At 39.2% G+C, this 288,358-nt stretch overlaps 1 protein-coding gene and 1 pseudogene across 2 annotated transcripts; one reads left to right on the top strand and one right to left on the bottom strand.

Annotated features, from left to right (window-relative positions):
* The first annotated feature begins 118,956 nt into the window (after positions 1–118,956).
* SPACA1 (sperm acrosome associated 1) lies at positions 118,957–241,351 on the top strand. 2 transcript variants are annotated; one of them, XM_037843687.1, is made up of 7 exons: positions 118,957–119,169; positions 223,494–223,550; positions 233,743–233,844; positions 234,594–234,700; positions 235,930–236,065; positions 240,527–240,647; positions 241,192–241,351. In XM_037843687.1, the coding sequence occupies exons 1-7, from the start codon at positions 118,989–118,991 to the stop codon at positions 241,346–241,348; spliced, it is 861 nt and encodes a 286-aa protein (XP_037699615.1). In that variant the 5' UTR covers positions 118,957–118,988; the 3' UTR covers positions 241,349–241,351. The 2 variants fall into 2 exon arrangements, with proteins under 2 accessions (XP_037699615.1, XP_037699616.1); XM_037843688.1 differs by lacking the exon at positions 118,957–119,169 and adding an exon at positions 218,000–218,353.
* LOC119539598 lies at positions 152,657–153,065 on the bottom strand (annotated as a pseudogene).
* Positions 241,352–288,358: the final 47,007 nt, after the last annotated feature.

The following is a 288,358-nucleotide window of genomic DNA, read 5'->3' as shown; positions in this document are numbered from 1 at the left end:
TTCTATTTTTTTTTCTATTTCATTTATCGTCACTATTTTCTTAGTTTGTGCTTCTTTTTCTAGTTCTTCCAGTTTTGAGGTTAGGTCTCTGATTTGAAGTCTTTCTTCTTTTTTAATGGAAGCATTTAGAGCTATAAATTTCCTTCTCAGCACTGTCTTTGCTGCCTCCCGTAAGTTTTTGTATGGTGCTTTTCATTAGCCTCAAGATATTTCCTAATTTTGCTTCTGATTGCCTCTTTAACCCATTTGATTGTTTAAGAGTATGTGGTTTATTTCCACATATTCTTGAATTTTCCCTTTTTCCCTCAATTATTGATTTCTAGCTCCATACTGTTTTGTTTGGAAAATATATATTGTATAATTTCAGCATTTTTGAATTTATTGAGGCTTGTTTAGACCCAACATATGGTCTATCCTGGAGAATGATCCATGTGCATTCAAGAAGAATGTGTTTTCTGTTTTCCTTGGGTCCAGTGTTCTATATATGTCAGTTGGGTCTGGTTGGTTTGGTGTATCATTGATGTCCTATCTTCCTTATTGATCTTCTGACTGGATGTTCTATCCATTATTGGGAATGGGTGTGAAAGTCTCCTATGATTTATTTAGAATCATCAGTTTCTCCCTTCAAATCTGTCAGTATTTGATTCATGTAGTTTGGGTCTGTGCTGTTAAGTGAATATATACTTATAATTGTTACATCTTCCTGATAATGTTTCCCCTTTATCAGTATGTAATGACCATTGTCCCTCATAACAGTTTTTGACATAAAATCTATATTATCTGACATTAATTTAGCCATTCCAGCTCTCTTTTGGTCACTACTTGCATGGTATTTTCTTCAATCCTTTCACCATCAACCTACGTTTATTTATGACTTTAAGGTGAGTCTCTTGCAAACGGTATATAGTTGGGTTATGCCGTTCTGCCAATCTCTGTCTTTTGACTGGAGAGCCAAATCCATTTACCTTTAAAGTCACTACTAATAATACAGGTCTTTCTTCTGCCATTTTGCTATTTAGCCTTTGTAAGTCTTATACCTTTTTTGTCCCTTATTTCCATTAAATCCTCCTTTTATATTTATGTGCTTTCTTACATTGTACCTTATTGAGTGCCTTCTCATTTCTATCTGGATATATTTTTTATCTGTTTTCCTTGTTAAAATTTAGTAAGGAAATTAGGGGTTAAAATTTAACATCCCAAAGTATAATAATTATATTTAGTTTACTACCAACTTAGCTTCAGTAGCATGCATATATACTTTTCCTATACCCCTCTGTCCTCCACCTTCTTTTTGTACTTGCTACCACTTGTATCTTTGTACATTGTATGTCCAAAAACCTAGATTTGTCATTACTTTTTATGCGTTTACATTTTAGTACTTGTAGGAAGTAAGAAGTGCAGTTACATATCAAACAGTACAATACAATAATATTGGCATTTCAAATTACCTTAAATTACCTTTACCATAGGTCTTTATCTCTTTATGCTGTTTTGAGCCACTATCTAGTATCCTTTTGTTCCAGTCTGAAGAACTTCCTCTAGCATTGCTTGTAGAGCAGGTCTAGCAGTGATGATCTCTCTCAGTCTTTGTTTATCTGTGAATATCTTAATCAATGCTTTATTTTTGAAGGAGAGTCTTGCCAGATGTAATATTCTAGGCTGGCAGCTGTTTTCTTTCAACATTTAAAGGATTTCAACCCATTACCTTCTTGCCTCCATGGTTTCTGATGAGAAATCAGCACTCAATCTTATTGGGGTTCCCTTGTGTGTAAGATGTTGCTTTTCTCTTGTAGCTTTCAGAACTCTCTCCTTGTCTTGATATTTTGCCCTGCTGAGGGGATCAGTAAGGGCACCCAAAACTTCTCCAACAAATCCCCAAAGCGGAGTTTTCCTGACCCACCCAGCAGATATAGCCCTTCATCTAACTCCCTTCCCCACCCCCCTCAGCAGCCCTGAGGAAGCCCGGTGTCTTTAAATCTTCACTGCCTCTGTCCCTGGAGGGAGGGTTGAAACAATGGCTGCCACTGCCTTTGTCCAGGGCAGGTTGAAACAGTAGCTGTCCTCAGCACCGGGTCCCAGCCATCTGAATTTGCTAATCAAAATCTGTGATCAGTAATTGGCTGTGCACATCCCTGTTCTTGAGGAAGAGGATTTTATATCCCTTGCTCTCAGCAGCAGCTAGCCAGGGACCGGACCCTGCGGCAGCCTGCCATGAGAGTTGGGGATGGGCATCGGTAGCTTCTGCCCAGTGAGAACAATTTATGTTTTTACCATAATTTATCAGACTCTTCCTCCTGCTCTTCCCTGGATGCTGGACAGTGTTCTTTTGGCCTCTGGAGTTTCAAAATAGTTGTTTCAGACAGTTCCTGCCTGTTTAATAGTTGTTTTGGTGGGTGGACTGAGTCTTGGAACTCCCTAGTCAGCCATCTTCTCTGTAAGTCCTTCTATTTTGACTTTTTCTGGACCTCTACACTTCATATGGGTTTTAAATTCAGTTTATCAGATGCCATGAAAAATCCTGTTAGGATTTTGAATGGACTTGGATTATGTTTATAGATTAATTTGGGGAAAATTAATGTTTTTTTTCAATATTTAGTCTTCACATGGGATGACCACCCATTTATTTTTTCTTGTATATATGATTTTTAGATATTATTTATTTTTTCAATCTATTGTTAGTTTTTAAATTATTTACATTATAGAACTAAAATGAAATTTAGTAATATTCTATCCTTGCAATTTTACTGAAAAGTAGAAATAAAATCCATTAATAAAAAACTAAACTAAAAACAGAAAAATGTTTTATGACAATAATAAAAATAATATGGATTCCAATGTTAGCAACTAAACAAGAATGTAATTTTTAATTCATATCCTTCTGTACTTACTGACCATCTATAAAATTAATTATAGCCTCAATTTACTGGCTAGAAATGCAAAGGGGTGTTTTTGGAAACTTTACATGATTCGTTAGGGTTCACCTTTCCAACAGCTTTATAATTTTTTGAACAGGATCCACATAAAGTCCCCATAATGATTTGGTTGAAGTGTCTCTTAAGGCTTTTTTAATCTATAGATTTCCCCTCAATCTTTCCTTTTTTTCCATGGAATTTATTTGTTTAAGTCTCTGTTTTTGTCCTGTACAGTTTCCTACAATCTTGATTTTGCTGCTTATATCCCAAGTATGTCCTTTAATTTGTTCTTCTTTGTGTAAACTTGTCATTGGGTCAAAAGTTTGACCAAATTCAGTTTTGATTTTTTTTTTGGCAAGGCAACTTTGCAGGTGGTGTTGTGTTAGGAGGCATATAATGTCTGTCTGTGTCTCTTTTTGTGACATTACCAGTTGATGTTGATGCCTAGATCCATTAAAATCATTAGGGGGCTGTAGAAAGTTGATATTCCAAGTCTATCATTTCTTCCTCATGTCTTAGTTGTAATACTTCTATAAAGAGAGATGTGTCCTCATCTATTTTTTGGTTACCCATTGGTACAGTTTATGTAGGAAATGGGATAGATGCTCGATTTTCTTCCCTTTTATTTATCAGTCTTGCATGTAAGACTTGATTCCTTAGATGCTTCTGACAGTGACATTTAAAAATTTTTTCTTTGTCCCTCCATCTGTATCAGAGTGGGGACTTGTGTGGTTCCCGTGGTACCAAAGGAGGATGCACCCAGGCTTTCTTATTGGCTTGCCCAAATATGGAGCAGAAGGGGAAAGGAGAGCAGTTTGAAAATCATCACAAGGCAAACCTAAAAAATGGACTCAGACTGTTTATCACCAAGAGTTAATCTCAAACCTACAGAACAATCTGGTCCTCAGTCATCACTCCCTGCTCTCGGAATTCCCAGCATTCACAATTTGCTGTCTAATAATATTGTTTAACATTTCCTATATTTGAATTACGGAAATACATTTAATTACATTAGTTTCATACCTCCAGGGTGAATCCAAATTATATAGGCCCTGAAGCTTATACAATTTGGGGTGTGGCCATCTCTATGAAAAAGAATATAAGATGGGTGCTAGGCCTTGGAAGGGGCTGTATTTGTGAGAGGCCATGACTTAAGACTTAATAGCTTTATAGTAAATATACCTCTGCATTCCTCTTATACATTCGTAACATTTTTAAAAAAATTTTTTTACATAGTTCATTTTTACTGGTTACAGTTCTATGAGATTTTACCCCAGACAACATACAGACAGGATACAGAACAAGTCCAACACCCCAAAGAATCCCTTGTGCTGTACTTCGGTCTTCAGATCCTTCCCCAACCTCTCTTTGTGCTTTGATTTCGCCACTGGATTGCAGTGCCTTGGGAGCAGCTTTACATACTCTGGTACAGTGTTCCATAGACAGTAGGTACCTGGTGAGAGTTTGTTGTTGTTGATGATGATGATGAGAAAGATGTCATTTTGTTTTACTGTAAGAATGGATTCCTGGTGATCAACAAAGATGTTATGTGTATTCTCTGCATATTCTCCAATAAAGATTATATAGGAAACCTTCCATTAAACTAAATCAGAATTCACAAATTAAAGGAATAATTACAATGTTTTTGTTGAGACCCTCTGTGATGAAGATAGTGAAATTCAATTAGTTTTAGATCCCTCTCTTCACTTGAAATTTGGCTTAATTGGCCCAGCACAATGCCCTGGATGCTATAGATGTTTAATAAATACTTGATGATTTAAATTAGCTGACTGAGTCAGAAGTTAATAAGGCCAATCTACAAGCAGATTAAAAAAAAAAAAAAAAAAAAAAAGAAAAAACGTTTCCCCATGAAGCAAGTAGAGAAGGGAGGAGAAAAAGTCTCTTGCTGAGATACCGATTGAGATATTAAATGATCCTTTGTAGCCTAAATGCCCTAGTCTTCTAAATGATTCTGTTTAGTAAAGATCAGATCAGTTTTGGCCAAGCTCATCTGCAACTTAATTTACTGTTTTGACAGAATCACCACTACTAGGCCCTAACTTTTCACTTAAGCTGAAATAGAAAATGGTTTTCTAAACAAAGAAAGGAGGAAGCAGAATGCTCGTCTCACTTCCTTCATCCCTGATGATGAATTGTTTTCAAATATCACTGTATTCCTGACCTTCAGCATGAAATAATTGTGCCTGGGCTTGCTCATTGCAGTGCAAGCAAAGGGTCAGACAACTGGGTGTTCCAGATAAAAGTCCAATTAATCTCAAAATAGTTGTTAACAGAGTAAAGAGAAGAAGCTAATGAGGCACAGCTTTAGCTCCTCAGCTCATCTTCTTCTGTGATTAACTGAATTAACCAAACTGTATTAATTCAGCCTGAGAGGCAGATCAGGAGTTCCCTTCCCCTCTGTCTCCCTGCCACTCACTTGAATGTCTAACCATCAGAATCTTCTCAGCAAGCAGTTGATTTGCTTGCTTAGCAGAACCACAAAATGAGAGTGCTGGTGAGACTTTCCAGAAAAAGCACTCTTAGCAGCAGCTGGCAGGTAGCCAATGCTGTGTTCTCTGGAGAATCAGACATTTTTATCCCCACCTATAGGCCTGGAGATTTGAAACACTGTGATCATTCCCAGAAGAGGAGCACAGGTTTGTAAAATGCCATCGTTTGTAATAGTGCCATATTACATTTTTAAAAGCTGGCTAACAGTTACTTTATTCACCTTCATGTGAAAGATTTATCTACATAGACCAGACTTTCCACTGTGGATTATAACCCATTGTGTCTAAAATGATAAGACTGGTTATTTCTTGTATTCAATCCTTGTGAGGAATTAGGTGACCATCCCTCTGCCTCTTTGGTTTTACTCTCCTTAATTCCCAGGCATTATAATAATCCAAATTGAGTTTGATTAGCGTAAGCTAGATTTCCCACGAGGGTCTTCTAATATATTTCTTCTGTAATCAAATCCCACTTGGACACAGTAAGCCCCTCTTCTTCAACCAGTATTTCATTCAAAGAGATACCAAAGAGAGATGCCTAAGAACATTGGCCCTTGGTGATGACAAAGGAATGAGGTTGCAGGATGAAGTTCAGAAACCAATGCAGTAAGGGTTAAGATAATGGAGAGTAGAGACAACAGGGCTCCCTGCTGATGCTGTCTTTAGGATCAATGGTGATAGCCTTCTGTTCAGGGCTAAAAACCAAAAACATGACAGTTGTGATTTTTTTTTTAAAGAACAAATTCTCAGAAAAATCTCATCAAATAAAGGAAGTTTTTATTGCAGCATTAAAGAGGATCTCATGGATTTCTAGGAATGAAAACTGCAAGGTGAAGATGTCCTTTCAAAAGCTGCATGGCCTTTTTCTCTCTTGGTGTCTTTTTGTGTGTTTTGTGATTTTTGCCTGAGAGTTGCTCATTTTATTTTTAGAACTTGGTGGTGATTCTTTGATGCCTGGATTGAAAGTGGGACTAACAACCCAGGCCCTCTGGAAATTAATTTTCTGCTTGAGGTTTTTCAGACAACACAGATAGCATGAATTTGGATTGTAAGCCGGGTGAGGACTGGCTCGTGGTAAACAATTCTCATGGGAGATTGTTTAACCTTCCACTTAGCACCAAGATCAAGACAGACATGTTTCCTTGCTGCCATCTTCTGTACTGCAGGGTCTGTTTCTCAGTCACCTATATACTGAGGGTATAGTTTTCTGGGCTTCCAGAATTATTTTGGGATCTTCATTTAGATAATCCAGTATAGATCATCCATCTATAACCTTATGCAGCCCTCAAAGCAGACACTCAAAATTCTCTGGAGTTTGGTGGAAACGTTCTGGGGGAAAGTTGGCTTTGGTACTCACTGGAGTCAGGGTCCCTGCTCTGACTGCATTTTTGGGATCTACAGAAAGCTATTGTATGCCACCTCAGTGTTGCATTTAAAGAAAATTAAGCAGTTTTTTTAGCCAACATTTTAGTTATTTCAGCTGGGGAGTTGTTTGAAAGATGAAGAATTAATCTCCTAGTGTCTCCACTTCACTCTTTTTTTTTAAGTGCAATTTTATTGAGATATAGTCACATCCCAGATGATCCAAAGAGTACAATTAGTGGCTCATAGTGTCATCATATACTTGTGCATTCATCACCACACTCAGTTTTTGAACATTTTTATTATTCCCCCTAAAATAAAAATAAGAATAAAAATAAAAATAAAAATAAAAAAGAACATCCAAAACATCCCATACTCCTTATTCTCCCCTATTATTTATTTATTTTTTTGTCCCTGTTTTCTTACTCATCTGTCCATACACTGGATAAAGGAGTGTCAATCTCAAGGTTTCTGCAATTACACAATCACACCTTAAGAGCTATATAGTTAAACAGTTATCTTCAAGAATCCAGGCTGCTGGATTACAGTTCAACAGTTTCAGGTATTTCCTTCTACCTATTCCAATACACTAAAAACTACAAAGGGATATCTATATAATGCATAAGAATAACTTCCAGAATGACTTCTTGACTCCATTTGAAGTATCTCAACCACTGAAACCTTATTTTGTTTCATTTCTCTTCCCCTTTTTGGTCAAGGAGGCTTTCTTAATCCCATGATGCCAGAACCAGGCTCATCCCTGGGAGTCATGTCCCACATAGCGGGGAGAGCAGTGAGTTTACCTGCACAGTTGGCTTAGAGAGAGAGGCCACATCTGAGCAACAAAAGAGGTTCTCTGAGTGTGACTCTTAGGCATAATTATAAGTAAGCTTAGTTTCTCCTCTGCAGGAATACGTTTCATAAGGGCAAGCCACAAGATTGAGGGATCGGCCTATTAAATTGCTAGTCCCCAGTGCTTGCGAAAATACCAGGAATTTCCTAGCTGGGGAGGTTTAGTAGTTCCACTTTTTTGCCCAGTCCTTCAAGGGAGCTTGAAAATACTTTTAGTATTCTCTGTCCAAATTACTGTGGGATGTATTAGGGCATCACACTAACCTGTACACCAACAAGATCTTACTCCCTTTTCAAGGTTCTATATAATTATGGTGTTCAAATAAACTGACCATATAAGTTAAGTTTGATATTGTGCTACAGAAAATATGAATTTTGCACCAAAAAACATCTCTTCCTTTGGTCTTATTTCATTCAACATACTTTCCTCAGGTTTCATTCATCTAGTTGCATGCCTTACAACTTCATTCCTTCTTGCAGCCACTCAATATTCCATTTTATGCATACACCACAGTTCACCCTTCTGTTCATCAGTTTATGTACCCTTAGACCACCTCCATCCATTGCAAATCATGAATACTGCCACCATATATACCTGTGTGCAAATGTTCATTAGTGTCCCTGTGTTCAGTTCTTCCAAGTATATACTCAATAACAGAGTTACAGGATCATATGGCAACCCTATACTTGGCTTTCTGTGGAATCACCACACTGCCCTCCAGAAGGGCTGTACCTACCAACAGTGAATAGGTACATCTCTCTCTACACATTTTCTCCAGCACTTCATCTTTCTGTTTATTTCTTAAACAGTTTTATTCACACACTGTGCTGGTTTGGATGTATTATGTCCCCCAAAACGCCATTATCTTTGATACAGTCTTGTGTGGGCAGGAAGTGTATTGGTGTTGGTTGGGTTGGAGACTTTTGATTGGATGTTTCTGTGGAGATGTGATCACTCAACTGTGGGTGAGATCTTTCATTGGATAATTTCCATGAAGGTGTGGCCCCACCCATTCAGCATGGGTCTTGATTAGTTTACTGGAGCACTATATAAGCTCAGACAGAACGATTGAGCTTGCTGCAGCAAGAGGGACACTTTGAAGAATGCATAGGAGCAGAGAGAGGAGCTGCACTTTACAGAGACATTTTGGAGACAGCCTTTGAAAGCAGACTTTTGCTTTGGAGAAGCTAAGAGAGGACAAACACCCCAAGAGAAGATGAGAGAGACATTTTGGAGAGAAACTAAGGGCCAACACAGACCCACATGCTTGGAGATGCTGGGAGATGCAGACAGAAAGATGTTTGGAGATGCTAAACTAAGAGATGAAATCCAGCATTTGCCCCAGAGAAGCTAAGAGAGGATTCCCAGATGCTTAGAAAGAAACACCCCAGGAGAAACAAGCAGAGAGCTGAGAGAAGCTAAGAGAGACAGAAGGCTAGAGACATACTGGAGAAAGCCATTTTAAAATGCAACCTGGGAGCAAAGGACCAGCAGATGCTAGCCATGTGCCTTTCCAGCTAATGGATGCCATCAGCATTTCCTCAGTGAGGGTATCCTCTTGTTGATGCATTAGCTTGGACACTTTATGGCCTTAAGACTGTAACTGTGTAACCAAATAAGCCCCCTTTTATAAAAGCCAATCCATTTCTGGTGTTTTGCATTCTGGCAGCATTAGCAAACTAGAACACATACCATACAATCCATCCTAAGTAAACAATCAGTGTTTCCTGGTATAATCACATAGTTATGCAGTCACCACCACAATCTATATGAAGAGGTAAACAAAAAATGAAGAAGAAAAAATAAAAAAATAAAATAAAAAGGAGAAATAACCCTAATTTCAAGAACCCCAGACCTCTCCCTTATATCCCACTCTTACTGACATTTAGCTTTTGTATATTGCCTTTGTTACATTTCAAAGAAGTATATTACAATGTTACTGTTAACTATAAACTAATTTGCAATGATTGCATTTTTCCATATATTATCCCATTTTTAATACCTTGCAATATTGACATTCATTTGTTCTACTTCATGTAAAACCATTTTTATATTTGTGCATTTAATCACCATCATTGTCCCCTCTCAGTTTTGCTAAGTTATATACAGTCCCAGTCCTTATCTTCTCTCTTTCATTCTGGTGTCATTCATGCCCTTAGTCTTCCTCTTCCAACCCTCCTCACACTCAGCTTTGTTCAGTATACTTACAATATTGTGCTGTCTACCATTTTGTCTTTTGGATTTTATATGGTCTGTCTTATTTTATTTTTATTTCTCTTTTTATCCTTGCTGATAGCTTCATTTCTATACTGTTCTCCAAACCCCTCTCTCTTGTTTTTTCCTATCTGCCTGTAGTGCTCTTTTTAGTATTTCTTGAAGAGAAGATCTCTTGTTCACAAAGTCTCTCAGTGTTTGTTTCTCTGAAAATATTTTACATTCTCCCTCATTTTTGAAGGACAGTTTTGCCAGATACAGAATTCTTGGTTGACAGTTTTTCTCTTTCAGTATCTTAAACATATCATACCACTGCCTTCTCACTTTCATGGTTTCTGTGGAGAAATCCACACATACTCTTATAGAGCTTCCCTTGTATGTGATGGATTGCTTTTCTCTTGCTGCTGTCAGAATTTTCTTTTTTTCTTTGACATTTGAAATCTGATTTGTTAAGTGTCTTGGAGTAGGTCTATTTGGATCTCATCTGTTTTGAGTATGCTGCACTTCTTGGATCCATAATTTTATGTCTATGGGAAATTTTCAGTGATTATTTCCTCCATTATTCTTTCTGCCCTTTCTCTCTTCTCTTCTCCTTCTGAGACACCCATGACATATATATTCCTGTGCTTCATGTTGTCATTCAGTTTCCTGAGAACCTGCTTATATTTTTCTGTTCTTTTCCCTATCTGTTGTTTTGTGTGTAGGATTTCAGATGGTCTCTCCTCTAGTTCACCAATCCTTTCTTCTGCTTCTTCAATCTGCTGTTGAAAGTCTCCATTGTTTTTTTCATCTCTTGTATTGTGCCTTTCATTCCCATAAGTTCTTCCAATTGTTTTTTTCAAACTTTTGAGTTCTTCCATATGTTTGCCCAGTGTCTTCTTTATATCCTTCATCTCTTTTGCCATATCTTCCCTCAATTCATTGACATGATTTTTGAATTGATTTAGCATGTTTGAATGTCTTTACTTGTTTCAACTCCTGTTATCTCATTTGAAGTGTTAGTTTGTTCCTTTGACTTTTGACTGGGCCATATCTTCATTTTTCCTAGTGTGACTTGTATGTTTTGTTGTCTAGGCATCTGGTTTCCTTGATTAGTTTGTTCTCAAGATTGTTTTCACTGTTTTGCCTAGGGTTTTCTTGTTGGTTGGCTTTGTTCTCTATCTGTTCTTTGGTGTTCAGTTCAACTTATTCTAGGCCTCTAGCATAGCTTCTATTTATCTAATCAGAATTTTTCAGCTCTTATTATTCTGTTTCTGGCCCTGCTTATTTGGAACATTTGGCTTTTTTTTTTTTTTTTTTTTAGGAGGGTCTACCCAGATATGATCGACCCCAAACAGATTTTCCCAGACCAGACAGACCCAGGTCTCAGGTGAAGGGTGTAATCAGTTTCAAGTTTTCCTGAGGATGAGACCCAGCAGGTTGTAAGACTTTCCTAGGAGGCCTCTAGACTCTGTGCTTTTCCTATCCTGCCTAGCAGGTGGGGCTTGTCAGCCTGCAGCTCCCCACCAGCATAAAGAGTTTTGGTGCCTTTAATTCTCAGCAGACCCTGTCCATGCCAGGGGCATGGTTTAGATTGAGGGTGAGTCAGAAGCTAAGCTTAAGCTGTTTCTGTTTTTTTCCCATTCCCTTGGGTCTGAATTCTCTGAAGGAGGGCTGCCAATTGAGCTGTGCCCCACCCCTCCTTCTCTTGGGGAAGATATACCCCTGAGGGTATTATCTCCTTCACTCAACTCCTTACTTTGTCTCTCAGACCTATCTTAACTCCACCCTTGCCTGGGTCAGTGCTGAGAATTGAAAATGCCTGAGGCTTTCTCTAATGTGTTACTTATAATAGTTTAAAAAGAGAGAGAGAGAAAGAGAAAAAAGAAATCCCCTTTTCAGAGCCAGTCCCCAGCACCCAGTTCACGAGTTAAGAGCTGGAGTTGGTACCTGGCTCTTTGTGTCCCTTTTCTTGGGGCACAGCCCTTTTCCAGAATTCTGAGCTTGGCCAACTCCAAAAGCATCTGTTTTTACTTACTTACTTTGTTATTTGTTTTCCTTCAGCCCCACCTCCTCTCTGCTAGGAGAGACCTCAGGGTCCCTTTCCTGCTTACTCTGGGTTTATCTGTGTTTGTAGCTTACATTCAGTAGTCCAAATTTGTTAACTAAAACCATGATTGGCACTTAGTTGAGCTACCTTTACTTGCTCCTAGTAGAGACTGCCTCTTTTTCCCACAGGGTCAGCCTGACATGCCAGTGGGGAAGGGATGCCAGCCTCTGCTGTTTGGTCGGCTTTACTTACAGTTCTACATTGTGGTATTGGCCCTTTCACCCATTCCAGACTGGTATACGATGTGTATCCAGTCACACAGGTGTGTGTCCAAACAGTTGTTCCAGACTATTCACTAGTTGTTCTTGTCTGTTTACTAGCTACTCTAGAGGGCTAACTCTCTACTTCTCTTGAACATCACTCTTGTGTTCCTTTCTGTATTGTATTATTCTGTTTATTCAAAGTGTTTAGTCTTCCACAATTTCAACTCACTGTGGCTTGCCCTGACTAAGGCCTCTTAAGTTCCGACTCCACGTCAGTTTCTGAACTCACTGCTATTTGCCTTGGTCAATCCAATTACCAGCAGAAAGACAGGAATCCAAGTAGAGTCATTCAGATTCATAAGTTATTAGTCTTTTTCTTGGGTCAGTGTCTACCCTGGGTTCACTCAGTTGTGGCCAGTGGGGTGTGTGTGTTGGGAAAGTGGTAGGGTCATATGGTACAGAACATGGCCTTTATTCTTTAGCAGGGTGTGGGCATGAAGTTTCCCTTAGAAGAGTGTATGGGAAGGAATCGTAAATCATTTCTACTACAAACACCCATAAGAACAATACAGCCCCCACCTTAAACACACACACGCACACACACACACCACACACACACACACACACACATACAACCAGTTTGGTGGGATCCAAGGCAGAGATGGTTTCTATCAAATTCTTCCCTAAAGTAAGATGGATGGTTGTTGTGAAGTGATAACATAACATCCACTGCAGAAGCCTGCCATAGGACTTACATTATAAGTCAACTCTCTGTTTATTTCCTTTTAAAAACCATGAAATGATTGGAGATACACATGGGAATCAAAATAATTATCAAAAACATTTTAGGGATTTACATTAGCAACTTATATTAAGTAGTCATTTATAAATATTACCAGATTTCCAAGAGCTCATTTAAAATGCACATTTGTATTTCCATGTTAGTACAATAATTAAGTAAAATAAGGTACAACATTGGCCCCACCTCCCCCTCCAGCTATTGCCAATTTATGGCTAAACCTGTTGAAAGAGTTGTCCATAGGGACTGCCTCTACTTTTCTACCTATTATTTTCTCCTCAGTACATTCTCATTTTCACTACAATTCTTAGTACTACACAGAAGCTTCATGAGACCAGAAATCATGTCTATTTTATTTACTACTGTATCTCCACATATCAGCTGCTCAATAAATATTTGTTAAAGAAATGAATGAACACATGGAATATTTGCTCATTAAAATAATGAGATTTATGAAAAGTTTTCAATAATATGGAAAAATGCTTGTGATAAAATGCCAAACTGGAAAAAAGATAGAAAATTATATATTATATATGATCTCAGCTATTGAAATTATACAGGAAAGTACTGGAAGGAAATATGCTAAAATGTTGACAGTGTTTTTCAGGAGCAGGATTATAAATGATGATTATTTTTATTTTTTGCTTTTTGCTATTTTTCCAAACTTTAATCATGGATAACTTTTAAAATTAAACAAAAATTAATTATCAGCAGCAACATAAATAAAATGGTAGTATCCCAATGTGCCATACTTTCAGGCTTAAGAAGCAAGTAATTATTGATGAACTTATTGAAGATCATGGTGAGATCTTGTATGCGAAGCATGATTAATTGGTCAGACAATACTGGATATATTGTAAACCATCACTGGAATCATTTCAGTCTCATTTTTTCCAACCAGATAACAACCACCTTACCACACAATGGCAATGGCAATAGCAAACATTTATTGTGTGGTAACTGTGTGTGGGCACATGAATTATCTTATGTAATCAGCCCTCTGAGGGACGGATTACTATTACCATTTTGCAGATGAGAAAACTGAGGCCTAGAGTGTGTTTGGAACTTGCCCAGGATCACACTGCTAGTAAATGACAGAGTCCAGATCAAGACCAGTTCTTAACCAGGGCTCTAGGAACCATGGGTTTTATTGATTAGCACCTCCACTCCCACCCCACCCCCCACAGTAATTTATTCTGTGTCCAGAAGTGTGATGCCAGAAACACAGTCTAAACACTCTATCTAGAAGCCTCTGGTCCTGGGAATTTTCACAGGCGGCTGCACACATTGCTGTAAGTATGTTATTTTCTCACTGTGGTTGGCAGAAGTAAAAAGTTCAGGGTTGGTTTGGATCAAGCTAGCTATTGGGCTAAAATGAAAGCCATCTTGTGAAAATAATTTGAAGATTTGTTGTAATTGCTGAGAAATGTATAAAAGTGAAGTATATTCCAGCTCAAGAATATACTAAAAAATTCTGCATGGCACACAAGTAAATGGAAACCACATGGGCTGAACTGGGCCAGGACATTTCACATTGGCTGCTCAGAGGCCCATGTGTGTGGGAGGACAGAGAGCATAGCAGTAGCAGCCATGGCCCTTTGCCTCAACAGTCTCTGGGTACACCATTAGAAAGAAATAGAACTTAAACATTTTTTAATATTTTTAATTGAGAAAGTTACATGCACATGGTAAAAAAAAAATGTGCAAAGGAGAATCGAGTAAAAAGCCACTCCAAACCACAACCCTCATTTCCTCTCCTCAGAGACAACTGCCTTTACCAATTTCTTGAGTGTTTTTGCAGAAATATTTTATGCATAAAAGTGTGTATTCGGCATTTGGGTGTATGTTCTTTGAAAAATAAACACATGATAAATTGTACCCACCTTCCTTATTTTCCTTTAATCTTGGCAGTGCCACCGTATATAGTTGTACACAAGACACTTGACCAAGGGGAGAATGGGGGCTGAAGTTCAGTTTATAAGGAAGAAGGCACCTTTCCTTAATTTGCACAAAAGTATCATCTTAGGCTCTGGAATTTGTCCATATCAGCACATATAGATCTGCCTCACTCTTTTTCACTGTTGCAGCATATTTTGCAGTAGTGGATGAACAATACTTTAGTTTCCTATTATTGGACGTTCAGGTGGTTTCTAATCTTTTGCTCTTAGAACAAAATGCCGTAACAACTTTCCTTGTCTAAAATGTCTTTGTGCGTCTGTGTGAGCACAATTGAGGAATAAGTTTGGGTATGCCATTTTTGAGATCCTGAAAAAAAATTTTGGTTTCAAACTGTCAACAACATATGCTAATTTGAAAGGATCCGAACTCCAATGATATTTCTTCTTTAATTTTTGTAAGCAGTATTTCAAATTCTCATCCATTATCAGCCTTGGTAATTGACTTCCAGCTGCTACAGGGAGTGTTTGCTTCCTTCTCTTGGGCCCTAATCATCCACTGCAGGTTCCTTTCCTCTCTCCAAGCTGTCCTCACCACTCCCAGAGTTGCCTCTATCAGCAGGGTCCTAGACTTGAACCCCCTTGTTCTTGGAGAGGTTCTTATTCTCTAAGAATCAAAATTTATTTCGATGGGAGGTTATGGTATGTTCTTTCTCCTCTGACGGCCTTGGCTTTCCTGCTATTAAAAATCAATACATTCTTCTCACCCTCCAAAGTACTCAGACAATTTCAGGCTGAGGTAAGGGGGTTTACATGAAAGCATTTTTATTCTTGGAGGCAGTGTGGTGTAGTGGAAAGGGGCAGGGCCTTTAGAGTCAACGAAATGGTAGACTCCTGTATCTGCCACTCTTGATAATAGATGTGTGTTAAGCAATTTGCACATAGCAGGCCATCAGTAACTGGAATTAATATTGATGATGATGATGATGATGATAGCGATGCACTCTGTGAATGAAGAAGGAGACCTACATGTCCTTGGGACTGTGGTAGGTGTGTTAACTTTATCTTCCGAGCCACCCCATATTAAGAAAGCAAGATGCTTCCATTTTAGATAAAGCCAGACAGGTGAGATAACTTGTTCAAGGCCTCTCAGCTTCTAAGGGGCAAGACTAGTGTACAAGCCATGTCCTTTCACCTGAAAGTTGATGGCCCTTTCCTAGACATGCATAATAAAACTTGTTTTTTAAGGAAGTAAGCAATGTTGTAGTGGTATTCTGAGCAGTGAGTTATATAGGTTCATTCTTTCTGCTTTCTAAAGATCACTTCTTTTCAAACTGTTTACATTAGCACTTGAATTTTAGGAGCAACTTTGCTCAGTAACAGTACAAAAGATTGCTTATTAGGACTATAGGTTTACTAACAAGGAGGATTGGGTATCTGAAGAATTTATAAAGAAGTCCTTGTGAGGAAACCTCTGCTCTGCTATTCTATAAAAAAATGTATTGTCACAATGAAGAACTGCTTTACTGATCGTCTCTGTAGCCTTGAATATTTTACTGTTTCTGTGTATTTTTTTCAGCATGTACTTGAGCCCTAAAGAAATTTTCCTATTATTTTTATCCTCTGTATTCATCTTTCTACCTATAAAAATATATTGGGTTCTTAATTCCTTTCTCCATTGCTAAACTAGAGTCTAGACAGCTTATTTTTCTTATCTCTATCCAACTTCATGGTGGTAGATTTTCCTGTTACTTATCTCTCTTTTGAGAAATAAGTTTTGTAGGATATTTTTTGGGGGGGTAGGGAGTAAGTAAGATAATGCAGCTTTGGAGAAAATGTGGACCTGAAACTTGCGTATTTGGAAAGCTATGTGGATAGGCAGCTGGGTAGCTGATGATGGCCCTGCACTTTGAACCGGGTCATCAGTTTCGTGTATCCTTATGATGTTGTCTAAAGGAATTACTTGCTTAATGCTGCTATTCAAAATGGGTGAATGTATTCTCATTTCCTCTTTCTGAACAGCTTCCTCTTTTCAGATGAATCTATTCATGTTGATTGAGCAAAGGATGAACATTTTAACATTTTTGTGCATTTTTTTTTATCGTGAAAGTCAAACTTTCAGTGCTCCTTGATGCCATTTAAATACTGGATGAAAGTTGTTTGCATCCGTCCAACAAATATTTATGGGGTGCCCAATGTGGAAAACATGGCATGAGGTGGGTGCGGTGGACACAGCAACGGTCCCAGTCCACTGTAGGAAGGGTTGCCAGATAAAATACAGGGCATCCGGTTACATTTGAATATCAGATAAACAATGAAAAATTTTAGTATAAGTATGTTCCCAAATATTGCATGGAACATTCTTATGCTAAAATATTTATTGTTTATCTGAAATTCAAATTTAATAGGGCACCCTGTATTTTAATTTGCTAAACATGGCAACCCTAACTATGAGAGTTTGACGTATAAATAAATAATCACATTGCAGTAGGGTAGATGCAATGATAGCAGCACTTAGAGCATTTCAGCACTTCTGTGGTATTCGTAGAGAAGAAACTCTGGCAAGGGATGAACGGGCAGCCTGACAAAGGGCATGTCTCCAGGCTGATGGGTCAGACAGCTAGGATTGTCATGATGAGTTGATCTTTCATCCATGAGGAAAGCAAAGCCAAGGTTTGTGAAAACCCTGCATTATCCTATACATAGATTAATGAAAATCCTTTCTGCTCAAGTCTCTATCCTCAGAGAGAGCCACTAGAAAAACCATTAGTGGTCATGTTTTAGGAGCCTACCGGATCAGGTGTTTATTTTGGCATCTTAGCTTCCATGTCCTTCTACCTCTAGCTATTAAAAAAATGGTGAACAAATATCTATTTGTTCATTAACTGCAACATTAAAAATACTGTATTCTTGGTGACCTAGGAAGGAGAGAAAAATAGGTAAAAGACAAATGGTACAACATAATAAAATAGATTACTGCTGTTGATCATCCTGTTGTGTGTATGGGTTGGGGCTAGGGGAACGAATAACTGAATACTTCTGAAAGAGCAGTGTTACTACAAGCAATGGTAAAAAGAAATCAAGTCTGTTACGAGACCTGGAATTTGTTCTCACAGGATTTGACCTTGTTAGTTAAGTGTTAAGGGAGTGGAGTAAGTTTCATTCAGCAAAGTCACCTGGAGAAGACGAATTGTAAGTTCAGTCCTAAAGCTCTGGAATTTGAGTGGGTGCACAGGAAAAAAAAAGGCATTGCCCTCAGGAAGGATAGTGCATTCAAGGGTGTATTTTAGCACACCATGTGTACTCATGCACGTGCATGTTTGAGTATCAAGAGGACAAATGGAGCTGGTTGATATGAAGATGAGAGGGTGAGGAGACCCAAGAGAATGTGCCAGACTTGGAAGTTTGCTAACTGATTAGATTTCAGACTTGAGGAGAAAGTCTAAAGGGAATTCACTTCACCAAATTGGAAAACTGATAAATGGATATTTCTGCGGCAGGTCTGCAAAAGTAGGGCAAAGCAGAGGTTTGAGACAATATCTTGGATAACTCAAGAACTATCCTACTTCTGGCTGAATTACTCAGGAATTCAGATAATTGCTTCCCAGAAGTTATATTCTTGCAATCATATCCTGTCAGAGGCTTCCAGCAGGTGGTATATTAGGAAAATATTTACATGGAAGGAGTAAAGAGTCATTTTATTTTCTTCGTAATCCATGTTATACCTTAATTGCCTTATGGAAACATCCTTTTTTTTGATCCTCTTTGTTGCATGGAAAAAAGGAATGACGACTGCTGGAAAATGTAACTATACTCTTCTGACACATCAGGAAAATACATTATTTTTGGGTTAGGTGTTTATTAAAGGTTTCTGGAGAGGTTGAGTATCTTTATCTAAAATTCACAGAAATGCCTCAGGCCAAGACCCTAAAAAATGAGAATTATTTACTTGTAATGCCCTTGGTTTTCTCTCTGTTGCTCCTTTTCTTTCTCTCTCTCTTCTCATTTTGCTGATTATTTTAATGTGCCTCTGTGGTCATAATAATTTCTACCAATCAAGTACTTTTAACCACCTTGAACTCAATATCAGAGAGAGAAATTGATTTTTTTTCTCTTTGTGAAGAGCTGCAGGGTGGGAGATTTACACCTGGACATTCTTTGTCCTGAATTAAGAGGAAATGATGGTTCTACATTCCCAGTAGAAGATAATTTGGAGAATCCAGACTAGAAGGAGTTTATCAATGGAGATGTTTTCTCTGCATGTTGATTTCTTTCTTGCATGTTATCTCTTTATTGTAGAGCCACAGACCTTGAAAGGGTCTCCAGAGGATGTCTAGGAATGGCTCGCTGCATCAGGCCGACACAGACCAGAAGAGTGGTGGGAAGATAAATTCTGGGCAGCCAAGCATTCCAGGGAGGGTCCCATAAGCCTTTGTTGTTCATAAAAGAAAAGTTCTTGGTTGGAGACAGCATACTAACTTTTATGGTCGACATTTGTAGTCAGTTCCTAAATCACCCCTGAAAGCTGATGATAGGTTTCTAAAGATCTGTGTCATCTGGTAGGGTGGCTATTTTTAATCATACTCTTTTTCTACACTTAGAATACATAAGAAATATATCCATGTTCCCAAAGGACTGCACATCTTTCAGAGTTAAAATTGTACATATGCATTTTTCTATACCTTTCTTCATTAGTCTTAGAGTTTAATACACAGACAAAATGCATGTGAAGTTGTAAGAGCTGTCTTTTAATTCAAGCTTAACGTACTTCACTAGACGTATCCAAAAAATTGAAGAGAAATGACTTTAGCGGATGTCCCAGTTTGCTAATGCTAATGCTGCCATTATGCAAAATACCAGAAATGGATTGGCTTTTATAAAGGGGGTCTATTTGGTTACAAAGTTACAGTTTGAAGGCCATGAAAATGTCCAAATGAAGGTATCAACACAAGTATACCTTCACTGAAGGAAGGCCAACGGCATCCAGAAAGCCTCTGTTAGCTGGGAAGGCACATGGCTGACATCTGCTGATCCCAGCTTGTGTTCCAGCTCCACTCTCAGCTCTTGTGCATTCTTCAAAGTGTCTCTCTTGGCTGCAGCAAATGTCCGGGTCTGTGTGGCTCTTTTTTTTTTTTTTTTTTTTATTAAATTCAGTTTTATTGAAATACATTCACACACCATATAATCATCCATGGTATACAATCCACTGTCCACAATATGATAACATAGTTATGTGTTCATCACCACAATCTATCTCTGAACATTTTCTTTACATCAGAAAGAACCAGAACAAGAATAAAAAATAAAAGTGAAAAAAGAACACCCAAATCATCCCCCCATCCCACCCCATTTGTCCTTTAGTTTTTATCCCCATTTTTCTACTCATCCATACATAAAATAAAGGGGGTGTGATCCACAAGGTCTTCACAATCACACTGTCACCCCTTGTAATCTACATTATTATATAATTGTCTTCAGGAGTCCAGACTGCTGGGTTGGAGTTTGGTAGTTTCAGGTATTTACTTCTAGCTATTCCAATACATTAAAACCTAAGAGGTATTATCTATATGCTGCATAAGAATGTCCACCAGAGTGACCTCTCGACTCCATTTGAAATCTCTCAGCCACTGAACCTATTTCGTCTCATTTTGCATCCCCCTTTTGGTCAAGAAGATACTCACAGTCTCACGATGCCGGGTCCACATTTATTGTGTGGCTCTTTTTAAAGTGCTCCAGTAAATCAATCAAGACCCACCCTGAATGGTGGGGCCAAACCTCCATAGAAATAATCCAATCAGAGTTATCAACTACAGTTGGGTGGGTCACATCTCCATGGAAATAACCTAATCCAAAGGTTCCAACTTAATCAACACTAATACATCTGCCCGCATAAGATTGCATCAAAGAACATGGTGTTTTTGGGGACATAATACATTTAAACTGGCACAAGGGACTTGTATTACCCAGATAATTTCTTTAAATCTTTTTCATAAAGAAATAGTTCCCTATATCCAGGCTCAATTGGTCTCCAACATCCTTAGCCTCTGTTCTTGCTGGGTTCTTGGAGACTCTCTTTTCTATTTTCAAATCTCCAGTATCCCAGGGGCCTTCTCTATTCCAGTACCTGGAAAGGGTCCTGAAAACAGTCATTTATATCATAGCATGAATTAAGTGAAATTCAAAAAACTGCTTTAAGGGGATGTTTTTATTTCAAGTCTTTCTGAGCATAGAATGTGTCTCTAAGTGGACTTCTATCCCATAACTGGCTTGCTCTCCACTTTCTTTTCCTCTGCTTTAAACCAGGAAGGGAACACTATTTGTTAGGTTCTATTTACTAACTTCAAAGAGTGTCAAAACTATCTCTACTTCTTTAATAGTCCATTCTTGTATATGGTTTACCAGGTGGCAGGCACACTTTATATATGTTAACTCATTTGACTCACAGCAACCCCATGAGATAGGGACAATTATTATCACCCTGTGGATGTAAGAGGAAACTGAGGCACAGACAGGTTAAGAAACTGGCTCAAGGAAAAGTGGGAGGAGCTATTAAATGGGCAGATCCAGGTTCAGTGCAGGCCATCTGAGCTGCTCTTAAACACATTGCATGACTGCCTCTTCAGAGGCTGATTGCTCTGGTACTTAGATTACCTAAACTCAGGTTTTCCTCACAAGTGAATTTTGTTATGCTTCATGGTTTCCACCATTTGCTCAAATGTTTTTCACCCAACTAAATATTAGTAAGTATCTAGTCTAGGCTGGCCAAAGGATTACTTCCCAGCAACTCTTTTATGTTCTAGCTCAGTGAGTGTCAATTGACTGAGTTTTTCTAACATAAAACCAAGGCCTAAGTTCTGTTAACTAGGAGCATGTGATATATCTAATTTTAACTTTGCAGAAAAGGCATTTCTCACCTTATTAATATTTAACTTGTAGCCCATGTTAACACTTTCTGCCTAGTCTATTCTTAGTCAATCTTGGTACCTCTGGTTTGGCTTTATATCCCCCAAATTTGTATGGTAACTTGACATTTGAGGACATCATAGTAATGGGATTTTATTTTTTGTGAGTGATCCCAAACAGGTATCCTTTAGCCTTCATTTTACGGAAGCACAGATTTGATTCTCAGCAGCATGGAAGGCTGGTGTCCAGAATTAGTCACGTAGCAAGTACATGGCTTATCTTAGCGCCATATCCCAAAGGGGCTTTGTTTTTCTCTAAAATGGTGTTTGCAAATATGGGCATTTGAGGAGATCCTGGCACCCATTCCTCATTGGTATCACAAGACACTATATTTAAATCACAACTTTCAAGTGTATTCTGTTTTTTGATGGGCTATTTTTCTAATGGTTCATGCTTGCTTTGTTTTATTGCTTTGTTTTATTCAGTTTTAAGTAAATTTTAATTGAAGTGTCGCATACATGCAGAAAAGTGTACAATGCATTAAATTTTCATAAAGTGAACTGACCTGTGTAACTAGTGTCCAGATCAAGAAACAAATTATTACCTGTACCTAGAAGCACCCACTTGTACCCATGTCCAGTCACTACTTCCCTACCCCAAGGGCATTGCTATACTGACTTCTAACACCATTGATTAGTGTTGCCTATTTTTGACCTTTAAATAAATAGGATCATACAGAATGTACTTTTTGACTAGTTTCTTTTTCTCAACATTTTATTTATGCTACTTATTCAAGCTTGTGTGTGGTTATAGCTTGTCCATTCTCAATTTCTGTATGGGATTCCATGTTACGACTATATCACAATTTATTTATGTTTCCTACTATAACTGGACACTTTAATTGTTTCCAATTTTGTACTATTGTTAAGAGTGCTACTTTGAGTATTCTTGTATATATCTTTTGGTGAACATATGTACCCATTTCCGTTGAAGTGGAATTACTGAGTTATGGGGATGTGTGTATGCTCAGCTTTTGTAGATACTGTCAAAAGATTTTCCAGATTGGTTACACCAGTTTATACCCCTACGAATCTGAGAGTTCCTGTCATTCCACATCCTCACCAACATTCTATATTGTGTGTCTTTTTCATTTCAGCCATTGTGGTGGTCCATAATGTTTTAATTTATGAATCCCTGTTGACTAATGAAGTTGAGTGTCTTTTCATATGTATTTTTTCTTATTACAATTGCTTTTAAATAGGATTTCTGACTTTTAAGCAACTCTACTCAACTTTGTGTCATCTGAAGGAGTAATGTGCATAGTTTTAATTCCAGCATTCATTTCAGTGACACCCATGTCTCTTGATACTGTATGTCAGTGATACCTTATGCTTCCATTATCTACATAACCTGTCCTCGTAGTAGATGAGCCAAGACTGTATCTTCATGGAGCCGTGTAAGAGTATTTGAGCCTGGTGTTCTTCATGTGCCTGCCAAATGCACAGTTGGATGATTTATCCTAGTATCTTCTTAGGAATTCAGGTTAAGGAGATGGATTTATAGTCATCACGACTTTTCCTATCTTTCCTGAGTCTGTCAGGCCAGCATGACAGTTGTTGGCTGCGGACAGTAGTCGGTGCTTATTGATGGTGGCCTGGGGCATTAACTGCTTTTAGTGTTGCCCATTGCAAGGGTCTTTTTTTCTGTAAAATACTCCTTCTCCTTTTTGTTGTGTCTGTTTGAAAATCTCAAGCTTTTCAGATGATCAGCATCCTCTTGATGCTTGTCAATTTGCTGTGGCATACCAACAAAGTTGATTATGAAATACACCAGGACCCAGGCTTTTGGCAGGTGTGGCCCCAGGTATCTGCATGGTAATCTCATGGAGTGATTTATACAACTTTCCACCAAAAAGGAGCCACTCTAATAACACATTTTCAATGGAATTTTGAGTTCATTTTCAAGTGACACATTAGAACCACTTTGGACTTTGGAAACTACATGTTCATACCCGTAGAGATGCCTTTCCTTACAAAAATGTGTTATTTGCAATGCTTTATATTTGGCATATCTCTTTTTAAAACATTGCTCTTAATCTATTCTTATAATTTACCAGCTTAACTTCTCTTTGAATTTTGTATTTAGATTTTCCATCACACACTGCTTGTTTTTAACTTTCAGGAGAAAACAACTACAAAGAAACCAATCTCCTTCTACTAGTTGACTTTTTGAATGTTTGGGATTTGAAAAGGTACTTCACTTTGATTAGATGGAAGTGTGTTCTGTTATTCTCTATTAACCAAGCCCATATAATTATTAGGAACATCTTTTAGGGGTGGGCAAGGCTTCCAGGAGTGACTGATTCATTTTGGGATCCCTGTTGAGATGGCCATCAAGAAAAGCCAGTCAGTGAGGAACTGGGCACCTGCTCTGCTTGGCATGGAATCAAAAACATTTTATTTATCTTGGGCCCGAAACAACAACAACAACTACAATGAAGAGAGGAGTTTCTGCCTGCCAATCAGTCTAGGCTTGAACTAACTGCTCAGTAAACAGCAGACCCTAGAAGCCGTCTCCACCCACCCTCTGATTCTCTTGGCCTGTCTTGGTCCCATGGTGGACAGCAGGTTTGCAATTGGAGCTCTCTTTGTTCTACTCTCTCTGACTTATACCTGTGGTTACTTTTGATTGTCCCGCTGATTGAGGTACTTTGCTCTCAGCTGCGGCCAACACATGTTTGTCAGAGATCTGTATAGAGTGGTGCTTATCACTGTGTATCCAGAGATTTGAGACATTTTAGGTAATTAACTCTCAAACAACAGTAAACTTTGGTGAGATGAGTAAATGTGGCAAGTTAGACGTTTATAAGCGACTGTAAATCTTTTTCTGCATTGTGCTTGGAAAAAAATGTTTCCAGCTTTTCTTCCTTCCTATAGCTCCTAACTGCTTGGAGATAATTGAGTTCAGATGATTAAACACAGTGTACCCAACTTATTTCTTTAGAGAGTGTCATCTCAAATCACATTTTTCAATTTTAAAGAAACGAAAAAAAATTCACATTTTGAAGTAATTTGTCATTAGCCAAGACAATAAACTGCTTGGGTTTCATGTTTTTTTTCTTCTATAGACCCTGTTGGGAGTTTCCACTTGAATTATATACATTGTTTTCCCTTAGAGGTGTTGGCAGTAGGCCGAAGGTAAGAAGATAAGTTAGCTTGCCTTGAGAGTACCTCTCTTTTACTATGGGAAGGGGGGTGGTTGGCCATATAAGAACCCATGGCTTCTTAAAATGGTTCTCAAACCCTAGTATGCATTAGAAGTACTTAGGGAGCTTGTCTTAAAGTATAATTTTTGGGTCATATCCCTAGAGATCCTGACTCAGTAGGTCTGGGGCAGGTCATGGCAATCTGCAATTTTTTAGTAAGCATCCCAGTAACTGATGTACATAGTTCAGAACCACACTTTGTGAAATACTACTTCAGGGCTTCTTATTGGAGCAAGCTGTGAGGATCCTGAAGCAGGTAGGAAGACTGGCCATTGTGAAGTATAGTAATACAGTAATTAAGAGAAAAAAGATGTCTCTGTAGATCTAAAGTTCTGAACTATGTGTCTTGGGCTAGGTTCCTCAAGAGCAGAGCCTGAGGCAAGGATCTGGGTGTCTGTGATTTGTGTGTGTGTGTGTGTGTGTGTGTGTGTGTGTGTGTGTGTGTGATTTATTAGAGTATTTTCCAGAGAAAGAGTAAGGGAAGTAGGATGGGACAAGGCAAGGAGCTAAGCAAGGATGTGGTCTCCACTGGAGACCAGAGATAGCCTGATCCCTTAGAGAGCTCCCGGTGTGCATTGCACCACATAACAGGATCTGCCTTGAGGAAGGCCGGCTTTTTGTACCTCATGTCAGTCAATCATTGGTTATGAGCTGCCCTGGAATGGGTGGGTCATGTAACCTTCTAGCTGAGGTGACTCCTATTCTGCAGAGGGCAGTTCTCCAGGGATGGGGGCCTCTGGAGCCATTAGCAGCCAACACTTATGGCAGCTGGGAATTGTGTGCACCAACCAGGTAAAGAAGATCCAGTAGGGGAGCCATCAGCATCCATGATGCTATAACAGCACAGACTCACATGAGAGGCTTTTGCTATAAGATTCCTGTTCTTGGTCACTCTGGCCATTCTTGCTCTAGGACTTTAGTAAATAAGCTTGCTGCCCTTATGATGCTTTTTATAATTACAAGGGGAAACATGGATAGTACACATACTTGGCTATGGGTTAATATTTTCCTTCCTGTGCTTTAGAAAGTATTGTCTTCTTGCAGCAGAGTATAGAAAATATGACAACCTCTTTTGTCAATTTTGTTTTCTATTCTCAGTAAGAGAAACAATGGCTTCAAATATTGAATTATGGATCCTTAGGCTGTAGTGAAATCTTAATGTGTTTTACTCAAAACTTCATTTGCAGATGATTCTGCCTCATGCTTCTTGGAATGATATTGCTACAAGGGAATGTTCCCTTGTTTAGGACTTTCAATGAGAAATATGATGTTCTGGAAACAATTGAACTGGTTGTCATTGGTTACTTGGCTTTATTAAATAAAATATCCTCTTCTAAACTGTTTGATGGAACATTAGTGTTATTTGTACTGTGTTATATAAGAAATAAGTTATATGGTCAAATAATTTTGGGGGGACTCTACATAATTTATTCACTTCTTGGAGAGTCACAAAGTACTTTGGCCTGTTAAAGTCTCTGAAATATTCTACAGGAAAGAAAACTGCCTATTTTTGTTTAACCAATTATTTCCCAAACCTATTTGCTCATGGAAAAGCTCCCTATCATTGTTCCCTCCTTCTTTTTTATTTTTGCAGAATACATGTTAACATCTTACAGAACTAGCATTCTGTAGAACACAGTTTGGGGAATACTGAAATAAAACTTTATTTCTCATTGTTTGTTATAAGTGCACTGGTAAGTGGCAAAGAACTGGTTCCACTTTTATTTTGTAAACCAGTCTGGACACCTCATCTACATGCAAGGCGATTGCAAATTTGGGGATGAAGTCTCTGGAGAACAAGGACATGTTATTTGTTTTCCATGCTGAAGGGGCCATGAAAACAGTGACATATTTAAAGAGGCCTCACTATGGATATATTAGTCTCCATAAACCATTTTATTCTTGCCTAACCTACAATTACTTAATGGATGGCGAGTTTTACAAACAGCTAGTCCCCAGGCTCGAATGTTTATTAAGCGTCTGTTCTTTTTGGAGTGACTTTGCCAGGGAGAGTCATGCAAGATTAAAAAGATAGAATATTAAAAATTCAGCCAAGGCACACTAGGGCTGCCCTGATGATAACAACTGTGGTGTAATGTTTCTGAATTCATATGGCTTCCCATGTTCTCAGCAAAAGATATCCTGCCATTTTCCAACAGTCTTTCATTAAAAAATTATTTGGATGGTCATCGGTATGTGACATTTCCTTTCTGCGTAAGATAGATACCCTCTGTGAGTTGTATTTTTCTAAAGAATTTTAAATTGTAAAAAGGCAAAATGACTGAATATTTATTTCTTTAGAAGAAAAACAGCTATTCCTTATATTTGTATAGCACTTTGTAGTTTACAGAGAATTTCCCCCCAAACCGTCACTTTTATACCTACAAAAATCCCATGAGAATGGCAGCATGACAAGAGTTTCCAAGGGGTGTTGGAAGGATGGCTGGAGTAGTCTTACAGAGTTCAGAAGTTAATTGTCATTCACCTTATCATTATCCTAAGGGACAGGCTCTCCTGGGGTCGTTTTCTTGAACCAGAAGAAAAGTCTAGATGCAAACCACAGCAAGATTTTTCCTCCCTCTCCTTTACTTCCTTCATGCTAATTTATGATTAACTACCTTAGCATCCAGCCCCAGCCCCAAGCTACCTGCTTCCTAATCCACCTGGATCACGGGAGGGTGGGTAGGACTCTAGCATGTGTGTGTGTGTGTGTGCATATGTGTGTAGGAGGCAAAGGGAGTGAAGTATTTAGACAGAGTCCTATACTCCTTGTTGAGAAATATAGATTTTATCTAATAGGAAGCCTGAGGTATCTCAGACCTTGGGTGCCTTGGGCAGGCTAGGACAGTGTCTGAAATCACAGATACCACTGAGGAGGCTGTTGCATAAATATGGCAGGCAGATGATGAGGGTCTGTTTCAGGATATGGCTGAGGCAATGGAGAGTCCAATGCATAGTTGAGCGATATTCCTGAGGTAGAACTGACTGGTCTGGGTGGTTAGGGAGATACAGGAATTAAAGATATCTATGAAGTTTCTAGTTTAAGTGTTGAGGTCAGTAGGGTATGGTGAGAGAGAGTCAAAGAGATAGAATTCACTTTAAGGTATGCTAAGTTTAAAGTGAGCTATTTAGAAAACAGTTTGAAAATTGGTCTGGATTACAGCAAAAGATTACAGCAAAAGAGAACAAGATTTGAGATTCATATCTGGAACTAAACAGTATATGAAGCCCTGAGAATAGACAACAGCATCTAGAGTGAGAACGGTACTAGAATGAATGAGCCATACAGCTCAGGTAACTGAGAGATGTCACGTCTTTTATCATTTATAAACCAACTTGATTTCATAGTGATCTCCCATCGTTTCAGTCTGGGGGAAAACTTAATTTCATTTATTGGAGTTTTCTCCTCCCCTTACGTGGTGCTGAGGCATCGGGGTACAGATTGGAAATCTGGTCCTTGGCCGTCCATCCACAAATAGATGACCACCGAGGCTGCCAGCATTCCTACCAGGGCCTCTTTTCCTCTCCCATGGCCATGCCATGTGGTGCTGCCTGTGGTTTTGTCTGCCTAGCTTAAACCCCACCCAGCTCTTATCCTGGGAGTTTTGCTGCCAAAATTGGAGGAGCATAGGGAAGCATGGCTGCTCTGAGAACCTTTGGAATCTATTTTCTCTTCCTTCCTTCCTGTCACCTATAGACATCTCTTTCTGGTCTGAAAGGGCAGGAAAGGAGGGAAGTATGGAGCCCCCTTCCTATTGTTTCTCTACACTCTCTCCCATTTTCTCCCCAAACCTCCAAGTTCTCATACAGGCTTAAGCATGTTTTTTTTTTTAAAGACAGAGGACTTGTTAACTATTTCTGTTTTGGGCACTGATGCATGTCTTCTAGAAATCATGGAGTGTCAAGACTGCTACCAGCCTGAATTGGGAGAAGGGGACAGAAAAATACAGGAGTTAGGGTTAGGTTACTATCCCAGAGTACTATTTAGCTACAGTGGCAAGTAAGAAGGGAAAACAATCAGGCTCGTGAGCCACAGAGTGGGCAGCCAAGAGAGAATGGAAAAATGGCAACCAGGGAAGAAGCCAGACAAATCCTGGAAGGTGTAACAAAAGCACCAGTCTGAAGGTGTCAAGACACAAGGCATGGCCCTAGGTATGATGCAATAGGATGGTAACCGGATATGCCAGGGGGTAGCAAGTGGGCTCAGAGCCCAAGATTTTAAAATGTGCCTATGGCCCCGCCTTTGGCTGTGAGGAAGTGTCAGTCAGATTGGGTTCAGATGGAGTCACCTTATTTTCCTGCTCTTCTCTGTTTCTCTGATGGTCTGTCTCCCTAGGGTGTATGTTCCTGGAGGGCAGAGAAGTGCACTTTACATTCTTAAAGCCTTAGTCCCTAGCATTTAGTAGATTCATTATTTAGATTTAAAAAAAAAATGACTAAGATATCCAGATTTTCCAAGAGGGTTGGCATTTTATCTGCCCAGCAAAAGGATTGAAATTATACAAGATTTCAGAGAAATTTCCTTCTTGTGCTGTGTGGATGGAAAGGGACAATCCAAGTCCTGTGCAGTTGATCTAGCAACTTTGTTTCCTTGTTTCCAGTGATAATGGTGGTTATCACTATTGGAAGCTATTTGTTTAGGTCTAATAGAGTAAAACATAAGGGTTTGGACATTGGTCTTTCTTGTCTTATTTGTATCCTATAGTAGACATTGGAACCAAAGTGAGGTGCTGCTATTACAAATACCTAAAAAAATGGATGTAGCTTTGGCATTGGGTGATGCGTAGATGCTGGAAGAATTTTGATGCTCTTAATAATAAAAGCCTAGATTGGTTTGAAAAGACTGTTGGTAGAGATATGGATATTATAGGAGTTTCTCATGAGAGTTCAGGAAAAAGTGAAGAGAACTGTAGAGAAAGTTTCTGTCGCCTTAGGGAATATATATATTATCATGAACAGGATGTTGGTAGAAATTTGGACATGAAAGGTGCTTCTGACAAGGCCTGAGAAGGAAATGATGACTGTGTTATTGGAAACTGGAGGAAAGGGTCCTTATTGTAAAGTGGCAGAGAACTTGGAAAAATTGTTTTCTGATTTTGGACAGAAGGCAGTTTGTAAGTGATGAACTTGGGTATTTAGCTGAGGAGATTTCCAAGCTAAATGTGGAAGGAATGGCCTGGTTTATCCTTGCTGCTTATTGTAACTTGAGTGAGAGGCTCCCACCCTAGTGCTAGGAGAGTGTGGGGCACATGCCCCAGCATTTGGGGAGAGTAGGGCTGCCACCTCTGCAGGTCTGGAGGACAAAGCATTGATCCACAGATGACTCTCAGGACTCTCAGGAGTCCAATGGGGTTTGCTCTGCAGGTTTTGCTTGGAACCCAGGATACCTATTTTCCTTTCAATTTCTTCCTGCTGTAACAGGAATGTCTATTATATGTCTATTCCTCCTTGTACTTTGGAAGCAAATAACTTGTTTTCTAGGTTTCACAATGTGTCAGTTTGGATATGTTATGTCATCAGAAAAAGCCATGATCTTTTAATCCAATCTCGTAGGATATTGGGATTAGGTTGTTTCCATGGAGATGTGACCCACCCAACTGTAAGTGAGCCCTTGGTTAGGGTGTGACCTCTGATTCAATGTTTCCATGGAGGTGTGGCTCTGCCCATTCAGCGTGGGCCTTGATTAGTTCACTGAAGTCTTATAAAGGGGCTCACAAACAGAAGAGCTCAGAGCTGCAGCTGAGGGACACATTTTGAAGATAGCTGTTGGAAGCTGATACTGACATTTTGGAGAATGCCATTTTGAAGTGCAAACTGGAGGGCGGAGAAGTGCACTTTACATTCTTAAAGCCTTAGTCCCTAGCATTTAGTAGATTCATTATTTAGATTTTAAAAAAAATGACTAAGATATCCAGATTTTCAGATATCCAGAGCAAGCAGATGCCAGCCACATGCCTTCCCAGCTGAAAGGGGTTTACTGGATGCCAGTGGCCTTTCTCCAGTGAAGGTACCCTATTGTTGATGCCTTACCATGGACACTTTATGGCCTTAAGACTGTAACTGTGCAACCAAATAAACCCCCTTCATAAAAGCCAATCCATTTCTGGCATTTTGCAGAATGGCAGCATTAGCAAACCGAAACACACAGGTTCATGGACAGAGAGGAATTTTGCCTTGGGATGGACCACCCCTGAACTTATTTTGATGAGCCTTTGGATGTTGAGTTGTTACAGAAGTGGCTCAGGGCTTTTGGAATGTTGGCATGGGGTGAATATATTTTATACATGGGAAGAACATGTTTTTTGGGGTTCCAGCAGGCAGGCTGTGGTAGATTAAAACATGTAACCTAACAAAAGACGTTTTCTTAGACTTAATCTGTGCTCTCGTACATGTGAACCCATTCATAAACAGGGCCTTTGGAAGGTGTTATTGTTAGTTGAGGTGTGGCCAAATTGAATCAAGGGGGTTCTTGATCTATATTACTAGAGGTCTTATCAAGAGAGGAAATCCAGATACAGTCAGTACATGGAAGCCAAAGAGGAGAGGGAGGTCACTGTGTGTGGAGGAGTGCCCTCACCAGAATGCTACTGACTCTGGGAAAAAGTGTGGCCTTTCTGCCATCTTGATTTATAGCATTGAAAACCAGGAGACACTAAATGTTTGTTGTTTAAGCCAACCCATTATGGGGTATTTGTCATAGCAGTTCTGGAAAACTAAGATAGAGTCATAATATATTTTAGAAAGATTTTAAACCATGAGTGCAATTCAGCAATAGTTCAATTCATCACAAATTTATACACTCCTTATAGAAGACCTTGTGAGAGAAAATGAGGTACAGAGAGAAGGAGTACACAGATACTGGTCTCATTTTTAAAAAGAGTCTAATCTAGTAGAGAAGACTAAGGCAAGTCAAGAATTAACCATAGTTCATGGAAAAATAAAAGTGCAAGTGTTGAAAAAAATAAAGGAAAAGGTGAAGGAAGGTTTCTACATAACTAAAACCACAGATTACACAGAATTTCCCATTCCTTAAGTATCCCAATTAAAAGAGATTTCTTGGAATCTTGCCAAGTAGAAAGACATTTAATTTTTAAGTATAGTAACCCTTGCAGAAAAATCTTCAAAGCCCAAAATAATAAAATTTAAGGGTGGGATTTAGGTTATGCTAGATGATTTAATTTTCAACAAAGAAGAAAGGTTTAAGGAAGGGAGAGAAAATTACTGAAGAGGAGCCAAGACTCACTGTTTCCATTTATGGAGAGGTATATGGTTTTGCCAAGGAATTACACACTGCAGACTAAATCCTTTTTTAGCTTCTAAATCAAAGTTGGAGACATATATGTATTGGAACCATTTCAACTGTGTTTGAAATTGTTCAGGGACCTTTAGGTGAAGGGTGTTGTGTAAATCCAAGTAAATATTCTTGTTATTTCATTATCATTGCGATGAGTTATGTTGTCAGAAATACAGGCTGTTATGGAATCAGACTGAGAGCATGAAGGGGAATGTGTAGTCACCTAAAGAGTGTATTTCACAGCTGTAAACACCCAAAAGAACTTCTGGCAGAAAATCATCAGCCTGTAAATTTACAAAATGCACAGCCATCCAAGTTTTGTTGAAAAAAAATTCCCCTAAAATATGCTATTCTAAATGTTTGGCTTCTGATAGATATTATTTCAAGTAAGCATGATAGTAGGGGAAGAGAGGAAGGGAAGGTATCAAAAGCACTTTGGAAAGACCCAAAGATTTTTCTTTGTCCCCCTGTCCCCCTAGCTGTCTAAGTGTCCATTTTCAACTTCCTCACATCTCTCTCTCCTCTAGAAAGAAAATAAGAGAGACCATAAAAATGGCCATTTGGGTTGAAATAGTGAAGTCATATTTATTGTGTGCCAGCTGTGTGTTTGGGCCAGGGCTGGTGCCTTGGGGACTAGAGAATAGATATCTAAGGTTTGGTCCTTGCCATTTTGAAATGTATTATCCATCTGGGGAGAAAGATCAACCTGTGAAAAACAATATGGCACTGCTATGGATTGAATCATGCCCCCTACAAAGACATGTATAAGTTCCAATCCCCAGTCAGTGGATTTGAACTCATTTGTAAAAAATGACCTTTGAAGATCCTATTAAGATAAGGCCAAACCGAATCAGGGTGGGCCTTAATCCAATATGACTGGAGTCCTTAATGGCAGTAGGAGACAGAAGGAGACAGATTGCCATGTGACGGAGGCAGAGATTGGGTTATGGATTGCTGACAAGCCACCCCCAGAATGCTGCAGACTTCCGAGGTTCTGCCAACACTGATTTTGGACTTCTAGCCTCCAAAAGTGTGAGACAATAAATCCCTGTTGTTTAAGCCAACCAGTCTGTGGTATTTGTTTTAGAAGCCTGGGCAAACTAAGACAAGAACCTTCTTTAGAGGAAGGATCTATCATTAAATGTTGGAATGTGTGGTTCAAAGTATCTGGGCAGGAGAAGGCAGGCAGGGTCATGAATGAGGGTACTAAGAGGCACCCAGCTCTCCTAGAAACCATAGCAGAGCCCCCACCACTGAAATGACCCTTGGGGGGAGAATTCCCCTTGGTGTAACAGTGGAACAACCTGCACAGAGAGGTTGCTGTACCTCCTCTGCCCACTGCCCCCACATGAAGAGAGCTTCCTCCTTGTCACTCAGGCACCAAGACCAGGCCATTAGACTTGGCTGCTCAAGGTAAGGCCTGTGTCCAGAGGCCCAAGATGAAGGATCTCACCACTGGGGAAAGCAGGCACCAAGGCTGAGAGCTCATTTCAGCAGGATTCTTTGTTTTTCCTAAACTGTGAAACTCAGACCACGTTCTGGAGCTGGGAGCCTTGGTCTTGCTCTCTGGTCACATCTCCTTTCTCTGCCCCAGTGACTCATTCTGAGTGGAGGTGGCACCTCACCAGTGGTGACTTGGGACTCTCTGGGGATTTGGGAAGTTGCTCAGCATTATGTTCTCTCTGACTGGCATCTGGGAAGGCTGCTGGTGGCAAGCAGCTGGTCAAGAGAGCCTCCTTGCCTGGCCAGGCACCTGAGCTGGCACATTAGGGTTCTATAAAGGAATGTCTGTTTCTTCAGGTCACCAGCCCATGAGGACAGATGGGCCTCATAAATGGAAAGATGCTGAACTTGCCTGGCTTTTACCCCCTGTACTTACACAGGCTATCGGGTGGCTTAAAAATGCCTCAGAGGGATTTGGGGGAGTTCCTAGGAGGTGAGGCACCTGTCATGTGTTTCATGAGCAAGTTCAATCAACAGCCTTTCAGTTTATACACTTCAGACTGAAGACATGTCCACGTCTCCCAACACCTCAGTCTCCTTCTGGATGCTGTGCACAATCTGCTGGAGCCCTGTGCCCATTTCTAGAGGGATTCCAAGGTGGGGCTGCCTTTGGGCTGAGTGCCCTGTAGTGAAGTAATTAGTTCTTGTGATTTTCGCTTATACCTCCCCTTTCTGTAGACCTCAGGCAGGAGTCTAGTGGGGCTTTGGGGTAAGAATAATTCCAGGTGATAGCCCATGTGCTGTGCACCTGGTAGACCCTCTCACCCACTGAGGACTAAGGCTCTGGCACCCTCTTGTTAGGATCTCACCCAGGAGGCAACTGGTTCACTTGTCCACTCTGAGAAGGCTATAGCTGGGGTGGAAGTGTATGCTTTTCTTTTTCTTTCTTTTTTTTCTTTCTTCCTTTTTCCTTCCTTCTTTCCTTCCTTCCCTTCCTTCTTTCCCTCCTCCCTCCCTTCCTTCCTTCCTCCCTCCCTTCCTTCCTTCCTTCCTTCCTAGAGTGAGAACCCAGGGTTACTTTTATTTTAGAAAATTGTTTTAAAATTTTTATCTTAAAGAAACATATGCATTAAGGCTTATAATGAAAAACTACAGTTGCCTGCTCCATCCCCTCCAATCCCAAATCCCAACCACAGAAGCAACCACTGTCAAATCTAGCTGTGTCTTCTGTTATTTATCACCATATTTCTAAGTAATATGTTTATAGCACACATTTTTTGATTTATCAGTCTTGTGTGTCATATTTTTTAATTAACTTTATTTACCAAAAAATAAAAAAAAATCTCCAAATAAAGCATAGCAAAGGAATAAGAAAAACAATATGGACATCATATTTTTAAGTGCTTGTCACACTAAATGAGGACATAGCTCTTGTACACATATCCCCACTTTCTAGTCTCCACACCTGCCCCTCCAATAGTAATTTCACAATTTGCTTCAATTGATTGACAGTGCTTCTAGCATTACAACTGTAAATACTGTTCACTGCTGAGCCCAGTAGTGCACCACGATCATGCCTCTTATCATCCACAACCTTTTTGGAGTTAATACCTGACTCTTCATTTGATTTGTTTCAATTTTCTGTGTACATATTGCCATTCCTGTCCCCCTCCCATGCTGCAATGTCTCTGTTCCACATACCTATCACTATTTTCATATGCTCAAACAAATCAATTTCATCTTTTTCCCTTAAAAGTGTTCCCTTGTGAATCTTTCACTCTTCTGTTCTAATCTGAATGTATTCCTCTATTTCTGAACCCCATTTGCAGCTTTCCTGGGATGGATCCTCTGTTTTTTTGGTTTCACTGTCTTCCTTTCCTCAATTTACACCATTCTTGTGTTAGAATGCACTGTCCAGAAGCTTCCTAAGAAAGAGTGTGAAGAAAGTAATAAAAGTTTTGAAGTCTGACTGTCTGAAAACACCTTCATTTTGCATTCAGACTTCACTGATAGCTTGTCTGGATATTGAATTTTATTTTGAAAATAATTTTCCCTCAAAATTATCAAGTCAGTGCTGCATTTTCTTCTGTTTCATAAAATTGCTGTTGTTATTCTCACTCATAAGTCTTTGTATGTGACCTGTTTTTCTTTTCCCTGGAAGCTTTAAAATTTTTCTCTTTATCTTTAATGCTTTCAAATTTTATAACAATTGTGCCTTGGCATGGTCCTTTTATTTCATTATATTGACCATTTTAATTTAGAGGCATCTGTTCTTTAATTTTTGAGAATTTTGTTATGGGAAAACTGTTTTTGATCATTTCCTCCCCACTGTTCTTTCTCCTAAAACTCCTATTAGATGCAGGATCCCTGGACTGATCTAATTTTCTTGCCTTTTCTTTCCATTTGTCTGTCTCCATTCATTTTTTCTTGTTCCCCCAGATTTCTTCATTTTATTTTCCAACTCTTTCCTTCTTGCTATTATATTTTTAATTCCTAAGTACTCTTTGTTGTGCTGTGACCACCCCCTCCCTTACCCCCAACACACACACAACTTTAAAATTTTTTGCAGCAGCCTGGTTGTATTTCAAGGACTGAGTATCTTTTCTTTTCTTTCTAAGGATGTTATTCCAAATTTCTGTATGTGTTATCAATTCTCCCTGTATTCTCTTTGTTTCCTTTCTTCCTTCTCATATTGGAGGCCTTCCTGAAACGTCTGACCATCGTAGGCTGTCTATTAAAATTTAGAGGCCCTTGCAAACAGATTGACGCTTGCTCTGTGTGTGGTAGCTGGGTGTGCTGGGAGGTGGGGGTGGTTGTAGACTGGTGTGGCTTCATTGGGGGGTGGTCGGGTGGAGGGTCAGCCTTCTCTCTGGAAGCTGAACATCTCTTCTTCTCCCATTAGTATTGCAATGGTTTTTATTGTTTTTATTTGTTTTTGTTTTTGGCTATTCTGTATCTCCAGGGAAGTATCTTTGTACTTCTTGCTGTGGATTTAAGCGTTGGTAAAAGATACTAAGAAGTCCCACCCTTCCCAATGCAGATATTACATAGTCTCCTTGTTTTCACTTCATATCTGCCCTCCTCCCTCAATGCACAATGTAGTCATCATTGAAGTCTGAGTTCAGTTTCCTCAGAAAAGAATCCTCTAGTCTCTCTGTGGAGCTTGGATAGTGGTATAGGGGATGCTGCAGTTGACTGGCTACATGGGTTGGGAGAATGATATGGGATTCTAACCAGGCAGTGTATATATGGATTTGGCCCAATACCTTGTATTCTGCTCCTCTGATAATGTGTGTTGCCACATCATGGGCTAACTGTGGTTCTTTGTATTAAGTGGTTTCACATCTCTTCAATTTTCTCAGTGTTCCCCTCTGTAGCATCCTAGCTATATTTTCTACCTCCTTGCAGAATCAGGACCACTCTTCCATATCCCTTTCCTGTTTTCTAAACATTTGTTGAAATCCCTTGTCTGCAGACATCTCAACTAGCCATTTGGTGCTTGTGGACTAAAATCTTATAGATTTATTTGCTCTCACTGGATGAGGTTTGGTAATGACATACCTATGTCATTAATCTGCCATGTTTAACCTGTTCCACCTGCATTTTGAAGACAAATGTGACACATGTTCTATTAAAGAGTCCTACCTAGTTCCTGCTCACTTCCAAACTAGCTATTGAGGAAGGCACTCAAACTCTCTGGTCTCAGTTTCACATCTGTAAAGGCAGTAATAATAACCCATAAACAGCAGGGCAAGTGCATGTCTAGTCAATCGTGTGTTGCTGTGTAGCTGATATGATATTGATATATGAGAGTACTCTGGAAAAAAACTAAAGTGGGCTGAAAATAGAAGGCTTCATGTGTAAAGCTAAGAAACAGAAAGAGCCCTTTTTACCGAGGGCCCCTTCCTCTTTCTAGTATCTTGGCTTCCCCTGGATTGGCATGCATAGCATAGGGGTAAGGGTGGTTTTGATCCAAATTCCCTTCCTTTCTCTTACTTCAGCACAGCTTTATCATGACTTTTGGATTCATCGCTTCCATCAACCCTTGGATACCTCGATGAAGGAGTAGGATTTTTTTTTATTGATATAGTACCTTTGTTACAGTTGATGCAAGAATATTGCAATGTTACTGGTATCTATAGTCTGTTAGTTGTATTTTTACCCCGTACACCACTCTATTATTAACGCCTTGTGATAATGACACACATTTGTCCTAGTTTACGTAAGAACATTCTTATATTTGTACAATTAACTACAGTCATCGTGGCGTGAGATGTTTCTAGTGTTCTTCGGTCTCAGTTTGAGCCCTCTCTTAAATTTTTTCTATTTAATTGCAAATTTATGTCCCAACACTGTAAATCCATGTTCTCCTACATTGTCTGCTTTGCTATATTACTTGTATAAATCTAGGAAAGCCACAGAGAGAAATAAAAATGAAATGTCAAGCACAGTCATAATTTTGTAACATAAATTGCAGTTTGCTAGAATCCATGGCATTGTAAGTCTACATCCTCTCACAGTGGATAATCATGAGGGTGAAATGATAATATGAGGAAGTGCTTTGTAAACCATAAAGGTTTATAAAGTATAAGGAATTGCTGTCATTACTGTCCTTCTCCCTGGGCCTCAGTTTATCTGTAAAATGAGTTGTTGAGAGTTTCTGTTCTGCTATGACACAGTAAGCCCATCCTTCCCATAGATTGCAACTAAAACCTCTAAAACCTCAGGATAAAAGTTCTAAAATTAGCTACCTGAGGACTCGGATAAGCCTCATATGTAGTTGAACCAGGGAGTCAGCTGCATGGTATGTTTGAGGAGGTACTCCAAATACCCTATAGCCCTAATGACCTGTAAGTTTTCTGTCCAGTGCCAGAAAACCTGACTTTGGAGGTTAACTTCCAGGGGAGAGTGTTAGGTATAAGGTAACAAAATGTAAACACTCTTTGCAGGGTTAATACCCTGGAATCCAATATTAATATTTCATTAGAAATTAGTTCAACATGAGGGACTTGAATCCTGTGAACCAACCCAGATTGGGCCCCACCTTATTTATCCTGTGGTGCCAGCACCAGAATATGATCCCATTTCTGCTTCTAGTTGGGAGATGCAACAAGATTTAAAAGTCTTAGAAATAATAAACTTCCATTACAAGTTGGTGATATAACTCCATCAAAGTAGGTCACTTCCTGCTGGAAATAAAAAAAAAACAACACTTTTTTTCCATGGTTTTTCAAAATAAGCATACTATTTTACACTCCTGATATTCTAGCCTAGGAAGTTAAGGGTTTAACCCATGGAAAGAGAGAATTTAAAGAATCCTAGAGCTTCTAGACTTTAAGTAAGAATTGAAGTATTCTTTATAATAATGTCCAGAAATATACTATTTTTTTTTGTTTTTGTAGATCCAAATGGTTTTTTGCCTTCTCCACATTGAAACAATAACAGTATTAATAAATGTTTCCAATCTTTGGCTCTAAGCATGTCAGAAAATGTTGAGGTGGCTTTTATTACTTGCTGGTCTAATTGAATAGAATTTTGTTTGCCTATTCTTGGTTTATAAAGCAGGTATGGAGTGGTCCAACATTCAAAATCAATTAAGGTAATCCACCACATCAACAAGCAAGCTAAAGAAGAAAAATCGTATGATCATATCAGTTGATACAGAAAAAGCATTTGACAAAATCTAACTCCCATTCATGGTAAAAAACAAAAACAAAAACAAAAACAAAAACAAAAAACAACTCTCAGCCAAACTAGCAATAGAGGGTAACTTCTTCAACTTGATAAAGAATATCTCCCAAAAGACTTACAGCAAACATAGTACTTAATGGTGAGAAACTGGATGCTTCCGCCTAAGATTGGCGACAAAAAAAAAAAAGGTTGTCCTTTCTCATCATTACTCTTCATCATTGTGCTGGAAGTCTTAGCTAATACAATAAGGCAAAGAAAGGAAATAAAATGTATACAGATTGAGAAGGAAGAAATGAAACTGTCTTGTTCACAGATGACATGATTGTCCATGTAGAAGATCCCAAAGAATTGACCAAAAAACTCCTGAACTAACAAGAGATTATAGCAAGGTCACAGGATACAAGGTTAATTTACAAGTCAGTTGCTTTCCTTTATACCAGCAGTGAACATTGTAATTTGAAATTAAAAACACAACATCATTAATGCTAGCATGACAGGGAGAGAGAGAGAGAGAGAGAGAGGTGGGGGTGGGGGTAGGGGGGCGGGGAGAGGGAGACCTAGGTATAAAACTAACAAAAAAAAAATGCATAGGATCTATACATGGAAAATGACAAAACGCTGATGAAAGTAATCAAAGAAGTGCTAAATAAATGGGGGGTGGGGATATCCTGTCTTCATGGATTGGGAAACTCAATATTGTTAAGATGACAGTTCTCCCCAACTTGATGTATAGAATCAATGTAATCCTAATCAAAATCTAAGCAAACTATTTTGTGGATATTGACAAACTGATTCTAAAGTTTACACAAAAGTTTATACAAAAAACCTAGAATAGTCAGCACAATACGAAAGACTAACATTACCTGACTTCAAGACTTACTATAAAGCTACAGTAATCAAGATGACATGTACTGGTAAAAGAATAGACAAATAGATCAGTGGAACAGAAAAGAGATCCCAGAAATAGACCTATACAAATATACTCAACTGATCTTTGAGCAAAGGCAATTTGATGAAGAAAGGAATGTCTTTTGACAAAGACTACTGGGCATTCATATGCAAAAACAAAACAAATCTAGACACAGATCTTATTATCTTTCATAAAATGAACCCAAAATTGATCATAGGCCTAAATCTAAGATGCAAAACTATAAAACTTCTAGAAGATATAAATGAGAAAATCTAGGTGACCTTGGGTTTAGTAATGAGTTTTTAGATACAACACAAAAAGCACATTCCATGAAAAAAAATTGATAAATTGATTTAATTAAAATTAATAACTTCTGCTTTGCAAAAAACACTGTTAAGATAATGAAAAGGCATGATACAGACTGGGAGAAAATATTTACAAAACACATGTCAGATAAAGGACTTGAATCCCCCCCCAAAAATAAATAAATAAATAACTCTTAAAACTCAATAATAAGAAAGTAAAAAACCCAATTAAAAAATGGGCAAAAGATCTGAACAGATACTTCACTAAAGAAGATATAGATGGAAATTAAGCATATGAAAAGATGCTGAACATCATTTGTCATTAGGGAATTGCAAATTAAGATGACAATGAGATACCACTACACAGCTATTAGAATGGCTAAAATAAACAAAAAAACTGGTATGACCAAATGTTGGTGAGGAAATAGAACAACAGGCACTCTCAAACATTGTTGGTAGAAATGCAGAATGGGACAGCCATTTGGCAGAGTTTAGCAGTTTCTTACAAGGCTAAAATATGGTATTATCATATGACCCAGCAATTGTACTCCTAGATGTTAACCCAATTGTGTTGAAAAGTTAAGTGCAAACCAAAACCTGCATATGAATGTTTATAGCAACTGTATTTATAACTGCCCCAAACTAGAAGCAACCAAGTGTCCTTCAAGAGGTGAATGATAAACAAACTGCAGTACATCCACACAATAGAAGATTACTCAGTGATAAAAAGAAACGAGCTATCAACCACAAAAAGAAATGGAGGAACCTTAAGTGCACGTTGCTATTTGAAAGAAGCCAGTTTGAAAGCTACATACTGTATGATTCTAACTGTATGACGTTCTGGAATAGGCAAAACTCTAGAGAGAGTAAAAAGATCGGTGGTTGCCAGTGGCTTGGGGGAAGGCGAAGGGATGAATAGGTGAACACCAGGGGATATTTAGGGCAGTGAAACTATTTTGTATGATAGTGTAATGATATAATTATGCCTGTCAAGACCCAAGACCCATAGAACATTACCACATAAAGAGTGAACCTTAACGTATGCAAATTAAACAAAAATGATTTAGGTGATGGTGGGGGTGGGGGGTGGGGGTGTTGTCCCAGGGAAGAATGCAGACTATGACAACAGAATCTAACTGTATTACAACTGTGTCAAATAACCTCACTGAAGGAGTTGGAGGAAAAGACGCTGACCTAGTAACTTGAGAAATGAATGGAACCCATAAGACTAAAGGCAAAAAGAACTACACACAAGTGTTGTACTCTAGTTGATAAAGTTGTTTCCCATGTGTGTACAGCCTAACACCAATTTTAATACTGCTCTACATGTATACTGGTATTGAACAAATAAGTAAATGGATGATGGATGGTGGGAGCCAGATTTCTTACTGTTGAAGTGGGAATTTGCAGATTAGCAAGGGGATAATCCACGTGCTAATTGTATAGATTTGGAGACATCAGTAAGAACTCATGTTTACACATGGAAATATTTATAGATATGTGTATATTTATATATGGGTTAGGATACATACATATTTTTCTTTGCTCTGTCAGCTGAAAGGGTCTAAAAAATAACACCCCCAGAGCATGAGCATACACACCTAGTGCTCAGGTCTTGGTTTCTACTACCATTTTCCAATAAAAGAATCCAAGACTCCTTGGAAAAATGGCTGATTCTAGGAATAAATGAAGTGATCCTGGAGCATCTGATAAGGCCAGACAATAATGACATGCTCCAGAAAAACTATAAAAATGGAGTTACCCAAACTGGCACCAGAGCCAATTGAAAGAGCTCCTAGTGGCCAACTCTGGAAAAAATTGAACAAGAAAAAGAAATAAAGTAGTAGTGGATTATAACTCAAAGTGTAAACTAAATATGAGGGCATTCTGCTATAAATAAATGATTAAATATTAATAAATAGCAGAGAAGAGACAAATCTCCCATGCAGAAGAATTCCAAATAAGTTACATAGATGCTCCATCCTAAAAGTAGGTGCAAAACTCCCTACTTCTGAAGTGTGGGCTGCACATGGTGACTCTTCTAGAGAGTACAGTATGGAAGGGAGGGGGGTAAGGGTAACTTTATAGTGGAGAAACTTGGCAAATAGTACTTGGCTGCAAACAGGAGCCACATAATCGAGGTCAACATCATCAATCAAAAATCATGTTGATATTATGTACTGTTGATGTAATGTGATAAAAATGGCACTGCACCCCTGTGATCTTCCTCCCATAACCCATAATCTAATCATGGAAAAACTTCAGACAAATTTCAATAGAGGGGCATCCTGCAATATACTTAACCAGTACTCCTTAAAACTATCAGTCAACAAAACATGGGAAGTCTAGAAACTGTCACAGTGAAGTGGAGCCTAAGGAGATATGAGAACTAAATATAATATGGTGTCCTATTTGGGATCCTGGAACAGAAAAAGGACATTAGGTAAAAAACTATGGAAAACTAAATAAACTAAGGGCTTTACTTAATGATGTATCAATATCGGTTCAATAATTGCAGGAAATGTACCATAACTAATATAAGATGTTAATAATGGTGTTATATAGGAATTCTCTGTTTATGTGTTCAATTATTCTGTAAATATAAAACTGTTCTAAAAGTAAAGCCTATTACTGTAATTAAAAACAGATAAGTGGATCATCGATTGATTTTTCTCAAGGGGCCCTATACCTGTTTTTCCTCCTTATTTTTTCACCCTAGTTTCAAGTATGTTTCCCCACCTATTCAATGAATGTGTGGTTGTCATCTTGGAAAGCATATAATGAATAGAGGCTGAGAAGAGACAGGATTGAAGTCTTCTATGGGGAACAGGGAGGAGGAGAAGCATGCAGAACATGGGATTGTGTGGTTAAGTGGGTGGTGCTGTTCCACCAGGGAATAGTGTGCTGGCATTATGGGGCTGTGGGTGGGTGACTCCACTAGACTTTGTCATGGGAGTCACTGAACATAGAAAGCACAGCATTGAGATGGTGATGGCAAGTGCTTGGTCAAAGACACACCAGATTCACAATTTGCCTGGAACCAACCTGGTCATAGCCTGGTTGTGCTATTGGTGCTGCTTAACTGGTCTGTAGTCATGGCTGTGCCTAGATGTGAAGCAATGATGTCCATAAGTGCTTGAAGTGCAAGGGCCAGTTGGTCTCCTAGTCTATCCAAACTGACCATTTTCAGGATGGAATTGGCCCAAGACTTCTGCCTGTATTGTCAGCATTCATAAGTACCAACTTAAAGATAGTGGAGATTACATACCTAATGTGTGACAACTTATACTGGCAGAGCCTGGCCTAAAAGTGATCAATTATGATATGTCTGGTATAAAGTCCTTCTCCCTTCATGATTTCTGTTACAGAAGCTGTTGGATGTCTTCCCTGGATTTTGCTGAATACTTGTCTTGGGCCACCCTTCCCAAATCACATTCCTATTGGTCCAGAAGGATGTTCCCCACTTGGAAGCTCCACTCATTTGGAACTTCTTTCCCACAGAGAATAAAACCTCACACCTTACTTCCCTTCTTTGGTGTGGATTTAAACTAGCTTCAAAATGCTGCCGCATGATGACTTAACACCAACGAATGCTTCATAAAAAACAATTATGAATATGTTTTACATCAGGTAAACCCCTTTAATATATCTTGTTTGAAGTATTACTTCAAGGTACACAGAAAGGATTGAAATTACTAGACTTTTAAGTAATCTTTCAAAATATGATAAGCAGCAAAATCAAAGTGGGGCAAAATATGTTTTTCTGGAAATCAATTGTGTTATAAGAGGAAAGAGTAGATATACTTTTCCAGTCTCCTTCAAATCTCAGTGGACAGATTTTCATCTCTATACTCTGAGAATTCTTGGTGTGACTGAATGTCAGGGCTTTGGTTTTATTGGTACTCCTTAAGTCACAACCAAGGTTTTGTCCTCAGTTTCTTTGACTATGTGAATCAGCTGCAGTAAGTTGGAGCTGGGTTATCTGGTTTCCATGTTCTCAAAACGGTAAGCAAAATCATCTTCTTTGCTGTTATTTTACTTAAGGCAATATTAAAAAATATATCTTAGTCTTCCTTTAGCCACTGGAAAAGGCCGGTACATGAACCAGAAACTGAACTTGCTACCAAAAGGCATATTTAAACCAGAAGGGATACAGAAACCACTGATTTAAATATGTTACTCTCTCTTAAGCACACCAGATGTTTTATATACTAAATCATCCGTTGGTGCTGAAATCTAGATCTTACTGACATCCAAATATTGCTATTGCAAGTGTTGAAATATTCCCAAGTTTAACATGTATAAGGAAACCAAATCTTTTCTCCAGATAAAACTATGCAATTTCAACTGATCCAAAGAGCTATGATTTATTACAGGAATTGCAAATGTGTAGTAAGGCATAAAAAATGCCATATGACATAAGGTGTTTAGGTTATACTTAACATGTTTATTTTCAAAGGTTCAACACCATTAATCCATGACAGATGTAGGGTCTATGATTTGAAACAATTATATTTGCTTAAGAGATGACTTCATTCTTCCCAGTTACCATATGTCCTAACCATGCAAATGAGACAGGAAAGAACATCTGGTTGACTATTGATGTCTCGCCTATCATGCAGGGCATGTGGTATTACATGTGCCTCTCATTGGGTTCCTTTGGGACATCAGCATGGTGGGTGATTTCATATTTTACACAGCTGGTGTGTTTAGGATATACCATAAATCTTAGCATCCTTATACCTTTGGGTTTTTATTGGACTTCTGGTGATGAATTCCATTTTTGGATTATGTAAACTCCTCTCCTGGAGTTTCAAATGAGATTAGTATATTTGTGTAATAGCATCTCTGTATAATTTGACAGTTTATAGGTAGAAATGTAGCTTAGGAAGACGGGGTTCTCTGGAAATCCTGAGTTAGGATTCTGATATCTTAGTGCTAGTACTGATTTTTTTCAGCAGCCTCAGAAAAAATTCACTAAGCTCTCTATACCTTTGTTTAATCCCTTGTAAAATGATTAAAGTCCTACCTAAGAATCATCCTGCCATTATGTTAAGATCATTGAATGGAGGCTATAATATGCACGCATGCCAGTATTCACAAGTGAGTCCCCCTTTTTCAGGGTGTCCATGTTCGATTGAAAATTTATTTATGAATGTATGATTTGTAAATCATAAGTTTCTCTAACATGTTTATTCACTGTGCTACCTCCTGTTTGGTCGATTTACTCATATTCTTGCCCAGGGGTCTGATAGCAAATCTCCAAATCTCAGCATCATGAGAAGGTCATGGTTTCTTGGGAGCAGTGGCTCATTCTTTTCTACTGCTAAATCTATCTCGTGAAGAAGCAGTGTTTATTCAGGTGGAAGAGGGCTTAGGCCTAATCTCAGAAAAGCATGTGTTTCACCAGGACATAATCAATATACCTGGACTTACATATTCTTTACTCTTCTGAACTGGAGGACAATTTTATTGCTTATCTTTCCAAGTCTGTGTATTTCTTGAACAGTGTTCAAGTAGAACCATTTTTACAATGTGAGGAATAACAAAAGCAGTAGGTTTAGTTTCAGATGCAGGTACAGATACAAATATGGATCCACATAATTATCTGGAAATCAAAAAATTAAATTAAAAAGTGAGCAGCCCTTTCATTGTTCAAAATATGTTTAGATAAAGGTCAGTGTAAACACAGAGTATATTTTCTTTATCTATTTCCCATTAGTATTCACATGAGGAAACAAAAAAAGGTTTTTTTCTTTTCTTTTTGTCTTCCCCTGAATAATCAATTCTTTAAGAAGCTGTGAGAGTTGGACTGTATTTTCTTTAGCTTTTGAATGCCAGCCGGCACACTGGGGGCAGTTAAATAATAAATAATAACAAATACTGAGTTTATTGACTCTTAAACCCTTGAATCAATCAATTAATCATGATATTATGGCAAGATCAAGGGGATAAAATTCTAAAACTGACTGTAAGATGCAAATGGATAAATCGCCCAGCAGGAATAACAGCAAACTATTTCGATCAAATAAAAAAATGATGATCATGTATGCTCTTTAGGGCTCAATAATTCAAGTTTTTAAAAATGCTGTGAAGTGCATCCTTCAAGGCTCTAACAGTCTCCTAAACATCGCTGGGAGGGTAAAGCATCAGTGGTTCAGTCACCTTAAAGACTAAAACCACAGATTCAGAATGGTGAGTTCCATCTATACTTTAAAGGATAATTTCACTTAAAAATGTCCCCTTACCAGCTAAAATTTAGATATTCCAGTAAGTTTTGCAATCAGGCTAGTTCCTCCTACTTGCATTAAGATTCATTGTCTTTACCCAGTCCCCAACATTGGTTAAGTACTAAAATAAGAGATTCTATGTGAACATTTTGATCAATCCACAAGAAATAATGTGGTTGATATTAAGAAAAGTGAGCCACCATGTGGAGTAAGAAGCCCCTGGTCATATCTACAGAGTGTTGCAGTAATAACACTCTGTCATAATTGCATGCACATGGCCACAGGACTCCCAGATAATAACTGCCAGAGATTTATGCTGGCTCTTATGGATTTGTTTTCTGGATTGCCTTGCTCACCCCTGGAGGAGTGTACCAGTTGTGCAGTTGGTACCCAGGGGAGACTTCCCTGGATCCTGAGGATCTAATGTCCAAAGAACCGTTGTGTGTTTTGGCAGAGGATGTGGTCTTTCCAATAGGCTGCTTAGAAAATAAGCAGCTTCCATAGCAAGAGAATTTCTTTTGGACAATTGACATGCTGTGTTCAAGAAATCCATTGTCCCTAAGATTCTGGGGGTGCCTAGTTGTAAATAAGGACACCTGGGAATTCTTGTTTTCAAGGTGTCAGGAAGTCAGAATCAAGAGTTGAGCTCTGGACTCTGTATTCTGGGATTTTTCCCCAGCAAACATTTGGTGAATACCTACTGTGTGTTAGACACTGTAGATTCAAATAGGGATAGGATTTGATCTGCTCTTAGGGATTCACAGAACTACCTCTTACAGATGATTGGGGGCTTTCACACACATTATCTCCTTTAATCAATCAAGCCACCCTGTGGAGGATGTATCATGTATTAAGATAAGGATAGAGAGGCTTCTGAGAAGTTAGAGTGGTTTGCCTAAGGTTCCTTAGTGTCAGAATGTGGATTTAACAGAGTTCTCCACTCCTTTGTCTGGTGCTCTTTCTTCTACATCATAGCATATGTTCCCTCTCTAAGTCTTGGTTTCTTCTTCCATAAATTGAGGCAGAAAGACTATTTTGTCATATTTTCCTCTCACTCTAAACATTCTATGTTTTATGCATAACCAGAATTTGTATACATAATTGTTGAACAGGAACTTAACCCCACCCAAGAACTTTGGGACTTTGGCAAATGGGTTGACCCATCCTCCCAATCCTGAGCCCCCTCAATTCCAGTGGTGATTTATCCATGAGGACTTATTGGTGACCTTCCAGGACCTGCCAAAAGGACTCTTAAGAGGTGGTTCTGGTTCTGAAGACCTGTCTGTTCTGTTCCTTCCAATCTCCATTTCCCAAAGATCTTCCCCAGGGTCACAGTGTTTAAGTGGCTATTTGATAGCGTTCTTCTGGGGATGATCTCCTACCCCTTCCCTGCCTGGGCCATCAGTATCACAGCTCTCTTCCTTGTGGGCCCCTCACAAGTTGTTCTAAGAGTTATCTTCTGTCCTTCTCCTCCTGGGAGAATACCATCTAACTCCTTCTATAACAGAACTGGCTTGGAGAGAAAGCGTTTCTCTTGGCTCAGGATGACATTTCCCTTAAGCCATGCCTTTAGAAGAATGCTCACTCATGCCTTTCTACGTGTGGCAGTCTGGGCCATGAGTGTTCTTCAAGTGGCCAAATGGTTCCATCATTTGTCCAAACCTTATACAAATGACCTGGAGCATTGGCCCTCACTTTCTCTGATACGTTTTCCTAATGGCCTGCACAGAGCATTCACTAAGACCTTTCTGTTATCCTCTTTGATCCACAGGCCTTTGGATATTTGAGTTTCAGTGGTGATTGTGTAATTCTTGGAGTGCCTTTCATTATAGGAGAAAAGAGAAGGCCACACTTTGATTTGCAAAATCTGTTACTATTTGAGATGCTGCTTTCCCTTCCTCTCTACTGACCGATACCAGCGAGTGTTCTTCAAGTCCCTTCCAAACTGAGCCCAGTGTTCTTTCCCTCATGTCTGATTAAACTATTCATGTATTCATCCATCCATTCATAAAACATCTATCAAAGACCAATTATATGTTGTCAATGTAATTGACATTTATATTTCCATATAAAGTGAAATTGTCTTTTGAGTTCTCCTCCTACAGAACTCAAAGTGTGGTGTGACAGAAAAACATGGACAGAATTGTTCTATAACAAGCCCATGGTAGAACATTTACCATATGAGACAAAAGGATAAAAGTTGCTAAATGTCCTCAGGAGAAAAGTCTTGAAATCTTCACGGAGGAGGTAACTTTTGAAGGATGAGAAAGAACACATGGCAATAGGGGTGAAGATAGGAGTGGGGAGCAGGGTGGAGAAGGAATCCTCGGTAGAAGTGGTAAGTGGAAAGCTTCATGCCTTGGAAAGCCTAGCTCCATGTGGCTAGTGTATATGTAGTTACACATAGGGGGTTGGCAGGAAATGGGGTTCAAAAGGGAAGTTGTGGATCAATAGTGGAGGGTTTTCTACAGTTTGACTGAAGCTTGCAGTAACAGGAAGCCACTGAAGTTATTTGTGATTTGGAATGATATGATCAGATTTGTTTTTTAAAATGATCACTCTGGTGGCAGAATGACACATGATTTAGAGAGGACAGAGGCTGGAGACCAGAGACCAGTGGGGAGGCCATATTTCTTGAATGAAAACTAGAACATGTTTCAATAAGTATTAATGTGATTATAGACACAATAGAACAGAATATTTAAAATCAGCCCTAGGTAGGAACATTTACAGAAGCCGTACCTAGGGGCTATGCGAGAAAGAGAGAATGAAAGTATAAATCAAGGTAGTGCTAATTGGAATGGAGAGAAAGGGGGACATTTATGAGTTCAAAAGGACAGAATACAACAAATTTAATATGGGAATGAAGAAGAAAAAGGAGTCAAAGGTGGCTCCCAGATATTTTACTTGTCCATAAAAATAATGGCAGATGGAGGTGCTAAGATAAGGAACAACAACAAAAGGAATGAATTTCTTGAGAATGCTAATGAGCTCAGTTTTGAAAATACTGATTCTGATATATTTCTAGAAGATATCCAAGGAGAGAGAATAGGTGGTCAAAAATATTGGACTGGAGCTCAGAAGGAAGATTTAGGAATAACAATTATAACCCTAAAAATATCAATTTATCAAACTCGTAACATGCCAGATACTGTTCCTCAGTAAACATTATTTCATTTAGTTCTTTCAACAATCCTATGAGGTATTACTATCTGCATTTTGTAGATGGCATTCACACAGTTAGTTAGATAATAACAGAGGTGGGATTCCAACCCTAGTCTGCCTGACCTCAAAGCCTGTGTTCTTAGCCACTCCTTTTACTGTCAACCGCTGCATGCGTGTCTGTGAAGCTGTCAACTGGACAAGGTCATTCAGAGCCTGGCCATGGAAGGGAATCTATAAATGTCTGCTAGATAACTGAATGAGGCTCTGGATGCCACTTAGATTAGCTAGCAGGAAAAAGAAGGTTGCATAGTTGATTGAAAGATATCAGCCAAAGACACCATCTTGGATCCAACTTAGAACACAGAGTCAGCCACCACTACATGACCAGGAGACACAGCAGCCTTTTCCTTTTTGGGTGGACAAGTTTCCCTGGCCATTAAGTCCTGAGAGAGGCCTCCACTGAAGGTGATTCCCCTAACTGGCGTGAGGATCCCTTTGGGAATCAAGTCCTTCAGTGCTCTCTTTGTGATTCTCATGAGCTGGTGTGTACTCTCTTGTCCCTCCAACCACATGTGTCCAGGAGATTGGCTGTGAGGCTGCCCATCCGAGGGATAGCAACAGTTAACAACCCCAGCATTTTCCTGGAGAATGGAAAAATTGAAAATAGATTTTCCAGATCAGTTTTCCTGATGTATAAACCACTGAAAAGGCCCAGGCTTTATGCATGTTTGATACCTTTTTCTGGATTCCCTAACCTGTCCATCTGGTCCAACAGAATTAAACACACAAAACCAACTCCCTTTAGAAGGGTTTATTTATTAGGTATCCAGTGGACAAAGGAAAAAATAACAGCTCTAATTGTTGCCTTCCATTCCAGTCTTCCATGATTGATACTAAGGTGCAATAGGCTCACTTTCTTGGCATCTTTGATTAGCATGGATGTAGCTGGTAATATATGTGATGGTAAATTTTCCCACTGCTTGTTCAAGGGAGTAGCAAAGGAGGCAAGTTAGAATCCAGGGATTTATCTGAATAGGCAGATACCGATCACAATGGAGCAGCTCTCTCTTGGGACTTAAAGTCAACATTCTAGTGAACTTTCCCTTGACTCCTATTTTTAAAAATGGGACCCGAAAGTTGCTCTACAAGAAAAGAGGGCTTTCTTCTCACAAGCTTATTTTCTTTCAAGGTCTATTTGTTAGAAGTGCAGATCCACCTCCTGTTGATTGAATTGCTTTATATAGTCTAAGGACAGTCAGCAAACTGGCAACTCCAATGAAGATGTTCAATGAACTCCTCAGGAAATGAACTGACAACTTTGACGAACACCTTGGGAAATGAACTGGGATCTTCGATGAACGTGTTCGACGAACTCCTCAGGAAATGCTTCACTGATCAGCTGAAGAAGAAGCGAAGGTCCTCCATCTGTCTCACTTAAGTCTGCAACTGATTGATTGGTTAAACCCAGCCAACTGCATTCTTTCATTGTGGAAGACACGCCCTTCATTGAGTCATCAGTCACAGCTGCGGCCAATTGACTGATGATTTAATAAACCAGCCTGTTGGTTTATTAACCAGCCACAAACATCCTCACAGCAATGGTTAGGCCAGTGCTTGCTTGACCAGACAGCTGGGTACTATCACCTGGCCAATTTGACACATGAACCTAACCATCACACCTACTGAATCAGAATCTGCCTTTTACAAGATCCCCAGGAGATTCGTATGCACATTAACATTTAAGAAGCACTGGTTTAGAGGATCCAAGTTCAGTAGTATGAGAAATTAAAGCATTCTGGCATCAGAGTGACCAACACAAGCTCATTAACTTCTATTTCATCACTAGATTTTCAATCCATCAAACACATTGCTATACATTCTTCCTTCCTTACCTCTCAAGACAAAATAATTACAATCAGAAACTTGTGAAACCCCCTATTCAAACAAATAACTTAAAATTAGGTTTGCATTTTAAGAATGTGAATGGGATATCCAGATTTTTTGTTTTCAGTCCAAATGTACGTGTCTAAAATTCTACTGAGGGTACCAGGAGGTTCTCAAAAACCCAGGGCAGATTTTCTCTGAAAACAAAACATGTTCCATTGTTAAGTGACTAAAGCCAATTTAATGATTGGAAACAAATAGGCATGATCTTTTTGGCTCCAGGTAAATTTACAGGGTTTGAGATATGGGTCATTGACAGCTGAGAAACTAAGAAGAACGATTCAAAATATGGGTGAATAGCAAGGAAAATAAGTAGGTACCAGGCAGAGTGCCACTACAAAATAAAGCAGGCAGGAGGGTGAGAGCTGCTAGATGTAAAACTTCAAACAAGGAGATGATTGACAAGAAAAGTGGTTTCCATGTGGATACCACTGGGGAAAACAAAGGCTGAGGTCTTGCTATGACATTTCTGCAGAAAAGACAAAGAAGCTCAGCTACTAAAATTCAGTGGAAACTGAGAGCAGGAATTGGAATCTTAAAGTACCACTTTTCAGAACATTAATCATGATTTACATACCAAGAAGCCTGGAAGACTTTGGAGTTTCAGTCTGGCACTGAGTCTTGGACGGGCCTCCAGCCTTTTAAATGAGTCGCTCTGGTTCCTCCAGGAGAGAACCCTCACTTTTGTAGTCATTTGTTTCACACAGAATAATGTGCAGCCTAAGGACATTCACATAAATGCCAGTGTTGTCAAGAAAATATCTTATAAGATGGGAATACCTTTCAACTTCTGTGTTTTGATGAATCTATTGCTAAGAATATGCCTTGAAGCATATCAAATCTTTCAAGTTTCTGGATCAAGAATGATTTTCCCTATTGATTCACTTTAGGGGAGAAGGATTGATAAGAGGCCTTGTGAAAATTCAAGTTCCTACTGTTAAAGATAGCTTAGAAATAAAAGTTAAATTATAAACCTTTGTGACCTATAGCTTTGATCTTCCATTTTAACAGACTAATCCTTTATAAGAAATGCACTCACTGGAGCAGTAGCAGAAGAAACTACCACACCGACAGGTCACTTTGATTGAATAGGTGTTTTTATTTTAATTCAACAAATAAATTAAGGTTGGATTTCTTCCTGTGAGCAATGTTTATCTCACTGCAATAATAGGTGCAATATGTTATGTGTGAAATCTTGTGCCTTTTTAAAAAAGAATATTCCTCTTACAAAGCTTCATATATTTAATTTTCCTGACCTTTGTATTCATTTCATGACTAAAATAGAATTTTGTAACTGAATAGTTATAACACATTTCAAACAACTTTGAGCTATAATTATGAATATTATCTCTTAATTTCACAGATGGTCAATCTTGTCTTGAGTTGTGGTGACCTAGGCTTTTAAAAAAATTAAATCAGGGTTCTGGAGGCTTTGTGATCAGAAAAGCACTATCACATATGTACAAATTACACATATAGCCATAAAAATACCCAACATGTGACTGTGAGAATTTTCCTGAGTAAATAGTTACTTAAGCCTTTAAGTTTCTGTTATATATGACTCTCAATCTTCTAGGAAAAGGTATTTTATATAGTGATCAGAGTCATTCATTTACTGCTGGTGCAAGTAACTGAGAACTCAGATAATTTTGTGACCTAGGATAATGGTTCTCAAACTTCAGCATGTGCATCAGTCAGGGTCCAGTTGGGAGACAGAGACAACATGGTAATTCCAACAGAGAAAGTTTACTTTGAAGAGTTATTAACCAGTAATGGAACAAAACTACTAAGGGGTAAATTACAAGAACACCAAAGAAAACCAGAGTGGCAGATATAGGGAGCCGTCGCTATTTCTAGTGTTGAGATTGAGGTGCAGAGAGTGAACCCATTTCGAAGAGGATCTCCCCTGACCCTCTATCACTAAGGCTGAGAGTCAGATCTCTTTGGAGAGGGTCTAACTGGTGTCCACCAGGAAATGGAGCTCACTGAGGTGCCAGAGCCTAGTGAGTGGGGTGAGCCATGAAAGAACATCTCCAAAGACCTTGAGGCAGCTGAAAAACTTACAACCATGTAAATGTTATACACACTGTAATAATAGGAAAAATGTGTCTTACATTTGTGCAAAACGTTGTGCAGAATGTTTCATATATGCTTTTCTATTCATAACTCACAGGTCTGTATAGTTTGATATGCCTCCCCCCCACAGTTTCACAAGGATTAAAGCCAAATTTCACAGAATGACTTAACATGCTTTCAGAACTTGGCCCCAGCATATTTCTTTAGACTCAATTCTAGTCACACTTATTATGCTCTAGTTCCTAAAAGCCCACATAGACTCTCTCTTCTCTCATCTCCATTGAACCGCATTATTGGATTAACTACTAGTCCTCATTCTTTCTGTAGAACATACTAATTGTTGACAATGACCTGTAAAGCACATCTGGGTAGCAGAATACTCTCTAGAATGCCCTCAACTTTTACTTCCATTAGTTGAGTTGTATGCTTATAAGGAATCAGGTGTATGTGTGCTCCCAAGTTTGTTTATTTCAATTGATCATGTTATTATAATTATACAATTTAATTAAAGGCCATGTAAAACTTTCAATATTAGTGTAAAAAAGAGAGTTGTATATAAGGAATAAAATTGAGAATTTCTGGTTCCAGGAAGCTGGCAAACAAAGCAATCAGAAAAATTTCCCTCTAACAATTTCTTTACATGCTGGATAAAATATAGTAAAAGTTCTTAGAAATGTATAGCTGTGTCTACAAGAAAATTGGAAACCTCTAGGTGCCAGGGATGAAGAGGAAACTGTAAATCAAAGTATGAGTCTGAGCTGATGCTAAGGCTCCCTGGGGGTTGGGGCATGAGGGCTTTAATCCCTATGGGAGAGAGGAAATAAGGGCTAGGTCTATATAGGCAGAGAGTTTGAAACCAAACCCTTGTGTAAAATCTGGATCTTGAAAGACTCCATCTTCTGTGTAATAGTGGATGCAAGAATAATCCACACATCAACACAGGGTGATGATGAGAAAGCTTATCTGTCTTTGGATGAAAAAAAAGAATGGAAAATCTCTGAGAACCTGAAACCTGAGGTTTGAAATTGCAATACCTGTATGATCCGGGTACCCTCAAGCCAAGAAAATCAATAAAAAGTGCTCTGAGATGGTGATACCCCATGGTAATTATAGAAGCAAATGCAAAACCTCTTTGGAGGAACATACTTGCACCCCTGTAACAAGAGATTTCAACAGAAAAACTTGCTGAAGATGAGGTCACAATCCAAAATTACAAAACAGATGAGGAAACAACATGCCATAAGTGAGAACTACCTGTGCAATAAATAAGAGGATTAAAACACCAAACCTTCAGATAATATAAAATTGTGATATAAATTATAAAATACATGTGTTTATAATGCTAAAAATGTAAAAGAAAGAATTAATACCACAAAAAAGCCAGTGATGTGAAACAAACAGAAATGTTTGAAAATGAATCAAATAGAATTCATAGAAATGGTTACTTTAGTCACTGAAATAAAAAAAAAAATCCAATGAATGAGTTGTGAGGGGAATACTGGTACAATGCACTTATGTGTGTGTTGTGTACCATCTCAGCTGTGTCAGCTACCTGAATGCCCAAGTAGCAACTTCTTCCTTCTTCTGCCCTTTTCATATTCCTCAGGAGTATAAAGATTGTTCCAAATAGAATATGTCATTGACGTTTTTAAGCTTGGTTCTATATCCCTTGGTATCCAGGCATCAGAAGGTGTATGCTAGCTATGGAGGTTAGAATTACCTTCCCATATATGGAGTCCAGCAGCACTGAAAAAAACTACAGAGAGTAATGCTCAAATAGACTGTACCACGACTTGGAACCCTGTGATTCTAAGACTTTAATTGATGAAGCCATGGTGGAGACCCAAAACAATTAGTTTGATTACAATGATACAGCATTGTAGAATTTGACCTGTGCTGTGTCCAATGTAGCTATGCAATTTAGAGAAGTGGATGCAACTACAGGTGTTACATCTCATCCAGTTGGAGTAATGTTGTTTGGAGAAGTTTTAAAGAAAGCATCCCAGGTGTTTCATATGGACCCTTCAGGAATCTATGTGCAATGTAGTGTTCAAGCAATTGGCTTTTCCTCAGAGGGTGTACAGAGTTTCTTGCAAAATATTTACCTTAAGTCTGTGGCATTGAAAGAAATACCAAGTCTTTATTTGTCATTCTTGTATGATAATGGATGACAGTTAGTTACAATAGCTTGGCCAGAAATTTCAAAGGGAAAATACAAAAGAGAAATCAAGAGATACTGAGGAGAATATGAGAAGGTCAAACAGATCTAATAAAAGTTTCAGACAGAGAAAAGAGGGAGAATGGTGAAGGGGCAATATTTAAAGATTATAATGACTGAGAATTTTCCAAAACAGAAAAAAGAGCATGAATAATGAGTCAGAAGCATAATGAATAGGAGACGGGATAAATAAAACTAAATCCACACTCAGACACATCATAGTGAAACCAAAGAACAACTGAGAAAAAGGTTTAAAGCAATCAGAGCAAAAAGTCAGCTAAGAAAAGGAATGACCGGTAGACAGATAGCAGACTTGGCAATATCAACAATTGAAGTCCAAAGCCAGTAGAATGCTGTATTCAAAATGCTGAAAGGAAATAATTTTGATCTCGAGTTACCAGGTTAAACTATCATTCAAGACTGAGGACAAAAATAAGATATTTTCAGAAAAGCAAGGTGACGTGAGTCTAGCACTCACAGATTCTCACTAAAATAATGTATATGGGGAATACTTCAGAAAGAAGGAAATTGAACACTTCGTGGGGATCCAGAAGAAACGGTGAACCAAAAGTTGGTAAAATGTGAATAAATCCAAATAAGCATTAACTGTATAAAACAATAATGATGTTAAAGATAAATTTGGAGGATAGCTTTGTCTTGTTCTAACCCAAACTTATATAGTGCATAACATACCTAAGAGAGAAGCCTTTTGGGTTAGAACAAGACAAAGATATCCTGTATTCTTGCTCATATGCAGCACTGTGTTAGAAACCTTAGTGCAGTAAGAGAAGAGATTGATTGATATTTGTAATTGTTTGCAGATTATTTGAGTGTCTACATAGAAAATACAAGAATTGAAAAACCATTAGAATTAATTGGTAAAGCAAGCAATATTGCTGGATTTATCAACAATATCAAAATCAGGAGTGATCCTTTATCCCTGCAAGAGCTAATTAGAAAATATAATTAAAAATTTTACTATTTGTAATGGCAAAAAACTCTCTAAGGTACTTAAGAATATATTCAATAATGGTTGTGCAAGACTTTTATGAAGGAAATGATAAATGTTATTAAAAGACAAAAAGGGGACCTAAATGAATGGAGAACTATATGATATTTCTAGATGAATCAACTCAGTATCATAAATTCATCTCCAGTTAATATTTATACTCAACATGATTACAATCAAAATATGAGCAGGCTTTTTCAGGGAAACTTGCAATCTGATTCAGAAACATATAGAAGAGTATCAAGGACGGTCAAGACAATTTTGAAGAAGAATAACTAGGGAGAGTAATCTTACAGTTATCAAGACTTATTATAAAGCTCTGGTAATTAAAAGAGTGGTATTGATTTAGGGGTAGATAAGTAGACATTTAGGCCTAGAAACAGACTCATGCATGTATGAGCGTTTGATCTCTGACATTAGCAGCATTACAAATAAATGAGGAAATGATAATTAAAAAAAAAAATTGTGCTAGGACAACTGAATATCCACATGAAAAAAAATCACAGCCCTATCCCATACCATACACCCACTACTCTCCCATAAACCTACACACAGACACACAGACACACACACACACACAGAGATGGATTAAAGACCAACATGAGAAAAGCAAATATTAAACATTTAAAAAACAAACATGGAAAAAGAGCTTCATAACTTTATGTAAGGAAGAGTTTCTTGAATAAAACTATAAAAAAAATAAAATAAAATAAAGTACAAAGCTCCCAAAGAAAGGACAATTAAAATTGACTACATTAAAATGTAAAACAAAATTTGAAAAAGACAACCCACCGTTTAGAAAGAAGATACTTGCAATGCACATAAAGATTAGGACCTGTAGCATATTAAAAACTCTTGTAACATAAAATAACATGGGGAAAAGATGTTAGCATATAATTCACAGAGGGTGAAATCCAAATGGCCAATAAACCATATACAAAATGTTTAACATCTCTAATTATTCAAGACATTTAAATTAAAGCAAAGATATACTGTATTTTGTTATGCCCTTTTGATTATTTTATGGTAAAATTCATAGATAATATAACCTACCTACAAACATAATTTCCAATAAAATAATATACCCTGACTATAATATGAAAGACAAAGAAAATTAACTTATATTAAGATAATGCATTTCAATATGTAATTCCTTGTACATTTTGAAACAGATGCTTGACATTAAAAGAAGAATCTCTGTAAATGTGACAAATGCAAATACTGGCAAATACAGGTGTGCTACATAGACAATTCAAATACCAAGAGTGATGTTATTATTGATTATGATATGGTTTTCCAAAATGGAGAATTTTATAAATTCTTTGGAAAATTCTGAACAAAACAAAATGCAATTTTCCTTTGTTTTTCAAGGTAGCTGTATTCTGGAAAATTTTAAAAACATTCCTAGATATTAGAACTGTGCTGAAAACAAAAGATACCCTCTGTGTTTATATGTAAAACTGAGTTAGCATCTAGGCTAGGATAATTATAAACAGGTGTTTTTTTTTTTTTTTTTTTTTAACCTCCCAAATGCCTAGCAAGACATTTGACATTTAAAGTCATGTAGGAAGCAGGACAATTCATCTTGTGGGGAATGACCCTGGGTTAAACTTCCCTGGCCCCTATGCACTAAGTAACACTCGTGCCCCCAGTCACTGAAACAACAATTAAAGCCCCACTGTTCAATCTAGACCCAGCTCTGACATTTCCTTCTTCTTGAAGAGCTTTTAGGTAATTAGTCATTTCTCTGCTCCCCTGCCGTGTACGTAACCATTGTAAAGTTTCCCGCATAGCAGTTAGTTTTTAACACATCTCTTCTCTCCTCCAAACCACGGCTGCCCAGAGGGCTGAGACAGGTGTTATTTTATATACCCAGATCCTCGAAGTGCTCAATAAATGTTTGTTGTATGAAAAATAATTTAATCAAATCTAGCCATTTAGGTTTGAGTTTCTAGCATATCACTGGACTATTTGCTGCCTCTCTTTTTTTCCTTCCCAGTGAAAGCTATTATCTCTGAAAGACTGAAAAAAAGAGAATGCCTCTTAGCAGAAGTCATTTTCTTTAGTCTTTTTAAAAGTATGTTCTCTACTGCTACTGCTTCAGATCAGTCCTTATTAACCAACTGTCTTCATCTGCATAGGAGTTAGGGTAAAGAGGGTCACAGATCTAGTTAAGGAAATAAGTAAATGTATCCTGCCAGCGTTTAAGCAATACTGGAAGACTTGAATTTTGCATGCTTTTTTCACTCCTCTGTAGGGCAGACACCCTGAATTTTCTTCCCTTCTTTTGGCTGTATCTTTGCCAAGCAACACTGATTTGGCCAGTTCTGGTTCAACAGAACCTGTTTAAATGTGACTTCACTTTCCTAAGGTACATGGATTGATGGGATGGCCTTACTGACTGAAGTAAGATTTCTCACAATCTGTAAATCATAAGTGGAATTAATTGAACCCAAAAAGAAATCAAGGAGATTCATGAACAGATTTATAAATTTTCTTCTTTCTGCATTTTAATTATACTGGCATTTTAATTGCATTGTAACTGCACTTTAATTGCATGTATTTGTATAAATTAAAAAATAATTAGAGCTCTGCAGTACTATGGGAAACTAATTTATGCATATAGACATTTAAAGATGTACACATGGAGAATGATTTCATGGTTCTCACTATGTTAGGCCCTGTAAAATTGTACTCACTGAAAAGGTACATATATACCTAGATTGATGTGCCTTCTTTGTTCTTTGTGTGATGAAGTAAGACAGAACTGGAGCATGAATGGAGGGCATTGTTTGGTATTCATGGAACTCCCAGCTTGAAAGTCCTTTAAATATATTCTCTCTCTCTCTTTCTCCCTCCCTCTATCTCCCTCTATCTCCCTCTATCTCTATCTCTATCCCTATCCCTATCCCTATCCCCATACCTACACCATCTGTATTTAAACTTGCTAGCTTAGACCTGGGGAACTTCTGTGAGTGGAAAGGACACAGGATGAGTCACTAAATTAGGGCAACAGAACCAATGAATTTTTAACAGTGTTCCTGGGACAGGCTATTATGGAAAAGCACAGGCATAATGTAGGGGCCATTCATTCAATAAGCACTTAAATACCTTCTGGGTGTCCACCACTACAGAGGCATGGCCCCCCCCATTTCATTTTGGTCATTTGTCCAAAAGCGCTTTCAATTTTCCAGACTTCATTGCTATCTCCTTAGTCAATGTCTTTAGCTTTCATTGGTAATCTGGATTCCCTGCATCCTAGTTCTCTGCTGCTTCAGAATATGCCCCTCTGCTCATCAACCCAATATCCCAGATAGTGCTTAGTAGCAAGTTTATTGCTTAAAAATCACATTTTTATCTTTTTGGAAGGGAAAAAGCTAAGCAGCTTAATAATGAAGAGAGCACTACTCCCTTGCCTTGAGATTATGGCACTAATGCAAGTAAGAAGCTCCTGTGCAAGTAAATTTCCTGTCCTCTGCTTTCTCAGGGCCCTTACTTGAGCAATTTTCTCTGCCTCCCCTTATAGATACTCTTCCTCCTACACCCACAGCTCTCATTCTATCCCTTCTAAGAAAATTTCCCAGGTGCCCCATGTAGAATTCAGCCTTTCCTTTCTTTTGCTCTTATAGCACAATCTTCATCCTCTCTTACGTAACACTTGGGTTAGAGTAATATTGTAACTGTCACTTCCTGGAGGTCACAGACCTTGTCATTTACTTTTGAACCACCTAAAGACCCAGAGTGGGGCTTTGTCTCTGGTAGCTATAACCTGAGTCTGGAGTTCAAAGGATGAATATCTTCGGGGGCTGTGTGTGTGTGTGTGTGTGTGTGTGTGTGTGTGTGTGTGTATGTGTGTGTGTGTGTGTGTCAACGTCAATGAATTATAAACTTCTATCAGAATCCTCTAGGTTCTTTTACTGCACGAAAGCGCAAGTCAGTTAATGTTCTCAGGAGATTTGTAGGCTTTGCTCTGGGCCATGGATGGGTTTCCCAGCCTTATTGTTTTGTGAGGCTGCTTGTTGCAAAAGGAAACTCAAAAGGACTCCTAAAATCTTTTGCAGGCACGTAGTGCTCCAGGCCTTAGAAATATGCCCCTTTCTGAGGAGCATATCATAGGGAAAGAAACAGAGGGACATATATCTCTTCTGAACTCTTTAGGCTTTCTTCATCCAATGTTTGTTTACCTACCAAGTATTGTCCTGGGTGTATCCTGGAGAGAAGGGAATCCAGAAAGGAATACTTCCCATTCAAGCCAGGTAAAGCTTATCCAAAGAGTCTTTTACCTTTTGCAAACAGCACATCATAAAAGGGCAGCTACAGATTCCTGCTAGTCATACCTTGGTCTGAACCTTACTCAGTTCCAGACTCAGTCCCTGAGCTCTAGGAACTACAGTATTTACCTTCAGCTTGGCCAAATACATGAGTCAGGGTAATGCAAGTGGCTGTTACAATTAGATCCCATAGTGTATAATGCCCTCAAACTCAATAAAAGTTTATTTTCTTGTTAAGGCAGCAATCCAAAGTAGGGATTCCTAGTTGGTGGGTGTGGGTGTCTCTTTTATGAAATGATTCTGCCCAGGTTCTTCTATCCTCTGACTCTGTCATCCCTTAGGACCTCGCTGACATATTCTGCATCCAGCCAGTGGTATGTGAAAGAGGAAGTGAATGTGTAACAACCACTTAAAAGCCCTTGGTCTGGAAATGCTGCACATCATTTTTGTTCACGTTATATTGTCTCTAGATGCAAGAGGGACGGGATAAGTAGTCCTTGGTTGGGCAGCTGCTTTCCAGAGACAACTCGACCACTCTGCATCATGGAAGAAGGATTCTGAATTTTGGGGTATAGTTAGCCTTCAGGGCTGCTTTGTTGCTTTTCTCAAGCAACACCATGTGCCAGCCAATGGCCTAGATGTCCATCTTGCATCAAATGGTTGTCTGCTGCTCACTGCCAATCACTAATCCTCATTACTGTTGAACCACTGAAGCAACTCCTGCTTCCCATCAGATAATTGTTAAACGTCCCAAGTGTGCTCCCAGCTCTGACTCTGCCTGTCTTAGGCAGAGGGGGAAGACTGATTCTTCTCTTGAGCACTTAACAGCAGGGTATGTAGGACGCCCTAGTTGTAAAATTGGTGGTGAGTTCTCACTATATACCCGGAACGTTTCATCCAGCCTCTTCTCATAAAAGGCTAAGCATATTCCATGCCTTTGGTTTGCCTGTGTCTCAACTGGTAGAGTGGAACATTTTCTAACAAATTCCAATGAAGCTCATGATGCCTCATCTCAAACAACTGCCTTGGCGGAAGGCTTCTGCCTGTCTGCTCCAACCAAAGCTCGCCAACTGTGGGTCTCTTGGTCCTGAAGTTTCCTCAAGCACATGTCCCGAGGTCTGGGCATATGTGTAAATTGAAGCCCCTGGTACCATCGTGATCTCTGCATCCCTTTTCTCCTCAGGCATCCTCTTTCACAACTGTTGGATATTATAACTTATGGCCTACTTTGGAGTTAAACAGATGTTTAATTTCATTGAATTTCAGCATCTTCTTGAGAAATGAGAAGTGTTACATGCTACAGAAAAGAAAGCATTCTATAAGAATTTTATGGAGCAAGTACTATGTCCCATGTACGGTGAAAGGGGCTATGAGAAATAAAAGGGACATAAATTATGTTCTCTTATGAGGATTTAATAAGCTAGACAGCAAGAACTGCTAATCACCCAGGAAACAAAAAATAGTATAGTTAATAACACAGTAATAATTCTATTATACTAAGCAGACATAAGCTGAATTGAAGGGGGCATCTTTGTTAAGTATCCTAACTTGACAGTCTTCCTTGCCATCCTTCATTTGATAATATATAATAAACTAAGCCTACGTTTTGCTTAACCTTTCCGAGTCTGGTTATCTGATAAAAAAGAGAAAAGAAAAATTTAAGCTATCATTGTTACTTTATCCCTTACCTTTAAAAAGACTATTCAGTTATTTCAACTCTGAAGAAGTTGTGCCACAATTTAATTTTCACTTTTTAAAAAATTTAGAATTAGAAATATTTATGTAATTCTTACACATGGTAAAAATATGAACAGCATACAAGAGTTAATAGTGAAAATTTCTCTTCTATCCTGTACTTCAGGTCTACTTGGAGGCAACCACTGCACTGTTACCGGCTACCTCTCCACTTCCGGGATATTTTATGAGTATACCTGCTGGGCATTTCATTCTTCATTCATCTCCCAACAACTTCCTTTCCATTTGCTAGAACTGTAGTTCTCAAATTTTATTATGGAAAACAAACAAAAAACAAACAAACAAAAACACTTCAGGAATTTCTTAGAAATGTAGCTTTCTTTGGTCTTTTCCCAGAGATTCTGATTTAGTGGGTCCCCTAAGTTTAAGGTATTTGCATTGAACAGGTGATTCTGAAGCAGGTGATCTGTGGATCCCACTTTGAAACACTGCTTTAGAAAACAATTAGGACCTCGTGGCATTGAGTACAACTCTGGTTGAGTTGCAGGCTGCTGTCTTAGATTTTCCCTATTGCTATCATAATGTCACATCTGCTTTTCCAGTCTTTGACCTTTACTGGGGCCACCTTCCCTTTGGTCTCCATGGTGATGTGCACAGGTCTTCCACATGCTAATTAGCCTAAGAAGGTTGATTTGTTCTATTTCCTCACTGACAGCCCCTCTGCTGGGCTGTAGAGTGTCATTAGCTAGACTGAGAACACTCGATTTGTTTTCCTTCTTCCTTCATTTGTGATTACAGTTAGCATGAGTTTTCTTCTATCTCCGAGAAATAAGTAACAGTCACAAACCATCTCTTGAGAGAAGACAGTAACTTGGACATTATTTAGCCATGAAGCAGTGTTCCTGTAGCTGGGGAAACTGAGGCCCCAAATGGTTAAGGAACTTGTCTAAGCTCACAAAATTATATCGGTGTCAGAGCTAAATAGAAACCTGATTTACTGATTCTTAATCTGGTGCTTTTTTCACATCTTAGCTTCAGCTAAAAATCTCAGGGTCCCTGGAAATGATTAAAACAGCTCTGCCCCCCATGCAGCTACCACTTTGAAATATGTCCTTCTGTGCCCTGCCCACCCTCCAACCTCCATGCACCACTGCAGGCATTGTCAGGTGTCTTGCTCAGTGAAGTGATAGTGTGCCTGAATTATTTCTTAATTCTCTAACATGGCAAAATCATATCTACTTGAACCTTAGGTCGCCAAATATAAAGCAATTTCGAACTGAAGGGTTTGTGGTTACTTGAAGTCTCTGGGAACACAGGGTCTCACAATTCTTATTCTCAGCTTCCTCAAACAAAGGCCCAAGGAGCAGTCCTTGTTACCTTTCAAAGGTTTGGGGAGGGTTGAGGTCATGAAAAGGTTGCTTGGTTTACAGTCTCCTCCTGTCCCCTTCCTCCTATTGACAAGTCATCAAGATGGTTTATGGATTATTGCCTCACTTTAAGGCCTGTTTGCTGATGTTTTAAGACATTTATCCAATCTCAAGAAACTCAAGGGACCCACTTTCAACTTTGAATTATATATTATCCATATTTGGGATGGAATGGGCAATTTCAATGGGAAGACCCCATCAATCAGACCAGGGAATAGGAAAGGCTTTGATTTACGTACTGTGTTGAAATCATCTATATTGAATTAAAATTTTTACAGTTCTATGAATTTAATATTTTAACCTGAATATGATTTTTAACAATTCTCCCCCTCTCAACATGTATTCTTCCATTTTTTTTCACTTTCAGTGAAATATTAATTTGTTGTACCATGCATTTTAATAGTGTCCCCAGAGTTTATCCAGGAGAAATATCATAATGTCCTTAGAGAGTTCTTCTGTCATGAGAACAAGAAAGATTCCAGGAAGAAAAGGTTCAGTTCCTGAAATAATTACAGCAACTTCAGAAAGGAAATTAAGTGTCTACTGAAAGATACTTTTACTAGAATAGTGACTTTTCCAGTATTTTTATAAATCAAATATTATATTCAGGAAAAGAAAATTTATTGGGACATTTGGACAGAAATGGTGAGAAATGTGAGTTGGCATTAGCAGGCTTTTAAGCACATATAGTTTTGTACTTATGTAATTAGAACTGCTAGGGAATCATTCTGAGGCCATATCTGATTTATCTGCAGGATTTCAAACAGGTATTTACATTAAGCCTGATGATATGTACAGGCATGAAAAAACGGAATTCTTTTTATTAATTGTAACTGTAACTAGTACATCAGCTTCCCTCTAACCTTAGGATATGAAATGATGCTACTTTGCTTATGTGTGTGATTTTGGGGAAACTGCATCCCTGGGAAAGAGTTGCCCAAAGATTGCAATATTCCTGCAGCGAGGCAGGAAGATGCTCAAGGTAAAAACCCTGCTGTATACATCTGCTTTCATTAGCATGTGCACCAGTGGCTTATATTGCAATTTTTAGTCCACTTAACTTCTTTTGAGGATAATGGTCATTATTTTGACCATCTGTTTCATATGTACTCCCCCCTAAACTAAAAATAGATGTTTTCCATCCACATGGTTTCATACCTGTTCTACACAATGTGAACCTGGCTCATATGCTTTTAGTTGTCTTGGGAGAGCCAATGCTATTCTTTTCAAAAGTTCCGTTGCTGACTCTCAACCTATAAAATACTTAACTACCCAAGATTCTTTTCACTCATTCTACAAGTACTCAGTTTAGCTTTTCTCTTTTTAATTCACCACTGAAAATCAGTTGTCTCTAGGAATTTCAATATTATATTACAGCATAACAAACTATCCAATATCACTAATGGCCTACTTAGGAATGAAATGCTTTTTTTCTGGTTTTAAGCAATTTCTAATTTTGATGGGGATCAGGCACTATCTGCAAGGATGGAGTTAATAGTTCCCTGAAGGGACACATCACTAGCTAGGTCATAAAAATCGTGCATGGTTTGTTCTGCCAGCCATAAGGCAAGAGGAAAACAAATATGTCTACTTTCCCTCAGCATTATATTTATGGTCTGAAGATGTTTGAAAAATCAGTCATTATATTATTATTGATACTACTATTGTTATTTCTCTATAATGTTTCTGAAATCTGGATATTGGTATTTATCTATTTATATAATTTCCCAAGAATTTTCTCTCTAAGATATCTTCCTTCAAAATCATATCCCAAATGAAATGCATGTGCTGGGATGAATATAATGTAATATACCATTTGAGAAAGTGTCATGTGAATCTATTGTTTGGAAAATTCAGGCAAATGGATTAGTTAGTAAAGAAAGAAATTAGTGAACGTATTTGTTTTGGCTGCTCATATCGATCAGACTCATGGGATAATAGCTTTAATTCCTTTTGATAAAACATACCAATCCTCACCTATTTCTGTGTTGTAAATGTAACCCAGTTTGACTAAGACAAAATCAATCCGAACGCAAATGTGTTTGCTTTGTCTTTGTAAATGGTAATGAGCACTTCAAGGATGGATGGGGAGAGCACAGAGCAGAAGAGGAAATAGGAGAAGGTGCATGAGGAGCAGGATCCCATCCAGAAACCAGGTGATAAGAAGGTATTGGAAAGACATCTCAGCCTAAGGAAAACAGAAGCCCAGCTCGTGAGATGTAGAAGACTTGAAGGAATTGGACATAGGGCATAGGGGTATCCAAGATGCATTCTCTATGGGGCTGAGGGCTCAGGGAGGGGTGTGTGTTTTTAGGTGTTTTAGGTGCTTTAGAAAAGCACCTTAGATTCAGATCCAAACCCAAGCAAATTCTGAAAGGAATTAATTTCTTCATGGGAAAAGGAATTAGTATTTGTTGAACTACTGCAAATGGGTAAGGTCTTCCACAGATGTTACCTCATTTAATTCTGCACAGCATTCCTAGGAACAAAATTACAATAAAAATACCTGACATCTTTAGAATGCCTACTATGTGCCTGAACCAGTGCTAAGCACTTGTTTTACATTGCCTCTTCAAAACAGCCCTTTATAAATGAGAAAACAGATTCAAAGAGATCTGGGTAGCTTACTCAAAGACACACAGTTAATAGAGCTAGAAATCCAAACATCTTTGATCCAAAGTCCAGGCTTTCTGGTATACCATGAGACTTCCTCTTCGAGTGAAAAAAGCACTGGATATGGAAAAGCCAGGTAACGAATTGTATCTGTTGTCTAAGCTGAGTACCTGCCATTTACTGAGATTGGCTAGTTATCCTTTTATGGATTGAATTGTGTCCCACCAAAAGACATGTTCAAGTCTTAAACCCCCATCCTGTGAATGTGAACTTATTTGTCAATAGGATCTTTGAAGATGTTATTAGTTAACAACCATTATGACTGGTGTCCTTACAAGATGAGGAAATTTGGATACAGATAGACAGAGAGAGAAACTGGCTGTTTGATGGAGGTAGAGATTGAGTTATGCCAGAAGCCAAAGAATGACACCTATTGCCAGCCACCCACCAGTAGGCAGGGGAGAGGCATGGAATGGATTCTCCTCTTTAAGAGGAAGCATGGCCCTGCCAACGTCTCTTTTTTTTTCCTCAAATATCTGATCTTATTTATTTGTTACTCTTAGAAAATCTTATTTTTGACCGACTCAGACTTAGAGGTAGAAGCTCTCAGTGAGAACAGCCTCTGTCTCTTGGCAATCTGTTCCTGGCGTTTTCCTTTGGCCTCCTTCATTCTCTTGGCCAAAAGTTTAGCATATTCCGTGGCCTCTTCCTTATTTTTCTTAGTACGCTGTTTCTTCAATGCAATACGCCAGTGTTTACGCTGCAGAACACGTGGAGTAACAAGACGTTGAATCTTGGGTGCTTTGGTCCTGGGTTTCTTATCTTCTTTGTTCAGGGCCTGCCAACATCTTGATTTTGGACTTCCAGCCTCCAGAACTATGAGACAATAAATTTCTGTTGTTTAAGCCTAATGGTCTGTGGTGTTCTGTTATGGTAGCCCTAGCAGACTAAGACAGTCCCTCACAATGAAGTCAAGGTAATAGTCAAAGTTCTTAGACTGAGGATTTCTATGACTTTTGAGGGAGCAGAGCATGGAGCAGAAATGTTGGGCCATGCGCCATCCCTAGGTCTAATGATGAATAATCAAACAAACAAAAATGAAAGACCTCAAACCTTTAAACTGTTGAGTGGTAGCAATGAAAGAAATCTTAAGAGAATATGGGAAACCTTGTTTAGATGGTCCTTTGGAAAATTCTGCTTCATGTGGCATCCCACTCTGCCTCTTGGCTTCATAACCACCACATGCTGGTGCATCTAATTCTGCCTTATAAGTCTCTCCACAGTGAGGAGAGGGACTGGGTCTCTGGATTTCCAGGGTGGCGAGAATGTCTTTTTGTTGCACTCGCAGGTGGGTTGCCTCTCCCCACAGCCTCCACAGACTACTTCAGCAATAGTTGAAGGCTATAGTTGTAGCAGTAGTCTGAGGGCAGGGAAAGTCAAAGGAGCCAAAAACCAGAGAATCATTAGCTCTAGCAATGCACCCCACCTCTCCCCAACTAGATTCCTGTGGGATTAAGAACAAATTTCATCACTGGATTTCCTGGGCTTCTGTTGATCCAGGATAGTTATGATATGCTAGAGCATGGTTATTTTGAAATTTGAGGTATATGCCCATCTGCAACCAAGAATTCTCAATGGATAGCATTGCCTGTGACCTTTCAAATTTAAACAGAAGTGGGCTCCAAAAGAATCTTTTGTCTCTAAAATGTAATGATTTTATGCTTAAGTTATAATTTTATAAATAAGAATATAGACACTATCATTAAGCTATATTGGGTAATGGTTTTAATTTGGAATTTTATGATGTACTTTTAAAAATATTTATGTGTGTGTATGTAAATACACACACACACACACACACACACACACACACACACACATCAGGTCTGTAAAATGAACTTGCTGAATTCTGAGTTCCATACCATTTTTTTCACCACAAAATGCTCTCAAATTCATGATATACTTTTAATTTATGATAAAGATTTCATTAGCTGACAACTTAAAAAGATGAGCGAGTAACATCTAAGTTGACTTCCAGGTGTCAAAGCTTTATTTCAGGTTAATTTCTTAAACTTTAAACTGTACCTAATGCCCTGTTTGCCACATGAAGCAGAAAGCTACAGACTTCCTCTGAACGATTATACAAATATAAGGAGTTTCAACAAGTTTAGGAGTGAGATCAGGAGAAGACCTGCTGGGTACATAAAAACCATCTTCCATTCCAGGAGAAGAATTCCCTGTTTATAATGTTTGAAAACCCCCAAACATTATAAAATACATCCAGAAACCATGCAAGAAAATGAAGCTTTACTTCATAAATAATTAGGATTGAAAATAAACATGTCCTGATTAAAGCACAGGGATGGATTGGGAGAAGAAGAGAGTGAACTGCTGTTCAGCTATTACAGGTGTTTATGAAAATGTGACAGGGTGGGACAATGCCAGTGAGACTGGGTAGCTCCTAGATTCTGAGAAGGAACAACTTCATAAATAAAGGTGGTCTGTCATGACATCATATTTTATTAGGATTCAAAAACGGAACAAAAATTTATATTGGATGACAAATGAAAAACCAGGCTTTAGAACCTGTATAGTAAAATGCCAGATACCCCATATTCACAGGAATTTTCTGTTCTGGCTCTCTGAGTTAATTCTCCTCTCCTCTTGAAAGCAGGAAGAATTACAAAAACCTTTCAGATCAGATTTATACATAACAATAAGTTAACCACCCCCACTTTTTCTTTATCAGCTTGCCCTTTGGACAGGTGGTGCACAGCAAAATGAATAAATTCAGCATGTTTTCCTGTTCACCAAGTGTAAATTATTACTAACTCTTGTGAGAGGCTATTTGAAATGCTGTTTTATTTTATAGAGGAGACTTCTTTTATCTAGAAATGATTCTATTTGAAATCAAAGTAGATATTGTCTGATTTTTGAGACTGCAGGAAACTGAACTATGATGACATATTTCCATTCTAAAAAGGGCAATGAAGGATTCAAGCATAAACTGAATAAACTCTACTAACCTATTGTGCTCTTGGGTCAGATTCCCAGTCTTTGAAATACTAGAATTACCATAGCATTAGTATGTGATATGACCCTATCGCATATTATCTGATGAGTGTGTTGTAACTGGCAGGCGTCAGACCTAGGTCAGGGGTTGGACTGGGTGATCTCAGAGGTCCCTTCCAAGTGAAATGCACTACATGTCTTTGATACCATGGCCCTTTGGTAATTGGCTGTTGCTGTTATTTTTGCAGGGCCTTCAGCTTTTTTGCATAAGTTATGATTTCCCTCAGAGACGCTCTGCAACCTCCACACCTGAAGGGTTGTAGCAATTTGATAAAGTCTCAGTTTGAAGGTGTACTAACAAAATGCATATCTATCAAATGATTCTAGCCTTTATGCCATAACAAACAGCATGGAAATTCATAAGTAGTTTCTATGCTGTAGCACGTGTATTCAGTCTTCGTTTCATCTGATGCCTGTCTTCTGCCTAGTGCTTTCATCATCATAAACTGGGCATTGAACCACAAAGTTAGCATTTAGTATTAACATATTATATTACACCCCTTATCATTTTGCTATTTTCTTGATTGATTTTTCTTTCTTCCTCTTTATTTGTTTAATTTATTTTGGAGGAGTGCAGTAAGGATCAATGATTTCTGAAAATGAACATTTATAATGAAGGAGCTCTGGACTGTGACTTCTATCTATTCGGGCGTTGACACTAAAGAAAAGAGATTGGACGATTTGAACCTTGTGTGTTAAGGCAGAAAATAATACTGAATCAAAGCCTCTTGGCTCTGAGCTGGACTGACTCACAGCCTTGGCTCTCCAACTCAGAGGGAAGCAGTACTTGGAGGAGACTGAATCACTTGCCCAGGCAGCACGTGCGTGAGGTTGAGCAGTGAGACCAACTGCTTGACAAGCCGTGTTGGTTGTTCTCTCCGTGAAGTGAAAAGCATGTGAAAATTATTCATCCTCATATGTTAGGTCTTAAAATAGTCTGTGCTGTGATCCATTTATAAGAAACGTGCAACCAGTTTTCTTAGCCCACCTGGGTGAAAACTCAAATGACCAAAACCCTTCTTGGTAGAAACATATATGAAGTAGGAAACTTTGGGGTTCACTTTGACTCCTCTCCCTTTCCTGACCTGAAATGTCTCTTTATTCAGAAGATTTTTACCCCTGAAATACCTTTTGTGGAAGCTACTCCATTACCTAACTTAGTCCCTCACAACCTATCACCTGTTGCTTTTAAAGTGCATGAAACAGGATTTTTTTATTTGCAAGCAATAGTAACCAATTCTGGGTAACATCAGCACAGAATCAGCAGGAGGGTGGACAACTGGAATTGTAAATAAGTAGGAACAGGACAGCTCTGGAAGGCCAGGAATCAAGAAGCACAGCACTTGCTTCCTGGGTGGGGTCAGGACAATTGTGGCCATGGATGTTGGCCAATCATTCCTTCTGGCCTTGCCCCACTGGTTTATGGTCAAAGCCTTGCAAAGTATGTCCCTGGATGCGTTGGGATGGTGTGCTGGTTTGAAGCTGTTATGTGCCCCATAAAAAGCCATATTCTCTTAATCCATCCCTGTGGGGCAGACCTATTGTGGGTGGGACTTTTTGATTAGGCTGTTTCGATAGAGATGTGACCCATCCAATTCAAGGTGGGTCTTAATCTTTTGCTGGAGTCCTTTAAGAGAACTCACAGAGAGAGAGACCCTTAGACAGAAGCCAAAGGCGTTGTGGAGAAAGCCAAGGAAACCAAAAGCTAAACCTGGGAGAGAAGGATCAGTAGACTCTGGCCATGTATCTTCCCATGTGACAGAAGAACCCCAGATGCCATCAGCCAGTATCATCCTGTTGATGCCTTAACTGGGATATTTTCATGGCCTTAGAACTATAAATTTGTAAACTAATAACCCCCATTGTAAAAGCCAGTCCATTTCTGGTATATCACATTCTGGCAGCTTTAGCAAACTGAAACAGATTTGTAAAAGAATCTGATCCTGTGGCTTCCTGGACCCCTGGAATCACCATCTCTCCAAGACTTCACATGGTAATATGAGGTAATTACCAAAAAGACAACTGGAGGACCATCACAAAGTGGGAAAGGATGATGGATAACTGTCAATGACAAATGTCCATGACAAGGTATTATTTTTCCCTTCAACCCCTCATTTCTCCAACTCACTGCAATTTAATTCAATAAATATTTATTAAGCATCAACTTTGCACAATACCCTGTGCTAGGTATTGGGCATAGTGGGACAATGGTCTGCTACACTTTGCTGCCAATCATGCTGCTTTTCTTCCTTCTGAGGCTTTTCATTGAAGAGTGGGGATGAAGGATTGGTCACTGTGGGAGGTTGAATTATGTATCCCAATTTAGATACATTCTTAATCTTTATCCATGTCCCTGTGGGTGCAAACCCATTTTAAAATAGGGCCTTCTGCAGATGTTAGTTTTAGTTAAGGTGTGGTGAATTAAGGGCAGGTCTTAATTCAGATTACTGGAGGCCTTGTCAGGAGAAAGCCACAGGGAGAAGCAGGAAGTCAGTGGGAGCCACAAGAGAAATGAAAGGGCACTGCTATGTAGTGGGAAAGCCAAGGAACTCCTAGGATTGCTGCAACCCAGCACCAGTGTTACCAACCTTAGGAGGAAAGCAGCCTGCTGGCCTCCAAAACTGTGAGACAGTGAATTCCTATTGTTTAAGCCAACTCATCATGTGGTATTTGTCATAGCAGCCTGGCAAACTAAATCAGTCATCTATGACATGCGTTTCAACATTGCCTTTTGAAATTATCAGTAAAGTTGTGAACCAGGTGTAACCTTTGACCCCCCCTCCCTTCCTACTTTCCCATCTGTACCTCTCTCTAGTGTTCTTTCCCCCTTTTAGGTTCACTACTCCCTTCTCTTCCATTTGTATCTCAATCTTACTCCCAGCTAATTTTCAAACATAATATTATTAAGATGTTAGGTGAAGATGGACATGAGGGATCTTACTGGCACACTGGGAATGTTCTAAATCTAGATTGTGGTAAAGATTACACAACTCAATAAATACTGAAAGTTAGTAAATTTTATATTTAAGACAGGTGAATTTTATGATATATAAATTATATGCCAATTAAGTTTAAAAAAAGATGTTAGGTGATACTTAAGCCTGGACTCTCTTCCTGGGATATTAGATTTTTGAAGGGCATTCATTTGGTTTGAAAAGCCTTTCAGAGGGGAAGGGGTGAAATGAAAACTCAAATGGTGCTAAGGTTAAAGAGAAGCTCACATCTGGTTGGGGGCAACCCCACCAGTGAGCACTTCGTCAGCTGTCATCACTGCATCAGGAAATTTGGGATCCAAGTGGTGTTCCCAGGGAGGACCCAGATGTTGGTCCATGAGATGAGACTGGGTGCCTCACAAAACAGGGGCTTCCCTGAGGAGGGGTAGAGAGCAAATAACGTGCCCTATTTCCTGTGAGAGGCCTGTTGTGTGTCCCACCCTTTCCTTCCCAATGCCCTCAACTCTGGAAGTTATCTGGAGGGAGTGGATAAATGGAGACAGGGCGTTTTCTCCCTCCCTCCAAAAGGTTGCCGGCCCCAGAAGTATACCATAAGAGAGGGAATGATAAAATGCCTTGTAGGATTAGAATGTTTGCTCCAAGAACTCTAAATCCTAGAGACTCCTCTACCCCAACTTAGAATCCTTTTTGTCAAATGTTCCCTGACCCAAAGACAATTCTGTTTGCACAATTATTTGTTTTGGCAGTTATCCATGGGCCAGGAAGTTTATCACATCTAGTCTTAAAGATTCCCCCTGGTTTTTAGGGTCCCAATAATTGGCTCCATCTTAACTCTACATTCCCTTTCACTACCCATAACATGGACTTCTTCATCTTCTTCCCTCTTCCTTCTGCCATTGTCATCCTGTTACTTGCTTGTAATAATTTTCCTTTTTTTCTCTTCTCATCTGAATTCAACTCATGCTGGCTCTTGTGCCACTTCCTCTAAAAAGTCTTTTCTTGACTATTTCTAACCTACAACATTCTTCCATTTCTCTGAATCTTATGAAGAAAATCTGTTTCACACAATTTGAAATTGATTATTCCATTATTCTGTCAAATTTTATGCAAGTTTGGTGTCCTGCTTTACAAAAGTAGGAAATCTTTAAAAAATTCCTTTGGCATCTTTGACAGCATCTACGGTTATGTTGGAATCTTAAAAATGCTCTGGTGTTGTCTGCCGGCTTCCCTAAATTTCACTGAGTAGTGATTCTAGGGCCTTATAAACAAGAGAATTGGCTGTGTGGTAGCTTTTCTCAAAGTTTGCTCTGTTCTAGGGTACAGTGATTGGAGGAGGGGACTGTATATTGACCCGTCCCCTTGTGTTTATTTGGAGGATGGAACTTCTCCTCTTTTCTCAACTAGGGGGAGTATTGGAATCAACTCTTTCTTGCCCCCTCTCAGTGGTCTCACTTGCTGCTCCCCTTGGGTGAATGAAAGATTAATAAAAATGGTCAAAGCTTGATATTCCTTTTGTCACATTAACAGAGGATGGGCATACATCTCCCACCCCACCCCCCCCCCCCACAAAAAAAAGAAGAGCCTCCATCCTTTCTCCTTTCCTTGGTTGCCCACTGGATCAGTGAGAAGGGCCAGCCCTCCTCCTAAATTTCTATTCCCAAAGCAGGGTCATCCTATGTTGGTGATGGTGATGGTGGAAAGCAGGGCATTTTCATTCCCTATTCCAGATTTACACCCTACAACTAGGGGACTAATCAGATCTTCCCTTTCCCTTTGGCCTGTCTGTCCTCAATTTGTAGTAGGAGATATGGGGCTACACCACATTCTCCAATCCAGCTAATCCCAGGAAGACTAAACCTTGATGGGGGTGCAATTGGGCAGTGATCAGCCTATTAATAAAGCTGATACTGATACTTGGATCCTTGTTCAGATATCTGCTCTGGCCTGTCTATTCTGTTGGCCATAGCAATGGAGAGAGGAAGATGGGTGAGCATTAGCTTGGGACCCCAAATGCTCCCCTAAATCCCTAACGTGAAATAGGTCTAGGATGGGATAAACCAGACGGTTTTGTAGTTTTAGTTTAGAATGTCCTATAATGTTAAGAGGAAATGGTCTATGTGGGCATCAATGTGTGTGCATGTGTGTGCATGTATGTGCATGGGGGGAGGGATTCTTTTCCTGATGGCTGTGCAGACCAGCAGTTTGGTAAAGTTCTCAAGCAAAACTGCCAGACCCTGAAGCCTGCCTTGACTTTGGGACCCCATCAGTTTGCCCAAGACCTGCCAAGAGGTTTCTGAATCTTGACTAACCTCAGGCATTAGTGAATCTCTACCTACCCTGGAGCAAATCTCACATTTACAACTTCTTCCGCATCCTTTTTTTCTCCATCCAGTGTGGAAACAACTGATAGTTCCATGTTAGCAGCACAGTACTGGGAGGAAGTAGGCCAAAAGTTAGTTAGAATCTTTTTCAAATGTGAATGATGCATTTCAGCATATACCCATAGGCATAGAGATATATATCAATGGCAACCTTCGAAATAGGGCCATGCCTCCCTAGCTTAGTGGTTTATTTGTTTGTTTGTTTTATGCATTTTTTGACATATATTCACATACCATAAAATCATCCAAACTGTAAAATCAGTTATTCACAGTATCATCTTATAGTTGTGCATTTATCACCACAATTAATTTTTTGAACATTTTCATTACTCCAAAAAATAAAAATAAAAATAAAAATAAGAATAAAAATAAAAGTAAAAAAGAACACCCAAAACATCTCATACTCCCTTTCTTCCCTAGTATTCATTTACTTTTTGTGCCCCTGTTTTCTGCTCATCTGTCCACACCCTGGATAAAGGGAGTGTGGGCCACAAGATTTTCACAAACACACAGTCACACCGTATAAGCTTTATATAGTTATACGATTATCTTCAAGAATCAAGGATATTGGATTGCAGTTCAACAGTTTCAGGTATTTCTTTGTAGCTATTCTAATACACTAAAAACTAAAAAGGATATCTATATAATGCCCAAGAATAACCTCCAGAATGACCGCTCAACTCCATTTGAGATCTCTTAGCCACTGAAACTTTTTGTTTCATTTCTCTTCCCCCTTTTGGTCAAGAAGGCTTTCTCAATCCCAGGATGTTGGTCCAGGCTCATCCCTGGGAGTCATGTTCCATGTTGCCAGGGAGATTTACACCCTGGGATCATGTCCCACGTAGCGGGGGAGGGGGCGATTAGTTTACCTGCAGTGTTGGCTTAGAGAGAGAGGCCACATCTGAGAAACAAAAGAAGTTCTCTTGTGGTGATTCAGGCACAATTATTAGTAGGCTTGGCCTCTCCTTTGTAGTAACAAGCTTCATAAGGGCAACCCTCAAGATCAAGGGATTGGCCTACTACAATGGTAGTCTCCAATGCTTGTGAGAATATCAGGAATTCCCTGGGTGGGGAAGTTTAATATTTCCAGTTTTTCCCTAGTCCCTCAAGGAGGCTTTGCAAATACTTTTTATTCTCTGCCCAGATTACTCTGGGATGTATTGGGGTTTCATGCTAATCTGTACAAACCAACCAGATCTCACCCCCCTATTCAGGGTTCCGTGTAATTATGGTGTTTGAGTAAACTGATCACACAAGTTACGTTATATAGCAGGCTACAGAAAATATAGATTTTCCACCAAATAAACATCTTTACCTTTGGTTTCACACAGAAGTCAAAGTTTTAAAACACAGTCTATATCATCCTTTTCCCTTTAGTTTTGTTTACCTTAGTCCTAATCAAGTCCATTTTGTTCATATCTGTAATTAAAGTCTGATCTATTTTTCAGCTTCTTTAACATTTGCTGTATGGGGCAATGATGACACTCGTAGCTGCTGAACTCTGTCTCTGAGTATCAGGTGTCATACAGGTACCTGAAGTTCCAGGGACTAACCAGGTCATACACAAACAGCTCATCATTTCAGAATAAGAAATAACTGTTACAACTCATGAATAGATGTAGCTGCTGTAAGAGCTTACAATCTAGGAAATCTTTACCATAAGCTGTCCCCTGATAACCTGTGTTCTCAGATTCAGTTCTCAGAGTTTGCACATTATAATTAGTCCCTATTAATGAGACGTTATAATATTTTTCTTTTTGATATTTTTCTAGATATCATACTAAGTATATTTTATTGTGCATTAGTTAGTTGAAAATTAATAACATGTATTGACCAAAATATTTGATTAACAAGACCATAAAGGATAACTAAGAGTTTTCTTTAATATAATTGTTTCTGCTGTATAGGGGATATAGAAGATAACACACTCTAGAAATTAGAACAACAATATATATTCAGTACAATAACAAAACTATACAGCACTTCAAGAACTTTTTGACACATGAACACACTTGTTTAGTGCCTCAGCTTTCTAAAGTAAGCAACATGTAAGCCTGTAAAGCATACACAGCAAATGCTTATCTAACCCACAGAACACCCAAAGCAAATGTCAGCATGTCTCTATTGTCAAGAATATTTTATTGTGACCATTTCATTCCAAAAACATGAAAATGCTTCCTTTCTTTTCTTTCTTTCTGAGTGGTGGCTGGGAAAAAGAGTCCCCTTTCTGAAATTCAGACATGTTTCAAGGTGCACTGCCATCTTCTTAAGGGAACATTAAAGCCACTGCTGGCTTTTGGATGCTGGGAACATAGTTTACCACATATTCCTTTTGTCCCAAGACAGTGTGCAAGACAGTGTGATACAGTAGAACAAGCACAGGGTTTGGAGTCAGAGAGACCTGGGAGACTTCTGGCTTCCAGCATTTGCTATGTGACCCTAGATCATCTACTTAAATGCTGTGAGCTGAAACCACCTCATCTCTATGAAGGGGATAATAAAGAATGGCTATGAGGAATAAATGACTTAATACATATAAAGTGCCTGGCACATATCTTGGCATTGATTCTGGCTTATTTCACTCAACATACCGTCCTCAAGGTCCATTCACCTAGTTGCAACCTCACAACTTCATTTCTTCTTGCTGCTGTTCAATATTCCATTGTATCTATACACCACAGTTCACTATTTTGTTTATCGGTCAATGTACCCTTAGATCACCTCCATCCATTGCGAATTGTGAATACTGCAGCTATAAACACCAGTGTGCAATGTCCATTCATGTCCCTGTGCTCAGTTCTGCCAAGTATATACCCAACAACAGGGTTGCAGGACCATATGGCAGCCCCATAGGTAGCTTCCTGTGGTACCACCACACTGCCCTCCAGATGGGCTGCACCATCTACTTCCCCACCAACAGTGAATAGATACACCCCTCTCTCCACATTTTCTCCAGCACTTGTATCCCTCTGTTTATTTTTTAAACAGTTTTATTCATACACTGTACAATCCATTCAAAGTAAACAATCAATGATTCCCGGTATAATCACATAATTATGCATTCACCACCACAATGTATATGAGGACATTTCCATTTCTTCCACAAAGAAAGAGGAAAAGGAGAAAAAAATGAAGAAGAAAAATATGGAAGAAAAATATAGAAGAAAAATAAAAATAAGATAAAGAACACTGAAAAGGTCAGACAAAAACACCACCACCAAGAATCCTGCATCACTCTTTTATATCCCCCCTTACAGACATTTAGCTTTGTTATATTGGCTTTGTTACAGTTAATGGAAGCATGTTATAATCTTACTGTTAACTATAGACTCTAGTTTGCATTGATTTATTTTTTTCCCCTGTATCATCCAATTTTCAACACCTTGCAATGTTGACATTCATTTATTCTCCATCTTTTAAAAACATTCTCATATTTGTACATTTAATCACCATCATTAACCGCTCTAGGTTTCACTAAGTTATACAATCCAAGTCTTTATCTTCTATCTTTGCTTCTGGTGTTATACATGTTCCTAGCATTCCACTTTCAACCATACTTACACTCATCTTTGTTCAGAATACTTACAGTATTGTGCTACCATCACACAGCATTATGCTATCCATTTCTGGATCTATATAATCAATCTTGTTGAACCTTCTGTACTCCTTCAGCATTAAATGCCCATTTTCTAACTTCTTTCTAACTCCTGACAACCTGTTTTCTCAACTTTAACTCTCAAATTTTGCTTATCAATGTTAGTTCATATTAGCGAGTCCATAGACTATCTGTCCTTTTGTTTCTGATTAATTTCACTCAATGTGATGCCTACTGTCTACCATTTTGTCTTTTGGATTTTATATGTTTTATCCTATTTTTCTTTTTCTTTTTCTCTCTCTTTTTACTCTCACTGAAAGTCTTCATTTCTACTCTCTTCTCCAAACCTCTCACTCCTATCTTTTCCTATCTGCCTGTAGTGCTCCCTTTAGTATTTCTTGTAGAGCAGATCTCTTGCTCACAAACTCTATCAGTGTCTGTTTGAAAATATTTTAAACTCTCCCTCATTTTTGAAGGACAGTTTTGCTGGATATTGAATTCTTGGTTGGCAGTTTTTCTGTTTCAGTATCTTAAATATATCATGCCACTGCTTTCTTGTCTCCATGGTTTCTACTGAGAAATCCGCACTTAGTCTTTTTTTTTTTTTTAATTCATTTTTATTGAGATATATTCACATACCATGCAGTCATACAAAACAAAGCATACATTCAATTGTTTACAGTATCATTATATAGTTGTGCATTCATCACCAAAATTAATTTTTGACATTTTCATTACTATACATACAAAAATAATAAGAATACAAATTAAAGTGAAAAAGCACAATTAAAGTAAAAAAAGAACACTGGATGCCTTTTTTTTTCTTCCCCCATTTTTCTACTCATCCATCCATAAACTAGACAAAGGGGAGTGTGGTTCACATGGCTTTCTCAATTACATTGTCACCCTTCATAAGCTACATTTTTATACAATTGTCTTCAAGATTCATGGATTCTGGGTTGTAGTTTGATAGTTTCGGGTATTTACTGCTAGCTATGCCAATTCATTAGAACCTAAAAAGGGTTGTCTATATTGTGTGTAAGAGTGCCCACCAGAGTGACCTCTTGGCTCCTTTTGGAATCTCTCTGCCACTGAAGCTTATTTCATTTCCTTTCACATCCCCCTTTTGGTCAAGAAGATGTTCTCCATCCCACGATGCTGGGTCTAGATTCCTCCCCGGGTGTCATATTTCATGTTGCCAGGGAGATTCACTCCCCTGGGTGTCAGATCCCACGTAGAGGGGAGGGCAGTGATTTCACATGCCAAGTTGGCTTAGCTAGAGAGAGAGGGCCACATCTGAGCAACAAAGAGGCATTTGGGAGGAGGCTCTTAGCACAATTATAGGGAGGCCTAGCCTCTCCTTTGCAGCAACAGTCTTCCCAAGGGCAAGTCCTGTGGTAGAGGGCTCAGCCCATCAAACCACCAGTCCCCTATGTCTGTGAGCATATCAGCAACCATCGAGGTGGGGAAGCCCAACACCCCTGCATTCTCCACCAGCTCCTCAAGGGGGCTCTGCATATTTTTTTCATTTTTTTTTAATTAACTCTTTTTTTTAAAATCAACTATATCAAAAAAATAAATTAGAAGAAACATTTCATATAAACCGTAACAGGGGAGTAAGAAAAAGACAACTAACCTAAGGTAACTACTTTACTTCTAATGTGTTCCTACTCTAACCCAAGAAAATAACCTAATACAGCAACATTTCTGTGAACTTATTCCTACATACCCATCAGAAATTAACATACCGTAGTCATTTTTGGGCCTTCCCAGTACATTAAATTTACCCATGATAGCTTATCTGTTCTTATTGTGTTATCATTCCCCCTTCCTTAATTGCTCTCTATCTCTAGTTCCCCTACATTCTACATTATAAATCATTTGTTTTACATTTTTCAAAGTTCACATTTGTAGTAGCATATAATATTTCTCTTTTTGTGCCTGGCTTATTTTGCTCAGCATTATGTCTTCAAGGTTCATCCATGTTGTCATATGTTTCACGACATCATTCCTTCCTACAGCCACATAGTATTCTATCATGTGTATATACCACATTTTATTTATCCACTCATCTGTTGAAGGACATTTGGGTTATTTCCATCTCTTGGCAATTGCCGCATGTAGTCTTATCGAGCGTCCATTGTGTGTGATGGGTTGCTTTTCTCTTGCTGCTTTCAGAATTCTCTCTTTGTCTTTGACATTTGACAATCTGATTATTATGTGTCCTGGAGTAGGTCTATTTGGATCTGTTATGTTTGGGGTATGCTGTGCTTCTTGTATCTGCAATTTTATGTCTTTCATTAGAGAGGGGAAATTTTCAGTGATTATTTCCTCTATTATTCTTTCTGCCCCTTTTCCCTTCTCCTTCTGGGACACCCATGACATGTATATTCATGCACTTCACGTTGTCATTCAATTCCGTGAGACCCTGCTCATATTTTCCCAATATTTTCTCTGTCTGTTGTTTTTTTGTGTAGGGTTTCAGATGTCCTGTCCTTTAGTTCCTGAATCCTTTCTTCTGCCTCTTGAAATCTGCTGTTGTATGTCTCCATTGTGTTTTTCATCTCTTCTATTGTACCTTTCATTCCCATAAGTTCTGCCAATTGTTTTTACAAACTTTTGCATTCTTCCTTATGGTCACCCAATATCTTTTTTATATCCTTCATCTCTTTTACCATATCTTCCTTCAACTCATTGATTTGATTCTTGAATTGATTTAGCATGTTTGTTTGCAGATCTTTAGTTAGTTGTTTCAATTCCTGCATCTCATTTGGAGTGTTTGTTCCTTTGACTGGGCCATATCTTTGCTTTTTTCTAGTGTGATTCATATTTTTTTGTTGTCTAGGCATCTGGTTTCCTTGACTATCCTGATTTTCCCAGACCAGACAGGTCCAGGTCTCAGGAGGAGGGTGTAATCAGTATCAGGTTTCCCTGAGGAAGAGACCCAGAAAGTTGTCAGGCTTTCCTGTGAGGCCTCTAGGTGCTGTGTTTTTCCTATCCTGCCCAGCAGGTGGTGCTTGTCAACCCACAGCTCCCCACTGATGTAAAGAGGTGCATTGCCTTTAATTCCCAGTAGACTCTGTCCCTGTCAGAGGCTGCGAGTGTCAGAAGCCAAGCTTAAGCTCTTTCTGTATTTTTCCCCCAGGCCATAGGGTCTTAGTTCTCTGAGGGAGGACAACCATTTGAACTGGGCCCTGCCGCCCCCTTTTCTTAAGGAAGATAAGCCCTTTAGGGATTTATTTCCTACACTTGACTTCTTTCTTTGACTTTCTGACTATCTTAACTCCACCCTTGTCCGGATCAGCACTGACAATTGAAAATGCTTGAGGTTGTCTCTAATGAGCTACTTAGAAAGAGAAAAAAAAGGGAAAAAGAAAGAAATCCCCTTTTCAGAGCCAGTCCCCAGCCCCACAGTTACCAGTCAAGAACCAGAATTGGTGCCCAGTTCTATGTGCCCCTTTTCTTGGGACACAGCCCTTTTCCAGTATTCTGAGTGCAACCAATTCCAAAATCCTCTGTTTTTATTTATTTATGTATTTTTTTTCCCACTAGCCCTGCCTCCTCTCTGCCAGGAGAAACCTCCAGGTTCATTTTCTGTTTGCTCTGGGTTTATCTGTGCTCATATCTTGTATTCAGTAGTCCAAATTCATTAATTAAAACCACAATTGGAGTTTGGTTGAGCTACCTTCCCTTCCTCCTAGTAGACTGCTTCTTTTTACCACAGGGAAGTTTTCCAACTCAGCCTGCTATGCCGGGGGGGAGAGGAGCCAGCTCCACATTTTGGGGAGCTTTACTCCAGTTCTTATGCTGCAATCTCAACTGTTCCACCTATTCCAGACTGGTGTGTGATGTTTGTCTGGTCACAGATGTTCCCCAACAGTTGTTCCATACTATTTACTAGTAGTTCCTGGCTATATGCTAGTTGTTCCAGGGGACTAACTAACTTCCACACCTCCCTATGCTGCCCTCTTTCCCTGCCTCTCCTAGCTTAGTGGTTTTATGGCAATGTATATTCGAAACTTCTCCCATTATAGTGGCAGGTGCACTAATAAATAGGATTGTGCACAATTTCTCTGAAGGGTTCTTTTATGTGTAAAAGAAAAGCATTTGTGAGATGGAGAATGGAAACCATGTGCCTATATTACAGGAAATATTACTAGCTTTTGTTGACCTCCTGGCTGACAGACCTGTTAACTTCTATTAATAAAAATCTATATTCACAAACAAAAGGATCATCATCATCATCATCATAATAATAACTCCAGTGCTCAGCAAAATCTTCTGTTTTCTTGATATCAAGTAGCAAAATGTACCCTCTCTCCTTTGACCCCTTCCCCCTTGGAGGTAAATGAGTTTTGAAATCCCTTTTGTTCTGAATGAGCAACAGAATGAAAGGGACTTCATCTAAAATGCGGAGGCTGAGCCAGCTTGATTTCTCTCTAGCTTCCTCAGTGAGCTCAGCAGCCGACCTTTTGGCTCAGCAACTGGCCTGCTAGTTAAATGCAACCACTGAACAATCACTTTACAGGATTTCCAGCTTATTAAAAATGGAGTGTGACCACCAGGGATTTGAGTATAAAGGTAATAAAAGAGTACCTAATAAAAACTTAAAAATGTGCACACACATTCCAAGACTGGTAGGTAGAGTGATCTTTAACCTCTACTAAACTCTGAAGACTAGGATTTGAAAACCAGGGATGGAGAAATGAAACCAGCATTACAAAATTGAATTCTAGAACACTTTCAAATCCTAGGCTTTTTTTTTTCCAAAATGGTTTTCCAAATAATGGAACAGTGGTGCTGATTATGATATATATATTTATATATCAAGATGTGGAAGCTAGTTATATAAATCAGCAAAATAAAGACATTTAAAAGCAAAGCACCTCTTCTAATTTTAATTAATTGAATTGTTACACATAGGAAAATAAGAGCAACACCTTCTATAACCTTAGATGATATATATCTTATGGCAGGACAGAATTTATCTGTCACTGCCCTCACCTGCTAATGAATAAAAATTATTAAAAGAATAAATTTTCTGAAAACCTTCTGACAGTGTTTTGTTGCTAATATCTTTGTACTTTCTTCTTAGGTAACCTCAAAAGGGATTTGATTTTCAATCTGATGGTTATAGCATGTAGATTTACCCAATTTTGTTATATAATGACTGTTTTCTCATGGCCTATCATCCATCTCTTCTTTATTCATTTTCACAAAATGGCTTTTCCCCCCAAAGAGGAAAGCTGGTTCCCGTAATAAGAAGCACTGTGAGACTGCTGGTGCTACATGTATTTGCTTCTGTTTCTGAATGTGAGTAGAGTAAGGAAAGAGGACAACACAGGGGGTATGGAATTACTCTCAGACTGGCTTGTGGTGACTGGCTGCTGCAGCAGAAAGGCTAGGATGTCAGATTCTGGAAGCCACATTTTCTTTATAAGGCACAGGGTGTGATGGAGAGAACCTAAATGAGCAGGCAGTAGACCCTATTCTTCCGTCTTTTCTACCAACAACTTGTTTCATTTTTGGACAAATGCTTTCATGTATTTGTTCCTCAGCCTCCTTATCTGTGAAATGAAGGTGTGTGAAAATGGGGCAGATCATCTCTAAGCTCCAAGTCCAAGCTTTACCACTTTGATAATTTGATCATGGAATCAGAAAAATTTGCAAGAATCTCCCAGAACCAGGTAGCTCATTGCCTATGTACAGCAATTTTGTACCAATAGCCCTCTGGATAAAAGGCAACCTGTTCTGAATCATTCATAAAACAATAACTCATTTAGGGAGTGCTTTCTATGTGGCCTTCTAATAAAGGTAACTGGGAGAAAAATCTCCACCATTTTCTGCCCAGAGGATGGGTAAAAAGTTGCCCCTTGCTGAAAATATAGGTTGAACCCCTATAAGTCATACTCTGTACCAAGGTAAGGGGCCATGTGGGTTTTTGCTCATCATTGTGAGCAATGCCTAGCAAGGTGCTTGTAGGCAGTGAATAAATATCTGTGGCATGAATGAATGACTGACTGAATGAAAATGTGTGGCTAAGGATTTTTAAACAATTTTTGCCTCCCTAAATGGGACACAATTTGTAAGTGGGAGTGAAGGCTAAGAAAGAAAGGATAAAGGAAAGGAATGTACATTCCTTTGAATGATAATATGTGTCTGTCCCCATTGTGAATTAAGATGGAATGAAGAAAATACCGTTCTTCTTCATTTTTGGTTTAGAGTGTTACAATTTCTGAAAATGAAGTTTGTCTTTAGTTGCACATGCCTGTGTGCATTTGTGTACGTGCATGAGAGAGACAGAAAGAGAGAGAAAGACAGAGAGAGGTCCAAGGGTTACCTCGTGGACAATAAGGGGTGTCTTCAACTCATCCCTTGAAGGAGACTAAATCAGAGAACCCACACCCATGCTGTATTCTGCTGCAGGACTTTTGAGTGTCAAAGCCCCAGCACAGACCTTAGGATGTAGAATGCCACAAGGCATTGTAATACATTGTTTTGGAGGCTATTGGTTCTTATTCCAGACTGAATATCTCAGATATAGGAAATGTACTTCTGTGGAGGAGGCGGATCCTGTGGGTAGAGCATGGGGTTTTTCAAAAAGGTGGACAGAGAGCAGAAAAGATTAGAAGCAGGAAGTGCCCTTGAAGACATGAAAACATGAGAGCAAAGTTAGGATCTGGGTATACCCTGAGATGGCCTCCATGAAGGGTTTAACTTCTTGAGTATTTTCTCTTTGGATTATAAGAACATTCATATTAGTGCAAGGTTTAAGATCTTTCATTTCTATTGAAATTTCCCTTAATTATCCTAACCTTTCAGGAGATTCTAATATTCCCACTTCTCCTGCCATTTCAGGAGCTTGAAAGGATTAAGAAAGGATATAAAATGGTGTTTTTATTGGAGAATGCTGCTGTATTTACTTATCTTTTTTTGTGGGGGGGGGAGGGGATGGCAAAGCAATAGAATCTTACAAATTAACCTTTGTAACCCAAGAAAGGTCTGGGAAGGCCAAATACATACAGCTGAATCATAGTGCCCAAAGACCACCTGGGTTGGCTGCCATTATCATCACAATACTCTTTCAAAATGAATGCCTGTAAACGGAGTTCACCAAATTTTTGAGCACTTAATGTTTTCATTATGTAATTAATGGTTTAGATGTGGAAAAAGCAGCTGTGGCTCCTTCAAGGACCACATTAGCTCAAATAGTTTTGTGTTAGTATAGGACTATTATTTGCCAAGATAACCCGAATGCCTCTTTGGCCATAATTGGTTATTATTCAGTTGGACCAGAATTATCAGCAATAACAGCAGCACAGAAATATAAAAGTCAAACATTTTTTCTCATTTGAAAAGTACGTATTTTGGAAAACAAAAGGATTTTCTGGTGTGTCTTGCTTTTCTGGTCTCCAAATTCAGCTTGTGGTCCTGGACTCCATCATCATTGTTGCTGACCCATGGATCATGAAGATTTGGAAAGGAGAAGCTGCCAGTCTAGAAAACACTGCTCTTGCCTGCTAAATCGAAGACCACACTGGTGGCTGTAGCTTTAAAGTGCTATTCAGGCAGAAAAATAGAAGTTAAATCAGGCCTGGACACTAAAAGCTGCTTCTACAGTGGGCAAAACCATTCTTCCATTTAAGTCAGAAATAAATATTTGGGTTGTTTCTTGATTTTTGTTGTTGCTGTTAAGACAGCTCTTTATCCTTTTAAAAGACACTGCAGTCACATATCAATAGCTTAATTTGAATGACTTTTTAAAAAAAGGAATGAATTAGCACCACATTTTGCTTTTAATTATAAGGATCAATGGCTGCCCCCAGCCCCTGTAAAGGCAGGGGTCCATTCACTGAGGAACAGAAAACAGAAAACTGAGCTGCTTTGCCTAGAGGGCGTCCATAGGCTAGTGTTTTGAGAGAGGTTTTTCTCTCTATAATGAGTATAGTATTAAAATTAAGTGGGTTCAAGAGGTTTTATTTTTGCAGTATTTGAACTATATATATGGATATCTGCAAATGCCAGTCAAGTGACTTATATGGGCACAATTAATTGTTTGTGTTCACACATATGCTGACAGCATTTGTTTTATGCACCTGCTTCTTCTCCAGTTCCAGTTTGTTTCGATCTTTCCATTTGGTTTTAATGTGCAGGTGTTTGCTGAAGTGCAACCACTTAGAGAGCATCTGGGCTTGCATGGGTTTTAAAACTGAATCCACATTTTAACAACTTCTCACCTCTCGATCCAGATTAGAAAAAATGAATATATCATATTAACCAATATTAATAGCTCTTTCACATTCCAAAGTGCTTGCATTTGCTTCTTGGTTATAATCCTCAATTTGGAGTTTGGCTCACTGCTTTGTCTCAAATTCCCATGGGCCTTACAATACTGCTTATATTTGCATAACACTTTTAAAGCCCCTTTCAATCATTAATCAATTCATTCATAAGCTGTTCTTCCATGATCCCTGTTTAATGCATAAATAAGCAAAAGAGGCCACACAGAGGTTAAATGACCAGGTCAGGGCCATATGGAGGTTTGGCTAAGTCCTTTCATGCATTGTTTTAATTTCCAGGAAGACATTTTAATTCCAGGGTTCACCAAAATTTGCAATTTCAATATCACACTACACGGTCAGTTAATGAGTTTCAGTAATCTAGGGAAAAATTGCTCTTAGTGTAATGTTAGATTTTCAAGTGTAAATGAGGATGCTGTGACTAATTAAGACCACGGTAGCCTCCCTGATTTACAGGCTCAGGCCAAGCCTTAGAGGAGAACTGGGGTCTCCAAACTTTTCTTGTTGGGAAGCTAATTTTTGATGTTTTTAAAATCTGAGAATTATTAGATTCTTAGCTCAGGAAGGAACTGGAATGCTGATAGTGCAAATCACAGGCATAGGATAGGAAAGACTTTGAGTCTTGGCTGTCTTCCCAGGGGACCTTTCCAAAGAAAGGAAAGTGGAGGTGGCAGCCAGACTGTAAATCAAACAGGGAAAAGTTTAAGACTGACGATATGCATTTATTCTATTCAGGAGCCCAATGGCGAAAATGAGAATAAAAAAATGCAGGCTGAGAAGGCACTCCCAATTTCTTAACCAATGCCCAAGAAAACCAAGCTTTTTTTGTTCCTTGTCACATGGGGGATCTGCAGGGCACCTTTAGCATCTAGTATATCTCAGGATCTCGGTAAAGACCTGCTTAGTTGGCTGTTACCCTGAGCTCAGAAGAGCACCTGAGTTGGGAAGAAAAGTTGCTGCTATGGAGAAAGAGAAAAAAAAAAGGTGGGAAACAGAGACCAGGGTTCAGGAGCTGTGTCTACTTAAGGGGAAATGGACTGGAGAGAAGGAGGCAAGACTCCCAGAGGATAATAATCCCTTCTGAGATGGTCACTAGGCTGCCTGTGTCCAAGTACCCTAAAGCACTAACTGGGATGCTGTCTCAGTTTCCTAGGGCTGCTGTAACAAATCACCATAAACTTGGTAATTTTATGCAACTGAGATTTATTCTCCCACAGTTCTGGAGGCCAGAAATCTGAATCAAGGTTCTGGCAGGGTTAGTTCCTTCTGGAGGCTCTGAGGGGAAATTGTTCTGTGCCCCTCTCTTTGTTCTGATGGCTGCTGACAACCTTTGATGTTCCTTGGCTTGAGGCTGCATAATTCTAATCTCTGCTTTCATCTTCACATGGCCTTCTTCCCTTCGTGTCTGAGTGTCTCAAATCTTCATCTCCTCTCTCTTATAAGGACACCAGTCATTTGATTTAGGGCCCACCCTAAATCCAGGGTGATGTCATCTCTCTTTAACTTAATAACATCTGCAAAAACACTATTTCCGAACGAGGTCACATTGACAGGTACAGGGGCTAGGACTTGAGCATGTTTTTATGGGGGACATGGTTCAACCAGTACAGATGTCACCTCTTGAAACTCTGGTTGAGGGAGAAGCTGAAACAATATCCAGACACTGTGTACACGGATCGCCCCCGTGAATCCAGACAGACTGACAATGAGTATTTCTAGAGGCAGAGCTGACAAATGCTTCTTTCTGCTTCTCTCCTATATTTTCCTACCCATCCAGCTGTGTGACCAACTAGAGGGAGGAATTGCTTAGCAGTACCAGGGATCCCCACTGCACAGGCGACACAGGAGACGGGGCTGCCATCTGAATGCTATCCATTCTGTGCACACCTGTGAGCAGACTCTTCCCCTTCCGCCTGGCCTTGACCTCAGTGACGGTTCCCTGGGTGGTTCAGGAGAGGGGGGTAGCCCTGCAAATCCAGGGTCTGTGGGCCTTGGGGGTGGGCTATAACTCCTTCTCTGGCCATGGCAATGCATGGGAGACCATGGAAGTGTCTTTGTTCTCTCCCGATTCTCCTGTTTCCTTCCAAGACCCCCCCAAATCTGCTCTTTTGGGGGGAGGGGTGGTCCACAATCCTCTCAGTCACCCAAGTTAGTAACCTAGGGCATCATCCTGGGGTCTTCCCTCTCCTTCGCCTCCTACATCTAATTAGTCCTTGGGTGAAGATGGTTCCTCAACTTTACTATTTCCTGATTCATTCCTTTTTTTCATCCTCATCAGCCCTGTTCTCTTTCACGCTCCCATCACTATCTCATGAAATATTTAGCTGCTTATCTGGTTTGATTCCTTCTAATCACTCTGCTACTCTACTGCTATATTGATGCTACTGCTGATTTTTAGGTACTCTCCTGCTTTAAATCTCTCAATGACCTCCTTGGCCAGATTAATGCTCAAACTCTTTAGCTGGCCACAAAGCTCTTTATGGTCTGATCCCTGACAAACTCATCTTGGCTGCCAAGCTACTGTCAGTGATGCAAGTTTGAGTTCTGCTAAAAGGACCTCTTGGTCCTTGGCTATAATCTTGGAGCAGGCCCCCCACATACATAGCAAAAGCAGCTGGTGGTTGCTCCATTAAATAGCAAAACATGCTTCCGCCCAGCACTTTGCTTACCTAATTGACAAGCCCAGTTGCTGCCAATCAACCAGCAATAGTCAAGAGACTTTTAAAATATGGAGCATAGAAATTTTGTAGTCTATTAGCTTTTAAAAACTTATTCTGTATTTCTTCTCCCCCAGAACCTCACCTCCCAGAGCCTAGATGCTATGCTAGATTGGGTTTCCTGCTTGACAGTAAAACTCTTTTCCACTGAATGTTCAAATCGTTCCCTTTTCCTTTATTTGTGTTTAACATCCTTATTTATTCTATATCTTCAGCTTTCCCTCATTCTTCCCAGAGCTGCCTAGGTTCTACCTATTTAAGACTACCTAAGTAAATTTCATTCCTCCATGCTAGGTCTTCTGATTCCCCCAGGCAGGCCTGGAAGCTCCTTGCTTGACATTCCCCTGGCAATCTAGTTAACATTGGTAATAGGACTTTTCATTAAGTACCTATCAACCCCCTGGTGGAATTTTTAAAACTGTAGATTAGCATCTCATTAGCAGGATTTCATTTTAATTTTTAAAATGAAATAGGGTAGAAAATATCAGAGAGCATTGCATGTAGTAAGGGTCTTGCATAAGAATGTTTGCTGCTGCTGCTGCTGTGGTTCCGTGCATGTGTGTGTATGTGTGTGTGTGCATGTGTGTATACTGGGTCTGGGGGGCAAGGACACTAGAATGCCAGGACTTTGCCTCAGTCATCTTCGTATGCCTGGATCCTAGCTCAGTGTCGGCACAGAGTTGACAGCAAATGTTGGGTGAATGAAGGAAGGAGGCAACTCTGAGAATCTGGCATGAGGTCCTCCACACATTCTTAGGAGGCTAAAAAGAGTAATGGAAAACACTGAGGACTGCAGAATCCATGTGACCCACCCATGTTTGCAAATAATCAAAACCAGACGTTTATATAAGTCTTGCCTATGTCTTCTGTGGATACTGACTCAGATGCAGCTAATATTTATTTAGCATCTACTTCTTTGCCACATGCTATCTCATTTAGTCTTATGAAAATGCTGCTGTCACGGTATTCCATTTTTAGTTGTTGAAACCGAGGCCCAGAGAGGGTTAAATGTTTATTCAAGCGACACCACAAACCCTCATCAAGGTCTGTGCTTGTGTTTGCATCTTTTCTCACTTCGGTGAGTGTTTAGGTCTTTTATGTGAGAAAATGTACAAGTCAGGAGTATGGCAGCTTCTAGAAGGCTGTGGAGGAGTGTTAGGAGGAGGAAAAGGGCAGTACAGGCCACTTGCTCAGTTACAGCTCTGGGGAAACAGTCACACAGAAGAGAAAAACATTACCACACATTTGTGACAAAGACTTGTAAGGCCTGTGAAGAAGTGATTTGAGTAGGCGCGTCAAAGGTCCATTAACCAAAAAGCAGAAGACACGGCTCTCTTAGTATGACAGGAAGTATTTGTCATATAGTTGTCCTGTCACGGATGGGAGCCATCAGCAGCTGTTGTGTGCTGCTTGCACATTAACCACACAATCGTGGAGATTGATTTGGGAGCCTCGTCCCTCAACCCTTCCCCTGACTGCCTTCACCTGCTTGCTCCCTTTTCCCTCCCCCGACCCCCACTGGCTGCCCATCCCCACACCCCAGCCCACCTCCTCCTTCCATCTGAATGCTTCAGAACAGATGTGGACAGAGCCATATGTTCTATCCCTCTGACTAACACTGCTGTGCCTCTAGATCGGCTCAAGTTGGGTTATGACTAGCGCTTATTGTTATCATCACTAAGTCAGATAATGGTGATGGTTACTGATTTGCCTAGTACAAACCTCTTTGTTTATTAGGAGACTCACACACAATGAAAGGCACACATTAAAAGTGTAAATAGAAAATATTTTTATTTATTTATCTGAAACAGGCAAGTACAAGTCTTTGTCCTTAGCTCTGTCCTGTTGCATATTTTTGTCAGGGACTTGGATCAAGACATAAAAGACCTGCTGATCAAATTCCCAGTTGGCACAACATTGGGAAGGATGGTTAATGGGCTAAATAAGAAAATCAGATTTTTAAAAAGATCTTGACAAGTGGAACAAAAGGCCAAAACTAACAAGAAAAATTTAATAAGGAGAAACTTAAGGTCCTGCCCTTCGGGTATAAAAAAATCTGCTTCAAAAATATATAGGATGGGAGGAAGAGATCTATTTTTGTATCAGTTCTAATGAAAATAATGAAGGGTTTTTAGTGGATTCACCAATAGGTGATGCAAAATGGGTTGTATTGAAGAGGAACAGTGTCCATTCCACTGAGCCCTGCACAGATCCAGCTTCATCTAGCTGTTGGTCACATATAAAATAAAAGTAAAAATATATGTCACATATATATTTATTTATTGAAAATTCTTTCATCAAATTTTTCAGAAATTACCAGAGTCATGAGTGTTAACTGCAGCTAATGAACCATTATAAGGTATATTTTAAAAATCAATATTTTTTCCTTCCAACATTCCCCAAACCAGATAAGCTGTGTTACAGCCTGGTGTGCACCCTGCCACGCTGTTTTTTATGCTGAAACAAACATTTCAAAAACAAATATACATACATGTAAGATTTTTCTTAGAACTATTTGTCTTTCACAAAATGGATACTGTAAAATCCATTGTTCTCCAACTTTCTCTCCTCTTTTAAGGATATATCATTGACACCTCTCCAGGTTAATATATAGACGTCTAATGTATTAAAAAATAATGCTTAATACCCCATTATATGGATGTGCTGTCATTTATCTAACCTCTCTCAATGTCACATTTTAAGAGGGGTATTGTGGAATGGGGGTGGGGGTGACCTTCCCAAGCAGGATGGTGCAGGATGGAGCCAGAATCCATGACATACAAAGAATGATCGAAGCAGCCGGGGACGTTTAACCGGAGAATGGAAGATGGATGGGAGAAGGGGGGGTGGTTGTGAGTTCATTAATCAATATCGGAGTTTTTGCTCAGGGTGGGGTTGAATAAGTTAGTGATTCTTGTTTCATGTTCAATTCTGGATGGGAACACAACTGGAGAAGGGGAAAGGCTAACGAGTGACTCTGTTCCTGGTGTTTGAGGGATGTGCAAAACGACAATTCTTTGGGGTCAGCAAGCCTATCCACCCCCCACTCCCCACCCCCCCACTCCCAGAGAGCTGGCGGGCACAGAGCAACCTCCACACTAAGCACATTATAAAAACATTAGGGGAAAATAATAAAAATAATGACATTAAAAAGAAAAATCTTTGTAGAAATCAAACAAACCCAGTCCTATAGCCGAGGCAGGCACAAGCGGGGATGTTGTTGGCATGCTTGGGAGAAATTTGATTTCGATGACTTTCATTGTCAATGTAACCGGGGCATGAATTGCCGTCCTCCGCCCTTTCTCATCATTTTAATACCACAGATTTAGAGAGATAAAGAGGTTCACAGACAGCATCAGCCAGGATCCCCCTGGACCCCGCGGCTGGGCCAGGCTCAGCCAGGAGCAGCTTTGGACTATTAAGGGCCTATAAATCTGAAGGCAGTCGAACCCCTGCGGGATTTGAAACTGTCAATCCTGAGACCAGCGCTTGGCTTTTTCCGCTCCCGGTCTCCTCCTCCCCCACAGACCACCTGACTGAGGACTAGGAAATGAGTTTTCTTGCTCAGAGGCAAGAGTTCTTGGGGAGCAGGGACCTGGGAAAACCAGTGCTGGAGAGTCAGCTCTCAGTAAGCTTGCAGGGTCTATTTCCCTGATCCCAAGGGTTATCCCCCGAAAAGCCACAGGAAAAGCCACCTGTCCTGGCGGGGACACAGGCACACGGAGCCCATGCGGGATCTGGAGGTGGCGCTGGGGGAGACGCTTACATTCTGGTGACTGGGAACACCTGACGGCCCGGAAACCACACACTCATTTTTATTTTCTACTATGCATGTCACGTGGGTGATCTCAGTCCATCCTGCCAACCCTTTGGTAGGTAGTATTGTTTGCACATTTACATATGAGGAAGCTGAGGCCCAGGGAGATAAAGTTGCTTGGCCCAGGACACACAGTGGCCAGGAGTGGAGCCGGGGTTTGAACTTAGGTCTGTCCGACTCCAGCATTTGTGCCGTTGACTTATGAGTTTACTACGCCATGTTGTCATGAAAAGGGCCTTTGGGGAAAAGTGGACCTTCCAAAAGTCCATCCTTTCTCTCTTTTGATCACAAATCTGACAAACTTCATGTTCCATATGAAATGTTCAACCCACTCTCATTTATCTAGAGTTCACCACAGCCCTCAAGGGTTCCTCAAGCCTGCTGTGCAGAGGGGGAAACTGTTTTATTCGTTCTAGTGCTTCAGGCTGTTATCACCCACACAGGCAGCAGAAACAGGAACTGGAAGACTGGAATGAGAAAAATCCACAAAACACTGAGATTGGCTGCCTCAACCACTCAGGAAATATTAACTATCACTATGCCTTGTTATCAACATTCCAATTCCGTTATCGGTATCGTGTTGCCATTTTAAAAACAGAGAAATCAATGTACAGAGGGAAATGATTTGCCTTGGGATAACCCAGAGTGTTGCAGCTAGAGAAACTGAGGCCAAGTCCAGTGCCAACAAAAAAGCTGAGATCTTCATTTCCTGTTCTGAGTTTTAAACACAGTACTTATGAGTATTCTGCCTGAGGGCCAGTGGTTTTAGATTTTGCTTGGACCTGTTTTGAATTGGAGATTTTGGTTGAGGCTCAGATACCAGGAGGGTGCGGAAGAATTGTCTTCCTTAGCAGCTCTTCTGGCTTTTCAGGAAGAAATGAGAATTGCTCTTTAATTAACCTTTGATATGGCTTCCATGTACAAATCTTTGAGCCTGAGGTGCAAGAGAAGAGAGCAGGAGAAGATGTTCAGGAGGGAAGTTATTTTAATCAAAGTCATGTTTGGCAGGTATCCTAGTATGCAAGAAATTAGTCCTTAAAACAGAAGGCAACAAAAAAAGGAATGCACTACTAATAATTGCTACAACATGGATGAACTCAGAAACATGCTAAGAGAAAGAAGCCAGAGTAAAAAAAAATACCACATAGTATATGATTCCATTTATATGAACTGTTCAGAAAATGCAGATCTGAAAGGACAGAAAGCAGGTTAGTGGTTATCTAGGGCTGCGGATGGGAATGGGGAATGACTGCAAATGGGCACAACAGATCTCTGTGGGGTGACTGAAATGTTCTAAAATTAGATTGTGATGCTGATTGCACAACTCTCTAAATTTACTTTAAAAATTGGCATTGTACACTTAAAATGGCTGAATTTTATGGTATGTAAATTATACCTCAATAAACTTGTTAAAAATAGCATTTCAATCAACATCTTTAAACAACAAATTTTATTTGTTGTGGTGGTTAATTTCATGTGTCAACTTGGTTATGTTATACTGTCCAGTTGTTTGGTCAAGCAAGTACTAGCCTGATTGTTACTGTGAGGATGGTTCATAGATGGATTTCCATTGCTAGTCAGTTGATTGCATCTGTGGCTGATTGCATCTACAATCATCAAACAAGATTGCCTTTAGCAAGAAGTTGGAGGTCTTAAATCCAGAACTGAGGATTTCAGAAGTAAGAAAGAAGAATTTTTGTCTCTACTTTAGCCAGCCAGCTTCTTTCGGGGAATTCAACTTCACCTTCATTGGAGTTTACAACTTGCGGCCTGCCTTACAGAATTTGTACTTGTCAATCCCCACTGTCACATGAGCTGATTTCTGTAATAAATCTCTTGATATTTACGTATAAATATACATATGTATCTTGTCAATTCTGTTTTTCTGGAGAACACTGACTAATATACTCACTCTACGGAGGAGATCATTTTTCAACTTGTTGCCTTATTTCAGACTCACTGCCTGACTTCCTGAGGCCTTGCAGGGTTTCTTTTAGGCTCTGTGCAGCCTCAGTTTTCTTGCTTGGAACTGACAGGTCTTATTTAGTTAGTTTTTTTTTTTTTATTTAAAATTTTTTTTTTGTTTATTGAGATTTTTCACATACCATTCAATTATCCAAAGATCCAAAGTGTACAATCAAACAATCAATTGCCCCCAGTACCATCATAGAGCTGTGCATCCATCATCACAATTTTTTTTTCAGTTTTTAGAACATTTTCTTTACTCCAGAAAAGAAATACAGACAAAAAAAAAAAAGGAAACTCAAATCCTCCCATACCCCTAACAACCCCCCCTCCATTGTTGACTCATAGTATTGGTATAGTACATTTGTTACTGTTGATTAAAGAAGGTTAAAATACTACTAACTGTAGTTAGTTTGCAATAGGTATATTTTTCCCCTTTGTGCCCCTCTATTATTTTTTTTAAAGTTTCAGAATAGTATTTAATTTTCAGATATTTATAGTCATCTTGTTTGATATCACAAAATAGTGGCCGTGTTATAAATTTTACAGAGGAGGATATTGTTGCACTGTTCTCACCATACATAGGTTGCAGAATAAATCTGAATACAGATCAATACTTCAGCTTCTTCCTCCTTTGTATATTTACAAACATGCCTACACATAACCCTTGCTATTTAAATTATTTTTATCTGAACCAAGGAACTCAATGCATTGAGAAAATTTTGTTTTGTTTGTAGGAATTCTCACTGTAAACTATACAAGCTTAGGGATCAGAGAGTAAATAGATTTTTTTTTTTTTTTTTTTTTTTTTGCCAAACCCTCTATCTGAACTCAGAAGCTAAAATGGTTCAGTATTTTCCATTAACTATGCAATAAATAGCATAGTTAATGGAATCCTGGGTCCACAATTAATGTTCTTTTCTTTCAGTGTATGAAATAGAAGTTAATAATTGCCACTTAAATTTAGTGATTCAATGACTACAATAACAGATGCCTCTCCATATATAAATAGACATTTTCACCAACACTGCTCCCTATATGCCTTTGCTCTATATATCCCATGCTTATCTCCAGACAATGGCATCTCATCTACACCAACCAATAAAACATAATTGAGAAGACACATTTTTCAATGGTCTCAAAAAGTGTAAGAGTATTCCTATGGATTTTCAAAAGAAGTCTATATTTTCAGACTTAAATTTAATAGTTTTTAATTATTCTTAGTCTAATTCCTGTTTTGTCAATTAGGAAACTGAGAGTCATCTTACAAGTTAAGTGAGATGACCACCTTTACAATCAGCAAGTCAGAAAAGTGAGGCAAGTATCTTCATCTTCTGACTTCTAGTGTTTGAGAAAGAATGCCATACCATAAACCTTAGTTATCCATTTGAAATAGAGTGAAAGAAATGGCAGCATGGAATAGGATGTGATACCAACTATGTTTTCTCCTTCATAATGTCATCATTCTGCAATGTCTGTTTATTCCTCTCTGAAATATGGAATTAAAAATAATTTAATATAGGGTTGTGTCTTATGACGACTATGATGATAATAAAGCCAACCCACGGCTTCCCCACACTGCAGCGTGGCTGCCGGACATTCAGCAGGCTCACTCGCCCCGGGTGGCAGACTCCCGGCCTCACCAAGTGCACGGTCCCTGCGGATCCAGCAGACCCTGTCCAGCTGGTGCGTCGCTGGAACCAGTCTTCTGGGTGACCCTCTGGCCTTTATCTAGTATTTTTCATGGAATTGTTTTTTTTGCCCTGTTTCTCCTAACTGTTATCTTCTGGAGATCTGGATCCACAGTTTTTACTTACAGATTTGATGCTGTGATCTTGGGCATTCCTCCCAATTCAGGTTGGTGTATGATGAGTGGACGTCACATTTGTCCTCCCGCAGTTATTCTGGCTTATTTACTAGTTGTTTCTGGTTTTTTTAGTTGTTCCAGGGGGACTACTTGGCTTCCACTACTCTCTATGCCACCATCTTAGATCTCCCAAATCTCATTTAATTTTATAGACTGGCAAAATCTGGTAGGGCTCTTCCTAAATAGAGGCATATCACAGCTAGAGAAACTGAAGCCTAGAGAAAGAAAAAGACCTTGCCAAGGCTGCTGAGGTATTTGGCAGAGATTCCACGCTGGCTTTGTGATACTAATACCGGGGGAACCAGTTACTGAACAAGCTCCAGTCAGCACAGCACAGGCAGCCCCTTGCTTCCTTCTTGCCAGAGCCCTTTAACTGCTCCAAAGGCTCCTTCTGCCACTGTTTGAGATTGCTCCTGTAGCTTTGCCCTCTCATGTGTATATGTGCAGTCTCATTTTTTAGGTATTAAAAAGCCCAGTCTTGTTTGCTAAAAAAGTAAACAAAACAACAAACAGAAGGTGAAGGCGCATGCCTCTTAAAATTTAGAAATGTTTCTTGGTGTGATCTAGATGAAGAAGATGCAGAATATATAGGAGGAGATGTGAGAATACACTGTTCGGAATCACTCACGACTAGCTGAGGTTGTAATCTACACTCCCCGGCGTGGGTCCAAGAGAGGTGTCAGGAAGCTTGTTGGATCATAGCCATGAGACTAGAGTTGTTGTCACTGGGTCAATACTGCTATCTCTATAGGTATCCACCTTATCTCTTGATGATTGTGTCTACTTCTTAATAAGCTTGCAATCAATGATTTTTATGCTAATTTATGCCCATATAAATTCCAGAATGGATGGTTTAAATAAAAAAAAATACTGAACATTTTTAGCTATTGAGTGTCTAGGAATAATTAAATTTATGTTAAGCAATATTTTATGGTGAAAGTATTTTTTCCCTCTCCCTCTTTTATTTCCCCCCTCCTCCTTCCCTTTATTTTATTCCAGAGAAACTGGCATAGGTTTACCAAATGTCCAAGTAACCTTTTCTTGTTTTATATGACCCATTCATTCCATATATGTGCTTCTTAAGATACGAGTACAGAAATTTTTCTTGCGTCCTCTCTTTTAAACATCCTTTTGTGGATGTTTAGGGAATTGCACAGTTAGAGAATGCTTTGAGAAGGACAGAGAATTCCTAAACAGGCTATGGCTTTGGGGAGACACTTCTTTCCCCGGGGCCTCAGTTTCATCTCTACTATGGACATGAAGTCAGAATGAATTAATCCACTTATCAACCCACACTAGACTCTTGGGTCATTGTAAGTTAATATGTGAAAGGTCTCTTCCTTCCCTTTCTTCAGCCAGAACATAGTACTCCTGAGGGCCTTCGGAAGCAGTGCCTCTGGGGACCAGCAGGTGGCGCGTGGGAACCAGAATACACACTCCCTGGCCCAGGACACAGAGATGGAGGAGGAGGCCGATGGAGTGCAAGGTCAGCTGGCAACTTCCTCGGTCTAGATGTGCTGAATGCTGCCCATGAGGACCACAAAATTCTGCGAGGACTGCATGGCCTAAATGATTAAAAAGGGGGGTGGGGTGGGAACCCAGACATGGGTGACACTAAAGGATGAGGACATTATTATCATTCTTTAACCTCTGCCTGTTCTCTCTCTTGAGAGACTTGAGTTGAGAGGGTTGTAAGCTGAAGGACATTTTGTAGGTAAAAGCACTGAGCCTAGCGTGAAGAGCTCATCATTGTTAGGTGATAAAATAATTACCTCATTGGGTTGAACACAATCCGCTGGTGTTATTCAGGCATTTTTAATTAATCTAGTGGTTGTATTCAGGTGTTTCTAATTCATTTTCCTATTCATTCAGCTTTCCAAACAGCAAATATATATGGAGTACCTACTCTTTACCTGGCATGGGACTTGGGGATATGGAGGTGAGTAAGACACAGTGTCAGCTCCCTAGGCAAACAAAACAACTTGCTTTGGCTAACTAGATCGGAGGGTGCTTGGTGGGCTTCATACAAAAACAACAATTTAGCCTGATAACCAACACACTTGCAAAGTAGATAGGTGTTTGGATGATGGGGAAGCTAGAACAGAAACATGAGGGAAAAAAGTACCACAAGGCCGTTTGTAAAACCAGAGACATTTCTAACATGAAAACGATCACTATACTTACATGTCACTTAGCTAGCCATACTGTGGGACTCTTTATCTTATAGAAAGCAATACTTGGAGGGTAATCCAGCCACTTTTAAAAAAGAATATATACAGCATGTGAAGGGTTGTTTTTACAGAAAACTATGTTCATTTGTCCCCTGTCTCTAGAGTACGAGAGGAGAGGGGTTTAACTAGAACAAGAGGAATATAAAGAATTTCTTGGCACTGAGAGTTATGAAACCCTAGCATGTTACCGCCAGAAGACGATGGGATTGTTTTGGTTGAAAGCCTTTCAGAAAGCAGAGATTATCATCTATCTGGACTCGTTTAGATGTGGGCCTCCAAGGGAAAAAGGATAGACAAAAGAGTAATTTCTAAAGACCCTGTACATACTCATGATTAACTGAATCTGTAGTATGCCAGCTAGAGAAAAGAAAGATAAGGAATGACTTAATTGCTATTTTCAAATACATGAAGGTTTATCAGCTGGGAGAGAGACTGTTAGAAGAAAGAGGGAACTAAAGCAAGAGATCTATACTAGGGGAGAGGATGATTTTGACTCTGAAGATTGTGAAATACACTCTTTTTGGGTGAATAAGGAGAAACTATGGAATCTCCTTACTTTGGGAGACACAGAAGTTGAACACAGGGTCAAAATGTGCCATTAGGACTGCAATTTAGGATAGTTAATAGGAATGTAATGTCTGGATAATTTCATTCTGTTTTTTTATTTTTATAATTGGCAAAAATCTTTTTTTATCATTATGAAAGATGTCAGGCATGCATGAAACATTGTATCAAATACATATATCTTGAATTTATCAAATATAAAAACTAACCATGTTCCTACCAGATTTTTTTTTCATATTTCAAAATTTTGCTATATTTCTTTCAGACCTTTTTTTTCCCCAAAGAAATATAACTTTGCAGATCATGCTGATGTCCTCATGTATCCTTGGGATGGTAGTGAGTGTTCTGTTACTGGAAATGTTTGTGTAGATGCTGGTACACCCCCCCACCCCACCCCGCATCATGGATATTGTAGAAGGAATTTCTGAATTGGGTGATGTTATGGTTAATTTCATGTGTCAACATGGCTAGGTTGTAATACTCAGTTATTTAATCAAACATTAATTTAGATGTTGCTATGAAGGTATTTTGTAGTTGTGGTTAACATCTGTAATCAGTCGACTTTAACATTACCCTCCATAATATGGACTTCATCCATTCAGTTGAGGGTCTTAAAAGTTTTGCTGGAGAAGAAGAAAATCTCTTTTTCTCTCTCTCTGACTATATATATATATATGTATGTGTGTATAAAGTGTCCTATTTATTCTGTTTCTCTGGAGAACCCTGACCAATCCAGATGGGGCATAGATAAGATGACCATGAAGACCCTAATGCTTTGGAACTTTCTCAGTGGTGGGGTAGATGACTTCATTTTGAAGTTGGCAAAGATGCCGAATTTCTGAAAGAAGTCTTTGAGATGCACTTGGTTCTTACAGCCTCACCACAGGCTAAATAAAATTCCCACAAATCATTTGGAAAGCATGTATACAGTTGCAAGTGATGTTTTTAAGTGGAAATGAACCATCTCTTACCTTCTGCCTTTGCAAGCACAAACCTAAAGTGGCAGAAAATATCTTAGACTTTTTATAATGTAGGGGGTATATTTCACCTACAGGAGAGAACAGAACAAACTGCTGCACAGGAACCAAGTCATGAAGTGGTTTTAGTAAGTATTCAACCGTGGGGGGGAGAGGGCAGAGAATTCTGATAAAGATTTAAGGTAGAGAATTTGGTGTCTGAGTCCTAAGACTATCTCCTTGTTCTAAAGGAATTATATTTACAAAGATCAATAGCTAAGTGGGAAACAGTAACCAGATTTACTAACTAACATCTGAGCAAGCGTTCAATTACAATACTACGCCCTCTACCACATGCCCTAAGCAAGATTTCTTTGGTTGAATTGAATTGGAGTGTGTGGCTTAAGCTTAAGGCTAAAGGGGGACTCTTAGTTTCTTCCTAACCGGGCAGGTCCGGCCTTGCCTGATTCCCAGTGGAATTAAGAAGAGCAGGAGTAGGGCAAGGGGACCCTGACCTGTCCTTTGAAGACCAGTCCTTCCTCAGTCATGACAGCAATCCTAAGACAGGGAGCTTGCAGCCACCCATCACCTTTCAGTGCAGTAGCCCCATCCAATGAAGGTCAGTATTTGGACAGACTGATTAGCAACTCCTCCTCCAGTGTAAATGAGTGAGTAACAGGGTGGGGAAATACGGGAGGTGCTTAGAAGTGTGAACGAGGAAGGGGAAAAAGTTCTCCCAACCAAATGCCCCCTCGAAATGCCTATTACCATTTATGTAACCCAGAGCACCATCTATCTGATTAATCTGCACATTAACTAATAATAGCTCCATTTTAGTAGACTTAAATGAAAATGGGCTCTGGATGGAGAACTTGGAACACTTATTCCTGACTTTCTTTGTTGAGCTTTAAACTTCTTAAGATGGATCCAATTTCAGATAAGGCTAAGGCTAAGAATAGGTTCAGAAGTCATAAGGCTCTCTTCCAATTTCAATTCAGGGACATATCCTTCCCAAGCGTGGCTCAGAAAAGTATATACCAAAATGGAATCTGAAAAATAGAAACTCTAATGGCTAGGAATGTAGGCAGAGTAATGGGCTAAGAATTTTTTTCTCACTATTATCTGTATTTGCAATGATTGCAAAAATAAGTTTTAGAAAAGTCATGCATACGACAATCAACCAAACCATTAAAATTTGTCTTGCCTGTGATCACAGCATTCAGTGGTCGGTGACAGTTTACTCTAACGACAGATTGACAAGAAAGGAAAAATAAGGGAAAATAATCCAGGCAAACTAACTGGGTGTGCTGGTTTGTATATACCATGTCCCCCAGAAAAAGCCATATTCTTTAACGTAATCTTGTGGGGGCAGATGTATTAGTGTTGATTAGTTTGGAATCTTTGGATTAGGTTGTTTCCATGGAGATGTGACTCACCCAACTGTAAGTGACATCTTTGTTTAGGGTGTGACCTCTTGATTGAATGTTTCCATGGAAATGTGGCCCCGCCTATTCAGGGTCGGTCTTCATTAGTTCACTGGAGTCCTATAAAAAGAGCTCACAAACAGAAGGACCTCAGAGAAACTGAGAGTGACATTTTGAAGAGGAGCTGCAGCTAAGAGAGGACAAAATGCCCCAAGAGCAACATTTTGGAGAACACCATTTTGAAACGCAACCGGGGAGCAAGCAGATACCAGTCACGTGCCTTCCGAGCTTACAGAGGTTTTCCAGACACCAATGGTACCCTATTGTTGCTGCCTTACCTTGAACACTTTATGCCTTAAGACTATAACTTTGTAACCAAATAAAATTCCTTTATAAAAGCCAACCCATTTCTGGTGTTTTGCAAAATGGCGGCATCAGCAATACCAAAATTTTTGAAAATGGCAGCTGCTTCTTGCTGAGTCACTTTGCTTTTTTAGGGTCTGGATGCCAGAGCCTCATCATTATCACCCTCAACACTCCAACATTACACAATAGTCAAAAAGTACCTCTATTTGGGTTGACGATAATGGAAAAGGTTTGTTAGTCCAGATGCAAAGAAAGCAACAAGATATTGATGGTCATTGACTTCCAACTCCATAAATTATTTTGTCTGGAAAATGGAAACATGTAACAATGAAACAAAATTAAAAAAAAAAAAAAAGCTGTGGACTAGCTGTGACTGATCTACCCTCCCAGAACCCTCTAGCTTCCCCAGTATTACTCAGTACTCCCTGGGCATGTAGGCATCTCACAGCCTCAAGGCTCTGGAGGGCTGGTTCTCTGAAGGCAGTCACACACAAGTCATCCCTCCTCCTGTCCTCCGTCCACTGTGAGGCCACATCTGTGCCCCAGCCTGCACTTCTGGCCCACCATCTTCTTCCTCCCCTCTCTACTTCTTGCTGCTGAACTGTGTGATCACACACGCTCTGGCTTCCACACCAACACTTTTGCTCCAGCAGGCATTGTAGTATATCCTTCACCCCCCTACTTGAGTTTTGAATTTTTTTTTCTCAAATTCCTGAACTATTTAGTTAGGATTGCTGGCTGTTGGGCCTGAGAATTAGCATTTTACAAAGTCCGCTGGGTGATTCAGATGCACAAAGAAAGGGGGTGGCCCAGCCTTGGGAAATGTCTGTGGTTCCCTCAGAGTCCAATGCTCTGCAATGCAGGGCACACCAGTTACTACTGTCAACACACTGGCCACATGTTCTGCAGATGAAGGGCTATTCCAAACTGTGGCCTATTATAAACCTTCCCCAGCCTAGGAAGAAATGTTTCTGGAGACAAATATTTCTTGTGATTTGACCATCCTTTCTCTCATTGGCTTTTCACTTTAAGTGTCTCATTGAAATAATACACCTAGTAACAATACTAACATTTATTGAGCACTTTCTGTGTGTCAGGCAAAATCTTAAAGACTTTCCATGTATTGATTCATTTATTCTTATGACAACTCTGTGGAATAGCTACTATGATACTCTCGTTTTACAGATAAGGAATGGACTTAGAAGGGTTCAGAACTTGCTCAAAGAAAGACTGTTACTAAGTGGTAGGTTGGAGTTTGAATCCAAGTTTGTCTAACTCCAAATGTGTCACTCTATCATATTCCATCTCTCAAGATATCTGGATCATAAATACTGAGCAAATAAAATGGAATCACAGAATTCTATGATTTTTAAGTAGTTTTAAACTTTTCACTACTGAAGATTCCACTTGTTATTTATTCCCAGTGCCATTCATTAATACATATTTTGATAGATTACAAGTCTGTAAATTGATATTGAATATATAATTTTAATGGGTTTTTGAAATATTGAATATAACTCACAAACTTCTACTCTTTCCTTTGTGCTCCCAAGAGTTGGGAAACCTAATAATCACCCTCATTTTACAAATGAGGAAGCAGAAATCCAAAGAGGATAGTGGTTTGCTAGTTATGGAGTCAGAAATAGACCTCAGATTTCCTCCTTCTTATCCAAAGTCTTGTTATCCAGCATTGTCCTGAAATCACCAATCAATTAAGTTGTCACTGAGTACCTACTGTATGCCTGGTAAGTAAGATTATGTGGAGAGGACAGAAAAATTGTGACTATAGCTTTTTTATTCAATAATTTTACAGTCTATTTGGGGAAAGAAGGCTTAGACATAAAAGATAATTACACAAAATCAAAAGATAGCATTTTTCTAAACTAGTGTTTCTCATCCTTGGTTGCACATCAGAATCACCCAGGGAGCTTTCAAATGCCTCCAGAATAAGGATCTTCAAGGGTGGCGGCCCATGCATGTGTATTTTAAAAAACATTCCAGCCAGGGTTGAGAACCACAGTTGCAAAGTAACATATTTTACAATAGAGACTATACAAGTGCCCCAGGAGCAGAGGGAAGTTGAGGGTGAGAGAGAGTGATTATGGGACCTCTGAGGAATAAAGAGGCTTTGGGTTGCAGTGGGAAGGGTTTGGCTGAGCAGAGAGGGGATGGTGGGAAACCAGATGAGGATAAGCAGTTTATAGGGTTTGAGGGGAGAGAGGAGCCTCTGGGGCTGGTGAAAGTCATTTCTGCCTGGGGGCTACCAGCAGGCACAGGTGAAAGGGGAGGGTACAGTCAGAGTGGGAAGCCATCAGAGTCCGTCAAAGGAACTTGTTTTTCATATGATTGAAAATAACAAATGCTTGCATGCTCTTGAGAAAAGATCTCATATAATGGGTGCATAGCATTACCCTCCCCAAGGAGGCATTTTCTTTTCAGTGTCCAAGATAAACTGGAAGATCTTGTAGAAGATATACCCCTTGGGCTGGAGGGAACCCTCGCAGACTGGTTGATAAAGAGAGCCCTCCCTCTCTCTAGAAGAAGTGAGGGCAATGGATTCTCAGATTTGCAGAATACTGGAGTGGGGAGAATGAATGCAGCAAAGAACAATCCAAGAAGTGGTGACTGCTCCACCTGGCACCTGGAACCCACAATACCCCAGAGCTGTGTGTGAAAAGGAAAGAAACTGGGTTCAGCATAAGTGCTGGACACAGGGGATGGCAAAGGGAGATCCTCTGGCCTGTGGGTGGGTCTCTGCTTGGTGGTGAATGTGAGTGACCAGAGTGCACCCAGGAGGAGATTCTGAGCTGGATGGTAGAGGGTGCTCCTTGCAGTTCCCACTGGGGACTGGCTTGCCTGGAAGCAGCTGCAGCAGCAGGTGTGGATTCTCTGGGAAACATGCACATTTTCCCAGTGCAGTCCTGGCACCCAAGGAGCTGGAGGCCATGAGGAAACCAGGGTGGTGGCCCAGGTATCATCCCATCTTTTAAACTAGAGGGAGAACTTTACAGGGGCCAAGATATATTACTTTGCACTTTGACCATCCCCTCAGCTGGTGATTGAGAAAAACTGCTGTAGATACTTGACTTATGGAAGGTAGGTTTTGTCAGAGATATATAGCCTGGAATGAGGATGGTGAGACAGGTCTGGATGCTGTTGCAGGGATGAAGGTGAGGGCAGAAGGCAGTGGGAATGCAGATGTAGGAAAAGATCTCAAGCTATTACCTTTGAACATGAAAAGTGTCACAGGATAGATTAAATGATGTACATAGGTATGCACAAACCAGTGTAAATATATGTTTGTGTCTGTTAATACTTTACACCTTTATTCAGAACCTGTGAACCTTACTAGCTTATAGGCTGTTGTGATTTGATGGACACCAGGATTAAGGGTCCCATCTGGGCTGCCTCAGATCTCTGAATGTGGTTGGGGCAATAGAGGAGCACTGGGTCTGCTCTCCAAGACCACATCCAGGATGAGTATGGCACTCTGTTACCTTTGTGGGCCACAATGTGTTCCATGGCCTGCTTTTGTAATACAGTTTCACTGGAACACAGCCATGCCCCATTTGTCTACTGTCTATAGCTGCTTTCACACTACAATTGCAGAGTTGAAAATTTTTCATAGAAACTGTATGACCTACAAATCTAAGATATTTACTATTTGGCCCTTTACAGAGAAAGTTTGCTGCAGCCTTGTAGACAATCTCTTTTTATCTTCCAGTTCACAAATATTCATCTGTGTTTATTTTGCTATTAAAATTTCCATTGGAGGACTTCTGGGAAGATGGCAGAATGGGAGAAGCATGGCAAACATCTCCTCCATGAAAAAAACTAGAGAAAGCATAGAAAGCACCCAGAACAGTGGTCCCAGGGTGTGAGCAGCCAGAGAGGGACCTCTACAATACGTAGTGGGGACTTGGATGAAAAAGCAGAGAAAGCACTTCTGAAAGGATGGGGTGAGTTTATTAAACTGGGACCACTGCTGGGGCTGGTGGCTGGAGTCAGCCACCGAGTGGGGGAGGGAGCAGCTCTCCACTCCCTGCGCACCCATCTCAGTAATTAGCTGGGGAAATAACCCTCCACAGCCCTGTGGCCTGAAGCTCCCGTGGGGGAACTCGGGATTCAGTGGGCCTGTGTTTATTGCATTTGCTCTCCCTCCATGGAAGCCTGTGGTGTGCATGGGTGAGAGGCATTGATAGGCAAGGATGCTACATGGAAGCACCAGGAGACCCTCCTCCATCCCAGAGGCTCACAGGTGCATGGCAGGCAGGGACTGGGGCACATTTGAACTGCAGAGTGAGACATGCAGCCCCACAGTCTGACAAATGCTGAAAAAGCATTTGACAAAATTCAGCATCCCTTTTTGATAAAAACTGTTCAAAAGGTAGGAATTGAAGGAAACTTCCTCAATATGATAAAGGGCATATATGAAAAACCCACAGCCAGCATAGTGCTTAACAGTGAGAGGCTGAAAGCCTTCCCCCTAAGATTGGGAATGAGACAAGGATGTCCACTGTCACCACTACTATTCAACATTGTGCTAGAAGTTCTAGCCAGAGTAATTCAGCAAGACAAAGAAATAATAATAATTGTGGGACATGACTCCCAAGGGAATAAATTTCCCTGGTGATGTGGGACACGACTGCCACTAAGGAGCCTGGCCCTGGCATCAAGGGATTGAGAATGCCTTCTGGACCAAAAGGGGTAAAATAAAGGTAACAAGATAAGGTTACAGTGGCTAAGAGATTTCAAATAGAGTCCAAAGAAGCTATCCTGAAGGCTAGTTACTCTTATGAAAGCTCCAGCTAATATTCCAAATGGCCACAGTATGCCAAGCCCTAATCAACGATAGTCCCGAAATACCCAGGTTCCTATTTGAGACTTTATAAAAGTTTCACTTGCTATGTTTATTATTCAGAAACTTAAATCCTCCAGAGTGTTCTTACTCTAAATCCCCAAACCCAGAGGCAACAGCCTCCTCAAGAACATTAACCAGATGCAGCCCCCTTCCCCACAATGTCAACACCCCTTTTCAACATGAACAAGTTAGGTTGGTCACTGCCCAGATATCCCTGAAGAATGACAAAGTGATTAAACGAGAGGAAGGGGTAGCAACAGACAAGATAAGATTTAACAATGGATTATGAACACTGAATCTTTATATAAATATATTTTTTTAGATGCTAGGATATTAGAGTAGCTAGAAGGAAATAACTGAAATGGTGGAACTGTAACCCATAACATTCTTTAAAATTTCCTCTGTAGCTATGCATTAAATTGTACTTTGAAAGTTATCACCTTTCTGTATATTTGTTACACTTCACAATAAGGAAATAACTGAAACTGTGGAACTATAATCCATAACATTCTTTGAAATTTACTCTATAACTACTTTTGTTAAATGGTACTTTGAAAGTTTATCACCTTTCTGCAAATATGTTATATTTCACAATAAGGAAATAACTGAAATTGTGGAACTGTACCCCATAGCATTCTTTGAAATTTGCTATCTAACCGTTTGTTAAATTGTACTTGGAAAGTTATCACTTTTCTGTACAAATGTTATATTTCACAATAAAATATGTAAAGAAAATGTCCATTGAAGTTTTCATTCTGGATATTGCAATTTTCAATTCTATTGGGTCCTTATATATCAGGTGGGCCACTTTTTACATTGCCCTGTACCTGATGACATTGTCAAGCTTTTCTCTTCCTTTATATATTTAAGCATAAATTACATCATTGTTATATAACCTATTTCTGATATTTCCAATAACTAAAGTCTTTACAAGCCTGTTTCTATAGTCTGTTTCCATGTTTAGATGTTTTCTTCATTTTTATTTTACTTTATTTCATTGCATTCTCATTTACATTTAAAATTGTACACAGCTCATTGTTCTTGAAAATTATCTGTAGAGATTCTCTGAGGCCTGAAATTAAAAGATGTTCTTCTGAGGAGGATTAGTTTTGTTCTGTGTGGAGCCTAAACCAAATTCCTTGAGATTCCCTGGACAGCTGAGGCCACAAATCCACATCAGGGCTGCTTCATAGCCATAATACCTCAGGAATTTTTTCTTTTCTTATTTCTACTGTTGCTAAAGAGATTAGTGCTGTGTTGGAGAAATTCTTCACCAGATTGTACAATCTTTAATGGCAGGGACTGAGTCTTTTTCATCACTGAGTTCCTTTCATTAGTCTTGGCCTAATATGTGTTCAGGGAATGAATGAATAAATTGGTTCTTCTGGTTTTACTTCCTAAATAGCTCTCAAATCTGTCTCTTCACCTCTGTCCCACTCCCTTAGGCCTAGTTCAGGCCCTCATCATTTTTTATCTGGACTACTACAATGTAGTCTTCTAACACAGACGTTCTCAGCAGGGGTATATTTCAGAATCCCTGTATTATTTTAAAAACATGTTTTTAAAAATCTGGGCTGAGGTAAGGAAATCTCTAGTTTGTGCCTCCAGTTGAGAGGCACTCTGCTGACTTTGTCTTCAGTCTTGTCCCTCTTAAATCCAGCCTCCATACCCTGTTAGAGTAATCCATCTAAAATGCAAGTCTGAATACTCTACCATCCTATTGCCTAGAGAATGAAATCCAAGCTACTTAGTGTGGCTTATAAGGCCCTTCATTCCCTATCCCATACTTTATGCTTTGGTGGCACTAAACTTTGGGGTTGCTTCCTCACTATCTTGTGTCTCATGTCGTGTTTTGGCTCAGCTATTCTCTCTGCCTGCCCTTTTCTTCCTTTCTACCTTGCTCATATTCATCTTTCAGGACCAGGTTAGGAAGTTTAGGTTCCTACAGGAAGCCTCCCTGGACCTGAAGTTACTCTTCTTTATTAGTTTAGCACAGTGCTTAGAACATAGTAAGAATTTAACATATGTTTATTGTCCAGAATGTAGTACAGATTTAATATATATTTACTGAAGTGAACCAAAATGTCTAGGTTTGCCCTTTAGAATCAGGTGCCTTAAGATTCTGGGAACAGGGAATGCTTCCGGGACTTCTTAAATTCACAAGATTTGTGACCAAGTTCTCTAACTAAATTCAGTTGTTCCCAGCCGTATTAGGGAGAAGAAGAGATATAACCTGGGATTAAAAAAGTAAATCCCAGCTGAATACAAAAAGGAATAATCTTCAAATAAAGAGGGAGAAATGAGACTATTGAGAATGCAGCATCAGCAGTTGCATGAGTGGGTATTGTGCAAAGCCTGATCTCCTCACACAAGCTGCTTGAACGGGGGAGGCGCATTCCTTCTCCAGAAGTCTGGTTTCCTTTCTCGTCCCTCAGCCCTGCCTGGCATCTCATCCAAGTCTTGGGAGTTTAGATCATGAAGACCAAATATTCCCTCATGGAATGGGCAGTGCTGGAGTAACAACCAGGAACGACTAGTGTTTGGGTTCCAGAGGAAGCAGAGAGAGTGGAAGATTACTAGAGATCCCTGCTCACTGGGATAAAGAGGATACTACATCCTGCCCCACCTCCAATTTGAACTGGGCATCACTTGGTCTCCTGATCTTCTCCAATCACCCTTTGTGACAAGTGGGACTAACCCAGCTTTCCCCAAATTAGTCCCAAATGAAAATGCTTATCACCTCTTCCAGAGTTTCACTGGATGGGCCCAGAAGGATCAGAGCTGGCCATGCCATAGATAGCTGCCAAGCTCCTCTGGGGGGCATCTTGCTCAGAAGATGCTGGTCACCAGGCCTAGTTGCACCTTCACTTCCTCCTCAGAATGCAGTTCTTACAACCTGCCAGCCTAGGTCAATTTCAGAACCATAGTCCTTGGAATAGAATAGAATCCAAAGTCTGTTCATATTGTTCTAGTTTGCTAATGCTCCTGGGATGCAAAACACCAGAAATGGATTGGCTTTTATAAAGGGGGTTTATTTGGTTACACAGTTACGGTCTTAAGGTCATAAAGTGTCCAAGGTAACACATCAACAGTCGGGTACCTTCACTGGAGGATGGCCAATGGTGTCCGCAGAATCTCTGTTAGCTGGGAAGGCATGTGGTTGGCGTCTGCTCCAAAATTCTGGTTTCAAAATGGCTTTTTCCCAGGACGGTCCTCTCTAGGCTGCAGTTCCTCAAAAATGTCACTCTTAGTTGCTCTTGGGGTGTTTGTCCTCTCTTAGCTTCTCTGGAGTGAGAGTCTGCTTTCAATGGCCATCTTCAAACTCTCTCATCTGCAGCTACTTGCTCAGCTTCTGTGCATTCTTCAAAGTGTTCTTCTCGGCTGTAGCAAGCTCCCTCCTGTCTGAGCTTATGTAGTGCTCCAGTAAACTAATCAAGGCCCACGCTGAATGGGCAGGGCCACACCTCCATGGAAATTATCCAAAGAAAGATTTCATTCTCAATTGAGTGTTCACATCTCCACAGAAACATTCAATCAAAAGTCTCCAATCCAATCAACACCACACAAGACTGCACCAAAAATAATGGCGTTTTGGGGAATATAATACATCCAACCAGCACAGGTATCAAGAATCAGCAAATGCTCAATAAAATGTTAATTGATTAGGGTTAATGATCGTGAGATGGAGGAAAATCCGGTCTAGGCATTATTTCAAATAGCCGTATCCTCTAATCTGTCCTCTACTAGAAAGCAACAGCAGCAAGAGTAGTAACACAAGGATTCTCAGAGAGGAAATAAAGGAGGGCGAGATAACATCTCACTCAGGAAGACCTGAACTGAACAGATTTGTGTGAGCACAGCTGATACAGGGTTCCATTGCCTCAATGAGGCCTGCTGCCCTTCAGAGATGACAGCCAGACGTCAGCTTTAAAACCATGACCAGCTGCCAGTAGAACCGCTGCAGAGGGAAGAGGAAGTGAAAAAGAGCGTCCTTGGCAAGAAAACAGAAATCTGGCACATTTATTAATAAGCAAAAGCGTCTATGTACAAAACTGCTCTTCTGCACAGATTCCTGGAAGCTGTTGGATACTCCATTGAAAAATATCTCCCTTCTAACGTGACCCATCACTTTAGGTCAATCGACTACCTGGTAATGTGCCAGTGCTATACAATAACGGAGGGAAGATTTGATAACCGAAGTCCTGGGTTCAAGTCTGCAAATATTTCTGGCTATTAGATTTTAGGCAAGACACTTAACCTCCCTGAGTTGCAGCTTTATTGTGGATAAAATAAAGATAATAGCAATACATACCGGTTATGAAATTGATTGAGCTAATGTATGTGAAGGTATATTTTAAACCAGAAATCAATTGACAAATGATAATTATTACATTTAGACATTCAGGGGATATGGTTCCAATTAGAAAAATAATTTATTCTTGTGGTGAGTGCTTCATATATTATCATTATTACCTCATTTAATTCTCTTAAACCTCTTGTGAAGTAGCTATTATTATCTCCAACTTTTAGATAAGGAAACCAAAGTCCATTATTATTTCCACTTGACACAGGGTCATAATTCTTATGAGCATAGGTTTTCCTGTTTTTTTCTATATGGAGGGTGTCTTAATTTGTCATTCTACTATTACAAATACCACGCAATACATTGTCTTAAACAGCAAGCATTTATTGGCTTATGGTTTTGGAGGTTAGACTTCCAAAACAAAGGCATTGGAAAAGCCATTCTTTGTCCCCCAAATCTGTAGCATATTGGTGCTGACTTGCTGCAGTTCTTGGGGTTCCTCTTGTCAAATGGCGAGCTCTCTCTCCTTGCATCAGCTCTTCCAGTTTCCTCTGACTTCCAGTTTCCGATGACTTTCTTCTTCCTCTGTGGCCTTCTCTGACTTCTGGCTTCCAGTTTTATCTTTTGAAAGGCTTTTGGTAATACAGGTTAAGATCCATGCTGATTTACTGGCCACACCTTATCTAAAAATGATATCTTCAATAGGTCCCATTTACAAATGGTTTCACAACTACAGGAATGTGGATTAAGATTAAGAACATGCCTTTTCTTGGGGTACATAATTCAACCTACCATAGAAGGTTAATTTTTTTTAAGAAGGCAGGCACCCAATTAAACACATGCAACACCAGATGATTTAAGTTGTACAGTCAGTTTACCCAAACACCATATTACATGGAACTTGGAATAGGGAGTGAGGTCTTGTTGGTTTGTACAGGTTAGTGTGAAACCCTGATATATCCCAAAGTAATTTGGGCAGAGAATAAAAATGTATTTGCAAAGCCCCCCTGAGAGGCTGGGGGAAAATGTGGATATTAAACTTCCCACCTGGGGATTTGCTGATATTCTCACAAGCACTGGGGACTACCAATTTAGAAGACTTAACCCTTGATCTTGGGGCTTGCAATTGTGAAAACCTTGTGGCTCACACTCCCCTTATCCGGTGTATGGACAAATGAGTAGAAAAAAGGGAGTAAAAATTAAATGAAAAATAGGGAGGACGGAGGGGATGGGATGTTTTGGCTGTTCTTCTTTTCTTTACTTGTATTTTTATTCTTGTTTTTTAGTTTTTTTTTTTAGTGACGAAAATGTTCAACAATTGATTTCAGTGATGAATGCACAACTATATGATGGTACTGTGAACAATTGATTGTACACAGTGGATGATTGTAGTTTGTGAATATATCTCAATAAAACCGAATTAAAAAAACACCTGTACATGAAAATTTATAGTGGTTTTATATATATGTAACTACCAAAATCTGGAAATAATCCAACTGTCTTTCAGCTGGGGAGTGGATAAACAGACTCTGGTATATCCATACAGTGGAGTACTACTGAGCAATAACAATATGCAAACTACTGATTACAATATGCAAACTACAAACATCTATGCAGCAACATAGAAGAATCTCCAATGCATTATGCTAAATGAAAGAAGCCAGTTTGAAAAGGCTATATATTGTATGATTCCATTTACATGGAGTTCTTGAAAAAGCAAAGCTCTAAGGATAACAGAAAACTGATAAGTGGTTGCTGGGGGCTGGGACTGGGCAAAGGGGTTGATTACAAAGGGGCTGTGAGGAATCTTGGTAGGTGATAGAACTCGTCTATGTTTTGATTTTGTTGGTGGACCCAAAACTAGATGTGGTTATTTAAACTCACTGAATTGCACTCTTTTTTTCAGAATTGTACCCTTAAAAGGGCATTTTTTTTCCTATGAAAATTATACCTTAATAAAATACATGAAAACATATAAAAAAGGGGGGGGGGGCAGGCTGCTTAAGGAAAGAAAGGAGGGAGCAAAGAAGAAAGGAAGAAAGGGAGGAAAGAAGAAATGGATTGAGGGAGAAAAGAAGGGATAGATGGAGGAGGGTAGAAGAGAAAAAGTGGAAAAGAGGAGTGAATTACCGTAAGACTTAAACTTGGGATCATTTGTTTTTGAAGTTGACCCAAGACCTACATCAGGGACATCATAAATACAAAGATATGAAGTGTAAGCCCTATGGAATTCTAAATGAGTTTTTAGAATTTTCAACCAGTTTGAAAATCATCATCAATTTACAGCCTGGCTGCTATGATGTCAAAATTTATAAATCATATTGCTTGCTTCCTTTCTTTTCCCCTCTTTCCTTCCTTCCCGTCCTTTCTTTTTCTTTCACTCTTTCTTTTTTTCTTTCTTTCTTCCTCTTTCCATCTCTCCCTCACTCTTTCTTTCAAAAGGGAGAAGACAGTGTTGGAATGCAATGGGCAGTCTTACAGCCTTATAACCACATCAGCAGACTTAATGATCTCTTACACTCCCTATTTTCCTTTGAGAACATAATGTTTTTACCTTCTTGCCTGTGGATGATCATGCAGTTTAGGACATTCTGTCTTTGAACAGGCCGAGGAGGAGAAGAAAGTACAGACAATGCTGCTAATGAAAAAAGCTGCTTCCAAATCCCATCCCCCTCTGTAAGAACACACTAATAAATCCAGATTTATGCAAACTGGTGCCAGTGTCTGCATTCATTAGCCAATTTAAATAATTTTATATCTTAAAATAATTATGGCATTTGCAGTACTGTTTTCCAATACATACGAGGTCTAAAGTAAAATGCCCCAAAGACAACAACATGCAGTCATTGCATTTGCTTTACATTTTTAATGAACCTTTCTGTTCCCAGAGCTCCATTGGCATTCGCCAGCAGCCTGGGTTCTGTTTTGTTTCCTTCATGGGTACGGAGGGCAGCCTGCCCATTTTCTTGTCCGCACATGCATTTTAGCTTCCTCAGAAGGCAGAGGAAATGGAGGAGTTATCTGATCTCAGAAGGTTTTTATTTCTTTCCCAAATTATCAACCACAAACATCTGGTTAAAAAGCGCTGTAAATAAAATAAAATAGCTATGTGTGGTTTGTCTCTCAACTAAAAAAAGCACAGTTTTTGTCCTGCTACTGGCTTGCAGTGGCTTTATGGACTGAGGGTAACATCCGCTCCCTGAATTCACCATTCCTGCTCTGCTCTCTGTATTCTAAGAAAATAGGATTAGGAGGAAGAACGGAGACAAAATATCCCTGGATTTATCCAGATTGAACATTCCCAACACATCATTCTCTATCACCTCACTTTGTCTTTTGCCTTCGATGGCCTAACCATTCTCTGGATCATTGCCTTTATTTTTTGTTTATTGCCTCTGTTCTCTCATAGAATGTAAGGGACATGAGGGTAGGGACCTTGTTTCTCTGATTCATCACTATGTTCCCAGCATCTAGAGGTGAAAGCTAAAACAATGTTTAAGAGACAAAAGAAGAGCTGTCTGAGAGGCAAGTTTAAATTCTAGATCCTCTAAGACAAGTTTTGCAAAAAAAGGTCCTTTCCGTAGCTCTCCTCATATACCCTAGAACTTTTAAGCCTGGCACATTTGGAATATAGTTATCATAGGGGAACTAGAAATTCCAGGGTGAGTGAAGAGATAGGAGAAGTGCATTTAAGAAAATAATGGTATTCTATCTCTATGAAAAAACTTGATATTGTTAATATGAGTCAATTAAAAAGGTGCAATGTGTGAACTCTACCTGTAGTCTTCCAACTAGCTGTGAGAATAATACTTTTTTCTCCTACCTGTAACTCTCATAGATTACAGAAGAAATCATTATGGGAAAGTGTTTGTTGTGCTGTAGGTCACTCCATGAATACTAGGTGTTTTTATGATGATGGTTTGATTGTGAAGGAAAAGGGGGTTGGTACAGGGAAAATGTTATAACAAAGTAAGCTGATCTTCAAATGTTTGGTCCTGTATTTACTTCCAGCTCTCAGAGCTCAGTTACTTTCTCAGCTGTAAATAAACCCTGAGATGCACAGGCTCAGCTCCATTCCCTCTCTGCCCCTCTCCCTTCCCAATATCAGCAAGGTATTGGATGGAGATAATGTGCTAAAGAGGAAAAAGTCTGTTGCACACTTGGAAATTGCCTCTAAGCAATCCTTCTTGGAGTTAAAGCAGTTCAGAATCACTTGAGTATAAAATAGACTGAGTCAAACAACAGAGAAACTATTGGGAATTGATAGTCCCCTTCCTTCATCAACAAACATAGTCTACGATGAAAGCATTTATTTGATTAAATGGAATTCAGGGCAGAGAAATAAAACCTGCTCGGTTCACTGAAGGAAGGCAGCAAACCTTTGTTCTGGCTTCAACCATGTTGCTTGATGGTAGAATGTGGATATAAAAAATAAAGATAACCAAACAGAAGAGCATGAGATAATGGACTCAAATTTTGTAAGAGAAAATCTGCAACCACTTTGGAAGAGATGACCGTCACTGGTCCAGATGCTCCCTCAGCAACGCGGTGAACTTGTCATGTGACTGGGTGTCTTTATTCACCGTATCAACCCTCTCACCATTTCCTCTTCAGCAACTGTTCTTGGGCTTAATACTCTGGTGGACATTCTTATTCTTTTTACTAACAGGCAATCAATATTACATCATCCAGTTCTCTGCAATTCCTCTCACACAATGAGATACAGTTGAGCAAATTCTGTTGGTACTTGTTTTTCAACTTCCTGAGGTTTGGCAAAGTGAGGTAATGAGACTGCCATGCAAAATACTGAAATTTGATTGGACTGCAGCCCTGATAGGGAGATTACAGCAACACTTTCTCTCTTTTATGTGAGCTGGTGTCTGTAAGATGTCCATATGCTGTTACTTGTGCTTCCTCCAAGATGAATAAAGAATGAATAAGGGAACAAAAAGATAGTCAAGTCATTAGAATTGTCTATTAATTAGAAGGGTTTCATGTGGCGATCTTGCTTTCAATGGATTGTGCAACCATCAACATAAGAGTTCATTATCAAGAGGGAAGAAATTGGGGTGAAAAAACAAAGAGAATCACAGTACAGTAGGGTTTCTCAGTCTTGGCACTATGTACAATTTGGGTTGGATAAGTCTTTGTTATGGGGCTGGGGATGGGGCTGTCCTGTGCATTGCAGGATGTTTGACAGCACCCCTGATCTCTACCAATTAGATGTCAGTAGCACCTCCCCAAGTTGTGACAACCAAAACGACTCAAGACATTGCCAAATGTCCCCTGGGGGGCAAAATCGCTCCCAGTTGAGAAGCACTGCAGCACGGTAAACAACAAATAAATAATCTGTGGTCCCTTTTAATGTCCCACATCATCTCTGTTCCAGTAACCTACTCGACAGAAATCTTGTTGTAAAGATACAGTGAGGGCATGGGTTTTAGGCGTGAGACTGAAGGGGCATTATAGTTTAAGAAGGAGAATAAATAGTGTGATGCTTTTTCAAATCATGGTGGCTGCACCATGTCCTGCAGCAGGGAGGGAGCATGAGAATGCCTTCTCTGACTGAACATTCAGGAAAGAAGGTGACCTTGATGAAAGCCCAGGCACTGTTTCCGATGGAGGACTTTTCAGCTATTTCTTGAAAAAAACTGATCCCTAAAATTAATTTCTCTTCCAGGATTTTTTTTCCTTCTTGAATTAGTCCTCTCTACCTTGCCTTTTGCTGTAGCAAATGACACTTAATGGATCTTCAAAATTTAATATAGGATAATGTTGCTAGACCTTCTGAAGTTTAATAATAAAATAACCCTTTCAAATGATTTGGAAATAGGATTTGAGAGGAGAAAGCGACTTATTTTTGTTTGTTCACTAAATTTCTTCTGCTATTTTAGTTGATGGGCAATCTGATAGGTTCCCATTGCCCTCTTTTCCTTCCTTTATTCTTAGTGAAGGACAACTGAATTGAATGTTACCAGAACTTTTTTCACATACTTAGCAATTTATCAACCCCAACCAACTAATCTACAGGAACCAGGCAGCAAGAGGAAGGCTTGTTACTGTTACAAAGTCCTGATAAAGTCTTGCTCTAAGGACATGACTCCTGTATCTTCCATTTTCCCTTCTGTAAACAGCTACAAGGTCCCTGGCACACTTCTGTTGAATAAGCAACCTGTTAGACTGTCATAAAACGGTTCCTAGTTTTTACATGAGCTGACTCACAGAAATTCGTGCCAGCCTGCAATCTTTACACTGGCCCCATATCCTTCATTTAAGCTAGGGCTGGGCACAGCGTGGTCACCTAAAAACCAGTTATCGAATGGAATTAAATGGAACAGAAGCAACTGCTTTGATCACTACCTGTACCACCATCACCAGCATCTTCATTAGTACAAAGGACTTTCACATGTGTTTTCCTTTCAATAAACTTCAACCGCACAGAGGGCAGAAAGAGATATTTATACCTCGTTTTACAGAAGAAGCAGCTGCCACTAAGAGAGGTATGATGATTTGCCTTTATTCAAAACAAGTAAGTGTCAAAGCTGGAATTTATTAGGATTTAAATGTCACTGTTCCAAGAGAGATACCAGGTCTCTCTTCTGTTATGGGTTTAAAATAGTTCATCAGCATTTTCTATACCTTGAATATATTCCATAAAACCCTTTTGTACACTTTTCCTCTGATTTACTAGATGACAAGGGAGTTTCTAATTATTTATTTGGCTAGACTGTATGTTCTAAGAGGGCAGAAATCATTCCTGTCTTGTTTGCTAGCACAGAACTTGGCCCATAGAAGGCAATCAATAAAATTTTGTTGAATACATTTGTTCAGAGAACTTATTTATCTAAAGAACCTTAGAAACCTCAACATAAAGAAAGAGGCAGCCTGGAGAGCAGACACAAATAGTCCTCACTTTATATATAGAGTATGAATAAAGTGTTGATCTGGTTCATGCATGCGTCTCTGGTGAGTCTGACTAATTTAAGTTGGTCCTCTTGAACTGCATCCACTTCAGGAGCAATGACAAATTCAATTTTACCCGTCTGTAAAGCTGAGGACAGATCATAGCCTCCATGCTTTATGAGGCTCTGCAGAACCAAGCATCATTAGTATTTCTTCTTTTTTAAATTCAACATCTGCACCCTAAGGTGCAGATGCAAATCACATTTGTTTTTGTGGACTCTCTCATCCCTACCACTTCACTTTTGCCTTGGAGCCAAGTTGCTGGAAACCAGTGGCGTTCCTGAGAGTGGAACAAAATCCCCACTGCAGGAAGAGCTCCCTGAGGCTGTTAGTCCCTCCCCTGACCTCCCTGACTTCTTGAGTGGATGATGGAATTCAGTGCACCTTCCCAGCACAGACTGTCTCCATTGCCAAAGAATGACAGTTATAACAATTACCACCCTGAATGTCACAGCCAAGCAAGGAGGGGAGAGAGGAAGACCATTGAGCACTCTTTTCCGAGCTCTCCATCCTTGGCTTGGAGGTCAACCCAGTGTCCTTCCTCTGGTTATCTTGTTCCTTGCCCGGGTTCCTATTTTCTGGAATCTGGGAAGCAGCACCTTCTGTGGAGTATAGATCCTCATTTGGCCTGCCTTGCCCAGGATGGCTGTGACCCTGGGAAGCCCAGGCTGAATCCTACTCAGTCTCCGACAAGTACCTGCTACAGTGAAGAGAAACTGAAGCTGTGACTTGAGACCCTCCTTCTCGCAGGTTACAATTGAACATATATAAAGTTGTCATGTGATTCCTCTAAAATTATAATTCTAAATCATGGGTGTTTTGGGCCCCCATTGAACATTTGGCAATGTCTGGAGACATTTTTTGTTATCACAACTGGACAGGTTGTGATGGTGCTGCTACTGGCACCTAGTGGGTAGTGACCACTACATTAAATGTGCTGCAATGCACGGAACCCCCCAACCCCCATGAAATGCAAAGCAAAGGAAAACATAAAGGCAGGCCCATGTAGGTTAGAGTTTAAGTTTGCCAAATAGAGTCTCTTCAGTGTTAGGAAGGTCAGACAGCTTTCCCTTGGAGGGCTGTGGTTTACACTGAGTTCCCAAAACCATGGATCAGAAAGTGCAAGGCATTTTGGGCTTGTTCACCGTGGTTTTGCCAGCATCTGTAATACAGGTGCTGGGCACACAGTACTTGCTGTTTCATAAATATTTGTTGAATTAAATTCTGTAATTGGCATTATAAGTGTCTATATTTAGGAAAGTGACTCAGTTGATTAACTGGTTAGGAGGAAATAAGGAAAAGTGATGTCAAGACAGCGAAGGGTGGGCAGAGCCAGGAACTCAGCTAGGCTGCAGGACTTCATTGGATTGGCTGTCCAGAGAGCAGCCAAACATCTAAAGACTTGAGGACCCAAATGCAGCCACTCAAAGCAGGTCAATCTGAGACATCAGTGTGGTAGTGGCCCCAAAGCACACAAAAGATCCATCAGTAACTGTCCTTGGCACTTGCCCCATCTCTTCCATTCTGAGAGCCTCTGGCACTAAAAGTCCAGTGCCCTCTATGGCTCTTGAGGTGTCTGAGAGAGGGCAGTTCATTGGTGGTTCAGGTGTCCATTACTTTCTGGACCTTTAGTGCTGTTCTAGCCTCTTTCCCTCTCTAGTAACTTCTATCTACTGTTTCCAGGTTAGTTTTCCTAGGGTTAGTTCTGCAATGTCACCTCCTTATTCTAAAACTGTTAACAGTTCCTCATGGTTTACCAACTTAAGTTCAAATTCTTTGCTTCCTTTTATGCCCTTATTTCCCCTCCTTACCTTCTCTCCTTGGGTCATTTTATCCCTTTCCATTCTATCACATTTCACTAATTCTCTATGCATACCCACAGCTTCAGCCAAGCTGGACTGTTTGGTCTTTCATGAATAAGCCTGTGCTTGCTCTCCTCGGAGCCATTGCCTGGGGCTAGACAGTGTGGTCCACTGGCCACCACATTACCCTAATGGTGACTAACCCAGGCCCGTGCATTTCTCCTCTCACTGTGCTCATTTTTCAGGGGTCCTTCCACTCCCACAGATATGCAAATCACTCCACACTAATGGAATCAGAATCCAGAATAAATACCTACTCCTTATCTACGGCTTGCATAGGGAATGTGTGTGAATTAAAGTGATAATGCTGTCTGTGAAATGCTTTCATCTTCCCAGAATGAGGTACATTCCTTCAAAGCCTTTTCAGATTTCACGTTGGCTTTCACATGTGCTTAGCATAGCAAGGAAGATCCAGTCTGTCGAAAGCAGGGACTTCAGTGCTTTACTGAACCATGGTCTGAGCTAAAATAGATATTTAAGGTACTGCAAATTCCCCTGTGTTTACTGTTTACTTTAGATTTAAGCTTTAAGTTTGACCAAAGGTTTTCTCTGCCAGGCTTCTATCCGATGGCAGACACATTTACACCTGCAGGAGGTAGAGACTTTGAGGGTGGGAATGAAACTCCAATTTTATGGGGACTTTGATTAGATATGTCCTCGCCATTGTCCATTATGGAAATAAATTTTCTTTTCAACGTGAAGAAAATAAATCAGAAAACTTCAATCCTCAAAGACAAAGTGTGATGGATGTAGACGGTAGGAAAGTTTATTATGTGATCAAGAGTTTAGGTGGCCTCATTCATCAAATCCAACAACAGAAGTGGAACGACTGCTCCATGAGGTTGGATGCACAATTAAAAGGAAATTTTGCCTCCCATATAGAACCCATGCTTCTCTGCATGCAACCTAGAGATTTTTGCTGTTTTTTTCAAAAGTAAGAGAGGGAAGAGGATGTCACAATAGCAACCCAACTAAATATTTTCTATCTCTAGTGCCCACCAGCCAATATGGGATTTTCGAAACCTTCTTGAAGCTCCTTTTCCTGATACCCTTCCTACTTCTGGGAGTTTCTGGTGCTAACTCATACACTGTTACAGATTGTCCTCTATTTTCCCCTTCACATGTGATGAGGCTTCTGGTGCCTTCCACCACTGGCAATGCCTGCTCATGTGGGCACAGGGCCCCTGGAGGGCTCTCACTGCTGTGGCACTGGGTTTTGTGCTGAAGAATTTCTCTCTCCACTGTAAGAGTTACTCAATTACTTGGATAGCAAAATAGTGCCACTCACGTACCCACAAAACAGAGATGTTTGTTTGCTTGTTTTGTTTTGTTTTAGTTTTCAGAAAAAGGCCTTTCATTTAAATTCCCTCTTGAGAAGATTCAGGATGGGCTTTGCTATTGATGCCCTACTGTACTGAAATGTTTAGCATCTCCTCTGTACCTGGCATTGTTTTTGGACCAAACTTGTGTGCCATAATTCTCTGTGTCCTTAGGATGAATGCTTTCCCAGGAGGCAACAGGGCTCCTTCTGCAAATAGATACATGGTGGGTTGGCCCCACCAGTCCCGTGGACACGTCTCAGTGTTTTAGGCGGAAAAGGGCTTTGGACTAAGCTGGGACTCTTGCTACATACAGAAGATAGTAATCTATGGGTCTTTTGAGTTCTAGAAATAGTGTAGATGAAAACCATCAAGTCATAAGTTGTGTTCATTTTAATCAGAACTTTTTGACAGGAATAGGAAGCATTTAAGCTCACAGATCCCACCTGCAATGTCACCAATGTAGGCACTGATGAGAGCTAGAATTTATGGGAGCTGCACCTTGGCAACCTCTGGACCCAGAAGCTCCTCTCTCTGCCTCTTACAGTCTGTGTGGTCTCCTTTCTGCTTCTACAGTCTCCTCTCCCTTGCTCTCTCAACACTCTTTGTCTGTTTACACATGGCCCCAAATGGCCAGCAGCCTTTGGTCAACATGCCTTGATGGGTCCAGCTAGATACAGCCTCTGTCAATTACAATTCTCATGGAAGGGAATGTGATTAGGCACCAGCTGGCCATTAGAAGGGTCAATTTGGATTTGGACGTCCACCCTGCTCAAATCAGCAGTTCCTGGGGGTATGTCATGTACGCAAATATTGCTTCTGTTTTCCCTCCAGCAGGGGTTTTAAGAATGGGTCACAGAAGGGACAGATACACCCCAAATATAATTACTATGCTCCAGAAAGGCAGGGCTTGTGCCAAAATCCTCTTTGAATTCCCTACAGAGTCTTACCCAAAGCAGACAATCAACAAAGCTTTGTAGGAATAAATGTTGATTAAAAGGATCCCTGTGGTCTAGGTTCCCAGGACACAGATGAAAACCAGCTGTGTTATAAACTAGGTTTACTGTCCTAAAGAATAATGACATTCCATGGAACCAGAAACCTGAAAACCTGCCTAAGGATGAACTTAAAATATAATAAGATGGCAAAGGGTATATTCCACTCTTGCCAATACTGAGTTAATAGATTTTCAGGAGAAATATTCTAGTCCTCCTGGATATAGTTTCTTTCTCAAGAGGACTTAGGCACTGGAGGAATAAATAACACTGAGAAAGTTTGGGTCCCGTTCAACTGATGCTGTAGCTCCATGGCCTTTTAAAAGCCACAGTGATTATCAGCTCTGAGATGTTTTTAATGAGTGTTTCAGTCTGGGTTTACATATCCTTAAAAGAGTTACGATATCACCCAGGAGGCTGATATGAATTAGCATGTGTGTTTATTATGACTTGAATCTGCAGCAGCAGAATTATTGCATTTTTAGCTGAGAGGCAGGCGGCTCTTGGGCACAGGGCTTTGGGAGCTTTGAGGAGATCAGAGCACTCAAATTGCTGCTCCAAGGTCAGCAGTAACTCTCTGGGTCCAAACCAGGAGACGTGACATTCACATCTCCATGGACTCACAAGGCACTGAGCATCCTGAGGTGGTCTGATGTAGTGACAGAAGTGATGGGCATCCAGGTGGGAGATATGAGTTGGGCATGGAAAGTGCTTCATCCCCTGATGGACATTTCTGCAATGGGCTTCCAAGAAACCTAAAACTCCACTATTTAGTTAGTTTCTTTGATGTAAATCTTCTCTTTTGTTTTGAAGTGATAGTCTCTGCAAAGTGGTATTCCATTAACATATTTCAGTTGTCTCTCACTACAGGTTAGTTTGCAGATTTTCTAGAATTTTATATAAATAGAATCATGTAGTGCTTACTCTCTTCCTTCATTCTACATAATTATTTTGAGATTCATCCAGATTATAATATACATCAATGGTTCATTCCTTTATATTGTTAAGTAGTATTCCATTGTATGACCATACCGTGGTTTATTTATCCATTCACCTTTTGATGAATATTTGGGTTGTTTCCAGGTTTTTACTATTTCAAGTAAAGCTGCTGTGACCATTCATGTATATATTATTGTAACGGATAATTGTTTTTATTTCTGAGTAAATACTTAGGACTGGAATGCCTGAGTCATATGGTAGGTGCATGTTCAATTTTTTAAGCAACTGCTAAACTGTTTTTCCAAAGAGTTTGTACCATTTTACCTTCCCACCAGCAGTGTGTAAGAATTCTTGTTGTTTTACATCCTCACCAGCACTTGATATGGTCAGTCATTTTAATTTGACATTATAATAAGTGTGAAGTTGCATCTGATTGTGGTTTTAATTTGTGTTTCCCTGATGACAGAAGGTAATGAGCATCTTTTCATGGGCTTACTTGCCATCCGTATATCTTCTTTGATGAAGTGGCTATTCGAATATTTTGTCCATTTTTTAAAACGGGCTTTTAAAAAATTGTTGAGTTTTGAGGTTTTTAAAAATGTTCTAGATACCAGTCCTTTATCACTTTGTGATTAGCAAATATTTTCTCTGTCTGTGGCTTGGCTGTCTTTTCATTCTCTTAAAAGTGTCTTTTGATGAGCAGAAGTTCTTAATTTTGTTAATCTTTTCTTTTATGGATAGCACTTTTAGTGTTGATCTAAGAAATCTTTGCCTAATCCAAAGTCACATAGATTTTCTGTTATGTTTTCTTCTAGAAGCTCAACGATTTTATGCTTTACATTTAAGTCTATGATCCATTATAAGTTAATGTTTGCATGTAGTGAAAGATAGAGATTGAAGTTCATTTATTTGCCTATGTATATCCAAACCATTTGTTGAAAAGACTATCATTTCTCCCCTGAATTGATCATTGTCAAAAATTAGTTGCCCATATGTGGCAAGTCTGTTCTGTTCCAGTAATCTATTTTGTCTGTCTTTACACCAGTACCATACTACTTTGATTACTATAGATTTGTAGTAAGTCTTGAAATCAGGTAGCATAAGTCCCCCAACCATATTATTCTTTTTCAGATTTTTTGGTTATTCTAGGTCCTTTACATTTCCATATGAAGTTTAGAATCATCTTGACAATTCATACAAAAAGTGTGCTTGGAGTTTGATTGGGATTGTATTGAATCTATAGATCAGTGTAGGAAGAAGAGCCATCTTAACAATATGAGTTTTCTGACTCATGAACAAGGCAAATCTCTTCCTTTTTTAAGTTTTCTTTAATATCACTTGCAACTTTTATGATTTTTAATGTACAGACAAACATCTTTTGTCAGATTTAACACTAAGTATTTCATATGTTTAATGCCTTCATAAATGGCATTGTTTTTTTAAATTTCAATTTCTAATGTTCATTGCTAGTATGCAGAGATGCATTTAATTTTTATATATTGCTATTGTATCCTACAACCTTGCTAATAATAGCTCACTTAATAGATTTTTACATAGAAAATCATGTCATCTGTGAATACAGACAGTTTTACTTTTCTGTGTTTAATCTGAGTGCCTTTCATTTACTTTACCTGCCTTATTGCATTGCCTAGAACCTCCAATGTTGAATAAAAGTGGTGAGAGCAGACATTCTTGCCTTCATCCTGATCTTAGGGGAAAAACATTCAATCTTGCATCATTAAGTGTGATGTTAATTATAGGTTTCTCCTAGTCACCCTTTCTATCCCTTGTTTACTGAAAACTTTTTATCAGAAATAGATGTTAGTTTTTCTCATAAGCTTTTCTGCATATTGAGATGATAATATGGTTTTTCTTTTTTGTTTTTAATATAGTAAATTACATTGATGGACTTTTGAATGTTAAACCAACTTTGCATTTTTGGGATAAACCATGCTTGGTCATGATATAACATTACCCTTTTTATATATTGTTTGATTTGATTTGGTTAAATTTTAAGAATTTTTGCATCTATGCTCATGAGGGATATTTGTCAGTTATTTCATTTTCTTCTAATTTCTTTTTCTGTTTTGATATTAGAGTAATGCTAGCCTCATAGAATGATTTGGGGAGTATTCTCTCTTCTTTAATTTTCTGGAAGAGTTTCTGTAGAGTTTGTATTATTTCATCCTTAAATGTTTGGTATAATTCACCAGGGAAGTCATCTGATCCCATTTTCTTTGTGGGAAGGTTTTTAATTACCAAATAAAGTTCTTATAGAGGTATTTGGCTTATTTATTTTTCTCTTTCAGTATCTTAAATATATCACACCACTTCCTTCTTGCCTCTATGGTGTCTGCTGAGAAATCCGTACACAGTCTTATAAGCTTCCTTTGTATGTGATGGATCATTTTTCTCTTGCTGCTTTCAGGATTCTCTCTTTGTCTTTGACGTTTGATAATTTGATTATTAAGTGTCTTGGTGTAGGCCTATTCAGATCTGTTCTGTTTGGGGTACGCTGCGCTTCTTGGATCTGTAATTTTATGTCTTTCATTAGAGATGGGAAATTTTCATTGATTATTTCCTCTATTATTGCTTCTGCCCCTTTTACCTTCTCTTCTCCTTCTGGGACACCCATGATAAGTACATTCTTGCATTCCTTAATTTCCCAGAGACATTGCTTATATTTTTCCATTCTTTTCTCTATCTGTTCTTTTGTGTGTAGGCTTTCAGTTATCTTGTTCTCCAGTTCCTGAGTGTTTTCTTCTGCCTCCTGAGATCTGCTATTGTATGTTTCCATTGTGTCTTTCATCTCTTGTGTTGTGCCTTTCATTTTCATAGATTCTGTCAGTCGTTTTTCAAACTTTCAATTTCTGCCTTATGTATGCCCAATGTTTTCTTTATAGCCTTTATCTCTTTGCCATATCTTTCCTAAACTTTTTGAATTGATTTAGCATTAGTTGTTTAAATTCCTGTATCTCAGTTGAAGTGTAAGTTGGTTTCTTTGACTGGGCCATAACTTCATTTTTCTTACTGTAGGTTGTAGTTTTCTGTTGTCTAGTCGTCTGGTTTCCTTGGTACCCCAATCAGGTTTTCCCAGACCAGAACAGGCTCAGGTCTCAGAAGGAAGAAATATTCAGTATCCGGTTTCCCTGATGGTGTGTCTTAGCGGATTGACACACCTTGTGCTTTTCTTCCTAGCAGGTGGCACCCTTCAGCCTGTCACTCCAGACTGGTGTAAGGATATGTGGCCCGTGGCTGTTTTCCCCCAGGCTCTGGGGTCTGGTTCTGAATGGAAGGCGGGCAGTAGAGCTTGGCACTGCCTTCTTCCTCTTAGGGAAGATATGCGCCCTAGAGAGAGTTCATTTGCATAAAAATAGATTCTTTGTTTCTCTGACTCTGCAATCTCCACCCTTGTCTGGGTCAGAGTACTGCAAGTTTAAAATGGCTGAGGCTTTCTCTACTCAGAGCTCTGCGAGCTGAAAATGGCTGAGGCTTTCTCTACTGAGCTGCCCAGGTTGAGAGAAAGGGACAGAAAGGTCCCTTTCAGGGTCAGTCAAAGGCCCCCATATTCACACTTCAGCCAGAGATAGCACCCAATCCTTTGGGCTCCCCATCCTGAGACAGATACATCCCGTGGCTCTCCAAGATCAATCATCACCAAAAGCCTCTGTCTGCTTGTTGGAGATTTGTAGTTTTTATTGAGCAGTTAACGTTAAAACCCCAGTTGGAGCTGGGCTGAGATATATTCGCTTATTCAGAGAGTGCTACTGTCTATCACAGTGAGGCTTTGCATTTCAGGCTGCCATGAGGGAGGGGGTCTCGGCGCAGGTCCACAGTTTTTACTTACAGATTTTATGTGATCTTGGGCATTTCTCCCAATCCAGATTGTTGCAGGATGTGTGGACAGTCATGGTCATCTCCCAGCAGTTATTCCAGATCTTTTACTAGTTGTTCCTGGTTGTTTATAGTTGCTCTGGGGGGACTAACTAGCTTCCACTCATGCCATCTTCTCTCTCTCTCAGACATCGTTTAAAATTTCTTACAGGGCAGCTGTGCTGTTGATGAATTCTTTCAGCTTTTGTTTGTTTTTAAAATTCTTTATTTTACCTTCATTTTTGAAAGATGTTTTCACTGGGAAAAGAACTCTAGGTTGACAGTATTTTTTTCTTCTTCTTCTTTAGTACTTAAGGATATTGTTCCACAGTCTCTGGCTTCCACTGTTTCTGATGAGAAATGTACTCTCTGATGAGAAATTTACTCTCATCCTTATTTTTGTTTCTCTATATATAATGTGTCTTTTTTTCTCTGGCCACTTTTATGATTTTTCTTTTTATTACTAGTTTTAGAAAATTTAATCATGATATATCTGGTGTAGTTTTTTTCATGTTTCCTAGGCTTCCAGTTTGTTGAACTTCTTGGATCTGTATGTTTATAGTTTTCATCAAATTTGAATAATTATTGGCAATTATTTCATTGACTATTTTTCTGTCCCTCCCATTCTATCCTGTCTTTCAGGGACTCCATTTTTATGAATACTTGGCTGCCTGAAGTTGGCATGGTTCCCTGATGCTTGCTTCATTTTTGTCAGTCTTTTTTCTGTGTTTGTTTCATTTTGGATTGTTTCCATTACTATATTGTCAAGTTCACTAAGATATTCTTCTACAGTGGCTGTAGAAAGACCTATCCAGTGTATTTTTAATCCTATTCAGTGTATTTTTCATCTTAGACATTACATTTTTCATTTCAATACGCTTTCTTTTTATATCTTCCACGTGTCTACTTAACAAGGTTAATCTTTCCTCCAGTTTCTCAAACATATAGATTCCAGTTAAAATAACATTTATTATACTTGTCTACTAATTCTATCATCTGTGTTATTACTGGGTCAGTTTAGATCACTGTTTTTCTTCTCATTGTAGGTTTTATTTTCCTGTTTGTTTGCATGCCTGGAAATTTTTGATTGGATGCTAGACATTGTGATCTTTACCTTGTTAGGAGCTGGATATGATTTTATTCCTGTAAATATTATTGAACTTTATGCTGGGATGTGGTTGAGTTACTTGGAAGCAGTTCGATGCCTTTGAGACTTTTTTTTTTAATTTAATTTTATTGAGATTGTTCACATACCATACAATTATCCAAAGATCCAAAGTGCACAATCAATTGCCCACAGTACCATCATACAGCTGTGCATCCATCACCACAATTAATTTTTTTCCCAATTTTTAGAACATTTTCATTACTCCAGAAAAGAAATAAAGCTAAAAATAAAACTGAATTCCTCCCCTACCCCTAACCAACCCCCTCCATTACTGACTCATAGTACTGGTATACTACATTTGTTACTGCTGATGAAAGAATGTTAAAATGCTGTTAACTGTAGTACATAGTTTGCAATAGGTATATTTTTTCCCTATAAACCCCTCTAGTATTAGCTTCTAGTTATAGTGTCATACACTTGTTCTAGTTCATGAAAGAGATTTCTAATATTTGGCTAAGCATAGATATTTTCCACCACAAGTTTCACTGTTTTATACATTCCCATCTTTTAACCTCCAACTTTTCTTTTGGTGACATATGTGACTCTAAGCTTCCCCTTTCCACCACATTCATACACCATTCAGCACTGTTAGTTATTCTCACAATAACATGCTTGTGTCACCTCTGTCCTCTTCCAAACACTTAGGTTCAACCAATTTGAACATTCTGCTCATGATAAGCAACCACTCTTCCATTCTTTAGCTTTGTTCTACATCCTATTAACTTATATTTCATGTCTATGTGTTTACATATTATAATTAGTTCCTATCAGTGATACCATGCAATATTTGTCCTTATGTGTTGGACTTATTTCACTAAGTGTGGTGCCCTCGAGATTTCTTCATCAACCCACTTTTTTAAAGATGGTTTTGTTCACCCATCATACTTTCTTCCCTAAGTAAAAAATCAATGGTTTCCTTTAAAGTTACATATTTATGTATTCACCACCATCACCACTATCTACATAAGAACATCTCCATTTCTTCCACAAAAAAGGAGGAAGAGTCAAAGAAGAGACAGAAAAGAAAAAGAAAGAAATAAAAAAACCATGACAGCTAAAAAGCAACAAAAGGAAAGATAGAATTAAACCAAAGTAGAATAAAAGAGTCAGACAGCGTCACCAAAGTCGAGTCCCATACCCTTCCCTTATGTCCCCCTCTTACAGGCATTTAGCTTTGGTATTTTGTCTTTGCTACATTAAAGGAAGCATAATACAAAGTTTCTGTTAACTATAGACTCTAGTTTGCATTGATTGTATTTTTTCCCCAATACTACCCTATTTTTAACACCTTGTGAGGTTGACATTCATTTGTTCTCCCTCATGTAAAAACACATTTGTACATTTTATCAAAATTGTTGAACACTCTAGGTTTCATTGAGTTATATAGTCCCAGTCTTTATCTTTCCTGTTTCCTTCTGGTGTCCCACATGCTCCTAACCTCCCTCTTTAAACCATACTCACAGTCATCTTTGTTCATTGTACTTACATTGCTGTGCTAACATCACCCAAAACTGTGTTCCAAACCTCTCACTCCTGTCTTTTCCCTTCTGTCTGTAGTGCTCCTTTTAGTATTTCCTATAGTGCAGGTGTCTTGTTCACAAATGCTGTCATTGTCTGTCAGAGAATATTTTAAACTCTCCCTCATATTTGAAGGACAGTTTTGCCAGATATAGGATTGTTGGTTGGTGGTTTTTCTCTTTCAATATCTTAACTATATCACACCACTTCTTGCCTCCATGGTTTCTACTGAGAAACCCACACATAGTCTTATCAAGTTTCCTTTGTATGTGGTAGATTGCTTTTCTCTTGCTGCTTTCAGGATTCTCTCTTTATCTTTGACATTTGATAATCTGGTTATTAAGTGTCTTGGCATGGGCCTATTCAGATCTATTCTGTTTGGGGCATGCTGCACTTCTTGGTCTGTAATTTTATGTCTTTCATAGGAGATGGGAAATTTTCATTGACTATTTCCTCTATTATTGCTTCTGTCCCCTTTCCCTTTTCTTCTCCTCTGGGACACCCATGATACATACATTCTTGTCCTTTATGTTGCCATTTAATTCCCTTAGACATTGCTCATGTTTTTCCATTCTTTTCCCTATCTATTCTTTTGTGTGTAGGATTTCAGGTATCTTGTTCTCCAGTTCCTGAGTGTTTTCTTCTGCCTCTTGAGATCTGCTGTTGTATGTCTCCATTATGTTTTTCATCTCTTGTGTCGTGTTGTGTCTTTCATTTCCATAGATTCTGCCTGTTGTTTTTTCAGACTTGATTTCTACCTTATATTCACCCAGTGTTTTCTTTATATCCTTCATCTCTTTTGCCATATCTTCCCTGAATTTGTTGATTTGGTTTTTGAGTTGATTTAGCATATTTCTTTGAAAATCTTTAATTGATTGTTTTGTTACAGTGAAACAGTATCTCAGCTGTATCTTAATTGAAGTGTAAGTTTGTTCCTTTGACTGGGCCACATCTTCATTTTTCCTAGTATAGATTGTAGTTTTCTGTTGTCTAGGCATCTGGTTTCCTTGATTACCCCAGTCAGATTTTTCCAGGCCAGAACAGGTTCAGGTCTCAGAATGGGGTTATATTCAGGGTGTATCTTAGAGGAAAGACAGACTTTCCTGTGAGGCTTCCAGTCATTGTGCTTTTCCTAACCTGCCCAGCAGGTGGCACCTGTCAGCCTTTCACTCCTGACTGGTGTAAGGAGGTGTGGCCTCCTTAGTTTCTGTTTTGGCTGTTTTCCCCTAGGCTCTGGGATCTGGTTCTGAAGGGAAACCTGGGCTGTACCTCCTTACTCTTAGGGAAGATACACCCCCTAGGGAGTTATCATCTGCATTTGAATAGTCTCTCTGACTCTGTTTTCTCCACCCCCATCTGGGTCAGAGCTCTGTGAACTGAAAATGGCTGCGGCTCTCTCTTCTGAGCTCCTCAGGTTGAAGAGAGAAAAAGGGACAGAAAGCCCCCTTTTGGAGCCAGTGCATGCCCCCCCAGTTTCACTCATTGGCCAGAGATAACATCCTGTCTTCTGGGCTCCCCCTCCCAGGACAGATGAGTCTTCCAGTTCTTTAAGGTCAGTTGTCACTAAAAGCTTCTGTCTGCATGTTGGGGGTTTGTAGCTTGTATTCAGCAGTCCACATTTGTTAATTAAAACCCCAGTTGGAGCTCAGCTGAGCTATATTCATGCACTCAGACAGTGCTGCTAGTTTCTACCATAGCAAGATTTTGCAGCTCAGCCTGCCATGTGGGTAGGGAGTTCTCAGTGCAGTTCCACAGCTTTTACTTACTGATTCAGTGCTGCATTCTCAAGCATTCCTCCCAATCCAGGTTGGTGTATGAGGTGTGGACAGTCACAGTTGTCCCCCAGCAGTTATTCCAGATCATTTGCTAGTTGTTCTTTGATGTTTATTAGTTGTTCCAGGGGACTGACTAAATTCCACTCCTCTCTATGCTGCAATCTTGCCCTTCCTCTCCCTGAGACTTTCTTTTAAGATTTATTAGGTTGGACTAAGGCTGCCTTTGGTCTAGGGCTAATTTTTCACCACTACTGAGACAGAAGTCCTTCTGAGTACTCCACCCGTGCTCCAGGAATTATGAGATTTTCCCCTTCTGGCTAGTGAGAACAGGAACTAGTCACAGTACTGTGTGAGCTGTGAGGATTTTTCTTTTGTTTCTTTTGGGTAACTTTCTCTGTGGCCTTCAGTAATTTCCTTATGCACACTGATTAGTACTAAGCAGAAGTATTGATTATGACCTCTTCATATCTCTCAAGTTTTCACTCTGCGAAGAACTCTTTCCTTCAGTCCTGTCCCATGAATTCTAGCATTTGGCCTTCCTGGACTCTTAGCTCCATTTCATTGACTTAATGAAACCACTGGGTTCTACTTGGATGCCTCCCTCCAGGGAAACTCTCTGGGCAGTAAAGCTGGGGCAATTGTAAGGGTCCCTTCAATTATTTCCCATCCTTCAGGAATTGCTGCCCTTTGTTGTCTGATGTGTAATGTATTGGAAACCATTGTTTCATAAATTCTGTTCAGATTTTTAACTGTTTAAGGAAGTAAAGCAAATCTATTTCTGTTATTTCATTTTAGTCAGAAGTGGGAAACTCAAGCGCCATGGCTTTTGATGTATAAGAGCATGGGTATTTGAGTTTTAAAGTCTAATCCCTGGAAGACTCAGGGCATACAGTCTAAAGTGTGGATTTGCAAATGTGTTTCATTGTGTGATTCAGGTTCCCCTTCCCTGATAGGGAAAGAATTCCTAGGTGGAAAAGGCAAGGATACTTGGAGGGGAGGAGGAAAGTTAGATACTGGTATAGATCTCTTAAAAGAGGCCTTGTTCCTTCTCCCTTTCCTGAAAATTGAGTCTCCAGTTGTATAGGGCACAAGATAGAAATCCTGTTTGGGTTTGCAGAGATCCAAGAGCAGAATGAGCTTGTGTATCTTTTTATGGATGGATCTCAAGGAGGCACAAATCTCATGGATTTCCCCACAGGCCAGCAGTAGAGATCACTGTGTGGAATGGGTAGATAGATGGGCCTGAGATAACCTTGCAGAATTTTCTCAAACCAAGAATGGTAGAAGTAGAAATATTTGCCATGTGTGCATGAAGAATGTTGGTGCAGATGAGAGAAAGCCAGACCTGGAGGCATCTCATGTTTGGACCAGGAACTCAGCAACAATTGTGTAGACCATAATTGTGAAGAGGCCTTGTACAATGCCTCCATGGAATCCAGCAGGGATAAGTGACAACAATCAAGGGCCAATTGTCTCTCCACTATGTCTTGACCAATCCTACATGTCCAGTGGAACATAAATGACTTACCAGGCATAGGGCAGGGGTTGGGGATAGGGAGGCTGTTCTCATTTGCTAATGCCGCGGAATGCAAAACACCAGAGATGGATTGGCTTTTATAAAAAGGGGGTTTATTTGGCTACACAGTTACAGTCTTAAGGCCATAAAGTGTCCAAGGTAACACATCAGTAATCGGGTACCTTCACTGGAGGATGGCCAATGGCATCCAGAAAACCTCAGTTAGCTGGGAAGGCACGTGGCTGGCGTCTGCTCCAAAGTTCTGGTTTCAAAATGGCTTTCTCCCAGGATGTTCCTCTCTAGCAAGCTTGCTCCTCTTCAAAACGTCACTCACAGCTGCAATGAGTTCCTTCTGTTATGTCAGCTCATTCATATGACTCCACTGATCAACTTAAACCCACCCTGGATGGGTGGAGCAACACCTCCATGGAAATTACCCAATCAGAGTCATCACCCACAGCTGGGTGGGGCACATTCCAAAGAAACACTCAAAGAATTACAATCTAATCAACCCTGATAACGTCTGCCCATACAAGATTACATAAAAGATAATGGCGTTTGGGGGACATAATACATTCAAACCGGCACAGAGGCCATGATGGAGAGGGTATGAATTGACCAGGGCTGAAAGCTTGAAATAGTTAGCTGAAGTAGAAATTAAGTTGAGTTTTAGAAAAATGAAGACATATATTTTGGGTAACTGAGTTTGTGGCCAGAAATGTTGAGCCATTAAACATGTTTATTCTCTGGTCAGAGTCTCACAGTAGGGAAATCTTGGGTTTTGTTTGGGTTTGATTGCAAAGTAATTGAGTTTTAAATGAGTATACCAAAATTTAGAGAGGATTGGTGCTATTCTTGAGGTGTATATCAGAAGATATATAGCATGTATTTTCTCTACCAAATAGAGTAAATTATACCTAAAGCATAAGTGACTCTATCTGGGCCCTTCCTGAAATTTACTTCTTAGGGTAACAAAGTTGGGCTGAGATGTTTCACTCCCCATATGCTAGTGTCACAGATTTTTTAAATTCAAATTCAGGCCTTATGTCACAGACCTTTTGAATTTCTTCCAAAAATTAATAATTATGAGTGTTAATTCTGTGAATAAGGAAGATCTTCTCCATGTTTACTACTGAGTACTGCAGCTTTCTGAGGATTCATCTTGAGGAGTTATTCTCTTATTTTAAAAATGATACCTCTGCTCAAAACATTTGTATAATTCCTCTTTTGGAATTTTCTTCAGAGGCTGTAGCACATTCTGCTGAATCTTCACATTAATAACTGATCTTTATTCTTTAAGCAAAGATTTGATTTTTTTGGCAACAATTAAAAATCATTTAGATGAATAAAGAGGGAAGTCAAACAGTCAAACACCATTTGTAGTCAAAAATGAAATGTGACCAAAAAGAAATTAGACTGATTTTTCTTGGTAAGAATAAGGAAACTAATAGAAGATACTTTAAAGCAGTCTTTTTCTATTTTTTAAATCATAGAGGTCCTTTCTTGAAACAAACTATACAGGGAATTTGAAGCAAATAAAACCAAGGATGCAGAGCTACTTTGGTTAAGGAGGTGTATGAGCCTGGATCCCTCCTCTCATTCCTTCCCATATCCTTGAGATATCCCAGAGGCTCATACAAAGATACAGTTAGAAAACCCTTGCTTGAAATGATAGCAGGTTTGAGATATGACTAAATAATAGGTCGCAAAAGATATAATATTTTCAGGGAGGTCACTCATAGCCATTTCAAATAGTGAATTGCAATTATCAAAGACTTTTCTGAATCAAAAGAAGTAGGAGGAGATACAAGATGTGACTTCAAAGTTATAAAATGGGTTGTGTGCCATAGTTATACTAGAAAGAGTGCTTTCAAGACAGCCATCCAGTAAAGATAGACTCATCCCACTCTACTTGCTGCTTTGCCAATGCAGTCACCTAACCTTCATGGGTGAAGATCCTTACCCCTTCTGCACCTCCCTCCATCCCTGGCACTAACCCACAGGCCCAATTGTATACTGTGGGACCAGTCTGTACCCTCTGCTCCAAGCACACAGATCAAAGGCTTAACATCGATTCAGCTCTGCTCCTGGTCCCACTAATTTTGGGGCAGCCCATTCCCTCTCACCCCTTTCCTAGGATCACATCCCCTAGGTCTAGGCTAGGATCAGATGAAGCTCAGACTTCCTAATTTTCAGTCACAGTCTACCTGTGATATGATTGTTGTGGCTAGGACATCTGCTCTTATCTACTTCATTCCAGTTTTTGTAGATTTTGGACTCAGTTTGGAACCTTAGCCTCTGACATTGAATTGACTTTCTCCAAAGCCCCTACCCAGTTCCAACTGATGGTTTCATATTTGCTTTCAGCCATGAAACCCTTTGTAAAAATAAAAATCTTTAATGAAGTACAATATGTAAAATGGATAAAAATGGTGCTGCTCTGTTTGGAGAAGAGGTGAGGACTCCCATCTCACAGCATCTTGCCTGGCATAGAGCTAGGACTCAGTAAATGCTAACTGTTAAATAACAGGAATAGTATCAACAACCACCATTAAAAGGCCTAATTCAAATGTTATTGCCTTCAGGAAACCTTCTCAGTTTCCCTCTTCTTTTTCTCAATTCTCATAGTATTTTATTTTGTACCACTTTTGGTAGAAGTTAGTACACTATATCTTATCTTAAAGTTATTTTTTATCTTTCCTACTAGATTTTACATACACACCCCAACTTTTTCATTGCTATATTTTCCACAGAAAGTCATATTAGACCTGTGGCCAGTAGATCCCTAGGTCACCCCAATGACCCTTGCCCTCTGATATTCATACCCTGTATAATCCCTCCCTTTTGGTGTGGGCAGGGCCTGTGACTTCCTTCTAAACAATAGAATATGGTAAAGGTGATGGGCAGTTTCTTCCATGATTACGTTACATTATTAAAGTCTCCAATTCTAGAGGCTCTCTCCATTTCTTGCTTTGAAGAAGGTAACTGCCATGAATCCTATAGCCTCCAGGAGATGAATTCTGTCAGTAACCTGAGTGAGCTTGAAAGTAAACCCTTCTCCAGTCAAGCCTTCAGATGAGACCTCTGCTTGGGCTGACATCTGTATTGGAATCTTATGAGACCCTCTGCAGAGGACCCAGTTAAATCATGCTTGGACTCCTGGCCTGCAGAAGCTGTGAGATGATAAATGGGTTTTGTTTAAAGTCACTACATTTGTGGCAACTTATTATGCAGCCAAAGAAAACTGATGCAAAATTTGAAGTCAGCTTTGTCCAAAAGGACAGGTACCAGGTCTGTGGTATTTAAAAATTATTTGATAACTAATTTTAAATGCATTTAAGATACTTCTAAAATCCTATTGAAAAATCACACATTTATGTATAGAAAGAACAACTGAAGCAGAGTAAAAAGGTAGACGCAAACCTGGGAAAACATGGTTTAAATCCCCATTTCAGCAAAAGCCTGATTTTCTTCATATGTAAAGAATTAATATGAGTAAGAGAAAAACCCAGAACCCACTAGAAAACTAAGCAAAAAAACTAAACTAAACAGTTCATAAAAAAGTAAATAAAATGGCTTGGCAACACATGAAGAGGTACTCAACCTCACTTATAAATCAGCAAACTTTAAAATAAATTACAATGGGATGATATTTTCCACTTATCACTTAAGCAAAAATAAAAAGAAACTTTGCTATTATACTCTGATAACGCACTCTGTGGGGAAAGAATGGATAAACAGGTATTTTCATAGGTTGCTGGACTGTTATAAAATAGAAAATTGTTATATAAAATTAAATAGCAAGCACAACCTTTGACCCAGAATTTTACTTCAAAATATTTGTCTTACAGATATACTTTTCCTCTGTGAAATAATTTATTTATTGTAGTATTGTTTGTATTAGCATAAAATTGGAAGTAGCATAAATTGTTGTCAACAAATAAATTTCAGTAGAGCCCTACAATGATACATTAAGCAGCAGTTAAAAAGAACATACTGATATGGAATGGATTCTAAGGTATATTGTTAAATTAAAAAAGCAAGATATAGAGCCAAATGATAGTATTTACCATTTGTGTAAAAAGTATCCATCTTTACATATTTGTCTATATTTGCAATAACCTAGAATATATCTAGAAGTAAAACCAAAACCTAGTAGCAGTGGTTGCCTCTGAGACTGGGTAATTGGAAGACAGAGATATACAGAGATTTACTTTCCTTATACACCATTTTGTGTAAACTTTTTGATTTTGTACCATGGGCATATATTAACCATTTATGAAAATTATATTAGAATTCAGATCAAAGTAAAAATGCATATGAGCACAAATTTGAAACAAATAACTTTGAAAAACATGTCTAGAGAATTGAACAAAAATATATTAGTCCCCAATAATAAATAGCAAATAAGGTGCCCCAAACCTGAGGTTTTTGAATAGCTTACATGGGCTTAGGAGAGAAAGAGATGAATCTTACAAGCCTTTGATAGATGAAATTTTCACAGTAGTACATTTCTTCCTAACCAAAACCCCCCAGGGGTATCAGTTGCATACCTTTTATTGTAATTTCTAGTTTTTCATTTCCTTGTGTAAAAACACCCTAGAAGCTTTGCTGCAAAAAGGGATTCCCTGGGATTTTAAACCAGCATGGCTTAGAGAAATTCTAACTTCAAAGTAAGTTTCCCTATGTACCTATCAATGGGTGGCATCTCTCAAAATGAAATAATTGGAATTTGGTGGAAGTAGTGGCAGACACACCTGGGGTTTGGTGTTGGAATAGGCGGGAAGTGTCTGACACTCAGCAACACGAACCATTGCAGGGAGCACGGCTAATTGAGAATGTCATCAATCTGAAATGATTTTAACATTGATTCCAACATGTATATACCTTGGGACCTGTGTTAGGAATGGTCTCACAAAGAGAGTGGTGGTGGTGGGCACACTTCCCACCATGCAGAATGGGACAGGGCTGTGCCTGCCCACTGACCACCAAAGCCCCCCACCCCTGAAAATAACCCATGACCATGACGTGGAGGAGGGTGGTGGGGTGAGTGCTTTACTGCACACCTGTTCTTGCAGTTTTCTCTCCCTTCCATTCTAGCTGATGGGCTGTGTCAACAGTGTCTACGTGATACAATTGAGGATCTTTGCTCCAAAATGCCAACTCCACTGTTTGCCCATTCACCATCCTAGCCTCTTCCATTTTGACCCTGATAAGTTTTTCTGGTATCATTTTCCCCTTCCCAGGTGGGATCACACCTTGAATTCTGATTACCTTAGTTAATAAGAAACCTTGGAAAGACTTGTTAGTGTGCAGCCCAAAGGAAGAACGTGGGAGGAGCTGGGACAGGGGCCAAAGACCCACTTTGCTGCCATCCTATTTTGTGGCCTGTCTGAAAATCCTCTTCCCTATATGTCAGCTGGGCTCAGGCACTAGAGAGGGCCTGATGCAGCGGCTAGTGTGTTTCTGATGTGCCTGCACCCTCGGGGTCTCAGTACATTCTTATTAACTCTTTTCTTAGCTAACTGACCCTCCTCAAGAATGGCCACAATTAATTTTCAAGTTCTGGAGGGAAATTTTAACAAAGAATTCTATTTCCAGTAAGAGCCAGCAGTTGCATCTTCAGAGGCTCACTTCATCTACTCTTTAAGTTTTTGCTGAGTTCATTAGCAAATGTTCTTGGAAGAAATGAAATAAGGAAGGATGGAGGAAACTCACCTTTATCAAAACAATAGTGGTAAAGGATTTTGCCAGGGAGTATTTGAAACTGCCAACTTCTACGACGTTTAAGATTAACTCTAGATTTAATTTATCTGGGCTCTATATTTCCCAGTTCCCAGTAAATGACCAAAAATTAATTCTGGATGGTGACAAATCCGATCACTGTCACATTTACTGAGTGTCCTTTGGGGATTAGGCAAGGCATTTTAATATCAAGGCACAAAAGAGGTTCCTGTCTACCTGCTTGCTGTGGTTGCACATATTCACACACACTGAGAGGGAGAGGGGCAACGGGGTGGGCCGGGGACCCCACACAATCTGTACCCCTGTCCTCCAAGGTTTCTGTGTCCCCACTGCCACTGCACAGGCCATCCCAAGTTCAACTGGAACTTACCCCACCCAATTCAAGTGTAGATATTCATGCCAGTTTGTGTGACATGTCTGTGATGATACTTGGCATGTCCATGATGGTCAGTACCTCTGTGGACAGTGGTGGAGACATGAGCCAATTTGGAGGAAGATGTGATGAGCAGGTGACAAAGGGCCTCTCTGGAAGGTGGCTGGATCCCCTTAGACCACTTACTGCCATAAACTAACTCTGGCTTCTTCTCTTCCTCTTACTGGGACCCTCTTACCGCCTCGTCACTAGGCTACATTTAATGGCATTCAAACTAACATTTTCCAGCATCAGATCGGATCAGCCCAGGAAAGCTAACACTGCTTTCAGGTCTCCAAAGGGTGCTTTCCTCTGACCTCCTCTATTTCCTGTATCAATCATTGCAGCATCCTCCCCACCTCCAGATTTCTCTTTCTTCTTTCTAAATGTAGTTCAATACAGCAACTTTCATTTTCTTAAAATACTTAGGTAATGATTACTTTTTTTTTTTTTTTTTTATAGCTAAATTGCAGTCCAGTCCCAAAGTCCTTAGTGGAATGCAGCCATTCCTCATCTTAAATCCAGGCATGGTTTCGCATGCCTGTTATCTGTACCCAAGGCACCTTCCTACTTCCAGCACTCCTTTAGTTGTCGTTTCCCTATCTAGATGGTGTAATTTTATTCATCTCACTTCTTATGACCTGGAAAAGTTGCTCTGGCTCTCCCTAGAATCCCACTTCCAGACTCCTTTCATAAAGGTTCTAGAAACCCACAAAACATCAAAATCTCATGTTCCCTATTCATGTCCTTGCCCTGTAAAGCCACATTCAGGAGTGAGAGCTTGTAACTTCAGTGCATTTTCCCACTTCAAACATGCTACATTTCTTGAGCTTGCTTTGACACTGGCCATAATTAGCCTGGGCTGGAAGGTAGTGGGGTTGTGGAGCTTTCAAGTAGAAAAGAGTGCTGGCTTTTTGCACATTCAAACAGAACAGGATGAAACTGAAGCGGCAATGTAGGCATTTTAGCCCCACTAGAATTCTTGCTCCATTAGACAGCAACGTCAGGCAGTCAAAATTTCAAGCTTAAAAAGGAGGCAAGAATTTTATCATGTGATGCTTATGTGCATTTTCTGCAGAAGGTCCGTTTCAATTCATTTGTTCCATATTCTTTCCTTTGAACAAATACTTACATACCAAGAGACTCAGAGCTTTTCCAAGGGTACAAAGATTGGGGCTGCTGTACCCCAGGCTACTTTTGTGACTTCTTCTCCCCTTGAAGATTGTTATGGATATTCCCTTTAATTAGATTGGAATCCTGTATAAATTTGTCCCAGGGCATCACACTCCAAAATAGAGGAAGTCATACATTTATATTACATACCATGTGTGTGTGTGTGTGTGTGTGTGTGTGTGTGTGTTCATGCACAGTGTGACTTGTGACTCCAAAGAACTGCAGCAGATTGTCAGACTTGGTTTTGGGAATCTTATTACGTTTGCATCCTGGTATGTACATCTATGAATCCTGTGCCTGTAAATATTCATGTACCCATACACATAAATTCACAATCTAGGAGCCAACATGCTAAAATTAGAGATGCTGTGGCTTGACGATGAAAAGTGAGCTTTGAGGATTGTGCCGTATATGTTTACACTGAGATTCTGAATTCGGGGACCCGCTGTTTTCATAGCCTCTGCCGTTCTCTGCACAGCCTGTTTGGGAATGTTACAGTTCCGGAGAGACCAGCTCCCTCATGAATAGTCAATTAGATGCCTCCTCCCTCCGGGCTGCTGGAGATGCTGCTCCCCTCCTGGAATTTTCTCCTCTCTCAGAGAATGCATGTTTAACTTGTAAATGTAGTTTTCAGCGCTGGTGAGAATATTTTTGTTTAGAATACCAATCATGTTCTTTTCCACGGCATGAGGCACTCTACTGAGCAGCGAGGAGCCCTTCCCATCCGGAATCCCCTGGCGGTGTTCGGTGGCGCCTGTCTCAGAATCCTCCTTTATAAACACTGCGCCGCCCAACCGTGGCCCGAAGTATGTAGTACACATAATTGCTCTCACATTAAGAAAGAAGAGGAAAACAGACAGAGGTGCAGATACGTTCAACAGTTTTGGCAGCATTGTGGGGAGGCTGGAACGCACCGGGGTTGGGGGGACAGCCTGGGACACCTGGCTCTCCCTCCTGCCGGCTGGGAGACCTTGGGTGAGTTAGATAACCCTCTCTGCCTCCTGGAACCAATGGCAGAACAACCTCTAATGGTTGTTGGGTGGACTAAATGAGGTAATCCAAGGAAAATGCTTAGAACATTGCCTAGCACAACTTAGCCTTCAATACTGCTACTGTCACAAAAGGCAGGTGTGATGTGAAATGCGTCCTCCACCTGTATATCCCAATGTAAATTTAGGAATAAGCACTTCTCAGAAAATGCAGCCATTTTCTCCAGATCTTGGCCTTATCTCCCTTTTCTAGCCAATGCTATTGTATGTATACTAATCAGAATCAAGCCTGTTATAAGAAAATCCAATTCAAGAAAGTCAGATTCTTAGCCTTGCTAAAAACCCTATACCAGCTCCCTATCATTTATAGGAAAAACTCCAAACTTCTTAGACATAAAGACTGTTTGCAATGTGGCTACTGACCACTTCTCTATTGTCACTCTTCTTGATGCCCTCCATATGTATTACATGCTGCAGCAATACTGAACTGGCTGCGTTCTGCTATGTCACTGTATTACTTCATGTTCCTGGGACTTTGCAAATACTGCTCTTTGCCTGGAATGTTTTCTCCCCCTCTTTGGCTGTCTGTCACAGCTCTGTCTAGTTTTCCCTAAGGGATGTCTTCTCTCACACTCCACGTTCCCCCAGATTAAGTCACTGCCTCCCTCCTCTGTGCCTTGCCCATATTTTTAGTCTTGTACTCATTACCTGGCATTGCAATGCATTTGTATTTCAGTTTGTCTTCCCCATTTGACTTAGAGTTCCTTGAGGGCATGGAATAGGGCTCACTCATTTCTATATTCCATCACTGAAGAAATAACTCAGACCTAGAGACTCAAAAATTATTTATTTTGCTGTCAAATTGAAATGAGTACGTATTTACATTATTAAGGTAGAGGCTGCAGAGTTTTTTGTTTTTGTTTTTTGTTGCTTGTTTTTCTTTATTTTAATGAAGTTGGCTATTATATTTAAGATATTTTGTAGAGAAAGTCACATTTATATAGAGGAAGAATTCGATGAAGCAACTGCAAGACAGGGGTTGTGGATTTAGTTTAATTCAACAGGTGTTCTATTAGAAATATGAAGATGGAGTAAGATACATTCCCTTTTCTCAAGAAGCTTTCCATCTTGAAGGAAGTAAGGCAAATAGTTTTAGCATAAATAGAACAAAGTTCATGCCATTAGAGGTGAACCAAAAAAAGAGTTCTAGAGGTTTGAAGAAAGAATCAGCCAAATACAACTGGGGATTAGGAAGAGGTTTCTCATGGAAGTGGCAGTGTTTGAGCTTGGCCTTGATATATAGGTGGGATGAAGGAGGGCTGGGGACTAGCAACCCTGCTCCTAGTTCTACATTTGCCCACTGTGTAGGTGTGGTGGGAGAGAAGGCTGAAAAGCAAGTTTGCAAAGAAATTCTGTGTCGGAACCCAGGAGGAAGAAATTTAACTTAATTTAGTAGGGTAGGCATTAGGGAACAATCAATATGATTGAACAGGGGAGTGATGTAATTAAGAAGAATGTTTTAAGAAAATTTGGACTGTCACCGTATATGGACTGCACTGAAGAAGGAAAATTTAACAATGATAATACCAAATGGGAGACCATTGAAAAGTCTAAATGGGAGATGTTAGGAGTGGAACGTATTGTCTGAGACATTTTGCAGAATCAAAATAGAGAGGCGATGACAATAATTTTGATGTGGGAATGAAGGAGAAGAAAGAATCCCATGTGCGTCTGAAGTTCAGAGCCTGAATTCAAAGGGCAATAGTGGTGCCTTAAAGAGAATTTTGGAAACCATGCAAAGGAAGTAAGATTCTTGGGAACATTGTAAGTTTGGATGGGCCATGTTAAGTTTGAGGACCTGCAGGTTGGTCTGGAACTTAGGAGAGAGGCCAGACTTAGAGGTGTGGACTTGTAAGAGTCACTGACATCAGGGAATAGATGTGTTGAGGAAAAGAAGGTGGAGAGAGAAGAACAACCAGGAAAAAGCCCTCGAGAATGCCCATATTTAAGGGATTGAAGGGAGGAAAGGGGTTCATGAAAGATAAGAATTGTAATAAGAGAGCTAGGATAGATTGTGCAAATGTCACGGAATCCAAGCAAGTGTTTTCAAGAACAGGGGAATCATTCACTACCAGACTCATAGCGACACTCAGCAAATATTGAAGAATCATCTGTGTTTCCCTAACTCTTTGAGTGCATATTTCTTTGTATTACTTCTTTATATATCTATTTTCCCTTGTATACTGAGAGCTTCTCAAAGGTGGAAACATGCTTTACTTGTATTTTTATCTATAATAACTAACAGAGCACCTGGAATACAGCTTGGGCTCAATGAATGTTCACTGAGTGACTAAATAAACCAACAAAACAACAGGGAAGATGAAGACAAGAAAAGGTCTGTTGTATTTGAGGAAGAGGTATAGTGCCTGAAATAAAAAGAGAAGTGTCCAAATAATTTTTTTTGCTCTTGGAAAAGGAAGAAATTTTCTATGAAAAGGTGATTAAAAAATGAACACAGAAAAATTCCGAGTCCTCCACTGTGGTATGAAATTCATCATCTAAATTCTCATAGATTTAAGCTTCATAAGTTGTGAGGTACTGCAGTGAAATTATCTAAGAAGTGAAGAGTTCTGTTAACATCCTAGCTGCCTGAACTCAACTGGCCACATGATTAATGGCATTGCTAGGCACATCCAGAGCCTTTCATTTCCCAAGTACTTTACACACATTGAAAAATCTCACAATACCCTTGTGAGATATTATCATGTTCATTTTCCATATGGTTAACTGAGCCAAGGAGGTTAAATGATTGCTCAAAGGCCACACTGGAAGTCATTGACATAAAATGCTCAGAACTAAGGAGCTCCCAGGTCCCATACCTCACTGTAGATTGCTGAACTGAATCCCACTCTTTACATGGCTAAGAAGCCTGACTGACAGGCCAGTGCTGTGATAGATCATGCACTTTACAGCTGAGATAAGTGAGGATTAGCATGCTGTCTCACGCAGGTCAGGGCTGGCCCATGGAAAGTGCACAGCTCTGCTCTGCGGGACCATGTGATGAAAGATGTGCTTGGAAAGAGAACAGCAGAGACAGACATGGGTGAAATCATCTCCTCCAAGGATTCCCAAAGACTTTTATGATTATGGTAGGCTGAATTATGTGCCCTCAAGAACCACATGTTCCTAATCCCAGTCCCTGTGAGTGTGAACCCGTTGTAAATAGGACCTTTTGAAGATGTTTTTAGTTAAGGTGTGGCCCAACTAAATGACTGTGGATCTTAATCCATATTACTGGAAGCCTTATAAAGAGAACCCAAAAGCTCAGAAGCCAGAAAGTAGAGGATGTCACCATGTGATGGGAGGCAGAGATACAAGCCAAGGAACCCAAGTTTTGCTGCCAGTCAGCACCAGAACTCTGTGGACTCTGGGAAAAAGGAAATATTTTGATTTTGGATTTCTTCTAGCCTCAAAACTGTGAGACAATAAGTACCTGTTGTTAAGTCAAAACCAGTTTGTGATATTTGTGATTGGCAGCTCTGGCAAACTAAGAAAACGGCCATCTTAAATTGGATCACTGGTGCCCTTTTACCTTACTTACAAATATTTGTCTTCTTTTTTCTCATTCATTTTTATTTTAATTGTGGTTTTACACTGCTATCTCCACATTTCACAATTCAATGTTCCTTTGCTATAAAAAATATCAAAATATGGTCATACTGTTTGCACAACTTTTAAGAAAATCAAAAACTTTTGTTGAATCGGTACACATAAGGTGAAACTTGACAGTGTTTGTGATAGAGTAATTCACTAGCTTCATGTCTTTGATTCGCAATTGTATATTTACATTAAAACATCTTTGTGCCTTAGTTTTCTCCAATGAAAATAAGGACATGGAGTGGATATTGCTGGTGCCTTGCACATTTCCCTGGTCTCCCCATTCCTGAGCTTACAAACCCAATGACTTCTGCCAATGCTTGTGACTCTTGGCCAGTGGGCTTTCTCTGTCTGCTGGAGCATGCTCAGCCTAGCCTGGGGCAGGTCAGAAGCATGGGGAGCTACTGTCCTGGGAGTAGACTTCAACCCAAACTGATGCTCCTAGTAGAGCTTCCTGGGATCATTGCCCAAATAAGCAACTTGCATCCAAATCTTTGTCTCAGGGTCTGCTTCCCATTATAAGGTCTTATTTTGGTTATCAAAGGATAATGAGATAATTAAGCAGAGGGATTTGAAGTCCTGATAATACTCAATCAGGTATACATATCACTGTTTACAAGGCACTTTCATACTCATTTTCTCTGAGATTTTTACAACCACTGATGAGTTAGGATGGCTGTTATTATCCCCATTTAATATTGAGGGCAATGAGGCTCAGTGGGGTTGAATGCCTTGTCAAGAGTCACAACTTGCAAGTGGTGCCTTTAACCCTGTCGACAAATCCCCATCTGCTTCTGCTACTTCGCTGAATATTTGGGTTCTACTAGCCAAGAAGTCTTATAAAATGTGGATTCCATCAGTGTAGTCAAATAGCTATTTGATGTTTACCTACATGTTAAATTTCATCAAAATATGCTAACTATATATCCATTTGAGAATTCTGATTGGCCACCATTGTGTTTTAAGGTAAACTAAACATTCACACTTAAAATTATATCTTAATTCTCTTTAGAGAAACATTCATCATCAGAATTGGTTGTCTTTCAAATGTTTTTATGAATTGTTATTTATAATTTATTTATTTTTTTAAAATCAAAGTTTCCTAGAGTGAGAAGTCACCTTAAAACTTTGAGATGCTGAAATCTCATTTCTAGTATCTTTGATAGATGGTCACCTAGCCCCTGCTGACATATTTCTTGTAATGGGGAGGTCACTGCCACACAAGGGGGCTCATTTCGTTGTTGAAAAATCCTGTTTAAAATTTTTTCCTTTTTTTGAGCCAAATGGATTTTTGTAACTTCTTTCCTATTAGTCTGGTTGAGACTGCTAATAAACAAAACAAGTCTAATCATGTGCCTTGGTTTGGACCTCTTTCTACATTAAAATAATTCTTTAAAATTCATCAGCTTTTCTCACATTAACATCTGTCTGTGCAATTTTGCTCTGATCAGGAGTGGCCGTGAGGGCACCTTTCATGCATGACTAGTTCTTTATCCTGCCCCAAGTGTTCTTCTTAGAGGTGATATTTTAGTTCCTCTATAGTGGTCCCAGTATTCATGGCACCTTTTAGTACAGTGACATATATTTTTACAATTGTCATTTCCTCTTAGGTCTCTTTTTAAATCATGAGCATGGTCATTTACACTTGCCTGTGTGACATTGCTTATAGGAGTTGTTTCCATTTGAGTTTCTCCCCTCAGTTCTTGCTAATTTGCTCTTCTCCTTCGGTTTTAAAATTATATGAACTTATTGAAGGCATACTGAATTTGAGATTGGCTCGTTGTATTTGAACTTCATCTTTCTGGGTCTTGTTTCTCTTTCTTACAGTTACAGTTTGGGAGGATTCATTTGTTTTGATGGCAGTGTAAAGTGCTGTTTTCCATTTTTCCAACCTGGATATCCTACTTGAAGATGGTTTTTAGCCTTATTTCTCTTCCCCAACCTTTCTCCTCCCCCTGCCTTCACCACAATCTTCTTTCTCTACATCTCCGGAATGAAAAGAACATGGATTTTTCAGTCTAACCAACATAGGTTTTAATTCTGACAACAGCATTGTATTATTTTCCTGGAGCTGTTGTAACAAATTACCACAAAATCAATGGCTCAAAAGAACAAATTTATTCTTTCCTAATTCTGGGGGCCACATAATTCAATGTGTCGGCAGGGCTGTTTTCCATGTGGAGGCTCTGGGGAGAATCCATTCATTGCCTCTTCCAGTGTCTGGTGTTTCCTGGCATTCCTTGGCTTGTGGCTGCATCCCTCTCTGCTCTGCCTTCATCACACCCCCTTCCCTCTGTGTGTGTGGTATAGCATCTTCCTTGTCCCTTCTCCTATAAGGACACTTGTGATGGCATTTAGGGCCACCTCATCTATTCAGGTTATCTCTTCATGGAAAGATCCTTAACTTAATCTGCAAAGACTCTTTTTCCAAATAAGGTCACATTCCCAGGTTCCAAGGATTAGGACCTGATGTGATGATATCTTCGAGGGGCACCATTTGACCCACTTCAACCACTTATTACTATGGTTCTAAGCAAGTATATGAACCTCAATTTTTTCCTTTAAAAATGGAATCAACAATTGCCTTGTTATAGCATTGTTTTAGATTTAAGTGAGATAATACATTTAAAGGGTTCAGCACATAGTAGGTACTAAAAAAATTAGTTACCTGTCCTGTCTTCGGGTTTACAGACCTCTCAGTTTCCAGATGTGTTATTCAGAAGCAGGCTCTTAATCTTTCCTAACTTTGGTTTTCTGAGTCTATACATAGGGATTAAAACACATATTTCACAACATCTTTGGGAGGATCAAATGAGGTAATATATGTAAAAGTGCTTTGTCAACTGTAGATTGCTGTAAAAAGGTAAGTTCCCACCATCTCATTATTATTATTCATTTATATTAAGGTTGTGGTCAATTTTAAGTCTTGGATATTCTTTTTTATATATGGTTTAATGTATTTTAATAGCAAACTTGCAGGAACAGCTTACAGAAGACAGACAACATTAAAAACATGTACTTGTGTATAGGACAACTCAGAAAAGTATAGTGAATTGATGGATGGAATCCACTGTATGATAAAAATGCTACAAACACCATTTAGTTGCCACAAATAAGAAATTTACTTGTTTTTTTTTCTCTTTAAAATCCAAATGCTGGTATTATTCAGAAAAATTAAACAGGTTTATTGATAATTATTAACAGTTGAACTGTTAAAACTTGTTCAGTGAAATATTTTGACTTACATTAATGCTTTACATCCCCACTGTTCCAGTTTGCTAATGCTGCCGGAATGCAAAACACCAGAAATGGATTGGCTTTCATAATAGGGGGTTTATTTGGTTACACAGTTACAGTCCTTAAGTCCATAAAGTGTCCAAGGTAATGCATCAACAATTGGTACCTTCACTGGAGGATGGCCAATGGTGTACGGAAAACCTCTGTTAGCTGGGAAGGCATGTGGCTGGCATCTGCTTGCTCCCAGGTTGCTTTCAAAATGGAGTTCTCCAAAATGTCTGCATCAGCTTCTAATGGCCATCTTCAAAATGTCTGTCTTAGCTACAGTGAGCTTGCTCCTTCTGTCTGAGCTTATACAGTGCTCTAGTAAACTAATCAAAGCCCATGCTGAATGGGTGGGGCCACACCTCCATGGAAATTATCTAATCAGAGTTATCACCTGTAGTTGGGTGGATTGCATCTCCATGGAAACACTCAATCAAAGAATTACAATCTAATCAACACTAATATGTCTGCCCCCACAAGATTTCATTGGAGAATATGGCTTTTGGAAGGATATAATATATCCAAACTAGCACATTCCACCCCCTGGACCCCAAAAGACATATTCTTTCCAAATACCAAATACATTCATTTCATTACAATATCACAGAAACTTAAGTTATTTAACAATAGGTATGTACAAGATCCCATCAAAATCAGTTACAGGCACGGTCTGTACAAAAGCAAAATTCCCCTCTGGCTTTGTACCTGTGAAACTTAGAACAAGTTATCTGCTTCCAACATACAAAGGAGGAACAGTCATAGGGTATACATTTCCATTGCTAGAAGGAGAAACTGAAAGGAAAACAGGGTTTAAGAGACCAAAACAATTCCTAAAACCCACAGGGAAAACTCCATTAGATTTCAAAGTCTGAGAGTCATTTATAGAATGATGTTGTATCCTTGGGGCTTGAGAAAGCAGCAGTCCCACATTTTTCAAAGGCTTACGCAGTAGCCCTTTTCTCTCCAAACACTGGGATGAGTGCTCCAACATATCCACACACTGGGGAGACCACCTTCTTCTTGGCCCCACCCTCCTCAAACACCAGGGTTCCACATGGACTCTGCCTCTCTGGGGCAAAGGATATCCCCTCTCTGAACAGTGGGGTGATGGCCAGGCTCTCCCCAATCCCTGAGGAATGTGCTCCAGCCTCTCTGAGGCCTGGGGTGATAGCACTCTTCCTGAACATTGAGGTGGAAGGCCCACCCTCGACCTCCGGGGCAAACTCACCCTTTCCATGCATGTGGGCCACTCTGTTCTCCCAGCCCAAGACCTTTTGACTCCAGACCTCAACCTCTGTGGCTCTGTCTTTGAAGAATTTTCTCCTTCAATTTGTTCCTTGTCTGTCTACTCCAGTCCAGACCGGCAGCAGCTCTGTCTATAAAGATCTCGCAAAAATTCTGTTGGCTTCGCATGAAGCACACAGGGGTCAAAGCCATCAGACAATAGGACTTTCCACAAATCCTTTCTGAATAACTCCATCTCCAATCCTGGCTTGTACTAAAATGGTGGCTGGTTTCCATGTTTGGTTAAATCCTCAAGTTGGGGTGTAGCTTCTGGGGTTCCACCCCCTGGAAGTCTGGAATTTTCCAAGCCATCAGTTTCTGGTTTCTTTGAACCCAAGAGTTCAGTTCTAGGTTTATCTCTCTCTGCTTGCATTTTACAATAAGCTGCAAGGAGAAGCCATGCTATATCCACAACTTTTTAGTTTTGAAATCTCATCAGCCAAGTATACCAGCTTGTTGCTCTCAAATTCTTCCTTCCATGTGACACCAGGACTCAATTTTGCCAAATTCTCTGCCACTTTAAAACAAGGATTACTGTTTTTCCAGTTTGCAACAACACATTCATCATTTCTGTTCAAGGCCTTGTCGGAAGTATCTTTAGGGTCCATATTTCTACTAAAAGTCTCTACAAAGCAGTCTAGGCCTTTTCTATCAAGTTCCTCACAATTCTCCCAGAATCTTCCCCTTATCCATTTAAAAAGACATTCCAACATGTTTGGCATTTGCAAACTCAGCAGCACCCCACTTCTCTGGTACCAAAATCTGTTACAGTTTGCTAATGCTGCCAGAATGCAAAACACCAGAAATGGATTGGCTTTTATAAAAAGGGGTTTATTTGGTTACACAATTACGGTTTTTAAGGCTATAAAGTGTCCAAGGTAACACAGCAATCGGGTACCTTCACTGGAGGATGGCCAATGGCATCCGGAAAACCCCTGTTAGCTGGGAAGGCACGTGGCTGGTGTCTGCTTGCTCCCAGGTTGCGTTTCAAAATGGAGTTCTCCAAAATGTCTGCATCAGCTTCCAATGGCCATCTTCAAAATGTCTATCTTAACTACAGTGAGCTTGCTCCGTCTGCCTGAGCTTATATAGTGCTCTAGTAAACTAATCAAAGCCCATGCTGAATGCACGGGGCCACACCTCCATAGAAATTAATCAGAGTTATCACCTATAGTTGGGTGGGTTGCATCTCCATGGAAACACTCAATCAAAGAATTACAATCTAATCAACACTAATATGTCTGCCCCCACAAGACTGCATCAAAGAATATGGCTTTTGGTGGGACATAATGTATACCAAACTAGCATACCCTGATTTATATTAAAAATTCACACACAAATGAAAATGGAAAAACTGCCAATAGCTGATTTCTGTCCCCTATTTTTCCATTCACAATCATATACTTAAGTACCTTTTGACCCCAAGGGGCAAAAAATATCTAAGAACTACAAATAACAGGAATAAGGGAAAACATTTTTTTGTTTGAGAATGAAATGTTTCTCATCAAAGTGGATTCTTAAGCAAGTTCTCTGCATATGCAGCATGCTAGCTGGATGTCTTTTGGCATAATTACACATTTGGCATTGATAGCATGCAGGTTTGGTGTCCTCAAAAAGTCCAACCAGATAAGCCTCACTTGCTTCCTGCAAAGCAACAGTTGCTGTGCTCTGGAAGCGCAGATCTGTTTTGAAGTCCTGAGCAATTTCTCGCACCAGACGCTGGAAGGGAAGTTTGCGAATCAGAAGTTCAGTGGCCTTCTGATAACGTCTAATTTCACGGAGTTGCACAGTACCAGGCCTGTAACGATGAGGTTTCTTCACCCCTCCAGTAGAGGGCACACTCTTGCGAGCAGCTTTTGTAGCCATTTGCTTCCTGGGTGTTTTACCGCCCTTGGATTTGCAAGCTGTCTGCTTTGTAGGAGCCATGGTATGTAGACCTCCTTTCCTACCCCCTTTCTCCTTTGGCTGGAGCTCGGCGAGCCAGAGGCGGCACTGGCATTAGAGAGCCACAGTGGTGCAGTGATAGCTGTGAACACAACTGCAGTCTCGGATATACCTGCAATGAACTGCAGGCTAGTCAACCCCCTTCCATTCTATATTTGTTTAATTGAATTTTTGAAACCAAATGTAGGATTTTGTATCCCACTAAATTTAATCTTGTTGGTCTTGGCCCAGCATCTTGACTGTCAGTTGTACATTAAGTCCTATTTGAAAGTTATTTATTGGGTAAGTTATCTCAAAGTTTGGGGGCTATTGCTGTCAGGTATATATTAGACTACAGTGGCTAAAGCACTCAAAGAAGAGTTAGGAGTTCCAAGTTCCCCACTATTACCACTCCCACCTCTCCTCCTCCTCACGTTCTGACTCCCCATAATTTTAGTAAGTCATGGAAATCCTTGAAAATCTTAGTTTTGATTGAACATACATATTATAGCACTAATTGCTCCCACTTTTCCAGAATTTTCTAAGACTTGATCACAGTATATAAAGGGCTTGAAACTCCAAAAAAGATAAATAAATTAAAAAAAAAAGATTAACAATATATACATCCAGGGACAAAGCAAACACAAAACTGTCTTTCTTTTTCCTAATGGAAGACCAAAAAATTATTTGTTTGTGTTAGATGTCTGGACTTTTAAACAATTCATGTTTAAAAATTCATGCACGTACGTGCACACACGCACCACATATCCTGCATCATGTACTTAAAATGTCATGGGCACTATAATGTATTAAATTCCTATTTGTTATAACATTTGATTTAAACAATGTTTGGGTATCTTCATTCCCTTTTTAATGCCATCCTTTTATTGATCAAATGCACATCCCCACTCCACCACACACACATAATTACACCCAAAGCATACACACACACACACACACACACTCACACAAGCAGAACCCTGTTTAAGCAGTGTTATCAGCAAGGATGAATTTTTAACTCAGGAAATGAATGGCTAAAGCTCCCATTGTAGCTCATCCACATTTAAATGGCAACAGAAACTGGAGTGCTTCAGCCTGACCTGGGGGCCTGGAAGCTTAACAGTTTATTAGGCAAAGCTTTTAGGATACCCTCATTTGCAGAGATGTTTCTGTCAGAGCAATACTGAAAAAGTCCTCTGAACCAAGAAAATGGGAATAGCCTTGAGCATGTCAATCTTTAGTCTTTCCAAGGTAGCATTTCAGAATTTTGTTATCGACTGCAGAACCTTGGAGAGGCTCCAGTCTGATGAATATCTTTCAGCTCCTATTAAGATCAAATGCAGCAGTCTGTACCTTGTCAACCATTATATTCATGAAGAGCAATAGATCACCTTTGAAACAGTTGAGAATAAGTAAGATGGTGGCTGGATAAAGGTTATTGTGCAGCAGTTGAATGTTTAATGGAATCGGCAGGGTAGATAGGCAATTTAAAATAATGTGGCATTATGATATGTTCAACTTTCTTCTCTTCCAGAAGTGTAGACTGACACAGAGAATATAGTTGCAGACTTGTAATTACTGCACTTGAAATTGAGGTAACTATGCATGCATATGAAAGGAAAATGAAAGATAGGTTTTTTCCCCTCAGAAAAGATCTGCTTTTGCCCACTGCTGAAGAAAATGAAGAATCAAGACTGAAGAAACAAGGATACTGCTTCCCCAAACTTAAATGACATGCCGTTTCCCAGAGAATGACACATTCATTCAAATCACATTTTAAAGACAAAACCCCAATCAGGATTCCAGTCAAGGTATTATTTCAATCAAATGATATTTTTTGAAGGGTGGATTGATTAAAGAAAAAGTTTAAAAATATGGAAGTACGATTGAAAATTTAAAAATAATCCTCATGGAACTTAGAATTGATACTTTTAGGGCTTAAAACAAGAAAAAAAGTTAAATATTCAAGTACCCAAGAGTGCAAAATTCTTAGTTAATATGACTTTACTATTTAATCCCCTTTCCGCCCCGTTCTCTTATGAGGTGATAATAGTCTCTGTGCATCGGAGACAAGCGTTTCTTACCTGAAGGCAGAGCAGATGTGACTTGAAGGGGTGGTAAGCCAAAAGGTATCACCCCTTTCCTAAAAAAATATTCCTTACCAGTCCTTGAAAATCTAGCCTTTACATATATGTTTTGAAGGTAAGTCATTTTATCTCCTCAAAGCCTCCGTAAAAAGTGTAGATATCTACCTGGAAATGTTAGTACTCATTGACTCAGGGGTTCTCAGATTTTAATATGGTAGTTTTAAGATGCTTGGTCCTGGGGCCTCAGAGATTCTTCCTTTGTAGGTCTGGGGAACTGCTTTTTTAACAAGCTCATCAGGTGAATCTGATGCTTGGACCCCATTTTGAGAAATCCTGCTCTTAAGGATCAGAAGGCCACAGTTTAAAACCAGAAAGTAGAGAAGTGGAGAAATAGGAAGAGTATATCAAGGAACAGGGGTGAGAGGCACTGCGTAAGCATGTCTGGAGAGGTAGGGAGTGGATTTGGGATAAATAAGGAAGTACTTGAGGGATCTGGAAACTATTGACCAACTATTCAACCAGAAATCTTTTATAAAGGCTATACAAATCACCCATGGGCCTAAAACCTAGTTCCACTGGACATAGAACCTAATTCCACGGTCATACCAATTGGGAAGTTTCCTTCTGCACACATAATTTCTTCTTTCTCCCCTCCCCCCCACCTCACCTCACACAGCACACACTGAAGTTATTTATTACAGTTATTTGGCCCAACTATATGTGAGGCTGTTCTTAAATAATGCATCTCTATGATGCCTAATATCCAGTTGAAAGTGAGAAAAAAAGTCAATGAAACTGGTTACTTGAAATTATATGGAAAACTTATCCCATTCCCTGCACTCCCCAAAGTTTATAGATGTCAATATTTGACACTGGTTTTCATTCAAACCTGTTTGTAGTTGACCTCAGGCCATAAATTATCTCAATATTGATATGACCAAGTGAGCACTTTTCCTTCTCCTGGTCCAGAGTTCCAGCTGAGCCATATTGAGTCCCTTGGGGTAGTAAGTTGACGGTTCAGGGAAGAAAGCATTTTTGAGCCCCTGATTCAATTCACACAAAGCATCTCTGATTTTGCCTTCTTTATTTGAAATTCTATAATGTAAAAAAGTGTGAAAACCCTTTTGAATCACAGGGAATGGGTGAATTGCACATTTTTCCTTCTAAAAAAATTTCAATTGCTAAGTCAATATAGAAATTATTGTAGACAATTCAGAAATGATCAATGAAGAGAGCAAATATCAGACATAATAGAGATAACACTTGTTAGATAGCCTTTTGGCATGTTCCCTTTCAGTCTTTTTGTTTGTTTCTGTATATATATCACATATATTTTAAAAAGCAAAATGTCATCGTACTATACTTTCAGTTTAACAACTTAATTTTCCCAATTAATAATATGTTGTGAGCATTTCTGATCCCGATCAAAGTGGGGTTCTCTGCTCCATGTACACAACTGCCAAGCTTTGACACCAGAGTTTCAGAGAGTGAAAGAGTTTATTGCTAAGCATGAAGCAAGAGATCAGATGGCCTATCAGCCTAAAAATCTGTCTCCCCAAGCTGCCATAACTCTGATAGTTTTATATTGTCAAAATATGGGCAGGTTTTAGGATAATGAGTATAATGGTTCGAGATGACAGTTAGAGATGATCTAATTATTGAGCATGTGCAAATTGATTACATGCTTTGTCAGAGAACATATGTAAGAAAATGGTGACCTTAATATGATGAAGGGTATGATTTTTAGTGTTATGATGAGGTATAGGTCAGTTATGCATTAGAGTTTAAGTTACTATGCATGTCAGGTGGGCCAATTTTGGTTAGACCCAGCTTCATCTAGTAAGACAGTTTAGGAATTGGGGTGGATTAGTTCTGGTCTGACTCAAGTTCCTTCACTAATAAACATTAGGGGCTGTCTTTTGTGATCATAAGGCTCTAAAATTGAAAAATAGGCTAAGGGTACAAACAAGGTCAGTCACAAAGTTTTTACAATCACAAGAAAAAGATTATATAGATATACAATATTACCAAAGATCAAGGAAGCTGGATTACAGTTCAGTAATTTCATGTATTTCCTACTGGATGTTCTAATATACTAGAAAGTAAGAAAAAATATCTATATAATGACTCAGTAATCATAATCATTTGTTAATTCTTAACTTCTTGGCTACATTTCCATATATTAATAAGTATTTTTTTAAGTATGATTTGTAATGGCTACATTAATTTACAAGGGTGTGGAAATAATATAATTGTTTTTTCTTCTGATAACTATTTAGTTGACATTTAGCTGGTGTAATTTCCCCATATTATAAATGATATGCCAGTGAGCGAGGTAATACATAAATCTTTGTATGTATCTCTGATTACTCCTTAGGGTAAATTCCTAGAAGTGGAATTTCTGGAACAAATGTTATCCACAATTTTAATGCTTTTGAAACATATTTTCAAATTGCCCTCCAGAAATACTGTACTAATTTATACTCACACCAGCAGTGTGTGAAAATGATTGTTTCCTTTCACACTTTCCACCTTTGGAAATTGTTATTTTAAAACATCTTTGCCAAATACCACCTTTTAATATATGGTGATGATAATGATTGATGACTGAAAAAAGTCTCTTTTAAACAAAATTCATTGATTTCTAACACACATCACACTTGATGATCAGATATAAAATACAGTTGATTCTCGATGCATCCACTAGACCAGGGGACAGCAAACTTTTTCTGAAAAGGGAGAGTGAGTAAACATTTTACACTTTCAAGACCATAGGGCCTTTGTCACAATGACTCAATTCTGCCATTGTAGTGAAAAAGCAGCCATAGACAATTCATAAATGAATGAGCATAGCTGTGTTCCAATAAAACTTTATTTACAAAGTGGTGGGTGGAATTTGGCCTGTGGGCTGTAGCTTGGTCATCCGTGCTCTATATATGATGAAAACTCATATGTGTTAGCTAATGTCCCAGATATTGGAGCATACAGTCTAGTGGAGGAGAGACTCTGTTGAGCAGAAATGACAAGAAAGTGTGACAAATACTATGATAAGCAAATGCCCAACCAAAAGTACCAAGAGAGTCAGAGAACAGAGCGGCACTGAGTCTTAAAGGCCAAGTAGGCATTAGTCAAGTGAAAAACTGGAAGACTTGGTATGTGGAGACAGAGAACAGCATGAAGGGCATCCAAGGGAGAGGAAAATCAGCATGTGTAAAGATCCAGGAGAAGGAAAGCAAATTCAGGCAACTGTGTGTAGTTTCCCACAGAAAGTGTGCAGGGCTGAGAAAGAAAAGCTGTGGAAGTTGAAGCTGAAGGTGGGATGAGATCACTGAGGGTGTTGCAGCCAAGCCAAGGGGTATGCATTTATCTTGAGGGTGTTAAGGACCCAAGGGAGGATTCTAAGATAAGAAATGGCAATCAGATTTTGGTTAAAAAAATACTTCAAGAATTAAATGATGGTCATGTAAGAGATTAACATTAGGGAAAGCCGGATGACAGTTTACAGGAACTCTACCTTTTTCAACTCCTCTAAGTCTAAAATTATTACATAATTAAAAGTTAAAAATATCCTCTGTGGAAGCTGGGGGAGGATGCAGAGGTGTTGGACTTTCTCACCTGGATTGTTGCTGATGTTCTCACAAACATATGGGATTGACAGCTTGACATGCTGAACCCTCTGTCTTGGGGCTTGCTCCTATGAAGCTTGTTACTGCAAAGGAGAGGCTAAACATGCTTATAATTGTCCCTAAGAGTCTCCCCCTGAGTGCTTCTTTGTTGCTCAGATGTGGTCCTCTCTCTCTAACTAAGCCACCTTGGCAGATGATCTCACTGCCCTCCCCACTACATGGGGCCTGACTCCCAGGGGTGTCTATCTCCCTGGCAGCACAGGATATGACTCCCAGGGATGAATCTGGACCTGGCATTGTGGGATTGAGCACATCTTCTTGACCAAAAGGGGGATGCAAAATGAAATGAAATAAAGCTTCAGTGGCTGAGAGATTTCAAATGGAGTTGAGAAGTCACTCTGGTGGACATTCTTACGCACTGTATAGTTAACATTTTTTAGGTTTTAGTGTATTGGAATAGCTAGAAGTAAATACCTGAAACTACCAAACTCCAACCCAGTAGCCTTGACTCTTGAAGATGATTGTATAGCAATGTAGCTTACAAGGGGTGACAATGTGATTGTGAAAATCTTGTGGATCATATTCCCTTTATCCAGTGTATGGATGGATGAGTAGATAAATGGGGACAAAAACTAAATGAAAAATAGGGTGGGATGGGGGGGGATTATTTGGGTGTTCCTTTTTACTTTTATTTTTTATTCTTATTCTGATTCTTTCTGGTATAAGGAAAATGTTCAAAAATAGATTGGGGTGGTGAATGCACAACTATGCAATGGTACTGTGAACAGTTGATTGTACACCATGGATGACTGTACGGTATGTGAATGTATCTCAATAAAACTGAATAAAAAAAGATATCCTTTGTGGAAAGTGAACTAGAGATGCAGGCTGGGGGCAGAGTCAGGGTCTTGGTATAATCCAGGGTGAGGAAGGTGTGAAATAAGCTAGTGGCAGTGGACATAGAGATAAGAGGATGGATGAGAGCAATATAGGAGGGAGAAGAGGCATGACTTAGTGAATGACAGATGGGATTGGAGATGGAGCACTCACAGGGAAAAGCTAGCACTAAGTAATAATAGTGGTCCTCCCTTGCTAGGAGAAGGAAGGAAGGATAATTTTTAGCCTGATGTGAAATAAGACTAAGTGTGTGAGGATACTTGAAGAAACTGAATGGCTTCCTTCTAGCCAAGATTTTCAAATGAACTCATAACTGAGTTTATAACCCTCCATCTTAATGAAATGCCCAACACTAATGCTCTTTTCAAGACCAGAGAAGATGACTAAGGCTGTTAATGTGAGCACCATAGGTTTATGTAGAAGGCAGGAAAAGAATTTGGGAAGAATCACTAGACCCTACAGGAATTTACTTTTAGTCAACCATGTGAAGTTCCACACCACTCTGAATGCTTCTTTGAAAATGGTTGTGTTTAGAGAGTCAGTTTAAAAAAGATTCATCAAGTGAGTATTGTGCAAAATCCAGCCTTGGGACCTGAGTCCTCAGTGGCTCCCAGCCTTGGGTAAAATCCCTTAATGGTTTTTCCTCTTTATCATTTAATAAAGTGCACTGAAGGTATTAGATTAATATCTTCAACCTAAAGATATCAGTTGAATTGCATAGCGGGAAGACTTTTAGAATGATGCCTTACAAAGCCATTTCTCGGAGGGTATTTTTCTTCTCCTTTAATTCATGATTGGCCACATGGTGCTAAAATAATTGGCCAATAGTGAAATATTTAGATGTTTTGTCCCAGATGATGTCCCAAATTGGCTTATTTTACAGGTTGAGTTTACTGAATTTATCGATTATGTTACTGTCATCCCGTTATTCTTGCTGTCACCCACTCTAAAAGTAACTGTGAACTTTTCCAATAACACACTTCCAATTTCTTTGAAAAGCTTGATGTAGTTTGTCTTTTAAAGGGTGCCCCAAAGCAAAGAAGCAAAGACATATTAAAAATATAAATTCTGCATTTCACATTATATTATTGATGTATTTTTAAAATGATTTCTAAAATTAGGAGAAAAGTACTTCTGAAGCTGTCAATATTGCTTCTCAAATGTTAAGTTTGGAAATGAGAGAAGAGGGAAATTCAGCCAATTAAGAAAACTCTGTGTGTGCGTGGAACTGTAGAAACTATGGAGAGAACAAGATAAGATAAAAAGAGAAGAGAGTAAAAATCAAAATGAAAGAAAGCACAGTCCTGCCCCTCAAGAATTTATGTACAGTAACATGAAAGTGTGGGTATCCATCTTCTCTGTGAAGAAAAATATTACTTTGATTTCAGGGTCAAATGATACGCAGATTGAACATTCTGAAAGTGTGCATTTAGATGCTAAGTAAGAACATATTTATAAACATCCACAGTAATGATGCCTCATTGTTTTTTGAAGTGCAAAGAAGATGATAAAATTTAATCAGTAAATGTCACCTGACTGAAAACCCAGGCCTCCAGGAAAGCCAGAGATTAGATTTCCCAATCTTAGTTCTGGGAATGTCTGACCCAGATGACGATTTGAATTCACTACTCAGCATTTAGAAAAAGAGCACCAGAAGTCAATCTATTGGATAACATAGCTGCTTGAATTTTTAAACCAGAAATGTCTAAGTCTCTGTCTCTTAAATCACAGGCTCAGAGGAGATGCTTTCTAGACAGTCATACTGATAGCTGTGATCTTGAAACCCGTGTTGTTCCTTTGGGCTAAACTTTAAAATAAAACATGCTGGGAAGACTGACACCTAAGTTGGTCCAGATTGGCCAGGATGATTTTCTCTCTGTTTTTCCTCACCAATTTCTGTTAGGTCATCATGTAATAGCTATTTTAAACTAAGCAGTAGGTTTGAATCTTAGTAGTCTAAGGGTAGCTTTAGTTGTATACTTTTGACTACTTAACTTGAGGCTGTGGAAAGGAAAACATTCAAAAGAACCCTCAGTGAGTCAGCAAAGACTTTGAAAAGATTGTGTATATTTTATAAAGCATATTTTAAAAAATCACATACAGGGGAAAGTGTAGAACATGTACCCACAAGAGCTAAATTTAAAAAATGTGCGTAGCAGTGAACACATGCATAGCATATGGATGTGGCTGACGGAAGAGTTCCTGGCCTCCATTCAAGACACCACTCACAGCAGATGCACCATCATAAATTTGAGCTACACAAGCCACATCTTCACTGGTCAGGTTCCAGTCGATTGTCTTTGAACCCGGTACAGTTGTTGCACACTGGAACTCCAGCTTTCGTTTTGGTTACATGGGAAATTTCTATTTCCTATAGAAATAGGAATTTCTATATGAAAATGTCAAAGCACCCCTAATCCCAGACAAATAAATGTCTGTTAATTCCTTAACTCTTGGAAGACCTTGGCAAGTGAAGTCCCTGGCAACTTTTCATTTCAGCTTTTTTGCCTGACAGATTTTGCCCAGCATTTTTCCATCTGATTCCAATAGTATAGCAAAGATGGGCAGTAGTCCTTGGCAGTGACCTCTGCAAATTTCCTAGGATTAAATTATACTCCTCAAGCTGATTAAAAGGCTCTGAGAATAACATCAGGTTAACACTTGTTACTTTTCCATTCATGGCCAAAAACCCCCACAAAATACTGCTTTTATTTGACAAACTAGCTGATATACTTGTATGTTTTAAGTCTCTATATGGACCTAAAGGTGCACTTGTTTATTAGCATTCTCTATTGACTGATTCCAATAACTGAAGCCTTTTATTATAAAAAGTGCAATATTCAGCCTAGCCGCAACTGGTAAAATTTACCACCTCAACAAATCAAATAGATGGTCATCTTTGGTCCTTCACTGGATGGGGAGAGCAGATGTTGGAAAGGAGGAGCCTGGTTTGCAAAATCCTTTTGACAATAATTTGATAACTTTGGCAGAATTGAATCTGTTAATTTGATTCTTAGATTTCTAGGTGGTGGAACAGGACCAGATGCCTCACAAAATATTAGCTTCCATGTTTAACTGCTCCTCATCACATCCTGTTCACTCCTCTTTTGGGAACCTCATATTAAATCAGATGCAGCTGCTGAGTGAAAGATTTCTTTCATGTTCCTATTTAGTATGAAAACAATAGCAAAAAAATCATTCAATTTCCTAACTTTTAGGAACTCTGCCTTTTGTTTTGAGATTATTAATATATATATATATATATATATACACATACATACATATATATATATATATATATATATATATATATTTGATGGAAGAGTGTGGTTTGTTCAGGGTGCTGTTTTAGAGACCATCTGACTAAAGAAAGACAAAAATCCCCTGGAGGCTTTTTCATTCCCCCATGCCTCTAGCAAAACTCACTAAATGTGCCTGAGGTGGTACTTTCTGAAAATAATTTTAGTCTCCTTTCAAAAATTGCATGTTGATATTTTGCGTTGTCTAATTCCAGCCACTTTGAATCACATTTTAAATTCATTTGATGCATTTTAGTGAACTGGACATGGATTCTTCTTTGTTTAATTTAATTTCCATTGATGGAGGAATTAAGTTATCATTTGATAGTTACAACATATCAAAGGAGAGGCAAATACCTTTGGAAAAAATGGAAGCTTCATTACTGGTCTGCAGTATAGCTTTCAGTATATTTTTAGTTGCCAACAAGTAATGTGAGAGTAACAGCTGTTAAAATGATCCTTGTTTAATACCATAAAGGACTGAAGATTTCTGCAGAGCTTTGGGTTCATACCTGGCACATGTATCATTGTCTGAGTTATTTCAGGTTGCTAATCAGAGAAGTTCAATTGTCTTTTCTCTCTTTTTTCTTCTCCTATTCCCTTGTATTTTCTTTTCTTTAGTCACAGCCTTGCAAGTTGCAAGGAACTGCTGTTTTCCAGTTCTCTGTAGGGGAATAGTAGGAAAGGAGTCCCCTCTCTTTACTTCATTCCACCCAGCTCACGTGGCCCAGACTTTGAGATAACTTATTTTGGAGTTGTTTCCTGAGTTAATTTGCCTGTAGACACAAAGTTCTCTGAAGGGCAAACTGGGGAGGGGAAGCCTGGAGTAAGATCTTTGTTCAGGGGTCTTTTACATCTCTGCAGCCATCAATACTTCATTGACTACCTGAGGAATAAGAAATGTCTGGGTTGGCTGGTTCTAGCAAAAAGTTTATTTTCCCTTCGGACTGTACTCAGTGGACCTGCCATTTCCTGCTGATTCTGAGACAAGACAGTGCCAGATTGTCATTTAGTTTACATCCATGGAAATGAGACAAGGGAATCTGACCATAACTAAACCTTTGTATCCAGCAAAGAAACACAGGGCAATCAGGGAAATCTTCTGCTGGTCCTAGGAGGACAGACTGTTGCTAGGTTTTCAAGATGTGTTAGGCAGGCAGAGAGGGTGTCCACAGGAACACAGAGGTGACAAAACTCTTACAATTGATTTATTCAGTCTTTTATTATGCCAGAATTGAAGCATTTCCTTTAAGGAGGCTGCCACCAAGAAAGGGTAAACAGAAAAAGTGACCCACAAGCTGACAGAGGAGTGACCATAATGCTCTCGGGAGATATCTAGGCTCAACTAACCCATTCCAGCTGTATTAATGTCCTCAGGCTGCTGAACAGAGTACCACAAACTGGACCACTTAAAGCAACAGAAATTTACTCTCCAATTCCAGAGATTTAAAGTCTAAAGCCTCACTCTCTGTGAACGTGCTGGGAGAGGATCCTTCCTTGCCTCTTCTTAGCTTCTGGCAGTCACTGGCAACCCCTGGCGTTCCTTGGCTTGTGGCAGCAGAACTCCAACCCCCGCCTCCATCTTCACATGGCCAGCTTTCCTCTGTGTTGTTCTCCTCTTCCTATGAGGAGATCAGCCATACTGGATTAGGGACTCCCCCGTACTCTACTATGCTCTCATCTTAACTAATTACATCTGGAATGAGTCTGTCTTTAAATCAGGTCACATTCTAGTCTGGGAGTTAGGACCTCAGCATATTTTTGGAGGGGTTCAAAACTTAACCCATAACACCAGCTGTTCTCCTTTCCTGATTTCTGTGTGGGTGGTGCATGTGAGTGGGCAGAGGCACATGCACACACCACACCTGTATCAGCCTCGGCATTACAAGGTATTACAGGTGTTCTACTGCCTTAAGTTGACTTATACAGAACTTAGAGGAAAGAGAAACAAGCATCCGAATAAACTACTAGACTTGGAAAAGCTAGTTATCAAATTTATTTAGAAGGGAAATGGACCTCAAATTGCTAAAAATCATTCTAAAGAAGAAACTAAGTGGGAGGACTTACACTTCCTGACTTTGAAGCCTACTATGGAGCCACAGTAGTCAAAACAGCATTGTATTGGCACAGAGATAGACATATTGATCAGTGGAATTGAATTGAGAATTCAGAAATAGACCCCCAGATATACGGTTGACTGATTTTTGATAAGGCCCCCAAATCCACTGAACTGGGACAGAAAAGTCTCTTCAACAAATGGGGCTGGGAGAACTGGATATCCATATCCAAAAGAATGAAAGAGGGCCCCTACCTCACACCCTATATAAAAATTAACTCAAAGTGGATCAAAGATCTCAATGTAAGAGACAGTACCACAAAACTTTTAGAAGATAATGTAGGGAAACATCTTCAAGACCAAGTATTAGGAGGTACCTTCTTAGACCTTACACCCGAAGCACAAGCAACAAAAAATAGATAAATGGGAACTCCTCAAAATCAAAAGCTTCTGTACCTCAAAGGAATATGTTAAAAAGGTGAAGAGGCAGCCAACACAATGGGAGAAAATATTTGGAAACCATGTATCTGATAAGAGACTGATATCTTGCGTATAGAAAGAAATCCTACCACTCAATGACAACAGTACAGACAGCCCAATTATAAAATGGGCAAAAGACATGAAAAGACAGTTCTCTGAAGAGGAAATAGAAATGGCCAAAAAACACATGAAAAAATGTTCAGCTTCAATAGCTATTAGAGAAATGCAAATCAAGACTACAGTGAACTATCATCTCATACCAATTAGAATGGCTGCCATTAAGCAAACAGGAAACTACAAATGCTGGAGAGGATGTGGAGAAATTGGAATTCTTATTCACTGCTGGTGGGACTGTATAATGGTTCAGCCACTCTGGAAGACAGTTTGGTGCTTCCTCAGAAAACTAGATATCAAGTTACCCTACAATCCAGCAATTTTACTTCTTGGTAGGTACCCAGAAGATCTGAAAGCAGTGACACAAACAGGTATTTGCACACCAATGTTCATAGTGTCATTGTTCAGAATTGCCAAGAGATGGAGACAATCCGAATGTCCTTCAATAGATGAGTGGATAAACAAATGTGGTATATACATACAATGGAATACTATGCAGCAGTAAGAAGGAACGAGGTCGTGAAACATATGACAACATGGATGAACCTTGAAGACATAATGCTGAGTGAAATAATCCAGATACAAAAGGAGAGATATTGTATGTTACCACTACTATGAATTCCCTAAACAATGTAAAATCAATGTCTTATAATGTAGAACATAAGGGACCTAGAGATAGACAGAAGCTAGTGAAAGGGAAATGATAATCTAATATGTACAGATATGATAATGAGGGTGAACTTAAAGGTATGGGAATGGTCAGCTGTGATTATGGTCTGTTAATGGGATTATAAGTATCAGTGACACATTGAAGGCAAATATGTTCATAAATGGTTGTTTAAAGGCATGTAACCCACAGAGTAGCACTACAAATCTAAATTAAGTGTTAACATGATGTACTTATAAGGTATGATACTGGTGCAGAGGTTAACAACAGAGTGGTATATGGAAAAAACTACACATTACATATTAAAGACTATATTTAATAGGAATATCTTACCAACACTACACTAATACTAGGTATGAATAATTAGCAGCTGATAAGAGCTCTGAGATATATTATGTTATGATAATCATGTAAAGTTGAGAGTGATGCTGATTGTACAAATAAATGAAGACAATGTAAGAAACTGACCATTTATCTTGAGATGGGATATATATTAAGTGAAATTAGGAACCCACTACTTAATAAATCAAGCCCTCAACTTGAGGCTTGCTCTTGTGAAACTTAGGGCAGTAAATGGGAGGCTGAGCCTTCCTATAATTATGCCTAAGAGGCACCTCCTGGGAACTTCTTTTGCTGCCCAGATGTGGCCTTTCTCTCTCTAAGCCCAACTCAACATATAAATTCATTAACTTCCTCCACCATGAAGGACATGACTCCCAAGGGAATGGAATTACTCTCCCTGGCAACACGGGACATGACCCCCAGGAATGAGCCTGGCCCTGGCAGAGAGGGATTGAAAATGCCTACTTGACCAAAAGGAGGAGAAAAGGAAGGTAATAAGCTGAGGTCACAGTGGTTGAGAGATCCCAAATAGAATCACGAGGCTATCCTCAAGGTTTCTCTTATGAAAGCTCCAGCTAGACATCCCAAATGGCCACAGTATGCCATGCCCTTACTAAAAGTAGTCCTCAAATACCTAGGTCCCTACCTGAGATTCTATAAAAGATTCACTCACTGTATCAGTTTGCTAATGCTATCATTATGCAGAATACCAGAAATGGATTGGCTTTTATAAAGGGGATTTGTTAAGTTACAAATTTACAGTTCTACAGCCATAAAAGTGTCCAAACCAAGGCATAATCATGAGTATACCTTCACTGGAGAAAGGCCATTGGTGTTCAGAAAACTTCTTAGCTGGGAAGGCACCTGGCTGGCATCTGCTTGCTCCCAGGTTGTGTTTCAAAATGGCATTCTCCAAGATAAAAGTGATCCATCACATACAAAGGAAGCGTGGTAAGACTATGTGTGGATTTCTCAGTAGAAACCATGAATGCAAGAAGGCAGTGGTAGGACATATTTAAGATACTGAAAGAGAAAAAAATGCCAACCAAGAATTCTATATCTTGTAAAACTGTCCTTCAAAAATGAGGGAGAGTTTAAAATATTCTCAGACAATGAGAGAATATGTGAAAAAGATACCTGCTCTACAGGAAATACTAAAGGGAGCACTACAGACAGACAGGAAAATACAGGAGAGGGAGTTTTGGAGCACAATATTTGGTGAAGGTAGCAAAATAATGAAAGTACACTGAACAAAGATGACTGTGAGCATGGTTGAAAGAGGAATGTTAGGGGCATGTACCAGAAGGAAAAACAGAAGATAAAGACTGGGAGTGTATAACTTAGTGAAACCTAGAATGGTCAGTGATTGTGATTAAAGGTACAAATATGTTGTTACACAAGGGAGAACAAATGAATGTGAACTTTGAAAGGTGTTAAAAATGGGGTGGTATTGGGGAAAAATAAAATCAATGCAAACTAGAGTCTATAGTTAACAGTAACATTGTAATCTGCTTCCACTAATTGTAACAAAGGCAATATACCAAAGCTAAATGTCTATAAAAGAGGGATATAAGGGAGGGGTATGTAATTCTTGGCATTGGTGGTGGTGTCTGACTTTTTAAAATGTATTTTATGTTAATTTTATTTTTCTTTTGTTGCTTTTTGGTTGTCATTTTTCTTCTTTTTCTTTTTTCACCTCTTCCTCATTCTTTGTGGAAGAAATGGAAATGTCTTTATATAGATAGTGTTGGTGAATGCATAACTATGTGATTATACAAGGAAACCACTGATTGTTTACTTAGGAGGGAAAGTATGTGTGTGAATAAAACCATCTAAAAACTAAACAGAGGATACAAGTGCTGGAGAAGATGTGGAGAGAGGGATAGACCTACTATTCATTGTTGCTAGGGAAGTAGAATGGTGAAGCCCATCTGGAGGACCGTGTGGTGGTTCCACAGGAAGCTAAGCATGGGGCTGCCATATGGTCCTACAACTTGGTTATTGAGTATATACTTGGAAGAACTGAAAAGAGGGACATGAATGGACATCTGCACAGTGGGGTATATGGTGTCAGTATTCACGATTTGTAGCGGATGGAGGTGGCCTAAGGGTACATCAACTGATGAACAGAATGGCGAACTGTGGTGTGCACATACAATGGAATACTGAGCAGCTACAAGAAGGAGTGAAGTTGTAAGGTGAATGGACATGGAGGACAGTATGTTGAGTGAAATAAACCATAAATGAAAATAAAAAAAAAAAATGGCATTCTCCAAAATGTCTAAGCATCAGCCAATGTCAGGGGTCCCCAACTCCAAACATCTCTGAGCTAAGCCAGCCAATGTTTGGGTCTGTTGCAGCATTTTTAAAGGACTCCAATAAACTAATCAAGACCCATGCAAAATAGGCAGGACCATGCCTCCATGGAAATAATCTAATCAAAAGTTTCACCTACACTTGGGTGAGTCACATCTCCATGGAAACAACCTAATCCTAATATCCCACAAGACTGGATTAAAAATCATGGCTTTTTGTGGGAGACATAATATATCCAAACCGGCACACTCACTTTTTTTTTCCTTTTTACCTGTTTTTTTTTTTAATTAAATTCAGTTTTGTTGAGATATACTACATACCATGCTTTCATCCACGGTGTACAATCAGCTGTTCACAGTACCATCATATAGTTATGCATTCATCACCCCAATCTATTTCTGAGTATTTTCCTTACACCAGAAAGAATCAGAATAAGATTCTGATTCATCCCCCCATCCCATCCTATTTTTCATTTAGTTTTTGTCTCCATTTTTCTACTCTTCCATCCATACACTGGATAAAGGGAGTGTGATCCATAAGGCTTTCACAATCACACTGTCACCCATTGTAAGCTACATTGTTATACAATTGTCTTCAAGAGTCAAGGCTACTGGGTTGGAGTTTGGTAGTTTCAGGTATTTACTTCTAGCTATTCCAATGCATTAAAACCTCAAAAGGGTTATCTATATAATGCATAAGAATGCCCACCACAGTGACCTCTTGACTCCATTTGAAATCTCTCAGCCACTGAAACTTTACTTTGTTTCCTTTCGCATCCCCGTTTTGGTCAAGAAGATGTTCTCAGTCCCACGATTATGGGTCCAGATTCATCGCTGGGAGTCATATCCTGCATTGCCAGGGCGATTTACACCCCTGGGAGTCAGGTCCCACGTAGGGGAGAGGGCAGTGACACTCACTAAGTTTTATCTCCCAAAAACTTAAATCCACCAGAGTGTTCCTATGCCAGACAAGTCCTAAAACCCAGAGGCAAGAGCCTCTTTAAGAACAACAATCAGATGCAGCCCCCTTCCCCATGCTGTCAACACCCCATTTCAATAGTAACTGCCTAGACATCCCTGAAGATGGAGAAAGGAATTGAGAGGAAGGGGTAGCAACAAACAAGATAAGATTTAACAAAGGTCTTTGAATATTGAAACTTTAGAGAGATAGATAGATAGATAGATAGATGATGCTGGGGTGTTGGAATAGTTGGAAGGAGGTAAATGACATGGTGGAACTGTAACCTATAACATCCTTTGAAATTTGCTCTATAGCTACTATTGAATTGTGCTTTGAAAGTCTTCACCTTTCTGTGTATATCCTATGTTGCACAATAAGGAAATAACTGAAACTGTGGAACTGTAACCCATAACAATTTTTGAAATTACCTATATAACTGCTGGTTGAGCTGTACATCGAAAGTTAACACCTTTCTGTATGTGTATTTTACAGTGATGGAAATAGCTGAACTGTGATCTATGACATTGTTTGAAATTTGCTCTCTAACTACTCGTTAAATCGTACTTTGAAAGTTATCACTGTTGCGTATATATGTTAAAGTTCACAATAAAAACATGCATAAAAAAAAATCTGCTAGATCCCTCTCCCTCCAGTTATTTCTTAAATTGCCTACTATAAATAAAACCATTTTAAAAAGTAAATTTATTTAGAGCAATAATAGCAACTTTTTTTTCATTTGTTAAATATCTTTACCTGTCCATTATAAAAACATATTTTGAGTGTAAATCTCGCACCTAGAGTAAAAAAAAAATTGAGGGCTCTCTCAAACGGTTTTGTTAGTCTTCTCACATCTACTCCTAATATAATATGTGTAGTAATGTGGCCCTTCCCATTATGTGCACCTAGGCCTGAGGTCTATAATGTGGTTCTAGTTTTGTGGGTTAGAATTTTAAGTTTCTAAAAATCTTCTTGCTCACAGTCCAATTTCTGTTAAGCACCAATTTAATTTCTTTTGCTTCACAGGCCTATGGCTTCATGCTAATTTGCCAGGCTGCTGGTGTTGTATTGATTCAGTGGTTATATTCTTAAGGACTTTCCAACTAATAGCAAATTTATATTTATTAGTTAATTGGACAGAATAAGAATACTCAGCATGTTGCCCAAGTTTCAGTTTAGCACTTCATTTTGCCAACTCTTTTACACTGTTATTTTTATAAATTATTTCTCACAACAGTCCTGTGAGATAGGGTAACACTGTTGTCCGGAAGCCATCTGGGTCTTAGAAAGGGTACATGATGTGTCCTGAGGCAATGGCAGAGCCAAGATTAGAATTCACAGTTCTAGGGGCTCGGGCAGCCCTGCCTCCTTGCCCATCTGATGTGTCCGTCCCCTTCCTTTAATTACATTAAGGAAGAGAAGGTAACACAGTTTACATATAAGTGGACTCCATGTCCATCAAGGTGGAGACCAGCATTGAGCGGCTTGAGAGGTGCCTCTTGTGGGGCTGATTCCTTTGGAGCCCCGGAAAGGATGGCCATTCAGGAAGCTGTGGCTAACCCTCTTCTGAGTCAGACTGTTTTAACTGGAAGACTATTAATTCAACTCCTTCATTTTGCAGGTAAGGAAAGCCAGGTCCAGAGAAATTAAGTGGCTTGTCCAGGGCCTCAGGACAAATTTGGGTCGCTATCAGGGTAAGAACCCAGATCTCCTGATGCCCCTTCAGCTCTCTACCCTCAACACCACCCGTTTTCTGAAGGCTGGCTCCAAAACCACCTTCCTTGGGGTTACAAGTGGACAGAGATACTAGTCAGTGTCCACACAGCATGAGTTGGCAGTTACTTGGTTCAAATGAAGCCCAGAGCTTACTGAGCTTTGTAGTTAGAAGAGGAAGTTAACATGAAAGAACTGACAAGGGATGTTTGCTATAAGTTATACTACTTGCATAGCTAGAATGGTGTCTACAAAACCCAGCATGAAATTGTTCAGGCCCAGGAACTTCATAGTCTGAATGTGAGGGATAATCATTTGTTATCTAAGTAAATTGTTTCTTCACATTGCTAATAGGCAAAAATGTCAGGCAAGAAATATATACTTTTGAAGATATCATATTCTGGGGACCATGGGGGTATAGCTAGTCCAGGGTTTCTCATCCTTCCATCATTCATAGACAACCATCACCATTTTTACCACAGCTGCATGTTGTCTTTGAGTTTTAAATATCAATAAATGTATAAAAAGAAAAAAACTTCATAAAACTATGAAAAATGGAAAACTGTATCAATTACAACTTAACATAAATTTGTAATTATAAATTTTTCTAAAATGTATTTATGCCCCTATTGGAACCAGTTCATGTATCACCAGCAGTGTACATAACATGCCTTGGGAAATGCTGATCTAGGGTAGGAGCTATCAATATATTTTAGGGGGTGAGGCAAGTATTGAGTATCCCCAGAGAGCTTTTATTTGTGTAGCTTTTTATCTATAAATACTTACCGAGAAAGTAAACCTATGAAATGTTTAAAATATACACGTATTAATTCATTAAAAAATAAAAATCGTTTATTATTTATGGTAACTTAAAAATCACAGTTATTAAAAATAACTAGATTGTCCACATAAAAAATGTGTATTGAGAATAGTAGCATTGTTTACAGTTTTGTCTGGCTTAACTGAAGACAGGTATATTCTCTTATCTGTGTCTGCATTTAATACATTGTTTTGGTTGAAGTATATGAAGAATATCTGGAATCACACAGATAATGTGATTGGAAAAGTGAAGCATATTTTAATAGCCTTTTTAGATAATTGTGAATATTTCTCTTTGATGCTATACTCAAACTCAACAAGATATAGAATCTGAAATCAAATCAATGGACATTTTGTTCCCTGTTACTTCAAAATCGGTTGGTCTACCTTGCCCTTTGAATGGATCTTTTACCCACACATGGTTTTGTGAAAACATGCATTGGTCATTCATTCGGATAACAAGTTTTTTTTTTTTTTTAGCTTTTATTGATTTTTATTAATTTTAATTTTTATTATTATTGTTATTTTTATTAAATTCAGTTTTATTGAAATACATTCACACACCATACAATCATCCATGGTATACAATCCACTGTCCACAGTATGATAACATAGTTATGCGTTCATCACCACAATCTATCTCTGAACATTTTCCTTACATCAGAAAGAACCAGAACAAGAATAAAAAATAAAAGTGAAAAAAAAAACACCCAAATCATCCCCCTATCCCACCCCATTTGTCCTTTAGTTTTTATCCCCATTCCTCCACTTATCCATACACTAGATAAAGGGGGTGTGATCCACAAGGTCTTCACAATCACACTGTCACCCCTTGTAATCTACATTATTATATAATTGTCTTCAGGAGTCCAGACTGCTGGGTTGGAGTTTGGTAGTTTCAGGTATTTACTTCTAGCTATTCCAATACATTAAAACCTAAGAGGTGTTATCTATATAATGCATAAGAATGTCCACCAGAGTGACCTCTCGACTCCATTTGAAATCTCTCAGCCACTGAAACTATTTCGTCTCATTTTGCATCCCCCTTTTGGTCAAGAAGATACTCTCAGTCCCACAATGCCGTGTCCACATTCAACGGATAACAAGTTTTACCACGTAATCTTACCTTGTAAGATCTTCCAAATGTTGATACATTTCTGTACACAATATTTAAAAATTACATTTCTTAATATTGCCACCAGTCTCATCAAGAAAGTACTTAAATTTGGAAAGCTGTTAAGCTCATGGTGGCAGATACAAGTTTTCCAAAATTTTAATTTTTGCCTGAAAACTAAAATTTTATCATTGGCGACAAACACTATCAGTTATTTTTCTTGAATCGATAGAGGTCCACTTGTTTCATTTTCAAGAAAATGTTGTCAAATGCTAAATTTGAATAACCATAGTTTGTCTATAAGTCAACTTTGTCATATCAAAGTCTGTAAGTCTGACCAGTAAAAATGGTGGCCCATGAAGAAAGCAGCTAGGACAGTTTGCAACTCAACTGCACTAGTGCTGTTTAGACAGTCATCATATGCTCATATGCAGCAGAAGTACTTTATGTATACATTCCATTTATCACACAAAATAGTAAAAATACAAGGATTGAGACAATAAAATGAATAACTACTTTGTCAAGGACATTCTTTTTTTTTTTTTTTTTTTTTTACTGTGGGTGCATGGTGGTGAAGAATGTGATAATTACAAGAAGTAAAGTGGGGTCCCTTATCTTGATTTTTCTAAGGTGCCAGCGGTTTTACCCACCATTGCTTTTACACCATCAGTACCAAAGTCAACACTGAAAAAAAGGCAAATAATGTCTTAGCATTATTGTGAAAATAGCTATGATCTCACAAATGCCCTGAAGGGTTTTGTTGACCTCAGGAGTTCACTGCTACACTTTGGGACCTGCCAATCAAGGCCAAATAGGAGAAAGGGGAAAGAAGTTCATATTTATTAAGTACTTTATAAACATTGCTATTTAATTGTCAGAATAGCTTTGAAGTATATATTGTCATCCTCATTTTATGGAGGAGGGAGTAGAAGTTCAGAAAGAGGATAGGCGCTTTGGCCAAGCTCAGGCACTAAGAAATGAAAGAGCTGAAATTTGAATCCAGATCTGACCACAGGGCCAACGGTTCCAGAACCAGTGTGCGAGTTGGTGTAGGAACACTGTCCCAGTGATCTATGACATCAGATCAGAAAGTGAGTGCTAGTATTTCTTACTAATGACCCTGATAAACAGGGGATCAAAATTTTCTATTATCAGTATAAATGTAAATGTTGCCATAATTAATGATTTTACTAAAATTTCTCTGCTCTATGGACATGGCTGTTTGTTTTTAATAATAATTATAATAGGCAGACACCAGTGTGACTCAAACACAGAATTGTATTACAGCTAAAATCTACAAGACCAAACACACCCTACTTCCTCTAGTAAACATGTCTGGAGTGGCTAATATGAACAACCCAAAGAAACAGATGAATGACCTAATTCCTCCTCCTTGAACCTGCAGCCTTTCTCTGCCTGTCCCTGTAATGTGCTATTGATTGATGAGTCTGATGGGGATGTTGTTTCCGTAGCCTGCTGTCCATCGGAGGATTTCTTCTTTCTCCATCTGGTGTCTCTGTCAACCTTTCAGGAGTTGTGGCTGGAAGTTCAACATCAAATCGCTTTTAACACCCAGCTTTCATCCTGAATCTCCCTCAAGCCCAGCAGTAATGAAACAATTGTGTATGTTGCATAACACACTTGAATTAAAAAAAAAAAAAAGCTACTGCTCCCTTACTTCCAGTGAGCACAGAGTGTACGGGATTTGGATGGACAAGGAGCCTTTTATTCCGTGCCCCCATCTGAAGGATGGAAGCTCCATCCTTTGGCAGGGAGCAACTCCAAGTGCCTTCCCTGCGTTGCTTGCCATTTGCATTAAAATTTTGATTGCCAAGGATTTTAAGCTTTGTTGGTGATTTTCTAATCCTTTCTTTCAAAGTTTTTGCTTCAGTTGATGCCTTATTTTTTATGTACTCAGAATTAATTCAACAACTGTTGAAAAGAATAGTTGCATACCTACTAAGTACCAAGAAATGCATCAGACTCCATGGCCTTAGGATGAACAGGGCATGGATTTTGCTCTCAAAGAATTTTTATTGCCTTTTCTAAGTTTTTTGAATTCAGAAGGCTATTGAATTGTCTCATGAGCCTGTTTTATTTTCTATATTGTATTTACCAGTATCATATATCATCTTATTTATTTCTTAACATACTTTATTGTCCATTTCTCTAACCAGAATGAGTCTCCACGAAGGCATGGATCTTGTCTGCTTTGCTCACCACTCTATTATGAGACCTGGGTAAGTGCCTGGCATACTACAGATTTCCATTAAAATAATGAATAAGCCACAGCTGGCAAGCATTGGTACAATGCACTGTAGACTCTGAGTGGTTTGAGAACATTATGCCTTTCTTTCCCTAAGGACACTAATATAATGACTGAGTTCAGAAAGATGGACACTGGCTCACCCTGTACAGTTGTCTTTTCTTAGAAGTGATTTTGGAAATCTGTTATAAACCGCTGGAAACTGAAGTGTTCTAATAGCTAGAGTGGTTTCCACAAATTCTCAAGGGAAGATAATGCTCTTTCCCAAGAACCCTTTTGTACCACCCTCTTGAGCTGAGAAAGTAGAAAACATTTTCATGTGGATGAGCCTTCTCAACTCTTCATAACACAGCGCCCCAAAACATCTGCTGTGACACTCCTCCCTTGAACCACAAATAGAATTTAAACAACTTGTCAAGTGGCCCTTGATGAAAATTTCTTACCATTTTGTGATATTTTACAACCAGAATTAACTTGCACCTTGCATGTGACTTTTTGGCAATAATTCTGTCTCCTGAGGCACCTTCTCTGCATCCACCTAGGAAGATGCATCTCCTCCTGTGTTTTGGCTTTGGAGTGAGAAAAACATCTGGTGTTGCACAATGTGACTATATACTCTTGGACCTTTGATTTATGGCCTTGATTTTGCACATTGGGTGTGTGTGTATGCATGTGCATGTGGGCATGTGGGGGTGGGGACAGGTGGGGGCTTTCACCCTTTGTAGAATGAGAACCTGTAGTTTTTCTGCACTGAGCATTTCCTCTGTTTGGCTGGCTCAGGTAGTAAGAGTACTCTGCACCCATGCTGGGTTTGATGACTCAGAACGTTACAGAGAAGTTTCATCAACTATGCCTTTTTCTTGGACTATTAAATGTATCCAATTTGGTATAGTTAAGAGGAATTCTTAGAAAGTGGTCTTTTTAGATCTCCACATATAAGATGCTTCCATAGCATGTCATATAAAAATTTTCCTAAGTTTCAGTGTTGACAGATGGTGCTGCTCGGCAATATAAGCAGCAGTGCCCTCATGAGACTATTGATTTTGTTTGTGAAATAAAAATCCCCAAACAGTGACTGATGGGCTGGTGAGAAGTGCTTCTTTAATAATTCAATAATTTCATTAAATGATCTGGTCCTAAGTGAAACAAGGGCAGTGGGATACCTGACTGTGGACTACATTTAAGCCTCCCATAAAAACAAGACCATGGTCCACTTTTGTTCATGTTTATCTTTATCAAGATAAAGTGAAGTCTTTTAGCATATGAGTTCTAAGAAACAGGGCAAATGACATCAGATTCTTCATTGTGTCACATAGCAGCCATTCTAAGCTCAGTCTGTCCAAATTCAAGGCAATGGCTTGGTTCATTTGCTTACTAGGAAGACTCGAACATTGATTTATTTTGTCTATTGCTATTTGGCTTTCTTTTTTATTAGCAGACTCTCATCTACATGAACAGAAATGGACTGTCTATAGGGAGCAGAAGCCAAGTTGACTCCAACACAGAGCTTTATTACAGCTAAGAATGACATATTAACCACAACCTTCTTTCTCTGATGTGCCAGAAGCAGCAACCACCAAAAACACTAAGAAATAAATTAAATCATGGAAACTGCAGAAACACAACTAGCATTAGCCCAAATGTATCCTCATTGATTTATGTATTTATCATCTATGCAAGGCAAAGTCCTACAGTATCGTACTGATTTACTTATACCTTGATTTACCTCAGAAAATAATTAAAACATCAGCAAATTCATATAGTATACTTTGCTTTTACAAATGAATTATAAACCTAATGTTTGTATATTTAATTTGTTATCTTAATAAGGGTCTTTTAGGCCATCAAAGATATGTTAAAGCAATATAATTAAGAATCAGAGTAAACGTGTGCAATTTATGTTTTTGGCAAGGCTCAGAAAATAAAATTTTGATATGCTAATGGATCCTAATGGCTAAGTGGCTATTAATTAAATAACCCATTACACTGAGAAATGAAGCGTCAGTACAAGTACTATCCAACAACATTGTTGAAAAATAGGTAAATAATTTATAATCTTTATCAATGGCATAGATATTTGGATTTGGATTTGCAGTTATTTGTGTCAGCTATACCAAATTAGTTAAAATGAAACAAATGAACCAGCAACTTGTTTGTTAAATCTCTTCAGTGTGAAAAGTGCTGTGTCAAGCAACAAAGCAAAAAAGTAGAAGACATGATCTAGATCCTCAGAGAAAATGTATTTCAATTGGGAGAGATAAGGCATAGTAAATTCAAAATCAAATGGTTGTACATTTCAACATATTAGGGACGTTTTAATGTATTACATCATCAATTCTTTGCCATTTTTATTATTGCCCATCATGACCCCACTAACACTAATTGAGGACTACCAGGTAGGGAAAAAATAGTGCTGAGACAGGGTCTGGGGATACCAAGAAGGTGTAAATCCTGCCTTCCAAGCCAGAAGTCAATGATCTAATTTGGAAGATTGATTGCTAAACGAAATCTTTGCCAACAAAAGTGCCATGAATGGGAAAAGGAGAGAGAGCCGAGGGCTAGGATGTTTTGGGAAGTTTTGTGGAGGAGAAGTTGAACTTGAAGTACAGGTTCAACATGGCTCAACAAAGGAGGCAGAGGCTTTGGTTCAGGTGGGGAAAATGGACAAAGCCACCTTCATCGTGGATTGCTGGGGGTGAGGAAATCCATTTAGTTGGAGAAGAGATTTATGTAATTGGGGCTCGATTGTGTGGGTTCTGAGGGTTGAGGAATACCCACTGAGCTTCCTGAGGGAACTGATAGGGTCAAAGTGGTCTTAGGAAGATTGATTGGAAGCAGGAGTGCCAGAAAGATCTGCAATAGGGAGTAGGAGTTAGACATGACAAGGCAGGCTGCGAAGGGCTAAAATATGAACATGCATCCCTAACCTAGATACAGACTTCTTAAGGGAAAAGACAATGCCTTCTTTTTTGTGTGTTGGTTGGCTGGTTTGCCTTTTCTGTACATTCAGTCTAATGTATAATGCAAAGCAATAGGCCTTGTAGGGCTACTAACTTGTGAGACCATCCAAAGACAGGGCTGACCTTTGCAACGGATAACTGTATTTGGCCTCCTGGAAGACTGTCTCATGAATAAAACAACTTACAGATATTTAAAGAGATTCGAGCAGAGGTCATTCTACAGTGAGGTGATAAATATTGTGACTGATATTGGGCCCTCATCACAGGCAATCATTATTGAATTACCTGGTAATAACAACCAGAGGAGAACAAAATCCACAGTCAAAGCACAATGCAAATGCAAACTACTAGCTTCCTGGAGATTTGATCAAATAAAACTGAAGTTTTAATTAAACTGTGACCAAGTTAATTGAAAGTTACTGTATTGTGTGATAGATAATTATCAGCTAGGATGGTTTTTGGTTTGCTGCAGCATCCTGATTTCTTTATCTCCTTTTTCTTTTCTGAAAATCTAAAAATCCTTTTAGCCTTTTTGTTATGGGCCAAAAAGCAAATTTAGCAGAATGTACTAAACATTAATTTAATTAAAGCACAATGACAGAAGGCTGAATTTTCCTTTTTCCCCTAACTATATTTTAAGTTCTTGAGATAAGTTTTACTGTGACACATCTATTTATTTTCATGAGCTTTTTATAAAATGTGGTAATAATAGCAACTAATACTGTTAACAATAATAATGATAGCTGTCATTTCTCTCATATTCTCAGGATCATTTTGTGCTGAGCGTTCACAACTGAGTCATAACTGTCTATGTTTTAAAGGATTAGTCCTAGGTTTTATTTATCTTGTTCAGCAAGTAAAGAAGCTTTTTAATTCAATTGGTTTCTTGGCTGATTTGTCACTCAGTGTGATTAATCAATGGGAACAAGGGACCCAAATCACTTTTTCACTTAAGTCGATAGAAACCTTGAGTGTGGTTGCGGTTGTTAAGAAGGGGATAAAATGGGGTCACTGACTTAAAGACCACGTCTTCTTGTTTTTGTCCCTTAATTTTATTTCTCCCAGCAGGCTTTCTGGTAACTGATTCTCCTGGCTATGGAAACCTCCAGGGAGCAGCAAAGTAGGTAGCAATTTCTCTTTAGTAGACATTTGCCAATAATTTTATTTCTCATCAGCAACTGATGTATACGCAAAGGTGATCTAAGCATAGGTAAGCGATCAGTGATTTGTTTCACTTCATATCTAATACTCTCCAAAAAACACTTTGGGGCCCATATCTAATAGAAGTTTAGTAGAAGTCTAAAGCTGGGAGAAGATTTGGGGGAGCTGTGCTGTTTGCCCCCAAGCACCTGTCTTCCCCTCCAACTAGCACTGGATGCAGCAGTACTGCTTCTTTTCTTCAAGGCAAGAAGCTTCTGCAACAGCCTCTATGAGATCCATTTCACCATTAGTGTCCCTCATGGCTAGGAGAGAGGTAATTTGGTTCATACATAATCTGGTTCCTCCTCCTCCTCCTCTGGTGAAAGCACTTAATGACCCAATGTCTTTCCTCAGCAGGGATGAGAGCTTTCTGTCGAAAGACCGTGATGGATTATGGGCTTGGTGACCTTTTGTGATTTTATGCAAGCCGAGTAGAGAACGAAAGGATGGTGGAGAGGCAGGGGAATACTTATTTGCCATGCCTGCCATCCCAGCAGCAGGATGAAGGTTTAAGGAGGAAAAGTTGAATGAAGGCTAAACCACAGAGAGAGATTTTCCCCTTCTGTTTCCCACCCTCCCTCCCCATAATCCCTTCCTCTGGGAAGCATTAGCAACTCTTTGGAAGTGGGAGAACACTGTTCTTTCCCAGGTAGCAGGGTAGCAAGGGACTATCTTCTCCCACCCTGAAAGCTTAACAGAAGAAGAAACTATTTAGGGAAAGAGGGAAAATCTCTCTCCTCCGTGCTCAGGAGTCACCATTTCCAGGACTTGAAAGTTTTAAAAGGAAAAATTGACCTCATATAGCATTCATCTGCCATGAGATATGATACAAATTAGAGTACAGTTAGTGTTAAATACATGCATGTGCATTTATCTTGATTTGAGCTTCCCCCACAAAACAGCTTTTTTTAAAAAGGAGCTCACTACATTTAAAAGGATTTAGTAAGAGGCTGTGACAACTGAGTCAAGGATTTGCTCACTTGGAAACTGCTCAGAGAACATTTCTTGACTGTTAAGGAGCATTGTTTATCAGAGCCACCCCACACGACACAGCTTTCACTTTGTCCAAAGTAACCTCAGAATTATAGGCAATGGGGGTGGGTTGCAGGCAACACTCTGTGACCATAGCTCAGTTTGGATTTGCAGCACATTTATTTGCAAGAAACAACACCCCCAAATCATGAAGCAACATGTATTAAGTAATCAAGTTCTTAAACTCCTATGTTTTGTGCTATCTTACTTCAGCATGCTATCTAAGAGATGCCCTAACTGCAGTGTATTCTGAGTTCTGTCTCCTAATCTACATTGAAAGCCAGATCACATCATTCCTTCTCCCCCTTCAACACCTGGCACAGTGTCTGGAAATGGGAGGCACTGGTGAAACAATCGTTGAACGATGAATAAGCAAACACAGAAACTGCTTCTTTCGAATAAGTTTAGCCACAAAGACTACTTGATCCTTCTTTATAAGGGTCTTGTTCTAGCAGCTTCTTGGAGAAAAAAACAAAAGTGTAGGTTTTACTCAAGACTATTCCTGATGAAGGCCATAGCAATTTATGGAGCTAGAAAGGCAAGGAGGAAGGTGCAATAGGAAATGGGTGAAAACACTGTGAATCTCACTGGGGGTGCTTTGGCTTCCACACAGGTTGGTTTCTGCCTGGCACATACTGACACAGATTTTGGGTGCATCGCTAAGTGAGAGTCTAGAAAGAAGCTCATTTCCTTGTTTAAAGTGCAGGGGCTGTAAGTGTGAGGTACACAGTCAAACCAAGGGGAAAATGAAAATGAAAATCTTGTTCCTTTGAACACAGTCTATAGCTCTTCATTTCTCTAGTCAACTTACACTTGAGGCAGTTTTCTCTGTGGACCAATATGTCATTTATTTTGGTTCTACTAAGTCACATACCACTGGAATGCGAATGGTTTCTTACCAACTAGGAACCATCTGCTCTTACAACAGCTATTCTGTTCTGGCTGTCTCCACCTCCTGCTTCTTTCAGTTTTCTCATGTATTTTCAATCACATGCATTCTCTTGAGTAGGAAATAGTAAGCGCCCAAGGAATTATGTCTTTGGATACATTTTTCTCAGACATTGGAATTTTAAATTGTTGCTTGTTCCCCTTCAGAGTTTAGATCTTCTCTATGTAAAATAAACTGTTTATCTGTAACATTGGCAAAGGGAAGGTACTCTTCAGGAAAGCTGCTCTATATTCCTTAGATAAAGAAATCATGAGTCACTTCTTAACTGCTGACCATTTAATGTCATATAACTTCTCTGCTTCTCGAAAAATCAGGTAGGGAAGGTAAATAGTTTCCAGAGAAACTGACAGGTGAAAGGAACAAGCAGTTTTCATATAAACTTACTCCCACTCTGCTCGGAGTGTGGGTGATGGCCACGTACTCAGCAGTGCTCAAGACCTTTCAGTGAGAACTTCAGAGGAGCAAGCTCTTTCCTTGGTTGCTGGTGTCTTCTCCGAGTTTGCAGCTCTGACACCCATGTTGCCATTTCATTTCTCATTTATTTATCCACATGGTTTAAGAGGAAACTGCCAGATGTAAAGTCAGGAGATGTGGGTTCAAATCCAAACTCCATGGCCAGTTATGAAACTCTGTGAACTTGTGTTTCCTCATCTGTAAGGTGCAATTAACAAGGATGTTGGGAAGATTAATTGAACCCTGACAGCATATTGAAAACCCTGAATCAGCTGCTATTCAATTAATGTTGGTTGAATTTTAATCTGCAATTACTAAAGCAAAGTCCAGAAATGAGATAATTATCTAGATAATTCATGCTTGCCTCAATTATTTGGATCCTTTGCATAAAGAGGAAGACTCATGGATTCAATTATGTGTATAATTACTCATTTCTGCTCTTGATCTTCCAAACAAGCTTTAAATCTAATAGGCAATCATATTCTTTCCATAAGTAATTACTTCCAGGAGAAAAAGGGTTAAGGAATTGCTCATCTCACTCTGTCAAAAGTTTTTTATTCCCCCAATGTCACTATTAGAAGAGACAGAATTTAATATAACACATCAGTCCCACATAAAAATAAACCTGCTGTTATTATCCAAGATTCTCTAGGTTTATTAGTATGTGATGAATTTAGTTAGTAGGATTTTCATCATTCCTCACTCTATTTGTAGTAACCAAGGCATAAAACTGTTATTAAAACCACCTATTAATCAAGTTGCTCTTCTGCTTTTCTGTAATTGAGTTTACCAGATGGAACAGTATATCAACTTTAACCCTTTTCTATTCAATTAAAGCTTTCCTTTTTACTCACTGGAACCATTCATGCCATTTTGTATTAAGACTGTTCATGTTTATAGTGCAAATCATTAAAATTTTTTATTAGGCACTCATTCATTTCTTGACTCTTTTAAGTCTTTATGCCCTATTAATTCTTGGAGTTATCTAAGGCCCTATATGATCTTATAATTGAGAATTTTCATTTTGATGTATAAATTTGCTATACTTATTAATAACAAAAGGTGAATTATAAAAATATTCTCACACTAGCATCCATCATCCATAATACATCATCAGTGTTTCTTGTCTTCAAACAAGTTCCCCTTTGACCTAATTTCATTACTTCATCAATTTTAGGTATCATGATCCATTGAAATTAAATCCATTTGGCAGAAATCAATAAAATACCATATAGTTGCTGTCAAGTTTTCTTTCAAAATGACATATTTTATATTAAAATTTAAGAAGTGTATTTTTTATCTTTGCTCTTCCTACATCTATTATAAACTGTTTGAGGTCCAATAATTTTATTCTTTCAAGGTCCCAGTAGGAAACATGGCACAAATGAGGTAAATGGAAAGTTTTAATAGATGAACTATTTTAAAAGATGCAGGCAAGGTTGAGGGAAACAAAAGAACTTTGGAAATGCATTCCAGAGCTAGTCACAGTGGGGGGCCTTTCCCCATCTTAGGCATGAAGGAGCAATGAGAAGGAGCAATTATTGGAACCTGAAGAGAGTAGCTATAACTATAAGACAGGACTAAATGACAGGAGCTGTAACTTTTGTTGGGAGATATAGCTCATGAAAGGTAACCATGCATGGAGAGAACAAGGAATAAATTCCCCGAGTTCATTTTCCTGCTGCCCTTCCAGCTTCTACTGGGGATCTCCACCTACCAAAGCTAATTAGAAGCCATGGGCAAGAGAGCTTTTTGATGCCATCCATACAGGTCAGCCTCCTGCAGCACAAAGTAGGACAGAGAATGGTAGAGAAAGACTCAAAAGGGGAGAAGGGCATGTACCAGGTAGATGGATTCCAAACACTTTCAATTTGTGGTCCTTTAAATTCTATTCATTTCAATTGAACAAACATTGATGGAACGTCTATTAAATGATAGTCACTTCGGTGAGTTCTGAGGATACAATGATAGATAAGCAAGACAGGAACTAGGATGAGGCAAGCAAGGCATCTAGAGCACACTTGCATGAACCTGAGAGTGAGCTCAGAGCTGACACAGACCAAGACACTTGGAGATGCAGACAGAAAGATGTTTGGAGATGCTAAGCTAAGAGATGAGGCCCAGAGTTTGCCCCAGGAGAAGCAAGCAAAGACCCACAGGATCTGATACAGAAGCCCAAAGACATTTTGGAGAAAGCCAGTGAAACCAGAAGCTAAACCTGGGAGAGAAGGTTCAGCAGAGCAAGCCATGTGCCTTCCCATGTGACAGAGGAACCCCAGATGCCATCAGCCTTTCCTCAGAGAAAGTATCTGCTTCTTGATGCCTTAACTTGTACACCTTGGCATTAGAACTATAAATCTGTGAACTAATAAACCCCCATTGTAAAAGCCAATCCATTTCTGGTATTTTGCCATTCTGGCAGCTTTAGCAAACCAGAACATTATTTCTCTGGAGGAATCTTTACCCCCCACTCCACCACTCAAATCTAAGCCACTGGCTGAATGGGGCCCTCAATTCACCAAGGTTCCCCTAGATCATAGGTTACCAAACTATTATACCTGCACCTGGGGAAGGAAACTGGGAGGTGCAGAGGAAGACACTCATGATTTTGTCTTTCAGAGCCGCTCTCGGAGCGTTCACGAAGGGAAACACCAGGTGCATCTCTCCCAAACTGTTGCATACATGACCCCTTAAGATAACTCCAATCACAAATTGATCACCATTCCTTTTAACTTATTGAGGAGTCTGTCAGAAAGAGTAGAGATGGATTAGCTCCTGTACTTGCCATGCAAAACCCCTGTTACCAAAGATGTCTTCCTATCCCTATTCTCAGACATTCCTTGAGGCAGAAGACTACTACCTGGTTGGCAGTGTGACAAATAGGGCAAGTTAGACTGACTGCTTTCAGGTAATCCCTCTAAAAATAAAAACTAGAATCAATTATTAGAACTGAACTTGGAACTCTAAGGCTTGCCAGTGGCCAAGATACCATGTAGGAGGTCCTGTCCACCTGTGTTCCTGACTGAGGTAAGAAGCCAGGTGTGCCGGTTTGAATCTATTAGGTCCCCCACAAAAGCCATGTTCTTTAATGCAATCTTCTGGGGGCAGACTCGTTAGTCTTTTGATTAAGGTGGAAACTTTTGATTGAGTGTTTCCGTGGAGATGTGACTCACCCAACTGTGGGTGAGAACTTTGATTAAATTATTTCCATGGAGGTGTTACCCCACCCAGTCGGGTGGGTCTGGATTAATTTACTGGAGTCCTTTTAGAGAGCTCACAGAGAGGAGCTCAGAGAAGCTGAGAGAGACATTTTTGGAGAGAAGCTAAGATATGTAAGCCAGAGTTTGCCCCTGGGAGAAGCTAAGAGCCAACACGGTCCCAGATGCTTCAAGATGCAGACAAAAGGACATTTGAAGATGCTAAGGTAAGAGACAAAGCCCAGAATTTGCCCCAGAGAAACTAAGAAAGGACACCAGATGCTTAGAGAGAAATACCCCAGGAGAAGAATGCCCCAAGCAGAGATTTGAGAGAAGCTAAGAGAGACAGAAGCCCAGACATTTTGGAGAAAGCCGTTTTGAAACACAACCTGGGAGCAAAGAACCAACAGACAGCAGCCACTTGCCTTCCCAGCTGACAAAGGTGTTCTGGACGCCACTGGCCTTTCTTCAGTGAAGGTATCCTCTTGTTGCTGCCTTAGTTTGGACACTTCTATGGCCTTAGAACTGTAAATTTGTAACCTAATAAATCCCCTTTATAAAAGCCAATCCATTTATGGTATTTTGCGTATCAGCAGCGTTAGCAAACTGGAACACCCGGTATTAACGTGCCTCTCTCCTGAAAACACGGTGACTTGTACCTTAAGGGTAGTCATAAGAGATCTTCAAGTTTTTAAGGAAACTACTTTGGACCTGGTCATCTTTCAGGTCAGCCTCAACTCACTAGCCAAAGTTGTTAAGAATGAGAATTGCCATAGACTTCCTCCTTGTGGACCATGGAGGAATCTGTTCAATTGCTAACACGTGTTGCTATACCCAGACTTAAGTCTCATGCCTTAAGGAGAAGGTCACCTAGCTTTCTAAGGTAGACTCTGACAGTTTACAGGGTTTTTCAGCTGGTTAGTCCAGGACACTGGGAGGCTTCATCGAGGTCTATATTGCAGGTTGGCCTTATCCTTTTGCTTGGAATCATGTTGATAGTAGCGTTAATTAGGTTTAACTATTCTAGAATTGTGTAAATGGAATCATCTATATGTACTTTGATGTGTCTGGCTTCTTTCACATAATATTATGGTTTTTTTTTGAGATTCACCTATGTCATTGAGTGTAGTAATTTGTTCCTTTTTATTGCTGAGTAGAATTCCATTGTAGGATGTATCATGATAAGATTATTCATTTACCTGTTTATGGACATTTGGATTGTTTCTAGATATTTTGAGATTATGAATAAAACTACTATGGACATTCATGTCTTATTGTGGGCATATGTTTTCATTTCTTCTGGATAAATACCTAGGAATGGAATTGATGAGTTTTATGTTAACTTTATTAGAAACCGCCAAATTTTTCTCCAAAGTGCTTGTACTATTTTACTTCCCATTAGTAATGATGAGTTCCATGTGTTTTACATCTTTGTCAACACTTTGCATTGTCAGCTTTTTTACTAATAGCCATTCTGGTGGATGTATATGCTATATCTTTGTGGTTATAATTTGCATTTCTTTTGTGATTAATGATGTTGAGCATCTTTTCATGTACTTGTTGGTCATTTGCATATCTCCTTTTTAGTGTGTTCAAATATTTTATTTTTAATTGTGTCATCTGCCTTTTTATTATTGAGTTCTAAGAGTTCTTTAGAAAATCTGTATACAAGTCCTTTGTCATATATTTCTCCCAGTCCAACAGCACTAACTTTTAAAATAGTTTTCATTTCAAAAAACCTAATTTCTAGTCAACCATGTTATGTTTAGTTCAAGACTATTGCTGTTATTTTAAGTTTCATCTCACATTCTTTTGAACAGTTTGAAAGGGCAGTGTTATTTTATGTACATCATTTCTATTGCTCATTTATTCCAGTGATGTTTACAAATGTCCATCCACTAGAATACTTTGGACAACCACACACTTGTTGCTCTGAATTTTTAAATTTCCTATGGTTTCAGATTCCTGGCTTGGCTGAAATGTATTCTGATCACCACAATATAGTGAAAGTCATATCACCTCCCCGTGGCCAACATCCATTGTCCCTTTCCTCCTGATTTTGTCAGAGGAGGCAATATGCTTAGCTAAAATACATTTCATAATCTCTCTGCAGCTGGATGTGGCCATGCGACTAGACCTGGCTAATAACTTGTCACCTCTCCATGGGAAATAAATGAAGAGAAAGGAAAAAAAAGATAATTCTTTTTTATTTTTTCTTTTGGAGTCAGAGTCTTTAGGCTTAAGACAAATGCTGATGGTCACCTATGCTTATTTAAAGATGTATCAGATGTTATAATGTTATAATTCTTTTCCCTCTTTTTTCTTTTCTCTCTCCTCCTTTCCTTTTCCCTACTACCTGTTCTGCTTTCCCTTCTCCTTTATCTCTCCTTTCTCTTCTCTCTTCATTCTTTCTCCAGGATAATAGCTTTATATTTTACATCTAAGTTTTACAATTATAATAGGTAGTTAGACTAGAGGTGATCAGTTAGTCTTGAATGACTTGAAACCAGAGGGTGATGCAGCAGAGTACAGTTTCATTTTGATGCAGGGTCTTCCTTAAACTTCCATTATAGACTCTTTTTATACATCTTTTCTGACATTTGACTTCACTTGCTTTTAATAATCTACTGTTCCATGGTTCTGACTTTCCATTGCCTCCTACACATCTGTTTGGATTGATATTCTGCTGTTTGTCATGCAACCATGAATTCACTTTGAAAATGATTTCCTTTTGATGGATGCTCTGGTTATTCAGGCAAGCCTGGTCTTGTGTCCTTAACATTCTCTTCAGCTGGCTTCAACACTCAGGGTCTGTCATTCACTCATGCTAGCTGTGGACATCTCTGTAATTAAATGCCAAAAATACTGTATTCCTTGGATTAATCTAAATCAGGAGTTGGCAAACCACACCTGATGAGCCAAATGCAGTCCTAGCTTGTTTTCCTATAGCCTGTGAGCTAAGACTTGTTTTTACATTTTTTTAAGTGTTATAAAAACAAACAAACAAAAAAGACAAAGAATATGTGATAAAGACCATATGTATTCCCACAAAGTCTAAAAATATTTACTATCTGGCCCTTCACAGAAAAAGTTTGCTGACTCCTGATCTATATTACCAAAATTGTTTATGGGACACTCCATTGTGCAAAATAGCAATTTAGAGACTCTTTTTCAGATGGTTTGTTTAAGTATAGGCAATGTGAAATATATGAAATATTCTTTGGAGAGGTACCAAGGAGGCCCTCAAAAGAAAGGGAGTGATCTCCCAAAGTAGCAGAAACTGAGATTCAGGGTAAGACTTTATGATTAGGTGAGACATAACAGACAGGCAATGGTTGCAAATATGAGCCCCATATTGAAAAATAAAAAGGACTGATGCTCTAAATTATATCAAAATAGAGCGCTCTCTCATTTGGCCATCTTTATAGCAAGCTGCAGGGTGAGGAGCATCAACGATTTATTTATCTGATGACAGGCAATAATTTGCCAAGAAAACTCAGGGGAGGTTAGCCAGTATTAAATAACCCTTTCACTCATTCACACCCTTCATTATTCATACTGCTCTTTATACAGCAGAAAGGGACAAGCCTTCATTACTAGATTTAGACATTATGACACTTGCAATCAACTTGATCACAATACTGGTTTTTACAATGACAATCTTGGACTGTATTCTCCCTCTAATCTATCATCTCATTCAGGCTTTTACCCACTACACACCCTTTACAAACTCCTTACTTTATGCTGCATACTCACCCCTGTGCCTTTGCTCAGGAAGCATCCCACCTGGAGCACCCCTCCTCTAACTCTGTTTACTGAAATTCTGTTTAATCTTCAAACTCCAACTCCAATACTACCTTTACTAGGAAACCTTCCCAGATGCCCTCAGTTGGAATTCCTCCCTCCAGGCCCTAGGGTCCCAATGTCCTGGGCCAATTTTTAGGTTTGTTTCTGGGCCTGGAGCTCATACCACGCAGTCTGTGTAAATTCAAGTTGCACACCCAAATGTGTCACAGAACCAGGTTTTGATTTTTTGTAGGTGACTGCTTTCTAACCCAAGGCTCAAGAAGGGCAGCAACTTTCCTTAAGGCTTGGCTGGACTGGTGGAGTGTTTTCCTGGTGCCTTTTCCCTGGAAGACGCAATGCTTCACAGCTCTGACCTTCATGCCAAAGGCCCAGTTGGACCCCCAGCCTTGGATGATGCACAGGCTGAACTTCTTGCTCTTGAGTTGGTTGTCCCTAGAGCCTCCATCCCTTCCGATTCCTTGTAGGCAATTGATGTCATGCTGCCAACATAAACTGCTGTTTTAGTTTCTGACTTTGTTCCCACCTCCTCTGTTTTTACCTTTCTTTTATGCTTGGCTATGCACTGCGGTGTTGTCCTATTTTATCTAGCATTTCAATGTTGTTGGAGCTGGGTGTAAGGCTGGTAATGCAGCTCACTCTGCTATGCTGTCGGGTAGTCGTAGAACTGTATAAGGTGTTGTTTAATTATAGTAATTGTCATAATTATTCATTCCATTTAATTAGAGCAAATAGGAAGATCCTGTCTATATTTCTTATGCAATATCACTACTTTCCTAACATCTAGAAACAAAAGATTGTTTCTGAATTTTTCCAACTAAAGAAATAGGTCCTGGGGAGGAAAGGTTAAGTGGCCAGAGATGACTTGAAGAAAAGGAACAGACCAAAGGGAATTTACAACTAATGAAAACATAGTCAATTTTCAATTATCTGGGCCAATGGCATAGTGCCCCAATGCAGATAACCAGGAATTCACTGAGCGTCACAGTCAACTGTATTCCAAATAATGTTTAAATTATAGTTTATCATTCTGAGACCACAAATTGAGTATTTTTCATATAACTAAAGTGACGGCTATAACCAGTCAAATAAAGGTTGATTTATATTGAAAACAGCTGTGCATTTTAAAGGCAGAATCTTATTTTACAGGTCAATGGTCCAACTTCATGCAATTTCAATCAAAGTCACAATGGGGGAATAACACTGAACTGATGGATAGAAGCTGTACACATCAGGGTATTATTTTATGTCTAACTATGGATCTATAGAAAATTAATGCAATTTGACCCATTTCTTGGTAACACCTACCTTTTAGTTATCTAAATTACATATTTTTGAAATAAGATGCGTCCTCCCTGAAGGTATAACTCCCAGAGTGAATTCTTTAATTCATTCCAATAATATGCACAACTAGGGAAACACTGAGTTAAATCTTTTTGACAGTCAGGGTGTGTTTACAGCTAAGCCTCCATGAGATTAGATACTGAGTACTGCACTATGTCAGCAAGGGATATAAAAATGGAGCAAAAGACCAAAGGAGGATGAGGGGATCCCATATTTTACTCTGCTTCATGAAGCTGTCAGATGAAGATAGAGAATATGAAGTACAGCCCCATCTTTTTTACACAGCTGGAAACCAGGCTTGGGACAACTGAAATGACTTGCTCAGAGTCCCACAGCTGGACACAAGGCTGCAGCTGGAACTCAGGCCTTTTCTTATTTACCTCCTAAGAAGCACATTCATTATCAGGATAATTTGAGGAACTTTTTGTAATAGCATTTGAAGATAATGGGCTCTTTTGGTATAAATGTCTACATCTTATTAAAATAAGCATGGTCTGGGTATGTGTAGCTTTGTTATAGAAGGAAGGAGACAAATAATAATTGGCATTGCTTTTTCGTATAGCTCTTGATTCTAAACCATAGGAATATGTCTAAATATTTTCTGTTTATAGGGAGTTGCAACTCATTTTTCCTATTTTGTGCAGGGTGTGTTAGTACTGAGATATTTTTATGTGGACAAGTTGGGAATTGTGACGGAAAGCTAAAGATGAATAAGCAAGTGAAAAAGGATAGATATTTAATTGTCTTAGGTGAACTCTGAAATATAACATGTTGAAATTCAGAGTGTGCATTTTAAGGGACAGCCATGATTTCGGCCCCCTGGTGCATTCAGCTTTGCACTTTTTTCAGATTGGCAGACACACAATCCTGCACTTGACACTGTTTTTGTGCAGTACCTAGCATAGTCCTCCACTTGGAAAGCATTCGCAGGACACTTTTTGGATGATTAATTCTTCACATCACAGAACTGCCTACCTGAACAAAGAAACAAGAGTGAGGGGATACCTTCAGAATCACACACAGCATAGAATATCTGAGATACTTTCTGCAGTTCTAATATTGATCTAAGAGGGGTCTTAAACATTACTATGGCAACAATCCCTATTCAGTTGGGGGAGACCAATGCATTATCTATGCAAAGAAAGAAGTGAGAAGAGTATTTCCAATACTGCCTTTTTATACCTTGCAGATACACCGTGACCTCTCAGCATCATTTTTGCTGAGAACAACATCTGGGAAATAAAATGTGCTGAGTTACTGACTCTGGAACATATCGTCAATTCAAACACCATGTCATAGATAATAGCATCTCACTGATTTAAGATCTTCCACAAAAATGAAACTTTCATCATGCTTGAAGTTGTTCAGGTTATTATTTGAGAATACCATGAAAAAAAAGATATTATTTTCAGCCAGTAGCTGAAAATTGCTACATAGGATGTATTGCAAAGATACGGCTGTAGGGTGTTCAAGAATTTGTTCGTGTGGCATTCGCTGAAAAGTATTTATTGAGCATAGTCTATAAGAAAGAAAGGTTCAGGATGTCAGTTCCATCAGCAACAATTACTAGAGTTTTTTGATGCTTTTTGAATATTTACAACAAGATTTTGTTTTTATTATTGAACTAGTCAAGCCTCCCTCAAGCATGCTCTAACTCAAGAATATTTCATTTCATTCTTTCCTTTTCCCACAGAATTACCTATTATTTATTATCTTTGTTTCAAAAGTGAGAAAACTAAGGAGACTAGGCTGTCTAAATAGCATAAATTGCCATATAAATTGGGTAATTTCCAGTTAATTTGCTTGATGTTGATGGCCGAACCCATCAGGGCACTTCAGATACATATGTTTATATGCCCAGGTAATATGTAAATTAACTGGATTGACTAGATAAGTAAATTGCTCAAATGCTATATAATTTGTTACTCAAAATGTGGTCAGTAGACCAGCAGGATGGGCATCACCTGGGAGCTCCTTAGAAATGAAGAATCTCAGGCCCCACCCAGACCTCCAGACCTGCAGTTTAACAAGATCCCCAGATGAACTGTAGGCACATTAAAGTTTGACAAGCATTTCCAGAACAAATTTTAACCAGGAAAGTAAGTTGAGACAATTATCTAAGGGGAAACACATCTGTTTCAATTATCTATATGATTTTTAAAAAATGATTCTTTCAGAGGTGGAGCAGGGGATGGTCAGAGGATTGAATTATCTATATAAGTACCTCGAGTCTCCATTTATCCTGCTAAGAGGGGCACTGCCATGATGACTGCTCAGAGGTGATCACTCAAGTCTCTTAAATCCCCAATGAACTGGGGGAGGCATAGTACTGCTCATTATTTAAAGATAATTATTACAGAAACAATGCTGAGAATTTAAAAATGAAAAAAATTGTAAATCTCACCATGAAGCTTTCACAGTATCAGTGACTGCCAGCCTTGGTGATATTCACAAATGCTGTTTACATAGTTGTATTTGTTCACTGATTCACTTATTCCAAGCTAACGGATGAGCACGGGTGAAGCTGTGGAGGCTGGATGGGAAGAACTGAATGTTTCAGTCTTCTGTGTTTATTCTTAAAGCGAAATTTCTCAACAGGTGTTCTGTGTCCCAAATGTGTCCCAGGTATGCTGAGATATTATGCTCCTTAATCCACTGAAAGGAGTAAAGGTGACTAGAACCTCCTAAGTGCTCGCCTCCAACCACACAAAAGGTGGGAAAAGGTTGGGAGGTGCAGCCTTAAGCTTGATGTCTTCCCTTCTTCAACTCTTCTCCTTTATTTTTTTTTAGCAACTTTTCGAAATATAATTTACATACAACTCAGCAATTTAAAGTGTACAGTTCGGTGGTTTTTATTGCCACAGTCAAATTAACATTTTCATCAACTCAAAAAGAAACCCTGTACCCTTTAGCCATCACTATCCTATTTCCCTATCCTTCCTAGTCCTGGGCAACCACTAATCTACCTTCTGTTTGTATAGATTTCCCTATTTCGGACATTTCATATAAATGGATTCATATAATACATGGTATTTTGTGACTGACTTCTTTCACTTAGCGTGATGTTTTCAAGTTATTATTGTTATTCTTGTAGCATGTATCAGTACTTTATTACTTTTTATGGCCAAATAATATTTCATTGGATAGATATACCACATTTTGTTTATCCATTCATCAGTTGATTGACATTTGGATTGCTTTTGCCTTTTGACTATCATGAATAATGCTGCTATGAAAATTCATATAAAAGTATTTGCATGGACATGCATTTTCATTTCTCGGGGGTACATATCAAAGAGTGGAATTTCTAGACCACATGGTCTATATTTAACTGTTTGAGGAACTGCCAGATGGTTTTCCAAAGTGGCTGCACTATTTCACATAACCCATCAGCAGTGTATGTGGGTTCTAATTTCTCCACATCCTTGCTTACACTTGTTATTATCTGACTTTCTGACTCTCGCCATCCTAATGGCTATGAGTAGTATCTCATTGTGGTTTTGATTTTCATTTCTCTGATGACTTATGATACTGAGCATATTTTCATGTGTTTGTTGGCCATTTCTATATCTTCCTTAGAGAAATGTCTATTCAGATCCTTTGACCACTTTGTAATTGGGTTATTTGCCTTATTGTTATGGAGTGTTAAGTGTTGTTCTTTACATAATACAGAAACAAGCTCCTTATCAGATACACAGTAGGCAATATTTTCTCCCACTCTTTGTGCTGTTTTTTCACTTTTGTGACAGTATCCTTCTGTCCTAGTTTGCTAATGCTGCAGAATGCAAAACACCAGAGATGGATAGGCTTTTATAAAACAGGGGTTTATTTCACTACACAATTACAGTCTTAAGGCCACAAAGCGTCCAAGGTAACACATCAGCAATCGGGTACCCTCACCGGAGGATGGCCAATGGCCTCCGGAAAACCTCTGTTAGCTAGGAAGGCAGCTGGCATCTGCTCCAAAGCTCCGGCCTCAAAACGGCTTTCTCCCAGGACGTTCCTTTCTAGCAAGCTTGCTTCTCTTCAAAACATCACTCCCAGCTGCACTCTCTTTCCTCCCCCCGAGTCAGCTCATTTATATAGCTCCACCGATAAAGGCCCACCCCGAATGGGTGGGGCCACGCCTCCATGGGAACATCTCATCAAAATTATCTCCGACAGCTGGGTGGGGCACACTCCAACAAATCCAACCAGCACGCAAGGGTCTGCCCCACACAAGACCACAAAGATAATGGCATTTGGGGGACACAATACATTCAAACTGGCACACCTTCTAAGCACAAAAGTTTTTAATTTTGATGAGTCCAATTTATCTATTTTTTCTTTTGTTGCTCATGCTTTTGGCATCTTGTCTAGAAATCCTTTGCCAAATACAAGGTCATGAACATTTACCCCTATGTTTCCTTCGAAGAGTTTTACAGTTTTTGCTCTTACAGTTAACTCTTGATCCATTTTCAATTAATTTATATATATGGGATGAGGTAAGAATCCAGCATCATACTTTTCCATGTGGCTATCCAGCTGTCCCAGGACCATTTGTTGAAAAAGACTGTTCTTTCTCCATTGAATGAACTAAGTACTCTTGTTGAAAATCAGTTGACCATAGATATATGGGTTTATTTCTGGACTCTCAATTCTATTCATTGATCTATATGTCTATTCTTATGCCAGTAACACAGTCTTTACTACTGTGCTTTGTATTAAGTTTTAAAATCATGGGGTGAGGGTTATGTTCTTTTCCAAGATTGTTTTGGTTATTCTGAGTCACTTACAATTCCATATGAATTTTGAAATCAGCTTGCCAATTTCCTTATGGAAGTCAGCTGGGATTCTGATCGGGATTGCATTGAAACTGTTGATCAGTTAGGGAATATTGCAATCATAATAATATTAAGTTTTCCAATCCATGATCATGAGATGTTTTTCCATTAATTTAGTCTTCTTTAATTTCTTTCAAAGTTTTTTTTTTTGTAGTTTACAGAATATTAATTTTGGACTTCTTGTTAAATTTATTCCTAAGTATTTTATTCTTTTTGATGCTATTGTAAATGGAATTGTTTTCTTACTTTCATTTTCTGATTAAACATTGTAAATGTATAGAAATACAATTGATTTTTGTATATCGATCTTTTATCCTGAAATCTTGCTGAATATTTTATTGATTCTAATAGTTTTTTAGTGCATTCCTTAGGATTTTCTATATGCAAGATTACATCATATGTGAATAGAGAGAGTTTGACTTCTTCATTTCTATTTGGGATGTTTTTTTTTATTTCTGTTTCTTGTCTAATTGCCCTGGTGCAAAACTCTAGTGCAATGTTGGAAAGAAGTGGTAAGAACAGTCATCCTTGTCTTGTTATTGACCTTAGGGGGAAAGCATCCAGTCTTTCATCATAAGTATGATGTTAGCTGTGGGTTTTTCACTGATGCCCTTTATCATGTTGATGAAGTTCTCTTCTATTCCTAGTTTGTTAAGTGTTTTTATGATGAATGTATATTTGATTTTGTCAATTCTTCTTCTGTGTGCAATGAGATGATCATGCAGTTTTTTAAGTTTTAGTTTATTGATATGATATAATACATTAATTGATTTTCAGATGTTAACCAATCTTATACCTAGGATGAATCCCACTTGGTCATGGTGTTTATTTCCTTTATTGTATGTGCTGGATGCAGTTTGTCAGTATTTTGCTGAGAATTTTTGCATCCATATTCATAACAGATATTTGTCTACAGTTTTCTTGTGATATCTTTGGCTGGTTTTGTTCTTAGGAAATTATGACTGTATAGAATGAGTTGGAAGTGTTCCCTCCCTTTCTTTTTTCTGGAGTAGTTTGTTAAGGATTGGTCTTAATTTTAATTTGAATGTTTGGTAGAATTTAGCAGTGAAGCAATCTGCTTCTGGGTTTTCTTTATGGGTAATCTTTTGATTATTAATTCAATTTCTTTACTTGTTATAGTTCTATTCAGATTGTCAATTTCTTCTTGAGTCAGTTTCAGTATTTTGTATCTTACTAAGAATTTGTCTATTTTATCTAAGTTATCTAATTTATTATCACACAATTGTTCAGGCATTTCTCTATAATCTTTGTTTATTTCTAAATGGTCAGTTAAGTCTGACTGTTGTGAGATGTCCCACAATTTGAGTCAACTGGGCTTAAATTTGATGTGGACAATTTCTTGGGAAAACAAATGATGAGAGGTAGAGTGTCCTTATCATGCCACACAGAGATACTCAGACAAGTTCTACTGATGCTATAAATCTCAACTCTAGTCATTGGTACTATCATGATGCTTCTAAAAATAGAATCATCTTAATTAAATAAAATACTATCGTAAAACTAAGGTTGCAAGTCTACATGATCCATTTATTTTAAAAGTTCTTAGAATTGATGATCACACAGTGCTTATGTGAGGGCCTGTACACCCCAGATTTACCAGAGGGAAAAAGCCACCCCAATCTTGGTAAAGTCATCTAATGCCAAGTAATGATGTCTATTGGCCATGCCCCCCTTGGCTCCTGTAAGGAAACTACTCTATCTACTAGTCTACTCATCATAAACAGAGAAGAAGCTCCAGTCAGTGAATCAAGAGTGGTTTTTGAAATAAAGGAAATGTGGGCTCAGAGCACCAATACTCAGACCTCAAGAAAAAGTCCCAGATCCTGTCTGTGAGATCTAAACTCATCATCGCATTGTAATGCAAAGTTAGATTAGCTCCTTATCAATTGTATTCACTTGGAGCTTTGTGAGGGTCTGGTTTTCCTATATTTTCATTTAGGGAGTATGAACCTGGGTAAAATGTTCACTTTCCAAAACCATTAAAACGCATATTGAGACATCAGCTTATGTCAAAGATGGAATAACCCAAATTGGTTTTACCCTCCTACCTGAATGTATGAAACAATATCTTTCAAAACACTGGCCATCAGGCAATGAAGTTTAGTGATCCATGAGAGATGAGATAAATTAGGTGGACCTAGAATTTCCCAAGTATATTGCTTTGAGTTTCCGGGCTATGACACAGAGAGGGTGAAAGCAGACAAAGCCTGGTGGTGTCCCTGAGTTGAGGATGTGGAGCTTAGAGTATAGGCAGACAAAGGTGACTAGAATGTGAAGGACAAAGTGCTATAGAGAAGAGAGTTAAACTAGGGGAGAACTCGAGAGATATGCAGAAAGTCCCCACTGACATGACTACTAATAAGCCCACGTATGTTTGGAAATTGCCTGAGTCCAAGGAAAAATAAAATATCTGAAAGTATTAGAGAACAATTCCCAGCACTCACACAAGGATGGGAACAGTGCCTCTTCACACCAGACAGACTGGAACAGCTCAAAATTCCCAGGGCATTTGGTTGAGTGTTCAGAAAAGACTTGCTTCAATAGTGGGGAATAAGAAGCCCCAGACTAAGCACTGTTTCTGACCCATCTAACACATTATTAAAAAACCCATATAAGATCAAACTGTTTTCAAGTAACCTAACTGCATCCCAGAATAAAACTCAAGAATACTTACAGGAGTATTAAAATTTTCTGCCCTAAAAAGGTAAAATTCATAATGTTGGGTATACAAATGAAGATTAGCAGGCACATAAGAAGCAGGGGAAAAAGTGAACATAATTAATCCATCAGAACCAACACAGAACTGACAGTGATGTTCAAATTAGGAAAGACATTAAAGTGGCTGTTATAACTATATTCCATATGTTCAAAAAGTTAGAGACATGGAAAATATAAAAAAGACTAAAATCAAACTTCTAGAGACAAAAACTATTGTGAAAAACAAAAAACAAACAAAAATCTACCGTGCATTAAATAAAAAATGCACATAATGGGATTATCAGATAAGACATGGCAGAGGAAAAAGCAGTGAATTTGAAGTCAAATAATATAAACTGTTCAAAATAAATCACAAAGGAAAAAATAATTCAAAATATGAAAAAAGAATTAAAAATCTGTTGGACATTTTTAGCTGCCTAATGTGTGTATAACTGGGATCCCAAAAGGAGGATAGACAGGAAAAATAGTTGAGGTGAATGAAAATTTTCCAAATTTGAAGAAAGCCTCGGCAAAGAAATAGAGTCTTATCAAAGAAATAGATGATACAAAGAAGAACAGGAAAATCTCCAAACATGGAAACTAAATGACACACTGCCAAATTATTGGTAAGTCAAAGACAAAGTCTCAAAGGAAATAAAAATCCTTTGAAATGGAGGAAAATGAAAATGCAAGTCAAAATTTGTGGGACCTACCCAAAACGGTGCTGAGAGAGAATCTTTTTTTTTTTTTATTAAATTCAGTTTTATTGAAATACATTCACACACCATACAATCATCCATGATATACAATCCACTGTCCACAGTATGATAACATAGTTATGCATTCATCACCACAGTCTATCTCTGAACATTTTCCTTACATCAGAAAGAACCAGAACAAGAATAAAAAATAAAAGTGAAAAAAAACACCCAAATCATCCCCCCATCCCACCCCATTTGTCCTTTAGTTTTTATCCCCATTCCTCCACTCATCCATACACTAGATAAAGGGGGTGTGATCCACAAGGTCTTCACAATCACACTGTCACCCCTTGTAATCTACATTATTATATAATTGTCTTCAGGAGTCCAGACTGCTGGGTTGGAGTTTGGTAGTTTCAGGTATTTACTTCTAGCTATTCCAATACATTAAAGCCTAAGAGGTGTTATCTATATAGTGCATAAGAATGTCCACCAGAGTGACCTCTCGACTCCATTTGGAATCTCTCAGCCACTGAAACTATTTTGTCTCATTTTGCATCCCCCTTTTGGTCAAGAAGATACTCTCAGTCCCACGATGCCGGGTCCACACTCATCCCCGGGAGTCATACTCTGCGTTGCCAGGGAGATTCACAACCCTGGGAGTCGGGTCCCACGTAGTGGGGAGGGCAGCGAGTCCACCTGTTGAGATGGCTCAGTTAGAGAGAAAGAGGGCCACATCTGAGCAACAAAGAGGCACTCAGGGGGAGACTCTCAGGCACCATTACATACAACTTTAGACTTTCCTTTGTGGTAATGAGCTTCATAAGGGCAAGTCCCATGCTTGAGGGCTCAGCACATCAAACCGCCAGTCCCAATGTCTGTGACAACATACGCTAGGGGATCAGCATCTTAAAGTTTAGAGATAGGCCTTACAATTCAGGGATAGAGTTAACTGCTGTAAGAGCTTACAATCTAGGGACTATTACAATTATTGTGTCCACGTTAGGCTATGTTCTAAGATTCAATTCTGAGTTTACACATTGTAGTTAGTCCATATTAGTGAGGCATCATCCCTCTCACCATGTTTTCTCCAACACTTTTACTCCTATATATATATTTTCCAACAATTTTTTTTTCATACTTAACATTTTTATTATGGAAAATTTCAAATGTATACAAAACTAGAGTGAATAGTATAACAACCCCTATGTATCCATCACCTAGTTTCAGCAATTTATCAACACATAGCTGACCGTGTGTCATCTATCCTCCTACTGATTATCCCCTCCCTACCTATATTATTTTATTTTTTTATCTTCATTTTCTTGAGATATATTCACATACCACGCAGTCATACAAAACAAATCGTACTTTCGATTGTTTACAGTACCATTACATAGTTGTACATTCATTACCTAAATCAATCCCTGACACCTTCATTAGCACACACACAAAAATAACAAGAATAATAATTAAAGTGAAAAAGAGCAATTGAAGTAAAAAAGAACACTGGGTACCTTTGTCTGTTTGTTTCCTTCCCCTATTTTTCTACTCATCCATCCATAAACTAGACAAAGTGGAGTGTGGTCCTTATGGCTTTCCCAATCCCATTGTCACCCCTCATAAGCTACATTTTTATACAACTGTCTTCGAGATTCATGGGTTCTGGGTTGTAGTTTGATAGTTTCAGGTATCCACCACCAGCTACCCCAATTCTTTAGAACCTAAAAAGGGTTGTCTAAAATGTGCGTAAGAATGCCCACCAGAGTGACCTCTCGGCTCCTTTTGGAATCTCTCTGCCACTGAAGCTTATTTCATTTCCTTTCACCTCCCCCTTTTGGTCAAGAAGATGTTCTCCGTCCCACGATGCCGGGTCTACATTCCTCCCCGGGAGTCATAGTCCACGTTGCCAGGGAGATTCACTCCCCTGGGTGTCTGATCCCATGTAGGGGGGAGGGCAGTGATTTCACCTTTCAAGTTGGCTTAGCCAGAGAGAGAGGGCCACATCTGAGCAACAAAGAGGCATTCGGGAGGAGGCTCTTAGGCACAACCATAGGGAGGCCTAGCCTCTCCTTTGCAGCAACTGTCTTCCCAAGGGTAAAACTTATGGTAGAGGGCTCAACCCATCAAACCACCAGTCCCCTATGTCTGTGGTCATGTTAGCAACCATCGAGGTGGGGTAGGCGAATACCCCTGCATTCTCCACAGGCTCCTCAAGGGGGCACTACATCTTTTTTTTCCTTGTTTTTCTTTTTTTTTTTTTAACTTTCCCTTCTTTTTTAAGTCAACTGTATGAAAAAAAAGTTAAAAAGAAAACAAACATACAATAAAAGAACATTTCAAAGAAACCATAACAAGGGAGTAAGAAAAAGACAACTAACCTAAGATAACTGCTTAACTTCCAACATGTTCCTACTTTACCCCAAGAAAGTTACATAATATAGCAACATTTCTGTGAACTTGCTCCTACTATATCCATCAGAAATTAACAGACCATAGTTATTCCTGGGCATCCCCAGAACGTTAAATAGCTTATCTGTTCTCCTTGGATTATTGTTCCCCCTTCCTTAATTGCTCTCTACTGCTAGTTCCCCTACATTCTACATTATAAACCATTTGTTTTACATTTTTCAAAGTTCACATTAGTGGTAGCATATAATATTTCTCTTTTTGTGCCTGGCTTATTTCGCTCAGCATTATGTCTTCAAGGTTCATCCATGTTGTCATATGTTTCACGAGATCGTTCCTTCTTACTGCCGCGTAGTATTCCATCGTGTGTATATACCACATTTTATTTATCCACTCATCTGTTGAAGGACATTTGGGTTGTTTCCATCTCTTGGCAATTGTGAATAATGCTGCTATGAACATTGGCATGCAGATATCTGTTCGTGTCACTGCTTTCCAATCTTCCGGGTATATACCGAGAAGTGCAATCGCTGGATCGAATGGTAACTCTATATCTAGTTTTCTAAGGAACTGCCAGACTGACTTCCAGAGTGGCTGAACCATTATACAGTCCCACCAACAATGAATAAGAGTCCCAGTTTCTCCACATCCCCTCCAGCATTTGTAGTTTCCTGTTTGTTTAATGGCAGCCATTCTAACCGGTGTTAGATGGTATCTCATTGTGGTCTTAATTTGCATCTCTCTAATAGCTAGTGAAGCTGAACATTTTTTCATGTGTTTCTTGGCCATTTGTATTTCCTCTTCAGAGAACTGTCTTTTCATATCTTTTGCCCATTTTATAATTGGGCTGTCTGTACTATTGTCATTGAGTTGTAGGATTTCTTTATATATGCAAGATATCAGTCTTTTGTCAGATACATGGTTTCCAAAAATTTTTTCCCATTGAGTTGGCTGCCTCTTTACCTTTTTGAGAAATTCCTTTGAGGTGCAGAAACTTCTAAGCTTGAGGAGTTCCCATTTATCTATTTTCTCTTTTGTTGCTTGTGCTTTGGGTGTAAAGTCTAGGAAGTGGCCGCCTAATACAAGGTCTTGAAGATGTTTTCCTACATTATCTTCTAGGAGTTTTATGGTACTTTTTTTATATTGAGATCTTTGGTCCATTTTGAGTTAATTTTTGTGTAGGGGGTGAGGTAGCGGTCCTCTTTCATTCTTTTGGATATGGATATCCAACTCTCCCAGCCCCATTTGTTGAAAAGACCATTATGACTCAGCTCAGTGACTTTGGGGGCCTTATCAAAGATCAGTCGGCCATAGATCTGAGGGTCTATCTCTGAATTCTCAATTCGATTCCATTGATCTATATGTCTATCTTTGTGCCAGTACCATGCTGTTTTGGCAACTGTGGCTTTATAATAAGCTTCAAAGTCAGGGAGTGTAAGTCCTCCCACTTAGTTTTTCTTTTTTAGAGTGTCTTTAGCAATTCAAGGCATCTTCCCTTTCCAAATAAATTTGATAACTAGCTTTTCCAAGTCTGCAAAGTAGGTTGTTGGAATTTTGATTGGGATTGCATTGAATCTGTAGATGAGTTTGGGTAGAATTGACATCTTAATGGCATTTAGCCTTCCTATCCATGAACATGGAATATTTTTCCATCTTTTAAGGTCCCCTTCTATTTCTTTTAGTAGAGTTATGTAGTTTTCTTTGTATAGGTCTTTTACATCTTTGGTTAAGTTTATTCCTAGGTACTTGATTTTTTTAGTTGCTATTGAAATGGTATCTTTTCTTGAGTGTCTCTTCAGTTTGTTCATTTCTAGCATATAGAAACATTACTGACTTATGTGCATTAATCTTGTATCCCGCTACTTTGCTAAATTTATTAGCTCTAGTAGCTGTATCGTCGATTTCTCAGGGTTTTCTAGATATAAGATCATATCATCTGCAAACAACGACAGTTTTACTTCTTCTTTTCCAATTTGAATGCCTTTTATTTCTTTGTCTTGCCGGATTGCCCTGGCTAGCACTTCCAGCACAATGTTGAATAACAGTGGTGACAGTGGGCATCCTTGTCTTCTTCCTGATCTTAGAGGGAAGGCTTTCAGTCTCTCACCATTGAGTACTATGCTGGCTGTGGGTTTTTCATATATGCTCTTTATCATGTTGAGGAAGTTTCCTTTAATTCCTACCTTTTGAAGTGTTTTTATCAAAAAGGGATGTTGGATTTTGTCAAATGCTTTTTCAGCATCTATTGAGATGATCAATTGATTTTTCCCTTTTGACTTGTTAATGTGTTGTAATACATTGATTGATTTTCTTATGTTGAACCATCCTTGCATGCCTAGAATGAACCCCACTTGGTCATGGTGTATGATTTTTTTAATGTGTCTTTGGATTCGATTTGCAAGTATTTTGTTGAGGATTTTTGCATCTATATTCATTAGGGAGATTGGCCGGTAGTTTTCCTTTTTTGTAACATCTTTGCCTGGTTTTGGTATTAGATTGATGTTAGCTTCATAAAATGAGTTAGGTAGTGTTCCATTTTCTTCAATGTTTTGAAAGAGTTTGAGTAAGATTAGTGTCAGTTCTTTCTGGAAAGTTTGGTAGAATTCCCCTGTGAAGCCATCTGGCCCTGGGCATTTATTTGTGGGAAGCTTTTTGATGACTGATTGGATCTCTTTGCTTGTGATGGGTTGGTTGAGGTCTTCTATTTCTCCTCTGGTCAGTCTAGGTTGTTCATATGTTTCCAGGAAATTGTCCATTTCTTCTACATTATCCAGTTTGTTGCTATACAGTTGTTCATAATATCCTCTTATATTTTTTTAATTTCTTCAGGATCTGCAGTTATGTCACCTTTTTCATTCATTATTTTGTTTATATGGGTCTTCTCTCTTTTTGATTTTGTCAGTCTAGCTAGGGGCTTGTCAATCTTGTTGATCTTCTCAAAGAACCAACTTTTCGTGATATTTATCCTCTCTATTGTTTTTTTGTTCTCTATGCCATTTATTTCTGCTTTAATCCTTGTTATTTCTTTTCTTCTACTTGGTTTACGATTGGTTTGCTGTTCATTTTCTAGCTTCTTCAGTTGATCCATTAGTTCTTTGATTTTGGCCCTTTCTTCCTTTTTAATATATGCATTTAGTGCTATAAATTTCCCCCTCAGCACTGCTTTTGCTGCATCCCATAGGTTTTGGTATGTTGTGTTCTCATTTTCATTCGTCTCTATATATTTAGCAATTTCTCTTGCTATTTCTTCTTTAACCTACTGATTGTTTAGGAGTGTGTTGTTTAACCTCCAGGTATTTGTGAATTTTCTAAGTCTCTGATGGTTATTGACTTCTAATTGTATTCCATTGTGGTCAGAGAATGTGCTTTGAATAATTTCAATCTTTTTAAATTTATTGAGGCTTGTTTTATGTCCCAGCATATGATCTATTCTGGAGAAAGTTCCGTGAGCACTAGAAAAGTATGTGTATCCTGGTGATTTGGGATGTAATGTCCTGTATATGTCTGTTAAATCTAATTCATTTATCAGATTGTTTAGGTTTTCAATTTCCTTATTGGTCTTCTGTCTGGTTGATCTATCTATAGGAGAGAGTGATGTGTTGAAGTCTCCCACAATTATTGTGGAAACATCAATTGCTTCCTTTAGTTTTTCCAGTGTTTCTCTCATGTATTTTGTGGCACCTTGATTGGGTGCATAGACATTTACGATTGTTATTTCTTCTTGCTGAATTGACCCTTTTATTAGTATGTAGTGGCCTTGTTTGTCTCTCAAAACATCCCTGCATTTGAAGTCTATTTTATCTGAGATTAATATTGCTACCCCTGCTTTCTTTTGGCTGTAGCTTGCATGAAACATTTTTTTCCATCCTTTCACTTTCAGTTTCTTTGTGTCCCTGTGTCTAAGATGAGTCTCTTGTATGCAACATATTGATGGTTCATTTTTTTGATCCATTCTGCGAATCTATATCTTTTATTTGGGGAGTTTAATCCATTTACATTCAACATTATAACCATGAAGGCATTTCTTGAATCAGCCATCTTATCCTGTGGTTTATGTTTGTCATATTTTTCCCCTCTGTATATTAATATCCTTTATTGTACCCATACCGAATCTCTTTAGTACTGAACCTTTCTCCAAGTCTTCCTGTCCTTTCTTTGTTTCTCTGTCTGTAGGGCTCCCTTTAGTATTTCCAGTAGGGCAGGTCTCTTGTTAGCAAATTCTCTCAGCATTTGTTTGTCTGTGAAAAATTTAAGCTCTCCCTCAAATTTGAAGGAGAGCTTTGCTGGATAAAGTATTCTTGGCTGGAAATTTTTCTCACTCAGAATTTTAAATATATCGTGCCACTGCCTTCTTGCCTCCATGGTGGCTGCTGAGTAGTCACTACTTAGTCTTATGCTGTTTCCTTTCTATGTGGTGAATTGCTTTTCTCTTGCTGCTTTCAGAACTTGCTCCTTCTCTTCTGTGTTTGACAGTGTGATCAGTATATGTCTCGGAGTGGGTTTATTTGGATTTATTCTATTTGGAGTTCGCTGAGCATTTATGATTTGTGTATTTATGTTGTTTAGAAGATTTGGGAAGTTTTCCCCAACAATTTCTTTGAATACTCTTCCTAGACCTTTACCCTTTTCTTTCCCTTCTGGGACACCAGTGTGTCTTATATTTGGACGTTTCATATTATCTATCATATCCCTGAGGTCCATTTCGATTTTTTCAATTTTTTTCCCCATTCTTTCTTTTATGCTTTCATTTTCCATTCTGTCATCTTCCAGGTCACTGATTCATTGTTCAACTTCCTCTAGTCTTGTACTATGAGTGTCCAGAATCTTTTTAATTTGGTCAACAATTTCTTTAATTTCCATAAGATCATCCATTTTTTTATTTAGTCTTGCAATGTCTTCTTTATGCTCTTCTAGGGTCTTCTTGATTTCCTTTGTATCCCGTACTATGGTCTCATTGTTCATTTTTAGTTCTTTGAGTAGCTGCTCTAGGTGCTGTGTCTCTTCTGATCTTTTGATTTGGGTGCTTGGGCTTGGGTTATCCATATCGTCTGGTTTTTTCATATGCTTTATAATTTTATGTTGTTTTTGGCCTCTTGGCATTTGCTGAACTTGATAGGGTTCTTTTAGGATTTGTAGACCAATTGAAGTCCTTATCTCTAATTTATCAGATCTACAGCTTCGTGGAGTACACTTTCTCTAACTAACCAGCAGGTGGCGTCCACGAGCCACCTGTTCTCCACAAGCCAGTTCTCCCCTGCTTAGCCTTTTTGGTGAGTGGGGGAGTGAGTCTTGTGGGGTCCAATTGGTGTACCAAGCTTGCATGTGTAGTTGGTGTTGCCTGCCCTGTATATGGGGCGTGTTTCTGGGCAGTCAAGGAGGGGGGGTGGCCCTAACACTCAAATCTCCCTGGTGATCCTAGAGTTTTAAAGCTGCTGCAATGGTCTAATCCTTCAGTTCAGTCCTGCCACAGTTTGTCTCTGCCACTGACCCACAAGTCCTTGGTATTGGCGTATGGCTCCTGAGACTTGCAAGTGGGCCCCTCTTCCAGGCCGTGCACCCCGGGTCCTGTGTTGAGGGATGGCTGTGCTATGTCACAGGTGAGTGCCGTCCCCCCAGGGCAGTTCTGGGCTGCTGGGCTGTGTAGGGAGGCTCCCAGTCTGCTGAAATGATGGCTGAATGGGGCTTTGTTAATTCACACTGCTCCACCTTCCCAATTCTGGGACAATCAGCTGAGGTTGCAGGGAAGGCTAATGTCCACACCCAGTTTTGTGGTGTGTGCCTTTTATCTGAAGCACTTCCATCACACTGGGTTGTCTGGGGCAGCTCTGGGCTATGTGGCTGGCGATGGGCAGGAGTGTTTCCTGTCCACCAGGATGATGGCTGTGAGCGGACACCCCCCTTTTCTTGGGAAGTTGTGGTGTTTAGTGAATTTTCTCAGCCACTGGATTATTGCATTTTGTCTCAGAGCTCTCTTAGTTCTGCTCTTGACTTGACCTGCCCAAATTGCAAGTCTTTGAAGCTTTCTGTATTGGGCTTCTTAGAGTAATTGTTTTAGAAAAAGAAAAAAGGATTAAAAAAAAAAAAAAAAAAAAAAAGGGCCCTCCTCAGAGATCTAATGGGTTATTGAAATGCTAAGAGACAAAGCAACCAGGGCCATTAAGGAAAGGTCCACAGGGCAGAGAGATCAGCTTTTCTTCGGGATTTGCATATGCGCCTCAGGGCCTGAGCTCTGCCCTTCCCCTTTCTATGTTCACCAGAACTCCAAAAATCCTCAGCTTTTATTTTGGAGTTTTTTGTGTTGTTTTTTTTTCTATGCCTGTCTCCTCTCCTGGGCTGGCTGCTTTCAGATTCTCTGGTGTCTGGTCTCAGTCTATCTATGGTTGGAGTTTGATCAGTAGAATGAGTTTCCGATAAGGGCTGCCACTGCAGTTCTCCCTTCTCCTTCCAGGAACTGACAGCCCCTCCTCCCATGGGACTGAGCCTGGCAGGGAGGGGCGCGGGTCCCCTGGCCGCAAAAACTTACAGATTTCGCTGATCTCAGCAGTTCCACGTTTTCATGAGTGTTGTATGAAGTATGCCCAAAGTCAGATTGCTCTGTGGTGTCCAGTCCACGCAGTTCCTGGCTTTCTACCTACTTTCCTGGAGGAGTAACTAAAACATACAGCTCACCAGTCTGCCATCTTGCCCCGCCTCCTCCAATTTTATAGAGTTATATTCACATACCATACATTTATCCACAGTGTACAATCAGTTGTTCATGGTATCATCATAAAGTTGTATATTTATCACCACAATCAGCATTTGAACATACTGATTACAAGAAAAATTGTTTTGTTTTTTTTTTTTTTAGCAATAAGAAAAAATGATAAAAAGAAAAATAACATGTCATACAATACAATATACTACTAAGGACAGCAAACAACACCACTACCAAGAATCCCATATTACTCCCCTATATCCCCCTCTCATATACATTTAGCATTGGCATATTGCCTTTGTCACATTTAATGGAGGTATATTACAATGTTACTGTTGACCATAGACTCCAGTTTGCTTTGATTATGTTTTTTCCTGAATACCATCCCTTTTTCAAATTTCTACATGGTTGACATTCATTTGCTTTCCCACATGCAAAAAAATTTTTATATTTGTATATTTAGTAACAGTCATTGGCCACTCCAGTTTTTGCCACGTTATACAGTCCCAGTCTTTATTATCTATCTTTACCTCTGGTGTCATACATTCTCCTATCCCACCTCTTTCAGCTTTACTCACAGACATCTTTGTTCAGTGTACTTACACTACTGTGCTACCATCACACAGTATTATGCTATCTATTTCTGGATCTATGCAATCAATCCTAAACATTCTGTAGTCCTTCAGCATCAAATGGCTGATCTCTGCCCTCTTTCTATCTCCTGGTCGCCTGTGTTGTCAGCTTTTAACTCCCAAAGTTTGTTCATTAATGTCTATTCATATTAGTGAGACCATACAGAATCTGTCCTTTTGTTTCTGGCTAACTTCACTCAACATAATATCCTCAAGGTTCATCCACATTATTACATGATCCATGTCTTTGTTCTGTCTTACAGCTGCATAATATTCCATCATGTGTATATACCACAGTTTGTTTATCCACTCGTCCTTTGATGGACATTTGGGCTGTTTCCATCTCTTGGCAATTGTGAATAATGCTGCAATAAACATTGGTTTACAAATGTCTGTTTGTGTCTTAAGTTTCAGTTCCTCTGAGTATATACCCAGCAATGGAATAGCTGGGTCATATGGCAAATCTATATTTAGCTTCCTGAGGAACCTCCATACTGTCTTCCAGAGTGGTTGCACCATTCTACATTCTCACCAACAATGAATAAGTGTGCCTCTTTCTCCACATCCTCTCCAGCACTTGTCATTTTCTGTTTTTTGGATAATGGCCATTCTGGTAGGTGTGAGATGATATCTCATTGTGGTTTTGATTTGCATTTCCTTAATAGCCAGTGAAGTTGAGCATTTTTTCATATGCTTTTGAGCCATTTGTATTTCCTCTTCAGAAAAATGTCTGTTCATGTCTTTTGCCCATTTTTTAATTGGATTGTTTGTCTTTCTGTTATTGAGATGCAGGATTCCTTTATATATTCGGGATATTAAACCCTTATCTGATATGTGGTTTCCAAATATCATCTCCCATTGTGTAGGTTGCCTTTTGACTTTTCTGACAAATTTCTTCGATGTACAAAAGTGTTTAATTTTGAGGAGATCCCATTTGTCTATTTGTTCTTTGGTTGCTCGTGCCTTGGGTGTGAGTTCTAAGAAACCACCTCCTTTCACAAGATCTTTAAGATACTGCCCTACATTTTCTTCTAAGAGTTTTATGGTCTTGGTGCTAATGTTTAGGCCTTTGATCCACTTTGAGTTAATTTTGGTATAAGGTGTGAGATGGACATCCTCTTTCATTCTTTTGGAAATGGATATCCAGTTCTCCAAACACCATTTATTGAACAGACTGCTCTTTCCCAGTTGCTTCGGCTTCACTGCCTTATCAAAGATCAGTTGTCCATAGATGTGAGGCTCTACTTCTGAACACTCAATTCGATTCCATTGATCAGTATATCTGTCCTTATGCCAGTACCATGTGTTTTGAGCACTGTAGCTTTGTAATATGCTTCAAAGTCAGGTAGTGTGAGACCTCCCACTTCACTCCTCTTTCTCAAGACATTTTTGGCTATTCGGGGCATCTTACCCTTCCAAATAAATTTAGTTATTGGTTTTTCTATTTCTGTAAAGTAAGTTGTTGGGATTTGAATTGGTATTGCATTGAATCTGTAAATCAGTTTAGGTAAAATTGCCATCTTAACTATATTTAGTTTTCCAATCCATGAACATGGTATGTTCTTCCATTTTTTCAGGTCTTGTTCAATTTCTTTTTGCAGTTTCTTATAGTTTTCTAGGTAAAGGTCTTTTGTGTCCTTGGTTAAGTTTATTCCTAAATACTTGATTCTTTTGGTTGCTATTGTAAATGGGATTTTTTTCTTGATTTCCTCCTCTTGTTGCACATTACTTGTGTATAGGAACACTACAGATTTTTGCGTGTTGATCTTGTAGCCTGCTACTTTGCTGTATTCATTGACTAGTTCTAGTAGCTTTGCTGTAGATTTTTCTGGATTTCCTACATATAGAATCATGTCATCTGCAAAGAGTGAAAGTTTTACTTCTTCCTCTCCAATTTGGATGCCTTTTATTTCTTTTTCTTGCCTAATTGCTCTAGCTAGAACTTCCAGCACAATGTTGAATAACAATGGTGATGGTGGGCATCCCTGTCTTGTTCCTGATCTTAGAGGAAAAGCTTTCAGTCTCTCCCCATTGAGTGTGATGTTAGCTGTGGGTTTTTCATATATTGCCTTTATCATATTGAAAAAGTTCCCTTCTATTCCTATCCTTTGAAGTGTTTTCATCAGGAAAGGATGTTGAATTTTGTCAAATGCCTTTTCTGCATCAATCGAGATGATCATGTGGTTCTTCTGCTTTGATTTATTGATGTGGTGTATTACATTGATTTTCTTGTGTTGAACCAGCCTTGCATACTTGGAATAAATCCCACCTGGTCGTGGTGTATAATTCTTTTAATGTGCTGCTGGATTCGATTTGCGAGTATTTTCTTGAGGATTTTTGCATCTATATTCATTAAAGAAATTGGTCTATAATTTTCTTTTTTTGTAGTATCTTTGCCTGGTTTTGGTATTAGGGTGATGATGGCTTCATAAAAAGAGTTAGGTAGCTTTCCCTCTTCTTCAATTTTTTTGAAGAGATTGAGCAGGATTGGTACTAATTCGGTCTTGAATGCTTGGTAGAATTCACATGTGAAACCATCTGGTCCTGGGCTTTTCCTTTTTGGGAGCTTTTTGATGACTGACTCAATCTCTTTACTTGTGATTGGTTTGTTGAGGTCATCTATTTCTTCTTGAGTTAATGTTGGTTGTTTATGCTTTTCTAGGAAGTTGTCCATTTCATTTAAGTTGTCTAGTTTATTAGCATATAGTTGCTCATAGTATCTTCTCATTATCTCCTTAATTTCTGCAGGGTTGGTAGTTATATTTCCTTTCCCATTTCTGATTGCATTTATTTGCATCTGCTCTCTCTTTTTTTTTGTTAGCCTAGCCAGTGGTCCATCGATTTTATTGATTTTCTCAAAGAACCAACTTCTGGTTTTGTTGATTCTCTCTATTGTTTTCCTGTTCTCAATTGCATTTATTTCTGCTCTAATCTTTGTTATTTCTTCCCTTCTGCTTGCTTTGGGGTTAGTTTGCTGTCCTTTCTCTAATTCCTCCAGGTGAGCAGTTAACTCTTCAATTTTTGCTCTCTCTTCTCTTTTAATATAGGCATTTAGGGCAATAAATTTCCCTCTCAGCACCGCCTTTGCTGCATCCCATAAGTTTTGATAAGTTGTGTTTTCATTGTCATTTGCCTTGAGGTATTTACTAATTTCTCTTGTAATTTCTTCCTTTACCCACTGGTTTTCTAAGAGGGTGTTGTTTAGCCTCCATATGTTTGTGGATTTTCTGACCTTCTGCCTTTTATTTATTTCCAACTTCATTCCATTGTGGTCTGAGAAAGTGTTTTGTATAATATCAATATTTTTTAAATTTGTTGAGACTTGCTTTGTGACCCAACATGTGGCCTATCCTAGAGAATGTTCCATGAGCACTTGAGAAAAAAGTGTATCCTGCTGTTGTTGGATGTAGTGTTCTATAAATGTCTGTCAAGTCTAGTTCATTTATCATACAATTCAACATCTGTGTTTGTTTAGTGATCCTCTGTCTAGATGTTCTATCCATTGATGAGAGTGGTGTATTGAAGTCTCCAACTATTATTGTAGAGGTATCTATTTCTCCTTTCAGTGATTGCATTGTTTGCCTCATGAATTTTGGGGCATTCTGGTTTGGTGCATAAATATTTATGACTGTTATGTTTTCTTGATGAATTGACCCTTTTATTAATATATAGTGTCCTTGTTTGTCTCTTTTAATTGTTTCACTTTTGAAGTCTAACTTGTCTGATATTAATATAGCTACTCCCGCTTTTTTCTGGTTGTTGTTTGCATGAAATATCTTTTTCAAACCTTTCACTTTCAGTCTATGTTTGTCCTTGTGTCTAAAGTGAGTTTCTTGTAGACAGCATATAGATGGGTCCTGTTTTTTAATCCATTCTGCCAGTCTGTGTCTTTTTATTGGGGAGTTTAATCCATTTACATTTAGTGTTATTACCGTAAGGGCAGTACTTTCTACTACCATTTTGTTTTTTGGAATTTATATGTTACATCTTATTTTTTCCTCTCCTTTTACCTTTCCTGATAATCTTCATTTCTGCACTCTTCTCCAACTCTCTCTTTCCTGTCTTTTCCTATCAGCCTGTAGCACTCCCTTTAGTATTTCTTGTAGTGCCGGTCTCTTATTCACAAACTCTCTCAGTGTCTGTCTGTCTGAATATGTTTTAATCTCTCCCTCATTTTTGAAGGAAAGTTTTGCTGGATATAGAACTCTTGGTTGGCAGTTTTTCTCTTTCAGTATCTTAAATATATCATGCCACTGTCTTCTTGCCTCCATGGTTTCTGCAGAGAAATCTGTACATAGTCTTATTGACTTTCCCTTGTACGTGATGGATTGCTTTTCTCTTGCTGCTTTCAGAATCCTCTCTTTGTCTTTGACATTGGACAATCTGACCAGTAAGTATCTTGGAGTAGGTCTATTGGGATCTATTCTATTTGGGGTACGTTGTACTTCTTGAATCTCTAATTTTCCGTCTTTTATAAGAGTTGGGAAATTTTCAGTGAATATGTCTTCTATTACTCTTTCTGCCCCTTTTCCCCTCTCTTCTCCTTCTGAGATACCCATAACACGTATATTTGTGCGTTTCATGTTGTCACTCAGCTCCCTAAGACCCTGCTCATATTTTTCCGTTTTTTTCACCATCTGTTCTTTTGTGTGTATGAATTCGAATGACCTGTCTTCCAGTTCACTGATCCTTTCTTCTGCCTGTTCAAATCTACTGTTGTGTCCCTCCGTTGTGTTTTTCATCTCCTCCATTGTGGCCTTCATTCCCATGAGTTCTGCCATTTGTTTTTTTAAGTTTATGAATTCTTCTTTATGGTCAGCCAGTGTCTTCTTTATATCCTTCAGCTCTTTTGGTATATCTTCCTTCATTTCATCAAATTTATTTAACATTAGTTGCCTCCACTCCTGTGTCTCAGCTGAGCTATTAGTTTGTTCCTTTGTCTGGTCCATGTTTTCGTGTTTCCTGGTATGGCTTGTTATCTTAAGTTGTCTAGGCATCTGATTCTCTTGATTAGTTTATTTTGGAGCTTGTTTTCTCTCTTTTACGTAGTGGTTTTCTTGTTGGTTGGCTTTGTTTTCTGGCCTCTGTTATTCAGTTCGACTTATTCTAGACCTCTAACTTAGGTTCTATTTAGTTGATCAGAATTCTTCCCCTCTTGTTTTTTCTGTTTCTTGCTCTGCCTCTATGTAACCTTTTTGTGAGTGGGTCTCCTCAGATGTGGTCGACCCTAGTCAGATTTTCCCAGTCTAGTGAGGCCCAGGTCTCATTGGGAGGGTATGGAGTTTTCCTGAGAATGAGACCCTCCTATGAGGCTTTTAGAATTGGTGCTTTTCCTCTCCTGTCCAGCAGGTGGCGCTGGCCAGCCCGCAGCTCCCCCACCAGTGTAAGGAGGTATGGAGCCTTTAGTTCTCCTGGTGACTCTGATCCTGTCAGGGGCGTGGCTGACTGAAGCTGGAATTTGAATTCCAGCCCCTGGGGTCTGAATTCCCAGAAGGAGGACTGCCAGTTGAGCTGGGCCTCCCTCCACTCTCCCAATCCTCAGAATTCCAGTTGTCTCTCAGGGGCACTATTCCCTTCTCCTCTCTCCTCTTTGGGGCCTCTCCAGGTAGATTCCTTGGTCAGCCTGAGTTGCCAATTAAAGACGGGGGTGGAGGCCTTCAGTAGTGAATAGGGAATTCAAAGACACTGTAGATACTCTGTCTCCCCTCAGGCCCAGCCTAGTCCCTCAACCTGGGCTTTCCGATAGAAAATAACCACATATATTACTTTTAGATTAAAAAAAAAAAAAAAAAGTAGAAAGGAAATCAAGAAAAAGAAAAAAGGAAAAAAAAAAAAAAAAAAAAAAAGAGTCTCTTTTAAACGTTTTTCCCCAGCCTGGAAGTTTTGTCAGTGTCAGAATAGAGCATTTAAAGATATGCTTTGGGCTATTGTCTGATAATTACTCTCCAAGGGCTTCAGTTCCACCCCTGCCGGGGGTTATTGAAATGCAAAAAGATAAGGGATCAGCGAGAAGCCAGAAGGGACAAAATGTAAGGGAAAAAAAAATGGCTTTTTTGGAGTCTGGGAATGGGTGCCCGCTTTTATGTGCCCCCACTTCTTGGAGCCCAACCCTTCTTTAGCACCCCAGCTCCCAAAGTTAGTTAATTAATTTGTTAATTAATTCTGCAGTTGAGGCTGGTTTGAGCCTCCCTTCTTGCCCTCAGCAGATTGCTGTTTTTTGTTTTTTTTTTCCCCCCTTTCACGGAGCCAGCAGCAAGACAGTCTGTGAGGTCTGGGTGGGGAGGGGCGCCAGACCCTTGGTCTGGGGAACTTACAATGTTCGCTGCGATCTCCGCTTTTCCTCCAATTCCAAACTTGTGTCCAATGTGTGACTGGTTACTGGAGATCCCGAAAACACTGTTTCATATAGTTCTTGGGTAACTGCCAGCTGCTCTACGGGAGAGACGAAATTCTGCTCCTCACCACTCCGCCATCTTGCCCCGCCTGTCAAACAAAAACTTTTTAAGAAAAAATAAATCTATTCTAAATCAGGGTATATAGGATATGTCCAATAAAGCTACAGAGAGCTCACTGGAATCTGATTCCAATCTCCCTCCATCTCCTTTAAGAACCTGAGAGAGACTCTTATAACACTAAATTCTTATATTAGAAAAGAGGAAAAGTCTCAAATCAATCTAAGCTCCCACCTTAACAACCTAGAAAATGAAGAGAAAAATGAGCCTGAAGCAAGCGTAAGGAAATAAATAATAAAGGTAAGAGCATAACTCAATGAAATTGAAAACAGAAAATAGAGAAAAACAATGAAACAAAAAACTCACTCTGAAAAGATTAATAAAAGTGACAAACCTCCAGCAAAATGACAGAGAATAAAATAGAAGACACAAATGACCAGTATCAGGAATGAAACAGGGGATATCACTCCAGACATCAAAATGATAAGGGAATACTCTGAAGAACTCTACAACTTACCCAGCAACTTACCATATATATGTTTGTATATATATATATATATATATATATGTATATATATATATACACACACACACACACACACAATTGCTTTTTAATTGTTTAAGGGAAGAAAGAGGAAAATATGCATTAATAGTGTCTATTATAATTACATAATTTCCTTTACTGGTGCTGCTTGTTTGCGTGGTTTCAAATTTCCATCTGGGGATACTTTCATTTATCCTGATGAACTTCCTTTAACATTTCTTATAAGGTGTGTAAGAAAGGGATAAGTTTAGTTTTCACATAGAGACAGCATGGAATAAGGGAAATGGAGGCAAAACCAGTTTAAACAAGCCCCAGACAAAGAGAAGAGAGAATCTGCCTGCTCCTTATATGGAAAAGTAACCATAGTTACTGGAATGTAAAGAGATATGAGGTAATATCAGAGGCGGGAACTCACAGCAAAAAAAATAAAAATTTGAGGGGGATAGGCTGATCAGTTCAAAATCTCAATAATGAGCTAGTTAGCTCTCTAGGATTGGCTGTACAAATTAAAATCTCAAAAGATGAATTAGTTAGTGTTCTCGGATAGGCTGTAACCTCTGTAGTACCCAGTCAATGGGGAAACAGGGGAGGGACTTGCGAATTAGGAGTAGGAGATTTAAAGATCGCCATTCTCTTCCTCTGGCGCGCCAGTCTTCCATGTGTTTGGCTGGACGCCCCATCTTGCAAGATTGTAAATAAATTCTTTTCTCCTCCAGAACCGAGAGAGCATTTATTCCCTTACAGGTACCACTTTATTTCCGACAGGTGGGTCTTCTAGCAAAAGTTTCTCTCACTTTTTGTTCACCTGGGGAAGTTTGTGTTTTGCCTTCATTTTTGAACAAAAGCTTTGGTGGATATAGAATTCTTGGTTGACAGGTTTTTTTTCCTTTTCATTATATTAACCCACTGCCCTCTGGCCTCCAGTGTTTCTGAAGAGAAGTCAGCTGTTAATCTTATAAAGTTTCCCTTGTAAGTGACAAATCATTTTTCCCTTGCTGCTTTCAAAATTTTCTCATTGTCTGTGACTTTTGGCACCTTACTCTGATGTGTCTGTGGGTTCTTTTCCATTTATCTTACTTAGTGTTTGTTAAGCTTCTGACTCAAAAAATGTATGATTCTATTTGTCAAGAAGAAATCTGAATTAATTAGGTCAGACTGCTTGAAAAGGAAGTTAATTGTATTTCATTTCTTTCTATGACATTACTGGACACATTGAAACTGAATAATGTCAAGAAGGCAGTGAGGAGTTATACTTGGCTCAAAGATTTCCTACTGATTCAAGTGGAAATACCAAGGTATTCTTGCTTTTAGTCTGATTCCACCTTAGTAAAAGCCCTTCTGAGTAAAAGAATTGATTCTTAGGTTAAATCACTTTGTAGATTAGTTGATCAGAATGACCTCATAGGACTCTTATCTTTGTTCCACTGCCCTTTTTTTTTTCCTTCATTTTTGCCAATGACTTGAAGGAGTCACTCATAACAGGGAGAAATATCTAATGTTAGACAACAGAAGCTGGATTCAAAAGAATCTCCATAAGGCTTTAAACAGGCCCAAAGCAAGAAGATGGAGATTAACAGTGATAAAGGTTAAGTCCCATAGTTGTTTCCCAAACCATCAGCTATCTAAATATGGAATAGGGGAAACCTAGCTAGACAACAGTTGTATCCCATCCCCTCACTCCATCTCCATCTAGCTGACCTTGGCTTTGTAATGAAGCCCCAAAAGGAGCTGATGGTGCAGCACAAAACCAAAAAATGTGAATACATACATGCTTGTGCTGTTGTCCACGGTAGTAAGACCAAAGGAAGCAACTTCACCTATAGATATGGATTTAGTTTCGGGTACCATACTTAACAATAAGACTATCATGAATCCTTACTTATGTATGTCAAATTGGATATTCTGGATAAGGAATTTTGAAACCAAGTCACATGAAGAATGCTTGATATGAGAGGGGATCTAGTTTGTATAAGATTAAACACAGGAAGGTGAAAAAGGAGTAACTTGTAGAAGAAAGCTCGGTGCGCCAGAAAGATCAAGGACAGAAGGTGGCAGAGCTGCTGGGCTAACTGAAGAACTCAGAGCCCAGTTGAGGACCTCTGGAAGGCGGCTGCAGGAAGAGAAATTACTCTCGCGTGGGGAACCGCAGCGGCCGGCTCGAGTGCGTGACTCACCGGGCCCGCGCCCGGCGCACAGGGCCTCCGCATCCCGCCGCGCCTGCCTCGCGCGCGTTCCCGGGGCGCCGAGACTCTACGGCCGGAGGGCAGTGACGAGTGGTGACGCCTCAATGGTTGCCCGGGCGCGGCTCCGGGGTTCGGAGGCTGGCAGCTGGGGCGAGACGTGGCACCTCTTTTCGAGGCACCTTTCGTCGGGGGCGGGCGGCTGGGACTGCGCCTTGGGCGGCCGTCGGGGCGGGGAACGATGAGCCCCAGGAGCGCAGGCTCCTCCTCCGGGCTGTTGCTGACCGTCGGCTGGCTGCTCCTGGCCGGCCTCCAGTCTGTTGGCGGGAAGAACGGCTCCTACCTCCAGGATTCCGGCCTGAGCCGCGACAGCGAGAGCGATGAAGATGCCGAAAACGAGAACGACGCCGAGGCCGAGGGCGCGTCGGATACCGAGGAGGATGGTGAGGGTGGGAGGCTGCTTGGTTGCCCTTCCCTGTGCCCAAGCCCCGGGTTGACTCTCTTGAGGCTACTGCTGAGTCCCGGGACCCCGACGCCCCTGTTGAGGGCAAGCCCCGCCCTTTGCCCGAGAAAAATAAGAATGATCCTTGTCAATATCTGTAGAGGTCTCTCGCTTACATCAACCCTGAATTTGTGCATTTCGCACACCTAATGGCCTTGGAGAAAGATGTGCTAATTGTCCAAGGCCGCAGTAAGATAAACAAATAAGCACATGTAAAGCAATTGCCACAGAAATTCTGCCAAATACGCTCTGTACATGGAAAAAGGTGCTTTTTTTTTTTTTTAAGTTGAAGGAAAGAGGGAGGGAGCCTCCCCACCAAGGGGAATCATTTTGACACTCATTGAAGTTGATTTTTCCTTTCCATTGTAGTTTTCATTTTAAGTTCTAAATTATTTGAGGTCCTCATCCTCTCCACATTTGCATTTTGAGATGTGACTCGGTGAAATTCAGAATGCCTCTGACTATGACACCTCTAGATAGACCAATATGCTGACAAACTGCCTCACCCTGGCATTTTATTTGAACACGTTGAACCATAGAGGAACGGTGACAGTAGAAAACACCTATCAAGGGAACAAACTAATGGCTTTATTAGATTATACGTGTTAAACAGAGGAGAGTGAGCTTGTGTTTGGGACATAAATTTGCCTTATTCTGTTGGCTCATTAAGCATTAAAACTTTAAAAGCTCGTGTACATGCTGTATTGATTAGTAATTCACATGCTGGTGGGTAAAAGGTAAGTTACAAGTTTGCAGCCTTGTAAAGGAGGATGATTTCCTTTCCCCATAAATGACCCAGCTGAGGTTTTTCTAATATCCTTAGCATTCTCATGTCATCTCAGTCTATACATGTAGAATGTGTCCCGTATTTATCAGCTTTTATTTCCTGGTGACAGATAGTGACCCACAGAGTCAGAAAGAAATTGACTATCTGAGGTTAATGGTGGGATCAAGGTTGGCACTGCCTTGATAACATTACATTGCAGAGAGCTTGAAAGAATGTGAAAATGAAAATTGACTAAAGAAGAAAAGAACATATTAGAAAGCATAATGGCTACTGCTTCACTCTAATTTTTTAAGTAATTGAATTAATTTTAGTATTAACCTTGTAGAGGGATAATTCTAGCTATAAAATGCTAAGTGGAGTTTAAACTAAACCTGGGTAATGAGTCAGAATGACTTGGATTCAAATTCAAATATGGGCAAATTAATCTCTCTGCCTCTCACTTTCCTCATCTGTGAAACGGGAACAATGATGAACCTCCTGAAATTTTATATATAAAATTACATGTATAAAATTCATATGTAAAATTCATATATAAAATTTCATATATAGAATTCCTCCTGGAATTTTATGTATAAAATTTCATGCATACGTGCTTTTTCCTTGGGAGTGTGAGAATCCAGAACTTCAACAATCTGAATGACCTAAGAACTAAAAAATTCCAGAGCCATTATTAAAATTTAGCAAAGCCCTTCTTAACCCTCCGTGTATAACATAAAACCATAATTACCAATGGACCCTTTCTATTTTTTTAATATTTTCGGTCCTTTTACAATTAATTTACAAAAGTTAGAATAAAGGGATAGTGAAAACAACTTTATTACAAACTTTAGTAAGAATCTAGACATGGAAAACACCAAGTTTTTACTCCACATTTGCTGGGTTTGAAGGTATATGTAACCCAAATGGACTTATTCCTTTGAATGCAATTAACTACTCATCAACTGTTATGCATGATTCTGGCATGTATCCATGTTGTAAATACTGGTTCCAGATTTCAAATACATTTTTAATAGAGTCTAGTTTATCATTACTTCAGGTATTTTTTGCACTTCTATTGTAAAGACAATACTTTTGAAAATTTTGAAGGTTCATAATTTTGCTGAAAAGAGTGATGCCATCTTCTTTGTTCCATAATTGTAAAACAATTTCATTTTTAGTTATAAACACCAAATAGAATGATTTGTCCAATAAATTGTATTCATCTGCACATCATCTATTTCCTTCCAGTTACCTTGTAATACACACCTGCCAACATCATTTGTCCATTTACAGACCTCATCAAGTAAATTATGATGCATAAATATCATAAAAGGAAAGAATGCTCTCCATATCTTTTTAGTATGTTACAGATTCTTGTCATAACATTTCAGGATGAAGTTCTTCCTGTTGAAAGACTAATGGGATCAGGATGTCGTATATCCCTTTCGTACTTAGATAATGTTCACTTATTGATTCCTGAGTCAGAGAAAATTCATCCAGGATATTCACCTAAGACATCATCACCTTTCACCATCTGAAATTTTGCTTATACAATCAATTTCACCATGATTAGCATCTAAAATGCTTTTATCTGTCTGTGTTCATCTTCTGATTCACCCAATCAAAATGTCTTTGTCAATTTTCTTCTTTTTGCTATTATGGGAAAAAAAAGAAAAATTCTGAGTTCTCAACTGTGTTCAATGAAAGCAAAAATAGAATAATAGACTACAAGAAGTCTAGATTTCCTCTAGATGATGTAGTACTTCGGCATCATATATATGTATATGATTTCTTTCATGATTGCATCATCCTTCTTGGAAACTCCAGTCATTCCTCCATTTTCTTATGTTTTAGTCTTTTTAAAAAATAGTTGGGAAAATTGATGAATACTGATGAAATAATACCATTATGGATGATGTAATAGCAAAATGTTTCAGGATAGAGGACAAATCACAAGCACTAAGATCTTATTATGTATCTTAGATTTATAAAAGGGTCCAATAGACCTATATAGTGACTGTAAGAATGAGTTATATTCTATAAAAATAATAGCCACATACTCTCTTTTTCATTGGAAGATCTCTAAGAAAGAATAAAAGTCATGAAATATTAATCCTTCCAAATCAAACTTGAAAAAAAACCCCAACAATTAAAGGTAGACCCTGATGGTAAACACTTAAAATGTGCTTTCCAGAATGGGAAAGAACATTCCATGATCTGGCCAGAACAAAAAAGAGCAGGGTCATTATCTGCATTGTTGTGGATGCCAGGCTTTTATCAGCAGAGTCTAGGACCCAGTCGATTTATAGGGAAGCCTCATCACACTCTTGACCCCTGTTGACCTCACTGGTTCATTTTTACTTATACTTCTTCACTCACTTTTACCTGTTCTTCTTTCAAACCAAGTCAACGCATACTGTATTTTTGAACAGTTGGCTTTTCAGTTTTACATATAGGACTTAATATTTATTCCTTTTAGGTTTCATTTTGTTAGAGTTGCCCATTTCTCCAGCCTTTTTAGATCCAGATTTATCATCACACTTATCAGCTGTCCTTCCTAGCTTTGCAAAATCCCTGAATTAAGTCAGCATGATATCAATGTTCCTATCCAGGTCATTAATAAAAATGTTGAACAGGACAGAGCCCCATGACACTTAACTCCTTCCACATTGACATCAATTAATTATCATCTCTAGGTTTAACCAGCTGCACATCTAACTTCAGTGACATCCAGACCATTATTTAACCAGCTACACATCTAACTTCAATGACATTCAGACCATTATTTTTCTTTTTACTCGTGGGTATATAATGGGAAGTTTTGACAAATGCCACACTGAAGTTCAGAAACATAATTTCCCTGCTCTACCACTGTAGGATTCCTAACCATAAAGTTGTTGAATGACCTTAAGACATGAAAGAACGTTGAAGCCAAAAGGACTTTAGAGACCATTGGATTCAATCTTCTCACTTTTCTTTTTCTATAAGAAAACTGAAGCAAGAGGAAATTAAGTAACTTTCCCAGAGTAGGGTTATATCTCATAATGTGCCAGTAGAAAGTAACCAAGCATTTCAAACACAGAAATGTCAATTCAGAACTGATCATTGTGATAGTATAATCATTTATTTAACTAATTCAATCATTGATTTACTTAGCATCAAGTGCCTGCTATGTACTCAAGGTGCTATATTTGGTGCTTGTTATGTGCAGAATAGAAGTACTTATGAAAATATTGAGGTTTTACAGCAATCAAAATAGCAAGAAAAAAGACCTTGTGTAGTATTAAATGAAATCAAGAAGTAATGTATGAGTTTGAATTGGGTAATGATATGTTAAGCATGTTTATAGTGTTAAGCAATTTGCAGAATGCTTTCACACACATTATCTCACTTAATTTCTTATAATGAAATGAGGTAAGTTCCCTTACATAAGGGTTAACTAGGCCTGAGAGAGTTTAAATAATTTGTACAAACTAAAATAGTTAATTTGTGGTAGAAGCAGATCTTTGGACTTCAAGTACAATGTGTTTTCCCCTGTAATACTGTTGCTCCGAGGTAAATGTGAACATAGCTTTAGCAAATTGCTTTTAAAATTTATCTTCCAACACCCCGTTTTATATATTTTTTCTATTCAGATTTTAGTGCTAATCTGAGCTATGGAAATTCATGCCAAATTGCTGAACAATTAGAATAAGAAAATCTTATTATGTAATTTAGAACCAATAATAATTAACTCTCAAGTATTTGTATATTCCTAGGTAATCCTGCTAAATTGGGTGTTGAAATAAATTCTTCAAAATTTTTGAATTTACCAACTTAAACTGGGAAATGAATAGAACTAATCTAGTATGCCTTATATAATTTTAATGAACACTTAGTATGAAACCATGACTTCTTTTTGGATGGAAATTTTATCCCAAATTATTTGGAAAATAGAGAATAGAGATAATTGGGCCTTTCGATTGGCAGACCTTTTTGTGCTTTTCTGACTTCTATACAATTTTAACTCACCATGTGCTAACTGATGAAAAAAATGTTTCAAGTTGCTATATACAAAGTTTATAAGTATAAGCCTTGTTTACAGGTTATTTTCTAATTTAATGTATTTCTTTAAAGGTTAAGGCTTCTTTTGGTTTAAATAAGATCAGAATATGTACTAAGAAAGACACCTCTTCTCTGGTTTATATAAAAAAAAACTTGAAAACTTTCTGCTGTCCATGTGATGAATACTTTATCCCCCATGCCCAAATAAGAGATTTGCACTTAGAAAAAGTTTCATATGATTAAATAATCTATTGTTGCACTTTATGTTTAGGTACAAATACGACAATAATCAAAGAAGTAGAATTTGGAATGTGCACCGTTACATGTGGTAAGTAGCAGAGAGCATAGAAATCCATATTGTAATTTGGGGTGAAAAGGGAAGATTAAAGAGATAGTATAGACCTTTTTTTTTTTTTTTTAATCTTCATTTTATTGAGATATATTCACATACCACGCAGTCATACAAAACAAATCGTACATTCGATTGTTCACAGTACCATTACATAGTTGTACATTCATCACCTAAATCAATCCCTGACACCTTCATTAGCACACACACGAAAATAACAAGAATAATAATTAAAGTGAAAAAGAGCAATTGAAGTAAAAAAGAACACTGGGTACCTTTGTCTGTTTGTTTGTTTGTTTCCTTCCCCTATTTTTCTACTCATCCATCCATAAACTAGACAAAGGGGAGTGTGGTCCTTATGGCTTTCCCAATCCCATTGTCACTCCTCATAAGCTACATTTTTATACAGTTGTCTTCGAGATTCATGGGTTCTGGGTAGACCTTTTTTTTAATTTGTAATTTGTGTATCTCATTCATCTTTCAATGATATCTGTTTCTAACTATAATTTATATACAAAATTCAGAGTGATTGCCTTTACAAGGTAAGATATTTTCGGTTCATAACCTCTAAATCTTATTTAAGCCAGATCCCTGTACATGTTGGCACATAAGCTACTTTCACCAAAGTAAAATTTTCTCTATCTCACAGATGTTCAGGAGATGAAAGATCTTCCGTTTCATATCACAGATGTCTTCCCACATACTGTGTTGGCAAATCTATCAAGAAATTTGCTTATTTTTCATAGTCTATGCTAAATTCTACATTTCTCCAAATTGTATGTCATGTCTTAGAGAAAAGAGGTATTGGCTTTGTGGGAAAGACAATGTTCAACTGATAAAAGAGGTGGAAAAAAGGACAGTAATGGGAGGACAATAACTAGAGCATGCAAAGACAGAAAATCTATGCACATCCAGATCACAATGATTTTTTTTTTGTCAAAAAGTATCCTGAACTGTTTTTATTTGAGATGGTTTTAAACCTGTTTTTTACCTTAATGTCTTAGTGGGCCAAAGTCTCAAAATAAGAGTAATTCATGTAATAAACCTGTGACTGGTCATTTATGTTTTGCATCTTTCTTTTCCTGCTTACTTGAGAAATCTTCAGCTGGTAGAGAATGATTATTTTAATGACAGTTTTACTAATTAATATTCTTGCACTCTATTATTTGAAGAAGTATTTTATAAATTGTATATTTGTTCATTTAACAAATTATTTTTTTCATGATGACTGTGTGCCGGGCATTATTATAGATGCTGTGGATACAGCAGTGAACAAAACAGATGAAACCCGCTGCTTTTAAAAGGCATGTATTTTAGTAGAGTTAGGTAAATAATATGAAAACATGTAATATGTCAGATGGTGATAAGGCCTAAGGAAAAAAATAAGCCAGACAAGCCAGTATTTCATATCTAAAATATTTAAAAACTTCTCAATTTATAAAAAGCCTATTTAGAATAGGAAAATGCTTTAGGGAAAATTCTATTTATTTAACTCCTGAGACAGTATTCTAGCAGCCAAAAGTTTCTTTTCATAGAACACCCAGGCAGATTTGTAGGTGTTACTTGGATTTACAGAAAATCTCTCATCTATACACTTCATCTCAATGAACTGTATTTGGCTAAGTAGATAAATACATAAAATACCTGCTTGGAAAATATTTATGCACTTTTAAATGCTTCTGTAGAGGTACCTTTCAGAAATGTAAGTGGATTCACACCGCAGTCATTCTCAGCCATCTCTTTCAATCAAAAGAAATCATTCCTCTTCCATCTCTTTGTCTCATATGGAGTTCCCTCCCTTGCTACTCAAAGTGTGGTCAATAGACAACAGCTTCAGCATCCTCTTGGAGCTTGTTAGAATTGCAGAATCTCAGAATCTAGTCTAGACCTACTGAATCAGAATATGAATTTTAACAAAGTCCCCAGATGATTCACCAGCACTTGGAAGTCTGAGAGGCACTGCTGTAAGCCACCTCTCATGTTCAACTTTCCCTTGCCCTTGAGAATGAGTTCTATGATTCACACCTGTGCCTGTTTGAATGTATTGTGTCCCCCAAAGCCATTATCTTTGATGTAATCTTGTGTGGGCAGATGTTATGTGTTGATTAGATTTTTTTGAGTGTTTCTTTGGAGACGTGCCCCACCCAGTTGCGGGTGATGACTCTGATTGGATAGTTCCATGGAGGCAAGGCCCCACCCATTTAGGGTGGACCTCAATCAGTGGAGCCATATAAATGAGCTGATGGGCAGAGGAAACTCAGTGCAGCTGTGAGTGATGTTTTGAAGAGGAGCTACAGCCAAGAGGGACACTTTGAAGAAAGCACAGGAGCTGCAGATGAGAGACAATTTGAAGACGGCCGTTGAAAGCAGACTCTTGCTCCAGAGAAGCTGAGAGAGGGCAAATATCCCAAGTGCAACTAAGAGTGACATTTTTGAGGAACTGCAGCCTAGAGAGGAACGTCCTGGGAGAAAGCCATTTTGAAACCAGAACTTTGGAGCAGACACCAGCCACGTGCCTTCCCAGCTAACAGAGGTTTCTGGACACCATTGGCCACCCTCCAGTGAAGGTACCCGATTGCTGATGTGTTACCTTGGACACTTTATGGCCTTAAGACTGTAACTGTGTAACCAAATAAACCTCCTTTTGTAAAAGCCAATCCATCTCTGGTGTTTTGCATTCTGGCAGCATTAGCAAACTAGAACAGATTTTCGTACCAGAGAAGTGGGGTGCTTTTGCTGCTGAGTTTGCAAATGCCAAACATGTTGGAATGGCTTTCTAAATGGATAAGGGGAAGATTCTGGAAGAATTGTGAGGAGCTCGATAAAAAAGGCCTAAATTGCTTTGAAGAGACTGTGGAACTATGGACTCTTAAAGATACTTCTGATGAGGCCTTGAGCAGAAATGATGAATCTGTTGTTGTGAACTGGAAGAAAGGCGATCCTTGTTTTAAAGTGGCAGAGAATTTGGCAAAATTGAGTCCTGGTGTTAGACGGAAGGAAGAATTTGAAAGCAACAACCTGGAATACTTAGCTGAAGAGATCTTCAGACTACATGTGGAGGATGTACCCTGGCTTCTCCTTGCAGCTTATAGTAAAATGCGAGCAGAGAGAGATAAACTTATAACTGAACTCTTGGGTTCAAAGAAGACAGAAGCTGATGGCTTAGAAAATTATGAGCTTCCAAGGGGTGGAATCCCAGAAGCTACAGCCCAACGTGAGGATGTAACCAAACATGGAACCCAGCAAGCCAAGGTTGGAAAAAGAGTTAAGCAGAAAGGATTTGTGGAAAATCCTATTTTCTGACAACTTTGACCCCTGTGTGCTTAATGCAAAGCCAACAGAATTTTTGTGAGATGTTTATAGACAGAGCCGTTGCTGGTCTGGACTGGAGGAGACAGACAAGGAACAAATTGAAGGAAAAATTTCTTCAAAAACAGAGCCGTGGAGGTTGAGGTCTGGAGTCAAGAGGTCTCGGACTCGGAGAGCAGAGTGGCCCACATGCATGGAAAGGGTGAGTTTGCCCTGGAGGTCGAGGGCGGGCCTTCCACCTCGATGCTCAGGAAGTGTTCTGCCACCCCAAGCACCAAAGAGGGTGGAGCACATTCCCAGGGATTCGGGGAGAGCCTGGCTGCCACCACACTGTTCTGAAGGGGTTGAGTGTGTGCCCCGGAGATGGAAGGGAATCCAGGTGCTGCCCCGATGTTTGAGGAGAGAGGAGTCAAGAAGGTGGTCTTCCCAGTGTGTGGATATGTTGGAGAACTCACCCCAGCATTTGGAGAGGAAAGCGCTGCCGAAAAGGCCCTTAGGAAGGGTTAGACTCCTGCTATCTCAAGCCCCAAGGATGCAACGTCGTTCTGTAAATGACTCTCAGACTTTGAAATCTAATGGAGTTTGTCCTGCGGGTTTTAGGAACTGTTTTGATCCTGTTAACTCTGTTTTCCTTACTGTTTCTCCTTATGGCAATGGGAATGTTTATCCTATGAATGTCCCTCCTTTGTATATTGGAAGCATATAACTTGTTCTAAGTTCACAGATCCACAGCTAAAGGAAAATTATGCCTTAGGACTGACCACGCCTATAATTGATTTTGACGGAATTTTCTACTTAACTATTGTTACTGACATGATTTAAGTTTCTGTGATATTGTGGGGTGAATGTATCTTGTATATGGAAAGATAATGTCATTTTGGGGTCCAGGGGGTGGAATGTGCTGGTTTGAATGTATTGTGTCCCCCAAATGCCATTATCTTTGATGTAATCTTGTGTGGGCAGATGTTATCAGTTTTGATTAGATTTCTTTGAGTGTTTCTTTGGAGATGTGCCCCATCCAGCTGTGGGTGATGACTCTGACTGGTATTTCCATGGAGGCATGGCCCCACCCATTTAGGGTGGACCTTGATCAATGGAGCCATGTAAATAAGCTGATGGGCAGAGGAAACTCAGTGCAGCTGTGAGTGATGTTTTGAAGAGGAGCTACAGCCAAGAGGGACATGTTGAAGAAAGCACAGTAGCTGCAGATGAGAGACAGTTTGAAGACGGCTGTTGAAAGCAGACTCTTGCTCCAGAGAAGCTGAGAGAGGGCAAATATCCCAAATGCAACTAAGAGTGACATTTTTGAGGAACTGCAGCCTAGAGAGGAACGTCCTGGGAGAAAGCCATTTTGAAACCAGAACTTTGGAGCAGACACCAGCCACGTGCCTTCCCAGCTAACAGAGGTTTCTGGACACCATTGGCCACCCTCCAGTGAAGGTACCCGATTGCTGATGTATTACCTTGGACACTTTATGGCCTTAAGACTGTAACTGTGTAACCAAATAAACCTCCTTTTGTAAAAGCCAATCCATCTCTGGTGTTTTGCATTCTGGCAGCATTAGCAAACTAGAACAGATTTTCGTACCAGAGAAGTGGGGTGCTTTTGCTGCTGAGTTTGCAAATGCCAAACATGTTGGAATGGCTTTTTAAATGGATAAGGGGAAGATTCTGGAAGAATTGTGAGGAGCTCGATAAAAAAGGCCTAAATTGCTTTGAAGAGACTGTGGAACTATGGACTCTTAAAGATACTTCTGATGAGGCCTTGAGCAGAAATGATGAATCTGTTGTTGTGAACTGGAAGAAAGGCGATCCTTGTTTTAAAGTGGCAGAGAATTTGGCAAAATTGAGTCCTGGTGTTAGACGGAAGGAAGAATTTGAAAGCAACAACCTGGAATACTTAGCTGAAGAGATCTTCAGACTACATGTGGAGGATGTACCCTGGCTTCTCCTTGCAGCTTATAGTAAAATGCGAGCAGAGAGAGATAAACTTATAACTGAACTCTTGGGTTCAAAGAAGACAGAAGCTGATGGCTTAGAAAATTATGAGCTTCCAAGGGGTGGAATCCCAGAAGCTACAGCCCAACGTGAGGATGTAACCAAACATGGAACCCAGCAAGCCAAGGTTGGAAAAAGAGTTAAGCAGAAAGGATTTGTGGAAAATCCTATTTTCTGACAACTTTGACCCCTGTGTGCTTAATGCAAAGCCAACAGAATTTTTGTGAGATGTTTATAGACAGAGCCGTTGCTGGTCTGGACTGGAGGAGACAGACAAGGAACAAATTGAAGGAAAAATTTCTTCAAAAACAGAGCCGTGGAGGTTGAGGTCTGGAGTCAAGAGGTCTCGGACTCGGAGAGCAGAGTGGCCCACATGCATGGAAAGGGTGAGTTTGCCCTGGAGGTCGAGGGCGGGCCTTCCACCTCGATGCTCAGGAAGTGTTCTGCCACCCCAAGCACCAAAGAGGGTGGAGCACATTCCCAGGGATTCGGGGAGAGCCTGGCTGCCACCACACTGTTCTGAAGGGGTTGAGTGTGTGCCCCGGAGATGGAAGGGAATCCAGGTGCTGCCCCGATGTTTGAGGAGAGAGGAGTCAAGAAGGTGGTCTTCCCAGTGTGTGGATATGTTGGAGAACTCACCCCAGCATTTGGAGAGGAAAGCGCTGCCGAAAAGGCCCTTAGGAAGGGTTAGACTCCTGCTATCTCAAGCCCCAAGGATGCAACGTCGTTCTGTAAATGACTCTCAGACTTTGAAATCTAATGGAGTTTGTCCTGCGGGTTTTAGGAACTGTTTTGATCCTGTTAACTCTGTTTTCCTTACTGTTTCTCCTTATGGCAATGGGAATGTTTATCCTATGAATGTCCCTCCTTTGTATATTGGAAGCATATAACTTGTTCTAAGTTCACAGATCCACAGCTAAAGGAAAATTATGCCTTAGGACTGACCACGCCTATAATTGATTTTGACGGAATTTTCTACTTAACTATTGTTACTGACATGATTTAAGTTTCTGTGATATTGTGGGGTGAATGTATCTTGTATATGGAAAGATAATGTCATTTTGGGGTCCAGGGGGTGGAATGTGCTGGTTTGAATGTATTGTGTCCCCCAAATGCCATTATCTTTGATGTAATCTTGTGTGGGCAGATGTTATCAGTTTTGATTAGATTTCTTTGAGTGTTTCTTTGGAGATGTGCCCCATCCAGCTGTGGGTGATGACTCTGACTGGTATTTCCATGGAGGCATGGCCCCACCCATTTAGGGTGGACCTTGATCAATGGAGCCATGTAAATAAGCTGATGGGCAGAGGAAACTCAGTGCAGCTGTGAGTGATGTTTTGAAGAGGAGCTACAGCCAAGAGGGACATGTTGAAGAAAGCACAGTAGCTGCAGATGAGAGACAGTTTGAAGACGGCTGTTGAAAGCAGACTCTTGCTCCAGAGAAGCTGAGAGAGGGCAAATATCCCAAATGCAACTAAGAGTGACATTTTTGAGGAACTGCAGCCTAGAGAGGAACGTCCTGGGAGAAAGCCATTTTGAAACCAGAACTTTGGAGCAGACACCAGCCACGTGCCTTCCCAGCTAACAGAGGTTTCTGGACACCATTGGCCACCCTCCAGTGAAGGTACCCGATTGCTGATGTGTTACCTTGGACACTTTATGGCCTTAAGACTGTAACTGTGTAACCAAATAAACCTCCTTTTGTAAAAGCCAATCCATCTCTGGTGTTTTGCATTCTGGCAGCATTAGCAAACTAGAACAGATTTTCGTACCAGAGAAGTGGGGTGCTTTTGCTGCTGAGTTTGCAAATGCCAAACATGTTGGAATGGCTTTTTAAATGGATAAGGGGAAGATTCTGGAAGAATTGTGAGGAGCTCGATAAAAAAGGCCTAAATTGCTTTGAAGAGACTGTGGAACTATGGACTCTTAAAGATACTTCTGATGAGGCCTTGAGCAGAAATGATGAATCTGTTGTTGTGAACTGGAAGAAAGGCGATCCTTGTTTTAAAGTGGCAGAGAATTTGGCAAAATTGAGTCCTGGTGTTAGACGGAAGGAAGAATTTGAAAGCAACAACCTGGAATACTTAGCTGAAGAGATCTTCAGACTACATGTGGAGGATGTACCCTGGCTTCTCCTTGCAGCTTATAGTAAAATGCGAGCAGAGAGAGATAAACTTATAACTGAACTCTTGGGTTCAAAGAAGACAGAAGCTGATGGCTTAGAAAATTATGAGCTTCCAAGGGGTGGAATCCCAGAAGCTACAGCCCAACGTGAGGATGTAACCAAACATGGAACCCAGCAAGCCAAGGTTGGAAAAAGAGTTAAGCAGAAAGGATTTGTGGAAAATCCTATTTTCTGACAACTTTGACCCCTGTGTGCTTAATGCAAAGCCAACAGAATTTTTGTGAGATGTTTATAGACAGAGCCGTTGCTGGTCTGGACTGGAGGAGACAGACAAGGAACAAATTGAAGGAAAAATTTCTTCAAAAACAGAGCCGTGGAGGTTGAGGTCTGGAGTCAAGAGGTCTCGGACTCGGAGAGCAGAGTGGCCCACATGCATGGAAAGGGTGAGTTTGCCCTGGAGGTCGAGGGCGGGCCTTCCACCTCGATGCTCAGGAAGTGTTCTGCCACCCCAAGCACCAAAGAGGGTGGAGCACATTCCCAGGGATTCGGGGAGAGCCTGGCTGCCACCACACTGTTCTGAAGGGGTTGAGTGTGTGCCCCGGAGATGGAAGGGAATCCAGGTGCTGCCCCGATGTTTGAGGAGAGAGGAGTCAAGAAGGTGGTCTTCCCAGTGTGTGGATATGTTGGAGAACTCACCCCAGCATTTGGAGAGGAAAGCGCTGCCGAAAAGGCCCTTAGGAAGGGTTAGACTCCTGCTATCTCAAGCCCCAAGGATGCAACGTCGTTCTGTAAATGACTCTCAGACTTTGAAATCTAATGGAGTTTGTCCTGCGGGTTTTAGGAACTGTTTTGATCCTGTTAACTCTGTTTTCCTTACTGTTTCTCCTTATGGCAATGGGAATGTTTATCCTATGAATGTCCCTCCTTTGTATATTGGAAGCATATAACTTGTTCTAAGTTCACAGATCCACAGCTAAAGGAAAATTATGCCTTAGGACTGACCACGCCTATAATTGATTTTGACGGAATTTTCTACTTAACTATTGTTACTGACATGATTTAAGTTTCTGTGATATTGTGGGGTGAATGTATCTTGTATATGGAAAGATAATGTCATTTTGGGGTCCAGGGGGTGGAATGTGCTGGTTTGAATGTATTGTGTCCCCCAAATGCCATTATCTTTGATGTAATCTTGTGTGGGCAGATGTTATCAGTTTTGATTAGATTTCTTTGAGTGTTTCTTTGGAGATGTGCCCCATCCAGCTGTGGGTGATGACTCTGACTGGTATTTCCATGGAGGCATGGCCCCACCCATTTAGGGTGGACCTTGATCAATGGAGCCATGTAAATAAGCTGATGGGCAGAGGAAACTCAGTGCAGCTGTGAGTGATGTTTTGAAGAGGAGCTACAGCCAAGAGGGACATGTTGAAGAAAGCACAGTAGCTGCAGATGAGAGACAGTTTGAAGACGGCTGTTGAAAGCAGACTCTTGCTCCAGAGAAGCTGAGAGAGGGCAAATATCCCAAATGCAACTAAGAGTGACATTTTTGAGGAACTGCAGCCTAGAGAGGAATGTCCTGGGAGAAAGCCATTTTGAAACCAGAACTTTGGAGCAGACACCAGCCACGTGCCTTCCCAGCTAACAGAGGTTTCTGGACACCATTGGCCACCCTCCAGTGAAGGTACCCGATTGCTGATGTGTTACCTTGGACACTTTATGGCCTTAAGACTGTAACTGTGTAACCAAATAAACCTCCTTTTGTAAAAGCCAATCCATCTCAGGTGTTTTGCATTCTGGCAGCATTAGCAAACCAGAACAACACCTTTCAGGGATGTAAAGAGAGAATCTGGTAGATGAGGAAGTGAAGAGGGACTCTTCTTTAACCTGTGACCATAGTCTCACACAGCTGTTTTGTCTTAGGACATGGTTCAGCAGGTTGCTGATCCAGCATTTTATCAGGGCTCTTCATTGTGGTGATGAAAGAAAGGCAAGCTCAGTGGAGCTTTGTGTTGTGATTGAGTGGTAAAGACTTGATTTCTTACTACAAAAAAAATTAGCTATTCTAAAGAGAGTATCTTATTGGAAATGGAGAGTTGTCTGTTAGTAGATTGTCCTGTCTTGTTTAATACAGAGACTTTACCAATCTAAGTATCACGTATGATAGAATTTGATTTTGAAATTTCTTCCAGAAGCTCCACTTCCCCCTCCCAAAAAAGTTCCTTGCTCAAATAAATTTGGCAAAATCCTGTATACTACCATATTTAATAAAATCTAAGGCTGTTGACTATAAGAGGCACATTTTATTTACCTCTAAGCGAGAAAAATTATGTCAATCTATGACATGCCATCTATTTTAAGACATTCTGATTTCAAAGATGTCAAATTAAAAATTTTTGCATCTTAGATCAATGAAAATTTATACACAATATCACACTAGTTTACCAGTCTATTAAAAGTTCTCAAAAAATCCTGTAGTAAAGAAGTCCCTTTAATTTCATGTAATGTTATCCTTTTTCTTGTGGTAACAACCAGAGGAACTAGTGTTTCATGTAAGTCACTTTGGGAAATGATGCTTTATGAAATAATTCATTAAAATATTCTAAATATTATCCAGAATTAAGGCATTGAATTCCCAAAATTAGTAGAGACATTTAAAAAAAAAAAAAACAACCTAGGTTGAAAAGTAAAGAAATTCTGGAATTAGTTTGTCTGACTATTTGCCAATTTCTTTTACCAAAGGTGTTGGTATTAGAGAAATTATATTAACTAATGGATGCCCTGGAGGTGAATCCAAGTGTATCGTGCGGGTGGAAGAATGCCGTGGACCGGTAGACTGTGGCTGTGAGTTGGACTTTGTATTGGAGGGAGGCTGAGGGAAATGGTTAACCCAGAGAAATATCCTTAACCTCAGGGTGCCACTGAGTGGAAGGAGATGAACACTTAATACAGTGAAATGAAATCAAAATAAAATTTAAAATTCTATTTCTTTTTAGACCATTGTAGCTCTGAGTAACTTTCTGCTTTTACCTTACATTTTTCAGTCATGTCTAAAGTTTAAGATACTCTCTGTAACTTACTGGAGACTTACTGTACTCAGGATCCAAGGGTGAGGCTGCCTTAGGTGAAACAATTTTGACTCTTTGGTAGTGACATTTTATTGGTAGATTGGTAAACTCTAAATTGGGAATTTTAAAAACCATTCTATGTCAAATTATGCTACCGTGAGATTTCAGTTTCTGTAAGGATAGGGGTGGGGGCTCTAACCAGTAATTTGGAAGCTTATAGTAAATCTCAACATTTGGTCTAATAGATCTCTAAGTTGGTTGCCCTTACTATGCTCTTATACTCAATTTATTCCCCAGGAAGAGCAAACAGCCATGGAGTCTCCTCTCCTGCTTCTTTTGGTGATTTTTTTCTTTACATCTGTCAATCCCCTCTGCTCCTCTACATACCAACTCCCAGTAATATGTTTGATAACTTATGGCATATAATTCACTTTTAAAATTGGAAGTGGCTTTTAAAAGTGGTATTTTCATAAAGCAATTTTTAATGTTCAATGGTATTTCTGTACTTAATTTTTCTTTTTTCAGGGGGCAAACCAATTTCAGAAAGTCTTGACAGCGTTAGACTGGGGTGTATTCATATATCTCCCGTAAATCGTTTCAAATATATGTGGAAACTTCTAAGACCTGACCAAGTAAGTAATGAATGTATATAATTTGGTGTTTCTAATAAATGATAGAATTTATTTTTTCCAATCCTAATGACTCGCAGAAAACTTTCTCTTTAGAAGCAGTTTGCAAAAATGATGGTAAAATCACACAACTTTATTATCATTAGGATTTTAATGTTTTAAATTATTTAGTAGGACTAACATTTTACATATATCAGCTATAATCAGAACTTTAAAACATACATTTTATATAAAGTATTCTATTTTGGAAGTAGGGTTTTCATTGGTTTATATAGGAGTTGTGTAATTATAACAGTAAGTAGCTAGCATTAATTGAGGGCTTAATAAGTGCTGAGCATACACCAAGCACTATAGTTTCTTTTACTCCACATAGCAATCCTATGTGGTAGATACTATCAGCATTCTGGTTTGCTAATGCTGCCGTTAAGCAAAATACCAGAAATGGATTGGCTTTTATTGGCTTTTATAAAGCAGAGTTATTTGATTACAAAGTTACAGTCTGAAGGCCATGAAGTATCCAAGGTAAGGCATTGACAATCGGGTACCTTCAATGAAGGATAGCCATTGGTGTCCAGAAAACTTCTGTTAACTTGGAGTCACATGGCTGGCGTCTGCTTGCTCCCAGGTAGCGTTTCAAAATGGCATTCTCCAAAATGTTGCTTTTGGGGCATTTTGTCCTCTTTTAGCTGCAGCTGCTCTTCAAAATGTCACTCTCAGTTGCTCTGAGTTCCTTCTGTTTGTCAGTTCTTTTATATGGCTCCAGTGATTTAATTCAGACCCACCCTGAATGGGTGGGGTAACACCTTCATGGAAATTATCCAATCAAAAGTCTTGCCCACAGTTGATTGAGTCACATCTCCATGGAAACACTCAATCAAAGGCATCCAACCTAATCAACACTAATATGTCTGCCCCCACAAGATTGCATCAAAGAATATGGCTTTTTCTAGGGGACATAATATATACAAACTAGCACAATCAGTATGTCCATTTTATAGATAAGTAAACTGAGGTAGAGATTAATTTGTCCATGGTCATATAGGCAGGAAGTGTTAGGGTTGGGATTTGAAGTCTTGTTTGTCTGACTCCAAAATCCTTGTGCACAATTAATTACTATAATAAACTAAGAGAGAAACTGATTCTTCTTTTGTTAAGGGAAATAGATGGTTTTCTGATCTTAAGTGTACGTAAGGAATTTGATACTTTGTTATTCTTATTTTCTTTTTAAATAGCAAGCCATTATACTTGGAAATGATTCAGCAATCCTGGATGTACGCCGAGATTCTCGCCCCATTGCTTTAGAGTGTGACACCCTGGATAATAATGAAGTGATTGCATCTGTTAGATTCACAGTCTATACAACAACTGGTAAGCACCCACAATGTTTTGGTTTGCTTATATCTCAAACCTTAAAGAGCATTTATATCACCTGGAGGGTGGAACTGGCATTTTTAACAAATTCCAGTATGCTGCTAGTGCTGTTGGTCCAGGGAGCACCCTTTGAGAAACACTGGTTTATATCATTTAGACTTTTTTACAAGGTAGTACTTGATTTCCAGTTCACAGAGTAGGGTCAGATGTGCCTACCATTGGGAAACTGCTGTATTCCTGAAGAATTTCCAAAGGGTAGTCATCTAACTTGAATTATATTCTTGCTTTTACTTCCATTATAAAATTGAAAATGGATAAGTGGAATTTTCATGGATGTTTATAAAAATTTTGGTACAGTAGCACAAATAAAATTAAACATGTTATCAGGACATGTTTCTTTAAAAATTGCTCATTTGAAGAAAATATTTTTGATGAAGCAATAGTACTGTCCTTGATATTTGTCACGCAAGGCAACTCTTGTCCTGAACGTAATAATACCTACTAGAAACTGTCTCCCTTGTGAGATGGATCTATGTAAAAATCTTTTCAACTTAATCTATGATGTCTACTATATAGGTAATTATTTCCTTTGGTTCAGTTGCTCTTAACCGTTTTTATTGTCATCTTTGTTATTGTGGATGTGGAAGATTGGTCACAAGTTCCTTTGAGAATTCAGTCAAGACTCAGGAGCATCTTCCCAGAAAATGCCCACATACACATACATGCCAAAAGTTACATGTAATTTTAGGGGAGTTCATGGAGTTTTTTTTAAGCCATTTCTGAACTCTTGTAAGTAAAGAGTTTTACTGTAGTCTACAGATACCCATAATGTAACATCCTTTATTGAAACAAAAACAAAAAAGCACAAAGTTTCTTTTGGGTGATTTTTAAAAATAAACTATTTACTATTTAAACTTTTTTTGATGTGTTTAGGGTCTTTAAAAAAATCTTCATTGTGAAAGTTAATAATTTTACTCCTATGCTGGGATATCAGGTACCATTAGAATAAAGACAATTTCAATAAAATGTTTTAAATAGGAGAAAAACACTGCCAAACTGGAAAAAAAAAAATCTCAACTAGCGCTAGTTCATGATATTAAAGTTGTTGGGGGCTGTTCTCAGTCTTTGTCCCCAGAGGCTGACTGTTTTGGTAGGAGACTAATAATCAACTTCTCCCATGGTTAGAAGACAACATGTAAGCTCGGGGCTGGAACACAGATCCCAAAATGCCAGGCCTTAAATGAGATGAAGTTGACTTCTCTTTTGTAGCATTCCTAGGCTGGCAGGGTAGCTCTGCCATCTTTTCACATGCACTGGTTAAACAACAAAATGCTTTCAGAAGAACATTACAGGATCTATTAATGTCTTTTTAAAATGACAATTAGGTACACCACTGCAAACAGACCCTTTTGGCTGTTTATGCATCAAACACATGTTTTGGTTAGAAATGTCCACACGATATGGTAGAATGTACTGCTTGAACAAATGTCATTGAAATATTTTTAAGGTAAATATGGTTTTGCTAATGAACAATCCCCATCCATTCCCTTCTATATGAGATGGTTCATTCACACAATAGTTGTCATTCATAGTTAGACATAAGCTTAGTTTCTCTAAAAACTGGGGATGTCAAAATTCAGCCTATTTTCCACTAGTAAATTTCAAGATGAAATTCAGCCTACTTTTTATTAGCTATACAGTAGTCTAAGTGACACTTACAAAAAGACCATGGTTGAAATGAACTAAAATGTTCCTACTCCTCACTTTTCACCCTCTGTTGGCTACTATTGCAGGGTAGTGGATAAATGGAAAGGAATTATTGCATTTGTCCTTTTCATGTTTTAGTCCTAAAAGGTGTGTCTTTTATTCAGGTTTTTAAAATCCCACTTTGCTGTAAATGTAAAATTACTTCAAAATAAAAAAGTTTTAAAATCTCATTATGTGGTAGAATATAAATATAGATGCCATTTCTCTATCATACTTGAAACTAGTTAATGAGATCTTTGCAAGATCACTATTATAGCTCTATAGTCACTAAGAAAAATGGAAAGTTGTACTCCATGATGTTCAAAGGATAGGAGAAAAAAATCCAGGAAAATAAGTAGTTGGGATTGTCCATTAGGGAGACTACTACTGTTAGAGTGGTACTTACCAAAATTCAAATATTAAAATAGACAAAACATAACTTGCACATATCATCAAACCTCCCTGGACCTTGGTTCACTTATGTGTATAACACGATGTTTAGACCAGATGATCTCTATAGTCCTTTCCCACATGAATTTTTATGACTCATTTTGGGACCAGGAAGGGTGACAAGAAAGCTATGTAATTCATGAAGTAAGTAATATTTGATGTAAATTAGCTTTTCACCAGTTACAATGTAGCAATGTTACAACATATGCTAGACTGGCTTTTTCTCTTTAATAGATTTATTTGCAGAAAGATATGTGACAGAAATCCTTGATTTAAGAGTATTGTGTGGATATTTAAGAACAGTGTTAACCCCTACCTTACAGCATACACAAAAATTAATTTGAGATGTATCATAGTCCTAAATGTGAAGGCTAAAACCATTAATCTTTTAGAAAGGAAATAAAGGAGAATATCTCCATGATTTGGAAGTAGGCAAAGATTTCTTAGAAATGACTCAGAAAGCAATCATCATAAGAGGAAACAATGATACATTAGACTTTACCTAATTAAAAACTTCTTCTCATTAAAGGAAATCATTCAGAAAATGAATAGGCAAGCCAAAATCTAGGCAAAAACATTCACAATCCATGTACAATCAGTACAATCAACTTGGGTAAAGATCTGCTAGTTTCTTTAAAAACTAAGCATACACCTACCCTACAACCCAGCAATTCCATTCCTAGTTATTTACCCAAGAGAAATGAAAATATGTGTTCTCAAAATGACTTGTACAAGAATGTTCACAGCTGTTTTACTTATAATACTCCCAAACTAGAAACAGCCTAGGTGTCCACCAGTAATAGAATAAATAAATTTTGAACACCATCTGTTGTAGTTTGCTAATGCTGCCAGAATGCAAAACACCAGAAATGGAATGGCTTTTATAAAGGGGGTTTATTTGGTTGCACAGTTACAGTCTTAAGGCCATAAAGGCTGTCTGCTCGTTAACGGTAACACATCAGCAATCGAGTACCTTCACTGGAGGATGGCCAACAGTGTCCGGAAAACCTCTGTTAGCTGGGAAGGCACGTGACTGGCGTCTGCTCCAAAGTTCTGGTTTCAAAGTGGCTTTCTCCCAGGACGTTCCTCTCTAGGCTGCAGTTCCTCAAAAATGTCACTCTTAGTTGCACTTGGGATATTTTTTCTCGCTCAGCTTCTCCGGAGCAAGAGTCTGCTTTCAACAGCCATCTTCCAACTGTCTCTCATCTGCAGCTCCTGTGCTTTCGTCAAAGTGTCCCTCTTGGCTGTAGCTCCTCTTCAGAACGTCACTCACAGCTGCACTGAGTTCCTTCTGTTTGTCAGCTCATTTATATGGCTCCACTGATCAAGGCCCACCCTGAATGGGTGGGGCCAGGCCTCCATGGAAATATCTCCTCAGAGTTATCACCTACAGTTGGGTGGGGCACATTTCCAAGCAAAGAACCTACTCCAGACGTTCCAACTTAATCCCCACTAATATGTCTGCCCCACAAGATTGCATCAAAGAATATGGCTTTTTCTGGGGGACATAATACATTCAAACCAGCACACCACTCAATAATAAAAAAGAATAAAACTATTGGTACATGCAACAAGATGGATGAATATCTCAAACATTATATTGAGTTTTAAAAAGCATTATATAAAAAAAGTAGATAGTGTATGTTTCCATTCATATGAACTTCTAAATAGGCAGAACTAAGCTAAGGTGGAAAAAAAATAAGTATTAACTGGGAAGGGGCTGGAAGGGACTTTCTGAATTCAAGTAATGTTCCATGCCTGGAAAAGATTTTGGGTGATTATAGAGGTTTCTATGCATTTGTCAAAACTAAGCAATGTACATTTAAATATATTGTGCAATTTACTGTTTATAAATTTTATCTCAAAAGGGGAAAAAAACTATAAACAAACATTGAACTCTTGTTAATGATATGCCTGCTGAAGTATGAGGGCAAAGTATGCAGATGCTGGTAATTTATATTGAAATGCATCAGAAAAATAAAATGGATTGATGAATTGATAGATGGATAGATGGATAGTAAAACGTTAGTAGTACTATCCAGATGGGGATGTTTAGGATATTCATGGAAATTCCTTTAACTTTCCTACATGTTTAAAAAGAGTGCTTCAAAAGTGTGCAGGAAGTTCATTAACAACTTTCTTTTCACAAATTCTTTCTGTATTTTTCTGGAGTTGTTTTTCAAATGTGAAATTCCTATTTAGATATCCATTTACTTTTTTTTTCCAGTGGTAATAATCATCAGCTGTGTGTTTTTTCACCAGAATTGCAGATGAGACGCGTAAGGCGACCAGACACTGATGCAGTCCTAGTTTTTGTGTTGACTGTAGGAATCATTATGTGTGTATTCGTGATCTTTGTATTGATCTTCATAATCATGAACTGGTAGGTGAACAGCTGCCATGTCATCCTTGATTGACTTCCTCTTCCCGTTTTCCCCTCCCCTCATCCAGTAATCACAAAGCCCTGCCCCTGATGCCTCCTAAGTATGTCTTGAAACTGTCCAATTCCCTTTCCTCCTCCTGCAACTCTCCTAGTTCAGGCTACTTAATCTCTTACCTGGATTTTTTTTTTTAAAACAATCTCATGATTTGCCAGCTACCAGAGAGCTCCTAAATGCAATTTTTACAATTTTTCAATAGTTAAAAAAAGTTTATTGAAGGAATATTTGTGTTGTCCTGTTGTAGGTGCTACAACTCTAAAACTTGGTACCATGCTGATTCATTTATAATTCATTTATATCAGCATATTTATAATACCTAACAGGTAAGTCTGAGGGTTCATCTACTATGGCAGTGCAGCTGATAGACCACAAACTAAAATATCTTGTGACTATAAAGGCATGTTTATATATTTTATAAAAAATATTAACATGTTTAGTTTTAGTTTTAACTTCACAAGGTGTTTTGTTTTGTTTTTATTCTCCCAGGGCAGCAGTCAAGTCTTTCTGGGGGGGGAAATCATCAGGAACTGAGATACATTCTGAGTTGAGTTCTATGAGATATAAAGATTCCACTTCTCTTGACCAATCACCAGCAGAAATACCTGGAAATGAAGATGATGCTTTAAGTGAATGGAATGAATGATGTATGGATGATTTTTGACAAACCAAAGAAGATTAAAGCATATAAGATTTGTTATAAAAATAAAATTTTTACTGAAATACTTTCATGTTTTGGCAAGTGATTTAGCACAATATGAAGGTAATGCATTGTGAGGGTAGGGCTGCTTTAATCAGGACATATTTGTGATAGAGATATCAAAGAGTGCTTTTGGATTGTCCCCAATATTTATCATTTCAGATAATAATCTTGGGAACATTTGTATGGAGGACACACACAAAAAAACTTAGAAACACAATTTTGGTTACTTTGAAGGTGATTTGTCTGTTGTGTCCTGAATAAGAAAAATGTAATGCAAATTCCTTGCAAATTAGACTTTCTACCCCCTGGGAGCCCTGGATTGGACTTGCTAAAGCAAATCACACTTTGGAATTTCTGTAGGCATGTGACATACAAAGTATCACTTTTTGGACATGAAATAAAAAATAAAAAATTAAAAACAACAACCAACACTTAATCAGTAAATACTCTGTGCCAAGCATTGCTCAAAACATTTTTCTTAGATTAGCTAATTTAATTATGATTATATATAAGAAATATGTAAGGAAGAACCAAAGAGGAACTTGAAGATGGCTGAGGAAATGACATGAATTTAACATGCTCTGTATTTTTCACAGGAACACTGAATTAAAAACTTTTTGCATGACCACTAGCAAGTGCCTTCACTGTGCTTGGAATGCAGGTGATAACAACTCAGAACCAAGGTGCTTATTTCTGAGCATCACCACTATGTTTTTGTGGTTTGTCATTATGTGATACAGTTATCAATTGTCAAACATGATACCAAAACTTTAGATAATTTGATTCAGTGGACTTTACCAGAAATTAATATTTCAGAGGTTATAATAGCACAAAATATATTTAAGTTTTGCTGTTTAGATGAATTTTATGCCAATTTTATTGCTATGTCTATGAGATTTATTTGATGAAAGCTTTAGCCCTTTTGACACCTATGCAGAAGATCTTGTAAATGGGCAGTTGTGGTATACCTCCATGTAGTAGTCTCTAAATAAGCTGTGTTGTGAAATTATCCATATTTTATATTATATAGCATTTGTATTTGAGAGTAACAATGAGGAACTGCCTGGAAAATTTTATTTGTGGTGAGATTTCTATTGGGGACTTCAAGCAAAAATTTTTTTTGTAAGATATTCCAAAAGAATTCTTTTTTGCCCTCCTGCTTCCCAGATCAGGGTGATGAATATTAGCCTTCCAACCTCTCTTCCTGATTAAGTATGGTCATGTTATGTTAGTGTAGATGCTGAACATCCTTTAAGAAGAATTGTCACGCTTAGTTTTCAAAACCACGAACACCAGTGATTCCCAACTATGCTTCAATCAATACCAGTGGTAGGTCAGATGTTAATAGGTTGAGTTGTTCTTAGCTGTTCACTAAATATTTCTGGCTGTCTACTTCCTAGATATGTAGTAGGATAGTACTTCCTGGGCCCCTCGTGGCTGGGATAGGGTCATGTGACCAGTTCTGGCTAATAAATTATGAACCAAAAGTCCAAGTGTCATTTTCAGGCTGGAACATTTAATGGTGAGAACATTTAGAGCTCATCCTCCCTCTGCCAGAGCAACCAGCAATGCTCAGATGGTGGCTACTCTGACTCCTTGGACCCCACAGTGAAGACCACATGGTACAGAGCCTCCAGTCAGCCACTGATGACACATAGCATGAGTGAGAAATGAACCTTGCTGTTTTAAGTCACTGAGATTGGAGTCTGTTTGTTACAGCAGCCTTACTAAGACACGCCAATTGGGAAAAAAAAAAAAATTTCATGGTCAAATAAGTTAAAGAACCTTCTTTAGTGCAGGACTTCTCAAAGCTTTAAATGTGCTATGCACATTGTGACTCTCTGTCTTAGTGTCCTAGGGCTGCTGTAACAAACTACAACAAACTGGGTGGCTTAAAATAGAAATTTATTGCCTCATAGTTCTGGAGGCTAGAAGTCTGAAATCAAGGTGTCAGCATGGCCATGCTTCCTCTGAAGTCTGTAGGGTTCTGGCAGTGGCTTGCAGCAATCCATGTCATTCTTTGGCTTGTGGCATAACACAATCTCTGCCTCCATCACATGGCCATCTTCTCTCTTTGTATATTTGTATCCAAATTTCTTCTAAGGACACCAGTGGTATTGGATTACAGCCCAACCTAATCCAATTTGGCCTCATCTTACAGAATAACATCCTCAAAGATCCTATTTCCAAATTGGGTCACATTCACAGACTGGGGGCTGGGACTTGGGGAGACACATTCAACTCATAACACTCTCCCAGAGAGGCATATACGTATACGATATTTCCCAAACTTATTGGTGATCTGTGGAACAAAAATGAAAGTAAGCATGAACTTCAATTCTGTGTCATCTTAAAAATATGTTTCTGAGTAGGGCTGCCCCTGGAAGTTCTCCCTACTACAAGGAGCCAGGACTCACTAACCTAGTCTTTCGTAATGTATAACACAGTAAGTCAGCAATATACATTGACAATAGTAGCACTCTACCTCCTAGACCCCTAGGTGTTACTTAGGCCCACCGGTCCAGACCTACCTTGATGGTCTTTCTAGAAACCACCCTACTCTTCTTCTAAGTATTATGACAATACTGCATTAGGTTAAAACAATAACATCTTATTTCTTAATAAGTATATTATCATATACTTGGGATCCAGAGCCACTCCGGTTTCATGAAGATCTACCATCATTCTCCAATGGGATGTAGTCTGTGTGTTGAAGGGAGCTCTCCTTGCCAAGGTCCATAACACTAAAGATTAACAGAGCAAGGTACTTCCCTCTCCTGGCAAACCTGGCCAGAGGCCTCTTCCATCTTATGTCCTCTCCTAAATTCTAGACAACTGTCCCTATTCCTGATCACCCAAAATAAACATAGGGGAATCTTTCACATTTGTCTTTGGATCCAGGAGGTAAATAAAGCCAAGGAATAAAGTATCAAAAAGAGGACTTCCTTTTGGACCCCAAGTCATTGATCTCTGTATCTGCAGCAGCAGGATTTTGTGAGTTGTTTAGAGTGACACCCTGCTTGCCAAGAGAGTCCTTCATTCATCCATTCTCAGCAAACACTGATTGAGCTATTCTATGGGCCAGGGATTGTGCTAGGCTCTGGGAATACAGTTTGTGAAATTTTAAAAAATGGGTTTCCCTCTTCTCTTGTAATTTATTGTTTATCCAGGAGACAGATATTACAATTAACCACAACTGTGATTAATGCATTGAAGGAAACCTACAAGTTGCTGTGAAACTGCAGTAGGGGAAATGACATTTAAAGGAGACTTAAAGCCTGAATAGTAATGAGCCTGATTAAAGGTGGGGAGGGCCTAGACAGAGGGAATAGCAGGTGTGAAAGGTCTGAGTCAGCAAGGACCATGGCACAACCTGAGAAAAGGTTGGCAGATCTCCAGTGTAGAGATGGGGGAAAGAGCAAAGGGAGATGAGGCTGGGGATATAGGCAGGAGAAGGTAATCGTGTGAGGTCTTAAAAATGATGTAGAATACTTTGGGTTTTATCCTAAGCTCAAAGAGAAGGCATTAATGGGGTTGAGAATGAGAAGATCAGATTCACATTTCTTGACAGGTTTGGCTATTGTGTGGCATATGAATTGAGAAGATACAAAACCATGTGCAGGCAGACCAGTTATGAGGTTATGCACTAGTCCAGAAGAGAAGGGAAGGAGGGGGCAGATGGTGGTATTGACTAAAGCGTCGAGGGCAATAGCAAGAGGTTGAACTATTCAGATAGAGGAAGCAAAGTTGAGGAAAGTGTGAAGGATTACTCCCTAGCTTCAGGGGTGGGAAGGCTGTATGCATTCTGTTTTGGATGTTTATGAGACATTCAAATAGTAATGTCATGAGCCCTTGGAACATGGGTCTGAGACTCAGCAAAGAGGTTTGGACTAGAGATACAAACTTGGGGGGCAAACTGTTAGCAAAAAGATGGTACGTGATGATAAGGACGTAAAAAAGCTGGTTTCAGCTCAAAGATCAAGAGAGCTAGAAAGAATGCTGCTATCACTGTAATAACAACAAAGCTGCACAAAACTTAAATTAATGATTTTTCTTGAACCCATCAAAGAACTGAGGTTGCAGGGCAAACACCTAACCTGAAATCTGGAGAGAGACATGTGCCTGCCAAGAGAAAAAGAACTTCTGCACTTGTTTGCCTGGGACAGGTGCAGGATGCCATTTAAATAGAAAAGAAGATTCAACTAGAAATTTTTAATGAATTGCTAAGGCCAGGTGTGGGCCAGGGTGAGAGTGTGAAGTCCCTGGAGGCTGCAGACGTAGGTGTGTTTTCCCCCTCTTAGAGGCTTTTCCTTCAGGAGCTCCAGCAGGTACTCATAGGGAAGATCAGAGAGAATCCTGAGAAAATTTTCCCGTGGTGCTGGCTGGGCCAGGGAACATCAGCCAGTGCTGGACTCCTTCCCCACTGATACCCTCTAGCTCCCTAAGAACCAAAGCCTTAATCTGCAGGGGGAGAAAAAATTAAAACAGTAGCCTGAAGGTGCTAGCAGAAACCCACTGTGCTGGTTTGGATATATTATGTCCCCCAGTAAAGCTGTATTTTTTAATGCAATCTTGTGGGGGCAGACTGATTAGTCTGTTGATTAGGGTGGAAACTTGGATTAAGTTATTTCCATGGAAGTGTGGACCCCACCCATTCAGGGTGGGTCTTGATTATTTCACTGGAGTATTTAAGGGAGAGGCCAAGAGTGACACAGACCTTGATGCTTAGAGATGCTTAGAGATGTGGACTGAAGGATGTGTGGAGATGCTAAGCTAAAAGATGAAGCCCAGAGTTTACCCCAGAGAAGCTAAGAAAAGACCCCTAGTTGCTTAGAGAGAAATGTCCTGGAAGAGAGAAGCAAGGATGCACAGGAGCCGAGAGAGGGGAGCAAAGACAAAAGCCCAGAGACATTTGGGAGAAAGCCATTTTGAAACATAACCCAAGAGCAAAGGACCAGCAGATGTCAGCCATGTGCCTTCCCAGCTGACAGAGGTATTCTGGAAGCCATCAGCCATTCTTCAGTGAAGGCATCCTCTTGGTGTCTTACTTTGGACAGTTAGAACTATGTAAACTTGTAACTTAATAAATCCCCTTTATAAAAGTCACTTCATTTCTGGTGCTTTGCATAACAGCAGCATTAGCAAACCTGAACACCTACACAAGGGATAAACAAGCTCTACCCTTGGGGGAAGGCCAGGCAATCATGCTAGGACTAAAACCACAGCTGGTGGAGGGGCAGGGACACTTCTGAGGGTCACAACTCCAGGTCGCAGTGCCTGCCTAAGACTGAGGTAAATTAAAACATGAGGAACCAGACCCTCACCCCCACTCCAACATGTCAACAAGCCTTAAATGAAAATAACAGTCAAATGCAGACATTATGAAAAACCTTCTGGAAAATTAGCCCACATCTAAAACATAAAAGTATCCCTAGAAGATCCCTGTTGTGCACTAAAGGGAACCATAGCAAAGGCAAGTTTCAAACCCAGTCCAACTCCTGCCTGTATTAACACAACCTCCAGACTAGAGGCCTAATGGAAAGAAAGATGTGCTTATCATCAAGCATAAAATATATTTACCTAAGTATGTATTGTCCTATAAAATGAGTCTAGATTTCAACAAAAAATTATAAGGCATTCAAAAAGGAAAGAAAAAATAGTCCAAAGAGACAAAGCAATCAACAGATCTAGAATCATAAATGACACAGATTTTGGAATTATCAGACAGAATTTAAGATAACTATGATTAATATGTTAAAAGTTCCAATGGAACAAGATTGGATTGGTAATTTCAGCATTGATATGGAACCTATAAGAAATAAAAGGAAATGCTAGAAATAAAAATGCAATAACAGAGATAGATAAAAATTCCTTCAATGGGCTCTTCAGTAGTCTTGACAAGGAAAGAATCAGTGAGCTTGAAGAAATTATTCTGACTGAAATACAAAGAAAAAAGAGTGGGAAAAAAGATCATCCAAATGCTATGGGGTAATACTCAATGGTCTAACACAAGTATAGTTGGAATTCCAGGAAGCGAAGAAAGAGAGAATGAAGCAGAAGAAATATTTGAAGAAAGTGAAAGCAATTGTTTAGGGAGAAAGAGTACCAAGAAAAGAGAAGGGGCTCTAGTACAAGTTTCAAGGAATTTCACTGTTTATGGTTGAGTAGAGTCAGAGAAGTCCCCAAAGGTGACTGAGGAGGAGTACAAAGGGGGACAGAAAGAAGCCTAGAAGGACGTAGTGTCACAGAGACCAAGTAAGAGTCCAGAGTGTTTCAAGAAAGGGATAGGATTCACCATATTGAAAGTGGAGAAGGTCAGATAAGATTGACTGAGGGAAAGATAAGGCAGTAGCTGAAGGGCAATGTAGGATACAGGGAGGTTTTTCTTTTTTCTTTTAAAAAAGTGGATATGACTAGAATTATAAGGATGAGGCTTAGAGAGAAAGATTGAAGATAGAGGAAAGTGAAGGAGTTTGGCACAAGGGAATGGTGCATCAGGACTCTTCAAGTGGAAAGTGACAGAGATCCAATTCAAACCAGCCTATAAAATAAGACAACAGCAACAAAAATATGTTGACCCATATAACTGGAAACTCCAGGGGTGGATCAGACATGACTAGATCTAAGGGTCCAAGTAGTTTCATCATGACAGTCTCAATTTTGGTCTTTCTCTTTTTCTCTTGGCTTTGCTTTCCTATAGCCTGGTGTCATTCTCAAACAGCTCTTTCCATGCCCTAGACTCACACTGTATCAACTTAGTGTGCCAGTTTATATATATTATGTCCCCCAGAAAAAGCCATATTCTTTGATGTAATCTTGTGGGGGTGGACATATTAGTGTTGATTAGATTGTAATTCTTTGATTGAGTCTTTCTATGGAGATTTGACCCACACAACTGTAGGTGATAATTCTGATTGGATAATTTCCATGGAGGTGTGGCCCTGCCCATTCAGAGTGGGCCTTCATTAGTTTACTAGAGCACTATATAAGCTCAGACAGGAGTGAGCTTGCTACAGCCAAGAGGGACACTTTGTAGAATGCACAGGAGCTGAGAGAGGAGCTGCAGGTGAGAGACAGTTTGAAGACAGTTGTTGAAAGCAGACTCTTACTCCAGAAAAACTAAGAGAGGACAAACACCCCAAGAGCAATGGAGAGTGACATTTTGAAGAGGAGTTGAGGCCTAGAGAGGAATGTCCTGGGAGAAAGCCATTTTGAAACAAGAACTTGGAGCAGACGCCAGCCACATGCCTTCCCAGCTAACAGAGGTTTTCCAAACACCATTGGCCATCCTCCAGTGAAGGTACCTGATTGTTATGCATTACCTTGGACATCTTATGGCCTTAACACTGTAACTGTGTAACCAAATAAACCCCCTTTATAAAAGCCAATCCATTTCTGGTGTTTTGCAAAAGGGCAGCATTAGCAAACCAGAACACTTAGCATCCTCTTTCTCTATACATTCAGGAAAAGTCCGGGATTGACTCCAGCCAGACTGACTTGAGTCTTGTGCCCTGCCTGATCTACCCACTATGGCCAAGGGAATTATATCTGATGATTTGCCAAGCAGGAGTTGAAGATTGAACCTGGAACATGGAGTTAGATTTTGCACCCTTGGGCTAAATAATTAGCCCAAGAATGAGGCAAAATTAGCCTAAAGGAAAACTCAGAGTTTTAATATCAGATGACTGATGGTTAGGTTCATGTGTCAACTTGGCCAGGTGACGGTGCCCAGTTATCTGGTGAAGCAAGCGCTGACCTAACCATTACTGCATGGACATTTATAGCTGGTTAATAAAGCAGAAGGCTGGTTTACTGAATTATTAGTCAATTGATTGCATCTGTGACTGATTACATCAATGAAGGGAGTGTCTTCTGCAATGAGAGAATCCAAATAGCTGGATTTAATCCAATCAATTGAAGACTTTTAAGGGAGAAGAAAGCAAATCTTCACTTCTTCAGAGTTGCCAGCTAACTGCATTCTATGGAATTTGGACTCATGCATCCCCACAATTGTGTGAGACACTTCTATAAAATCTCATATTTACAGATATCTCCTTTGGGTTTTGTTTCCCTAGAGAACCCTAACTAAAAATACAAATGGAGAGATAGCAGATGCTAGACAGAGCACTCTAGATGTCTAGAACATGTGGGGAGGTATTTATCTTCAGTATAATGAGGAATATGTCTTAGAATGGGATGGACCCAAAGGGAGAGGCACAGATTTTGGCTGGTTGGTACAAGTGTGTTGCAACAAATGGCTGATACCAGAGTCCAAGAGCAAGCTCATTTCAGCAACATGGCTTGATTAAAATGGAAAACCATGAACCATCCTTATCCTCTTCTGCTAGCATATAATAATAGAGTCTGTGAAGGGAAAACTGTGAAAAACTCAAGGAGAAGCAGTCTTTTCACCACCTCTACTACAGCATTTATCACATTGTTCCAAGGTAATTTCTGCCTGGTTCTCCCATTAACTTGCGTGCTCCTTGAGTGTAGAGACCATGTTTGTATCACCAGCATCTACACAGTTACTAACACATAGATGTTTGAAAAATGTTGGATGAATTATCCATTAAATGAATGAATGGAAACAAACAAAAATCCAACAATAACACCACAAACTCCCTTATACAACAAATATATCTTCTTCCAGGGTAAGATAATAAGTAAGTGCATTAAGCACTTTACATATTTAATTTTAATTAATCCTCATAACAGTGACATAGCTGATAGTACCCTATTTATAAATGAGAAAACATACCTCGAGTGGTTAGGTTAAATAACCCAAGAATACACATCACTCCTGATTTTTTGCTACCCCATACTTGCCCTTGCCTTCCTGGGATCATTTCTAATTGGCCTTTTGACAAACTCTGACTCTAGGCCTTTACCTAGATAAAGTAGTCCATACTTGAATCTAGCCTAGGTTCCTTTGAGTCCTACTGGGAATGCAAGACTTCATTAAATAGGCCTTAGTTGTCTTCCATTATAGCTCCTGATTCACTTTCATATTGTGCAGCTAAGAACTAGATGAAGAGATTAAGAATTCCCAATAACAACCAGGGTTGGTCGGCATGCCTAAAGGCAGGTGGCAAGGTGGTTGATAGAGATATTATACTATTATAATAGTCTATAATCTTGGATATGATATGGGATGAAGCAGATAATGTCACTCATTTTGTTGAAATGCATTCTAATTTCCTTCTATTAAATAAACATAATGCTTCAACTCAAAATGGTTTTCTTCCTAGAATGGTGCTAATATAACCTATATGCGCTCTCTTTCTTTGTTCTTGATCATTTAAAAATTCATGTGATTTTTCTGCTTTGGTTCCACTTTAACTGTATTTTAATCTTCTTCTCCAGTCACTTTTTGCTATATTCTGGAGGACAATCTTTTTGGAATTCATAACCCACCACTGTTGTGATCCACCATCTGTCTCAAAAAAACACAGAGCCAATTTACATGGTTATTTACACTTTGAAGTTTGCACAATTTTATTATCTGTGATCAAGTCTTTTGTATGATGGAAAACAGTTTGTCTTTGACAGTTTTCTCATTATTGTTGAAAATGAAACTTGGATGCTAAATATCTTTTTCACCATTTAAAAGAAATATGCAAAAAGGGGAGCAAACCCTTTTCTTGATGTTCAACTTCTACATTTTGTGAACTCATCAAGTGCATTTAATAAATGATAAGTGTTCAAGTCCTTTTTCTTGTTGAGAAGAAAACTTAGAATTAATGACCATTTAAATCATAATCTGAGACACCCATGTACTAGTTCCTTTGCTATTCTTTCTACTGGTCTATTATCTATAAATATAGACCTTATTTGACATAAATACTTTAAGATATGTATTGAGTATTTTCACCAAAAATGAAGTTCAGTAGCATATGCACAAAGTGAAACTGGCCTGAACAAAAGTTCAGAGGGAACAATGCAAATTGTCACTTATTACTATGACCTTGAGGAATGTTTCCAGAACTGGAGAGAATTTATGCTAAGCTACCTATAATGACTATTGAATTTCTTCTTCATTCAAATACACTTTTTTTTTCTGTGAGCATTATTTGTTGAGGGCAATAGTAACATCACAGTTTCCCTTCTGTACATTAATCTTCTCCCTTTTCTTGACAGGTACAGTTTTCTTCCAGGCATTACTGAAACAAAACTCAAGGTGCTTTTGGACACCCAGGTTGGGCTTAAGCCCTCTCATCAGAGAGGCATTGTAAGATTTGTATTATTTATGCAGTGCCCCAAGGTAATAGCAGTAAGTGCTTTACAAGGAACAGAAATCATCTGACAGTAATGAAATCATGTTCTTCCAGAACAAACAATATAAGGCCCTAGAGGTAAGAGGGACAAGAAAGAGTCCACTACAAGCAATACTCTTTTGTACACTCTGGAGAAAGGCAACACACAGTGTACAGTTATTAGAGCTAGAAAGCTCCATAAAGGAAGCAGTTTTGCTGACTTTCTTTGCAGCAGGCATAGGAGCTATGTCGATGGGCACGAGCTGGGAGATCTGTGGGGGAGGATGACGTAAGGTGTTGGCCTGAAGTTACAAGTGCCCTAATCTGCTGGTTAACGATGCCAGAGGAGATGACAGGGCCAGGGGAAGGAGAGGGGGTGAGGTACAGGATGGGGTGTAGGAAGGATGAGGAAGAGTCGTAAGCAGGTGCAGAGTCGTGGGGAGGCTGGAAGGTGAAGAGAAGCCAAAGCAGAGTGGGAGAAACATAGTCTGAACAGCAGGAAAGGAAAATGAACTTGGCAGTAACATTTGGCAGAGACAGGAGTAGGGAACTGATGAGAAAGAGACCAATGAGAAGGAGTCTGTGTAAATCAAGGCAGGTTGTGATGAGTGTCTTGGCAGCAGAGACAAATAAAAAAGAACAGATTTTAGAGAAAAAAGATTTTAAGAAAGGCGAGATGTGTTTATACACAGATAAAGAGAATCGGAACCCAGGAGCCAAGTTTAATCTCTTTCTTTGGTTATCTTCCCTCTCATCTACTCCATGTCAAATAGCTCGTATTTTTTAAAAAATCGCACCTTGACCTTCAATAACACTGCTTTCCTGTTTTCTAGCTACCTCTTTGTCATCCCTTTTCTTATGGCTTTAATCTCTCTTTTGGATTTATGTAATTCGATGTCTCCAAACTGAACAGATGCCCAGAGCTTTAATTTTGAATTTCTGCTGGATGGATATTTCCTCATGGATACACTGCTATTACCTCAGCATATATAAAACTGAGGTTTCCTTCATATAAATATATATTTATATGAACATATATATGAATATATATATATATATATATATATTTTTTTTTTTTTTAAAGGCAAAAGCACCTCCTCAGTGATATCACTGTCCTCTCAGTCATCCAGTCCCACCCTCACATGTCCAGTCACCATGGCCAGCAAATGCCTCCCCAGAAACTGCCCTTCCTTGCCATTCTCCCAGCCCCAACCCAGTTCAGGCTCCCTTGTCTTGACCCTCCTAGTTGGTATCTCTGCCAGCTGCCTCTGGTCATTCAGTGCCCTTCAGACAGGTTGGTCTATTAAAACATTATTCCCTTTTCCTATGTGAAGCATTTTATTTTAATTAGTCCTTTAATCAAGTGCTTCTACAATCTAGCCCAAACCCAACTCAAACTTACATCTTCTTCCTTCCTGTATGTATACCTTTAGTTTCAACGAAATTTATCTATGACCCTCAAGCACATTATGTCCTGTATCCACATCTTTGCTCATATTTTTTCTTCAAGTGGGAATTCTCATTTTTCTCCTTCCTCTATCCATCACACTTCACTTCACTTTTAATCTAAATCCTAGCCAACTTTCATAGCATTTCATCATGAAGCTTTTCTTTGCCACTGTAGAGATAAGTCAGTATAATATAGACACAAAAGCATTTATTGAATCAAACAGGATAGAGATATGTTTTCTTCTCTTATGCAATAGACCAGAGGTAAGCAAACAGTCTGGAATGGGTAGGCAGCCACATTTCAGCTGGTAGTAAAGGCAAAAGAGGAGGATGAGGACAACGCAGCTTCCTTCAAAGGGCATGACTTGGAATTTGTACACATGACTTACCAGTCACGTCTCATTGGGCAGAGTTTTGTCACATGACCATGCCTAGCTATAAGGGCAGATGGGAAGTGTAGTCTCTAGCTGGGAGTCTGATCCCAGCTAAAATTCAGGGAGTCTTATTACTAAAAAGAAGATGCGGAGGTGGAGGTGGGAATTAGCATCTTGTGCACAACCATCAAACCCCTAACCATCTCAACTGCCTCCAATCTTCTGTACTTTTTTTTTTTTTTTTGCCTCTCCACTTAAAATATAAGCTCCTTGAAGGTTCCAACTCAATGATATATTAAAACATTGCTCTTATTTCCTATGTGAAGAACTTTATTTTACTTAGAATTTTATTCAAGTACTTCCATAATCTGACCCAAACCCAACTTTCTGCCTTAAACAGCTGGCATAGTATCTGGTACATAGTGGGTGTGTAAAAAATAGTTTTTATTCTCATGAATGATGATAATGATAGTACTGCCTTTTGAATATGAGCATGATTAGAATTTGTAGCACAAGCTGAAAGAAATGAACCTATTCTGCACAAGGCATTAGGACTCCGTGGTGGTGAAACCACCCCTCTCCAGAAAACAAACAAACATAAAGAAAAACTTACTTCATTGTTAACAGTAAAAATCACACCCCTGGAAGGGATTTAGCCACCATTCTTGTGACATGTGATGTATGTAGAAGCATGTTGTAGCATGATTTAACACTGTGCATGCCCCCTAGAAACTGCCTCTGAGACCTATATCACCTCACCCCATTACTTCCCACACCCCCAAGCCAAACCCCAAATTAGCAGATAAAACTCATAAGCTTAGCAGCTCAGGGAGACTGATCTGAGGCCCACATCCAGTCTCCTTGCTTTGTCAACTTTGAAATAAACTTTCTCTTCCTGAAATCCTGGTGTCACATATTGGTTTTCGTGCCCATCAGGCAGAAGATCCTAGTAGGGTGGCAATGGTGGGAACAGCATTATAAACTCCAAGAGGGCTGAGGAGTGGGTATGCTGCTGCTATCTAGAGGTGAATACTCTTGTGTAATGGGAAATGGTGGGACCCAATATTCTCTGTCTATGGAATTCTCCATTTCCTTGTGCTCATGGGGCAGGTTTCCCCACATACTTAGAAACTACAAACATACCGCCATTCTTCTGACTGCCCCGTCCATCCAAAGTGCTGCCTCAGTGCTCTGCTCTATGACTTCACAAGATAGAGGCAAATCCTTCTCCTCTTTTTACCTAACCAGTGGCAGCACAACAGGGAAGACCAGGGGTGGGGGTTAGGGGCTTTTAGACACTCACCATCATAACTTCCCTCATTTCTTTGACATGGATCATAGAAGTTCTTTAATGCTGTGCAAGTGCAGCATACCTAATTCCCCCATCCTATTCAAATACTGCCCCTAATTCCTCATTTTACGGAAATTTGAGAGCTATTATGCCCAGTTAAGCAAAGTAATATTAGAGTCTTACCGGATGCAAGGGATGGTAGGGCAGCAGGGAAAGGGAGTTGATCTGATTGTATGTATAGCATGTACCTGATACATATGTTAAATCTTTTATCTAAAAATGTTTGACATCATTCTGCTACCCTCTGTTACACATGGAATTGTGTCACCCCCCTCCAAGAGGCATGTTCAAGTTCTAACCTCTGGTCCTGTGAATGTGACCTTATTTGAAAATAGGATCTTTGAAGATGTTACTAGTTAAGATGAGGCCAAACTGGTGTCCTATAAGAAGGGGAGAATTGGACAACAGACACAGAGGAGAAGACCATCTGGAGACGGAGGCAGATGCATCAACAGGAGCATCAAGGATTGCCAGCAAACACCAGAAGCTTGGAAGAGCCAAGGAAGGATTCTCCCCTACAAGTTTCAGGTGAAGCATGGCCGTACTGATACCTTGAGTTCAGACTTTTAGCCTCCAGAACTGTTAGACAATAAATATCTGTTGTTTTAATGCATCGGTTTGTGGTACTTTGCTACGGCAGCCCTAGGAAATGGAGATACCTTCCTGATGCACATGTGAGGTATCCTCAAGTATAATCTGAATCAACAGCCCTGGAAAGTTTATGTGCAAGGCTCAGGATCTTACTTAATCCTCATATCATCTGTGTGAGGTCACCATGGGCCTAATTTTACAGGTGAAGAAACTGAGGCTTAGAGGAGTTGAAGAACTCACCCAATATCATGTGTGTGTTAAGTGATAGATTTTAACCCAGGTTTTCTGATTTCAGGTCCGGCTCTCTTCTCACACAACATAAATTATGAGCATGCTATGTTTAACATGACAATTAGATAAGCAGAAAATCTTTATATGAAAAGGAGGCATATTTGAAAAAAAGAAGGCAGAATTTAACAGGTAAGCCCATGGGATGGAATGAGATTGTGCAGCTAACTGTCCTCATGTCAAGTTAGAAGTTGGGTGAGCCTTCGCAGCAGCCATGTTGTAGCAAGCCAATATTTTAATGCAAATGGAATAAATACTCCCCGTTACTTCAGAAAGCTGAGGTTTGTAGCTCTGAAAGCTATATTGCTATAGACACATTTCAGAAGAATATGTCAGCTCTGTCAGATACCCAAAAAGCTAAACTGAGCAGTGCAGTGTGGCCATGAGAGCAGAACTAGGGTGAGAAGATTGCAGAAAAAAAGAAAGAGGGATGAAGTGTGAATAGTCAGGGGCTGTGACCCTGTTGATAAAAGACTATGGTTGGGAGACAAAATCCTACAGAGAAATGCCAGGGGGTATGTGAAAGGAGTCATGTAAATACAAGGAAATGACCTTCTCAAGGAGGAAAATGGAACTGAGGAGCATGGGAAAATAACCCACTACAGATGGCCAAGAAGCCATTTACATCATTAATAAACACTGCCATGATGAACAAAAATGGCAGAATCCAGCTCCAAGCTCATTTCATAAAGAAATGATAGGTGCAGAGATAATTGCTTAATAATTTCAAGGTTTCTGGCAGAATGGAGGAGTCAGATGTGGCAGGGTTACAAAAGAAGCTTATGAAGTGGCAATTGTAGACAAGGACCTTGGCTTATATTGGATTTCAATGCGGAGTCAATTGGGTCCCAGTTCCTCTGTGTCGGTAGAAACATACAAAACCTTCCACTGAGTGATTAAGAATGCTTTAGTCCCAGGGTTTTCACTAGGAAAAAGAAAATGCCCTATGCTATTATATTGTTTATTAATATATTGATGTAATTGCATAATTATTTCAGAAATCTGACATTATTCTGGGCCAAGGGATCTCACACAGAGATTTTCTTTCTGGAGTGAAAGATATTGGGAGAAACACAATAAGCAATTTTTTTTTTAATGTGATAGGATTAACTGCTTTTTTTTTCCTAACAATGGAAATGAAAACATTTATCTTTGTCCCTGACCTATTTAACAGGGATAGAAACTTCCACATTCTTAGACAGGATTGGGAGTAAAACTCTGAAAAACTGCTATTAAAGGTGAGATATGAATTCAACTTTAAGAGAAAATTGCCTTTCTTTTTGTATTGGGAAAAACACTTTAGCTTTGGGGTTAAGCAAAGATGCAACAAAAGAAATAAACACACAAATAAACAAATAATAAAAAGAGAGGTGGTGGTGAGGAGTTCCATAGCCCAGGCAAAAGTTTGTCCCCTTTTGAGATGCGCCACATCCCAGCAGAAGCTGCTCTGAGCCTGGGGGTGAGAGGAAGCCTCTGAGGGGCTTGCACTCTGTTAGGGGGATCGGGGCAGGCTGGCACAGGCACCTGAAAGACCATGACCTAAGAAGAGGAAACCAAAATGGGACCCTGTAGGGGCATGGTCCAGGGGCCTTAAGCATAGTCTAGTTTCATATTGAGTTTTAAGTTTTCTTTTCCTGTACTTTCTCTTTTATGATCTCTAAGCCAACATGAGATTTGGTTAAACTGACCATCTGGCCTTTGCTGTGTTCTGGAGACTTGAGGGGTGGATCTGTGCTCACACTTGGGAGAAGTTGTGAGAGGAGTCGGGACAGCAGTGTGAGGAATCCCAGGGCTTGGGAGGGGTCAGGAGGTAATAGGGCACAGCTAGGAGAGATTTCTTCATGGGTTCTAGAAATAGTCAGTGAAGGAAGCCTTATAAAGGGCTGGACTCACCACCAAGTGGATTGGGAGCTTCAACCATTGCTGTTTTGACCTTAGGAGGAAGTGCCATCATTGAAAACCAGAAGGGTAAGAGACAGGTGGGCTAAAAATTTAACAAAAAACACCAACAACTTTGTCCCTCTGTAAAATTTTACCCATAAATATTAGTTCCACTTGTCAATAAAATAAATATTCATAATGCTTTGCTCCTGCTGATTGGTTCACACAAAGTCTTGAGACAGCTCGTCTCCCATCCTTTTTCTTTATTCTGCTCCATCCACACCAAGGGGCTCATCCAGGCTTTGCCTGGAGTCAGACTATCACCCTCTTCTCTGAAGCCTGGAGCATCTTCTCCTGGAATTGGTGGGTCTCCCCTAGGTCAAACTGGATACTTGGGAGGCTGAGACCTCTGAAGCCATCTTGCCCCTTTTCCTCAACCCCAAATCCAATGTAGTAATCATTTATCTCTCCTTTGCTTTCCTCAACACTCCACAAGGCAATTAGAGATTTATAACCCAGGGAAGGCAGGGCAGAAAAGCGTTATGACTGCCAGGACTCAGCCCCTCTTTTAGTAGTCATGGCCCTTTATTGGGGTCCTAGAGTAAACTTTACAAAAGAAAAGCTTCCTTGGTGAGCTGAGTGTTGGGAAATTGTATTGGCCACATGGAATACTTCACACAATGTTCTAGTTCAAGGGCAACTCAAGAAAGGGAAATCTTAAGGAAGAATCATCAGCCAAAAATGTCACTGTATTTTCCCTTGGCCTCCTTAGTTCATCAGTCCATATACCAAAAGGGACTAGGAGAGGAGGGCTTTCTGATGCTGCTTAGATCAGGGGCTTTGTTCTCTATGACAGTCTGTGGTTTATATCATCACCTAAGGGTTCCTTACAATAAACTAGGTATATTATTTTGTTTTATCATGAGTATGAGTTTTATTTGAGCATGTGAAATGATTTTGGTCATTGAAATGTAAGATGCAGTTTGCAGAGCTTCTGGGAAATATTTTCTCCATCTTAGGTGATAACACAGGAAAGAAGAGATTTTTGTTTCTCTGATATTGTCCCTTAAAGGATGTGAGGTCCAAAAGTGATGCAGCCACTTTGCTGCCATCTTAAGGATGAAATTAACATGCGGTGTAATCAGAGACAAGAAAACCAAAGGGCAAAGAAACTGTATCCACTAAATTATGCTAATCCTCAAGCTATTCTGCCTCTGGACTTCCAGGTATTCCAGCAAATGCCAAGACATTTCCTTATTGTTTTCACATATTGAATTTTCTAGCACTTCCAGATTAAAAACATCCTAACTTTTAAAATATGGCCATAGGGGGCAGGGAAAGATGGCAGAATGCTGAGGTGTGTCTTATAGCTACTCCTCTGGGGCAGCTGCTAGATGGAACTGTGTGGAATGGATGCCACAGACACAGCACACAATAGTCTCCAGTGTGTGGACCAGCTGAGATCAGCGAAATCTGTAAGTTCTTGTGGCCAGGAGGCCCTTGCCCCTCCCTGCCAGACACAACAGACTGTTTTGCAGCGAGTCTCCCAAGGGAGGAGGGGCCATTGGTGCTGGGAACCAGGAGGGAGAACTGCAGTTGCAGCACTGATTAACAAACTCAGACTGCTGAACAAAAACTCCACCCATAGATAATCTGAGACCAGACACAGGAGAATCTGGGAATAGTGAGCCCAGTGGAGAGGAGATAGGGCTAGCAAAAACAACAGAAAAAAACAAAAGCAAAAACAGAGAATTTTGGAGTTGAACATAACACAGAGAAGGGCTGGGCTCAAACACAACCTGGCACATTTGCAAATCAGGGAAACCAGGGCCCTTCTCTGAAAAGCCTGCTTTTCTGTTTTCATGTTTGCTACTCAATTGTCTTGTTTTTTTGTATTTCGATAGCCCATCAGAACTTCAAGGATGGAATTAAGGGCTTGTCTTTAAATAGTCTATACCAGACCTTTCTTTTTTTATTGTGATTTTTTTAAAATCTTTTTCTCTTTTTTTTTAAAAATAGCTATTCTGAGTAGCCCATTACAGAAAGCCTCAAAAACTTGCAATTTGGGCCCAGGCAAGAGCAAAGCTAAGATAGCTCTGAGAGACAAGGCAATAAGTCTAGTGGGGGAGAAAATTTGCTAAGGACCATAACTTTCCAAGAAAAGGGGGGCATGGCCCAGCTCCAGTGGCAGCCTTCCTTTGGAGAACTCAGACCCCAGGGGCTGGAATTCAGAAACCAGCTTCAGTCAGCCATGCCTCTGACAGGGTCAGGATCACAGGGAGAACTAAAGGCCCTCACCTCCTCACACTGATAGGGGAGCAGTAGGCTGGCAAGTGCCACCTGCTGGGCAGCATAGGAAAAGCACAGAGACTAAAGACCTCACAGGAGGGTCTCAATCTCAAGGAAATTCCATACCCTCCTGCTGAGAACTGGACCTCTTTGGACTGGGAAAACCTGACTGGGGTTGACCGTATCTGAGGACACCCTCATACAAAAAGGCTACATAGATGCAGGACAAGAAACAGAAAAACAAGAAGTGAAAAACTGATCAACTAAACAGAATCTAAGTTGGAGGCCTAGAATAAGTTGAACTGAACACCAAAGGTTAGAGAACAAAGCCAACCAACAAGAAAACCCTAGGTAAAAAGAGAAAATGAGCTCCAGAATAAGCTAATCAAGAAAATCAGATGCCTAGACAGCTCAAGATAATGAGCCATACTAGGAAACATGAAAATATGGACCAGCCAAAGGAACAAACTAATAGTTCAACCAAGATACAGGAATTGAAGCAATTATTGCTAAATCAATTCAATGAACTGAAGGAGGAACTAATTGGAGATGTTCAAACAAATCTAAATCAATTCAAAAATCAAGTCAATGAACTGAGGGAAGAGATAGCAAAAGAGATGAAGGATATAAGGAGGACACTGGATGACCATAAGGAAGAATTCATAAACTTGAAAAAACAAATGGCAGAACTTATGGGAATGAAGGGCATAATGGAGGAGATGAAAAAAACAATGGAGAGATGCAACAGCAGATTTGAACAGGCAGAAGAAAGGATCAGTGAATTGGAAGACCAGACATTTAAATTTACATACACCAAAGAAAAGATGGTGAAAAGAATGGAAAAATATGAGTGGGGTCTTAGGGAGCTGAGTGACAACATGAAGTACACAAATATACATGTTATGGGTCTCCCAGAGGGAGAAGACAGGGGAAAAGGAGCAGAAAGAATAATAGAAGAAATACTGAAAATTTTCAAACTCTTATGGGAGACAGAAAATTAGAGATTCAAGAAGTACAGCATACCCCAAACAGAATAGATCCCTATAGACCTACTCCAAGACACTTACTGATCAGATTGCCCAATGTCAGAGACAAAGAGAGAATTCTGAAGGCAGCAAGAGAAAAGCAATCCATCACATACAAGGGAAGCTCAATAAGACTATACACAGATTTCTCTGCAGGAAGCATGGAGGCAAGAAGACAGTGATATGAGGTATTTAAGATACCAAAAAAGAAGAACTGCCAACCAAGAATTCTATATCCTTCAAAAATGAGGGAGAGATTAAAATATTTTCAAACAGACACTGAGAGAGTTTGTGAATAAGAGATCAGCACTACAAGAAATACTAAAGGGACTGCTACAGGCTGATAGGAAAAGACAGGAGGGAGAGGTTTGGAGAAGAGTGTAGAAATGAAGATTATCAGGAAGGGGAAAAGGAGAGAGAGGAAAAAATAAGACATGACATATAAAATCCAAAAGACAAAATGGTAGAAGAAAGTACTGCCCTTACAGTAATAACACTAAATGTTAATGGATGAAACTCCACAATAAAAAGACACAGACTGGCAGAATGGATTAAAGAAACAGGATCCATCTATATGCTGTCTACAAGAAACTCACTTTAGACACAAGGAAAAAAATTGGCTGAAAGTGAAAGGTTGGAAAAAGATATTTCCTGCAAACAGGAACCAGAAAAAAGCATGAGTAGCTGTATTAATATCAGACAAAGTAGACTTCAAATGTAAAACAATCAAGAGACAAAGAAGGACACTATGTATTAATAAAAGGATCAATTCATCAAGAAAGCATAAGAATCATAAATATTTATACATTAAGCCAGAGTGCCCCAAAATTCATGAGGCAAACACTGAGAACACTGAAAGGAGAAGTAGATAACTCTACAATAGTAGTTGTAGTCTTCAAAACACCACTCTCATCAATGGATAGAACACCCAGACAGAGGATCAATAAGGAAATGGAGGTGTTAAATTGTATGATAAATGAACTAGACTTGACAGACATTTATAGAACACTACACCCCACAACAGCAGGATACACATTTTTCTGAAGTGCCTATGGAACATTCTCTAGGATATACCACTGTTGGGTCACAAAGCAAGCCTCAACAAATTTAAAAATATTGATATTATAAAAAACACTTTCTTGGGTCATACTGGAATGAAGTTGGAATAAATAACAGGCATAAGATTGTAAAATTCACAAATATTTGGAGACTAAACAACATACTCTTAGAAAACCAGTGGGTAAAGGAAGAAATTACAAGAGAAATTAGTAAATATCTTAAGGCAAATGACAATGAAAACACAACATATCAAAATTTACAGGATGCAGCGAAAGTGGTGCTGAGAGGGAAATTTATTGCCCTAAATGCTCATATTAAAAGAGAAGAAACAGCAAAAATTGAGGAAATAAATGTTCACCTGGCAGAACTAGAGAAAGAACAGCAAACTAACCCCAAGGAAAATACAAGGAAAGTAATAACAAAGATTAAAGCAGAAATAAATGAAATTGAGAATAGGAAAACAAGAGAGAATCAGCAAAACCAGAAGCTGGTTCTTTGAGAAAATCAACAAAATTGATGGACCCCTAGCCAGGCTAAAAAAAAAAGTGGATGCAAATAAATGCAATCAGAAACAGGAAAGGAAACATAACTACTGATCCTGCAGAAATAAAGGAGATAATGAGAAGATAATATGAGCAACTATAAGCTAATAAACTAGACAATTTAGATGAAATGAACAACTTCCAAGAAAATCATAAACAACCAGCATTGACTTGAGAAGAAATAGACAACCTCAACAAACCAATCACAAGCAAAGAGATTGAGTCAGTCATCAAAAAGCTCCCCAAAAAGAAAAACCCAGTACCAGATGGCTTCACATGTGAATTCTACCAAGCATTCAAGAAAGAATTAGTACCAATCCTGCTCAAACTCTCCAAAAAATTGAAGAGGAGGGAAAGCTACCCATCTCATTCTATGAAGCCAACATCACTCTAATCACAAAATCAGACAAAGATACTACAAAGAAAGAAAATTATGGACCAATCTCTTTAGTGAACATAGATGCAAAAATCCTCAACAAATTCTCACAAATTGAATCCAGCAGCACATTAAAAGAATTACACATCATGACTAGGTGGAGTTTATTCCACGTATGCACAAGGTTCAACACAAGAAAATCAATTAATGTAATATACCACATCAATACATCAAAGCAGAGGAAACACATGATCATTTTGATCGATGCAGAAAAGGCATTTGACAAAATTTGACATCTTTCTTGATGAAAACACTTCAAAGGATAGGGATAGAAGGAAATTATTTCAATATGACAAAGGCAATATATGAGAAACCCACAGCTAACATCATACCCAATGGGAAGAGACTGAAAGCTTTCCCTCTAAGATCAGGAACAAGACAGGGATGCCCACTGCCACCACTGTTGTTCAACATTGTGCTGGAAGTTCTAGCTGGAGCAATTAGACAAGAAAAAGAAATAAAAGTCATCCAAATTGGAGAGGAAGAAGTAAAACTTTCACTCTTTGCAGATGACATGATTCTATATGTAGAAAATTCAGAAAAATCTACAGAAAAGTTGTTAGAACTAATCAATGAATACAGCAAAGTGACAGGCTACAAGATCAACACACAAAAATCTGTATTGTTCTTATGCACAAGTAATGTACAACAAGAGGAGGAAATCAAGAAAAAAATTTCATTTACAATAGCAACCAGAAGAATCAAGTATTTAGGAATAAACTTAATGAAGGCCACAAAAGACCTATACAAAGAAAACTACAATAAACTGCTAAAAGAAATTCAACAGGAGCTAAAAAAAAAAAAAAAAAAAAAAAAAAATGGGAGAACGTACCATGTTCATGGATTGGAAGACTAAATATAATTAAGATGAAAATTCTACCTAAACTGATTTATAGATTCAATGCAATACCAATTAAAATCCCAACATTTACTTTGCAGAAATAGAAAAACCAGTAACCAAATTCATTTGGAAAGGCAAGGTGCCCTGAATAGCCAAAAATGTCTTGAGAAAGAGGAATGAAGTGGGAGGTCCCACACTACCTGACTTTGAAGCATATTACAAAGCTACAGTGCTCAAAATAGCATGGTACTGGCATAAGGACAGATACACCAACCAATGGAATCGAATTGAGTGCTCAGAAATAGATTCTCACATTTATAGGCAATTGATCTTTGATAAGACAGTCAAGCCAAAGCAACTAGGACAGAGCAGCCTCTTCAATAAATGGTGTTTGGAGAACTGGATATCTATTTCTAAAAGAATGAAAGAGGACCCCTATCTCACACCTTATACAAAAATTAACTAGAAATGGATCAAAGACCTAAATATTAGTGCTAAGACCATAAGACTCTTAGAAGAAAATGTAGGACAATTTCTTATAGATCTTGTAATAGGAGGTGGTTTCCTAGACCTTACACCCAAAATGTGAGCAACCAAAGAACAAATAGACAAATGGGATCACCTCAAAATTAAACACTTTTGTACATCAAAGGACTTTTTCAGAAAGGTAAAAGGTAGCCTATACAATGGAAGACAATATTTGGAAACCACATATCAGGTAAGGGTTTAATATCCCGAATATATAAAGTGATCCTACAACTCAACAACTGAAAGACAAACAACCCAATCAAAAAATGGGCAAAAGACATGGACAGATACTTTTCTGAAGAGGAAATACAAATGGCTCAAAAACGTATGAAAAAAATGCTCAACTTCACTGGCTACTAGGGAAATGCAAATCAAAACCACAATGAGATATCATCTCACACCTACCAGAATGGCCATTATCTAAAAAACAGAAAATTACAAGTGCTGGAGAGGATATGGAGAAAGAGGCACACTTATTCACTGTTAGTGTGAATGTAGAATGGTGCAACCACTCTGAAAGACAGTGTGGAGGTTCCTCAGGAAACTAAGCATAGATTTGCCATATGACCCAGCTATTCCACTGCAAGGTATATACTCAGAGGAACTGAAAGTTAAGACACAAATGGACATTTGTAAACTGATGTTTATCACAGCATTGTTCACAATAGCCAAGAGATGGAAACAGCCCAAATGTCCATCAATGGACAAGTGGATAAACAAACTGTGGTACACACACGATGAAATATTATGCAGCTGTAAGACAGAACAAAGACATGGAACATATAAGAACATGGATGAACCTTGAGGAAATCACGTTGAGTGAAGTCAGCCAGAAACAAAAAGACAAATACTGTTTGGTCTCCCTAATATGAACTAACATTAATAAGCAGACTTTGAGAGTTAAAAGCTGATAACACAGGCTACCAGGAGCTAGATAGAGGGTAGAGATCAGGCATTTGATGCTGAAGGACTAAAGAATGTTCAGCAGGCTTGATTATATAGATCCAGAAATAGATAGCATAATACCTGTGTGATGGTAGCACAATATGTAACTACACTGAACAAAGATGTCCATGAGTAAAGGTGAAAGAGGTGGGCTAAGGGCATGAGTGACACCTAAGGTAAAGATAGAAGATAAAGATTGGGACTGTTTAACTTAGCAAAAACTGGAGTGGTCAAGGATTTTGACTAAATGTGCAAATATAAAATGTTTTCACATGTGGGAGAACAAATGAATGTCAACCATGCAGAGTGTTGGAAAGGGGATGGTATTGGGGAAAAATATAATCAAAGCAAACTGGAGTCTATGGTCAACAGTAACACTGTAATATTCTTCCGTTAAATGTAACGAAGGCAATATACCAAAGCTAAATGTGTATGAGAGGGGGATATAAGGGAGGGATATGGGATTCTTGCTAGTGGTGTTGTCTGACCCTACTATTATATTGTATTATATGATATTTTATTTTCTTTTTATTATCTTTTTTATTATTTGTTAAAAAAACTTTTTTTTCATAGTAATCAATATGCTCAAGTGCTAACTGTGGTGATAAATGCACAACTGTATGATGAAACCGTGAACAACTGATGCTACATTGTGAATAATTATATGGTTTGTGAATATAGCTCTATAAAATTATATGGAAAAATATAAACAGGGATAAAAGTGCTGGAGAAAGCATGGAGAAAAGGATGTACATATTTACTGTCAGGAGGTGGAAAGGTATAGCCTTTGTGGAGGACAGTGGGGTGGTTCTACACGAAGTTAAGTGTGTGGGTGCCATAAGGTCCTGCAACCTCATTAGGGGGCATTTACTTGGAGGATCTGAGAGGAGGGACATGAATGGACATTTGCACACTGGTGTTTATGTACAGAATACGCATGATTTGCAATGGGTGGAGGTGGCCTAAGAGTACATTGACTGAGGAACAGAATGATGAACTGTAGTGTGTGCATACAATGGAATATTGAGCAACTGTGAGGAGTGAAGCTGTGAGACATGCAACAAGGTGAATGGAACCTGTAGACAGCATTTTGAGTGAACTATGCCAGAAACAAAGGCAAACGCTACAATGCCTCACCAATATGGATTAACTACAATGCGTAAACTCAGAATTGAATCTTAGAGCACAGCCTATCAGGGGAATGATTATTGCAATAGTCCCTAGATTGTAAGCTCTTATGGCAGTCAAATCTATTCCTGAATTGTAATGGCTATCTCCAAACTCTGAGATGCTGATCCCTTTGAGTATAACCTGATTGGTCTCTAGAACATTAGGTATCTGTGTGACACCTGAAACTCAGAGCTAGAACTCAGCAGATATAAATGTCAATATTAGAGCATGTAGCACCTGTTAAAAAAGCTGAAAAAGAGTCCAGACTTCAACTAGAGACATGAATGAAGCAGATGTGGTTAGGACTAGGGCAAATTAGGCCAAAGAGCAAAGGGCAATACTGACTGCCTTTTAAAACCTCAAATTCCATGTGAGACCAAGGGAAGAGATGGTCAGTTGGTGCAAGAGCTGGATTTCCTAAACAATTTAACTCATACAGTTTCTTCAAATACCATAATTACACGGAACTTTTAATAGGAAGTGAGAACTGGTCCATTTGCATAGGTTAGTGTGAAATAGCAACACATCCCAAAGTAATTTGGGCAGAGAATAAAAATATATATGCAGGGCCAGGAGAAAATTTAGAGGTGTTGGGCTTCCTCACCTGGATTGCTGCTAATGTTCTCACAAACATTGAGGACTCGTAGTTTGGTGTGCCGAGCACTCTATCGCAGGACTTGCCTTTGTGAGGCTCATCACTGAAAAGGAGAGGATAAACCCGCTTATAATTGTGCCTTAGAGTCTCCCCCTGAGTACCTCTTTATTGCTCAGATGTGGCCCTCTCTCTCTCTCCACCTAAGCCAACTCAGTGGGTGAACTCACTGCCCTCCCTGCTACATGGGATCTGACTCCCAGGGGTGTAAATCTCCCTGGCAACATGTGATATGACTCCCAAGGATGAAGCTGGACCCAAAATTGTGGGATTGAGAACATCTTATTGACCAAAAAGGGGATGTGAAATGAAATGAAATGAAACAAAGTTCCAGTGACTGAGAGATTCCAAATGGAGTCACTCCGGTGGGCATTTTTACGCACTATATAGGTAATCCTTTTTAGGTTTCAGTGGAGTGAAATAGCTAGAAATAAATACCTGAAACTATCAAACTACAACCCAGTAGCCTTGACTCTTGAAGATGATTGCACAGCAATGCAGCTTACAAGGGGTGACAGTGTGATTGTGAAAGCCTTGTGGATCACAGTTCTTTTATCCAGTGTATGGATGGATGAATAGGAAAATGGGGACAAAAAACTAAACGAAAAATAGTGTGTGTGGGGGATGATTTGGGTGTTCTTTTTTATTTTTATCTATTTGTTTATTTATTTTCACTGTTTCTGGTACAAGGAAAGTGTTCAAAAAATAGATTGGGGTGATGAATCACAACTATATGATGGTACTATGAACAATTGATTGCACACTTTGGATGATTGTATGGTATGTGAATGTATTTCAATAAAAATGAATTTAAAAAAATACGGCCATATAGTTATTCTTCTGCCTCAACTAGGCATGCATTGTTTTACCGGTGTTCTACCTCAGGAGCAAGTTCACCTCAGGATATGCCAGAGTAGTTCATGTAACCACCGTGGTAAGAAATGCCAAGCTTGTCTTGGATGCCTTGGACCATGGTATATGCACTGAAATGCTCCAGTAGACATTTTTGTATTTCTTTTCACTATAACAATTATAAGCAAAGCAATTGTAGATCAAAGACCTTGTTGGCTCTACCTCTGTAATTTTTGGTAACAGCTGCAATTACTGTGGTTAAGAAAAGTTAATACTTCCTAAGGCAGGGCCTCTATTTTAAAGTACAAAGCAACTGAATATGGTTCTTGCCCTCCTGCTGGAAATATTCAGTGGAAGTGATGGTATGCAATAGAGATATTGAGAACTGCATAAAATGGTTGAAGAGTGATAGGATGGACCATATGTGGCTAGAACGGGGACTTCACAACTCTTCCATGGTCATTCCAATTCATTCCCTTCTGTACATCTAAACCTTTACTGGGGGGATAATTTTGTTTTAAATAAAATAATTTAATTTAAAATAAAGTTTATTTTTTGCATGATTCAAAAAAAGAAATCTCTCTTGTGACTCCACCCCTGAATATTTGAATCAACTAGTTATACTTATTTATTATTTCTTTGTTTAACAGTCATCTTGTGAGTTCTATTTGCTTGTCATTTTGTCAGCCATTAGGGAGTCAAATGGACAATGGACATAGGGGACAGAAGGACACAGGGATTAATAAGAGAGAATCCCAGTTTTTGAGAAGCTCACAACCTCTGCAGACATAGAAACAAAGAAACAACCCCTTCGAAGGTGGTAATGGCAATAAAATAGGTAAGAACATAAAGCTGTGGGAACTCAAAGGCAACTAATTTTTGTTAATATGTTAGTGCTTTACTATGCTTACTCTCCCAAGGATATCTTTATTTGTAAAATGGACTTCTTGGATACCATGTTTTAGGTTTCAGCAATGATGGACAGTGAAGAAGAGTTTTGCAGGAAATAATCCTCAAGTAATATGATGCAGAAAGCCACTTGCTCTGTCAAAGTATAGTAAAGACTGGACAAAGCCATTTACATGTAATTTTCAGCTAACAGAATTAACAGTGAGCTTGAGTTACTGCTTATATTAACAGACATTATCAGCTAACCTGGATTTTCCTAATGCAAAACACTTCTCTATCTTTAAATGAATTTGGAAAATGTATTCATTTCTTCAGGTCATTCAGTGCTAATCAGTAAATTATTGGTGCAATGTTGTATTCAAACACCAGGTGTTCCAGTTTGCTAATCCTGCCAGGATGCAAAACACAAGAAATGGATTGGCTTTTATAAAGGGGGTTTATTTGGTTACACAGTTACAGTCTTAAGGCCATAAACTGTCCAAGGTAATGCATCAACAATCAGGTACTTTCACCGGAGGATGGCCAATGGCATCCGGAAAACCTCTGTTAGCTGGGAAGGCACGTGGCTGACGTCTGCTCCAGAGTTCTGGTTTCAAAATGGCTTTCTCCCAGGATGTTCCTCCCTAGGCTTCAGCTCCTCAAAAATGTCACTCTTAATTGCTCTTGGGGCATTTGTCCTCTCTTAGCTTCTTTGGAGCAAAAGTCTGCTTTCAAAGGCCATCTCCAAAATGTCTCTGTAAGGTGAAGCTCCTCTCTCAGCTCCTGTGCTTTCTTCAAAGTGTCCCTTTTGGCTATAGCATGCTCGCTCCTTCTGTCTGAGCTTATATATAGTGCTCCAGTAAACTAATCAAGGCCCATGCTGAATAGGCGGGGCCACACCTCCATGGAAATTATCCAATGAAAGATCTTGCCCACAGTTGAGGAATCACATCTCCACAGAAACATCCAATCAAAAGTTTCTAACCCAATCAACACCTATATGTTTCCTGCCACACAAGACTGCATCAAAGATAATGGTGTTTGGGGGGACAGAATAGATCCAAACCAGCACACCAGGGATCTAAAGATTAATGTTAATAATGCTGCTTCAATTAGCGCCTTACTTACTTATATTCAGCAAATAGCTCAAAGTATCTCGTTCATTTTTATGCATGTGGTTTGGAACTCTGTTTGACAAGTCAGGCTGGGTCCTCAAACTCTATTACCATGAACACGAGAGACTTTTAAAGTGGAATTTACACGACACAGATTGTTACATGTCTAGCTTTTGGATTAATTTTAACTTAGAAACTAGCACAGCTTTCCCTCCCACGGTTAGCAATGGACATAAAGCAATAGTGTTCTGGAAAGGAATTAGCATATCTCTTGGTAACGTCTTGTAATGGTAACTGGCATTCAGGGCAATTGATTCATTAATAAGTGATTTGTCAAAATTGTGCCCTGGAGGAGTAGTCAGAGCCATCACTCAGGAGCCACAATGCTGGGCCATTTTGGATGATGATTGTATGCTGCCTCAAAATTTTCAATCCTAGCCCCAGATTTTTCTATTGAAAATGAAAATCCACAGAAGGAATGTCGAATTAAAGCTCAGGACAGCCCAGGAATGCTTTTGTGGGAGTGCCAAATCTGCCTTCCTCATGGCTGAGCTCACGGGCTTGCATCATTCCCCACTTTTGTGAGTTGAGTACCAGGGAGAGAAAGCTGTACTTTTGGCGCTCAATGCCCAATATGCTGCCAAATTTTCCAGTCTCGTGTTCTACAGGTGGTTTTCAAGTGTTTAATAATTTCTGGGCATATCCAGAACCATCTCCAAACACAAAACCACATAAAAGATGTGAAATGTAGGTCCTTTACTATACCAGGTGATCTGACACCGAGCTGCTCCTGTCCTCTTAGTAGGTATCAAAACGTCATTCCATGAAGGTGTTTTCCTAACTAGTCTCCACACAGAATTCATATGTCTGATTTCCAAACCTGATGCTCCCCCAGCTTCCTAGTGCTGGCCCAAATAATCCCAAAAGGCATGTTGCACAGGAATAATTTATGTCACCTTCGACACCTCAGGCCAAGCTCTCCCTGGTGTCTCCTTGTTACGCTGAGCAGTGACCTTTACCTTTGACTATCTGTGGCCCCAGGGAACCTTCTTTCACTAAAAGATGACTCTTTCCCCATTTCTCAACAACCTTGTGATATAGACCTCAAAGAAAACGTAAGGTTTTTCAGCAAGACTGTGGAATGCAAATAAAGGAGCCCCTTCATCCCGTCATCTAGACTGATGCCCACATCATCTGCACTGCAGGTGAAGCACTGCAGGCCTGACTGGATTTGACCAAAGGCTCAGCAGTAGTAAAGGAATAATCTAATGAGCTGCAAGAGCCACAGATACCACTGTTCCTAGTTCATGCAAACTTGGAGAACATCCTCCAAAGGCAGGGAACTGAGGCTGTGCATCCAGGTCCTATATTACTCCATCCCTTTCACTCCCTATGTCCTGCTCCTTCAGACTTTTGATGTTTCCCTGAACACACAATTGACTTTCAAACTTCATGACTTTGCTTCAGGAAGATCCCCATTCTCTAGTTTCTACCCAGTGAAATTACAGTCAGCGCTAATATTGCATTCTCCTTGGTGAAAGCTCTTCTACTCTACCTCCTATCGAAATGAACTGCTCTTTTCTCTGTGCCCCCTATAGCACTGTTACCAAAGGTTACTATACAAATGGTTTTATGGACTCCTTTTCTTCATTTTCTATAAAACTTTGGTTGAAAATATTTTCCACTGAACCTCACCTTATCTCCCAGAGAATGCCCTTGTACAAAATTTCTCTCAGTTTGAGAGGAGGATAAACTTGATCTCTTTTGAAGAATTAGTATGCTTTCTCCTCCCAAGTATTGTATTTCCTTCTTTGCCTTTGCTGCTAGGAAACTTAAAGCTATGCTTCATATTTCTTCTTTGTAATGGTAGGGACCTTAGTATCTGCTTTTCTTTTCATAACCTATTTTTCTCTATTTTTTATTTCCATTTTGTGAATTTTTTTTAATTTATCATTTTTGGGAACCAATTCAAATTATTTTTTGAAACAGGAAGAACCTAAACAAAGACAGGTCAAAGTGTTATATTAGAATGATGCTTCGGGAAGGTACTTATGTGAATGAGTATAGGAATGAGGTAGGCCATCTCCCCAGGATCTAACTTAACTGATAGAACTAAGAAACTGAGAAAATACTGTTCAAATTATTTTCCTTACAAAACCATTTTCTTAACCACTTTTTGGACAAAAGCTAAAGATCAGACCATTTAAATGAAGGCATTGGGGGCTTAAGTAAATTGAGTGCAACAGAAGTTAGGTCCAGTTTCTGTGACTTGGGAACAAAAGGAGGAGAAGAGACTTAATTTGGGAAACTGCCCATGAGTCTAGTGATTTGATAATGAGTTACCCCACCCTGGAGCATCCCTGTATTAAACCTCCAACTGTGGGGAGACAGGTGTAGGCTGCTCAGTCCTCCAAATCTTGAACACAGCAGCAGGTGCCACGCCCATTGGGAGCCACAGGGGTAAGGTGAAATGGGGAGAGGAGTGGCTCAGTAGGTTCAGCTCTGGAGAGCTGGGACAAATATAGACAAGAGAAGCAAGGTTGGGGTTGGACATACAGAATCCATGCCCTTGTTTCTCTTGCCAGTATGTACTTGCTGCCCAGTCTAGTCACACTCAGACTTGTCCCTGATTCACCATTTTCAGCAGGAGCTCCACCCTGAATCTGAAGAAAGCTGAGAGCTGTGCATTAACTCCCACACCTTTCTGGCCACTACCACCTCATGCCTACCAGCTACTTCCAAATCCCCAGCCATCAGGACCTGAGTAGGAGAGTGTAGAGGTGTAGTTCTGGGGGACTTCTTTTCTCTTGCAGTTCTGCAGTGTTGGCGGTAGATGGAAAAGGAGAAGGCAGGAAAAGGAGAAACCAGCCTCATTCCCAGTAATGATTTAAGATTAGACATGACCATAGGACCTAGCAATCCCACTTCTACTATATACCCAAAAGAATCAAAAGCAGGGACTCAGGCAGATATTTTTACACCAATGTTCATAGCAGCATTATTCATAATAGCCAAAAGGTGGAAGCACCCCAAGTCCATCAGCAGATGAGTGGATAAACAAAATGTGGTATATACATACAATGGACTGTTATTCAGCCTTATAGAGGAATGATGCTCTGATGCATCCTGCAGCATGGAAGGACCTTGAAGAAATCATGTTGAGTGAAATAAGTCAGACAGAAAGGCATAGATATTATATTATTCCATTTATATGAAATAATTAGAATATGCAAATTCATAGAGACAAAGAGTACAGGTTACTGGGGAGAGGAGGAGGGAAAAGTGGGAATTAATGTAAAATGGGTGCAAGGTTTCTGCCTGGGGTGACGGAAAAATTTTGGTAACATTGTGAGCATGATTAATCCCACTGAATTGTGTGCTTAGAAGCGGTCGAGATGGGAAAATGCATGTTGTATATATATTTACAAAATTAGAAAAAGAGGGAGATTAAAGAGACAATAACAATTAAGGCAATACATGATCCCAGACTGGATCTAATAATGGAGGAGAAAATGCCCAAAAAGACATTATTAGGACATACAAAAATATTGGAGTACAGACTCTAAGCTTTATATCAAGGTTAAATTTCTTGAATTTGATAATTGTACTTAAGGTAGTCACACAAGTAAATATCCTTGAGGTAGTTACACAAGTAAATATCCTTGTTCTTAGGAAATGTACATGGAAGTATTAAATGTTCAAGGAGCATGATGTTTGCAACCTACTCTCAGATGTTCAGAAAATAGATAAATAGAAAGATAGATACAGATGGACAGATGGAATTACATGGCAAATGTGGCAAAACGTTAAAAGTTGGTGGAAGGGCCCCTACGTGGGACCCGACTCCCAGGGGTGTAAATCTCCCTGGCAACGCAGAGTATGACTCCCGGGGATGAATGTGGACCTGGCATCGTGGGACTGAGAGTATCTTCTTGACCAAAAGGGGGGTGCAAAATGAGACGAAATAGTTTCAATGGCTGAGAGATTTCAAATGGAGTCGAGAGGTCACTCTGGTGGACATTCTTATGCACTATATAGATAACACCTCTTAGGCTTTAATGTACTGGAATAGCTAGAAGTAAATACCTGAAACTACCAAACTCCAACCCAGCAGTCTGGACTCCTGAAGACAATTATATAATAATGTAGATTACAAGGGGTAACAGTGTGATTGTGAAGAACTTGTGGATCATGCCCCCTTTATCTACTTTATGGATGAGTGGAGGAATGGGGATAAAAACTAAAGGACGAATGGGGTGGGATGGGGGGATGACTTGGGTGTTTTTTTTTCACTTATTTTTTATTCTTATTCTGGTTCTTTCTGATGTAAGGAAAATGTTCAGAGATAGATTGTGGTGATGAACGCATAACTATGTTATCATACTGTGGACAGTGGATTGTATATCATGGATGATTGTATGGTGTGTGAATGTATTTCAATAAAACTGAATTTACTAAAAAAAAAACCTCAACCTACCATACTTGATTACAAAAAAAAAAAAAAAAAAGGTGGTGGAAGGGTATCTACGAGGGGAGCAGTGTGTGTGTTGTAATTCTCTGTATATCGGGTTTGTGTTATTTTTGCAACTGTCCTGTAAGATTGAAATTATTTCAAGACAACAGTCTAATTAATTATTTAAAAAGATTAGGCATGAACTCTTTAAATTACAACAATCTTCTGATAGTGCCAAATACTTCTTAGAAAAGTAAGGAAAGTAAAGTTTGTCTGTTTTTATTAAAAACTTTCCTGGCCAAAGCAATGTCTAAAGTAGCAGCCTTAAACAGGGAGCCCTCCAGCTAGGATGCCCCTTTCTCCAGCGGAAACTTTCATTCCCCTGCCACCACCATCGACAGGAACTTCCTCACCCCTCAATGTTCCTTTTCAAGTTCTCCAGAAGTGGCTCCAACATTCCTGCTCTGCCCATTTCTAATCCCGGAGGAGAGCTCCTACCAGAGCCCCTGCCAGAGAACGGGATAGTTTCAACCAGTTTCTGATCTGACGGTGATGACAGTTTCCTTCTTTTGACTTGTCTATCTTTCCTTCTGCCTGTGTGTCAGAATCTATCTCTACCACCAGCTGTATCCTCTCTATGTCTCTGGGAGTTTCCGTTTTTCTGACAACTGTTGGGTTTCTTGTCACAGGACAAGCAAGCCATCTTCATCAACCACAGAGGGCACCTGGCAATTTCTTCTATTCTTTTCCTTCCTTTCCTCTCCTCAATAGCCATTAATATTTAAGTAGGTTATTTCCAAAATCATTGCAGGTTGAAAAATCCTATAAAGCATTTATTATCTCAACTTTTATCAGTAACTTCCCAAAGCTTTTTTTTTCTTTTTCTTTTGAGATTCCTATGACATCTGAAATTAGAAATATTTGCAAACAGAAAATTTACAGAAGTGTCTATTTCCTTCAGTTGTCTTATGTGGTCACTTGGATAAAAGAAAACAGGAATATCTTGAAAACGTAACATCTACTTAATTGGATACTCAGAAGACAACCCTCTGCTTTCTTCCATTATCAAACTCAGCCAAAGCAAGGAACTTAAGGTGAAAAAGCTAAACAAGAGAAGTAACAAGTCATAAATACATAAAAGAAAAATTGGAGGTCACCTTCAAATTAGAAGTTGTCAACTTGTTTTCTACTCTGGTGTTTTTTATGGTTGGCATCTTGACATTTTTCGCCCAATATGAATGCAAATATTAGCAATGAGACATCTACACAGTAACACTCAAAAGTGTCATTGCAGTTTGGTCTGAAAAGCAAAATACAGAATATTAGAGGGAAAAAATACATTTAAATCATGGTGCATTTCAGTGGACACTTTTAGGGTGAGTCTTAAGGTCTACGTCCCTCAGTCTACTTGTTTTTCCCTGATGCTATCTAGGAAGTTTTATAATAGGTATCAGTGGAGTTTACTTTGCATATTAAATAAAATTGAAGTGTAGAAAAGACCTGGGAGGAAGGAAAGAAATAAACATTTAGTCATTAAATATTTATTTGCACAGTGCAAGTCTAGCATTTGATGGATGATTAAACCAACCAGCATTTTTTTTTTCCTGATATTGAAAAACATTTCCCCTAGGCACTCTGTGATTTTGTTCTTTCTCATATAAATACACCTCTAGCATTCAAAACTATTATCAAATACATGTGAAGACATTTTGATGGACCTCAAACTCAAAATCTGCTGTCATTTGTTGTACTGAGCATGGCAACTCATTTTGTAAACATCCTGGCTTTATAAACATGGGGTTTGCTTTCCATATAATCAGTTTTGCCTAAGATTCTTCTAGTTCTGAAACACAAGAGTGTCACTGGCATGACATATTCATGGCATACTGTGGCAGACAGAAAGGATATCAGAAATTTGAAAAATGTGGGTTCTAGATTTGTTTTTGCAAATTATTTAAGGTTGATTTGAAATACTTTAATTTGATAAGGAAAAACTTCTCTGATCCCCCCCCCCCCTTTTTATAAACAATGAACAGCATTTTGGACTAGGAATCATCTGAGGTTGTTCGGTCTCATTAAAAACTCAGGCATAGACTGGTCATTTGCAACTTTGACATTGTGTATGGAATGGGAAGAGGGTTTTGGAGGAGTAGGAAAAGAAAAGAAATGTTGCCTAATGTAATGGGAATGCACATATTCTCTACTACTAATTCTATACACTACTTTTACTGATGTCTTGTTAGTGAAGAATATGTGTATAAACTACTGGCTTGATATAAGGCTGAAGTCTATGTATTCTGCAGAGAATACAAATATCCCATCAACACATACTGTCTGTGATGGCTATGTTCATGTGTCAATTTGGCCAGATGATGGTGCCCAGGTGTCTGGTCAAGCAAGAACTGTCCTAACCATTACTGCAAGGACTCTTGTGGCTGGTAAATAAACCAGAAAACTGGTTTGTTAAATCATCAGTGATTTCGTCAATGAAAGGGCGTGTCTTCCACAATGAGAGAATTCAATCAGCTGGATTTAATCCAATCAGTCAAAGACTTTTAAGTGAGACAGATGGATGACCTTCACTTGTTCTTTGGCTAGCCAGTGAAGCATTTCCTGAGGAGTTCATCAAACACCTTCATCGGAGTTGCCAGTTCGCTGCCTGAGTTCATCAAACACCTTCATTGAGGTTGCCAGTTTGCTGCCTGCCCTACGGAATTTGGACTCATGCATCCACACAGTTGCATGAGACATGTTTATAAAATCTTATATTTAGATATCTCTTGTTGATTCTGTTTCCCTGCAGAACCCTAACTAATACAAGTTGGTACCAGGAGTGGTTCTTGAGAAACAGAATCTTAAAATGGGTTCTTACAATTGGTTTTCTATCCTGATTAGATTCAAAGGCACTAATGACTCCATTTCCAATAATCAAGATGGTGCTGACAGTCCATGGAGTGAGTTGGCAGTGGAGATATGCAAAATATCACCGTTTGATTCTCCTAATCATACTCTTGTATGAAGCAACTCTGGGTGACAGTGTTTTTGACAGCTTAACAGAGTTTTGCAGAGTTAAGGGATATAATAACATTGGCTGGTTGCTCTTAGAAATGTTGGATAAAGTTATAAGAGAAAGGGATGAGCTAAAGGCTTCAGATTTGAAACTTAAGTGCTGTATGACAGATGTAAAATTTTCTATGTGTGCCCTGAAAGAAAGACTTAATTCCTGTGGCTGCAGACTTGAGATTTCTGAAAACCAGACCCGGAGTCTCATTGTGCAAGCAGCAGATTTACAACATAAACTAAAATCTCAACCTTGCAGACTGCCTGCTGTTAAAGTAAAGGCATTGATTGGAAAAGAATGGGATCCTGAAACTTGGGATGGGGACATATGGATTGATAATAATGGCAGTAAGGACATTGGAATCCTGGATTCTGCTCAGCCTTTGTTAGATATACCTGTAGTGGTCTGTCTTTAGGAAACAGACCCCCACCTTCAGTCTTCCATGAGGAGACAGCTACCCAATCTCCAGCCTGCTTTGAGGAAACAGCTTCCCAACCTCCAGTGTGACCTGAGGAGCCTGTCATCCAATCTCCATCTAAAGAGATTAACCTTTCAGTGCCTGCTAAACCTGTAATCACCTCCCCTCAAGAAGCAGCCCTCACTCTTCTGTCTGGAGAGATTAATCTTGTTTCAGGAGATGAAACTGCCATGGAATGTCCTGAGGTAAATGGCTTAAGGAATACTTCTAATTCTTTTCATGACCCACCCCCACCACCAGTCTTTGCTTCAAGACCTATAACTAGACTGAAGTCCCAACATTCCCCAAAGGGTGAGGTACAAAGTGTGACCCATGGGGAAGTACTCTGTACTCCAAAAGAACTGCATGAGTTTTCCAACTTATACAGAGAGAAATCAGGGAAATATGTGTGGGAATGGATATTAAGGGTGTGAGATAATGGTGGAAGGAATATAAAGTTGGATCAGGCTGAATTTACTGATATGGGCCCACTAAGCAGAGATTCTGCATTCAATGCTGTAGCTCAAGGGATTAGAAAAGGTGTTAACAGTTTGGGTGGTTGGCTGAAACATGGATCAAAAAGTGGCCTACATTGCCTGAGGTCGAAAAGCCAGAATTGCCCTGGTATAATGTAGAGGAGGGGATTCAAAGGCTTAGAGAGATTGAAATGTTAGAGTGGATTTATCATGGAAGACCTTCTCACACACCCCTGGAATGTCCATAGGACACACCTTTTACCAGGACTGTGAGGAATAGATTTGTGAGACTAGTTCTGTCATCCCTGAAGAGCTCTGTAGTCACCCTTCTCTGTAGGACAGATATTACTGCGGGAACTGCTGTCACTGAACTGGAATCCTTAAACACAATGGGGATAATCAGATCCTGAGGTGGCAGGAGCCACATGGCAGCAGTTAATCATCAAAGACAAGGTGGGCATGGCTATCATAATGGAAAACAGGCTCAAGATAGCAGTCAAAATAATCTGACTCACAGAGATTTATGGTGTTGACTAGTAGATCATGGAATACCTAGCAGTAAAATAGATGGACAGTATACTAAGTTCTTGTTTAAGCTGTAGAAGCAAAAGAATTCTAGGTCAAGTGAACAAAAGTCTACCTTGAACCACAAAAACAAAGAGTCACAGCCTGTTCAGGTTTGCTAATGCTGCTGGGATGCAAAACACAAGAAATGGATTGGCTTTTATAAAAAGGGGTTTATTTGGTTACACAGTTACAGTCTCAAGGCCATAAAGTGTCCAAGGCAACACAACAATCAAGTACCTTCACTGGAGGATGGCCAATGGCATCTGGAAAACCTCTGTTAGCTGGGAAGGCACATGGCTGGTGTCTGCTCTGGAGTTCTGGTTTCAAAACGGCTTTCTTCCAGGACGTTCCTCTCTAGGCTGCTGCTCCTCAAAAATGTCACTCTTAGTTGCTCTTGGGGTGTTTGTCCTCTCTTAGCTTCCCAGGCACAGAAGACTGCTTTCAAAGGCCATCTCCAAAATGTGTCTCTCAGGTGAAGCTCCTCTCTCAGCTCCTGTGTGTTCCTCAAAGTGTCCCTCTTGGCTGTACCAAGCTCGCTCCTACTGTCTGAGCTTATATAGTGCTCTAGTAAACTAAACATGGTCCACGCTGAAAGGGCAGGGCACATGTCCATGGAAATTATCCAGTCAGAGTTATCACCTTCAGTTGGGTGGGTCACATCTCCATAAAAACAGTCAAAGAATTACAATCTAATCAACACAAACATGTCTGCCCACACAAGATTGCATTGAGGAATATGGCTTTTTCTGGGGGACATAATATATATACAAACTGGTACATGGCCCCGCTATCAGTTCCCAGACTTGAGACAGTTTACAGATCCAAAGCCCCTTGAATGAGAGGAAGGCCGGGTACCCTTGGGGAAGGACTCTGTTACACTGCCAAAAACTTATACTATTAATCATCCTCCCAGCCTTCCCCAGGGGACCTAAAGCCTTTTACCAGGGTAACTGTGCATTGGAGAAAAGGAAATGATCAGATATTTTGGAGATTATTAGACACTGGTTCAGAAATGACATTAAGTCCAGGAGACTCACAACATTACTCTGGTCCACCGGTTAGAGTTGGGGGTTATGGAGGTCAGGTGATCAATGGAGTTTTAGCTCAGGTGCATCTCACACTGGGTTCACACTGGACCCATTCTTTGGTCATTTCCCCAGTCCTGGAATGCATAATTGGAATAGACATACTCAGTAACTGACAGAAACCTCATATTGGTTCCCTGACTCATGGAGTGAGGACTATTATGGTGGGAAAGGCCAAGTGGAAGCTATTAGAACTACTTCTGCCTAGCAAAATAGTAAACCAGAAGCAATACTGGATTCCTGGAAGGACTGCAGAGATTAATGCAAGGACTTGAAGGATGCAGGGGTGATGATTCCCACCAAATCCCCATTCAACTCTATTTGGCCTGTGCAGAAAACAGATGGGTCTTGGAGAATGACAGTGGATATTGTAAGCTTAACCAGGTGGTGACCCAATTGCAGCTGCTGCATTATTTCTTGAGCAAATCAGCAGCTCCCCTGGTACCTGGTATGCAGCTATTGATCTGGCAAATGCTTTTTTTCTCAATAGCTGTTAGTAAGGACCACCAGAAACAGTTTGCATTCAGCTGGCAAACCAGAAGTTTACATTCACTGTGCTACATCAGGGGTATATCAACTCTCCAGCCCTGTGTCATAACATTGTCTGCAGGGATCTTGATCATTTCTCCCTCCCACAAGACATCACACTGGTCTATTATATTGATGATATGTTGATTGGACCTAGTGAGCAAGAAGTAGAAAATACTCTAGATTTGCTGGTAAGGTATTTGTGTGGTGGAGGATGGGAGATAAATCCAACAAAATACAGGGGCCTTCCACCTCAGTAAAATTTCTAGGTGTCCAGTGGTATGGGACATGTCAAGACATCCCTTGCAAGGTGAAGGATAAGCTGTTGCATCTGGTCCTTCCCATGACTAAAAAAGAGGCACGACACTTAGTTGGCCTCTTTGGATTTTGGAGAAAACATATTCCTCATTTGGGTGTGCTACTCTGGCCCATTTATCGAGTGACCAGAAAAGATTCTAGTTTTGAGTGGGCACTGGAACAAGATGAGGCTCTGCGACAGGTCCAGGCTGCTGTGCAAGCTGCTCTGCCACTTGGGCCATATGATCCAACTGATCCAATGGTCCTGGAAGTATCAGTGGCAAATAGAGATACTGTTTGGAGCCTTTGGCAAGCTCCTATAGGAGAATCACAATGCAGGCCCTTATGATTTTGGAGTAAAGACTTACCATCCTCTGCAGATAACTACTCTCCATTTGAGAAACAGCTGTTGGTCTGCTATTGAGCCTTAGTAGAGACAGAACACTTAACCATGGGCCACCAAGTTACCATGAGACCTGAGTTACCTACCATGAGCTGGGTGTTGTCTGACCCACCAAGCCATAAAGTTGGGCATGCACAGCAGCACTCCATCATAAAATGGAAATGGTGTATATGAGATAGAGCTTGAGTGGCTCCTGAAGACACAAGAAAGTTACATGAAGAAGTGGCCCAAATGCCCATGGCCCCCACTCTTGTCACATTACCTTCTCTTTCCCAGCCCACAGATATTGCCTCTTGGAGAATTCCTTATAAGCAGTTGACTGAGGAAGAGAAAACTTGGGCTTGGTTTACAGATGGTTCTGCACGATATGCAGGCACCACTTGAAAGTGGACAGCAGCAGCACAGCAGCCCCTTTCTGGGATGTCCCTGAAGGATAGTGGTGAGGGGAAATCCTCCCAGGGGGCAGGACTTCAAACAGTGCACCTGGTTGTTCACTTTGCTTGGAAGGAGAACTGGCCAGAGGTGCATTTGTATACTGATTCCTGGGCTGTTGCTAATGGTTTGGCTGGATGGTCAGGGACTTGGAAGGAACATGATTGTAAGAATGGTGACACAGAAGTCTGGGGAAGAGGTATGTTGATAGACCCTTGTGAGTGGGCAAAAAACATGAGGATGTTTGTGTCCCATGTGAATGCTTACCAGAGGGTGACTTCAGCAGAAGATTTTAATAATCAAGTGGATAAGATGACCCACTTGGTGGATACCAATCAGCCTCTTTCCCCAGCCATTCCTTTCATTGCCCAGTGGGCTCATGGACAAAATAGACATGGTGGTAGGGATGGAGGTTATGCATGGGCTCAGCAACATAGACTTCCACTCACAAAGGCCAACCTGGCTCCAGCCACTGCTGATTGCCCAATCTGCCAGCAGCAGAGACCCACACTCAGTACCTGATATGGCACCATTCCCCATGGTGATCAGCCTGCTGCCTGGTGGCAGGTTGATTACATTGGACTACTTCCATCATGGAAGGGGCAGTGATTTGTTCTTACTGGAATAGACACATACTCCAGATATGGGTTTGCTTTCTCTGTACAAAATGCTTCTGCCAAAACTACCATCTGTGGACTCATGAAATACCTTATCCACCATCATGGTTTTCCACACAGCATTGCTTCTGACAAAGGAACCCACTTCACAGCAAATGAAGTGAGGGAATGGATACATGCTCGTGGAATTCTTTGGTCTTACCATGTTCCCCATCATCCAATGTAACCAGGTTGATAGAATGGTGGAATGGCCTGTTGAAGACTCAATTATGGTGCCAACTAGGTGGCAATAACTTGCAGGGCTTGGGTAGTGTTCACCAGGAGGCTGTGTATGCCCTGAATCAGCATCCATTCTATGGTGCTGCTTCTCCCATAGCCAGTATTCACGGGTCCAGGAATCAAGGGGTGGAAACAAGTGACACAACTCACTATCACTCCTAGTGATCCACTAGGAAAATTTTTGCTCCCTGTCCCTGCAAGCTTAAGCTCTGCTGCTCTACAAGACTTAGTTCCAAAAGGAGGAGTGCTTCCACCAGGAAACACAACAATAATTCCATTGAGCTGGGAGTTAAGACTGCCACCTGACCACTTTGGGCTTCTTATGCCTCTGAATCAACAGGAAAGGAAGGGGATTACTGTACTGGCTGCAGTGCTTGATGCCGACTATCAAGGGGAAATAGCACTGCAACTACACGATGGAGGTAAAGAAGAGTTTTCCTAGAATACAGGAGATCCCCTAGGACATCTCTTAGTACTACTATGCCCTGTGATTAAAGTCAATGGAAAACTGCAGCACCCCAATCAAGGAGGGACTACCAATGGCCAAGAAACTTCAGGAATGAAGGTTTGGTTCACCCCACCAGGCAAAGAACCACGGCCAGCTGAAGTGCTTGCTGAGGGTAAAGGGAACATGGCATGGGTAGTGGAAGAAGGTAGTGATAAATATGAACTATGACCATGTGAGCAGTTACAGAAATAAGGACTATGATGGCATGAATATTTCCTCATTTTTTATGAATATGTTTGTATTTGTAAAGCAAATATCTTTGTTTTCTTCTCTGCTTATCCCCTTATCATATGACATAAGCTATATTGTTCATTTTGGAGTAAATAAGTTAAAGGAAATCAATTTTAAGAGTTAATGTCACCCAAGGACTTGCATCCTATTCTGGAGAGATTTAGTGCATTTTTGGTTGTATACAGGACAGCGGAGTATTGTTAGGCAAATATATGTCTGTTATTGTTCTCTGCTTAGAGATAAACATGGTTTAAGGTGATGTGTATAACTGCCAAGTTGACAAGAGGTGGACTGTGATCGTTAAGTTCATGTGTCAACTTGGCCAGGTGATGGTGCCCAGGTGTTTGGTTAAGCAAGCACTGGCTTAACCATTACTGCAAAGACATTTGTAATTGGTTAATAAACTAGAAGTCTGGTTTATTAAATCATCAATTGGCTGCAGCATGACTGATTACATCAGTGAAGGATGTATCTTCCACAATGAGAGAATTCAATCAGCTGGATTTAATCCAATCAGTTGAAGACTTTTAAGTGAGACAGATAGATGACCTTCACTTCTTCTTTGACTAGCCAGCAAAGCATTTCCTGAGGAGTTCATCAGACACCTTCATCGGTGTTGCCAGTTTGCTGCCTAAGGAGTTCATCTTAGTTGCCAGTTCGTTGCCTGAGGAGTTGATCGAATACTGTCATTGGAGTTGCCGGTTTGCTGCCTGCCCTATGGAATTTGGAGTCATACATCACAACAGTTGTGTGAGACATTTTTATAAAATCTTATATTTAGATATCTCTTGTTGATTCTGTTTCCCTAGAGAACACTAATAAACTATCTTTCTTCAACTCTAATATGTCATCAATTTAATTCGTTTTCTGAGAAAATGGAAAGAATATTACATTAAATGACCACATGGATTATAAGGTGCATCCTTATTTCAGAATTGCTAAAATGTGAAAAAGAGAGATTTTTGGAAACCCCCCCCAAAAAAAAGGATATTAATTCAGTGCCTAGCATTGTGCTACATGTTGTGTGGTTATAAGAAATATAACTAAGATGTGAACAGTGAATCAATTAGAAAAACAAAGACTCATCTGACTGTTATACTAAAAATTTGGCTAAACCATTTCAGGCCTCAGAGAATGGATGTTCTACAGGTTATATCATTGAAACTCTGTGACTAAAGAAGAAAATGAAAAGAATTGAGTGAGAGACTGGAAAAACAAGAGATAAAAAAGAGATTTGCACACACACACAAAAGTAAATCTAGATAGACTAACTTGTTTACATGTTCCTTGCTATAAGTATGTTTGTATTTGTCTGTAAAGCAAATATCTTTGTTTTCTTCTCTGTCTTATCCCCTTATCATATGACATAAGCTATATTGTTCATTTTGGAGGAAATAACTTAAAGGAAATCAATTTTAAGAGTTAATGTCACCCGAGTCACATGGTAAGTGTCATAAAACAGTCTGTAACATAATCTTGTTCTCACACAACCATTAAGGCATAGAAAATAAGATTTAAAGTATATATTGAATAATAAATATTCATCATACACACACACATGCATTCACACACACTATTTGTGAAAACTGCTTAATTTTCATAGGTTTCTAATGGTTCATAAAAACTGCATGTCTACATATGTTCCCTTGGGATTGATCCATCTGGGAAACTCACATATGTTCTCGGGTTACTGTATTTCAGCTGTAGACTAAAGTATTTCATTTTCTCTATAACCTATGTTTTAAAGTTGTAATTGCTCAACCATTTAGCATATTGCCTAATGGTTTTGAAAATATACTTGGTGAAGCAGCCAGGTGCACAGAGGTTAGGAACAATGATGCTGCCAAATTTACTCCATTTAAACTTTAAAATAAGAAAAGGCCATGAAATTTCAATGTTTGGTATTACAAGCCTTTGAATTTTTCTAGTTTAGTCCAATAGAACCAGATGAACTGGCAGAACCTCTGGAAGTGAGGTCTGGGCTTTGGTATTTGTAAAGAGCTGCCTCGCTGACTCAAAAGTACAGCAGGATGGAGAACATCAGATGCATCTCAATCTTCTTCCCTGTGCAGAAATTCCTTCCATGACAGCCTTGAAAAATGACTGATTGTTGTTTTGTTGCTGCTATTGAAGTATTATTTTTTTAGTCAGCTTTATTGAGGTATAATTTACACAAAATGAAAATTACCAATTTAGGTATACTGTTCGAAGAGTTTTGGCAAATGAATCCAGTCATGTACCCACCACCAAAATCATGATAGAGAATATTTTATAATCCCCAAAAGTTCCCTTGTGGAAGAAATGTTTATTTGGTGCCAGATCCATATTGTCTGTAGCACATTAAATAATTTAACTTGTATGGTCAATTTAGTCAAACACCATAATTAATGGAACTTTGAATAGGAAGTGAGATCTGGTAGGTTTATACAGATTAGTATGAAATCCTAATACATCCCTAAGTAATTTGGGCAGAGAATAAAAATGTATTTGCAAATCCTCCTTCAGGGACTGGAAGAAAATGTGGAAATATTAAACTCCACCTGGGGAATTCCTGATATTCTCACAGGCATTAAGGACTACCAAGTCAGTAGGCCAAACCCTCGGTCTTGGGGCTGTCCCTTATGAAGCTTGTTACTACAGAGGAGAGGCTAAGCCTTCTTATAATTGTGTCTAAGAGTCTCCTCCAGAGAACCTCTTTTGTTGCTCAAATGTGGTCTGTCTCTCTAAGCCCACTTGCAAGTGAACTCACTGCCCTCCTCCTTATGTGGGACATGACTCCCAGGGGTGTAAACCTCCCTGGCAACATGGGACATGACTCCCAGGGATGAGCCAGGACCCTGAATCATGGGATTGAAAAAGTCTTCTTGACCAAAAGGGTGAAGAGAAATGAGAGTTTTCAAATGGAGTCAAGAGGTCACTCTGGAGGTTATTCTTATGTGATACATAGATATTCCTTTTTAGTTATTAGTGTATTAGAATAACTAGAATGAAATACTTGAAACTGTTGAACTGAAACTCAGTAACCTTGATTCTTGAAGATGATTGTATAACTATGTAGCTTATACAGTGGTACTGCATGACTGTGAAAACCCTGTGGCTCACACTCCCTTTATCCAGTATATGAAGAGATGAGTTGAAAAATGGAAACAAAAATTAAATGAATAATAGCGGGGATGGGATGCTTTGGGCATTCTTCTTTATTTGTATTTTTAGGAGTAATGAAAAGGTTCAAAAATTGATTTTGGTGATGAATGCACAACCATATGAGGGCACTGTGAAAAACTGATTATACACTGTGGATGATTGTAGGATATGTGAATATATCTCAATAAAACTGAATTGGAAAAAAAAAAATCCCTTGTGCCCTTTTCCAATCAATCTTCTATAGTCCCTTTGGGTTCCTAGCAAACACTGATACAGTTTCAGTCATTATAGTTTTAACTTTTCACATAAATGGAATCATGCAGTATGCATGTTTTTGTGTCTGACTTCCTTCATTTAGCAAAATGCTTTTGGGATTTATCCAAATTGTCTCAGTATCAGTAGTTTGTTCTTCTCTTAGTGTTGAGTATAATTCAATTGTATGGATACACTTTATTTATATATTTACCAGTTGATGGATATTTGGGTTGTCTCTAATTTTGCAGGATATAATGAATAAAGTAGCTCTGAACATGTGGGTAAAAGTCTTTGGATGGTCATTTTCAGTTATCTTGGGAATTATCTAGAGATGGGATTGCTGGGTTGTATGGTAGGAGCATGTTTAACTTTATAAGAAACTGCTAAACTGTTTTCCAAAGTGGCTGTATCATTTTGCATTCCTGCTAGCAAGTTGAGGGTTCCAATTAACCTCACATCCACACCAGCAGTTGATATTGTCAGTTTTTTCAATTTTAGCTCTTCTAGTGTTTATCTGTTGTGGTTTTAATTTGCATCTCCTTGATGACTAATAATGTTGTGCATATTTTCATGTTATCTATCATTCATCTATCTTCTTTGATGAAGTGTCTGTTCAAACCTTTTGCCCACCTTTAAAATTAGATTCTCATCTTATTATTGAATTGTAGGTTTTTTTTTAATGTATTTAAGATCCAGTACTTTATTAGATATATAATTTACAAATATTTTCTCCCAGTCTGTAAGTTGTGAATCTGGTATTGTAAATCCTCCATGTTCTTCTTTTTTAAATTTGTTTAGAATATTTTTGATCAGACAGATAGATAGATATAGATAGATGATAGATTGATAAATAGATGATAGAGACATGATAGATAGATAGATAGATAGATAGATAGATAGATAGATAGATGATAGATGATAGAGACACGATAGACGGATGATAGAATGATATAAGGAATACAGTGAAATGCCAAAAGTTGGTAAATCTGGGTGTCTGAGTGGGAAATGTTAGAGTTCTAAGTATTGTTTTTGTATAATTTTTGAAACTTTCCTAGAAATTTGAAGCTATTTAAAAACAAAAAGTTAAAAACATGTGTGGGGTTCAGCAAACATTTTGCCTCAACTCCCTGTTCCCCTCCCCTCAGCCCCTGGTGACCTATACTCTCCTTTCTGTCTTTGATTAACCACTTCTGTAATTGCAGAGTGAGTGGTATTTCAAATTCAGGCTTCTATGACTACATACCTTGCCCCTAAATGTCTACTTCTCAATATATTGTGCTCTCTTTTTCATTTTATGAATTTAAAAAATGTTTTTTAAAATGCAGTCAATTATCTGATCCTCTATTTGGAAGCCTTAGAGTATTTTTCTGTGAAGTACCTGAAAGAAAGTATTGGTAGGAGGAGGGAAAGGTATAGGTGGGGTTATTCAAACACTGAGTTACTTGCAGCCAGGGAGTGAGGGGAGACTTTATATTCAAGAAGCCAAGTATTGAAATCCAAGATCCCAACTTCTCATTATACGCTTTTAGGATTGTATTGTTAGAAAGCTCTTACTATGTGATTCTGGTACCATTAGTTGTTTTGGAAGACTGTGAAAACCAAATATGCTCAGAAACATGGTTTATGTG

The sequence above is a fragment of the Choloepus didactylus genome, chromosome 7 (genome assembly GCF_015220235.1).
Source record: "Choloepus didactylus isolate mChoDid1 chromosome 7, mChoDid1.pri, whole genome shotgun sequence".
In the NCBI taxonomy this organism is placed as follows: Eukaryota; Metazoa; Chordata; class Mammalia; order Pilosa; family Megalonychidae; genus Choloepus; species Choloepus didactylus.
Note: the sequence above shows the minus strand (reverse complement) of the source record. Positions and strands in the feature narration are given on the sequence as shown.

Bases quoted from the DNA above. Each gene is read 5' to 3' on its own strand.
- SPACA1 (XM_037843688.1), top strand. From the start codon at position 218,152: ATGAGCCCCAGGAGCGCAGGCTCCTCCTCCGGGCTGTTGCTGACCGTC. The intron at 218,354-223,493 runs GTGAGGGTGGGA...CTTTATGTTTAG, and splicing joins GTCGGATACCGAGGAGGATG to GTACAAATACGACAATAATC. The intron at 234,701-235,929 runs GTAAGTAATGAA...CTTTTTAAATAG, and splicing joins AACTTCTAAGACCTGACCAA to CAAGCCATTATACTTGGAAA.